The sequence below is a fragment of the Equus asinus genome, chromosome 6 (assembly GCF_041296235.1).
Source record: "Equus asinus isolate D_3611 breed Donkey chromosome 6, EquAss-T2T_v2, whole genome shotgun sequence".
In the NCBI taxonomy this organism is placed as follows: Eukaryota; Metazoa; Chordata; class Mammalia; order Perissodactyla; family Equidae; genus Equus; species Equus asinus.
Genome location: NC_091795.1, coordinates 9439334 through 9727691, shown reverse-complemented (window position 1 = coordinate 9727691; position 288358 = coordinate 9439334). Strand labels below are relative to the sequence as shown.

General features: G+C 45.6%; 4 protein-coding genes across 12 annotated transcripts; 2 read left to right on the top strand and 2 right to left on the bottom strand.

The window, feature by feature from the left end:
• Positions 1–83366: 83366 nt before the first annotated feature.
• GPR45 (G protein-coupled receptor 45) lies at positions 83367–86919 on the top strand. Its single transcript, XM_014843556.3, has one exon. It carries the CDS (start codon positions 83611–83613, stop codon positions 84730–84732), a length of 1122 nt encoding a protein of 373 aa, XP_014699042.1. The 5' UTR covers positions 83367–83610; the 3' UTR covers positions 84733–86919.
• A 10022-nt stretch (positions 86920–96941) lies between these two features.
• TGFBRAP1 (transforming growth factor beta receptor associated protein 1) lies at positions 96942–164792 on the bottom strand. Of its 4 annotated transcripts, XM_044773071.2 has the most exons (14): positions 164679–164792; positions 152509–152633; positions 141172–141330; positions 140001–140702; positions 131036–131230; positions 128747–128901; positions 114095–114177; positions 110311–110652; positions 108497–108554; positions 106533–106676; positions 105932–106078; positions 105216–105375; positions 101661–102094; positions 96942–99688 (listed from the first exon to the last, which is right to left on the bottom strand). In XM_044773071.2, exons 3-14 carry the CDS (start codon positions 141203–141205, stop codon positions 99512–99514), a joined length of 2631 nt encoding a protein of 876 aa, XP_044629006.1. In that variant the 5' UTR covers positions 141206–141330; positions 152509–152633; positions 164679–164792; the 3' UTR covers positions 96942–99511. The 4 variants fall into 4 exon arrangements, with proteins under 4 accessions (XP_044629006.1, XP_044629007.1, XP_044629008.1 ...); XM_044773072.2 differs by lacking the exon at positions 141172–141330; XM_044773073.2 differs by lacking the exons at positions 141172–141330; positions 152509–152633 and having other exon boundaries at positions 164679–164784.
• Positions 164793–174419: 9627 nt separating this feature from the next.
• Positions 174420–194965, top strand: C6H2orf49 (chromosome 6 C2orf49 homolog). 4 transcript variants are annotated; one of them, XM_070511552.1, is made up of 6 exons: positions 174420–174583; positions 176309–176475; positions 179225–179351; positions 179478–179600; positions 181247–181321; positions 194612–194965. In XM_070511552.1, exons 1-5 carry the CDS (start codon positions 174485–174487, stop codon positions 181301–181303), a joined length of 573 nt encoding a protein of 190 aa, XP_070367653.1. In that variant the 5' UTR covers positions 174420–174484; the 3' UTR covers positions 181304–181321; positions 194612–194965. The 4 variants fall into 4 exon arrangements, with proteins under 4 accessions (XP_070367653.1, XP_014699032.1, XP_014699033.1 ...); XM_014843546.3 differs by having other exon boundaries at positions 179225–179600; XM_014843547.3 differs by lacking the exon at positions 194612–194965 and having other exon boundaries at positions 174421–174583; positions 181247–184390.
• Positions 194966–195113: 148 nt separating this feature from the next.
• Positions 195114–264412, bottom strand: FHL2 (four and a half LIM domains 2). Of its 3 annotated transcripts, none has more exons than XM_014843543.3 (6): positions 263938–264412; positions 221079–221257; positions 209340–209514; positions 202841–203010; positions 199990–200176; positions 195114–195720 (listed from the first exon to the last, which is right to left on the bottom strand). In XM_014843543.3, the coding sequence occupies exons 2-6, from the start codon at positions 221232–221234 to the stop codon at positions 195569–195571; spliced, it is 840 nt and encodes a 279-aa protein (XP_014699029.3). In that variant the 5' UTR covers positions 221235–221257; positions 263938–264412; the 3' UTR covers positions 195114–195568. The 3 variants fall into 3 exon arrangements, with proteins under 3 accessions (XP_014699029.3, XP_070367650.1, XP_070367651.1); XM_070511549.1 differs by lacking the exon at positions 263938–264412 and adding an exon at positions 232376–233205; XM_070511550.1 differs by lacking the exon at positions 263938–264412 and adding an exon at positions 225021–225159.
• Between the last annotated feature and the right edge of the window lie 23946 nt (positions 264413–288358).

The window sequence follows — 288358 nt, the reverse complement described above, 5'->3', positions numbered from 1 at the left end:
TGCCATCGGGTGGCCGGCGCCGCGGCGGCCCCTCCCCCGCTGCCCCTCCCCCCGTCTCCTCCGCCCCCCATCCTCCTCCCGGCCCCGGCAGCCGCGGCTCCTGGAGCAGCCGGCGGAGCGGCTGCGCAGCCTTTGTCTCGGCGCCGCCGGGCGGCGGGGCCCAGCGCAGGCGTAAGTGACCGGCGGCCGGGCCGCTGGGGGCTCCGTGGGGAGCGGGCGGGGGGTCGCGGGCGCGGCCTGCAGGGATGCTGGGCCAGCCGAGTCTTCCCGCCGCGCGCGGCCCGGGGGCTGGGGCAGTGCGCGCCCTGCGAGGCGGTGCCGGAGCGCGGGGGGCGCGGGCGCAGAGAGGGGCCACCGCCTGGGGGGGCGCGGGCGGCAGAGTGGGGCACGGGGCCGCCAGCTGCCGGGCTCGGGGCGGGGGTGCCGGTTCGCAGGCGCCTCAGCCTTTTGCCTGCGAACGTGCGGCTTGGGTGCAAATCCTGTCGGCTGTGTTTCTCCGGGCAGAGGCCACGCGGGGACGGAGGAGGCACAGAGGACAGGCAGTGATGGAGAAACAGGAGAGGAGCTGGCCAGCGTCACCATCACCATCACCACCATCACCATCAGCATCAGCATCAGCATCACTGACCGTCGCCCATCCCAGCTCCCCCAACCTCCCCTCCCCTCTCATCCCTGTGTAACGCCAACTTTATCCGATTATTTCCTTTTCATGGGTGGTACTTTGAAAAAGCGACAGAGTGCCTCACATTAGGAATAAGTACGTCTGCTGTGGGACGTGCAGCCATCTTTTGGTTGCCGGTTAGCTGCCTCAGTTTTCCCATCAGGAAAAGGGGCACAGTGATGCTACTTTCCTCACAGACTGAGATGGCTGGGGTGCTTTCAGCTTTTCTAATCCTGGTACTGAAAGAGTTTGATATAATTAAAAGGTTCTTTTCTCTCACTTGGTAATAATGATGATGAGGTTAATGTAATATCTTCAGTAAATTAGGTAATCAGGAGTTTTAAAAGTTTCTCTCCTTTGATTTTTGAATGTCAAAGTACCAGTGGCAAATAGAGATAAGAAAAATGAAACTTTGATTAAAATAAAACCAAGAGTAGAAGCAGACGCACACCGGAGCCGGTCGTGAGAGCACGGGGGCCTTCTCCTTGTGAAAAAGAAGCCACAGAGACCCAGCTCCGAAGCCACCGGCATTTTTGTTCCTGGTTAGAAAAGGAACCTTGAACTTCCGTGCTTTATGTTCTAGTCTAAGAAAGACAACTAGACCAGCCTAAATTTCTTGATGTGCTTGGAAAATTTGCTTCCCCAGAAGTCAGTATTGCAGAGTTCGTTTTAAAGGGTGTTGAGGGACTCGCCCACACGGTGTGGTTTGGCCAGTGTCCTGGTCCTGCAATTTCTGAAGAGGGGAAGAGATCATATTAAAAATGCAGTGAACCTAGCTGAGCAACAGCTGTCTGTCCCGAAGTTTAAGATACCACAAACGTTGACATAGAACTATATGTCGTTAACTCAAACCTCTCTAATTTGTAACATGGGGTTTTTAAATAGTGTATGTGATTCTGTGGAGAATAACTTTGAAATAATTTCTTTCCCCAAAAATATTTCAGGGCCTCAATTTTTTTTTTTTTTTCCGGAAGATTAGCTCTGAGCTAGCATCTGCTGCCAATCCTCCTCTTTTTGCTGAGGACGACTGGCCCTGAGCTAACATCCATGCCCATCGTCCTCTACTTTACATGTGGGATGCCTACCACAGCATGGTGTGCCAAGCGGTGCCACGTCCACACCCGGGATCCAAACCAGCCAACCCTGAGCCGCTGAAGCAGAACGTGGGAACTTAACTGCTGTGCCACCAGGCCGGCCCCAGGGCCTCAAATTTAAGTAAGGCATAGTCAGTCTCAAACAATCACATTTTCAAACCAAAGTCTTAAAGACTTGCTCCACCATGTTTTTAATTCTGGATCTTTGGAAAACAATGAGCCTCTTTCGGAACTTTATGCCTTTGGTTGTGACTGAGCTCTACTGTTATCCTGTTATCCCACATGAATTGCTTTAGCCCATAGGAAGTTGTGTATCCTCATGTGAGTTCTACTATAAAAATAATTCATTTCTTTCTATTGAGATATGAATTACGTGTGTCAAATGCACAACCTCAGTGTACAGCTGAAGAACTTTTATCGATGTGTACCCCCATGTGACCTGTACCCAGAACAAGATATAGAATACTTCTGTCGCCCAGAGCATTCCCTCATGCCCTTTCCCAGATATAAGCACAACTCTGACTGCTCTCAACCTAGAAAAATGATTTCCTTTAAAATTCCCCCCATGAAATCCAGTTGGCCTATTCCGCCAGCAAATAGGACCGAGTCCAGGCCCTGGGCCCAGCGCTGTGTAGACGTGAGCTTTCTCCCGGAGAAAGCGTTGGGGTGTTTTGTTTTTCTGCAGGGAAAACAGAAGCCTTCTTGGAGGATGTGAATTTTGAAGTTGGGAACTGAAAATGAGTAGAAGGTAGTCAACTGAAACTTGCAGGAGGAGGGAAAGGAGAGCATTCCAGATGAGAGGGCAGAGTGAGCCCTGGCTCAGAAATAAGAGGGTATGGAGGGTGGGAGGGACAAAATAGGTGGGGGATGATTGGCGTGCAGGGCTGAGAGAGAAGAGTGTGAACTGCACCTGGAGAGGCAGAGAAAGAGGGCGAGGCCCTGGGGAGGGTGGGGCTCTGCCCGAAGCAAGGAGCAGCCCTGGACAGGCTTTGGCCGGGCTGTGGCAGGAGGAGCTCCGGTTTCTCAGCTGACTGCTGTGTGGTGCGGAGATTATGGCAGGGACCGGCTCAGGGGCTGCCAAGGGCATCCAGCTGAGACTGGAGTGGCCTAGATGAGGCAGTGGCAGTGGGAATAGGGGTAAACGGATGGACTTGAAAGAGATTTAGAAGGTAAAATCAACACAACTTTGTGTTGGACAGGCGAGGGTCCAAGAATGTCCTTAGGTTTCTTGGATCTTCGTAAATGGGTGGATGATGGTACCATTGGAAATATGGGGGAAGAATCTAGTTTATATAAATATCCTTCTTTCATATATTTCTTTCTGAATACGTTTAATTTCAGTTGCCAGTTAGCTTGTGGAAAATTTAGGTAGAAATATCTACTAGGAAGTAGTAACAAATATTTATTGAACACATCCAGTGTGCCAGTCACACTCTGGGCAGTTGGGATGCAACTGTGAACAAGACAATACAAGTGTCCTTGTGAAGCTCACATTGTGCCTGGCTGGAGCTGCAGCCTGGGGCTCCCAGATAAGTGGTGACTGAAGGCTTCAGAATGAATGAGGTCGCTCAGTAAGATTTCAGTGAAAGAGCAGAAACCCAGGATAAAATTCCAAGGAACTCTATGATACCAAAAAGGAGAAGAGGCAAGATGGCAGGGAAAGCGAGAGAAGTGTGGCATTCAGAGGTCTAGGGGGTAGTCCACGGTGTCACACATAACTGAGGAGTTACGTAAGATAAGGACTAGAGATGGTCTATTGCGGTGCTTCTCAAAGGGGTGGGGGGGTCCCCAGACCAGCAGCAGCACCCAGAAATTTAGAAATGCAAATTCTTGGGCTCCCCCCAGACCTACTGACTCTGAAACTGAACCTGAATCCAAAACTCTGAGAGTGGAACCCAGCAATCTGTGTTTTAACCGGCCCTCCAGGTGACTCTGATGGACACTAAAGCGTGAGAACCACTGCTCTGTTGCATTCGTTGATAAGGAAGTCGTTGGTGACTGGGAAACTTGGCGAAAGTAATTTCATTGGCGTTATAGCCTGTTTGGGCAATTTTTTAAAATTTTTGTCAATAGTGTTGAGGTTTTGTTTTTTATTTAGAAATTTCAAATGTTTTATTTTCTTTTGCGTGTTTGAGTTTTGTCCTTTCTTTTTTATACTGGTTGATAGTAGATTCATATTTTGTTTCACTCTGCTCTGTATGATTTTTGAAGTTTTGTTGAAACACATCCCTTTATAAGGTCTTAATATGTGAGGCCACCTGCATCATTGATACTGGTTTACTGCCCTCAACTCTGAAACTGAGGAATTAAAATACCAAATAGAGTGCAATCATGAAGATAAGTGGATCTCAACTCTGAACGGCAGTCTGAGAAAACGCCTAGATGCTTATAATGGCTCTTCCAAAAAGTTCCAAGACTCTGTCAGGGATATAGTTCTAATTATTTGGCCTTGTTACTTATGTGGAGTAATTGAATGTGTGCCCTTTTCATCTAAAGTGATCCAACAACGTAACCATAATTATTGTACTTCTAATGTACTTACGAAGGAGAGGACTCTTATTAACTAGGTCTTTTCCTGAATCTTTTGTTGTCAGGCTCCCAAGTATTTTCTTTCATTTGACAGGAAGAATTCGAGCATACTACTGTGTTTTGCTATCCTCAGGGCAAATGTATGGTAGATTTTCAAATGAGAAGAAACCGATGCAGTTATTAGTCTTATTTCCATCCCTGTTCAAAATGAAAAGTTTCTTTTTATAAGAACAAAAACTGGTAGGTAGTTCCAGTGCTCTGTATAGTGACACACACAAAGGAGGTTCTCGGATGTTGAGTGGATGGATGGATGGATGGATGGATGGATGGGGTAGTGGATAAGTGGTTGGATGGATCAATGGATGGATGGGTAAATGAATGGATTGATATGCATACATGTTTTAAAGGGCAGATAAGAGCATGGATGGGTGGATGAGTGGATGGATGGATGGGTTAGTGAATAGATGAGTAGATGGGTGAACAAATTGATAGATGAACGGGTAGATTGATGGATAGATGAATGGGTAGGTAGAAGAGTGGATGGATAAAAAGGTGGCATGAGAGAGTTGTTCTGCCTAGAGAGGGAAAAGCAGTCTTTTAAAAAACATTGTTCCCTCTGAGAAGGGTACAGAGAAATGAGCTGAAGACAGAGGTTTTAGTGATGCTGCCCCTGATTCCTCGTGATCTTGTACAAATCCTCTAACATCTCTGAGCCCCTTGTGTGAAAGGGTGGTGTCAGCTAGCCCACCTGCTACCAAGCTTTTGCTCATGAGCAGATTGTATAATGACCATGAATGTGTTCTTCAAACTTCAAAGTGCTATAGATGTAAATAATTCTTATTATTTGTAGTCAGATAATGGGTTGTAGTTTGAGGTTCCTTTTAAATATGTTAGGACTGCACTCCTGCTCGGCGTTGGGGACATCCAAGTCATTCCTTGTGCCAGCCCACACAAGGTTCTGCAGGCTCCCTTTTCTGGGGAAGAGACCACTCCCCTCTGGATTAGGCGAGACAGTGATCTTTGGTTAATACAACGTCCCCCACATGTGGTACGCAGTGCAGAAAGAAGCATGTGTTACCAGCATGTCAAACCCATGATTTATTGGTTAAAACAAGATGAAAATGTACAGAAATAGGGTTAACTTACATTTAATGTAAGGGGAAATGTTCGATAAATTATAACACAGCTGAGATTCAGCTGTCCATGGCAAAAATGGCAAAGGCAGCAGGCGCGTGAGTGGCTAACTTTGAGGCAGATCTAGCTTAATATATCTGAGAGTGGGGTGCATGGAAGTAACCTGAAGTCACTGGTTGTTGAGAATATCTCATGTGCTGTTTTCCTTTCCAAGCCAGAGCAGTCCAGTGGCACTCAGCACACAATGTTCCTGCCCCTCTGTTGGTGGTAATGATCCTTTGAGATAGGCCAGCTTATCGCTTTGTGGTTTACAAAGTGCTTTCACAAATGTGTTCTGTGCACATGGATTCTGTTTAGTAGGTATTGCCATTGCCACTTTTCCAGAGAAAGAGGGAGGAGAGCCCTTCCTTGTTGAGACCACAAAGCCAAGACTCCAACTCAGGTGTTCTGACGAGTCCAGTTCTCTTTTCACCGTCCACTTCTCAGCAATAGAGCTCCAAGCAAAGTGTGTGTCATATCTCAGGGGTGTCGGCCTGTTGATCTTGTTTACAGATTGATTCTTTTGAAAAATCATCAGATGGGTACAAATGGGCTCAGAACTGGCCAGTCCCCAGCAAACAGCACATAATGAACACAGCAGCCAAAGGAATGTGTGCTCCCTGCCTGTGTTGTAGATCTTGGCATAAGTGTGGGAGCCTCCTACTCCAGCTCAAGTTTAATATTTTCAAAGCAAGTGTGAGCTCTGCCCATGCTAGCACACCCCATGAGCCTCTGATCTTATTCTCGGCAGGCATCCTTGCATCGGGGACATCTAAATTGTAAAGACAGTGGGCTTTCTAGCAAAATATTACTGGACACTTGTGACCTCTCACAGATGAAGTTTTGTCAGTCGTTCTAAAAGGATTGGCTCTTTGAGCCAATCCACAAGAAGGAAATAGATGCATTCATTCATAATAAATTTATTCATACATTTTACCAGCGTTTATAGAATGCCTACTACTACATGTAAGAAGCCATAGAAATAAGAAAGTTTTCTTACAATGATCTTTTTTTTTTGTATCCACTTAACCTTTTGCAAAAAAAGGGACTGAGGTGGAAGTCATGTAATAAAAAGGATTTTTGAAACTGTGGGAATACTGATGAGAATATCCTTTTGACTTTCATGTTAATTATTGGCCTAGACACTTGAGTCCGCTTCAGAACTGCTTAGCAGCTCTGTGGACTCTGATGAGAGCTGCTTTGTGGTGTCATCAAAGTCTTCATGAAACAAGGTGCTTGGATTTTTGTTTGGATGATGACAAATTGTTGTGTATTTTGTGAGACAGAAAGCTTTGTGTTTGCTAGTCAAACCAGGTCACAAAACTTTGAGTAGGAGATCGTCTCAAATCCGGGTGAATGGGTCAAGGAAAGTGCACAGAACTTGGAAACAGGAGACCTAAGTTCTGGAATAATCATCTTCTTGAGTGGAAAGAGTGCAGGTTTTGGAGTCACACTGATCAGAATTTGAGGCCTAATGAGGCCACTTAACTTGCTGGTTGACTGAGTGAATCATCTTCCTTTCTGTGCTTCAGTCTGCTAGTTGTAAGGTGGGGATTATAAAAGACGCCTGTGAGGATATTGTAGGGATCTGCTAACACTGGAACTGAAGACTTCCCATGCACCAGGCACCATGCTAAACATCTCTCCACATGATTTCGTTTAATCCTTGCAACACCCTATGAGGGAGGTGCTGTTATTAGCCCCATTTTACAGACAAGGAAACTAAGCAGATAAGGGACAGTAAAGCATCTGGAACAGAGTAGACCGTCAGTAAATTTAGCATACATTAGTCTAGTCTTTTCTATCCTCTTGCTGTCTGTGCTAGCCTCCCCGAGCTTCCGTTTCCTCATGAGTCAGTGAAGACAATGGGACCTGCCACACCACTGGGCAGTTGACAAATAAAACTTTGGTGGAGAGAGCACCTTGTGATGGGAAAGTGGTCTAGAGATGCATATGTCATGGTATTTCACATCAGCGGGGCCACTGATGACACCCCCCTCCCACCCAGCCTGTGTGCCGGTGGGCCCTCCGAGGATGGCCCTAACGAGAAGGCAGAGGTGCCCATGAAAAGGGGTCTTCCCGTGTTTACGTCCCTGATCTCAGCTGCCATCTCAACGTCCTCCTAATCCCACCTTGAAATCTGACGTTGAGTGGCTCTGTTGAGCAAGACATTTGAGCCCCAGCTGCTTTTCAAGGCTTGAGGAGGGTTGAAATTGGAGCAAGAAAGAACACAGAGGACATTATCTTTGATGAGAAATTTTCTGCTTAGTGGCCTCTGTATCTCTCTCTGGATGTAATGGCAGGAGTCTTACTTCTGTAGAGAATGTTTCCAGCTGCATTGCTACTTCCTGCCAAGTGACCCTCTGCGACTGGCTTTGCTCTTTCCAGAGTGGCACACGTTCCCACCATAGGCAGGATAGCATTTTCCACATCCACCTCATTCAGCTTAGGCTTAGCTCCCAGCAGTGGCAGGGTGGTTACTGGACAGAGTAGGAAGGAGGAAGTCCCCAGCCCCTAGGTGTGGCTTTTCTGGGACCGAGGAACAATGACAGAGTCAGCGGATTTAGTGCAGGTGGTGGGCTCAAGCTCTTGCCTCCGGTGGCATCAGCCTCTCCTTTTCTACAGGAAGGGGGAGAGGAGCAGAGGGAGGGCATGTGGATGACTTTGGCTGTGATTGTGTTTATGTTCAACACCTTGGGGAAAAAATGGTGCCCGTTTGTGTCATCTGAACCTGTGTTACACGTCCGCCAGCTAGTGTCTGTCTCCTGCTTGTCCCGTGAGGACTCAGCTTTTTTCCTTAGGAAACTCCTGTGCTTCGTTACAAAAAGCATTGAATTCTGTCTGAGTTTCTTACGTATAGTTCAGGACCAGGAAATGTAAACATTCTTATGAGAAAGTTTATTCTTTATCTGATGCTCTCAATGTAATAGAAATAAAATCTAACCTAAAATAAACAATCAGCCTCATCAATTGTAAGTTAAACAAAATCTTAATTTATCCCCTTGCTAATTTTTCCTCTTTGCTACATCAAAGGAACAAAATGGATAAAACAAAAAGTTTCAAATGTTTACTGCTGATTGCTGTTGGCATTGAATGGCCATGACTTTCAGAGTCCACAGGCAATGAAAGGTCAGACAATAGCTTAAGTCACAGAAACGTTCTCTACCTCAGCAGATTTTGTTAACAAAGTCTACTCGCCATGCGGAAAGCTTTCTAGAATATTCTGCTTTATGTGGTTTCCCAGAGACAACACGTGGGTTGAAAAGGATATGGAGCAGGGGAGAGAAACCTGGGTTTTACTTCTGACTCCACCTCTGCCTAAGCATCTGACATTTGCAGGTCATTTAACCCCTCTGAGTTTCAGTGTCCCCTTTTGTAAATGGGGGTATCGGGTACACAATTGCTAGGATTCCTCCCAACTCTGCAGTGCTATCATTCTATGGTTGTATTCCTTCATGTCCTTTTTCCCATCTCTTTCCTCTTACATTCTGAACTCAGCATCCATTGACTGTATGCTGTTACCATAATTACCCAATCACTGAACACCACATGATGGAGAATAAAGTCACGACTATTTATGTTAAACTGTTTCATTATTTTGGAGGGAAGGCATGAGAGAGCTCCTATGCATGAAGCTCTAATTACAGTACTATAGTACATTAGATTATAGCTCTCTTTTGCCCTATTTTATTGATGATCATAGCCCAGGAAATCCAAGCCAAGATTTTTATTTCCACGCTCATGTTGCCCGTATTTAACACATCCAACAAGAGGCTGGCTCTCTTGAATGAGAAAAGATGGACTGAGGCTGTGAATCTCAATTTAGGGAGGGTCCATGAATGGGCAGGTGGGGCTGCATCAGCCCCACACAGCACTCATCAATGAGAAACATTTTAAGGTGCTGGTCTGGGCTTCAGTTCTCTGTGCTTTGATTCAAGGCCCGCTGGGACTGTGCCCCTCAAGCTATAAGAGGGTGCTACTGGGAGGTCCCACCCTGTGCCAAGGGTACAACATGGAAGCATCTTTCTGAGTGTACATTTTTCTTAAATATTTTTGCAGAAGAAATAGTAGCCAGATATTAAAACAAACTCAACTTTATCATGGAATAGAATGCAAAACTTGCATAAATATTTAACACAAAATAGAATGCTTAAAAGAAATTTCAAGCAAACAGAGGCTAATTTGGGATATTCCCCCAGGACTCACAAATATTCTACTCTTCAGGAAACTTTGGTGGAAAACATTGGGAATGGTAATTGCTAACATTTATTGAGTGCCATGAACTGTTCTAAGCATTTTTATATGATTCCCTGCAGCTTCTATAATTATCCCCATTTTGCAGATGAGGAATCTGAGGTACAAAGAAGTTAAATAATTTGTCCAGAGTTTAACAGCTAGTAAGTGGCAGAGCTAAGACTTAAATTAAACCCAAGCAGCTTCTCTCTTCCTTCACTCCTCACGCTGCCACCACCCCCCTTACAGAGAATGCACCTCACCCTAATGGGGGAGCTATCCTATTGCAGACATGACAGGTAGATCTAATGAAAGGCAAGGGGGCTTTTCTCTAGAGGGTCTTCAAAGCCGACTTCCCATCAAGCATGGTAGATGTGTCTCTAAAGTTTCCTTCCCTGGACCTTCAGAGAAGCCCAGAGCACAATAGAATCTCCTGAAACTGGCACATTTTCAAGAAGGAAGCAAATGCTTTACTGCCACACCTGCTGCCTTCTGATGAAACCAGCTCCAGTCTGGCCATCCACTGATGGGTCTGCTCTCCTCTCTGGACCACTGAGCCAACAAGGCCTTATTTTGTACAAGAGGAGAGACCCTGCAAGGACCATACATTCTGTCTTGTAGCTATGAAATGTGTTGAACATATGTTTAAAGAGAGATGGGAGCAAAAGGCTTGGGTTTTTGATGGGGAGAATGTGTCAGTTCTGCTTTGGGTGGTCAAGGAAGGTTTCCTTGAAACAATGGGCCTTGACCCAAGTGGGCAAGGAGGGGCATTCCAAGCAGAGGAAAAGCATGAGAGAAGGCCCAGGATCAAACTGCAAAGCATGTGTCTGGGATCTGGAAGTGATGTATTTTAGCTGCAGCATCAGATTGTATGTGAGAGTGGAGGAAGATATAGCGGTTGACAGGAAATTGAGCCATTATGTTGATGGCTTTGAACCCCAAGCTAAGGACCCTGCATTTTACTAAGTAGCCTGTGATGAACTGTCAAAAGCTACGGAGGAAGAGAAAGAAAGTATAAAGATTTATGTCTAAGGAAATAAACCTGGCCACATTGTAGAACAGGAGAGACTGGAAGGGAGAGACTGCCAGTTTAGAGACTAATTAGGAAGCCATTTAAACAATTCAATCAAGAGATAATGAGTTTCTGAAAAGGGAAAAGGCAAGGAACATGAAAAGGAGCATACTCTTGACTCAGGGAGTATTAAGGAGGCAGAATCTTCAAAATATTGTCCCAATATTGGAAATGGAACATAAATGAAGGAGTCAGATATGACTTCTAAAACAAGGAGAAAGATGGTTCAATTAAAAGAAATATGGGTTTCTGCTTCCAGGAAGATACAGTAGAAGTAAGTGTCCTTGTCTTTCCTGCTAAGTAGAGATAAAAATCCCTGGACATTATGTATATAACTAACATAAGAAGATTCTGAAAAGTGGAGTGAAGGAGGCAGATCCACTAGGGACCTCAGGACTTGAAGAATGACATGGGGATGAGTTCCTTGGATTTTATTTTGCCTCTTGTATCCCAGAATCTTATAACATAATACCCAAAATGTCCAGGCTTCAATCAAAAATCACTTATCATACAAAGAATCAGGAAAATATCAACTTGAATGAAAAAAATCAGTCAGCAGATGTCAACAAGCAAGATGATATATATGTTAGAATTACCTGACAAAGACTTTAAACCAGTCATCATAAAAATGCTCTGAGCACTATGAGCACACTCAACACAAAGGAAAAATACAAAATCTCAGTGAAGACACAGAAGATATAAAGAAGAGTGAAATGGAAATTTTAGAACTGAAAAGCACAATAAATAAAAGAAAAATTTCAATGGCTAAGTTTAACAACAGAATGGAGGAAAGAGAAGAAAGAATCAGTGAACTTGAAGATAGAGAAATAGAAATTAATCTGAGTAACAGAGAAAATAGACTGAAAGAAAGAAAGAATAGAGGCTTGGAGGCCTATAAAAAATCTAGCTATAAAAAAATCTAACATTCATGTTATTGGAGTTCTAGGAGGAAAAGAGAAAAAGGGCAGGGCTGAAAAAGTACTCGAAGACTCCATTGTAGTTAAACTTCTGAAAACTAAATGCAAAGAAAAATTTTAAAAGCAGCCAGAGAAAAATGATATCTTACCTGTAGGGGAAAACCAATTTAAATGATAGTAGATTTCTCATCAGAAACCATGGGACCAGAAGAAAGTGGCATAACATTTTTCAAATCTTGAAAGAAAAGAACTCCCAACCCAGAATTCTATACCTAGTGAAAATATCTCAGTAATAAAGGGGAAGTCAGGACATTCTCAGATGAAAGAAAATTCAGAGAATTCATGGATGTACACTCAAAGAATAAAATATATACCCTAAATAATGACTAAAATAAGTTCTCTAAATAGAAAGAGAATGAAAAAGAAGGAATTGGAGAACAACATGAAAGAAGAAAGAACATAGTAAGCAAAAATATGGGTAAATACAGTGAGCTTCTTCTCTTGAGTTTTCTAAATTATGTTTGATGATGGAAACAAAAATTATATTATGATCTAATATGGTTCTCACAGTGTATAAATGAAATATTCAAGATGATTGCATTATAAATGGGGGAGGGTAGCGGATATAAAGGAAGGTAAGTTTCTACACTTCACTTAAACTGGCTCAACGTTGACACCAATGGACTATGGTCAGTTATTTATACATAATGTAATATCTACAGCAATCACTAAAAATGTATACAAAAAGGAACGTTAAAAAATACTATGGATAAATCAAAATGGAATTCTAAAAATTTCAAGTAACCAAAGGAAAAAGAAAACAGAGAAACAAACAACAGAGAGAACAAACAAAAAACAAAAGGAAAATGGCAGACTTAAGCCCCAACATGTCAATAATAATTACTTAAATGTAAATGGTTTAAATATGCCAAAGAAAAGACAGATTGGCAGAGTGGATTAAAAGCATCATTCGTCCATATACTGTCTACAAGAAAGCTGCTTCAAACAAAACAAGGTTGAAAGTAACATGATGAACATGATGAAAAAAGTTATACCATACTAATGTTAATTTTAAAAAGCAGAAGTTGCTCTATTAGTGTCAGGTAAAGTAGAGTTCAGAGCAAAGAAAATTACCAGGGACAGAGATGGCTATTTCATCACGATAAAAGGGTCAATACCACAAGAAGATATACCAATCCTAAATGTGTGTGTATCAAACAATGGAGTGTATAAATGTAAAACAATAGCTGGTAGAACTGAACAAAAACTGATTGAAGGAGAAGTAGAAAAATCTAAAATTCTAGTTGGAGTCTTCAACACCCTGTCTTAAGAACTGATAAAACAACCAGAAACAAAATCAGTAAGGATATAGAAGAACTCAACAACACCATCAACTAATAGGATTTAATCAACATATATAGAACCCGCCATGCAACAACAGCAGAATACACGTTCTTCTCAAGCTTCCATGGAACATGCACCCAAATAGATCATATCCTGGGCCATAAAACAAATCTCAACAAATTTAAAGGAATTGAAATAATGCAGAATGTGTTCTCTGATCACAATGGAGTCAAACTAGAGATCAATAACAGAAAGATAAGAGGAAAATATCTAAACACCTTGAAACTAAACAACACACTTCTAAATAACTCAAGTCAAAGAGTACATCTCAAAGGAAATTTAAAAACACATTGAACTCAATCAAACTGAAAATACAATATATCAACATTTGTGGGATGCAGCTAAATCAATGCTGAGAGGGAAATTTATAGCATTAAACCTTACATTGGAAAAGAGAAGTCTCAGATCAGTAATCTAAGCCCTCATCTCAAGAAATTAAAAAGAGGAGAGTAAATTAAACCCAAAGCAAGCAGAAGGAAGAAAATGATAAAGATACAATCCGAAATCTGTGAATTTGGAAATAGAAAAAGAATAGAGAAAGTCAATAAAACAAAAAACTTGTCCTTCAAAAAGCTTAGAAAAAATTGACAAATTTCTAGCAAGACTGACAAAGAAAAAAAGAGAGAAGATGTAGATTCTAATACTAGGAATGAAATGTCATATCACTACTGATCTGGCAGACAGCAAAAAGATATTTTAAAAATGCTATGAACTACTCTGTACACATAAATCTGACAACTTAGATGAAATGGACTAATTCCTTAAAAAGTACAAACTACCACAACTGCCCCAATATGAAATAGATAATTTGAATAGCCCTATAAGTATTAAGAAAATTGAATTCCTAACTTAAAATCTCCAGGCCAAGATGGTTTCACTGGAGAATTCTACCAAACATTTAAAGAAGAATTAACACCAATTCTACCCAATGTCTTCCTAAAAATAGAAAAGGAGGGAATACCTCCCGATTCTTTTAATGACGTTGTTATTACCCTGATATCAAAACCAGAAAACAGCAGTACAAAAAAGGAAAACTAAATGCTGTGAATAAAGGTGCAGAATTCCTTTATAAAATATTAGCAAACAGAATTCAACAATATATAAAAAGAATTATACACTGTGACTAAAGGGGGTTTATTCTGGTATGCAAGTCTAGTTCAGTACATGAAAACCAATCAATGTAATTCATCATATTGACAGGCTGAAGAAGAAATATCATCTAATCATATCAATTGATGCAGAAAAGTTATTTGACAATGTCCATTCACAACGAAAACTCTCAGAAAACAAGCAGTGGAGGGAAACTTCCTCAACTTGACAAAGACGTACAAAAATTCTACAACTAGCATCATACTTAATGATGGGAGACTGAATGCTTTCTCCCTAAGACTGAGAACAATGAAGTCCACTCTTGCCACTTCTGTTCAACACAGTACTGGGAGCTCTAGCCAAAGTAATAAGGCAAGAAAGGGAAATATAAGGCACACAGTTAAAAAGAAAAAAAAAAAAGAGAAAAAATCTTGAATTAAATCTCCCACGGTATAAAAAATTAACTCAATATGGATTATACATTTCAATATAAAACATAAAACTATAAAACTTTTAGAAGAAAACATAGGAGGGCTTAGTGAAAAATTCTTAGACATAACACCAAAAGCACCATTCATAAAAAGAAAAAAATCAATAAATTGGCCTACCTCAAAAATTTAAATGTTTGGTCTGCAAAAGACCTTGTTAAAAAGTTGAAAAGACAAGCTATAAACTGTAATAAAATGTTTTTAACCACATATCTGACAAAGGGGTCTTATCTAGAATATATGCAATCTCTCAAAAGTCAACAATATAAAAACAATCTTGTTAGAAATTGAACTAAGCAAATGAAGAGACGTTTCACTGAAGAGGATATATTTATGGCAGATAAGCACATGAAAAGATATTCGGAATCACTAACCGTCAGGGAAATGCAAATTAAGACCCTGATGAGATGTCACCAGACTCCTAGCAAAACAAACCAAATAAACTGGTGAGAGGCGAGAAACTGTCTCTCATACATTGCTGATGGGAATGTAAAATGTTACAGACGTTCTGAAAACTGGTTTCACCGTTTCTTAAAAAACTAAACATGAGTGAAATAAGTCAGACAAAGACAAAAATACTATCTGATCTCATTTATATGTAGAATCTGAAAAGAAAAAAAAAACCTTATAGAAAAAGAGATCAGATTTGTGGTTACCAGCAGCAGTGGGTGGGGATGGAGGAGCTGGATGAAGGTAGGCAAAGCTACAGATTTCCAGTTCTAGGAGAAATAAGTTCTGGAGATGTAACGTACAACATGATGACTGTAGTTAACCCTGCTGTATGGTATATAGAAAGCTACTAAGAATAAATCCTGAAAGCTTGCGTCACAATGAAAAACACTGTGGTGGTTTTTTTGTGTCCGTATGTGGTGATGGATGTTAACTAAACTTGCTGCAGTAATCATTCTGCAACATACTAAGTCGAGTCGTTACGCTGTACACCTTAAACTTATACAGAGCTGTATGTCAATTATATCTCCATAAAACTGAAAGAAAAACAAGAAACAGAAAACTAAATGTGCGTACCATACATCCAAGCAACCTGACCCTTGGGCATTTATCTCTGAGTGGTGAAAACATGTCCACACAAAAACCTGTACACTATTGTTCATAGCAGCTTTATTTGTAACAGTCAAAAACTGGAAACAAAACGGACAGCTAATCTTCGACAAAGGAGCAGAGGGCCTACAATGGAGAAAAGAAAGTCTCTTCAACCAAATGGTGCTGGGAAAACTGGACAGCCACATGCAAAAGATTGAAAATTGACCATTCTTTTTCACCACACACCAAAATAAACTCAAAATGTATCAAAGACCTAAAGATTAGGCCTGAGACAATAAGTCTTTTGGAAGAGAATATAGGCAGTACACTCTTTAACATCAGTTTCAAAAGAATCTTTTTGGACACTGTAACTCCTCAGTTGAGGGAAACAATAGAAAGAATAAACAAATGGGACTTCATCAGACTAAAGAGCTTCTTCAAGGCAAGGGAAAACAGGATTGAAACAAAAAAACAGCTCACTAATTGGGAAAAAATATTTACAAGCCTCTTATCTGACAAAGGGTTAATCTCCATAATATACAAAGAACTCACACGGCTTAACAACAAAAAAACAAACAACCCGATCAAAAAATGGGCAGAGGACATGAACAGACATTTCTCAAAAGAAGATATGAATATGGCCAATAGACACATGAAAAGATGTTCATCATCGCTAATCATCAGGGAAATGCAAATCAAAACTACACTAAGATATCACCTTACACCCGTTAGATTGGCAAAAACATCCAAAACCAAGAGCGACAAATGTTGGAGAGGTTGTGGAGAAAAAGGAACCCTCATGCACTGTTGGTGGGAATGCAAACTGGTACAGCCACTATGGAAAACAGTATGGAGATTTCTCAAAAAGTTAAAAATAGAAATACCCTATGACCCAGCCATCCCATTACTGGGTATCTATCCTAAGAACCTGATATCAGAAATCTCAAGAGTCCGTTGCACCCCTATGTTCATCGCAGCATTATTTACAATAGCCAAGACGTGGAACCAGCCTACATGCCCAGAAACTGATGATTGGATAAAGAAGATGTGGTATATATACACAATGGAATACTACTCAGCCATAAAAAAAGACAAAATTGGCCCATTCACAACAACGTGGATGGACCTCGAGGGTATTATGTTAAGCGAAATAAGCCAATCAGAGAAAGACGAACTCTATATGACTCCACTCATAGGTGGAAGTTAGTATATTGATAAGGAGATCAGATCGGTGGTTACCAGGGAAAACGGGGGGTGGGGGGAGGGCACAAAGGGGGAAGTGGTATACCCACAACATGACTAACAAAAATGTACAACTGAAATCTCGCAAGGTTGTAATCTATCATAACACTAATAAAAAAAAAAACTGGAAACAAAACGTCTTACAATAGGTGAATGGTTAGATAAACTGTGGTACATTGATACTCAGCAATAAAAAGAAATGATACAAGAAACAAGTTGGATGGATCCCAAAGACATCGTTCTGAGTGACTGGTATGGTGAAACTATAAGAAGCCGATCTCAAAAGATCACATACTGCATGATTCTATCTGAATAATATTCCCAACAAAATTATAGAAATGGAGGACAATTTAGTGGTTGCCAGGGTTAGAGTGGGAGGCAGGGGGTGTGATTATGGAGTAGCGTGGGGCGGATCTGTGTGTTGTTGGAGTAGTTCTGTATCTTGATTTCAGAGGTGGTGATAGGAATCTACACATGTGATAAAATGACACAGAACTACACACATACGCTGGACCGATATCGGTTTCCTGGTTTTGATACTGTACTACAGCAGTGTAAGACGTAACCATTGAGGGGAACTGGGTGAGGGGTACGAAAGACTTCTCTCTACTATCTTTGTCACTTCTTGTGAATCTATAATTATTATAAAAATAAAAAGTGAGGGGCCAGCCCCGTGGCTGAGTGGTTAAGTTCACGCGCTCTGCTTCAGCGGCCCAGGGTTCGGATCCTGGGCACGGACATGGCACCACTCATCAGGCCATCCTGAGGTGGCGTCCCACATGCCACAACTAGAAGGACCCACAATTAAAATATACAACTATGTACTGGGGGGATTTGGGGAGAAAAAAGCAGGGGGGACAAAAAGAAGATTGGCAACAGTTGTTAGCTCAGGTACCAATCTAAAAAAAAAAAGTGAAAAAATATTTTAAAGAAATAAAAGTCTGGAGAAGAACTGGTGAAGAAGATAGAGTTTGTCTGGGAACACACTGACGGGGAGGAGCTGGCGTGATAGCTAGATGGAGATGTGAACAGACGTCTTACATTACTGGTCTAAATTTTGAGAGCATCTGAACCTGAGATGAGGCTAAATTAAGCTGCAGGCCCCAGTGTGGTTGCTAAGGGAGAGAGTGGAGCAAAAGGAGAAAATAAGGATGTTTAGGAGGCAGGAAGAAAAGGAAGAATTGCTGGCAGGGGCAGTGTGGGCTTTGGGTTGCCAGTGGGCGGAATCGATATTGACATCGAGGAAGCTTCCTCGGGTCCTTTTATTTCACCAGAGAAAGATTTCTCGAAGTATTAGGTTGCACATTAAAACAACTGTATTCTACAACCAGACCTGCAATTAATTAGTTAGATATGTCAATGTTGCACATGCCACTTAATGTCTGAATCTCATTTCCTTAGAAAAACAGTGTAAAGTCAATATTCTTAATCAGGCTGATTTGGTTGGATCTGCCCCACCTGTGTTCATTTGGGGGCTAGGCTGAGGGTCACAGCAACCCAGGGCGCATCTTCTCAAGGTGGGTCTCCGGAGCAGACTTCAAGCCTCTGTCTGCTCCTGTCTACTCGCATCCCTCCCAAAATAAGTGAGAAATAACACATGGGGTGAGGAAGAGCATCCCGCCCACAGTGGATGGAAATGGGAAGGAAGTATTTGCCAAACAATAATCCAGTCTTCATGGGATTCAGGCTTTGGGTTAGGCCAAACTTTGGTTCAGAATACTTGGAACAATCTAACCCTCCCTGGTCAGACTGATAGCACAATCGCCCTGGTCCATCCATCAAATCTCAGGCTGGGAAGAGCTGAGTGTGGTTCCCTGGGAGAGCTTGAAGCTGGAATTCCCAGATTCCCCTAGGAATGTCTGCTTCCCAGAAGACTGCCCAGCCTTGAGTCAGCTTCCCGGAGCTGAGGCCCAGGAGGGTCACGAACCTGAGGTTTTCTCCATGATGTGGGCATCTCTTGTCTGTCCCTCCAGGACCTCCTTCTCCATTTTCTACCCTGCTGAGTTGTTCAGACTCTGCAACAAAGGGCTGTTTTGCACTATGTCATCTGCTGGGGTTTGACTGCTAAGGAACCAGCAGGGGATCAGCATGGGGAGGAGAATGACATTGAGTATTTACTCCCTGTGGGATAGCTTTGGGCTGACCATGGGGTAGCCTTGGTGACTGTCAGGTAGCCTTGGACTGACCACGGGGTAGCCTTGGTGACTGTCAGGTAGCCTTGGACTGACTATGGGATAGCCTTGGACTGACTGTGGGGTAGCCTGGGGTGACTGTGTCTCTCCAGCAATTTCACTATTCTTCTCATGACAGCTTTCTTACCATTTTCTCGTCTTGAGTTCCAGTACCCATCCCCTCCTCGGCCATTCAGCCTGCAGGTGGTAACAGCTCCATGGTTACTAGCCTGGTTTCTGAATGATCCCCATGTAATTTCCCGAGGTCTGTCCGTATCTTCGTAAAGAGTTCCTTTATCAGCCCCTCCTCCAGTTACCCTAATTTGAATGTGCCATCTCTTTCCTGCTGGGACCCTAAGTGACACACCCTTAGATTTCAGGCCAGCCCGCAGGAGTGCAGGTGTTTCTGCGAGGTGCTGTTCTCCTCACTGCTCTAACGGCAGTGCCTAGAAAAGCCCCAAGACATAGGAGGTCCTCAACAAATGTTTAAATGATGCTTGAATGGATGGAGATAAATGAGCAGTACTTCTCACACAGAATTTGTTTGCCTTTGCTTATTTGAATTGGGAAAAGAATCCTGACTCTTCATTTGGGAAAGGTAAAATAACTAAGAGGGTCACTATCTCTGGCTTGGAGTTTCTTTTGTTGTTGTTGTTAAGGACAATTTGCCCCTGAGCTAACACCTGTGCCAATCTTCCTCTATTTTGTATGTGGGTTGCCACCACACCATGCCCACTGACGAGTGGTGTAGGTCTGTGCCCAGGAACCAAACCCAGGCCACAGAGACAGAGTGCACCCAACTTAACCCCTAGGCCATGGGGCCAGCCCCTCTTTCTCTCTTTTTTAAACTGTGGTAGCACATACATAACAGGAAACTTACCAGTCCAACCATTTTTAAGTGTCCAGTCCAGTGGCATCAAATGCATTCACATTGTTGTTCACCATCACACCACCCAGCTCTAGAACTTTTTCGTCTTCTCCTTCTCAGACTGAGACTGTCTGCATTAAACACTAACTCCCCATTCCCCAGCCTTTGGTAACCACCATTCTGCTTTTTGTCTCAATGAATTTGGCTACTCTGGGGCCCTCATGTAAGTGGAATCTTATGGTATTTGCCTTTTTGTAACTGGCTTATTTCACTTAACATAATGCCCTCAAGTTTCATCTATGTTGTAGCATGTGTCAGAATTTCCTTCCTTTTTGAAGCTGAATAATATTCCATTGAATATATATACCACATTTTCCTTATCCACTCATCCACCAATGGACACTTGGGTTGCTTCCACCTTTGGCTATTTTGAATAATGCTGCCGAGAACATGGGTGTGTAAATATCTGTTTGGTTTCTGCTTTCAGTTCTTTTGGGTGTACATCCACAAATGGACTTGCTGGGTCATATGGTACTTCTGTGTTTAACCTTCTGAGGAACCACCATACTGCTTTCCACTGCAGCTCCATCATCTTACCTCCTACCAGCACAAGCCTTCCAATTGCTCCACATCCCTCCCTAAACTTCTTGTTTTCGGGTTTTGTTTTATTTTTTATAGTAGCCACCCTAATGGGTGTGAGGTGGTATCTCATTGTGGTTTTAATCTGCATTTTGCTAATGATTAGTGAGGTTGAGCATCTTTTCATATGCTTATTGGCCATTTGTGTATCTTCTTTAGAGAAATGTCTATTCAATTCCTTCACCCATTTTTGAATCAGGTTGTTTGTTTTTGTCGTTGAGTTCTAGGAGTTCTTCATATATTCTGGATATTAATTCTTTGTTGGATGTATGCTTTGCAAATATTTCCCACTGGTGGCCTTTCACTCTGTTGATGTTGTCCTTTGATGCACAAAAGTTTGCAATTTTGCTGAAGTCCAATCTGTCTATTTTTTCTTTTGTTGCTTGTGTCAAATCTGGAGATTGGTTGGGGCATCATTACAATGTGGAAATAAAACATCTGCTCTCCGTGAGACCCACGCTCCTCTGTGGCCCCCACGCAGCAGCACCCTTTACCCCCTACCCCCGCAGCAGAGCCTGGGGCACAGTGTTGTGTAAATTCTCTTTACCTCTCTTGCCTCCCACTGGAACTCCCACCGCGAACTTCCCGATGGCAGGAAGCTTCTATTCGTCCTGGAGCCTCGCAAAGTACTGCAAAGCACAGAGTGGGGGCTGAGAGTGGGGGGCTGAGAAAATGTTGCGTGAGTAAATAAAGGAGTAATGGAATAAATGGCTCTGGGAGGGAAGAAATTGGCCTCTCAGCAGGGCTGCAGAGCCTCAGACTTGAGAGTTTTCAAAAGCTCTTTCTTTCCCTATTGTCCTGGGAGGTGGTTTCTCAGTGCGACCCGGCTTCTGCGTATTGTTTGCGGCATAACAAATACTCTTCTACAGCTCTGAGGCAGTGGCCTAATTTCCCTCCTTCTCTAATGAAAGGGACACGTATTCTGCGGGAAATCGGTGATTTACCGAGTGGCCAAAGGCTGTTTCTGTTCCTAATAGAAAGCAGTATAGACAGGTTACTTGCTGAAGGTGAGGAAGGAACACGACCAACTACTTCTGAAGAGGAAATTAATTTCCTTGCCCCTGGTGTGTCCTTGCTAATTTGGAGCTGGCTTCATCCTGACGTTCCCTCAGATGGACAATCCTCCTCAGGACATCCAGTCCAAACACCATTTTAATGAATTTCACGCATGTGACTCTCCCATGAGCCCCCCAAGGTCTCGCAACACAAATTCAATATAAAATCAAAATTGGGAGTGTTTATTCCAAAATAAAAGAAAATCTACTGAATGAAGCATGAGTAGTTGTTAATTATCCTTTCCTAATTTTTCATTCCTTTTAGAACTGAGGGTGTCACTATAAGATAAAGGGTAGGAGGCACCAAAGCTTAGGAAAAAATAATACGAGAAAAACATGAAATTAAGAAAATTCTCTCAAAACTTTTTGTGCAAATTGGAAAAAAGCTATCGTTGTAAATTATCATTTGATTTTAGCAGTGGAATGGCCCAGTCAAGCTCGTAGGTCTTTCTTGTGCTGCTGGAGCAAGTTTGAAGAACCCTGACGTTCTAGAAAGAGCAGGGCTGTGGATTCAGACAGACTTGGATTGGATTCTCACTGTGCCTCTGGCTTTTCTCTGTATGATCTTCACAAGTTATGTGACTGGTTTCCTCTATTTGCTCATCTGTAAAAGAGGGATGTAATGAAAAGCGCCTTACAGAGCTGCTACAAGATTAAATGAAACAGCATTTATAAACCATGTGGCATATGCTCAATAAATAACCCCTCACCTTCCCCTCCAGCTGTATGTGGCATTTGAATAACAGACTAGTGGTAGACCTGATGACCAAGGCACTGTGGTCAGAAAAACAATCTTTTTTTTTTTTTTTTTTTTTTACAAGATATCATCTCCTTCATCCACTAATTCTTTCATCAAACATTCATGTGTGACTTGAGAAAGGAGCTGACGGCAGTGAAAGCTTAAAAATCAGGCTTGTCCCTGGAAGCTTGGCCTGATTCATAGTTTGCCTTTTCTTCCACAACTTATTTCCAAATTGTGCCCAAATAATCTGGCTGGTTTGGGAGAGCTGCCATGGCTGCATGCTCAGTGTCTGAAGTACCCCATTACTGTGAGCTCCAAGGGCGGGCTTCCTGGGTTTCATGCACGGCTGCATCCAGCGCCCAACACACCCCCACCGGAGCCCGCAACAGTCACGATGACCGCTGGCCAGCTTCCAGTAAAGAACAGTTTTTGCATCCTCTTCTTGAGTCCCAGATCAGAGGAGAGCCTGAGGCGGGACACGCAGCGCCTGGTGGCTTAGTGTCTGGCTCCATCATTTCACTGGGGCAGGAGCAACAGCGGCTTCCTCGAGGGGCTCCTTCCTCCCCGTACAGGGGCAGGGGAAATGGCAGCGTGTTGGAAAGAGCTTCGCAGAGTTAAAGGATTTAGAAGGACTTGTGAACAGACTGCACTGTGGAGCCCAAAGGCAAGTGAGGATAATTGGAATTCCGTTCACTGAAAAGACGTGAGGAGCTTCCTTACTTTTTTTAATCACAAATTTCTCCATTTTTCTTCCCTACGGAGAAATGTGTCTCCACAGATGTATATAGTTCAGCCTCCCAGAGGGCAGAAGATGCCCATCCCCGCGGCTCGGAAGTGTTCTTCTCCTGAGACGACAGAGTAACGGTGCTGAGCCCGTCCAGAGAGCTCATGTTAAGGAGGGCAGGCAGACCACCGCCTCACGCCAGCACGGCCTGGAGCCACCGGGGGCTTCCAAGAGGAGGGGAAACTTCCAGTCTTCATTTTGGAAAAAAATTCTCAGCAGAGATATTTTCATGGTCTGCTCTCCTCATTTTTAAAGATGTTCAGCAGCCAAGATTAGTGTCCTTTTTAAAAAAATATTATGCCCAGTGTTAAAAAACAAAATTCAACTGAGTAAATTTTACAGGTCCTATTGGCTTTATTCAACCATTCATGAATCAGGCAGCATCCAGTCCAGCAGAGAGAGGGGAGCTCCGAGGAGCTGGGCAAAATACAGACTTTTACAGGCAGAAGAAGCAGGAACAAGAAGGTTATACCAGGCTAAACAGTGGGCTGGTGATTGCAGGTCACTTTCCTTTGGGGGACCGCAGGTCTCTCAGGCAAGTGACCTCACTCGTGCTGACCAGGCAATTCTGATTGAGTGGTTTAAGTTTCCATTTCTGAGAGAGCTGGAACGAATTAAGTCAAGTCACAGTTTGGTGACATGGGGCTTAGCATAAGTGACTCCATTTTGGACCTATTGTCTTGTTCTTAACAATTCCCTCCTTTTGATCAAACTCTCGGCTTAGCTGAGAGATGTGATGAAAATGTAAGGCATTAATGGAACTCCCAGCACCACTCTCAAGTTTCTGCTGATCCCCTGTGTGGTGTTCACAGATTGTGATGTCTTTTTGCTAAATCTGTCTATGGAATTCACAGGTCACAACTTTGGGTTCACCTTCTTTAAGCAGGTCATTCTCTTCGTTCTTCTCTGATGTTCTAGTCTCAGGGAGATCATTTGCTTGGTGATTAGTGGGTGCAAACATGCATTAAAGCTTTTGAGAGAACACAGTGCACCGTGGAGACCACCAAGATCATCATAAGCAGGATAATTCCCAATGTCTGGAGTGTACTTGAATGTCAAGGTCCCCAAGACCCAACCCAATCAGAATCAAATAAGTCAAAGAAAGACCCCAGTGAAGGAATCACTTTCTTAAGACAACTGGCTTGTTCAATGATCTCATGTAGCTGGGTTTTGACTTCCCCAGAAGTGTCAATCCAAGTGCAGCAAGTGGTGTTGGCCTTAGCACAAACACATCCTTGCTCTGCTAACAAGATTGTTAAGGGCTATCCTATTATCAAGAACAACTTTAGCCAGGGAGTCTGGCTAAGAATTTTTGTTGGACAGCCATCGCTTTAGCAGTGGATTCTGCAATTTCTTCAAGAGTTAAGGAGAGGTTCCTGATCACTGCCTCATTTGTACTCGCTCCTGGTCAGGATAGCAGCAAGCTACCAAAGGAAGCAAATTTTGAATCATAAATGCCTCCTGGTAATTCCCACTTGAGTCTGTGGCTCAGGACTGGAAAGGTGACAGCCATGGAGATCTGTAAACTGTAAGGGTCTGTAGACTGCACAGGCAGTTTTATTCTAGTTACTCTCGCCTGTATCCCTTTCTTTGTATAGAGCCAGGATGCAAGGTTCCCCTGGTTTGAGATTATTAACCAGAGACGGGGAAATGGGCCCCCCAGGGTTAGGGATTCTGACACTATAAAGAGGGGGATGCATTTGTTCCAGAGAAACTGAAGCCTTGAAAATCAGGGAGAAGTTTGTGATGGGCAGAACTGCGGAATCACCAGCATCATGGCAAATTCAACAGATATTTGGAGGTTGGATTATGCCCTTTGCAATGGCCTGAGATATGTGAACAGGGTATTATCTTTTCAGGCCAGAGTAAGCAAAAGGTGGACGAAAGAATTATAAAGACCTTCATGATGTAAGAATTAAGAAAATGATGGTCAGAGAGGGAAGGAGGAATGGAAAGAAACTTTCTTGATCTGATGTCTTGGGAGCAAGCAGCCTACCTTAATGTCACCTACTTCTCTTCCTAGTCAGTTGATTTTGAGGTCTCCAGCATTTGCACAGGACCAGTTGCCAAGTGGAGCCTTCTTCAGTTTGAAATGTGCTCCCAAAGTTCCACACATTGTAATTGGGCAGCAGTGTCAGTGATCAAGAGTTCCTGGTAGAGTCCCTCCCATGAGTCTCACTTTTGGAAAAGCATCAGAGCAAAACAATAACCACATGCAAATAGCAAAGAGCTTAAAAATACTCATTGTTAATGATCAGATGAAAGTTCATTATTAGGGAATTGACAGGGAAATTTGGTTATTTCTGTAACATACATTTTAAGATAATAATTAGAATTATGGCTGATAACATTATAATGGGACATAGATTTTAGACATTTCATACAATTTCTGGAACACGTAACAATATAAATACAACTAAAGGAGGTTTAGTATTACTTCTTATTTGACAATACTTCTCATGTAATTTAACATATCAAAAGAGCCTAATGAGTTTGACATCTCCCTTTTTATAAGGAGAGAGAACAATTCTTTCGAGATGTTCCAGGGGCTCTCTGAAGAATCCCAAAGTTATTTTGAGGTCAAAAAGACTTCATTTAGAATTTGATTTTGAGAAGTTTGTCAAAAATGTCAAAAGTTTTTACTAAAAAGTGTCACAGATTATCATGAAACAATACTTAATGATCCATTTAAATAAATTGACAATAAAATATTTCAAAGGAAAATACAAAAGGTACATAGTTCTGAGTAAAACTTAGCTCTTAATATTGAGAAGACTAGGTTTACTTCAGTAATCAAAGTGCTGATGATAAATATAACATGAGGTCCAGTAAGTTATTTTGGGAAGACACAAAATCTTTGCTTTCCAAGTAAATTATCCAAAAGGTAAAAAAACCTTTCACAATCTCTTATCAAGAGCAGACCAATAATCTAAGAAAACTTTTTACTTTTCATGGAGAGAAAACCAAATTCCAATTTTGAACCAGTGTACTTTTGATATTACAATTCATTTATTCTTTTCTTAAACTTAATTAGATCCATTCCAATCTCAGCCAGCTTGACCGCACATAAAATTCCATTCCCAAGATTTCTTCTCCACAAACCTAAAGCTTTCTTTTTTACATTCAGATTTTGTCCTGTGTTTTTCCTCTTTCCCAGCCTCACTCTAGGACAAAATTACTTTTTTTCTCTCAACAAAAATACATCTTCATTCCTCATATCTTCTCTTACTGGAAACACACATCCTACTTTCCTTGCATGCAAAGATGTTTCCATTATTATTTGAAGTAGCTTTAATTACATATATTAGAATTCTCAGCCCTTAGAAACCTTAATTTACAGTGAAAATAAAGAAGTAAATGATTGTGAACTGTCTGTTACACCAACATTCTTTACATTGGCAAATTTATGAATACATTTCATAATTTCTAGAAACATATGCTTCCTCATAGTACCATTTTCCAATGTGGCACAAGATACATTTACTAACAGACCCAAATATCTTTAGTTTCTCTGTTAAAGGAAGCCAAAAGTGGATAAACCTATGTTTAGTAACTAATGTTTCAATATTTTATCTTATTTGGAAATGATCTTGATATCGAATGACTATCCATCATTTAACTTAACTTAGCAAAAGTCTAAAGTTCCAAGTAACTAAAAAGATTTTAGAAACTACTTTTTAAGTAGACATACCATGAAACATAATTATTGCTGAAAATTCACCTGGAAACTCTTATCCCATTTACATCTATTTAAATCACTTGTTCTTAACAATTATGTTTAGGCTACCCATGAAAACTTCAAGAGACATAAGACAAAGTCAGTCATCATCCCAAGCTATTTTTCTTGCTGACAAATTTTGTAAGAGATAACACGAACTTATTTGACCTTTAGTAAGCCTGGGTGGTATAAAAGTATTATATTTAACGCTCATAACTCTAAAGACATGCCCATTTTAATCAAACTAACAAATTTAAACTAGCTTTTTTTTTTTTTTTTAACCAAAGATTAATCCTAGATCACATGAACTTGAAAAGCATTTGGATGGGTTTCTATGTTGTTGAGAGTTTTGGAATAACCAATCCATATAAATGCTTGCCTTCAAACCAACCAAATAGAGCTCTTTTACAAAGTATTTTTGGCAATACCATCAGAGGTAGAAAAATATCACACATCTAAAACATACATATATAGACACACATAGACATACAGACAGACAGACAGACAGACACAGAGACCCTATAGCTTCCATTCTAAAATTTTACCCATGAATCATATACAATAATACAAAACTCACTAGTTATAAAAAAAGTTGGGTCCAAACTGTGTTTCTGGCAGATGGAATAAGTTAAGGTTACCTGCTCAGATGGTTAAAGCTTTTCACTAAAATTTGAGAGAAGACACTCAAGATTTTTTTTATTCACCTATTTTCCAAAATAACCTCTCCTTTCCTGCCCGGCTTCTGATGAGAATTACCTCCCTAAAGTTTGCATTTCAAAGAGATGGCCTACATAAGTGTTCCTGGAGAAGACCAAGTAGAACATTTCCATCTCAAAGGCACAGAGAAAGAATGCAGTTTCTTCACGAGAGACTCCTATTTCCTAAGGTCAGAATTTTTACAATACCTATAAGCCTCTTGAGATAAATAGGCAAGGTTTGGGCACTGGTAAAAAAGATAGGTGGACTTTGAATTGTTTCTAGAGCTGCATTTCTGGTTTTGCAAATATTTGTAAGATAAGGACAGTTGCTTTTAAATTCTCAGAGAATTGGGTGGCAACCTAAATGATATCAAGGGGCTGAAATGCCCACCCAACTACATGATCCTCAATTTGCTTCTTTATATCAGGGAGAAGATCTTCAACTAAGATAGAAATCAAAAGGATTCCTATGTTCTGGATTTAGAGCTTTGTCTTTGGAATGTCTTTCTTTCCCTCTGGGTACATTTAGGTCAGAGAAGACGGAGGAAAAAATCTCCTATCGTGTTCTGAATATCAGCTTCCAATATGACCAACTTCTAACCACTGAGCTACTTAAAAAATCCTTTCAAATATCTTGTCAGATGTCAGCTGGGACAAACAGTAAGTATTCCTGGCAGTATTGAACAAACCCCCTTGGATGCAAGCGGCATCCCCAAAGAGGGTGCAAAAGATAGTCCTTCCCAAGATCCAGAGCCACTCCTAAATAAAGAAAGAAGGAAAGGGCAAAAGAAAAGAAAGAAAGACTTAGATTCCCCGAGAAGTGGCAAACTGCAGGACCCCAGCCACAAATGGGGTGCAACCCACATTTCTAGGCAGCCATATTTTTGTGCCACCAACCTGATGGTTGAGCTGCTTGGATACACAAGAACAAGAACTGACAACCTGAATGCCCAAGGCAGGAAGAAAGCCAAGCCAAGTTCTCAGGACACAAAATAGAGCAAGCAAGAAGGCAATAGTTGTCCCTGGAAGAGAAAGGATCAATAACCAATGGGCCTGGATTTGTAAAACACAGGACAATGTGAAATTTTATTTTCCTCTGTCTACTGGGCACTACAGACAGAGAGCTGACTCTGATAAGAATTCTCACGCTTAGCCAGCTTCTGCCAGTTTTCCCAGGATCCCATCTGCAGGCTCCGAGTGGGGTTTAAAGCGGAGAGCGTAACTCTGGTATCTATCAGAATTTGTCAAAGTTTTCCATTAGTTTTAATTTTAGTTTCTCTATGGCTGTTTAAGGGAATAACCAGCAACGATTTACCTGAAAATCCCTGAGTCCTGTCAACCCTGGGAGGGGCCACGTGGGGCCCTTCTTTGAAGGCAGGTATGGGACATTCGAGTTGATGTGGAAAGATTTGCACAAAATTTTTGAATGCAATATTTTTCCAGTGTCCTAGTTGTTTACAAATGAGCGTTTATTCCTGGGCCAGTATTTTGATGATGGATCTCTAGGAGGGTGCAGTGGGCAAGGCCCAGTGTTTCAGCTGTAAGGCTAATAACTGGCAGACTTCTCTTTATGGTCTTGTTCCGAGGTCCTTTCCAAGTGCTCAGCTATGCTCACAAGATCAGTCAGACCCATGGCTTCTCATCCTACTTTTTGCCTTTTTTTTTTTTTTTAAGATTTTATTTTTTCCTTTCTCTCCCCAAAGCCCCCCAGTACATAGTTGTATATTCTTCGTTGTGGGTCCTTCTAGTTGTAGCATGTGGGACGCTGCCTCAGTGTGGTTTGATGAGCAGTGCCATGTCCGTGCCCAGGATTCGAACCAACGAAACACTGGGCCGCCTGCAGCGGAGCGCACAGACTTAACCACTCGGCCACGGGGCCAGCCCCCCTACTTTTTGCCTTTTAATCAATCCACTGATCTTAGGAGAGAATCTATGTACAGATAAGGCAGCCAAAGCAGGTTGGGTGACACCATTTATGGTATTGAACTCAGAATGCCACAGCAAGAGAGCTTTAAGACAGGCTTTAAAGTCTGCCACAGACTCGTTTTCTTTTGTTTGCATGTTTGAATAATGGACCTATCAGTGTAGGCAGGGGAAGACTCTAGGAATAGCTTTTAAAAGATTCGTTGCTATTTTGTGAGTTTTTTCTGGTCCATAAGGGGACCGTGTTGAAGATCGAGGATCTCTAATATCATCTTCAGGGTTATGTCATTCTGTTCCCTGCATCCGTTTTTGGGCTTCACCAAGTCCTACCAGCACGTGCATAAGCTGACGAAGATCTGGAAGCCTGGAGTCATAGGCCCCATAAGGACCCTAAATTCTTCAGAAAACTGTTGGGGATCCTCCTTGGGTTTAGGAAATTCTTTAACTATGGCCCTTAGTTTGGTCTTTGACCAAGAAGTGAAAGATACCTGACAAGATCACCTACAGCCTCAGTGGTGGCCTTACTCGAGAAGGCAACTTTCAGAGTAGAAAGGCAATTCTAGAAATAAAAGCTCTAGTAGAAAGGCAAATCTAGTAGAAAGATGGAGGATTAGAAGGATAGAGGGGAGAAGCAGGAGTCACGTCCGTCTTATCGTCTTTTGTTGTAGGTACCTCTTGTGTCTTGAATTTTTCATTAGCCTTTTGCAACAAATCTTTCAATGAGGCTATTTTGGAATCATGAAGCCTTTTGGAGGCTTCTGCACACCAGTTGAAATAGGTATTCCAAGGGCCGGCCCTGTGGCCGAGTGGTTAAGTTTGCTCACCTTCCTTCGGCGGCCAAGGGTTTTGCTGGTTCGGATCCCGGTTGTGGACCTAGAACCACCCATCAAGCCATGCTGACTGAGGCAGAGTCCCACATAGCACAGCCAGAAGGACCCACAACTAGAATATACTACTATGTACTGGGGGCCTTGGGGAGAAGAAGAAGAAGAAGAAAAGAAGATTGGCAACAGATGTTAGCTCAGGTGCCAATCTTTAAAAAAAAAGAGTCATCGCTTCTGTTTCTTTGATTTGGGAACCTTTGCTTTCAAGTACACTTCTTAAAAGAATGATATTGTCTAATTGAAATGTTCCCCATAAGGGCCATTGCAATTCTAGGCTGTTTTTAGTAAGATTTTGCCATTTTTGTAGATATCTACAGCTTCTGGGACTACCGTTCTTAGACATAAAATAAGCAGGTTGGCTGGAAGGTGTGTGCTCAGTTCTTTGGTACTTAAGGATCCCATTTCTTTAGCTAAGCCTTGGGTCTCTCAGAGCAAAGTTAATACCTAAGGGGGATGTGTCGCTAGACTGGGGATCATAAAACACCAGTGTGGTGTTTTACAGCATACCTTGCTGCACAGAAATTTTCTTGAGGTTGGCGGGTGACCCAGTGTCAATCTTACCCATTCTATGACCAACTTATCCTAACACAGGAGTCTCGGAGTTAGGTGGTGAACGCTCTAACAGCTTTTAAGTGCTCAACCCGTGCCCACCCATTTTGTGACCTTGGCTTCTGAAATTCCCATTAGTAATAGCCTTTACCTCATGGGCACATTGACAGAAACCAACAGTAACCCGCCAAGAGAAGGCAATTTCCAGTGTGGAACTGGGGACTGGGGAAATGACTGAACCAGCAGACCCCAACAAATGGAGATTGTGGACTGGAATTTCAATCAAATGGGGGACTGCAGACCGAACCGAGGGGCTTGGGTTCCAGGTGGACCCATCTGCTAGCTCAAGCTGACCTGCCCTGGACTGGAGAGCCAATTACATCGGGAGCTTGACAGAAAGGAAGCAGAGCTCAGAACAGGAGGAACTTACTCATGACCCTCGGAAACAACAAGAAAGACAGAACTCAAAAGGTTTGCAGGTACCAAGACCTGTGTTTCTTATTGTCCCAAAAGCCATCGAGGTCTTCTTCAGATCCTGTCACTGCCACTCAAACTGTTAAAAACCAAAATCCAACTGAGTAAATTTTGAAGATCCTATTGGCTTTATTCAACAATTCATGAATCATGCAGCTTCCCATCTAGCAGACAGAAAAGAGCTCAGGAGCTGTACAAAATGAAAGACTTGTCCAGGCAGAAGGATCAGGAACAAGGAGGTTATACTAGGCAAAAAGCAGGTTGGTTGTGGCAAGAGCACTTTCCTTTGGGGCACGGCTGGTCTATTAGGCCCATTACCTCACTGGCGCTGACCAGGTGATTCTTGACTGACTTTTTTAAGATTCCATTTCTGGGAGAGCTGAAAATGTCATTAGATCTCAGTTTGGTGACATGGGGCTTAGCATAAGCGATTCCATTTTGGGCCTGTTGTCTTGTTTTTAATTAACACCAGGTTGGAATTCTCCCCCTACTTTGTGATTCCCAGAGTGAAATTTACGTACAACCAGGCAGCCCTGCTCCACCCGGTTGTCCTCTGTCTTCAGAGCGAGTGATGTCGCACGCTTGCATCTTATCTATGGTAGAAGCAACTGTTTACTCAGTTTAGCTTCTTTCTCCTGAACTCATTCTGTTCAAATATTGAGCAACCACTGTGGACCAAGACAGTGCTAGCCCTCTGGGGACAATATTCAGAAGTCTTAATTGCCATCTCCAGGGAGCTCAGGCTCTACAGGGGGAGACTGAAGAAAGCAAATGGACTCAGGAGAGGGTGTCATTGAGGTGTGTTGGGACACTCTAGGAGGAGAGGATGGAGCCTTGAACACTGTGGGCGTGAAGGGGTAGCGGTGGGTCAAGGAAAGACACACAGAGCCCAACAGAGCCACCAAGTGACCAAGGGGGACAGCAGACAGGGAAAGAATATTTGAGTAAGTATGAGAATGTTTGCAAAGCTCAGGGTTGTGAAAGCACGTGCCCTGGGAGCAGCAACGGGCTTGGCAAGGCCAGGGCCCAGATGCGTAAGGAGAGTGACAGGAGTTCAGATGGGAGAGGTCAGGGACGAGGCCGGGCAGTCTGCCGCGCCTCACTTGTAAGGCACCCACAGTACTCGACTGTGAAGGCAATAGGGTTCATCCAGGGCTCGTGGCACACTTGTTTTGTTTTGTTTTAATTGCTTTAAAAATATTTTACTATGGAAATGTTAAAAACATACACGAAAATAGAATAGTACAATTTACCTCCTCCTATCCGTTGTCCAGGTTTGAGAGTTATCAATGCGTAGCCAATCTTGTGTCATTTCTGTTTTGTCACTGCCCCCTCCCTACCCTGGATTATTTTAGACCAAACCCCAGATGTCATATCGTTTCAGTCATAGTTCAGCATGTATCTCTAAGAGAAAAAGACTCTTTTTAAACACATCATAATATCATTATGACAATTTAAAAATTAACAATAACTCCAAATATTGTCTAATATTCAGCCAGTTTTCAGATTTCCCCAGTTGGCTCAGAAACGTCTTTCAGCAGTGGTGTGTTGGGTCCAGAGAAGATCGCCACACTGCGTTTGGTTGATAAGTCTTCAAGTCGCCTTCAGTCTGTGACAGTTGCTCCCCTCTCCTCTTGACCCCGCACTTACTTGTTGAAGGGAACAGGCGATTTGTCCTGCATTCCAGGTCTGGTCATTGAGGCAATTTATGCAAAGGCGTATCATGGCTCAGGGTACTGGCTGGAACAATCTGGCAGCCTGGGGAGGGTGGCTAGAGAGGGCCTGAAGACCCAGGGCTACTGGCTGGGAAAGGAGGGGTTCACTAAGGGCGAGGCAGGAAAGATAGAAAGGAGGGACAGGTCTGAGGAATATTTAGAAGTGGGATTGGGATTATTGGGGACCGATTGGAGGGAGAGGGTGTGGGAGAGGAGGGGTCAGCCAGTGGCACCCAGCTTTCTGGTTTAGCAGCTTGGGGTACAGGGTGTCATTAACCAGAGGAAGTAATTTGGATGGGGGGAGGGGAGAGGACAAAGTATTATTGGGATACAGATTTGGTAGTTTAAACAAGGCCAAAACAAAACATACACAATACACACCAATGGGGTTCAGGACATGCAACCCCCAAATATGGCCCCTTGGCATATTGAATATCTCAAGTGGCAGGAATTTGAGACCCGGCAGGTGCTGGAAAGACTTTCCGACCTTCCCCTGAAGCAGGTCAGAAGACCCTCATGCGAGAGGGGCCCTCCCTACACCCGGAGGAAAGGGGCGTCCTTATCTCAGAAGATACAGGGACACAGAGGAATCTGAACGGACAGGCCTGGCTAAGTTTCCCCCAGTTTACTGTACTGAGCTCACACTCTCTGTCCTGTCCCATCTTTCCACAGCCTTCCACTCTCCATCACACCGAGCACAAGCACAGTGAGGTTAAGTCATTTCTCCAGGTCTTCATTTCCATATGGAGGCTCCTGTGTCTTTATGTAAAATTTATATTAAATAGATTTGTGTGCTTTTCTCTTGTTGATCTGTCTTCTGTTTCAGGGGTCCCAATCAAGGGCTTAGAAGGGTGTAGGAAAAAGATATTTTCCTCCCCTAAAACGCAAACACAAAATGACTTAAACAAAAGAGAAGCTTATTTATTTTCCACATAGATGTTGAAGTGTAAGCAGTTTAGAACTAAGACGGTAGCTCCACAGTGATGGGACACAGGCTCCTTCTACCTTGTTCTGTCATCTACGTGGTCCAAGATGGCTCCTGACCAAGTCCACCCAGCTCCAGTGAAATGGAAGGAGAGCATGACTCTTCCCTTTAAGGTCATCACCCACAAGTTTGCCACATCCCTTTTGCTCATATCTCTTCGGCTAACCTTAGTCACATGGCCATGCCTCGCTGACGGGAAAATGAGAGACGTTGTCTTGGGCCCAGCTAACACTCTGGGATTCTACTGCTAAAGGAAGAAAGGGAGAATGCATAGGGTGAAGGCAGTCTTTGCAAAAAAAGGTGTGGTTTGGTTTGAGACATAAGGAGGTTTGGGTGCCCATGGGTGAATTCCAGGGGCAATATGTGCAACCCAGAAGAGAGGTCTCGGGGGGAACGTTGGACTTAGGATTCGTGGTTTTCATTAGGAAGCCATCAGGTGTTTGATCAAGGGAAGGACTCAACAGATCCAGCGTGGAGGAGGACAAGTGCTGCATTTATAGGATCAATGGGAGAGAGGGGAAGCTGAAGCTAGATCATTTAGGCACTGTTAAAATGATCGAGAAGACCGTGCAGGGGAAATGGCCACAGAACTTAGCGACTGAGTAGATAGGATGGAAGAGGCAGAGGGAGGAGTCAAGATGACTCACAGTGACAAAACTCAGTGCCTGAGAGCATGAAGATGACATTTATAGAGAATACGGACCGATAGAGGGACAGATCTCTGATGGGGGGGAGGGGCTGATGGAGAGGAGGAAGAAGAGCTTGGTTTTAGACATTTTGATATGAGGTGCCAGGAGTCATCCAGGTGGCCGTGGGATGGAGGGTGATGGAGGGCAGGCTTGGTATCAGAGCTCAGAGTTCACATCCGAGTTCTGCCATGTCTAAGCTGAGGGACCTTGATCAAGTGTATAACATGTCTGCACTTCAATGTCCTCAAAAATAAAATAGGAATAGTTAGAAGATTATAAGAAGGATTGCATAAATACTGGTAAAACATGTACATAGTAAGTGCCCAATGTCTGTATGATTTTATTATCACAAAGGCTAATAGTAAGTTGTGTAACTGGCCATGGGAAATACAAGTCAGAAGCTCTGATAAGGGCTTAGAGGTAAAGATTTGGGAATCCTTGCAATGAGGCGGGAGTGTGTAAGATCCACACAGGACAGTGTAACCTCACGTGTACGTGTGGGGAGGAAGGCCTCCCCTGACCCCACGGCCTGGCAGAGCTGTGGTCCCTGCATCATAGATACCGCTTTCACAGCTCGGACCAGCCTGGCCATTTCCCATTAGCTGATTGCTCCATTGTCCCCATTAGACTCCATGAGGGCAGGCCGCACGCTGCATCCACACCTAACACAGAGTCAGCACAGAGTAGGTGCCTCAGTAATTATTTGTGGTTGGAAGGAATTGGGTGGGGAAGGAAATTGGCTAGAGGAGGAGTCTGCAAATATTTGCGTCACCACAGAAGAGGACTTGAGGGAGAAGAAAAGCGCTGGGAAGAGGCTGAAGGGAGGAGGGAGGCTCGGCGCCCGGCGTCCTAGGATTTACAGCAGCCACACTCTACCCCAGGGTTATCAAATGGAAAACAGTTTTATGGAGAACGAAGCCTTAAAATGCAGTCAGCCGAGCAGATCTAATCACATAAGCAAGTGAAAAATAAACAGCCAATGTCTGGAATGGCTAATCAGAGGCCAAAAGATAAAGGTGTGTGGCTGCCCATCGCCTTCCAGCTGCACATCCATGGAGCCTCCTGGGGACACCCGAGGACTCTGAACACTCATTTATTTTCAAGGGACTGCCAAGTGTTTTATGAACGTAATAAATGATTCTCAGGGCAGAGAAACGGTCCTACCTCTCTTCCAAGAGGGAAGAAGGCACAGTTGAGCGCTCAGTGTACTCCTCCAAATAATCCATCACTGTCCAGACAAAAGCAGAAGCTCCAGGGTCAGCTCCACAACGGGACTGGGTAAAGTCTTTCAGTCTATCAAGGGACAAGGGCAGGAAGGGCCCTTCGAGACCACCCATCCAACCTCACGCCCTCATCTTCATGACGAGAAGACCAAGGCCTTGAAGGGATTGAAGAATGAGCTTTTACAAAGCACCTACTATGTGCCTGGCACTGAGCTGGCCGCTCCCTATATATCCTTCATTTAAGCTCATAAATATTTTTTGTAGCTCTTTGCAAGCATTAACATATGTGTCTCACTCAGTGGGAGCTACTAACTTGCTCAAACCCCCAGTTAGTGGCAGAGATATGACCCGAACCCCAAGTCCGTGCCGCTGTACCATTCAGAGGAGCGACGTGATGCTGTGGTAACAGCGCCACAGAACAGCAAAGAGTGACTGATTGTTCATGCTTCCTGTTGCCCGTGAGTAGACCAGCTCGTCTCTTTATCGCCTTCACGCAGGAACGAGTGAGGAACCCAGACTGAGGGAGGCTCTCCTGCTGGTGCCAAGACAGGAGTGTGGTAACTCCCACTGCCCATGGACATCAGCACAGAAGGGCACACCTCACAGGCCACTTGGCCAGTGCAAGTGGCCTGCCCTCACCCAACCTCAAGGGAGGGAGCAGAGAAGGCTACCCTACGGTGTGGCTGGGGACCTGCAGAAAATATCTGGTGGGCTGCCCCAATAACTACCACCCACGCTCTTTCCACTGCCCCCTCTGGGTCCCCAGAGACGTTCCCTGGATGGAGGCACCTTCATGGAAGAGTCTCCCCGCTCCCTCCCTGCACCCCACACTTTCTGCTCCCCCAGGCTGCCTCCCTCTGCCTGGCTAAAAGACAGCAAAATCTTTATTCTTTCTTCTATGGAAACTACATAAATATAAATCCATTGGCAAACATTTACAGACCCCAAACCTGAAAGATAATATGCAAAGAGAATTAAAATTACAAGCTGTAAGGTGTAATAACAGTATCTGGGTTTCCCTAGATTCTTGATACTGTTTACTTTCTGTGTGACATATGATGCCAGAAAGACATTCTTTTCTAGTCTGTTTTTTTTCTTGTTTCCAAACTTCATGCAAAACTTTTACATTACTGTAATTTGAAATTAATTTAAAGAAGTAAAGGGACTTCCCAAATAGCATTTTGTAAATCTGTGTGTGTGGGTATGTGTGTGTTTGTTATTACAAAAACATTTTCAACATACGCAAAAGTAGAGAGAATAGTATTGTGGTTATTTAAAAATGTGTCTGCAAGTCATTTGACATGCCTCTCATCAAGAGAAGGCATCTATGTCCCTCTCCCCTTGTACCTGGGTGGGCCTTTGTGACTGCCTTGAGCAAAGAATGTGGTGGAAACAACGCTGCGTGACTCTGAGGCTCGGTTAGAGAAGGTAGGGCAGAGTCTGCCTGGCACTGCCTCCTAGGACATGCGCTTTGAGAGCCCCTGGCTGCCACATAAGGAATCTGAAGAGCCTTTGTAAGGGAGGGAAAAAATTTATTTTTCCTCTACCCATCTTAGGAGCCCTGTGAATTAGACTGACAAAAGATAGATTAACAAGTTTATTAACATGTGGGAGCACTCAGTGATGAGGAACTCAAAGGGGTGGTTAGAACTTGGGCTTATATAGTGTCTTAGCAAAGAACAATAATTTCGTAGAGAAGTGGCAAGACAAAGGAAAAGGACCTTGAGCTTCTAGGGGCAGCAAAGTGTGGGAACTTGATTTCTAGTTTCATGGCATGGTGTTTGGAAAAGACGCTTAATATGATTTCAATCTTCTTAAATTTATTGAGGCTTTCCTTGTTTCCCAATATATGATCTATCTTTGAGATTGTTGCATGTGCACTTGAGAATAATGTGTATTCTGCTGATTTCAGATAGAATGTTCTATATATATCTATTAAGTCCATCTGGTCTAGTTTTTCATTTAATTCTACTGTTTCCTTATTGACTTTCTGTCTGGATGATCTATCCATTGATGTAAGTGGGGTGTTGAGATCCTCTATTTTTGTGTTGCTGTTGATTTCTCCCTAAAGGTCTATTAATAGTTGCCTTATGTACTTTGGTGCTCCTGTGTTAGGTGCATATGTATTTATATGTGTTATGTCTTTTCGGTGGAGAGTCCCTTTTATCATTCTAAACTGCTTCTCCTTGTCTCTTATTGCCATTTTTATCTTGAGGTCTGCTTTGTCTGCTATAGGTATGGCAACACCTCTTTCTTTTGTTTGCCATTTGCTTGGAGTATCATCTTCCATCCCTTCACTCTGAGCCTGTGTTTGTCTTTAGAGCTGAAATGTGTTTCCTGGAGGCAGCATGTTGTTGGGTCTTGTTTTTTAATCCATCCAGCCACTCTGCGTCTTTTGATTGGAGAATTTAATCCAGTTACATTTAGAGTCATTATTGATATATGAGGGCTTAATACTGACATTTTATCTCTTATTTCCAGTTGTTCTGTATATCCATTGTTTCTCTTATCATGTATTTCTGACTGCCATTTCAGTTTGGTGATTTTCTACAATGGTTTTCTCAGTTTTCTCTTTATTTATCATTTGTATCTCTGTTCTGATTTTTTATTTAGTGGTTACCATGAGGTTTGTATAAAAGATCTCATGGATGAAATAATCCATTTTCTGATAGCCTCCTATCTCCGTTATCCTAAGCTATTTCCATCCCTTTCCTCTTCCCTGTCTAAGTTATTGTTGTCACAAATTATTTCATTTTGTGTTGTGAGTTTGTGATTAAAATGATGAGTTTATAGTTATTTTTGATGTTTTCCTTCCACTTATCTTTAATGTTATAATTGTTTGCTAACCTATTCTGATAGAGCTGCAATTTTTTGATTTTGTCTGCCTATTTATCTCCTTGCTCAAGGCTTTGCAAACCTTTTCCTTTTTGTTTCAGGTATGAGAACCTTCTTGATCATTTCTTCTTGGGGAGGGGACAGTTCTTGTGGTGATGAACTCCCTCAGCTTTTGCTTTTCTTGGAAAATTTTTATTTCTGCATCATATCTGAAGGATAGTTTCACTGGATAGACTGTTCTTGGCTGAAAATTTTTGTCTTTCAGTATTATGAATATATCATTCCACTCTCTCCTAGCCTGTAAGGTTTCTGCTGAGAAGTCCACTGAAAACCTGATAGGGGTTCCTTTGTAGGTTATTTTCTTCTGCCTTGCTGCCCTTAATATTTTTTCTTTGTCATTGAGTTTTGCCAGTTTTACTCATGTATGCATTGGAAAAAGTCTTTTTACATTGATGTAATTAGGAGTTCTATTAGCTTCATTTACTTGTAATTCCAGTTTCTTCCCCAGGTTTGGGAAGTTCTCAGCTATTGTTTCTTTGAAGAAGCTCTCTGCTCCTTTCTCTCTTCCTTCTCCCTCTAGGATACCTATAATCCTTATGTTGCATTTCCTAATTGAGTCAGATATTTCTCAGAGAATTTCTTCATTTTTTTTTTAAGTCTTAGTTCTCTTTCCTCCTCCACCTTAAGCATTTCTGTATTTCTGTCCTCTAAATTACTAATTCTGTCTTCCACAATGTCAGCTCTGTTTTTTAAGGTTTCTAGTTTTTTTTTTTTTTTTTTTTATCTCATTCATTGTGTTCTTCATCTCCAGTATTTCTTTTTGGTTTTTCTTTTTTTAGAGTTTCAATCTCTTTTGTGAAGAATTCCTTCTGCTCATCAATTTTACTCCTGAGCTCATTGAACTATCCTTCTGAGTTTTCTTGTAACTCGTTGAGTTTCTTTATGACAACTCTTTTGAATTCTCTGTCATTTAGATTGTAAATTTCTGTGACTTCAGGATTAGTTTCTGGAGACTTGTCATTTTTCTTCTGATCTAGAGTGTTAATGTATTTCTTCCTGGTGTTTGATCAAGTGGACCTTTGCTGGCACATAGTAGTAGTATCTGGTCACAGATTCCACTTGCCACCACTGGGGGGTGCATACCTGTGTTTTCTGAACCTGCTGCATCCGCTGGAAGTTGTGCCTACAGAGTTCATCTGCATTTGCCCACTGGCCACTGCTGCTTGGTGAGTGACACACACAGGCACAGGCACTCTGGTGCAGATCTGCTGTTGTGACCAACCAGGCAGGAGCGGAGGGGAAGTGTACTTCTTTTTGTGCATGTGAGCCCACTCTGCACTCCCTGGTTGCCTCCCTTGGCTGCTGGGCTTGGTGGGGGTGCCCACGTGGTGGCTGAGCCACCTCAGTGTGAAGCATTCCTGAGGGCTGGGATGCAATGCTGAAAGTGAAAAAGTTAGCATGGAGGCCTGCCTGTTCCCCCACCTCCTCTTAGAGTTGCACACCAACTGCTGTGTGAGGATTTGTGACCTATATTGCGGCTGCTTGGGAGGAGGAGCATACATGCTCACCTCCTTCCACTGCTGCCTGGGCATCCAGTACCCCCAGCTTCAGATGTATAGCTGTGCGGATCTCTTAGACATCCTATTGTGCTGTGTGGGTATCCCCTGTTGGTTACTGAACATCCTTTTGGTTGTATCTTGGGGGGAGAGACTAAGGGAATGGCTCACTCTCCCATGATACTGATGTCACTCTTCTGTAGTAATCTCTTATGTTGCTTGTCCTCCTTTCCCTCCATGGGGTCCTACCAGAAGAAGAATTTTTAAACCAGTAGATTATTGAAATGACCCCAGCATTCAAGGTGCCCCAGCTTCAACGTAAGGGATGCCCCTCTTTCCTGTTAGTTAATTCAAATAGCGATTGAACACCCTGCTGTGGCTGAGGCCTCCTGTCCTCTGTTGATGCTGGGTTTTTCCCCTGGCCTAAAATAGCTGCTCGCTCTTCTGGTGTTTGCCAGTCTGTGCTCTAATGCAGCACCTAGGATTAAGCCAGGCAGAGGCAGCTGCAGGGCAGTAGGAAAGCAGGGTCAGCATCTACGGAAACTTCCTGTGCTCAGGTGTGAGAAGAAGGGCCAGAGCACTGGGCAGAGGAGCCACAAAAGCATGCCACAAATACATGTTGCTACAGACTGTGTGTCTGTGTCCCCCCAAAATTCATATGTTGAACTCCGAACCCCCAGTGTGGTGGTCTTAGGAAGAGGGGCCTTTGGGAGGTGATTAGGTCATGAGGGTGGAGCCCTCATGAATGTGATTAGTAACATTATGGATGAGACCCCAGCGAGGTCTCTCCCTGTCTTTCCACCATGTGAGGATTAAGAAGTCTGCAACCCAGCAGAGAGCTCTCATGCTGGCACCCTGATCTCAGACTTCCAACCTCCAGAATTATGAGAAAGAAATTTGAGTTGTTCATAAGCCGTGCAGTCTATGGTACGTTGTTACAGCAGCCCAGAGGGACTAAGACACGTGTTCAGCCTCCACTATGAGCCAGACTATCCCAGGTGTGTGGGGAACACAGTGAACAAAACTGACTGAGGTCCCTGCCTTTGGGGTGCTTCCAGGGCAGGTGAGACTGTTCCCCAAGCTGAGCTCCTGCCACTTTCTGCCCAAGTTTCTGCTGTCTCCACGGAGGGATCAGAGATGCTCCACCAGAGGCTTCCATGGCAGCCTTTCCCACTTTCAAAAGGAGTCAGTTCAAAGGCACCCTGACAATGATAAAATCACTCTTCAGTATTCATCCCACAGATTTGCATCGTGTGTCTACTTTGTGCTGGGCACTGGTATGTGCAGAAAGTTTACTGTCATTCATCTGATTTTCAAAAAGATTATCATTTGATCTGTATTGAATCCGTATTTTTCTTGGGTTTTCTGGCTGAGCCACAAGCATAAGTAGTTTACACCAACATCTATATTTGTGCATATTTAAATAATATCATAATTAAAGTAACTTAGGTCAAGGAGGGTCTGTGCCTTACTCGAGTCTAACAGTGTCTGAGTTTCAAGGAAGAGCTTCAGGGGAAACTGCAGACTGAAATGGGAAGCTGGGGCCAGGCTCCGCCGGGGACACCTTTTATTGCCCTTCGATCGGACCTTGTGGTGAACGCCTGTTTCTGTTTCAGCAAAAGCATAGAAAGTCCCGAATCTCATGTGATACAAAGATAACTTTGGGACTTCTGCTCTCACCTGACTTTCCTTTCACTGATCAGTGGCCCCCGAGGGCCGTAAGTATGCCAGTATAGGGACGGGTCCCTGACATCTTTGCCACGTACCTTTCCCAAGAGCTCCTAATCCTGGGCTTTGTGCACAGTTAGTACCTAATGAACGCATGTAACCTGAATTTTACACATTTTTATTTGTTCTTACCAACCACAAGAGAACTCGGCCTTCGAGAGCACTTCTGGAAAAGCAACGATTTGCTGTGCGAAATTACATCATCTTCACTTCTCTGTACCAGTAAAGTATCTTCCCCCTTTTCTTCCAGCCTTTTCTGTTTGGTCCCAAATCTTCTTATTGGGGAAATCAATCAGAGGTTGTTTTTTATAACCTTTCTCATTCTGGTTGATTTAGCTATTATTGGAACAGTTTTATTTCTTCCTATTCAGATTTAATTACATGTTTTTCTTCTGCCTTTGGTTCAAGTGTGCTAATTATGCAGTATTTAGTCTGTTTCAAGTTTATTATTAGATTTTTCATTGTCCCTGAATTTGCTAAATTGCAGAGAATTTGTATTTTTAGGGCTCTTTCCATTCATGGTGTTATTACTTGAGGAAAAAAAAAATATATATATATATATATCTACATACGGAAGCAGGCTTAACTTAACTCAATATTTCCAATTACAGATATAGAATTCTACTTACTGAATTGAGCTGGTTAATGCCATTGTCAACCGGCTTATGAGCATTACTTTAGTAAAGTCAGCTTGGTACAAGAGCTTTTTCTTACAATGAATGATTGAAAAGCCAGAGGAATTGAGATACTGAAGTGCTGCTTCATCACTGGCTTTTGGTACCTTTGGTGTGGCTCCTGCTTTAGAATCTTGCTTTGAAGACAGATACGGTTGTGTGCCACATAATGGCGTTCAGGTCAACGATGGGCCACATGCATGACAGTGGTCCCGTAAGATTAGTACAGTACAGCCTAGGTGTGTATAAGGCCATACCATCTAGGTTTGTGCAAGTACACTCTGTGATGGTCGCACAAGGACAAATCGCCTGATGACACATTTCTCAGAACATATCCACATCGTTAAGGGACGTGTGACCATGTGAAGTTATGTGCATGGCTGAACTGTGGCGTGGTTCCGAGCCTGTGACTTCGCTATCCCACTGCAGGTTTCTGGTATAAGGAGGCAGCTGGCTGACAGCTGTTGCTGTGGCCCTTCCCTTCAGCATCCAGGACGCCCCGTCCACCCACCTCTCCCCTCTTTGTGGCCACTTCACAGCTTATTAGCAGCTGTGCCATGGCACTGGTTAGGAGGATGAGTGCTATTGCTACTATGCCTACTTGACGTATTTGTTCAGTCACCCACACATTCGGTCGACAGCTACCTGCTGAAGGGCGGCTGTGTTGGGTGCTGAGGATAGAACTGTGCACAGAACAACTAATGTCCCTGCTCTCCTGCAATTACAGTACAGTGGCAGAAAAAGTGAAAACAATTGAGAACAAATGAAAATATAACATGTCAAGTGGTGTGGCGAGGGGAGCATCCTCCCCCAATTCCTCACCCCCTGCTGTGCTAGAATCATGCACCACACTTTGCCTGGGACAGCGCAGCTCCTCTGACAGGAGGTGGAGTACATTTCCCTTAACTCAGGGCTTGGCCATGTGACTCCTCCTGGCCCATAAGACATTTGTGGGCACGATATAAGCAGAGGCCTGTAGAATGCTTGCGGGGTTTGGCCTATTTCTTCTACTTCTGCCCATGCTGTGAGAACATGCCCTGAGTATTTCTGGTCTCAGAATCATGAGACACTTATGGAGCTGACTTGAACCCAACCTGTAGCCTGGAGTCAAGACCAGCAGACCTACCGATGGAAGCTGAGCCATTCGGCCAAGCCCAGCTGGGTTCCACCAGTCCAATGGGCCCACAAATCTGTGAACATGAAAATAAAGGCCTGCTACTGGGAGCGACTGAGTTTGAGGAGTGGTTTGTTACAAAGCATCATCACTGAAAGAGCTGACTGATAGAAGCGGTGGTAAGGGCTAACAGAAAAATAAAGCAGAGTGAGGGACAGACAGTACCCACCCCAAGGAAAGAGGAATAATGTTTTCCTTAGGACAGCCGAGCAGGCTCTCCAGACATGGTGACATCCGAGCAGGAGCTTGTAGCACTCACATTTCTTGAGCAGTTATAACGTACCAGACACTGGGTTATCTCACTTATTGTTCATCCATTGTATGTGGTGGGTACTGCTAATACTGTGATTTTTTAAGATAAGGAAACTGAGGCACAGAGAGGTTTTTGTGATTTGCCCAAAGTCTCACATATAGTAATGGGAAGATAGAGATTCTTTTCTGTTTCAACCCCTACCTGACCTTCTAGAGCACAGTTCCGGCACCGACCACCTGAGTTAGCCAATCAGTTAGTTAAACTCCCCAAGTTAAAGGGCATGGTCCCCAACAAGACTCCCCTTACTTCACACGCCAGCTGCACTTTGGGGATGCACAGGCCACTGGCACTTGTGACTGATGAGCTATAAATTCAGGGATTTCCATGACCCATCAGCTTCAATACTTTGCTAGAATAACTCACAGGAATCAAGAGAGTGCTACACTGACAATTGCAGTTTATTATAAAGGACACAAGTGAGGAGGACCCACCAAATAAAAGGACTCATAGAGGGGAGTTCTGAGGGATGCAGAGCTTTAGAGCCCTCTCCCATGGAGTTAGGACTTATCAGCCTCTGGGCACATCCATGTGTTCACCGACTAGGAAGCCTCAGTGTCCAGTTTTGATCAGGGTTTCCCTAGGTAGGTGACTGACTGCATCACTGACCATGTGATTGAACTCCATCTCCAGCCACCACTCCCACCCCCTACCCCCCACCCCCTCACCCCCTCCGTGCATGACTGAAAGTCCTACCCTCTAATCACATGCTTGGTCTTCCTGGTGACCAGTGCCCATCCTGCAGCTGCCTGGGGACCTACCGTGAGTTGCCTCATTAGCATAACAAAGACACTCTTATCAGAAATTCCAAGGGGTTTTAAAGCTCTGTGCCAGGAATGTGTGGATGAAAAAAGTAATAACTGAAAACTCTCTGGACAGATTTAAGTAGCAAAACAGACTCAGCAAAAGAAAGAATTTGTCAACTGGAAGAAACACCTGAAGAAACCACCCAGAAGGTACAACTGAGAGACGATGAAATGTAAACTAAGAGAGGTTAGGAGACCAGAGACTAAAGTAAGAATTTCCCTCGAATGTCTAACTAAGGTGGCAGAAAGAAGAAAAATAAAGAATGAGAAAGAAACAAAATCTGATGGCACAACAGTTGGGAATTTCTAGAAATGAAGGGAAAACTAACTTCCTCAGCTTCAGAAAGCCTAACCAATGTCAAGTAGGGTATTTAAAAAGACATCTGCGTCTGAGCGTAACCCAGAAATACCAAAGATAAAAGACCTTAAAATCATTCAGAGAGAGAAAAAAAAACAGATTACACACAAAGGAATGACAGTGAGGCTGACGGCTGATTTCTCCAATTGCAACGAAGCAAGGGGACAGTGTAACGATTGCTTCCAGGTGCTAAAACTGTGGCTCCAGAAATGATGAGAATGAGGAAGAAAACGGTGATCGAGGCTACTGAAACGAAGTGGCAAAGGAAACGAAAAAAGGGAATTTTTTTTCAAGAAACGTGGAGGTGCCATCACCTGGACTTGTCGGTTAAAGAACAGGTAACCTTCAGTCAGTTCCAAGCCTTTCATGCTGATTGCCTAAATTACAGTGCTGCCCACGTCAGAAACTGGAAGTCAGGAAGACAGATTGGGAGAAAATGAGCAGGAATTTAAGGATTTTGTTGTCATTACTATGGTTGTTTCTGATTATAAATGTAAAACCAGATCTGGATAATGTACATGAGTGCTCATTTTAATAATCGCTGTCATTTTTGTAGGCTGAAATGTTTTGTAATATCTAAAAGATAAAGTGACATGTCCATGGAAGAAAATGAAGGAGTAACCAAAATACAACAAAGAAAAACTTAACCACTCATGACTAAAGGGTTAACTACTGTTCAAACTTTGTGGTTTAGGAGTTTGAACGCCCCCGCGTTTGAGACCCTTGCAACGAACGCCCAGGCAGGCGTCTAGAGGTGCAGGGCAAGTGCAGACGCGGATTAATTTTTGATGGTTGGCTGAGCGTCTGTTTAGTCTCTGGTTGAGGCCTTTGCCCTTCAAGCGGAAGCGAGAAAGCCCGAAACGACGTCTCCAGCACCGCCCCCGCCGCACGCCCGCCGCAGGGTCCCGGCTCCCGAGCCCGGCGTCAGCCAGCAGCGCGCGGGCCTCGTTTCCCTGGGAACCGCCGCTCACAGTCAGCAGCCTGCCTCGTGTAAGGCAATTAGTTCCAGGATTTGTGGGATGACAGTTCTATTTCTGAGCACTTTCTTATCAATTAGGAGACGATATCTGACATGCAGAGATTTCTCAGCAGTTTCGGTCGCGAGTTGGTTTATAAGCCCCGGGAAGGCGAGCTCCAGCCGCCTGTGCAGAGATCGCTGTAATTTGTTGCTCTCAGCGGAGGCTCTTGCCCGGTCAACTCAGGGTGAGGATACAAGCGAGGGGTGAGGAGGCCCGTGTTCGGCTTGCGCTCCTCAGAAGGAAGACAGATTGTGCCAGACATCTGCTTCGCCCTCAGAGGCCGCACACACCGTTCCTCGGCAGTTTGCTCCGGAAATTAATAGCGGTGCCGATTATGAGGGCTTTGGGAAAGCTGTGAGCAAGAAGAAGAAAAATAAACAGCCACTGCAGCCACGTATGGAGTACTGCGTGCCAGGCAGTGTGCACCACACGTGCATCCATCACATCGGCCCAGCCCCCCGAGGGGCCCTGCGTGCGGCTTCCGTGCGGGGTCAGAAGAGGGCAGATCGGTTTCCGGTATGAACGTGATAAAAGGGAGCAGGGAAAGCCGTGAAGAACTCATAAACTAGAGGTTCCCTTTATGTGTGCGTTGTATATATTTTACTTTCTGTATATTGCCATGCTCTGACATCATTCTAGCTGGGGAGAGGCTGCCCCTTTGAGGGCTAACGGGTTCTTAGAGGCAGCACAAGGCCAGCCAGGGCGGGCCCTTGAAATGCAAACCAACTCATCCGGGGCCAGACCTCCTCTCTCTGGCCGGCCCAGCCAAGAGGGTGATATTCCTCAGCCTTAATCAGTCCCACCAGGCACCAGGCAACTAGACACACCCCTATGGTCCAAAGCCCATTGAAATTATTCAAACCAGCCAATCCTATGATGTTCGCCCCGCCCTGCCTTGTCCTTCCGTGGAAACTCCAGTAAAGCTTCTGGCCTAAACTTTCCCCTTGTTCGTCTTCTGCCTGCTGACCACCCTGGTGTCCTCCCCTCGTGCCGCTGCGTGGCATGACATGCCCTGCCCCCCGTCTCCTGACCTGTGATCATCATAAACATTGTTGTCCTGAGCCTCTCGTCTGTCTCTTGTGGCCACAGCTGACTGACCATCTCATAAGAGAATACAGAACGCTGTGGATGATAGCCACTGTCCACAAACGTACTGTGTACTTAGGCCCATTTTAAGTCAAGAAAACTGAGGCTTAAAGAGGTTAGGCTGCATAGTCAGTCAAGGGCAGAGCAGAGTTTGAGCCTAGTGAAGTCAAACTCAATCTCCTTCTCCCTCTCACCACTCAAAGCATAGGCGCCAACCAGCCCCAGGGCTTTGCCTGGGAGCTTGGTAGCAATGCAGAGCCCCAGGCCCCACCCCAGACCTAGTGAATTCGATTCTGCACCGTAACTAGATCCCAGGTGGTTCCGAGGGAAACATGAGAGGCTCTGCTCCCCACCCACGCCGCCGAGCACGAGTGAGAGGGGAGATGGGTACCACAGGCATCACTGGGAGTGATATAAAGGAAGGGACAAATAGCAGCTAGACAGAGAGGGCCTGGATCTTAGAGAAGGCAGCTGGTGTCGAGGGCTGGGATGGTCAGGAAAATCTACCCAAAGAAGGTAAACCTGGAGGGAATGGTCACAATTCAAATCCATTTGCACTGAAAAAATTTTAGAAAACATCCACCTCACTGGACCAGCCCTCGTCTCCACACACGGGGCCCTTGAGGTCTCCAGATTGCCCCCGGCACCGTGTTTTCCTGGAGTTCGCTGTTTTTCCATGACCGGGTGGCTGCCTTCGTTGGAAAGCAGTGCCAGGCTGTGTGGACGGCTCAGGCGCCGTGAGGTAGGCCGTCTTCCGGCCCTGGTGGCGCAGGAGGACGTCTGCACTGCAGTCTCCCCTCCTCTTTGGGAGTGAGGAGATTCACGCCTCTGTCCATTCCTGTGTCTCTCAAAGCCATCTCGTCGCCAGTTAGGAAAAGTCTGTCTCCAAGCAGCACTTTCTACATTTAAATTCAAAGAGGAAATAAGCATTTAAAGAGAATGTACACATATTTAGGCCCAGACAATGACTTCAGTCCATCTGCTGAGATAAGGAACTTTTTTAAGCACCTGATTCTTTCTCTGTGTACGTTGAAGAGTCCTGTCTCGCGTTTGCTCACATGCCTATTTACAAAAGAGATAGAAGATGCCGTTATTGATGCCAACTAAATGTTAAAAGGTCAAGTTAAGGCCTCATCCTGTTTCCTCAGCACCTGCAGTCTGTCGGCCTGCAGGGGCCCCAGTTCCCTCGGGAAGTCGTCACCATGCCCCAACCCAACCAACATTTCCCGACAACCACCCCGTGACTGGAAAGATCCAGGCCGTCCCCTCAGCCTCCAGCGCCTGCTTTGTTTTTCTTCACAGCGCTTACCACCATGCAGCTGTGGTTTTCCTGTTGATCGTTTCATTTATCTGTTTATCGTCCGCTCCCTGTTAGTTCCTAGCATGCAGGGGTTTTGATGATTTTGTTCACCACTGCATCCCCAGCGTCTGCGATAGTGTCTAGCACAGGAAACACGGGCTGAATAAATAAATGTGCTTGTAAATAGAAACCTGAAAGAACACGCTGGTTAAAAGTCGCTGCATGAGTGAGCATATTTAGAGATTGGAACACCGAAACGTTCCCGCAGCAGAGGGAAGAATGTGGTGATGACAGGGACACCTCCCTGGCCAGGGGTGGGCGTGTGCCTTATTAAATGTGCCCCTACAGGAAAGGCAACGTAGGCAGGAAGGGAAAGAAAATGTAGGCAGAAGCGTCTGAGGAGACGGCCCGACAGGTGTGCCGGGAGCCTGGAAGCGCACACGGCCTCTGTTCAGCTGCACACCGTTGCTTGTGCTGCCCCAGAAAAGCTCTCAGACCTGCCCTCTGTGAGCCTGAGGAGAACTTCCCGGTGCCACTGCTGAAAAGCTGTTGATGAAAAACCACGAAAGCTCCCAAACCCTTGATGTTGCGCACATTCGTCATAGCAAGTGGCCCCGGAAGATGCCCCATGCAGCGGGTTGAGTGAAGTCGTTCCTTCAATGAGAGAGGGAAGGGACAGGGGGCAAAGGAAACTTGCCGAGGCCAGGTGACACAGTCTTGGCACCCGCAGCGGGGTGGCCCCGCTCCTGATCAAGACAGAGTGGAAATGCTACAGACCTCTCCAAAGAAAAGTCAGGGGATGTCTCCCAAAGAATATTCCGTGGCACAGCCTTGGGAGATGTGGTGCAGAGATCAAGTGTTCCTGGGTCAAACATGATTTGGAAAGCCTGAGTTAACCAAGTTCTTCTGTGCAGGACTTCTCAGAGCCTTTAATATGCTAATTCAGATTGTCATTCCTCCTATGGTTGTGGTCTAGAGAGAAATGGACAGTGGAAGAGAGGCTAGGGAGAAAATCAAGGGTGTTAATGATGACTTGGAAGAGAGTATGATGCTCAGCCTGGCTCCAAGGTTCTCCGGCTTAGGCAGTGGGTGGGCGGTGGGGCCATTTGCTGAGGAGACTGAGAGAGAGAAGCCAGTGTTTGGAGGGAAGAGCAGGAATTTGGTCTGGGCACGCTGAGTAAGGGAAGCCTTTGGGAGATGCAGGAAGAGATGACAATTAGAGCAGAGATTTTGAACTCAGGGGAGAGTCTCGTTCTGCAGAATTGAGGATGACTGGGGGGTCTCCTCTGGGGAACCCCAGTGCTGTGAGCCATCTCTGTGGGGGCTGTCCTCTCCCCTTACCTCGACCCTTCTAAGACTCTTGACTCTTCAGATACTTTACAGACTAGAGCTTCAGAATTTGGCATGGGATAAAAAATGTATACATTGAACTATTTTTAAACTGGAGATGACAAATAAATGTCATTTCACATGCCAACTCTGTTAATCGACAGTGGCTGCCTGGTGAATCATGGACACTTCAGGGCCCACACGCAGGCCATGACTGAATAGTCATGTCTGCCGAGACCTCAGAAGGGAAGCGTGGGAAAATCCACGCCACAAGCTGGCGTCCCAGGCCTAAGCCTTGTCGGAGGGCTTCAGCCAAACGATTGGGCACATTCCTAGGCCACTTTCCATGATGTAGCAAGCAAACTCAGCGCCTGCATTTGGGAGCTTTTTGCTGCTTTTTTGCAATTTTTTGGCAGCGGCTGCAGAAAGTTCTCCCAAGCTCGGAGAATGGCAGAGAGTGTCAAAATAAATCTGCATCGACTTAGAAATGTACGCTTTTCTAAATAGAACTTGAGTTACTTCAATCTGTCATTTTTGTGTGACCAATTGAAGTTTTTATTTGTGTTTAAAATTTAGAGCAGTACAATAGAGTGTAAATTGCAAGGTGTAATATTTTGGTTTGATAAGTGCACATTTTAGTCATGAAATATACTGAATTTGAATAGTTTTGCAATGGAAATTTACTCTTTTTTAATTGCTTTAAAACTAGAGAAAGAATGAAGAAAACAATGATTCTTACTGAATATAACTGTGCTGTACGGAGGGGGGAGCATTAAAAATGGTCTGCTTGGGTGTGAAATATGCTAGGAACGCCTTTCTGTGGAGGCCCCTGGGTGACCTTAAAAAAAGTAGTTTTGCTGGAGTGGGAATAATCCAATATTGAAGGAAAATGAATGATGCAGGAGACAGAAGGGAGGTTTGCTGGATGGTGTCCCCTTGTGGGGAAGGAACGGCCTCCGACCAAGGGCCCGTCTGCCGTGGTGGGGGGAGGGCAGAATCTGTGCACAGACGAAGTCAGCGCAGGGTTTGGGGGCAGCCTGGAAGGCTCTATTCCAGCTGCTTCTGCTGACTGTTAAGTAGGAAGCAAGACGCCCAGCATAAGGATGGGAGGAAGTGGTAAGGATTTGAGAGAGGAAAAGGATTCTAGGAGAGAGGGAGGCTGAGTGGACCAGGAACATGTGGCAGTGGGCCCCCTGGAGGTTCAGCCGAGAATTTACAGTGAGAACCACAGCGTCCCGGGGCTCCTGGGCTGTGGTCCCAGGGCTTCCGCGTACCAGCCATGGCACCTTGGGCCGGTTCCTGAACTGTGGTGGGCCTCAGTTTCCTCGTCTGTTGGACAGCAGTCGGAACCCTGATTCATGACTCTTTTCTGAGAATTAAATGAGTCGGGAAAACCCCTAACACAGGATCTATCGCTGGTCCACTCACGTGGATGCTGCTTTCGTTTTCTTCCTCTTAGGTGATCCAGGTGTGGGCTGCTCAGATGATGCGGCCCCAGGAAACTAGCCTTCGATTTGCTGCTTCTGGAAACTGGGCCGCTCAGCCCCCACCACCGTCCCCCAAACCCTCTGCCTTGACTGAGAAATGTACACTCCCTGTGGTCCGCAAGAAATGTCACTCATCCCTTGTTCCAAACTACCAGGCTTGCAGCCCACACCCTTCTCCAGCTCCCAGCTCACCTCACGCTGTGCCAGAGGCTGAGCACCACATCTGGGTGGGAAAATGTCACCCAGCCCAGCTTCTCCAACTGCCCCACGATGTGACATGGTAGTTACGGGAATGGCCTTGGGGTGAGACCTCATCCCAGCTCAGCTACTTATTAGCTGGATCACTTAGGGCACGTTACTCAACCTTTCTGAGTGTGTGACCTTGGGCACAATACTCTCCCTCTCAGCTTTAGTTACTTCCTCTGCAAAGTGGGTTACTGATAGTCCCTACCTCAGCAGGGCGCCTTGCTATGATTACGTGAAATAATGTAAGTAAGGACTTTAATCCGGCACCTGGCACGTAGTGGTCGGTAAGTGGTAGTAGTTTTTTAAAAAAATTTTTTAGTTGTGGGAAAACCACATAACATAAATTTAGCATCTTAATCGTTTTTAAATGTATAGTTTAATAGTGTGAAGTGCATTCACGTTTTGTGCAGCGGATCTCTAGAACACTTCCCATCTTGCAAAACTGCATCTCAGTACCCACTGAAGAACGGCAGCCCATTATGCCCTCCCCGCGGCCTCCGGCAACCAGCATTCTGCTTTCTGTTTCTTTGAGTTTGACTACTTTAGACACTTTGTATAAGTGGCATCGTACAGCATTTGTCCTGTTGTGACTGGCCTATTTCAGTTAGCAAAACGTCCTCAAGTTTCGTCCATGTTGTAGCATGTGTCAGGATTTCCTTCTTTTTTCAGGCTGAGTAATATTTCACGGTATGTGTACACCACATTTTCTTTATGCACTCATCCATCGATGGACACTTGGGTTGCTCGCATCTCTTGACTATTGTGAATCATGCTGCTATGAACATGGGCATGCAAACATCTCTTTGATACACTACTTTCAATTCTTTTTGGCTATATACCCAGAAATAGGATTACTGGATCATATGGTAATTCTTTTTTAAATTTTTTGAGCAGACTCCATCCTGATTTCCCTAGTGACTACACTGTTTTATATTTCACCCAGCGGTGCACAAGGGTGCACCCAATTTCTCCACATCCTCACCAACACTTTTAATTTTTGTTTTGTTTTTTGATAGTAGCCTAATGGGTGTGAGGTGGTATCTCATTTGGTTTTGATTTGCATTTCCCTGATGATTAGTGGTGTGGAGCACCTTTTCAATGCTTCTTGGCCATTTATATATCTTCTTTGGAGAAATGTCTATTCAAGTCCTTTGCCCATTTTTCAATCTGATTATTTTTGTTGGTGTTGAGCTGTAGGAGTCCTTTTATATTCTGGACAGTAAACGCGTGTTAGAGCTATGATTTGCATGCATTTTCTCCCATTCTGTAGGTTTCCTTTTCACTCTGTTTCCTTTCTTGTGCAGAAGTTGTTTGAGTTCTACGTAGTCTTATTTGTCTGTTTTGCTTTTGGTGTCATATCCAAGAAATCATTGCCAAATCCAAAGTCATGAACTTCCCCCTATGCTTTCTTTTAGGAGTTTTATGGTTTCAGGTCTTATTTTTAGATCTTTAGGTTATACTTATTATTAATAATAATATTTTTATTACTTCTACCAATGCTATGCACAAAAGGTTCTTGCTGTTGATGTGGAAAATTAAGAGTTTACTATCATGCATTTTAATCTAATCAATACTGATTGTGCTCACTCGCATCTAAATCTCTCCACTAACTGCAGTAGCAGGAAGACAGAAGTAGAAAGGCATCTCCCTTCTCTTAGATAAGTTCTAGTCCGCAAGTTGAAATATTGTCCTCGAACACTCACAGGGCCGCCTGTCTGCCCGCTCGAGGGTCTGCTCTGCCTGGGGTACAAGCAGTAATTGCACTTGTAGTTGCTACTAACGCTTAGCTTGCTTCAGGCTGGGCTTCCTCCACAGTCATTTTGTGTGAACTGCAGAGGTGCTTTATTCCCACTGCAGCTCCAGCAATGAAGAGAACATTTCCATCAGGCACTTGCACAAAATGAAAGGGCTCTGAAGAAGACACACAAATTATGAGTGTCGCAAATGCCGGGTCAAGCCTCACCTTTCAGGAACGCTAACGACAGAGAAGGGCCATCCGCTTCTGCTCAGCGTGTGTGGCCTCTGTTCCCATTAGGTCGTTGGCAATGGAAAACAATTTCTTTTCAGCTCAGAAGTCCCACTGCTGCAAATCCAGCCCCTGGCTCTTCCCTGTGGTGATTTCTGGAGTCTGTGTAGACCAGAGACACCACAGCGGTTTGACCACCTGGTCTCTGCAGGTAGAAAGCGGCCTGATTTTCTCTCCCTGCTGGAGCCCCAGTTTTTGGCTCTGCCTCTTGCCCATCCCCTTTTCTTTACAGGACAGAGATGTCCGTCACCTCCTAGACTAGAAACAATACAGACCGACGTGAATCCAAATCCGGGGAGGAGGCAGCCTTCTGGTGGGTTAGCTCAACAGGCGAAGACTTCAGGAAGCAGCACCCAGAGAGAGCGCCTGAGCCAAGATAGTGCCCCGAGAGCCCCTGGGAGGGCTTCACAGGGCCACCAATCTTGTGTTCTCACTGCCCGTTAACTAGTTGGCCCCCCGCAGGAGACTGTAGCCTCTTTGAAGGCAGGGCTCGTATCTCTCTCAGTGTCCTGGCACAGTGTCTGCTACAAGGAAGACCTTTAAGAGAAGCAGTCCCTCCACCTCCATCCTTCTACTTTGTTTCTCCTCTTATCCTTAGTTATCTGTTTATAGTCTCTTCCCCACTGGACTGTAGGCTCTAGAAAGGCAAGACATGCTTCGCCCACTGCAGAATCCCCAGTGCCTAGAGACTTCCTCGTAGTCAGGGTTGCTTATGTGGATGGATGGCACGTGGATAGACGTGTGACCCGAAGCTCTCAGAACCAGCTTGCCATCTCCGAGCCGGGTGGGGGCACAAGAATCTTTTTTGGCTCTCACTACTCAGATGTTAGCCTAACTCCACCCACCCATCAATAAATACTCTGGGAGAGCTATAGTGATCAGAGCAGCCCCGTCCTTGACCCGTCTCACCTTGAGCACCTTCTTTGTACCTGGGTTGGGGCAGTGTTCATCCCCTGTATCAATCAGGATTCTCCAGAGAAACAGAACCAATAGGATGTGAGTATGTGGAGAGAGAGAGAGATTTATTTTAAGGAACTGGCTCACACTGTGGGGGCTGGGAAGTCTGAATTCTGCAGGGTGTGATAGCAGGTGGAGACTCTAGGAAGAGCTGAGGTTGCAGCTCACGTCTGGAGGCAGAGTTCCTTCTTGTTCAGAAAGATCAGTCTTTCACTGAAGTCCTTTGACTGATTGGGCGAGGCCCACCCACATTATGGAGGATCACCAAAGTCTGCTGAAGTAAATGTTAATTTCATCTGAAAAATACCTTCACAGAGACTTCTAGAATAATGTTCAACCAATATCTCAGTAGTGCGGCCTAGTCAAGCTGACACATAAAATTCATCATCACACTCATCTTGGTGAACTGGAAGGAAGACCCACCCACCCATTTTACTTCCCCAACTTCACCCCTCTTTCACCATCCTCACCCCAAAGTGGGAAGGCCAAGTGGGCCCCTCATTTTCCTTACTTTCACAAATTTCTTATAGAAATTCCCTGAAAATCTGACCTCCAGACTTTGAGGAAAACAAAACCATGTTTGTGCATGTTTTATATTAAATGTTTGGAGAGATGCAAAGCCTCCCTCGCGTGGTTTCTATTAGCTTTCTCAAAGGTATTGGTTAAAATGATTTTGAACAAAGGCAATGGGTCTGCAATTTCCCTGGGTCCAGCTGGCCTCACCTTCCCCGCTCATTTCCTCCCCAGCTTCCAGGGCATAGGAAATAGAGACCACGCTGCACGGGATGCTCCTGCGGCGTAGTTAACATCAGATAAGCGGAATGACTTGGAAGCTGACAGGGAACAATAAAGCAGGAGTTATTCACTCCTTAATTATTTCCTCCAACTGACATGGTCACTGCAGAAAACTTTTTATTGCTTGGGGGATGTTTGCCAGACGCAGAAGTGCACAATATGCATAAAGGGAAAAGAAAAAGAAACAAATGCCAAAAGTGCATCATAGGAATTAATGGCTTTAGAAAGTCCTCTTTATTTCCTTAATCCTGAGCAGGCTACCTTTTCATTGTTACGATGCTCGGACCCACTGTCAGCCCCTGGTTTGTGATAGTTGCCTGATCCTGGTTCCCCATCCCCACCAGGACCCCACCTAGCGAGCCTTCTGGAGAGCTGGAGGACGCCACTCTCGGTTTTAGAGAGCCCACTTACCCCACCTCATCACCACCGAGGGTTTCTCCCCAGCTGCCTCACTGCTGTGGGCACCTGTATGGAGACCCTACCCTGAGAGTCAGCCTCAAAGTTCTGTCTGTCTTCATCCTTCCAACAAGCTCAGGCACAGATCTTATCACCCCGCTTTATGGGTAAGTAAATGTGATTCGGGAAGATTAAGTGCCATGACCAGGGCTACCCAGGCAGGCAGAGGCTGGGGCTGGCTGGCCCCAAAGCCCTCAGCCTCCGCCACACTGAGCCAGAAGTGGGAGACTGTCCTGCCAGTCCCACTTCCTCCTCTTCCTTCTCCCTCAAACTCCTTGTCTCGGGGGATAGAATTCTCTATCCAACACTGTTTTATTCCAGAAAGGGTTAAAAGGGAATGAATATGAATTAATGAATTAATGAGGTGTGAATAACTGATATTTATAATGTGTTCTTTCTCCCCCAGGCAGGTGCATTAGGAGGTTGGCAAAACCCCTGTATCTGGCTTGGACCTGAGGAATGACACCTTGTCATTGCCCCCAAATATTAAAGTTCTGAGTCAACCATGGGTTTCATATCTATTTCATAGGAAATATAAATATAAATTTCATGTGAAATATAAGACTTCCATGCTGGAAACCACATGCTGAAATCCAGCATGTGAGCTAGAGAATGTTTGTTTGATTTTCATTTGGGGCAGAAAAGAGTCTTCCCTAATGCTCTAGCATATCCCGTAGGATGCCTCACCCTTGAACTTCTTGTGAGCCATTCTTTGTGACCCAGTCCCAGGTCAGAGGACAGGCATGCAGTGACTCTGAACTGAGGACAATAATGCTGCCTTGTTTGTTTCTATATGTCCACAGGGTCTTACACATCAGAGGGACTCAAGCAACCCTTGATAAATAACCCCTAGATTAATGAATGGGCTCATTTGTTTGTTCAATCAACACGCAGTCATTGAGTACCTACTGTATGTCAGACCCTCTGCTATGTGCTGGGGATATAGCACATAGCTATAATTTCTGCCCTAATGGAGCCAACAGCAGGAAAGCAGACACAAAACAGGGGATTGCACTACTGTGTGAAGTGTGCTACGATTGGGAAAGACAGGATGCTGTGGGGACATGTGGCAGGCAATCTACCTCTGCCTAGGGGTCAAGGAGGGCTGCTATGGGGAGAGACATTTAAGCTGAGATCTGAAGAGGAAGAACTGGCTGTGCAAGGTCGGGGTGGGGCAGGGCTGGGTGGGTGCAGAGCAAGCAAGGAACTGCAGGAAGAGAGAAGAGCATGTGCAAAGGCCTGGAGGTAGCAGACAGCTGAGTGTTTGAGATACTACATGGGACTAGAGAATGTTGTGAGGGGGAGAGGGAGGCGGGGTCCTGGACAGGCGGTCCAGCGCTAGATCGCAAGAGGTCTCGTTCCCTAGTGTTTTTCAAACTTGTCTTCACTACAACTCATAGTAAGAAATACATCCTACATCATAACTCAGGACACACATGTGTGAAACAACAGTCCCAAACATCACTCGCCCCTACCGCGCACAAAGTGCTCTATTTCTATTCTTTTTTTTTTTCAGTGCCAGTTATGACCCAAAAGGTTGATTTCACAGCTTTCTCCTGAGTCTCCGCACACCTTTGTGAATCATGGGAGGGAGTTTGGACTTTACCCCACGGTTAGATGCGCTTCAAGCCACGAGCGACCTGGCCTAGTTTCCTCCGTGGAATGATGCTCCAGCTGCAGCAGACGGTGGACTGCGGTGGGAGTGAGGAGGTGCACCCAGGGCAGTCGGTTGCTGTGACCTGGTTGAGAGATGAGGGCACCCCAAATGCAAGCAGTGGCGGTATGACCAGAGAGAAGTGGATTGACTTTTGAGATTCTCTCTTTTTTTTTTAAAGATTGGCACCTAGGCTAACAACTGTTGCCAATCTTTTTTTTTTTTTTTCTCTGCTTTATTCCCCAAACCGCTCCCCCTCCCCCCAACCAGGTACATAGTTGTATATCTTAGTTGCAGGTCCTTCTAGTTGTGGGATGCGGGATGCCACCTCAACGTGGCCCGACGAGCGGTGCCACGTCTGTGCCCAGGATCTGAACCCTGGGCCGCCGCAGCGGAGCGCGCGAACTTAACCACTCGGCCATGGAGCCGGCCCCTTGAGATTCTTTAGACAGAGAATAGACGATTGGTTGGAGGCATGGGGCCTCCCGTGGGGGAGGGAGAAGCCGAGCCCCACTCCAGGATTCTGCTTTGGTAGCTGGAAGGACAGTCCTGCTGATTGCTGAGACACAGAGCAAGGGGGGAGGGCCCCCTCTGGGGTGACGGTGCTGAGTTCCAGTCTGGGATGTCGGGTGTGAGGTGTCCAAGAGTTGATGCTCGGTGGACTTTGGAACTCGAGAAAGGGTGTGGATGGGGTTTGTGGAATTGGGATTGAGCGGTATCTTGGGGTGTTTGGAATTTTGGAAGAGAAGAGATCTCTGAGGGAGGATATGTGAAAAATCAAAAACAGACTCTGGGACAGTCACAGTTCCTTCTAGAATGATCTTTGTCCCCAAGTAAGAATCAAGTCATCATCTTCTGTACACTCCAGACTTCTGGATAATATTACTCAGTGAAAGTTACTGCAGAACGGGTTTGTGTGTTTGAGCTGGCTGTTAAGCATCATCTCAGGAAACCTGAACCGGCCTCTGTAACGGAAAATGAACTCCTTCCCCTGGCTGAGTGTGGGGACGCCCACAGGGAATCGCTAACCTGGGGGCCAGCTCAGCCCTGTGGCCTGGCTGTGTACTTCAAATGTTTTGCATCTTGGCTGTTTTTGAACTAAATGTGTTCCTCATGCTAGAGAAGACATGTGCTTGATCTTGTTAGAAACCTGAACAATAAAAATATGTTGGAAATTATTAGAAGTTGGAGCAGCTGGCATTGAAATATTTTGGCCCTGGGTCTAAATTAGTACGTTGGCTTTCTTGATAAGGGGTAGTGTTAAATTCCAGCCCCTTGATTTAGCAAAGGACTTGGCTGCTGTCTAGGAAATGGCCTGAAGTGTCAGGTTCTGCCTGTCTTCCTCTCCCTCCCTCCATCTCACTGTCTCTGTTTTCCGTTCCTGCCCATCACAGCTTGTATCTTGCGTTCAAAACAGAAACGATATAAAATTGAGACATCCAGATAAAATGCTGCTCATTTTTCAAACTGATCTTTTTAGTTATTAGAAAAAGTAAGGTATGCTACCAGCAGAAAACTTAGAACATGGATTAGTAATGGAAGAAAAGTAAAATAATTCATCCATTCAATAAATGTTTACTGAGCAGCTACTAAGTTCCAGCAATTGTTATAGGTGCTGGAGATACAATAATGACCCGAATGGACAGGATCCCTACCTTCTTGTATGGTAAACGATGAGTACTAAGAAGTGGGGGATGGGGGGCCATGAATGGTCAGTGGGATGGTTGTTAACATGGCAGATCTGATGGATGGGGAAGGACACACTGAGAAGGTGACTTTGAAGAAAGTCAGGGAAGGAGGCACAGGGATAGCTGGGCCAAGAATTTTCTGGACAGAGGGAAAGGCAAGTGCAAAGGCCCTGAGGCAGGAGCAGACCTGATTTCTTGGAGGCACAGCAAGGAAATCAGTGTGGAGAGGAGAGTGAGGGTGAAGGGAGTAGGGGGACGTGGTGACATAGAGGGAAGTCACTGCTGGGGAGCAAACCATATGGGTCTTTCTAGATTAAGTAACACGCTTGGCTATCACACTCATTTCTGATGAGTTTGCAGCCATTAGAGAAACCAAAGCACGAAAGTGACTGGATCTGACTTGCAGCTTACCAGGAGTCCCCTGGCTGCCGTGCTGAGGAGGGACTGCAGGAAAGGGAGGCAGAGGCAGGAAGCGGGCGGGGAGAGTGCCAGAGGGAACCGTTGCAAATGGTCTTTATGTGTAACGCGTACATGTACAAAGGAAGGGTCAAATCTACACTATTATTTCACCTTCATTTTTCACTTGATGTCTCATGAACATCGTTCCAAGCCGTCGAATGTTTGTCTCCAGCGTCAGTTTTGAACCTAAAACACTTCCCTCCTGGGACAGTCTATGGCAAAGCAGAAGTAAGAAAGCTAGCCTGAACCTAGTGCCCGCCACGGTCCAGGCTCTGCGGTGCTCTCCCACGAGCACTATGGCAGAAGGAATCTCACTGTGCCCATTTTCAGATGAGAACACTGAAGGCAAGCAACTTACCCACGCCTGTAACGGCTCACAAACGGCAGAGTCGATGTTTAACCCAAATGCCGCAGCCCCGGGTCCTGCTGTGCCCTCTGCTCCTCACTGCCTCGCTCTCACTGAACTTAGAATCAATTTCTGCCTTTTGTGAATGACGTCGCCATAAGCATCCTTGGGGCTAAATCTCTGCATATATCAGTAATTGTTTCCCTTGAATCAATTCCTGGAGGTGGAATTTCTAAGTCAGTTCTTCTAAGGTGACAATAAACTATATTTATAAATTAAACAAGTATGAGCAAATTGTCGCAGACGCTCCGAGGGCCCATGTCTAGTAATGACACAATGGGGGACAGTCAACTGAAAAGCAGTAATTACCATTGGTCTGGCAGGGATTCTTTGCAGGGGCTCCCTACTTCCCTCCTGTCTCAGGACCAGCCCCTGACGGAGTCTTAGCAGGACTCCCCCAGATTCAGCTGTCGTTCAGGTGCCCAAACAGGTTGGTGGCAGCACTCCAGCAGATGTCCACACCAGATCCCGTCTCTTGGAGACCAGGCAGGCACTTCCTGAGTCGCTGTGCTGCTCAGTGCCAGGGAGTCGGGGAGGAGGGGGTTGTGACATCCTAGGTGTCCCCCAACCCAGGGACAAAACGATGGACAGTATTAGAGTCAGATGGAAGGACCTTCAAAGACTCACTCAGCCACTTGTCAGTCCTGCTACCCTGGGCAGGCAAGTCATTCAATCTCTAAGTAGAAATGACCCTACCTCTGGGTCTGTGGCAAAGGTTGGATTAGACAGTTTACTATGCTAACGTCTGGCCCAAACAAGGCTTTTGGTAAACTGCGCTGTTATCATCATCAGCCTCTTTCAGATTTACCATCCTGAGCCCGTCTCTCCTCTTCTCAGGCCCACTCTGCTCCTCCCAGTCCACTCCTCCCAGAATACGAGTATGTGCTAAAATGAAATAATGTGTTTCTGTGAGGATCCTAGAGGAGTCAAGTTCACAGAAACAGACAGCAGAACACTGGCTGCCAGGGCCTAGGGGAGGAGAGATGGAGAGCTGGGTAATGGTTCCAGTTTCAGTTTTACAAGATGAGAAAGTTCTGGAGCTTGTACAACAACCTAAATGTAGTTACAATGCTAAGTGATACACTTAAAAATGTGTAAGACGGTAAATTTTATGTTAAGTATATTTTACTACAAATTTTTTAAAGGAAAAAACAATCTTGAAGGAAAGAATGTGCTTGCACCATAAATTTCCCATTACAGAGTTAACTTTGATGGTCAAGGCGTAGACACCCCTTCTGACAATTTCCAGAGCTCCTTCACAGCCCCCTGCTCACTGGGCCCTCGACAACTACAGGAGACGGTGTCACTGTCCCCTCGTTTCGCATCTGGGAAAAGGCGGTGCTGAGAAGCTCATCTGTCCCAGGCCGCTCAGCTCCGACACTTGGAAGGGGCCCCACCGCATGTCTGCAGACCCCAAAGGCCCCTCTCGACTCTTCAGCGTCCACACTGCTGGCTATGGAGGCCAAGGCTGGGGGCAGGGCAAGCGCCCTCCTGGCAGAGAGAGGCCTCTTTGAATGAAGCCTTGTGGTATTTTTCAAAAAATGTAAAGTAAATGTCAATGTAATTCCAAGTCTTCTACAACCCTAGGAAACAGATATTATTATGACTTAGGAAAAAGCAAAACCTTCGGTGGCCCCTGCCCCCGGCTGGCCCAGGGCGTCTCTCCTGCTCACACCGAACATGGCTACAATGCTCCTCTCCCCCTTGTCTGCCACGTCCGGCAGCTGGGCTTGCATCTCCCCGTTTTAAAATGTAGGGGTTTTTATTATCAGATATGGTGAGGCCAGCAGGTCAGGAGACGATTGCCATTGCAAAGAGAGTCTGTTACTCACAGACCCCAGGAGAAGGGGCTCATCACCCCACAGGGGCCGGAGGGGGCAGTGAGAGGGAGGGAGGCTGTGGACAGGAACCTTCACTGTGCTCCCCACGGGAAGGAACAGGGAGGCAGGGTGGGCAGGCTGGGGGTGGCTGACTTGAAGGGTTCCTGTGTGTGCCGGGGCACGGGGGCATGGGGGCTGTCCCAGGTCGGCCGGTCTGGTCTTGCGGTGATTAGGGCAGGGGGATGGTGTCCAGAGTGTGAGAGCCCCGCAGAGGAGGTGGGGTGGGCTCTGGGTTGGTTGGTTGGTTTGTATGTGGAAGGCTCACTCATGGGTGGGTCGTTTACTCTCTCCAGGAATTGGCTACTCCTGACCGGGGCGACCTCCCAGGGTCAGACAGTAAGGTCCTGATGATGGAGCCTCAGAACATAGAAACTAAGATAATGGAGTTAATACGCTCCCCTCTCCTCCGCATAGTACTGAGGGCAATGTTGCTTCCCACCCACAAATCCACAGTTTTCTTCCCAGCTTTCACCTATTTGGTATCCTCCATCACAGGGGTTCGCATCCCCGGCTGCCCCAGGAATCACCTGAGCGGGTGTAAAAGCCCAATGCCCAGCCTCGCCCCTGTCCAGTTCCACCTCTCTGGGGAGGGCACAGGAGCCTGGCGGTTTACAGTTCCCGTGATTCCAAAGAGCCACCAACGTTGACCTCCCGCCTTCACCCGACAGGCTCCCTCCTCCCGTCTTGCTTCTCCTCCCAGCAGTCTCCAGCTGCTCCTTCCAGAAGCGGGTCCCAGGCAAGCCAATACACTGCCACCAACTCCTTGGGTTAAGGGAGCATGGAGAGACAGAGATAAGAAAGACAGACAGAGATAAGAAAGAGAGAGAGAGAGAAAGACAGAGAGAGATAAAGACAGAGAGAGAAGGATGAAAGAAAAGGAGAAATTTTTTAGGAAATGAAAACTAAAATATTACTTTTCTGTTAAATGATATAATTTTCTTTTTTAATTGAGGTCACATTGGTCTTCAACATTGTGTAAATTTCAGGTGTACATCATTATATTTTGACTTCTGTATAGACTGCATCGTGTTCGCCGTCAAAAGTCTGGCTTTTATCCATCACCATACAAATCTGCCCCTTTTAGCCCTGTCTGGCTCCCCCCACCCTCTTTCCCTCTGGTAACCACTAATCCATTCTGTGTATCTCTGTGCTTGTTTGTTATTTTTTATTGAGGCAATATTGATTTATAATATTATATAAATTCCAGGTACAGTAATTTTCTTTAAATGGTAATATTCCAGAGCAGGAAGATTTTAGGTGCATTCTTCTTCATTATTGTGAATTATCTGTCGCCAAAATTCGGAGTTGTTTCTTTTTCAGTTGGGTTCTTTTCAATTCACAGAACTGAAGGGCACTGTTTGTGTTATTTATTTCAAGAACGTCTCCAGAAAGTGTTCTTAGGAAAGAGAAACAAACAATATATAATAATCCGGAGGATTTTTGTCCATATTAGTTTGCACAGTGGGCAGCTTGAGGATTTTCAAAACGGCCTTGGCGTCCTGGTGGGCAGTGAGGCTGTCAGCAGCGCTTCAGCGGCCCGCGGGGTGTGCCTGTGCAGGGGCCTCGGAGCCTGGAGTCGGGGAGAGGACAGACTCGCTTGTTCTGACTGATGGCGAGAACTTGCTGTGCTGAAACTAAACAGGCGAGTTGAACAGTTTCCCCCCAAATTCATGTCTACCCAGAACCTCAGAATATGACTGGATTCGGAAATAGGGTCATCGCAGATATAATCGAGTTAAGATGAGGTCATCCTGGAGCAGGGTGGGCCCCAGATCCAGTGACTGGGGTCCTTAGAAGAAGAGGAGAGGACACGCAGAGACACAGAGATGAGGCCGTGGCAAGACGGAGGCAGAGGCTGGAGCGCCGCAGCCGCAGCCGAGGACCACCGCGGATTGCCAGGAGCCGCCAGAAGCTGGAAGAACCAGGCAGAACGCCTCCCTAGAGCTTTCAGAGGCACCGTGGCCCTGCTGAAAACTAGATTGCAGAGGTCTGGCCTCCAGAACTGTGAGAGTATAAACTCCCATCGTTTTAAGCCCCCAAGCATGTGGTAATTGGCTCCAGCAGCCTTGAAAACTAATAGATTCCACAAAGCCAAAGAGCCTGACATCACCTGGGCCTCAGGTCAGGGTCAGTAGACACCACAAGTGAGGCGGCCCCTGTGGCCTGCCGGATGGAGAGCACCAGGTCCTCACGGACCCCAGAGCGAGGACAACGAGGAACAGAGGATGACATAATATCGCAATGGTACCAGGAGCAGTGACAGTCACTCCACCAAGCGTTTTACAGACTGCAGTATTTTACTGACTTCGGGGATGAATGTTATTACCCCTGTGTGACACGGTGGGAAGCTGAGGGCGGGGTCACGCAGCTGGAAGGACTGACTGCAAAGCCCGCCTGGGGCTGCCCAGTGGGCAGAACTTCCAGAGGCTTTCCAAAGCAGCCTGCCTCCCGGCGCTGACCCCTCGAGGAGCAAATGGTGTGACAAGGGTCACTTCTCAGTGAAGTTAGACGACCATTTAATGAGCCAGACCACAGGGCATCCCACCTCTAGTGGGGGTGTTTCTAGAAGGTTGAGATGCATAAAGGAACTCCAGAGTTGATGCCATCCTCCTGTCATTAAGCCCAAATGTCACAGAGGAGGGCAGTTTGACATGAGCACATGTAAACATTTAAAATGATAGCTGTTGCAAAAGTGATGGTGTGCACAGTTGAATCTGGCACACAGAACTGTCACCTGCCAGAGGGGCGTGTGATCCCCCGGCTACCCTGTGAGTCATGGTCTGTCAGAGCCTCTGGTTTCCTGGAGTCCGGCACAAGAACGTTGCTGTGTTATGGGAGACAAATTCTCTGTGCAGGGTGAGGCCGACCGTGCAGCGTGCGGTGGAGCCCAGGCCCCTTTGTCCTCTCTGTTATTATCCGTTACCATCCACTGCCAATCTCAAAGGGTGGGGGCACCAAGAGTCCCCTGGGAGCAGATTCCTGGTCCCCAACCAGGGATGTTGACCCAGTGGTCTGAGGTTGGGCCCCAGAATCTGCCGTCTCAACCAGCAGCTGTGTCACGTTTATGCAGCTCACCCACAGATCACATTTGGAGAGAAACGGACTAGAGTATAAAGCCCTCAGAGGCAGAGCTCACTGCTGAATCCCCTCTGCCTGCCCATGGCAACCGCTCACTAAATAGTTGTTAAACAAATGAGGAAATTAATTTCTTGCCCAGAGTTTTAGGAATATGACCAAAGTCAGGATTTTACATCCAAGTTCTTTTTTTTTTTTTTTTTCTGACATGACAGGAAAAAAAAATGGCATGGTGTGAAAGTTTCTAACATCTGCTGAGACTCACTAACATGGCTCGACTGTACTGATAAAAAATGTACGTATTGAATGACCCATGGCAAAGATGGGGAGCCGACTGCGTTCAGGACCATGGCGACAGGAATCAGGAGCCCTGCTGGGGGAGAGAGATGGGCTCAACCTCTGATACAGAGTGGGCAAGTGGGGATGATAGCCAAGGAGTCAGTGGGGGTCAGGGGACAGAAATTACTAAGAGGAAACATCAGGGTCACGGGGGTTCTGGCTAAAGTGACCTCAGGCGATTCTTGCTAAAGACGAGCCAGGGCGGTCGGTGTCACCTGGGGGCTGGCAGAGGAGGAGGAACCTGGTCAGGTGTGGGGGGATCAGATATGGAGAGTGCGGGTCCTTGCTAAACTGATTTAGCTGGGTTTTTGCTAAAACTGAATTTTACAAGGAATTGCACAGATGGGCCTAGGAGAAGGTTCAGGATCCTGTCCAACGTTTGGTCAAGCAAAGAATCTTGTCAGTACTAAGATACAATTTTCTTCACATTCTAACGTCTCTGAAGCTGGGATGCGTGTCACACCGTGACTGTTGGCCAAGGTGATTGTCATCTACGTGCTGTTACCTGTGTGCAGGGGGAAGTGGGCACAGGGGTTCGAGTTGTCATCATTTCAGTTTACAGTTGAGTAACCAGCATCAGTGGTACCACCCTGTTTAAATTATTTTCAAAAACATTGCATCCTAACTCTGAGCTGAAGTAGGCGGTTACTGGCGCACATGCAAAGGCCCAGACAGAAACCACACAGCAGGGTGTACGTTTCACATTAGTAAAGCAGAAATTTGTCATTTGAGGAGTGACTTCAATTCCACATTTTCTTGCAGCACAAAAACCAAGTGCTTTATGGGACCTAAGAAAGGAAGAAACCCCTACACAGCTTGTTTTGTGCTTTTTAAAGAGATGATCAGTCAGCTGTGGGCACAAGAGAGACGGAGGAGAGGCTCAGGAAAACAAAGTTGGTGATGCTCATAGGTCCTAGAGACAGGAGCCATGCCACGCAGGGCCACATGGGGAGGACACCAGGGTGGTCAGGAGGCAGAAGACAGGAGCGAGGGGGAGGTTCAGGCCATGGACTTTTACTGGGGTTTCCACAGGAAGGACAAGGCAGGGCGGGGCGAACATCATAGGACTGGCTAGTTTGAATAATTTCAGTGGGCTTAGGACCATAGGGGTGTCCCTAGTTGCCTGGCACCTGGCGGGGCTGATCAAAGCAGAGGAATATCACCCACTGGGCTGCGTGGGCCAGAGAAAGGAGGTCTAGCTCTGGATGGGTTAGTTTGCATATCAAGGGCCTGCTCCTGGCTGGCCCTTTGCTGTCTCTAAGAACTGGCTGGCCTTGGAAGGGTAGTCTCTCCCCAGCCAGAGAGGTTTTTAAAATATTAAGTCATGATATGCAGAAAATTAAAAATATTTACAATACACAGATGAAGCTGTGTTGTTTTGTTACCAAGATACATGCCAAATAAAAAATTGCCTGTCATACACCAAAGTGATGAATTGTCACACACTCAGGATGGATGAGAGACATCGCAAAGTGAGGAGAGGCCTGGTGGCCATTCACGCCGGGCACAGGACTGCTGTTAAGACACGGTGTCAGGGTTCACTTGGCAGCATTTTTACCTTCTTACTGTATGTAAGATAATGAAGCATCTTGGGGGCTGGCCAGTGGTGTAGTAGTTAAGTTCACCTGCTCTGCTTGGGTGGCCCAGGGCACACAGGTTCAGACCCAGGGCGCGGACATACGCACCGCTCATCAAGCCGTGCTATGGCAGCAACCCACATAAAATAGAGAAAGCCTGGCACAGATGTTAGCTCAGGGCCAGTCTTCCTCACAAAATAATAATAATAATGATAATAATGAAGCATCTTTTCAGAGAAAGACAAAATATGTATGTTTTACACACTTTTTCTCATTTAGTTCATACAACCTGAAGAGATAGGTTTTTTGGTGTTTGTTTTAGAGGAAGATTGGCCCTGAGCTAACATCCGTACCTATCTTCCTCTACTTTTAATATGTGCGACGCCTGCCACAGCATGGTTTGATACGCGGCGCATAGGTCCCTGCCCGGGATCCGAATTGGCGAGCCCTGGGCCACCAAAAGCAGAGCAATTAACTGCTGCACCAGCGGGCCAGCCATGAGATAGGTATTTTCATACTCAGTTCACAGGTCATATTGCTGAGGCTCATAAAACATAAATGCTCTGAGCAGCTGACAAATGGCCAAGCAGGAAGATCAAATGCTGAGTCTGACCCACTTCAGGTTCCCAACCCTTAAAGTCCCACCTCTGCCACCATGTCACTCCCCACATCTTAGACCCCAGAGGATTTGCCTCACAGGAGACACTGCATTTCTATCCAACATGTCGCTGAAGCAACAATGGGCAAGGGCCTGGACAAACTGGATCACGTCACTGTATGTGCCTTCAACACCAGCGGGCTGTGCTGGAGAGCAGTGGGCTCAAATGCTGCTAGGAGAAGAGTTTGATGTTCCTTGAAATTCTCAGTCATGCCTTCTGCTGGCTGGAGGTTCTCATCCTCTGTCAGAGAAGAATCACAGAGGTCTAACTTGAAGGAATTTTAAAAGGACCACCCAGCTTCACTATGCACGTGCTCCGTGACCTCATTGGTGTTTAACGGCACAAGTAACAGGGTCATGAAATGTTTTGCAAAGCATAAACACCATACATCTAAAATTGAGTTTATTCAGAAGCAAAACCCTCAGGAAGACCTCAGCACAGCACCCCCAGGAACCCACCCACTCTGGCTGGGACTGCCCCCAAACCTAGCGTGTGATTGGGACTGAACTCGCCATCCACCCTGATCAACGCCCCTCCCTGCCCTTGCCTCCTGCCTCGTGATGGTCATGGTGCTCTTCCGAATGCTGCATCTTCACCTCAGCCCTGTGAGGAGGTACAAGAGAGGGATCGGACGCTGAGCAGCTGGGAATTTTCCCAGGTTACAAGGCTAAGAAGAAGCAGACCAGACCAGAGTTTAGATCTTCTGAAGTTTGCCTTACTGTCCCACTGCCGCCCGTGCTTCCTCGGCTCCCGGGGACTTTATGTTAGTGGGTTGGTATTTCGGTGGAGGCCTGGTTAAGCTTGCCCTGCTCCCTGCCCAGCTAATACGTGTTAATTCGGGGGCATGAATATCAACAGGGGCCAGGGCTCAAATGATCTAAATGATTTTCCCCTCTATTGGGAATGTAGCCTCTTCAACACCACTTCCCCCATATGTCATGGGCCAGTAGGAATGTAAGATCAGGGCTTCTGAACTCTAGAACCAGCCCCCATGAGAACTGGCAAGTTCTCCAGTAGTATTGGGAACACTTTTTTGGAAAATAAATTGAAACCACCATTAAAAAATTCAATCAGTTGAGGGGCTGGTTAAGTTCATGCACTCCACTCCAGGCGGCCCAGTGTTTCGTTGGTTCGAATCCTGGGCGTGGGCATGGCACTGCTCATCAAACCACACTGAGGCAGCGTCCCACATGCCACAACTAGAAGGACCCACAACGAAGAATATACAACTATGTATCGTGGGGCTTTGGGGAGAAAAAGGAAAAAATAAAAAAAATTAAAAAATAAAAATTCAATCAGTTGACTACAAACAGACATGAGGGATCTTTCTAGGTGTTACGGAAATGCTCTCAAAGTGGATCATGGTGACAGTTGCACAACATCATAAATTGACTAAAAATCACTGAATTGTAAATTTACAATGGGAAAATTTTATGATTGTAAATTATGTGTCTAACGCTGTTAAAAATATTAAAATATTATCAAAATAATTTTAATCCAATACATAGGCTATATGTCTCTTTTATTACAAATGAAAAAGCCTATTTTTACCAGATTTAGGTTTGTTGAGTTTTGTTTCAGAATAGGGGCATAAAATATCAGAAAAATTGCAAAAGATACCAAAAAGTTTAAAATTTTTTTTGAGAAAGCCAAGTAAAGGGGGGAGGGGCACCTGCAGGTGTGATTTTGGAGAAGGAAAAAGTTCTTGCAAAGCAGCCTTGCTGCAGCGCTGAGAAGGCTGAGCTGCCAGCACGAGCTTTTCTCCGGCGTGTGGGAGCCACAGCTGTGCCGGGAGCCCCGGCACGGGCTCCTTGGAACGTCACAGCTTCTACCGAAAGAAATTCGACGTCGGCACGTCTTATCTTTTAGCATCCTGAAAAAGTGCTAAGTGTCTCAGGCTTCATTAAAATATCAAACTATATCCATTTTTAAACAAGCACCATATGCTTTGTTCCTCTAGCAAAATCTTCCTACATGGTTCAGGGACTTTAAAAACCCTACCCTGGGTGCAACACCTCTAAACTAGTTCAGAAAGGAAAAAAGAGAAAGTTTGGCTTTTAACAGTTAAATGCACAAATAAAATTCTCAAGGATTCACTTGGAAACTAATGTCCCTCAGCGAGTCACAGGCTTCGGCCTCCTCTAAAGAAAGGTGGCAACAAAACACGTAACACATAAAAACAGACATTTTATGAGTGTTGGGCGGGTTATTTTGCACTTTTCAGAAGTGCTTAAAATACCGATTGTTCTTTCTCATAACTAGAGCAAGCGTAGGCAGTTAGTTGATCTGAATCATCATCTGAATCTGCAGAAAGGAATTTGTCGGCATCGTGAAACCCTGAACACGCCGAGTGGGCATCTCCATCCAGGCCAAGGAGGCAGAGGACGGAGAAAAGCGCCCGAGAGCAGAAGAGAAGATGCAACGGGGTGCCCTCTTCCACCTGTATCACCTCGAGCATATCACCTAGTCATACTGAGAACGTTTCCTCATCTGTAAATGGGAATAATAATATAACCTCGGGAGGCTGTGAGGACGAAAGAAGAGCACGTTTTTAGAATATTTTGTACATTTTAAAATCTTATCCAAACATTAGATGTTATTGCTGTTTCTTTGGTCAGAGCGAAAAATTCAGTCTGTGTTAGACCCCATATATGTACAGTCCTAAAAGATGGCTCTTTAAATTAGTTTTCCAACCGGGGCGCATGGCCCTGGAGCAGGGGAGGGCTCCTGGTGTGTCCCAGGCATCAGCCCTCTCACCCTCTGAGCCCTGTCGCTCTGGTAGGCCACACAACTATTTTCTATGTGCGTCCTAGTGAAGCACCAAGGATTGAGCAGAAACTGGATAGTGGCCGAATGTCCTCTGCCCGGCATCTCCCACAGCTCCAGCATTAGATCCTACGTTCTCTACAGCCAGCAGATTGTAAATTTGAGATGACAAGTAGGTACCATCCACATTTGTTCCAGAAGCTTCTGTGAGAGCTCATCCATCTGGGGCACAGAGTGTAAAACAGGCCCAGGGGCAGCCTGGTGTCCTGGGCCTGTCCACGGCTGCCCGTGTCCCTCCTACACTTGGCCCTTGCCCATCCTACAGAGAGGCCCTGCACCCCCTTCCCTTGCTTCTTTGTTCCTGCTGAAAGGCATCATTGCTCCTGCTCCAAAATGCTAACGCATCGCAAATGTAAAGTCAGACATGAACCTCCACTCATATCACTCTGGAAGTGGCATAGCCCCAGGCTTCAACCAGACCACCTGGGTCCTAACCCAGGTGACTCCACTTTCTTCTTTCTAGGTAAAGAACTGCTCATCAGGGGGCAGCCCCATGCTGAGTGGTTAAGTTCGCACACTCCACTTCAGCGGCCCAGGGTTCACCAGTTCGGATCCTGGGCGCATACAGCGCTCAACAAGCCATGCTGAGGCGGCGCCCCCCACAGACGAACTAGAAGGACCTACAACTAGGATGTACAACCATGTACTGGGGCTTTGGGGAGAAAAAAAAAGTAAAAGAGGAAGAGTGGCAACAGATGTTAGCTCAGGGCCAATCTTCCTCACCAAAAAAAAAAAGCATTAAAAAAGAGAAGATGTTCAGTATCATTTACAAAAAAAAAAGAGAACTGCTCATCAGTTTCCACCTCTGTAAAACTGAGTCAATGTCGGCAGTCAATGAGATAAACTGTGTCAGTACTCCCCACAATGGAGAGCATCCAATCCTGGACCACTTGTTAACACGGATTGCCCCTTCTCCCCCAGGGTTCTGATTCTGTAAGTCTTGGTCGGCCCTGAGAATCTGCATTTTTAACAAGTTCCTAGGTGGCGCTGATGCTACAGATCCAGAGAACCACTGCGCTATGTACAGCTTTGCCTGGTGCATCGTAAGCACACCATTTTAGGCATTACTAAGAAAAAGAGTCGATAAAGATTTGCTTCATTAGAAAGCTTCTCGATTCTGCTCTGTTTGAAAATTTTCCCCCCAAGAGTGTTTCCTGAGTTGAGAAATAAAAAATCTGGTCTCTGTGAACTCACTTTTCTTAGAAGTTGAGACACGTGGCGTAACACCTGTTTCTAAACAGAGCTACTGGATGTACTATTTTTGGCGTCTCTCGCATATTTTTTCCTGGCCAATGAAGTTATTGAAATTGAAATATACCATCTGTTTGAGAGTTTGTATCAAAAAGACAGGTGACACGGTTGCAAGTAAAGACAGTCAAGCTGTCTCCACAGCAAACCTTCCCATCTGCCCAAATTGATTTTATTTCTTAGATTGGGCATTTGTGAACCTGCGTGTTCTTCTGGAGCAGGAGTTAAAAGCCTGCTCTCACAGACACCAGTCAGTTACCTGAAGCAACATTAACGACTGCAGGGAAGGAGTCCACCAAACTCCCCGGCCTGTGGCTGGATCAGAACCAGCAGAAACAGCAAATTCTATTGGCTACATATAGACATGTGTGTGTGTGTCTATATATACGAACATATATGTAAATGTGTGTGTCTTTCTAAATCTGTGAATTAAAATGCAGTGAATTAAAAACTCACTGTGTGTAGTGAGCACCTGACTTTCTTAAATGTTTGTGTAAAATAGTTCAAAAGCGCCCCCAATCCCCCAAGTTCGTTCTCCCCATGGGCCATGGTCCCACCCCAGGAACACACCCGGGCAGGGCTGCCCATCACCCAGGCTGTTAAGGCTCAGGTGCACAGGACGCCCTGTGAAGCGTATGGCCGAGATGTTCCAGGAGGCACAGGGACAAAGCCACGTGGGGAGAGGAAAGGGCCAATGACTGCTTTGCTTGAGAGACACAGAGCCCCGGTCCGGAGTCTGGAGCAGTGAGGGGAGTTGTGCAGAGGGCAGTGTGTGAGATCTAAAGATGAGCAGGCCACTGGCTGTGTGGGAAGATCCACTCATTTTCCTGAACACCCTTCCTGGTGCTATGGGCTTTCTGGGCGGGACCAGACCTCGGAGATCTAATAATGTGCCGCTGCCTTCGCACAGACCTGCCTTCTGGTCACTCTGCCATAGAGGCATCCAGGAAGGAGATCTGAGCCCTTCTTTGAAAACCCCTGTTGGTGCTTGACTGCTCTGCTTGCCAGGAAGTCTCCTTGTACACGTGGAAACTGCCCGAGGCTTGGCCAGCCTCCTCCCACCTCCCGGCTCCCTGACTGACTCACCTGTGCTGGCCTCTGCCATCCTCTGCTCCATCTTTCTGGCTTCTACCCACACCCTGCTTTCCCCTCTTCTCCCCAGGCTTTATTGCTCTGTTTCAAGTTTACAGCCTGATTGGTCCTTTCATATCTGACCTGGAGAATGAGAAGGGAAGAAAGACATTTGGGACTTCCTCCTTCCCATCAACTTAAAGCCCAACATATTCCCAGCTAAAGACGAGATTTGCTGCCTGAAACTGGAGGTTTGCAAAACAGACGGCAACATGCTATCCAGGACTCATCTCTGGCTTAGGTGTATTATTATTAGGACGGGTCACACCCTTGGAGAGGCACCTTCTAGAACCCCTACTCCCTCGGCGGCCCTCCTGTCCTCTAGGAGCGTCTCCTTGACCATGAGTGCACTCCTACCTCACAGCCCGGCCTTGTCTCTCCGAGAAAACCTGGCAGAATCTCCTCATGGTATTGGAAACAAAAGCGTGGACAGGAGGTGTTCCTGGACAAGAAGGGCAGAGCTGTGCCCACTAAAATGGCAGGAAGTGGGAAAAAACATACCTCAAAAGCTTGGCCAAATGGGGCTCTGTTATACTAGTTTTTCTACATTTCTATAGGTTTGAAATGTACCATACTAGAAAGTTTTAAAAGTTAGCAAAGAAAGAGACAGACAGACACAGAGACACACAGAGAGACAGAGAGAAAGAGAGAGGATAGGAGGGGAGGGAGCGGGGAGAGAGGGAGGGAGAGAGGACAGAGTCATCAGGGCAGCCACCAGCGCTTCCCAGCAACCTGCTGGCCCTTCCCACAGGGCAGCCCCTCAGGGCTCAGGGTGCCAGGGGTGGTCCCAGGAGTTGTCATATTTAGAGAGCAGAGAAAAAGATTCCCTCCCTCCCCCTCAGACTATCAACCACTGGAGCTGTTTTCAAAGTCCATTCTTCGCCTACTGGAAATGAGAACAGGGTGAGATCTCCCCTTAAGACCAAGGTACCTCACCTTGGGAGGCTTGGGGGTGAGGGATGATTTCCTTTCCTCCCTGCTTGTCAGTGTCTTGCACAGGAACGGCCTTCACTCTGCGTGATCCTTGACAAGACTGCTCCCCGTCTTGCAGTCTCAGCACCAGAAACCTGGCTTCCAGTGCCGGCTCCACTTTTTACCACTTTTATGACCTTGAGCTGGCCATGACTGTATCTGAGCTCCCCTTTCTTTATTTCCCTGACTCTCTCTCCTAGCTGTGAGGATGACGTGAGAGGGAGTGCTAGATGGCACGGGAAGGAACGACTGACTGCACAGAGGCAGGGCGGGGGGACAGTGGGGTGGCAGTGGCAGTTGAAGGACTTGAGAAAACATTGCAGTCAATTCAGTGTGTGGACGGTGGCGTTTCCTCTTCGCTTGTGGTCAAAAGTTCCTTCTATCCTGTGCACGGACACGACTCATTGAGGAGGTTATCAGTGTGCTTCTACACATTGACGCCACAGCACACAGCGTGTGCCCAGGCTGGTGGCCCTTTCCTTAGTCCATTAAGTAGATTTCAGTTCGAGACGCTTGTTTCTCTTCTACTCCTGCACGACCTCCCAGTCCCAGGGTGAGGCCACTGGGACACGAGCTACAGTAAATACCTGGAAACGGTTTTGTTCCCAGTTTGCTTCCTCTCTGCCTTATAATTCACATGATGGCTCCCACTTCTCAAGTGAGGACCACCCGAGAGACGGGGAGAGCTGCTTCAAACCGAAAGCACGGCAGCAGAGCGTTTCCTATTCCCGTGGTAACTTTCACTTTGCTCTGTAATGTGCTGAAGTGTCTAGGAATAAAAGTGCTGCTGATTTGGATAATAACAGCAGGACTGTGACCGAAGCGCTAAATTAAAATATCGAAGACAAGTTGTTGCCCAGAAGCCCAAACAATTTTAATCTGATTCAACCTCAAGACACACACGTTAAAAAAAGACACTCCTTGCACTATTCATTCCGTTGGTTAAGCATGAAATCACTCTCTGTAATTATCATTGTAGGCAAAATCCACTCTCGGAGCGTCGAGAAGGATGCAGGTGAAGGATCGATAGGCACACGGACCCACAGGGTTGTGCTTTGACTCAGTGGCCCCTTATCTGTGCTCCAAGAGGAGCTTAATCCATGAGCGCTTCATAGACGCGTGTCGTTGTATGCGTGCTCTTTAATCCAAGAGACAGATATCCAGGAACTTGAAACAATGAGGGACATGGAGTTAATTTAGTCATTATTACTCTATTAATTATTTGTTAATGCCCTTCTTTACAACAGTCATTGCACATGTCATTACTCTAGAGGTAGATGTGTAATTATCTCCATTTCACAGATCAGAAAACTGAGGCACAGAAGTATTGTATCATGCTAATGCAAGCATTTGTGGTCTGCATGAGAGATATTTCTCACTTACAAGATACCATGCCAGATTTCGGATTATACAACTCAGCCTCCATGTGTTTGGAGAAGTGTACCCACCACTGAAAGCTGAACGCATTCTGAGTGTGCTTGGCCAAATCAGGTTCCAGACCTGGACCACGAGACTGGCTGCATCTCAGCCGAGGTAACCTCACCAAGATATTGCCACCTGCAGAGCCTTTAGGCTAGCTTGCCTGGTCTGAGGCCTCTGGGTTTTTACATGCCCCTTAGCCCTTCAAGGTGTGGTATCGATAATACTGACCACAAGGGGTTTAGAAAAAGAGAAGCTTCTTGCAAACATAGAGGGAGTAGCAGGAATTAAGTGGAAAGCAGGATGAGGGCTTCCAAGGAAGAAAAGCACAAGCTGAAGTGAGTTCCTGAGGCATCTCTGGAGCCTTCAAGCCTAGTTCTCATCTGGCTCTGCTAGAAGGGAGAGGAATGAAGAAACGATTCGAGCATCCTTTGAACACTCTCATTGCGGTTCCACTCTCTCCGGCAGGAGCGTCCAGCTGGTCCTGTGTGTTCTTTCGGCTCATCTTCAGGCCTTGCCTGCACCTCTCGAGCCACGGCCAAGGGAGATTCTCTGGGCAACGGGGTGGGGCCGGGGCTGCTGCCCCTCTCCTTCCTGGCTCCATGGCCGCTCTACTCACCTTGCGTCCTCAACTACGACATTCTTTTTATTGAGATTCGTGTACACTTACTCCTCGGGGGGAAAAAAAATGGGGCTGTAAAAAGAAAATTTAATCAAATTGTTGACTCATTAATTCTTACATTTTTAAATTTTATTATACTTTTAGGTAATAAACAAAGTACTTTAAATGAAGTACATAACAAATGATGTATTGTTAACAATGCAAAAGCTTCTTCCATCTTAAGGACCTTTTGCCAGGCTAAATGAATCCTCCATCCTTGAACTGAAAACAAATTAGTGGACATCAGCTAAACGGTGGTTTAGGAATTTCCAGCGCCCATCGTCTTCCAAATATCAACTTGAACAATTATCTGTATACAAAAATATCTTCACAGCAGTAAGGGCTCCAGGTGAGGGATTACAGCACCCGGATGAAGCACAGAAATAAGAGAAGGTGCTTCGAGGACAGAAGGAAAGACAAACTCCTGTCACCTCCATCACCACCCCCCATGTCCGGCAGCCCAGCATGGACAGACACACCACTCCCTTGGGAGGAGAGGAAAGTGAGCACCAATTCGCTGGAGGCTCCCACAGGCCAATTCCCCCGGTCCTAGGTGGCTCCCAGGGCACCAGGCTCGCAGCGGGCTCCAGCGGACCCAGGCTTCCCGCTCACCCCAGCACCAAAGCAGCCCCCATGGACTCAAACTCCACACTGGCTCCCACGGACCCCGGCAGACTCAAGGCAGGCCCGTCCCCGTGAACCCAGGCTTCGTGCTGGTCTGTGTACCCAAGCGCCAGGCTGGCACACCTGCTGACCCAGGCATTAGACCTACCTGCCCAGGGACTCCAGCAGCAAGCTCGCCAGCTGACACCACCAGACGACCCACCCAGAATCTCTGGACAGGCTGACTGGGGAAGGGCTTTGCCTGCTGAAGCCAGCGTGTGAAGACTGGAAGAGGTGCCTACTTCTTCAAATGTGCAGACACCAACTCAAGACCACAAGGATCATGAATAATCAAGGAAGCATGACATCAACAAAAGAAACTAATAAAGACCCTGAATAGACAAAGCAATCCTGAGAAAGAAGAATAAGGCTGGAGGCATCACACTTCCTGATTTGAAACTATATTACAAAGCTATAGTAATTGAAACAGTATGGTACTGACATAAGAACAGACACGCACACCAGTAGAACGGAACTGAGAGCCCAGAAATAAACCCATGCATATACGGTCACCTAACACAAGGGGTACTCAATGAGAAAAGGATACTGTCTTTAATAAATGGTGATGGGAAAACTGCATATTCACATACAAAAGAATGAAATTGGACCCCTATCTCACACTACTCAAAAAAATTAACTTGAAATGGGTTAAAAACTTAAGTGTAAGACCCAAAACTGTAAAACTACTAGAAGAAAACATAGGGCATAGGGAAATAGCTCTTTGACACTGGTCTTGGCAACGATTTTTTGGATATGACACCAAAATCACAGGCAACAGAAACAAAAATAAACAAGTGGGACTACATCAAACTAAAAAGCTCCTGTATAGCAAATGAAACAGTCAGCAAAATAAAAAGGAAACCTATGAAACAGGAGAAAATATTTGCAAACCATCTGTCTGATAAGGGATTAATATCCAAAATATATAAGGAACTCATACAACTCAATAGCAAAAAAAAAAACCCAATTTAAAAATGGGCAGAGGAATTTATTAGACATTTTTCCGAAGAAGAAGACATATAAATGGCCAACAGGTACATGAAAAGTTGCTCAATATCACTAATCATCAGGGTAATGCAAATCAAGCCTACAATGAGATATCACTTCACACCTGTCAGAATGGCTATAGTCAAAAAGACAGGTGATAACAAGTGTTGGTGAGGATGAGGAGAAGAGAGAGCCCTTGAGCCTTGTTGGTAGGAATGTAAATTAGTGCAGTTGCTATGGAAACAGTATGGAGTTTCCTCAAAAAAATTAAAAATAGAACTACCATATGAGCCAGCAATTTCACTTCTGGGTATTTATCCAAAGAAAACAAAAACACTAACTCAAAGAGATGTCTGCACTCCCATGTTCACAGCAGCATTATTCACAACATCCAAGACGTGGAAACAGCCTAAGCATCCATCGATGGATGAATGGATAAAGAAAATGTAAGACTGGAATATTATTCAGCCATAAAAAGGAAGGAAATTCTGCCATTTTTGACAACATGGATGGACCTTGACGGCATTATGCTAAGTGAAATAAGTCTGACAGAGAAACACAAATACTGTATGTTCTCACTTATATGTGGAATCTAAAAAAGCCGAACCCATAGAAACAGAGTAGAACGGTGGTTACCAGGGGCTAGGGGGGTGGCGGAAATGGGGACATGCTGGTCAAAGTGCATCTTATAACTTCCAGTTATAAGATGAGTAAGTTCTGGGGAGCTAATGTCCAGCATAGTGACTATAGTCAACAATACTGCATTGACACTTGAAAGTCGAGACAGTAAATCTCAAGTGTTATCACCACACACACAAAAATGGCAATTAAGTGAGGTGATGGAGGTGTTAACTGACTTTATTGTGGTAATCATTTCACAATGTTTGTATATCAAGTCATCACATTATACACCTTAAACTAACGTATAGGTCAATAATATCTCGACAAAGCTGGGAAGAAAAGAAAACAGATTAGCAAGTAGTGCACATAAACTGCTACTGTGTGCCCAGCACCTCGGGTCCATTTCCTCAAGTGCTTTTCACAGTCTCTCTCTCTGATAGGTACTGTTGCTGTCCCCATTCTGTAGATGAAGAAATGAAATATTAGAGAAACTAATAACAAAATCACCAGTTAGTAGGATCTATCTGAATCCAAGACTGAGTTCTTACCCCCTATTACATACTTAGGACTTCTTAAAGATGAGTGATGAGGTTGGTGTAATCCTTATATATTATGTGAAGTGCTTATTTAATGTCTGCACTGGAAAAACAGAAACTCACTCAAAACACTTTTTTAAAAGGGATATTAACCCTCTGTGAAGTTCAGCCTATAGATATTTATATCCACCACCCCCCCCCGTAAAAAGTAGGGGGATCTTCAGTGAATGCATTGACGATGTTATTGGCGGTAGTGAAGGTTTATAGTACGGCTGATGAGATCCCAGAGGGAAGCCCAAGTCCTCCTGGCACTGGGAGCCCCTCGGCTGGAGCGCTGGCTCCTCTTCCACTCACTCACCCTGAGGCAAGGTCTGACCTCCACAACAAGCACATGAAAAGATGTTCAACGTCACTAATCATTAGGGAAACGCAAACCAAAACTACAACAAGATGTTACCTTATATCTGTTAGAATGGCTATAATTACCAAGACAAAAAACAATAAATGTTGAAGAAGATGTGGAAAAAGGGAACCCTCATACACTGCTGTTGGGAATGCAAATTGGTGCAGCCACTATGGAAAGCAATATGGAGATTTCTCAAAAAATTAAAAATAGAAATACCATACAACCCAGCTATCCCACTACTGGATACTTATCCAAAGAACTTGAAATCAACAATTCAAAGAGACTTTGCACCCCTATGTTCATTGCAGCACTATTCACAATAGCCAAGATGTGGAAGCAACCCAAGTGCCCATCGACTGATGAATGGATAAAAAAGATGTAGTATATATATGGAATGCTACTCAGACATAAAAAAGACAAAATCATTCCATTTGCAACAACATGGATGGACTTTTCTTAGCATGCAATTTAAGGGTATTGTCCAGCAAAATAAAAGAAACAAGAAAGAAGAAAACATAGGGTCAGGAACAAGTGGTCCCAGGGGAGCCATTCTGTGGCAGCTGTGCTGCCCACCTAGAAAGTAGGGAGCCAGAGCTGGAGCAGAGGCAACCGCCCCAGGGAGGACAGCCTGGGGAAGAAGGACCATCTCCAGAGAGAAAGCAGGACTGAAAACCTAGACAAAAGGAAAGAAAAAAGGAGAAAGGCAACAAGAAACTCAAGGAAAACACAAAAAGCTGCACAGGAAAGTCATGGACCGCGTAGGAAACAAACTGTGAAACAGCAGGTTGGTAGCATCAAAGCTTCGAGGAGTTGTAAGAAAAGAGACCCCAGATGACCTTGCTGCTAGGAATGTGCTCCCTACACAGACGACCCCTCTAGGGTCTTGTCACTGGTCCGGGACATGTAATTCCAGCACAGATGATCTGTCCCAACCCTGAACAATATTTCATAGTCATAAAAATGTAAACGCCTTCAATGGGAGTCAAATTGGTAAAGTCAACGGATGAAAATGCACAAAAGACCTTCTCGTGGATACGGAGAGAAGGTGACTGTTGATGACTTTAACTGGGTAAAAGTAAAGACATAATTGGTAACAGAATGGATGTGAAAGGGAGAGAGAAGAGGTAGGAAAAGGAGAGAGGGACTGATTCCATGCCTTGCAGAGTAGAGGTGAAGACATACTGTCCATATTTGATGAAATATCATACAGAATTTAAGTAGACTCTTTATCATTAGAATGGTAACTCAATTATTTTAAAAATAGTGTCATCAATCATTAGGCAGAGAGTAATGCAGTGGTGTAAACCTTCATCTTTCACATGGTGAGGCCAACCAAGTGTGCAAAGTGAGTAGATCAAGAAATAAGAGAGAAGCGAATCATATAGAGCTATGGGTGTAGACATCAGCAAAACCAGAAAATGTAAAAGAGAGACTGTTTCTGAGAGGTGATGGGAAAGGTTGGCATAAGAGAATAGACGAGAACGAAAAGCTAAACATGCAATAAAAACAAAGAAAGGAATCAATATTGCTATGAACGTGGAAATGCAGCTCTCACTGGAAACCTGACAGGAACTGAAGCAGACTTCTCTGTTTCTTTACACACACACATGCAGAACTTTCCTCTACCTTCTACTGTCAGCCTTCTCTGAGTTTCTGCTTCCTTGTAGCTTCAATTTGCCAGGACCCCTTGTATCAGTCAGGATGCAGAAAGGAAAGAGACCAGACCCTGATGAATAAGGGATTTTTTTTTCTTGTTATGTGACCTGGGGCATTTGTAAAAAATTATTTTATTGAGGTCACATTGGTTTATAACATTGTGTAAACTTGAGGTGTACATTAATATATTTCAGCTTCTGTACAGACTGCATCATATTCACCACCAACAGTCTAGCTTTTATCCGTCCCCATACATATGTACCCCTTCACCCCTTATGCCCACCCCCCACCCCCTTCCCCTCTGGTAATCAGCAATCTGTTCTCCTTATCTATGTGTTTATTCATAAATCTGCCACAGATGAGTGAAATCATCTGGTATTTGTCTTTCTCTGTGTGACTTATTTCGCTTAGCATAATACCCTCAAGGTCCATCGTGATGTCCCAAATGGCACAATTTTGTCTTTTTTATGGCTGAGTAGTATTCCATTGTGTATATATACTACATCTTCTTTATCCAGTCTCCATTGACGGGAAGTTGGGTTGCTTCCACGTCTTGGCTGTTGTGAATAGCGCTTCAATAAACATAGGGGTGCATAAGTCTCTTTGAATTACTGATTTCATGTTCTTTGGACAAATACCCAGTAGTGGGATAACTGGATCATATGGTAGTTCTATTTTTAATTTTTTTTAGAAATATCTATGCTGTTTTCCATAGTGGCAGCACCAGTTTGCATTCTTGTGGGAGCAGAGGCCCGGCCAAGGGAGGCCGGTGAGGGCTGGAGCAGCACCCTGGGGCCAGCAGTCACAGGCAGCCTATCACCCCTAAGCCTGCAGGCTGTGGCAGGAACAGTCAGGGAACTTAGAGAGTGGGTGGGCTGTCAGGAGGGCTGCCCTGGAGGAGCTGAGAGCTTGCAGAGGAGTGAACCACTGCTGACCACAAGCAGGTGGGAGGGAGCCAGGGCAAGACACACCCTGCCTCTCTCCCCTCCCACCTGAGGGCAAGGGGGCCCAGTCTCCGAGGCACAGGCAAGGGGAGAGAGTGGCCAGGGGGCTGGGAGGGCAAATGGAGACCACGGACACAGCTTCGTGGCCTGACTATACCTAGAGGCTTCTTTCTATGCACTCCTCTGTTACATCCCATCACGGGCCAGGCTACAGATTAGCTGCCCGGGTCACTGCCTGGTCCAATCAGCTATACTGGAAATGGCTGGGGGTGAGGGAATGGGAAATGCACCGGAAACATCCTCGCTCTGGGTGGAGCCGCTTCACCTGTTGGCAGGTCCAGAACAGACGCAAATATGTGCATGTGTAACATATAAATTAAATGAAAGTCGTTGTGACATTGTGGTTGGTCCGCCTCAGGGCTTACATGCCTCAGGGCTCAAACGTTTATTGAGAACTGCCTGTGATCGAGGCGCAGTGAAACACTGCACTGTTCTCTCCCCTCCTTTCCCCAGCTCCTGTGTCAGTAGGCCTGATTATTACTCTATGTTACAGACCAGGAGGTTGCACCAGCGGAGGTTAGTGCCCAGTGAAAGTAAGTGGTGGAGGCTGGATTTCACCTCACCCGGGCAATCTGATGCCAGACCTGAGCAACTGAACACCATTCTTGCCACATCCTAGAGAAACAAAATAAAAATTAACATCACCTTTGAAAAGGGCTTACCTTTGGGCACAGTTTTCCATGAGCGTGTCCAAAAGTAAACTATAGCAGCACTACAGTTAGCAGTCCAAGATTAGGGAAAACCGGGTGAAAGATATACGGGATCCTGCCAGATTGTTTCTTCCAACTACATGTGAATCTCCACTTGCCTCAAAACAAAGCTAAACAAATATGACTGTAGCAGCATCAATTACCATTTATTCATCTACTTCAACTCAACACTGGGCATCTCCTGTGTGCCAGGCACTCTTCTAGGTGCTGGGGACCAAGCAGAGAACTGACAGAACTCCCTGCCTCGTGGGGCGGGCATTCTAAAGGAAGCTGGATTGTCCAAAGCTTCACTCGGTCAGGCTGCTTATAGTCCAAATTATTAAATACTCGCTTATTACATAAATATGGATGATGAAGCATGCTATTCCTCATCCCCCGTAAAGTAGGTCTGAGGAGATTTCCCTGGGCTACTTGGCAAAGTTCAGGATATTTGTGAATACCAAGCCTCGTCTCAAATGGTAAATAAATGTCATTCTTTCTGTCCACTCTTGTGTTTAGAATACCTGGAAAATTTAAACACCACTTCCACACATGCTCAGAAAGTCTAACTGCCTTCTCTTTCCTCCTCTTCCTTGCTCTAGGCTACCAAGAGCATCCAAAAAGGAAGAGGTGGGTGCAGTCAGTTCTCATGGAGATGATGGGGCTGTGATTGATGGATTGCAAATCCCAGCTAGTGTTCCCAAAGGAAGACATTTCTCTTGACCATTCCAGTGCCCTAGAGATCCAAGACATCCAGGAAGAAGATGCAACCAGCAGACAGAAAACAGCAGCCACCCAAGCGCTGAGGAGAGCCCTTCCGGTCATCTCTGTCCCAGCTCCAAGGTCTTCTCCATGATGGCCTGTAACAGCACGTCCATTGAGACTTACGAATACTTGCTGCTGAACGAGAGCATTGTGTCAGACTCTGGGGTGACCACTCCTCCTGCCCCCCTCAGGATATCCTTGTCAATTCTCATGATGCTGATGATTGTGGTCGGATTCCTTGGCAATGCTGTCGTCTGCATCATCGTGTATCAGAGGCCAGCCATGCGCTCTGCCATCAACTTGTTGCTCGCCACGCTGGCCTTCTCCGACATCATGCTGTCCTTATGCTGCATGCCCTTCACTGCCATCACCCTGATCACTGTCCACTGGCACTTTGGGGATTACTTTTGCCGGCTCTCGGCCACACTTTACTGGTTTTTTGTCCTGGAGGGCGTGGCCATCCTGCTCATCATCAGCGTGGACCGTTTTCTCATCATCGTCCAACGCCAGGACAAGCTGAACCCACAAAGGGCCAAGGTGATCATCGCCGTCTCCTGGGCCCTGTCCTTCTGCGTCTCTGCTCCCTCGCTTGCAGGCTGGACGTCCGTGGAGGTGCCCACCCGGGCCCCTCAGTGCGTGCCAGGCTACACGGAGCTCCCGGCCAACCGCGCCTACGTGGTGACACTGGTGGTGGCTGTGTTCTTCGTGCCCTTTGGTGTCATGCTCTGCTCCTACCTGTGTATCCTCCACACGGTCCGGAAGAATGCCATCCGTGTCCACAACCAGTCGGACAGCCTGGACCTGCGGCAGCTCACCAGGGCTGGCCTGAGGCGGCTCCAGCGGCAACAGCAGGTCAGCGTGGACCTGAGCTTCAAAACCAAGGCCTTCACCACCATCCTGCTCCTCTTCGTGGGCTTCTCGCTGTGCTGGCTGCCGCACTCGGTCTACAGCCTCCTGTCGGTGTTCAGCCGGACTTTCTACTGCAGCTCCTCGTTCTATACCACCAGCTCCTGCATCCTGTGGCTCAGCTACCTCAAGTCTGTCTTCAACCCCATCGTCTACTGCTGGAGAATCAAAAAGTTCCGCGAGGCCTGCGTAGAATTGCTGCCCCAGACCTTCCAAATCCTCCCCAGAGTGCCTGAGCGGATCCGAAGGAGAATCCAGCCAAGCACCGTCTACGTGTGCAATGAAAACCAGTCTGCTGTTTAGGCGAGAGGCAGGAGGAGCACAGGGTCCGTCGGTCCTTCCGCCCTGCTTCCTGGCACTGTGGTTGCAGGCAGCCTTGCGTGGTGGCCACTGAAGCACAAAGGTACTCATTTGTTACCAGATGAGCTGCGGCTCCCAAGTTTGCAAGATGAGCTATTTTTGTTTACTGCTGCAGAACAGTGTGAGGGTCTGATGGACCTGGAAGGTAGTTAAGACAAAGCAGGAATGGGCGGGGGAGTGCGGAAGCTGGGCAGAAAGTTAGGGAGGAGGAGGGGAGCAGGGAGTGAAGTTGGTTGAGTGTGGGACAGGGGAGGGCTCTGTCTAAGGGGCTCGCAAGACACCTGCTTAAGAGAAAGCCCAGCAGGTGTCGCCTCATGCTATCATTCACTGTGTGCGATGCCAGCGTTCGTCAGAGGTGTTTGTGTTCGCGGTGTGTGGGGAAACATGCAAGGGTCATTCCCCAGGCCGTTTATGACCACACCAAATCATCCTTTGTGTAAACCCAAGTCACGCCAGGAGCAGAGTGAGCCCGTGCTTCTCAGTTCCTCAGTGTACGTACGGGAGGCCTCCGTGGCTGGAAGCCCAGAGAATGTTCATGGGCAGCGCAGCTGAAACGAGTAGCCCACCTGAGTGCTTGTGCATGTACCCACCCCTCCTGCAGGCCCCAGCCCCCCTGGCCCCGCGCCTGAAGCCTCCCGCCCTCTCCTCTGCTGTGACAGTCCCTCTGCCCCTTCCCTCTTTCCATCCACTGCTCCCATGCCCCCCTCTGTTTTCATTCCATCTGTCCCAGCGCACAGAAAGAACACGCTCCTGTCATTCACCTTTCCGCAAGTATTTGTGGTGACTTGGTCCAATCTCAGACATGCTCAGGGGTGTGGTGGCGTGGTTTACCTTCCTCCCGACCCCTGAGGCTGCAGGCCTCGTGAGCCACGCAGGGGGCCTAATGAACACCCCCCTGGGCAGCTCCCCACCGACCTCTGTGTTCCTCCTACCTCATTCGGATCCACGGGAACCTGACTGCTGCAGCCTGGGCCACCATCCTGGACCCTGGTCCTCCGAGCCGGGTAGGGCTGGGGTCCCGGGACTGAAGCTGCCTAGGGGGGACCTTTCTGCTTGTGCCCAGGGCGCCCCCTACCACCGGAAGCTTCTGAAGTTGGGGATGATTTTCATGAGTTCAGGGCCCACCACTTAGTCCACTGAGCTCTCTACAGTTTCAGATCTGAAGAGAGTCAGAAGTTTAAGGAGAGATTCAGAAAATCTGATTCCAAGTCTAACTCCATCAGGAACTAGTCATGTGAACTTGTTCGTGTCACCTCTTGCTCTGGGCCTCAGTTTCCCCATTTGCCAAGCAAGGAAGCAGGTCTAAAAGATCTCCAACGTCCCTGTCTTCTCTCAAACACTCCAATTCTAGAATGTGTATGTTTTCTACTCGTAGTCACCAGATCCCCTGCATTCGTTTCTTTATCCATGCCGTCAGAATTTATTAAGTGCCTACTGAATGCAAGGCACCGTGGTGAGATAGTGATGAACAAGGCGTGGGCTGCGCCCAAAAGCAGTCATCCGATTTATCTCAGGATAATCGTCACTCACATTTGGCCTGAGAGCACAGAAGCTCCCTTTGTGTTTCTCCTCTCATTTCCCTTCCAAAGTTGTAGTAAGAGGCCAGCCCTCCATTCTCATGCTCTCTCCCCAGGGTGCAGATGGTGACAGAGGTGCGAAAGGGAGTGAACGTAATTTACATTAGTCTAAGCCCAGGGAAGGGCTTGTCAAGAAAATAGTTGACACCTTTTCTCACCAACTCCCGCCTTCTTTTACACCCAGAGGGGAGAGAGAGAGAGAGAGAGAGAGAATATGAAGACAGGCAATTGGTGTGTGATTGATTGCGGTGGGTCCTGTCAATTCTGTGTCCCCAGTGTACCCCCAAGGTTTGCCTTCTGTCCCCACGAGGCAGTGCTGCATGGCCTCAGTGGTGTCCAAGAGCACAGCCAGACCACCAAGGGGACCAGGCCATTGGGCACCCTCCCCTCTGGTGGGCATTTAAGAGAATGTTCTTCAAGAGCCTTGAGCAAAAAGAAGTCACAAACTGAATGAATGAAGGTACCAAAACTCACATCAATCAGTGTTCTATGATGTATGTTGGACAGTAATATATATGTTTTAAAGTAATAATTTTGTATATATATTATTTAAATAAAGCCTTATTGCTCTTTCGGTGTATAAGCCTATGTTGTTGCCGAAATTAGCACCAGGGCCGTGAACAGTAAGCCAAGAACCTGGTGTCCAGCACCTCCTAAGACAAAACAACTTCAGGAATTCCAGGACTCGTGGAGGACGTTAATGGTAAGACAACCACCAGGAGACTGTTGACAATGGGGCTCACGACTGGGGCACTCCAATTTTCTTTTTAATCACAGCCCCACTAAGTCACTCCAGCCGGTCAGTCTGCACCTCTGACTCTCAGTTTGCCACCTTGAGAGCTCTCCCGGCCTCCTTGACCCTTCGATGACCTTGGCTTTCCTCAGATACTGCATAAATGCTGTAAATGCCGTTCTCGCCTCCCTCCCTGAGGCCCACAGGGCAAGCACTGCTGTCTGCTCTTGTTTTCATCTCCTCGGTAACCTCGGGGTTCCCCCACACTCTGGGCACCTGAATGGTTTCTCTGGGGCCGTGGGAGGTGACTGTGGGAACAACTGTCCCAGAGGCCAGCACCTGGCTCCTTGGGAGAGCCTAGCCTCAGAAAATGAGACACGAGCGAGGCTCAGAAGTGTCTTCCTAATTCAGACCACCCCTGAAAATCCACTGCCTTTTCGTCTCGAATCTTGATCCCTGCCATTGGGGTAAACAAAAGCAAGGGTTCTCGAGGAACCAACCGTTCTGACAACCAGGATGAGCAACAAAAATCTACATCAATTCCTACTTTGCTATTCTGAGCCCTGGTGTCTTTTCCCCAACATGATTGACAGCACATGCTCCTTTTGGACTGCAAACCCCACTCTGTTAGATATTTCTGACCTTGCTCTCGTTGCCTTGCTCAAGCAGTCAGCAGCCCTGCCTCCAGAGCCCCTGACGTCTCAGGAACGCCCGGCGCCCAGGTTTCCGCTCCCTTGGAAATGCACGGGCAGTGGCGCAGAGAGGGCAAGTGGTCTAGAATGGGCAGTCCAAACCCCAGGGTCCCTTGCTTTCTGAGCGACTCCAGGAAGTCGTGGAGCATTTCTGAGCCCGAGCTTCCTCATCTCCTATGTGGTGGAATTGCTCCCAGGCAGAGGGCCCCCTCGAAGAATAAGTGAAATAAGGTATATAAAGGATCTAGCCCAATGCCGGGTCCATGGTAAAGGCTGAATATACAGTGGCAATAATGATTACAGTTGTCCTGTCAACGTGCTTTATGGCCCGGGTTTATCCTTGCTGTGCAAGGATAGAAACGTGTTTCAGAAACTGGCCATTCAGTCCCTTTCCTCATCCTCATGTGGCCCTCAGATTTCAGTTGACAAGAACACAACACCCACGGAAGCCAGGAGCATGGATTTGACCTTAAAGAGCAAAATTCGCAATGGCCTGAACTGTACCACTTGGTTCCATTGGAAACTCTCCCTAGTCAGAAGGCCACGTGCCCAGCTACAGCCTTCCTGACGTGGAAGGAGAGGACGAGGATTTGGTGGACTCCCCGCGGTCTCTGCCAGAACATCGAGTGATTTTGCAAATTCTGAGGTCCTAAGTACAAATTTCCAATAAAGGAGCCTTCGCTCATTGTAAAATAGACACACGTCTTATCACATCATCCCAACATGTTTGCTTCTCTCTTTCTTCACATCCACGTGCAGAAAGCGCACGCATCTGTGCCTGTCCTAAGGAGATAAAGTCACCACATATTTAATCTTTTAGACACAAAAGAAGGGAGACATGAAAGTAAACCGTTTGAAAATTTGCAGCCACAAAGGAATGAATTTTGCCCTTTAAGATAAGGAAAAAAAGTGCTATTTAAAACAATAATCAACAGTAATTGAGAACAACTCTGCCTAAGATTTGATTACATTAAAAGCAAGAGGATAATTTCAAGGCTCTGCCTGCTGAGAGGTGGAGCGTGGATGCCGAAGGCCAGGTGGACCACCGCGTGTGGAGGCGGGGCGCAGGCCAGGCCGCAGCCATCTAACTAGTCAAGAGGAGGAGGGTTTGGGGACCTTAGCCGGGAGGTTAGCATCTGGATTCTGTAAAAATGAAAAGATGTTTGAACCCAAAGCCATGGTGTGCGTGTGCACACGTGTGTGTGAGTGCACATTATTTTGGTAGGCGTCTGAGGTTACTGTGGCAGACAGTTCAAGTTCACCGTCTGCTCTTTCACCTGTCACCCTGGATGAGTGGGAAACAAGGTGACATGGGAACAAGACAGGTACCCAAGATTGTCCCGCTCCCAGCGGGAACCAGGAGGGGCGGCAGCTCAGACAGATTTTCCTAGTTAGTCTGATAGGAACGGAAAGAACTTACCTGTATGAGAAACACCTGGATGCAACCAACACCTTACCTTCTGCAATCACGAATTCGAGGGCACTGATATGCGAGTTCAGCCGTCTGAGGTGGTCAGGTCAACGCCTAAAGACCCCCAAGGCCTGGGCAATAGGAAAAAATTCCTGCACTGGGTCTGTACGCTCCATCTCCTCGTGCTCTCTCCTGCCGCCTCTGGCATTGGCTGTCCCTGTGCCAACCTTTCCAGTCAAGGAAAAAGCAGCCCGGCTCATATTCAGAAGCATTTTTCAAAAGACAGATTTGCTGCTCCTTATTAACTGTCCTTGTGGGGACTATATTTCTCCTTTCCTCCCTCATTGAAATGCTGCTGCCATATTCCCTCATTACAGGATTTTGCTGTGGTGTCATGGAGACTCCAAATGCTTTATTAAACCATAAAGAAAAGGTCACTAAAAGACAAACATGACTGAGTAATTTAAAAATGCATGTGGAGGGGCCAGCCAGGTGGCACAGCGGTTAAGTTCGTATGCTCTGCTTCAGCAGCTCAGGGTTTGCCAGTTCGGATCCGGGGTGCGGACATGGCACCGCTTGGCAAGCCATGCTGTGGTAGGCATCCCATATATAAAGTAGAGGGAGATGGGCACGGATGTGAGCTCAGGGCCAGTCTTCCTTAGCAAAAAGAGGAGGATTGGCAGCAGATGTTAGCTCAGAGCTAATCTTCCTCAAAAAAAAAAAATGCATGTGGAGAAACAGAAAGCTTAATTTGCTTTCAAAGCACAGGCAGAGGCTAGGGACAAACATTATGGGGCACAGGGGGCTCTTCCTCCCCACAGCGTCCCATTCTCTCCGGGATCTGTGGGCCTCCAGGGAAGCAGTCAGTCCAGGCTGCTCAGGAAGTGCTTCCCCCTCTTACGAGCCCTGGGGCTGCGGAATGCACCCACACACAACCTGCACAGGGGGGTGGGGACCCCTGTGGGTTTCTCTCCAGCGGGGCCCAGGTGAGCGCCCCTGGCTGCTTCCCCATTCTCCACGGGGACACGTCCCACAAGCGTCTTGTCACAGAGTCTAGGTCCCTGCTCCACCCTCACGTGAGCTCCTTCCGCCTGCAGACCCCTCTTCATTCTCTGGCCTCTTGTCCGGTTTTCTCAGATCTTTCCTTCTCCTTCTCAAAACATCCAATAAGCAGATACGGGTAAGCGCTTAACTAGATATGAGCTGACACTAACATATTAAAGGTTAGATTTACATCCTGTAAAAGAATGGTATATTTTCCATCCTTATGAATAAATGCCCCCTCGTCCTAAGAAAAGTTTTAAAATTGGCATTACTGATTTTTTTTATTATAGAGGTAATTTGCTGCTTGTAGAAATAAAAACAGAACAATTAATATGTTTATTGGATTTTTTTTTACCCAGACGCATAAAGAAAATTAAAGATTTTTAAAAGTCTTTTTTATTATACATTAAAACAAGGTATATTTTCTTTTGCAAAATTCAGTTGATACTATACCACATCGCAACTTTGTAGCTTCACTTTTGGGGGTTTCTGTGTGTTTTGAAGTGATTTCTGATGGGTGGAAGTCTTCCATTGTGTGGGTGCGCCACCACCTAAGTTGTTTACTCCGTTTTTCAGGGTTTTTCCTACTTTTCACTATTTAAAAAAATGTTGTAATGAACATCTTTGACATAAATTTCTCTGCCTAGCCACTGACTGTCCTTCTAAAATAAACTTCTAAAAGTGCAATTAGTGGCTTTTCGTGCGATAATAATTTTTTTTTTTTTGCACAAAGTTTGTGGCAATTTATTCTCTCACCAGCTGTGCTTGAGAATTACCAAAATCTTGGGAAACTGTTTGGCTAGGTCATGAAGCTCTTCCCATTAGCCACCGATGGGCCCTCTGCCCACAGGCTGGGCCCAGGCTCCTTTGGGCCACTGTTGACCTATGAACTGGGGCATGAAGGTGCCAGGGAGACAAAACATAAGCTGTTGACAGAGGAGGCATTATTCAAGAGTCTCTAGTTTTGTAATTAATATATATTCACTAATTATATACAGAAAAGTGTAAGAGAAAAAAATTATTAAAGGTATTTTACACCTCCTCAGAAACCAGTTTGGACTGAAAGGGTTAGTTATGGCATTTACAGGCCAACTTGAATCACCTAGACTCAAGAAAGCCTTTGAACACAGAAGAACTCTGGCTGGCTGGTGGGCTGGCCTAGGAAGGGTTTCCAGACCATCCTGCGTCCCATTTCTCATCCTATGCTCCTCTGAGGCAAACTTCCTACCCTGCTGTTGGAAGTACATTGCAGCTTTTATGTTCAAGTCTCTGTCCTGAGAAGCAGAGTAGAACACACTGTGGCTGCCCCGGTAGCCGGATCTAAAGGATGTATGGACACCTTTTATTTTCTGTATCCTGACACTTTGACATCAGGGGCCATGCTCACCCCGGAGGAACTGCCCCTCCCAGGGATAGCTAACTCCACAGAGAGTGAAACGCATGCCTGCCAGCACACCTCTCAAATACAGACCAACCAATCCTGGGCCTGCTACTGGACAACCAGGGACAGCCCCTATGTCCAAGAGCCCTCTGAAATCACCCCAGCTAGCCAGTCCTCAGCCTGCTGGCCCGGCTCAGCCATTCCTCCACGGACACCACAATCAAGGCTCTCATCCACAGCACACCCCTCCTTCCGCCTCCTGACTGAGCTGGTGCTGCCCCAGGTGGCTCCTGCAGCACAGTGTGTCTCCTCTTCCTGGGATCTGTGAGGACAAAAACTGTCTTTTCAACGACAGTTGTCTCCTGATCTCTTGGCCTTAATATGCCTCAAATTTTCTATTGATAGGCTATATTTTAAAATAAAGTATTCCCCAAATAAACTGGCTAAAACATTTTGTATTATGCCCTTTGTGCGTACGTGTTGGGGGTCCTTTCCTACGTCATCAAAAACTATGTAAAGACTAAGATGAATGAGCAAAATACTAGATGGAAATATTGACAGTGGTTGCCCCTGGGCGGTGGGACCGTGGTCTTTCTGCAGCTCAGATGCTCGCATTATCTTCCGCTGAGAAGTGGGATGAAGCCTCAGCATCAGCCTCATCTGCCACCATGCCCTGCCTACTTTCCCAGCTGCAATCAAACCCAACCTCTTTGTCTCCTTCTCCAAGAGACCATAATCCCTCTCGCCTCCAGGCTTGGCCTGGCTGTTCCCTCTGCCTGGAGCACTTTCCTTCCCACTCAGGGCTCCTCCTCTGCTCCTGCTGTACCTGCACTGCCTACCCTTGGCATCTGTCCAGCTGCGTCATAATTATCTCCATGGTGAGCTCCAGCAGGGCCAAGACCAGGGGTGTCTTTTTCACCATTTTATCCGCAGAACTTAGCACAGTGTCTGGCACATAGCAGTTTTCTAACATATACTTGTGGAATGAAAGAATGAATACATGAATAAATGAATGCTTGAATTGAAAAAGAGAAACCACCCTGTTAGTATTAAATGCAGCTCTCGGTAATGTGAGTCCCGTAGCCTGTCAGCTGCATCCTTCTGTGGCAAGGTCAGTTCTATTTCTGCAGTTGCATGAACGTGACAGTAAAGTTGGAGCATGTCACTGAGGCTGTGACTGCCCCGGGAGGGAACATGGCCACTCCCCACCGAGGAGAGCCCCACACAGTTGCCACGTAGAGAGAGCCTTCCGTCCTCCTGGTCCACCGGCTGTGCATCCTGGCACAGACACTGCGGGTTGGGAATGGCTGACCTTCTCTGTCGGCTGCTAGGAAGCAGCTCATTTTCCAGTATTTGTATAAGTACAAGATATCTGAAAATTACACCAGTAGGTGCAGATTTAGCACAAATCGGAAACCGGCATAGCCCCTGCATGTTTCCAGTGTTCAGTTGCTTGAAATTACAGTTCTGGGGCAGAGATGATGAAGGGTTACTTCCAGGCCATCCCACCTTCCACCTGGAATTAGATAGCCTTTGCTGTGGGCTCCCCAGCACCCAGGTCTGCAGTGACGGAGCAGAAACACGTGAGAAACACCCAGCCCTGAGCCTCCTCACAGCAGCGAAGAGGGAGGAAGGAAAGCAGGCCAGTTCTAAGGGGCTGCGGCACTGCTTCCCGGACTTGCATGGTTGGAGGAAGTGGCGACCACTGGCCCTCCCCATCCCAGATCCAGACACACACACGAGCTGTCGACACGGCTCGCTGAGTGACTTTCTTGCTGTCCCAGGAAAGCAAGAATGCTTGCTTCCCACCCTGCGTTCAGCTTCATCAGGTTGTCAGCACTCCCGGAATGCCACTTAGTGACCGACTCACAGGCAGGAACTGGAGCCCCAACAGCTCGAGCGGCTGCCTAAGCATGGGCGTGGCCAGGCTCTGGGCGCAGGCACACCTCCTTCCCTTCCGGAGACCCTGCAGAGGGTTGTGCAGAGAGGTTGGAAAAATGACAGAGAACATGCACACCTTCGTCAGGAGGCCCGCCAAGGAAGCACACAGCCCGAGATGCTTCATCACAGCATCCACGTCCGGCCTTCACGGCAGCTGCGCTGGCTCTGGTCACTTTTCTGTTATAAGTGAGGCTGGCCCTTGTTTCTGAATCAGCTTTCTGCTGCTCATGATGGGGAAATCTTCGTGTCTTTCTTTGTGCTGATTTTGAACCCATTGTCAAGGGCCTGCATTAGACCATTTGTGAGTGTTGTTTGTTGGTCTGTTTTAACCCAATGAAGAGATTAGGACCATAAACAGTTGACTTCTAGACGGCGGCGATAGGGTTGCAGTTTACAGGGTGATATATGAAATAGCAATGCTAACGTTATATAAAATATGTATAAGCAAATTTTCTAGTACACACACTTTGGGTAACTAAATATACTATTTTAAAGCCACGAAATGGAATATTATTCAGCCTTAAAAAGGAAGGAAATTCTGACACATGCTACAGCACGGATGAACCCTGAGGACGTTATGCTAAGTGAAATAAGCCAGTCACATAAGGACAAATGCTGTATGACTCCACCATAGTTACCCAGAGCAGTCACATTCATAGTGACAGAAAGTAGAATGGTGGTCGCCAGGCGCTGGGGGAGGGGAATGGGTAATTTGTGTTTAATGTGGACAGAGTTTCAGCTTTTGGGAAGATGACAAGGTTCCGGACATGGATGGTGGCGATGGTTGCACCACACTGAATGTTCTTAATGCCACCAAACTCTACACTGAAAAATGATTAAAACGGTACATTTTATCTGTATTTTACCACAATAAAAAAAATCCATGAGAATGGCAAGAAGACTAACATACATGGAAAATATATTAAATACAGCTATATTAGAATATGGTAAACTATCTTTCTCGACAGAAAATTGAGTTTCCGACCATGTTTACCAATATAAAGTGAATAAATTAACTCAAAGAAATAAAATGTCTTTGGAAGTATAAACAACAACTGGGGAGATGCTCTCCTTAATTCTCAAGAAAGCAAAAGTTTAACATTTCGGTTACCTCTATTTACGAGCTTAAGTCAACAGGTGCCTGTAAATCAGCATTGCATTAAACGACTATTTAGAAGTAGGTCTGGCAGTTTTACTCTAAGGTGCTGACTGCAGAGGAGGGAGCCGGGGAGTGCCGGCAGCCTGAGAACCCCAGTTCTAGAGCCCGCCAGCTGCTCCAGGGGAATCCTAACCGTGCGGCGACAAGACGGGGCAGAGGCTGGGATGAGCCAGGCCGACGGGCAGCAGGGCGCAGCTGCCCGGTCATGAAGCTCACACTCCCCTTGACATTAGGTGGGGAATCTGCCTCCCCGACTTGGCTGAACACCAGTGGAATCAGAAACGGAAAACTGGTATTTCAAGTGAGACAAATGGAAAACATTCTCTAGAGAAGAGAACCCTTGTGGTGAAGGACTGCGGAAGCCAGAGCACATGAGGAAGGGCGAAGAGATTCTCAGTCAAGATTGGGAGACCCTGGAGGAAAGGGGCGTCTGGAAGCCAGCTGCTGGAAAGGGCACATAGTCCAACTCCCGGACCAGCGTGTTCAGGCTACAAAGAGGCACTTTTCTACTCGTTGCAACACTGCGCTCAGACTGCGGGAGTGCTCAGACATCCACCTGGATGCTGCAGCAGTCCCTATGCTGGGTGCTCCCCTGAGAGAACTTAGATCCTACAGGACAGCATTGCCTTTCAAAGGCTGGACCATCTCCACTACTTTGCCCTGATTTCGCCTGCTTGGAACGGAGGGTCCTCAGACACCACCCAGCTCCGCCTCCAGCCTATGGACAACATCACCAAGGTCCAGGGAACGAGACTTGCAGGATCACAGCTGACTGTGCGCAATGAGACCCAGCTCTTCCCACACCTAGTGGTAACATTTTACTTCTCAAGTCACCCTCGGCCTGTTGAGTCCTATGTGTTGCTGTCTAACCCCTTCTTGCCACCTGTCTTGTTCAACTAATTTACAACTCTGGACTGCAGACTGAATTATAGCTATTTGTTTCCCCTCCCCGGCTGCACGCTCAAGAAAAGCAGGCTTCATTAACTCTGTGCTTATCTCTGAACAAGGTATTAACAAGCTTTTAGATGGTGCTCCAGCCATTTGGCTTTTTTGCGAAGGTGAAGGGGCCCCTGGTCCATATGGTCTGGATTCTCGTACATTTCCATTTCAGACGCTAAGGTTGACAGATCCACTAAGAGCAAATGGGGTGTCAGTTAATATCTAATTACTCCTCACACGAGTCACAGCCCATTTAACTGAGGCAGGCGCCAGTCTCTGCCTCCACCACAGACACGGTTAGGACACCAATTTACACTCTTTCTCTCTCAGCCCCTTGGCCTTGTGTTCTTCTCACAGGCAGTGAGTCCACCACTCCTCCTTTCTAGCCGGGTTCGTAGCCCCTTTCATCTCTGGTCTGCTATGCACCACGGGCTACCACTGACACAGAAACGAGAAAAGGAGAGTCAGGCTGACGCTCCCTGATTTTCTGTTCGAATACAGCCAGCCCTGGGTTGGTCTCTGGTTTTCTCCTTTGTGGCTGAAGTGCCAGGCGGGAAATGGGCGGGCGGGGACTGTGGCTCTGGTTTGAGGGTCTCAAAGGCCGGGAAAATCACCCCAACGACACGCACCTCAGTTTCTTCAGCCTCAAATACGGATGACTCATGACACCTCACCTCCACATATTCGGAATTTACCAGCCTAGGACGGCATGCAGCTCAGGGTGAGAAGAGTCAGGGGCTGTGTTACCCCACTCTCCTCAGGGCCACCCCACACCTGGAGGGAGAGAAGGAACCCGGGAAAGTGCCGCGAAGTTCATTCAATGGGAGTGCTCAAAGACTGCTATGAACAAGGCTCTAAGGGATGGGTCAAAATTTAAAAGGTGAAGTTTAAAAAAATTACATTCCTTGAACACACTCAGGGTTAGAAACCCAAGGGCAGAGGCTTATTTAGGAGCTCTCGGCTAAAAGGTGAAGCACTCAGAAGCACCCAGGAATGTTCTCTGTTAAACTCCTCAGGGCACGATTCCTCTGAAGGCAGCACGCAGGGAGAGCACCTTCAGAACAGGCAGGAGACAAACTCAGGAGTGGATCATTGAAACGTCGGCACAGAACAACAAAGAATTCAAGGGGCGCCAATGTAAGTCCTCTGCAGATGCTGGTAGGGGCCACCAGGTCCGGATGCCTAAGTTCCAGAACTCTTCAGACTAGGTACCATGCAAGTGGGAACCATCATCTCACCAAGATAGTTTTATTTAAGAAAAAAAAATTACAGAAGGAACAAAGAATTAAAAGAATTTTAATAAAATCAACAAGTTTACATTTGTACATCTTGGGTATTTGGGACCCAACCAGGGTGAAGGATAAAGTTGCAAGGACAAAGGTTTCCATGGGAGAGAAAGAAAGATGCAAGGGCATCCTCGCCGTGTGACAGGTGTGGATCTGACGGTGCGCCCATGGCGCCTGAGCCCACTGCGCTCCGAAGGACGCCCACATTCCCAAGCTCATGGGCGCAGGCTCTCCAGCTCTGAGCTCAGGCCCAGGGCCCCATAGCCTCCACGACACTCCCACAGTAAGACTTGATAGGCAACAGCAGGTAAACAGTTCATAAAACTAAAATAGTATTGCCCACAGAATATTAATGCCAGCTGAGTCCAGTTCATGCTGTTTTAACTAGAATGGTTACGCAGAACCTAACGAGGGAGAAGAGGGCTGAGTGATGCTTCGAATTGCTCTATTCAACGGCACAGTCACAAAACAGCAGGCCTTCAGAAAGAACCATGTATTTCTTTTAAAAATATGATTTAAGAAAACGGGTTTGTGGGAGTTAGAGAAAGGTATGGTTTTAACACAGGAGGCAATTCTGCAGTGTCGCAGAACTCTGCCTGTGTTAGGGGATTCGGTAGAGGTGGAAAACGGTTCAACTTGAATTCTCGTTATTCTAAAGGATAACAAACACTTCAAAATATTGATCAACGTTCAGAGGAAAAAAGAGACCAGTGTCCTCAAGTTAACAATGAGTAATCACAAGTCTTTTTCAAGATTTTACCCATTTTGTGCACAGAGAAACAGTGCTTATAAAAGTGCAACATTGCATGACCGAGTAACTTGCTCTTTGCGGAATAACCGCAAACTCATAGGTTGTGATGATAATGTACACAGCTGTACGACCATCCCATAACACAGTCATCCACAGGGTAAAGCTCACGACCGGGCTTTGAATTCACACCAATTTACCCGGCATATGGTTGAGTTACAAGGATAACTTCTTCATCATTTATTCTGTAGATAATTGAGATATAGTTAGGAAAGAATGCATGGATGCCTTTGCTTTCTTGGGCCACTTAGAATCACAAAAGGAAAACGAATACTGACCATTATTAGTTCAGGCAAACATTTTTTAAAGAATGGAGAATGAGCCCCTCCTCCCTCGGGCCCAAGCTTGGCTGATGCTCCAAGGCCCTCTCCTGGCACACACACGCTAATGCTTGTTTTTTGAGCGTTACGGCAGGGGGTACAGTGTCTTTACTGTTAGTTCCTAATAGAATCCATAATCACAACGAAGAAATTCAAGAGGGCAGTGAAGTAACAACAGCTTGGGCTTCCTAGAGACGTCAGACAGAGAGAGACAGTGAATTCCCAGTCCGTGGTGAGCAAGAGGCATTCCTCCTGCGTGTTCAGGAAACCTCAGAGCAGGCGTGTAAAGTGCTGGGAGGTGAGGCGGCCTGGCTGGACTTCCTCACAAGGGTGTGCAGGAGCACCCGCCAGGAAAGACGACGTCTCTGTCACATGCAAGGCAGCTGTCACCACTGCCCGCCCTGCTAAGAGTGTGAGGTCGAAACCGGCCTCCCCGGGAACGCGCTCGGCTTGTGCTCATAACGTTTCCCTTCTAATTTCCCAAGTATTCAACAGGAGGTACATTTCAACAAGAAAAAATGTCCCTAACCAATACGACAGATGACTGTCTAAACAAGAGAAAAACTACAAAGATGATATAACTTCAAATAAAAACTTTTAGTCAAACGTGTTGATTGTGGAGTTTCAAATCAGCAGACGATGCGCCAAAAAAGGAACACACACTGGGCCCTCCCCCGCCATGGTCTCCTGTCTGCTGTTGTCTTCAAGACCGGCAAGCAGCTTCTCTCATGGGGCTTTACCAGCGTCTTACAGGTCTTCACTTGCTGGGCAGCCAGAAGCACACAAACTTACCCAGAAGGGAGAGGTTGGGTAAAGAAGGCAGAATCTTTCAGGGGTTGAGAGCAGATGGGAAGAAGGAAGGAACACAAATACTTCCCTCAGGTCAGCCATTTCCAAGGGCAAGGCAGAGCCCCCGAGGTCATCTGGAGAAACAGACAGGACCCCAGCGGCTGTGCCTCGTGGACGGAGAGGGCACTTACACGGGACGGGAAGGTGCGGGTGAAGCCCGCCTGCCACAGGGCTCTGTGTCCTGGCCACTCACTCAGCCGAGACAGGGCTTCACCTTTGCCACCGTGAAGCAAACGGTTCCAGTGCAAATGCAGGTCTCAGGCTCGGGGGGCGGGGCTGGGGGCCGTCTGTCTGCATTGCACGGGGAAGGCTCATTTCCTCACACAGCAGACGTCTGTTTTGGATTACTAAGAACCTGGACGGGTGTACTCTGGCAGGTGTCTGTTTCCGGGGTTTTCCATTTACATTCATTGCAGAGTGGTCAGCAGCCAAGAGGCCCTGGTTCACATGACTGAGGCTCCCCAGCACCCAGGGCTCATCCCTTCGTCTTGGCTGACCCAAGGGCAGCGGCTTCCTGCTCTCTGCACCCAGCAGCCTTGGTAAAGAACTCAGGGTCCCCCTCGCGCCCTCGGCTGGGCTTCTTCAAGTCCGGGCGCCAGGGCTGGGGGAACTGGGGTTCGTTTGTCTGCTGGCAGCACAGTGCGTGTGGACGAGACCTCCATTTGGATACCTAACAAACACGGGCTCACAAAAGGGATTTTGGCACATCTGGCAAAGCTTTTTGTCCGAGAGCCGAACTGAGCTTCCTTTCAACTTCATCTGCAAAAAGAAATAAAGACTGTGGATTCTCTCTCATAAAGTTAGACCAGTTTTTCAGAGTTGACACACATTACTCCATCGATTGCTATTACTGATGAGGACTGCCTTAACATCAACTTCTCGAAACAGAATATTAGAAGTGAAATGAAAAACATCCTTAGTATCTGGAGAAGTAAAAATAAAAACTGCAAAACTGCTTTCTTATTTTACAAAAGCAGCTGCTGCTTGTGTGGCCAAGGCGTTTCTAACCAAGATCCTCTCTCAAACATAAAGTCATGTAATGTGAGAGCTGAATAAGAGCATATAAATCATCTAATTCCTGGTTCTCTCATTTACAAACAAAAAACAGTAAGGCATGATAGGGATTTAGTCAAAGCCATTTGGTTGATTACGGGCACATTCCTGCCAGGTCCTAGGAAACATGATTTCATTTCTTTAAAGGTAAGTGACAAACTGAGCTGTGACTCCATTGCTCCCTGTCTCATTCGCCGGACTTGAGTTCTGCAAGTTAAAAAGCCTTTCTGCACAATTCACTTGGGTCGACCCAGGCAGGTCAGCCTTTTGGCAAGATGGAATAGCAACTCAGTCGATTCGTTCTGTACTTATTAATCAGTCATTCAACGCTTATTAACTGCCTTCAAGATGCCAGGCTTGGCTCTAGGAGTACTAAGGTAAATAAATGAAGTCCCTGCCCTCAAAGAACCGAGGTGTAACAGTAAAGGGAGACAATTACGAATGCACGTGCACAGTATGTGAACAGCAAAGGAGACGGTTAGTCTGCTTAAAGGGGTACCGTGGTTTCACAAAGGGAAAAATACTTAGGCTGGGTTTCGAGCGGGCATTCACCAGGCACAAAAGGGAAAGGTGCGAATGTCTCAGGCAGAGGGTGGGCCAGGCGCAAGGGCCGTATGTATGAGGCCCCACGCGTCTAGACACGCAGCGAGAGATGGACAGGGATGGGCCAGAGGAGCGGAGACTGACTCTTCCAGGCCTTGACTCCCCCACTGAGGAGTCAGTGAAGGCTTCTGAGTGGAGGAACACACTGGATTCCTGCTCTGGAAAGATCGCCACCAGCTGCATGGAATATGGGCCTCACAAGACAGAATTCTCCAGAGGAGGAGAAGCCTGGGGACTGGTACAGACTGGACATTTGCGTCCCCCTCAAATTCACATGCTGGAGCCCTAATTCCCACTGTGACGGCATTAGGGGGGGGCCTTGCGAGGTGATTAAGGTTAGAGGAGGAAACGAGGGCGGGGCTCCCACGATGGGATTAGGGCCATTCTAAGAGGAGGAGGGACCAGAGCTTGCGCTCTCTGCCGGGTGAGGACGCAGGGAGAAAGGGGCTGTCTATAAGCCAGGACAAGTCCTCACCACGCACCAGGCACCGAATCTACCAGCACCTTGCTCTTGAACTGCCAGCCTCTAGAACTGTGAGAAATCAAAGTCTGTTGCTTAAGCCCCCCAGCCTACAGGACTCGTTATAGCAGCCCAAGCTGACTAAATGTAGGGACCAAGAACGTGGAGTTCTGAATTGGCCTGCAATTCACATCTGGGCTCCCCATTTACTGTGTGACTTCTCTGTGCCTCAGCGTCCTCTTCTGTGAAAAGGAGATAATAGCAGATACTGCATAAAACTGTTGTGTTGATAAAATGATACCATAGTGTAAAGTGTAGAACCGTGCCTGGCACACAACAGGTACTCAATAAGGAAGTGCTAGACTTGCCCACGTGCTCTCTTGAACGTCAGGGTCTAGAAGGGGAGGAAAACGACAACAGTGCTACACTGCTGGCCCAGTGTCTGCCTCTGCTCACACGTACCTCTGTTTCTATATGAGTAGAATCATACATTTGATGTGCTGAAGTTGCAGAGAAGACACATGACAAAGAACACTTTTCCATAGGCAAAATCTACCTTAAATAGAATGTTGATTGGTCAGGAAGCTAGCTCGCCTAGAAGGGCCAGGCTCTCACCTTATCGTATTTGTAGATTAAGTTTTCAGACTTGGCCAGGCCGACAGCCACCTGTGCTGTCCTCCTGGTGTGGACACTGTCCCTCATGGCCCCCGTCAGGAACGGGCAGAGGAGCTGCACTGACCAGGTGCCCGGCAGCAGCTGCAGAACCTGGGCCGCGTCAAATTCCGTGGCGTGGTGGTTCAGGAGGTCCACGGCGGCCACGGTCAGCTCGGGTGCGGAGGGCCCGGGGCCGAGGTAAATGGCCAGCAGCGTGTGGAAGAGCCGCTGCCGGTAGGGTGGGGCCCTGCCCTCGGAGCGCCACAGGCAGTAGTCCTCGGCTGCCGAGAAGTCCCTCAGCTCGTGCACCAGGATGCGCAGGGCTTCCTCGTGCTCCTCCAGCTTCCCGTGCAGGATGGCGCTCTCCATGGGAAGGCCGGCGCCCTGGATTCTATCTGTTGGGCAGAATCCACAAGGTAGAAACAGGCAGGGCCTGAGCCACTTGATGTGGCGATCCAAGGCAGAAGCGTGGTGCTTTTAGCTTAAGAAAGGGCAAAGCAAACTGGCCGCCTAGGCACTGCTGGTTGGCCACCAAGACGAGGGAGAGGGCGCTCTTGCACTTCCTCGTTTCGAATCTGGGTGTAGTAACGCCGAAGCCAGACTCTATTTATAGGGACAGCCAGATCTCAGAATACAGACTTCCAATAATGTTTACAGAATGAATAAAACAAATGACCCATGATCTCAGGAGGCCCCAGGGAAACAGTGAGTACCAGAGTGCCAGGGCTCCAGTTAATCTACTATTATTCCTATTTTTCCAGTACGCCATCTTTTTGACTAAAGCAGAAAGGCACTATATTCACTTGCATCCAGACATTACCAGCCCCCTCAAAAGTGTGGTGAACCCCCTTATTTCAATTTAAAATCTATTTCATGGGAAGGAACATGGGTTCACAGTGTTAAAAATCCCTATCTATATCATTTCCTTTTGTTTCTTCTGCAACTTAAGTTTCCAGGTTATAAGTAAAATGATGGCACTGAAGGAAGCCTCACTTCTGACCAAGGCCCCGCACTTCACGGGCCGAGTCTCACTGGCAAAGTCCCTTTGCTTTCCATCCCTCTGTAAAACAGGAAGAGGACGTAAGATTTCTTCCCACTGTGACGGGATATTCTGAGGACGACTCCTATTTCAGGGGCCCAGGTTAATTCTCAAATTGTGGGCCTTCTGCATTTAAAGTTGGCCACACTCAGGCCCTCTGCACATGGCTCATAACACTAGGCCTGCAGCAAAGGGCTGCTTCTACCACACACAGCACTAAACACACAGGCTGCAACACACACCACCATCACCCTCACCAAGAACTGTCAGCAACAATCACTAAGTGGCTACCACGTTGAAGGCATGAGGAGAGGGGCAAAGACGGTTAAGAAAAGGTCTCTATAGTGATCTACACTTTTCACACCTGTCATCTCATTTACGTGCGATTCTCAAGGCCGCCCAGAGTGGGTAGGCTGGGCAGCAAGCGTTATTGCAACGAGCCCAGATACACCCTGGAGTCACATGACTGACAAGGGGACAGAGTACATCTGAAATTCCCACACCTGTCCACAGTGCCTTGGGGGACACCCTCTTTCCTGCGAGCTCCCGAGCCTTCCCTGTGAGCCCAGACTCCTCCTTTAGGACTGTTCAAACAGGTCCTTCTTTGGGAGGCACGCCCTGCCCCTCCACCCCAAGGCAGGGCTCATTGCTCCCTCGGCCCTGCACAGAGCTTCTACCAGCCTTATCTGCATTCCTGGTAAAGTGAGGGCAAAAACCAAGCTACATCCAGCTTTCTAAGCTTGGTGCAGGGTCCGACACGCTACACATGCTTTAATGAGGTAGCTCAACGAGAACATCGATGAACAAACTCACGACCAGGACAAGATTTTTATAAAGGGGTCTGTGAAGCATCAAGTGTAAAATAAGTCAGGGGTGACAGTAAAAATGCCTAATGACCAGTACCGCAGAGGTACCGACAATGAGAAGGGACAGTGGCTGCGAGCGACAGTGTGGCTGATGAGCAGCACAGCCAAACGTCAGGCCCGGGGCCAGTGCAAGCTGGAACTAGTTTCTGCTGCTCCCGTGACATATCAACCCCAGCTGGAGTTCTGGGTCTACTGCTCATGAACTGTGTGACCTGGGGCAAGCTGGGGAACTTCTCTAAGCTTCAATTTACTCTCCTGTAAAAATAATTAAAAAATAGGGCTTACTTCATAGGGTGTTGTGGATATTAGATACCCTAATGCATGATAAGTTTGGACCTATGCCTGCCATACACAGTCGATCCTCATTATTCAGATTCTGTATTTGTGAATTTGCCTACTCACCAAAATTTATCTGTAACCCCAACATCAACACTCATGGTGCTTCTGTGGTCATATGTGGACATGCACAGAGTGCCGAAAAATCTGAGCTGCCTGACATGCATGTTCCCAGCTGAGGTCAAACACGGCAGCGCTGCCTTCTTGTTGCAGCTCTCCTGTAAGGAGACGTCCGCTTCACGGTATACCGCGTGCCACATGGTTTGCATTTTTGTACTTTTCATTGGTGATTTCACCCTTTAAGACGGCTCCAAGTGCAGTGCTGATGCGCTGCCAGTGTTCCTAAGCACAAGGAGGCCGGGATGTGCCTTACAGAAAAGGCACGTGTCAGACGAGCTTCACCGAGGCCTGGGTGACAGTGTGTTGGCTGAGAGTTCAATAGTAATGAACCAACAATACATATCAAATGAAGTGTCCTTAAACAGAAGCACTCATAAAACGAGGTCATGTATTGATCGGCTGACGCAATGTCATCACCAGAGGCTCGCGGGAACCTAAACCTGTACTTCCCCTGGGAGCAGCGGCTCAGGAGTCACTAATTCAGTGTTTGTGGCAACTTTCTGGAACACAACTACTGAGAATAATGAGAATCGACTGTAGTTAATGGTCAAAAATGGTGTTAAACGCTATTAAAGAGAAATTTGTTGCTAATCCCACTAAGATCAAATCTGGAAATTCTATGATGTCAAATACAGCAAGAGACAAGTCAATCCCAGCAGGCACGAGCACTGTGCTGCTTTGTGGCACTTCACACACTATGGAGACCGTGGTCTCTGCACCCCGAGGAAAGGAAAACTAGACTCCCCTCCAAGACACAGCACTGTCTCCACCTGGCTCTGAGGCTTGAGCAGTCCAAGGGGGCTGCTGTGGGCTGCGCCTGCTGGCAAAGCCCTGGTCAAATGCTGGAGGCATCAGAAGGATCTCTGATTCAAATGCTTCAAAGCCGAATAAGGAAAGGCAAACGGAGGCAGGCTCAACAGACACGCAGACTTCCAAACCCACCAGGGCAGCTGTTGTGTCATCAGTTAAAGGGCCAATGTCCATTTCTAGGGGGTGCAGGCACGAGAAGCTTTGCCCCATTCTCCAGGAAGGCAACTTTGTGCCAAAAGAGGCTCAAGGAATCACCCTATGGACTCAAAACAAAGAGCTGTGCAGAGCCTTCCCCGTCCCGCCCGCGTGAAGGTATCAGGGGAGAGACACTGAGATCCTCCTCACCCATCAGAAAGTGGACTCGGTACAAGTCGGATTTCTGCAGCAGCTGTCGTAGCTTTGCCTGCGTCTCGGTCACTTCCGCACCCCTGCCACCAGTGCTGGGTCCCTGTCGCAGCACCTCGTCCAGGTAGAGGAGTGCTAAGCGTGTGTGGTACTCTTCCTTCTGCAGGAAAGGGGATCCGAGCAGACAGACAGCGTTGGCAAGCGGGAAGCCTGGAGACCACCCCCCACTCCGGTCAGCAGTGCTCTCGAGACCAGGCTGTGCTGAGCGGAGCTGGGGCAGAGTCCCAGGGACAATGACCACAACACACTTGCGGGTCAAAACCCCTCTGAAACCAAAAAACAGAGAAGGTGAATCTAAAATCAGTGGGAAAAATATAAAAGGGTTACTTCTCATTTTGAGAAGTAAGGGCCACCGGATTCAGGTATTCTCCAAAAAGGTATAGCTGCTCTCAGGTCCTTGAGGAATAACAAGGAAGGAACAGAGACGAAAAAGGATAAGCTGAGTGGACATGAGACCAAAAAAAGCTACTTGTTCCTCTGGTCTCTTTCACAAACCTCCAGTTCCCCTCAGACCATCAGCAAGTCCAGCCCGAGCACCCCGGGAACATATAACGTGACACAGGGATCTGCCAACAGACTGAGGGTCGAATCCGACCTCTGAAGCCACTGCTGTGACACTGCAGCCAGAGCCCTGGTCTGAATTCTGACGCGCTCACCTGCAGGCTCCTGTCCACAACCAGGTGCTCCAGGTACTTAACGAGAGCTTTAGGGTATTTCTTAAGGCAAGTGATAACATCGTCTGGGTTAAAACTACTCTTCTGCTGTTCGTTCAAAGGTCTCTTGGTGAAAACTTGAACTCCAACCTGAAAGGAGAGTAGCGGGTATTGGCTCTCTCGGCAGTTTCCCCTCAGTGTCTCGACTACACTGTGGGACAATTATTTTGTTTAGAAACTTGAAAAGACACTGATGCCTCATGGTAGTACTTGGCATGGGAGGGTCCAGAGGGTCAGTGTAACTTTCTAAAAGAGAAAGGGTTCCAGCAAATAGTTCGGTATCTTGAGAGTTTGGCTCAATTTAGTGACTATGCTTTTCAAAGTCCCCAGCATCTCCAGGATGCTGGACGGTGCGACACAGAAGCACTGGAAGGCAGAACTTCCGCACGAGCTGGGATTCAGATGGCTCAAGGGGATGCATCAGACACACAACAAAGGGAGTGGAGGGGGAGGTTGAAGCATAGCTTGTTTTCCCAGCTAAAATCAAGTTTTTGGTCTGTTTTTACCGGCCCCCCCACAAAGAACGGGTTCACGAAGCACGGACCTCCTCACTTTTCTGCAAGGCCCAGCCCGCGTACTGCCACACCAGCTCCCGGTCCAGGCTGTGGGTGAGGAAGTCGACGACGTACTCGTACAGGTCCGAGCGTGTGGAGTCGTGAATTTCCCCATTCACGATGTTCACCCACAACTGCAAAGGAGCAAAAGATGTTTTAAAAAATGGAAGGTTACATACCTTTTACAATTAGCTTAGAAACAGCACATGTTTACTTACTTGGCCTTTTAATACTTAAAAGTAGTAGGACAAAATTTAAATGCTTAAGTCACTTTTAATTTCTTCAGAGCAATATATAAATGTAGAAGACATGGTCCAAGAAATCCAGAAAATAAAGCACCAGGTTCTTTTTCTTTCCTTTTAAATGATGTCACAGTAATACAAACAGTAAATATAATGCATGAGAAGAGGCGGACGTATTAAAAATGTTTCTTCACGAAATAAACAAAATGATCACTGACAACATCTCAACACAGAAGAAATTTACCTGCATCCATCAGTAAGGCTGTTTCTACCTTCTCCATCACAGGAATTCTGGATTTTGAAATCCTTCTTGGACTCTGAGAGTCAGATATCATGCTTCTAAAAACTTTATTGATCCTGTCCCCTAGTGCTGTGTCTTTTACACTTGATGACAGATTTAAAGTCCTTTGTTATTTGATCCAGAAAAATCCCTGCTGTGTAAACCGAAGGTTTTTTCAGAACCCCAGAATGAGGCAGCATCACATGGGGTGGGAGAGATGGCGGCTGCCCACGCAGCATCACCTGTGTCATGTCCCCCCTACCTGTCCACCTGCTGCACTTCTGAATCAGAGCACCAGTGAGAAGCCCAAGAAACAAGGTGCGCTGCGTAAACCATAATTCTGACATCAGCATGTGCACAGTTTTTTATGGTGAGAGTTTCTTCAACATCGAATTCCCTAAGCCAAATAACCTACTCACACACATATTGAAATGTGTCACTTTTTAATAGTAGAATTCTGCCATATATGTTTTTTTATATTATTTCAATTTTGCAAATCTCTCTATAGCCCTGCCAATGTTATTATTACACTTATATCAAGCTGCAATTCTCTGAACAATGTTTTAAAAAATAAAAATTTTATCTTTGATACCCAAATCAACTCTTAGCCATTGGTGCATGATAATGGGAACCCACTATGTTTAACCTATTCTGCAATCACGTTACCATGACAGTTTCTCAAAGCAACCAAATACATGTGTGGCTTTGCCAAAGTCACAAAGATGACTTCAGCTTCGTGAGTACCACTGATACTCCTGGCCGCTCACAAAACAAAACAAAAAAGGAATGTGAGGAAACTGCAATACAGAGCAAGACCAGTGGATGGCAAATGAGGGAAGGGGAGAGGTCTCCCAAGAGTGCGAGGACATTTGCTCAAGATCAGGTATGAGAAGTAAGACGCAGGCTAAGAGACAAAACTAGAAATCCATGCCCTTTTCAGCTCAGGCGTGGCGCCCTCGCCCGGGCCACCTGGAGACTCGTTCCAATCCCAGTTCTACCACTCAGCAGTGGTGTGACCCTAGGCAAGTGACTGGCCTGGGTCAGCTTTAGCTCTGTCCCAGATGACACAGGGACCATAATTCACCCAGCTCACTGGCAATAGCTATTGTCATTAACAGTGGAAATCATAAACAAACTGTTATTCACAGGCTTAAGTGTCTGATAAGGCAGTGATGTCACATGCCTTGTGGCTCAGTAAAAAAATCATATTTTTATTAATTTTCAAAAACTCAATCTTGATAATGTTCTTTAAAGAGATATAAAGACAAAGAAAACTCAAGGAATTCACTTTCTGAAACAGTATTATTTTTGTTCTGTAAAAAAGGTTAGAGATCAGGCAAAAATGGTCTCTGTCAATTTGGGACTTATTTTTAAGTGACACTTAGTGAAATGTACTGATTTTCAAATAATGCTAAAATGCTCTGGAACTAACCTGAACTGCAGCCGCATCCTGGTTATTAGAATGATAGAGCAGTCCCAGTGCAAAATACCTGGAAGAAAACAACACGATGAGCGCACCCCGCCCTCACCGTCTGCTGTGGGCAGCACCCACACCAACGCCCCTGGTCCTGGTCCCCTGCTCCTGCTCTGTATTCTGTTCAACTCAACGTTCAACGACAAATTTCAAGCGACAACAAGATCCTCATTCTGTGCATTTACTTATGGTATAAAAACGTGCACCCTATCGACGTCCAAAGAGGATCATACTCAAGTCGAAGATAAACTGAAAAATATAATTATGCTTATACTATGGAAAATCAGATGTGGAACTGTTTTATAATTTGCTTCAAATATTAATGTAGTTTCACATCTCTTCAGTTAACCATTATTAACCCATCACGAGGCACTAAGTGAATATTTGGAAGGTACGCTGAGTTATTATGCAAAGAGAGCATAAGGAGTTTGAGTGTGAACAGCAATGAAGGCCAACAGTATCCAGGCATCACAGAGAACGGAGGGCCCTGGGGAGGGCACCCAGAGTTCAAGACCTGAGTTTCAGTACCGGCTTCATTCCTTATGGACTGTGCGACCTCGAGCAAGTCGATGCGTTCCCCCGCCCTCCACTTCCTCGGTGTGAGCGGAAGGGTTAGCAGTTAACACCGGCACCGCCCCAGGTTCCGCAGGTGGGTCCTGCTCCTGGTCCTCCTCCTCCTCCCCGGCAGGTGCGGGGCAAGCCAACCTAGGAGGTCAGATTTCTCCCCTCAAAGAGCAAACTCTCAACATAGTGAACTATTTGCTGGAACCCCTCTCCTCTCCTTAACCTTTTAGAAAGCTACACTGACTCTCCGGACTCTCCCATCCAAAGTCACGACCATGAGGCATCAGCGTGTTTGCTGGTTCCTTTAGAATATTCTACAGAATATCTCCATTCTACTGTGTGTTTGAGAAACTGAGGGAAACTGCTGAGAGCACCAATACCCTCCTGGAGACCAATGACAAGCCTGTACCATCGAGGCATCTGAATGAGATCCAGCATTGGAGCTGCCACCGGTCTCCGTGGGAGTTCAGCTGCACCTTTGCCATTTCAAATACATAACAATCATAGACAAAGAGTCCTACTCCTTAGTGGAGTTTAGGGATCACCCGACACCCCTCATTTTTAAAGAAAAAAACCCCCTGAGGCTAGAAGGGTCAGACTACTTGACAACCTGCCCAGGAGGAAGAAGCTGCTGGCTCTTATCTAGCCATTCACTACAGACGAACTGCCCTTGTGCACATGGCACAAGGCAGCGGGCGGCCGCCTACCAACTCATGCACACAACGAAGGCCGAGTGTTAAGCCATAACCTTTTATCAACAAGGTCAAGAAGCCTCCCACTTGATCTATTTATCCAGTCGTCTATCTATGCATTCAATTTAGTCATCAATGACTAAAGTGCACGATTAATTTACCAACACACATGTGGCATCTCCCACAGGTGAATCCTAGATGGAATAGGGAGGAAGCCTACGAATCACTTCATTTACTAACAAGGCCTATGCCCAGCTTCAAAGTGTACTCTATCGTGGAAGAAGTGGTATGAGAGTGAATGCCCTCCAAGACCCCTTCAGTCGGTCTGCAGACCATGACGAGCGATAGAACCTGAGGGGTGCTGGGCTGTCACCATGATTTCAAGGTAGTCATCTGATGAATCTCTTGGGAACTCACATATCACACTGGCTACCTCAGCTTCACAACAGTCTCCCCACTGGATGGGGAAGGGCCAGGCATGAAGCCCCTGGTTGCATCCTGAAAGAGACCACTCACTTTTTGTGCTTCTCTAGCCAGGCAGCGCTGTCGGTCAGAAGACAGAAGTTCTCGGTGACCAGGAGGTCCAGCAGACTGTCATGGTCAGCCTCCGCATACAGCTTGAGCAAGGCTGTGTCGATGTCTTCCTTGTAGCCGTTTGCTACCTCTGTGCTGCGGACCTCGTTCAAGTAGCTCATGAGGAAGCGCTTGCACTTGGCCATCTTCTCCTGGTCCCCTTGGGTCAGCTGGTTGAGGTCTGCATACTCGTGGAGAGGAGGGTGAGACCGTGTGAATGAAGAGGAGGTGGGCAACAGGAAGGGGTAGAGAGAGATCAGCTCCCGGACGTCAAGCTGGCCGCTTCTGCAATTACAGTGTCAAACTAAATGAAGCAAAAAGAGAGAAAGAGTACACATAGGCACACAAAACAACACTGGAGGGGTGTGCACGTCTGCACACGTTAATGGGGAGCTGGATATGCGGGTAAACACGGCAGAGCAACCGCCCTAATTTGCAAGCACAGCTAAGCCCTGCTGAACTGTGTGCCACCACCTGCACCCAGAAAAGAACAGAGGGGACCACGAAAGACACGCACACAGCCAGCGTGGAAGTAGGAGATCAAAACCCCTGAGGCGAGCTGAACACCAAGTCAGTGTGGACTCCCTGGAGACCAGGGCAAAGACAGGACACACAGGAAACAGCAACACTGTCTGACCGCGGGCAGAGGACAGTCCTTCTGAAATCTCTAAAGTGTAAACAGATTCTTTGAAAGGAGGGACTTTACAAGAACGTAACTCACAATTTCCTCATCAATAATCTTATGACAGAGGACAGAAGCATTCACGTGGCCACTTCTGTGGTGGCTCTCGTTAGCATTTCAGAGCAAAACAGCAGGATGCCGCTAAATGGCTAGTGTAGCATCCAGACCTTGTAAGGCCCAGGAAGCCAGACGGAGTGACGTCCCATCTCCTCCCTGCAGCCTGCTCGTCCTGTCTACAATGCTAACAGTTAAAGCCGGCATCACTGAGCCGTGGACCTCAACCCTGGCCCAGCACTAGACCCACCTCCAGGAAACCTCTTAAGGAAGAGAAGCAGCGGCCCTGCCCCAGACACACCGAGTGGGAATCTTGGAGGGCGGATCCAGGATCCGCACTTGCTGTGACATCCACGCATCTGCCTACCTTCAAGCTCTGATCGTCTCTCCTCCATCCTCCTGGCTTCCTGCCTCTGCTCTCCTGCCTTCTACTCTGCTCTTTCCATCCTCGCCCTCTCCTGACCTTCAGAGGTTCTGTACTACCCACAAGAGAGACTTCAAGCCTCTTAGCATGGCATTCAAGACCCTTCCTGGGGCCAGCCCCCTGGCCAATAGGTTAAGTTTGGCATGCTCCACTTTGGCAGCCCAGGTTCACAGGTTTGGATCCCATGCGTGGACCTACACCACTCGTCAGCCATGCTGTGGTGGTGACCTGCAGACAAAACACGAAGACTGGCACAAATGTTAGCTCAGGGCTCACCTTCCTCAAGCAAAAAGAGCAGGATTGGCAACAGACGTTAGCTCAGGGCTGATCTTGCTCAGCAAAAAAAAAGACCCTTCCTAAACTGATCCCAAACCACCTTACAACTTCAGCTCCAACCATCCCTCTCACGCTCCAACACTTGACTCTGCCTCATTATTTTGCCAGTTTACACATTTCACGCCGCTTTGCCTTTGCTGTTTTCTTTGCCTGAAGCAGTGGTTCTCAATGGCAAGCAGTTTTTCTCCTTGGGGGACAGCTGGCAATGTCTGGAGATATTCTGTCAGGACTGGAGGGAGCTACTGGCACTAGTGGGTAGAAGCCAGGGCTGCTCCTGCCCATCCTACTACACACGAGAAAGCCCCCACAACAAAGAATTACCCAGCCCAACATGTCAACAGTGCCACAGTTGAAAAATCCCGGCCTAAAGTACGATTCTCAACTTGGGAAACTTTGGCTCATCATTTATGGCCCAGGACAAGTCCTGAGATAAGTCCAGGCTCTGCGATGCTCCCACAGCCCTCCACTCACACGCAGAGCGGCACCTACGCTGCACGACAGGCTCACACCCATCTTCCAAGCCAGCGTGGGCAACTGCAACAGCAGGGCACTGTCTCACCCGCACACATGGGCTCTGGTGCTTAGGCCAAGTTTGCAAAGTGCAGGAAGTGCTGACCGGGACTGGATGCAAGGACAGGCTGCATAACATCCAGAGGAACAGACACAGCGCATACGTCCCCACAACATGACTCACAAACAGGCTCTATGTTAGGAGCCAACCATGATTAGCACTGAACTGAGAAGGAACCTGACGACAAGTCCCAGAGCAATGAGAAAAAACATCCTGAGTCATTAGCAACGTTTGCTGTGGGCACAGGAAAGGGAAGTGGAATCAACCTCGTCCAGGAGTATCTTCCTCAAATATCAACCTTCTCAGCCACACTTGTGACAAAAGCTGGGCTGCAGTCAATTTCAAGTTAAGCTATTAGGAGGCTGAAGTATGAAGTATAGGAAGCTTGTATTCATGACTGACAGGCCCCATATTTATTTTCCTACAAAACTGGTGAACTTTTCTAGGAATGCAACCACGGCCACTCATCCAGTGTTTCAAATTAACCCATCAGAAAAAGATGTAATGGGAGGCCCCCAGGACCCAGCTGCAGAGGTCTTCCACATCGGAGGGACAAAACAAGATAGGACAGAGAACAGTCTAGGTCCAAGGGGCAAAAAATCTATTTGAACCCCAAAGCTAACGATCTTTCCAGGAACAGAGGAGAACAGCACACACAACTTACATAAGTAAAAGTCATATAGGGCATCATTATTCAAGAAGTGATTCCCTCTCTACTCAGAAATCTCTATTCTACAACCAATTTTGTGACAGAGCAAGAGATGAGAGCCGCTGTGGGTGTGACACAGCCTGGGTTGTACTGCAAATACCCCAGAAAGTGGCCAGCAGACAGCGCGCCTCAGAGAGGCCTCCTGCTCTGCAGTGACCTGCATGAAAGCATCTAGCTGGAGGCTTTGTAACATCTTATCTCTGCAGTGGCTCTGAACTACGCATGATCCATTCTGGGTAGACATTTTGCAAACTTCTGCACTAGGCAATGCTTTAGTAGGATACTTAAAGACCATCACAGCAGGTTTACCCTAATCTTCTGCAAGCAGTGCTGAGCAAGCACACACCGACCACTGCCTCCCTGAGCCCACCAGCCTGAGGGGAACGCGGACAGGACAGCAAAAGAGTGCGTGTGGGACAGGTGTGGCGGGGGAGCTGGCCCAGGGGGTACAGTATTAATCATAATGCCAGAAGGGACCCCCGTAAGAGAAATTCAACTTCCTGAGACAGCTAACCAGGAAGATGCCATTTAAAAAGTCCACAGAAGAAGAATACGTTTCATGAGTCTTGCCACAAGCACCTGCTCTTTTCCTACACTCATAGCTTCTTGTAAGATCTCTGGAGAAAGGAAAAAGTGAGCAATAGTACTTCCCTAGGAATTCTTCACATGTTATCAAACTCACTCTTTAGAAGCCCCTTCTCCTCTCTTCACAGGACCATTACACACGCCCCTCAGCAGCCCACCCTCTTCAAGATGCAGGACAGTTAAACCAGGCCTGAGCGTGCGGGGGCCTCGAGGAACAAGCGTGGGTCTGTTACTACTGCACCCAGCCTCGCCGCTTCCCCCTGAAGCCGTCTAACCATGGCCGCACTCCCGCCGCAGCGACACAGCTGAAGTGGCGGCTCTGACCACAGAGGGACACGCAGCCGTCCTACCAACACCTCAAATTACCTGAAGAGCTCTTTAGCTTCCAGGAACTGCAGCTGCGCAAACTGTATGAACCCCGCCTGCTGCAGGATCCTCCTGTACATCACCTGCAAGGAAAGACAGGTTTAACCTCTGAGAGAGACCTCGCAATCATCACAGCAGGGAGAAACTCAATTCCAATCATCAAACGAGCTAACGGTTAATGATGACACAGAAATCTGAAATTACAAGGTAAAGGAACAGCAAGGCATATATGAAATTATTTTCAATATACACACATACATACGTATGTATCTGTATATGTATGTTGATCAACCTCTCATTCTTGAAATCGAGTTGTTCTCTATTTTACTATCCTGCCTCCTCCTTCATGGGTTTTTCATCAATCCCAATCTTTCCCAAATGCATTCCTTATCTCCTATTCTCCTCCTCATTAACTCGCAGGCCTTCGATGATCGTTTCTAGTCTAACTTCCGGTTGCTCAGGTGTAACCCCTGTGGCACTGCCGGCAGTCTAGAAGCAGCTCACCCTTCTACCACTCTCCCGGAAGTGACACTGCACGGCCGCATCTCTGAGCATCCCTCAGAGCACAGGCCGATCCACTGAGTAAATAAACAGGCTTTCCTGGCCAATGCTGGGGAAAGGCTGTGCATTCTCTCTCCTCAAGCTGATGACATCCCACACTGACACGTCCCAGTCTGGGAACTCCTGCAAAAAAAGGTGCCTGTTATCTGCGATTAATCCAGCACTCCTCAGACACTTGAGGACGTTGTCTCGTCACGTCTTTACTTCCAGCCCCTCCCTCTCACCGTGCAGGCCGGTCAGTTTCCGAGTTCTGTCTATCCTTCGTTTGAAATAGCTCTTAATGCACCTCTTCGCTCTACTCTTACTGGTTCCCTCACCACAGCCCAGGCCCTCAACACCTCACAATTAAAGACTCTAAGTGTGCTTCGGACTCTGTGACTTCTTAACTCATCTTCCTTCTAATCCATCAAGCTGTTTTATAAGCCATAAATTCCTTGAAGGCAAGGCACACGCATTATCCATCCTAGCATCCCCACACCCCTAGCATAGCATCTGCCATTTGGTACCTGCTTATTGATCTGAAGAATTAGCTGATCAATTTTTATGAAACTCCATGTTCATTGTCACTTGCTATCCCCATTTTACAGACAGGAACATTCTGCTCAGAGATATTAAGGTTTCAGCCCAAAGTTACTAAAGTAGGAAGTGGCTGAGCTAGGATTTAAACCAGATCTTTCAGATTCTAGAGCCCAATTCTTTCCACGCACTGATTCATCTGGGTACACGGCAGACAGTTAATGCTGGTTCCACTGAAGAAGCAAGGGGAGTGGAGACAGTCAGCAGCCAAAGGCCATCAATCCTGCTCCCTCAAACCAGCTTTAAAAGGGCTTTTGCTATAGTTTTAGAGAGTTCTCAAAAGTCTACAACAGCTCCTTGCCACCCCTTGCCACAGAAGTTCCATTAGGGACGCGAGAAAAGGCAGGCTGCTGCTCACGCCTCTTCTCACCGCCTGCCTTCACCTTTCTCCATGACACTGGCCATTGCTGACCTAAAAACCGGCCTATGGATACCACCCAGCAACAAGCAGACAGGAGTGGCCACAGCGCTGCTGCGTGGGAAGGCCAGTTCCATCTCTGAAAGCAGAAACAATAGAGGCCATCCACTTAGCAAAGAAAAAATGGGCCATCAGCTGCAGTAGAAGAATTCTCAATCACACCCAGGACGCGTGATGAGAGACCACCTGAATAACAATTTATTCCTTGTGGCTGCAGGATTCAAACGTCATCTACTCTTCCTCTTCCTAAAGGGAAATAAAAACTACTTTTGCTGGGGGCCAGCGCCGTGGCCGAGCGGTTAGGTTCACGTGCTTCACTTTGGCGGGCTGGGCTTCACCAGTTCAGACCCTGGGCTTGGACCTACACACCACTTGTCAAGTCATGCTGTGGCGGCATCCCACATAGAAAGAACTAGAAGGACTTACAGCTAGGAAATATAACTATGTAGTGGGGCTTTGGGGAGAAAACAAAAAGGAGGAAGATTGGCAACAGATGTTAGCTCAGGGCCAATCTTCCTCACTAAAAACAACAACAACAAAACCTACTTTTGCTAACACTCCCAATATCCAAGATTGGGGGGTTATTTTCTGTATTCTACTCTAGGAATGCTATACAAAGACTTGGAAGAAGCATGCAGAGAGAGTCCTTCATCCTGGATATAAGCACTAGATGTTGAAACTGTGGATGATCCAGAGAACACCATGGAAACCGACCTGAAAACATGGACCAGAAACTTTATCAAGTACAGCCAATTCTTGCTTCTCTGAAAGTGACTGTCTCCTTTCCAGATTGTTCACCAAAACTGACACCTCCTCCTGCTCTCTGCTCAGGTGATGCTGAACCACAAAACCTGGAGCCCGGAAGGCTGGCAAGAGAAGGACAAGAAGGATGACTACAAGGGGAGGACAGAGAACAATAAAGCGTGTTTATCTCCCCAGCATGGACCTAACTCCACAATGGAATCTTCAGCTTTCTTTCTAGCTCACTAGTTGTCCTTCAGAAGAAGGCAGCCATCGGAATCCTGAGATGAAGAGAGTGAATGAGCAGAGCAGACCTGTAAGCAGTGCCACTCACTATCTGCTCTGTACAGGCTGGGGCCAAACACGCCAGGCTTACAGAGTAGAATGAAACCAAGTCAAAACTGATGCTATTAGCATTATACTTCTGAATTGAGATTTCTCACTTTCGTGATTTGGGGAACTAAAAATGTTGTGAAACAGAAGATTCTAATCTAGAGATTTCTAAACCTGCTTTCAAGGCTGCATTAATCAAATATCACACAAGAGCTTCTGAAGAGAACAGTTCTTCCTAGCACTAAATTCAAAATGTACCTTGTTTTATGGCTCTTCCTTAACACACACTGCCTAAACGAAATATAAACTTCTCCAACAAACAGAATATTATTCAGCCTTAAAAAGAAAGGAAATTCTGGAGAGTGACATCAACAACGTGGCCTAGTGAGCTGCTCCCTTTGTCTCTTCCCCTTCTAACTACCACTAAACGGACAACAAATGATCAACGGAGGATACCCACACAGCACAAGAGGATGCCTGAGAGACACATGCAGCTCTACATCTGAAGGTGGAGGGACTAGCCCTGGAGAGGCAGTGGAGACAGGTGAGCAAGCTTGGAAACCCAGCAGCCCTGTGCACATGTGCGACTGCTCTCCTAGCTGGAGCACTCATAGCACTGCTGCAGCCCCAAGGGTAGAAGCATGCCTTGGAGTGACTGCAAGAACAGGTAATGGCAGCCCTGAGCCCCCGTGTGATCACTTTCCCTCTCTGCTAGGAGAGCAGAGAGTGCCAATGCAACCCCTAGGGAGTGGCCCAGCTTGGACCCAGTAGGGAGGCTGCACCCACCAAGGACAACAGCTGGTGCAACCTAGGAGGAGACAGCGGTGGATCTGCGTGCCCGGGCGAATGAGATCCTGGCTGCCACAAACACCTATAGTAACGCTGCAGACCTGAACAGGGGAGCGAGTCTTGGCGGGACTGTGGGAGCAGGCAACAGCACCCCTGAGCTCCAGTGTGATCACTTTCCCATCTGGTTGGGGAGCCCACAGGGTTGCTGTGGTCCCAAGGAGTGGCCCAGGCTCAGACAGACACAGCTGCCAGGGATCACGGTGGGCTCAGAGTACACAGCCCGTGTCCCCACCCCCAGTGGCAGCAGGTGGAATCTGCGACCAGATACTATCATTACATGATGACACAAATCCACTCCACCAAAAAATATTAAGAGGTACCTTAATACTCCAGACCAAGGGAAAATACAAACACCCAGAAATCAATCCTGAAGGCACAGAAATTTACAACCTAAATGACAGAGAATTCAAAATAGGATCAGAAAAAATTCAACAAGTTACAAGAGAACTCAAAAAGACAGTTCAACGAAATCAGGAATAAAATAAATGAACAGAGGGAATTCTTCACAAAAGACATTGAAACTGTAAAGAAAAACCAATCAGAAATGTTGGAGATGAAAAACATAGTGAATGAGATAATGAAAAATACGGACTCTCTGAATAACACAGCTGATATTACGGAGGACAGAATTAGCAATTTAGAGGACAGAAATACAGAAATGCTTCCGATAGAGGAGGAGAAACAATTAAGTCTAAAAAGAAATGAAGAAATTCTCCAAGAAATATCTGACTCAATTAGGAAATGCAACATAAAGATTATGGATATTCCAGAAGAAGAAGAGAAGAAAAAAGGAGCAGAAAGCTTGTTTAAAGAAATAATAGCTGAGAACTTCCCAAACCTGGGCAAGGGGCTGGAACTACAAGTAAAAGAAGACAATAGACCTCCTAATTACATCAATGTAAAAAGACCTTCTCCAAGGCATATATGAGTAAAACTGGCAAAAGTCAACGACAAAGAAAAAATATTAAGGGCAGCAAGGCAGAAGAAAATAACCTACAAAGGAACGCTTATCAGGCTTTCAGCAGTTTTCTCAGCAGAAAGCTTCAGGCTAGGAGTGAGTGGAATGATATATTTAAAATTCTGAAAAACAAAACATTTCAGCCAAGAATACTCTATCCAGTGAAAATATCCTTCAGACATGACAGACAAATAAAAACCTTCCCAGATAAACAAAAGCTGAGAGAGTTCATCACCACAAGATCCTCCCCACAAGAAATGATCAAGAAAGCCCTCATATCTGAAAATAAATAAATAAATAAAGCCTTGAGCAAGGAGATAAATAGACAGACAAAATCAGAATGTTACAGCTCCCTATCAGAATGGGTTAGCAAACACTTAATTATAAAATTAAAGATAAAGGGAAGCATCAAAAATAACTATAATCACTTCATTTTAACCACAAACTTACAACACAAAATGAAATAAGTTGTGACAACAACAACTTATATGGGGAAGAGGAAAAGGATGGGATCTGCTCGGACTAAGGAAATAAGAGACTGTCAGAAAATGGGCTACTCATCTACAAGATCTTTTACACACACCTCACAGTGATGACTACATAAAAAATCAGAACAGAGACACAAATGATAAATAAAGAGAAAACCATCAGAGAGAGCCACCAAACTAAAATGGCAATTCGAAATACACGGGAAGAGAAACAAGGGAAATACAAAACAACCAGAAAAAAAGTGATAAAATGCAGCATTAAGACCTCATATATCAATAATGACTCTAAATGTAAATGGATTGAATTCTCTAATCAAAAGACACAGAGTGGCTGGATGGATTAAAAAACAAGACCCAACAATAAGTTGCCTCTAGCAAACACATCTCAGCTCTAAAGACAAACACAGGCTCAGAGTGAAGGGATGGAAGATGATACTCCAAACAAATGGCAAACGAAAGAAATAGGTATTGCCATACTTCTATCAGACAAAGCAGACTTCAGATAAAAAAAGGCAATGAGTGACAAAGAGGGGCAGTATATAATGATAAACGAGATGCTCCACCAAGAGGACATAACACTTATGAATATAGATGCACCTAACACAGGAGCACCAAAGTACATAAAGCAACTACTAATTGACATAAAAGGAGACATTAACAGCAACATAATAACAGTAGGGGAGCTTAACACTCCACTTACATCAATGGACACATCATCCAGACAAAAAGTCAACAAGGAAATAGTGGAACTAAACGAAAAACTAGATCAGACAGACTTAATAGATATATATAGAACACTCCATCCAAAATCAGCACAATACACATTCTTAAGTGCACACGGGACATTCTCAAAGATAGACCATATGTGGGGAAACAAGGCAAGCCCCAATAAATTTAAAAAGACTGAAATCTATTAAGCATCTTTTCCAATCATAATGCTACGAAACTAGAAATCAACTACAAGGAAAACCTGGGAAAGTGACAAACATGTGGAGATTAAACAACATGCTGCTGAACAACCAATGGATCATTGAAGAAATTAAAGGAGAAATTAAAAAATATTGGAGACAAATGAAAATGAAAATACACCATACCAACTCATATGGGATGCAGAAAAGTGGTCCTAAGAGTGAAATTCATAGCAATACAGGCCCACCTTAACAAACAAGAAAAATCTCAAATAAGCAATCTTAAACTACACCTAATAGAACTAGAAAAAGAAGAACAAACAAAGCCCACAGTCAGCAGAAGGAAGGAAATACTAAAAATTAGTGCAGAAATAAATGAAATTTAAACCAGAAAAACAATAGAAAGGATCAATGAAACTAAGAGCTGGTTCTTTGAGAAGATAAACAGAATTGACAAACTCCTAGCCAGACTCCCTAAGAAAAAAAGAGAGAAGGCTCAAATAAATAAAATTAGAAATGAAAGAGGAGAAATTACAACAGATACCACAGAAATACAACAGATTATAAGAGAATACTATGAAAAACCATATGCCAACAAATTGGACAATCTGGAAGAAATAGATAAACTCTTAGACTCATACAACCTCTTTTTGAGAATCAAAAAGAAATCAAGAAGAAACGGAATCAAGAAGAAACAGAGAATCTGAATAGACCAATCACAAGTAAAGAGATTGAAACAGTAATCAAAAACCTCCAAAAAATAAAAGTCCCGGACTACACGGTCTCTCTGGGAAATTCTACCAAATATTCAAAGAAGATTTAGTACCTATCCTTCTCAAATTATTCCAAAAAATTGAAGAAGACAGAACACTTCCTAACACATTTTATGAGGCCAACACATCACCCTGATTCCAAAGCCAGACAAGGACAACACAAAGAAGGAAAATTACAGGCCAGTATTGCTGATGAACAGAAATGCAAAAATCCTCAACAAAACGTTGGCAAACTGAATACAGCAATACATTAAAAGGATCATACACCATGATTAAGTGGGATTTATCCCAGGGATGCAGGGATGGTTCAACAGCCATAAATCAATCAATGTGATAGACTATAGTAAAAAACAAGGAATATTAACCATATGATCATCTCACTGGATGCAGAGAAAGCATTTGACAAGATCCAACATCCGTTTATGATAAAAACTCTCAATAAAATGGGTATAGAAGGAAAGTACTTCAACATAATAAAGGCCATAAATGACAAACCCATCGCCAACATCATACTCAGTGGGGAAAAACTGAAAGCCATCCTCCTGAGAACAAGAACAAGACAAGGGTGTCCATTCTCGCCACTCTTATTCAACATAGTATTGGAGGTTTTGGCCAGAGCAATTAGGTAAGAAAAATAAATAAAAGGGATCCCAACAGGCAAGGAAGAAGTGAAACTCTTGCTAGTTTCAGATACGATTTTACATATAGAAAATCTTTAGAAATTATTAGAAATAATCAGAAAACTATTAGAAACAATCAACAACTCCAACAAAGTTGCAGGGTATAGAATCAACCTACAAAAATGAGTTGCATTTCTATGCTCCAACAACAAACTAACAGAAAGAGAACACAAGAATACAATCCCATTCACAATCGCAACAAAAAGAATAAAATATCTAGGAATAAATTTAACCAAGAAGGTGAAAGACATATACACTGCAAACTATAAGACATTATTGAAAGAAATCAGTGATGACATAAGGAAATGGAAAGATATTCCATGCACATAAGTTGGAAGAATAAACAGTTAAAATGCCCATATTACTTAAAGCAATCTACAGATTAAATGCAATCCCAGTCAGAATCCCTATGACATTCTTCACAGAAATAGAACAAGAATTCTTAAATTCCTATGGGGAAACAAAAGATCCCTAATAGCTAAAGCAATCCTGAGAAAAAAGAACAAAGCCGGAGGCATCACAATCCTGACTTCAAAATATACCACAAAGCTATAGTAATCAAGACAGTATGGTACTGGTACAAAAACAGACATACAGATCAATGGAACAGAGCTGCAAGCCCAGAAATAAAACCATATATCTACATATAGCTAACCTTCGCCAAAGGAGCCAAGAACATACAATGGAGAAAGGAAAGTCTCTTCAATAAATTGAGCTGTGAAAACTGGATAACCACATGCAAAAGAATGAAAGTAGACCATTATTTTTCGCCATACACAAGAATTAACTCAAAATGGATTAAAGATTTGAAGGTAAGACGTGAAACCATAAAACTCCTAGAAGAAAGTAAGGGCCGTATACTCTGACATTGGTCTTAAAAGGATCTTTTCAAATACTGTGTCTACTCAAGCAAGGGAAACAAAAGAAAAAATAAACAAATGGGACTACTTCAGACTAAAGAGCTTCTGCAAGGCAGAGGAAACCAGGAATAAAAAGAAAAGACAACCCACTAAGTGGGAGAAAATAATTGCACATCATATATCCAACAAGGGGTTAATCTCCAAAATATATAAAGAACTCATATAACTCAACAACAACAAAAAACAACCCAACGAAAAAATGAGCAAAGGATATGAACAGACATTTTTCCAAAGAAGATATACAGATGGCCAACAGGCACATGAAAAGATGTTCACTGCCACTAATCATCAAAGAAACGCAAATCAAAATTACAATGAGATATCACCTTACACCTGTTAGAATGGCTATAAGGCAAAAACAATAAATGTTGGAGAGGAAGTGGAGAAAAGGGAACCGTCATATACTGCTGGTGGGAATGCAAACTGGTGCAGCCACTATGGAAAACAGTATGGAGATTTCTCAGAAAATTAAAAATAGAACTACCATACGATCCAGCTATTCCACTACTGGGTATTTATCCAAAAAACCTGAAATCAACAGTTCAATGAGATCTCTGCACCCCTATGTTTGTTGCAGCATTATTCACGACAGCCGAGACGTGGAAGTAACCCAAGTGCCCATCGACTGATGAATGGATAAAGAAGATGTGGTATGTATATGGAATACTACCCAGCCATAAAAAAAGACAAAATCGTCCCATTTCCAACAACATGCATAGAACTTGGGGGTATTATGTTAAGTGAAATAAGCCAGAGAAAGACAAATACTGCATGATTTCACTCATATGTGGAAGATAAACAAACACGTGGACAAAGAGAACAGATTAGTGGTTACCAGAGGGGAAGAGGGTTGGGGGTTGGGCAAAAGGGGTAAAGGGGCACATATATATGGTGACTGACAAACAATAATGCACAACTGAAATCTCACAATGTTATAAACTATTATCACCTCAATAAAATATAAAAAATTTTTTAAAAAGAATAAAGCGATATCTCTATCAAAAATAAAAGGAAGGAAATTGCAACACAGGCTACAACATGGATGAACGTTGAGGACATTATGGGAAGTGTAGTAAGGCAGTCATAAAAAGACAAATACTGTATGGTTTCACTTATACGAGGGACCTAGCAACGTCAAATTCATAGAGACAGAAAGTAGAATGGTGGTTGCCAGGGGTTGGGGAGAGGGGATATGGGCATTGTCAATAGGTACAGAGTTTATCTTTGGGGTGATGAAAAAATTCTGGAAGTGGATAGTGGTGATGCTTGCACAACAGTGCAAATGTACTTAATGCCACTGAACTGTACACTTAAAAATGGTCAAGATGGTAGGGCCAGCCGTGGTTGTCTAGCAGTTAAGTTTGGCGTGCTCCGCTTTGGCAGCCTGGGGTTCAGTGCCTGGGCGCGGACCAACTCCACTCGTCTGTTAGCTGCCAAGCAGTGGTGGTAGCTCACATAAAAAAGGAAAAAAAGGAGGAATATTGACAACAGACGTTAGCTCAGGGCAAATCTTCCTCAGCAAAAAAAAAAGACGTTAAGATGGTAAATTTTATGTTGTGCGTACTTTACCACAAGTAGAAAAACCAAACAGAACAATTGGGATAGCAAAACAAAAAATCCAATGACCACATTTGTAACAGTACTGAGTGACAAGGCAGGCCCACAAACAGGAAAGTAAGAGCCCCTGGGAATACACCACCAACCACAGGACGTGGGTGGTATCAGAGGGAAGAAGTGGAGAGGAAAAGTGGCTGTTGAGGCCTCGAAAGCCAAAGTCCCCAAACTGCCATCACGAACCACCAGGAGCTGGGCAGGCCATTGTAAAGAGCCGTGGAAAGTGGGCGGGACTTCACAGGCTCCAATTTGCCAGTAAGTACCAACGGTGAGACACTGGATTTTAAAGAAAAACAAATCCTTTGGGTATTCAAGCAAAAAGACGAAGTCACTACAAGGGAAAGAAATTCAGATTTCTGACTGCCGATGCTTTACGCCAAAAGATGATGGCTGAGGTTACTTAAGTCTCTCAATGAAAAATAAGGTGAGTCGAAGGTCTTAGATCCAACCAAACTGGCCTTCCAGTGTAAAGGCCGCAGGCGAACTCTTCCCCACAGCTCTCAACAGAAACTCGGGGACAGTGCCCCCACAAACCCATCCTGAAAGACCCGCCAGGGAGCGCTTCAGAAAACCACATGACTGCAGAGTCATCCCCACAAATCCAATACACATCTGCCTACAGAACTGAGAGTGATAAATATGAGGAGGCAGTCTGTTATGTGACGGCTACATCCTCTGAAAAAGTAGACAGTATAACCATCAAAAGACGGGGGAGAATGGGGAGATGACAGAAAAAGCACAGCATGTCTGTGGACCGCCCTGCAGGAGTGACCTGGGAATAAAGGGCTATCGCTGTGACGGAGACGCTGGGAAAGGTGCAAAGAGGTTACTAGCTAATTTCAAACACTGCTCAAAGTGTGGGCCCACCAGATGATAAGACCCTTCCCCCCCGCCCTCCACAGCCAAAAGAGCAAACCAAAGGTTAGTACTATTAAGGTTATCACTAAAACAAACATACGAACCCTCACACCAAAAGACAGACAGACAGACAGGAAGAGAGGAGGGAGAAAACATCAGGGAAAAGGAGAGAAAGAAGGTAGACTTCTGTGAATACACTCTGTCTTATTGATTTGACATCTGAATTATGCTAATATTTTACATAATTATAAAATGAAATTACAGTAGAAAAGCAATCCCTATGAAACAAATGAACCTAATTGTTCATATAAAAGCGATGGTGGCAGAACTACATGGAGAAGAATTAGCCCAAGTGACTCTGAAACAGAGCAACTTGACTGTCCAGCCCTCGTGGGACTTCCCTCAGGATAAGACGGATGCCAGCACACAGCACTCATCAGACGGCTGCGGAGCCGGGAACGCTCTGGGATACTCCCTTCCACGAAGGAGCTGGTGCTGATTTGATGGACTTAACATTGATGGCACTGTGCTTACATTTCAGAGGGCATCTCTGTCTTTTAAAGATACATACTGAAATATTTTTAGATGAAATGGAAAAAATGTATGAGTTCAAGCTTAAATATGAATATTATCCATAAGACCTGATATAAATCAAGAAAGCTTTTTGACACAAATCTTTTTGTGTAAAGCAAGATGTCTTTTGCTGTCTCTTTTGCATAGCATCCTAAACCTTAATATAGTTTAAGCCCGCTTTCTTAAAGTTCTAAATAGCTCTCTGACCCTTTCCAATCTCCAGAAGAAATATCCCTTTAACCCCGGTCCCACAGTTACCCTTCTTGCTAAATCCCTCCCCAGTTCAGAACTAGCCAGCCCTCATGGTCTAGTGGTTAAGATTCTGTGCTCTCACTGCCACGGCCTGGGTTCGTGCCCCAGTCAGGGAACCACACTACCCATGCGTCAGTTGTCACACTGTGGTGGCTGTGTGTTGCTGTGATGCTGAAAGCTCTTCCACCAGTATTTCAAATACCAGCAGGGTCAGCCATGGTGGACAGGTTTCAGCAGAACTGACAGCCTAGACAGACTGGGAAGAAGGACCTGGCCACCCACCTCCAAAAAAACATAGGCCATGAAAACCCTGTGAACAGCAGTGGAGTACCGTCTGATATAGCACTGGAAGGAGAGAGGATGGCATGAAAAGACTGGGCAGGGGTCCACTCTGCTGTCCACAGGGTCACTAGGAATCAGAACCAGCTGGACGGCACTAACAACAAAGTTTAGAACTCAGTGAAGCAAAACCGATACTTGTTTTAACTGAAGAGAAAGGAGCGCAACGGTAAAGGCCCAGTATACTGGTCTCTTTTCCTCTCCCTTTCTGGTTTCTCTAGGCCTAGGGTCTAGCATTTGGTCACAAGCACTGCAAAATTAAAATAAGTAACGTATTTAACTGTTATAAGAGTCACATCTAACCCTTAAAAACACATACACATCCAGAGAAAGTCATCTCTAAACCTTTTTTGTCAATATTGCCTTATTTTTCTCTTATGGTTCTGTTTTAAACAAAACCCTTCTGCTCCACAATTCATAATATCACAGCCCTGTCTGAAGAGCAGTGCAGAGCTCTGAGTTGCCCATCCGCCCACTCCCTCGTATTTCAGCCCAGGCGTGAGCCGGGTGTGAGCAAGAGGAAGAGGGGAGAGTCCACCTAGGAACTCGGGGACGGACAGTCGGGAGCTGAGGAGTAAACGGACGTGTGTTAAAGGTAACATGTATAACCACAGAAGCACAGAAGGGTCATCAGCTCTGCTGGAGGAAGGGGAAAGATTAAGAAAGAGGATATAGTTCAGCAAGGCACTGAAACAGTATTCTATCGAGTCAGGAGGCACAGTCCAGTAACAGAACTAACATCATAAACAAGAAAAGAAAAGAGAGGGCAGAGGCGGGTGAAATACACGGCACGTTCCGCTACTCGGGGAGGCAGGGCACGCAGGGCAAAGAGCACTGTCTCCGAGAGCTGGCCCTCCTGCACCAGCCACGTGTCCAGAGGCAAAACGAGTGGAGCGGCTGTGTCTTCGCTGAGTTAAGACAGCGGTACCGGTTATTTCTGAATTGTTTTGAGGATAAAAAAATGTTTTAAAATGCCTCGCAAAGTGCTTGTGCACTGTAGGGTTCAATCACCATGAGTTCCCTTTGTCGTCCTCCCTTTGAGGCGAATGCAGGGTCTGGGCGTGTTCTGCAGGAGTGGAGGAGGGCAGCGGCAGACCAGGCGGAGGTGTGGGCTGGGCCAGACCAGCCGCGCTTCAAGGGTGTGCACTTTACAGTGGGCAATGAGGCACCCACTGAAGCATTTTAAGCAAACGATTTGGTCTATATTTTAGAAAGAGCATTCTTTTAGTGGCATGGAGGACGGACTTCAGACACACACGAAGGAAGCTGTTAAATAATTCAGGCAACATAGGAGCAGGGTCTGCACACCCGCAGTAACAACGGGCACCGAGACCAAGCGCTGGACCCGAGATCATTCGGAAGGTGTATTTCCAGGCTGGATGTATGAATCTGGAGGCAGAGGGAGAAGGCAGGGAGCATGTTAGAAAGAAAAAGTCTCCAACTGAGACAGCAGATGAGAGAACAAGAGGACTACTGATATTAGCTAAGGTTGACTGCATATCTCTACTCTAGGCAAAAGAGGAAGAAAAAGCAAAACTCAGACAAAGAACATGGAAGCCTCTTTAAGAAAATGTTACGCACTTAAAGTGTGCATGTGTGTGTGCAAGCAGAGGGCCCCCCGACACATGGGCCATCTAGACATCCAACACGTCCACAGACGGCAGCTCACAGGCCCCACCTCACAGGAGAGGAGGAGCCAGGAGACAGTGTGGCAGCGGTCGGCTGCCGTACCACTGTCCACCCACAGGGAGGGCGAGCAAAACTCACAGAAGTGCACGCTCTCAGCCCAGCACTGGGCCCTGGACTGACAGGAGCTTTCTTCTTTTTGCTTTTGCTGCCCCCTGCTGAATGCTAACAGATCAGCCTTACTGTAACAAACTTGGAACAAAGATGAAAAGTTCATCAATATTTAAATATGGAAAAGATGTCATCTTCTGTATGCCATAACCATAAATCACACAGCTCGCCTTCTTTCACTTTCAGAGCCTACCCTGGGCAGCAAAAGCAACTGAGGCCAAAAAGCATTACTTCATCCCACAACAATCAGAGTCATGTGAAATCTGCCTGATGGGCGACAATCAAAGGGATCATTATCAATTCACGAGAACATTTAATGATCAATTCAGATATTCGTGTGAAGCGTACGCACACTAATATTATGTTTTATTGCTCTCAAATACATAGAGTAACCTGAACTAACCTAAATCATCAAGTAGCAACTTTTAGGGAACCTGATTTCATCAGGAATAAGAGAAATTGGTGATTATTATATCAATTATATTTATCATACCAACTATATTAAAGTTAGTGTTTCTTATGTGCATTTAAATTTTTCTCCTCAGGAAATTAATAGATGGATTCCTGCAACGTTAGAGAGTTTATCAGCATGATAATATAAATCTGAACCTTTAAAATTCAACCCCATTCCAATACATACAAATTCTAAATTAGGACACAGATTAACCAGACATTATTCTTTCGGTTTATAAGAACTAAGCCCCTGATTCTTCTCTGAAGGCACACTGAAGAAGAAAGTTGATAAGGAATACAACTTGGGATATCAATCATGGGAATTAACCAGAGGGTCAAAATCTGACCTCGCCTCTGTTAGCAGGGCAACCTCGGGCAGCTGTTTGCCCTGCAATCTGTTTCCTCATCTGCACAGCGTGGGTGTGCTGAGACAATTAAATAAGAGACGCCACAGCAATGTGCAGGGGCTGCCACACAGGGGCCCATGCAGCTTAGTTAGGTCCCAGTGCTTTCTAACCAGTGGCTTGGAGACAGACTTCTTGGGACTAGCTAATTACAAACCTGAAATTTTTCTTTTGGAATGTTCCTCCGGGCTCCTTTGGCTAAAATCAAAGCCTCTTCCACTCTACGGCTTGCTAGAAGATCCTGTATTTGTTTTTCCAGAGGTAATGGAACCAAGATGTAAACTCCTTTACTTGTGGCGACAATCACTCTGCCTGGGAAGAAATTCAACACCGTTGGAAAGGGAGAGAACACACTGCCTGCAAGAAAGCCTACCGCTGCCCCCAAATGGGACCTTATCTGACCTGTCGATCGGTTTCATCACAGCGTTCCCAACAGAGACTTCCTGGAGAAACGATAAATTACAATGCTTCTCTTTTCTTCTTCCCATAGTGTCAACTGTCAGAAAGGGGCAAACCCTTAATACTACATTTCCAAAGTATAAAATATGCTTTTTTGCCTTTTTTCATTCAAAAGTGCTGATAAATTTAAAATCAACTGAGTAGATACATAATATATAATTCCACTGAGGTTGCAGAGATCAATTTTGGGAAATTATAAATAAGAATTATGATATACCTCATATAAAAGTTTTAAAAATTCTTTGCTCTCCAGGTTAGTTAGTTACAGAAAACTGAGACTACAATGCAGCATCCTGAACCATGAGATAATATTCCAGATTCATCCAGATACACCCAAGTCTTGGCATTACCTCAGTTTCCCCACAGCCCTGAGTTAACTGACCCGTGGCCACCGCTGCCGTACTCCCTTCTCCGGTGAGCCTCGCACAGGCGGTCCACCAGAGGGCTGGGGTGCAGTCCAAGACGGGCTCCTACTACAAAGCGCTTAAACTGCGTCCTGCTCCTTCTGGAGGCACCTTCTAAGCTAACTACGATCTGCTTACAGGAAGCAATGGGACATTCTCTTCTTTCTGTCTGAAGGATAGTTCAGTGGCAGCCAAGCCTTTCCTGCTCCCTCTGCTCTTCTCTGCTGGAATCCTTCGTTTCTACTCCAGTCCCAGCGTCTGGTCTAAGCAAAGGCTTCATCTGTCCTTGCCTGGACCCTCGACACATCTTCCTTCCTGGTCTCCTAATCTGCTCTCTTTTCTAGATTATCTGTTTTCCATATCACAACCAAAGTAATTTTTCTCATCTCTGATGAGATTCTGTCCCTTCTCTGTGCTGGTGTCCCTTTTTCCAGGAAGCTTCCCCTTGTTCCCACCGACGGTGGGTCATGTTATCAGCGTCTAGTTGCCCACGGCCCCCCTGCGGCCCCCTCTAGCACTCACTGTACACAGCACTGTGATACTGTTGTGATACTGTTATGAAATACGCTCCTCCAGTGTGTGTGTCAGGGCCCCAAAATGGAATCTGACATGCTTAATGTGGGGGCTGTGCGTCTTAGTAAGGTTCTATCCCCAGCAGCTAAAACGGGAAGGGCGATGTCTGCTGAGCTAAAATCCTTAAATGGCAAACCCAATGTATAAATCTAAATGAGTTGCTGGTTTGAAGGAAATATCATAAAAGGCCTCCTTAGGGTAACTTGGGAAATCTGAAGGCAGGATACTGGAGTTCATTTTCTAAGGTGTGAAAACAGCTTTGTGTTATGCAGGAAAATGCCCTTATTCTTAGGAGATGCTTGCTGAAGAACTTTGGATTAAGCATAATGTCTTCAACTTACCTTCAAATGGCTCAGGAAAACGTTACCAAGTGTTGAATCTAGGAGCTGGTGCACAGGGGTTCATTTTTTCTTTCAACTTTTCAGTACAGTTGAAAACGTTTACCATAAAATTCAGGAAAAGGAAAATAAATCCTTCTCTTGGCTCATGGATGCACAAAGAGGAAGTCCCTCCCTGACTGCCCCGGTCTGCTGCAGCCCCGTCTCACCTCCTCACACACTGTGCACGACAGTAACACGGAACTGCCTGCTGGCCCGAAGCCCAGGGATTCCTCTTGTCCAGATCTGTATGCGCCTCTCTCTACCTGAAGGTTCTTCCCCACATCTGCTTGGCTTGACTCATCCTTAAAGGTTTGGCTCAAATACCACCTCCTTCAGGAAGCCCTCCCTGATATTTCTAGGAAATACTTCCTCCTCTGCTCTCCCAATTGGCCTTATTTTGTTTATATGAAGCTCTTCAACTGCTGGAGCTATTTGTTTAAAAGGTCTATCTCCCCAATAACCTTGGAGAGGGCTAACCTGGGGCACAGAGATTACACTGCCATCATCCGCATATCTTCTGTGCTTAACATAAGGCCCAGTTCCTAATGGGCCCTTAATACTTCCTGAAGAAATATCACCGTAAAAGGACTGATAACTAAATCTCATTAAGACTTCTGTGTAAACCAGTACCTTCAAAATCCTGTAGAATGTGGCCTTCCTTAAAGGGCAGGGTCTGCTTTTGCTGCTGATCCAACATGCTGTGCACCGTGATGAACTCGTCATCGAGCGCAATGACATACGGAAAGCAGATGGCCGCCCCGACCACGTTCTCTGACCAGTGCACGGGGGCTCGCTGCGATATCCCAGCGACGGTCGCAAACATGCCTAGGGAAACAGGAGGAGTTAGGGGGGGCCTTCAAGTGACCCTGGCATGTCTTTTTCCGTAGACGAGTCTGGATGCAGAATAGCCCCTGCCTCATTATACTTCAAGACAGGAAAGGTAATGCACTATGCTGAGTGTGTGAAGAACCACATGACTCTATGCTTGGGGAGAGGACTACCTTCCCCAGAATGAGTATCTTACCTTTACTTCCAATTTAAAATGAGGTTAGCGCAGCCCTGATGGCCTAGCCGTTAAAGTTCGGTGCATTCTGCTTTGGTGGCCCCGGTTTGCTTCCCGGGCACAGAACCACAGCACTCGTCTGTCAGGAGCCATGCTGTGGTGGCTCACATAGAAGAACCAGAAGGACATACAACTAGAACATGCAACTACGTACTGGGGCTTTGGGGAGAAAAAAAAGAGAGAGAGGAAGACTGGCAACAGATGTTAGCTCAGAGCAAATCTTTCCCAGCGAAAAAAACCCTGAAGTTAAAAAAATGTTCACATATACCCACATGAAGGTTTATAAAGCACATGTCCCTACATGTGGAGAAAAAGTTACTTTCAAACAATTTCAGAAGCTTTGCAAGCTTTCTTTCCTACCCAGTCCTCCACTGGTTTGCATCTCTAAGGCACAGCTCTCCCTTCCTTCCACGTTCATTCAAACATTTACCAAGCACCTTCTCGTGCCAGGCACGCCCCACAGCGTCCCACCAGGAGCCGGCCCGCTCAAGCTGCAGTCTCACTGTGGACGACCTACTCCACCATACAGGCATAAAACCAATTTTGCAACTCAAGACAGCTGTTAAGTGTTTGTCAATAATAACATCCACATTAAATGACAGTGCGCCTACCTTGTACACAAAGCACTGAGCTAGTCATTTCCAAATGGGCTGTATATAGTCCACAGATACTACAGTTTACCAAAATTAATACATTCGCCAAGTAAAATCAATCCATTTTAACTTAGTTTTCAAAGTAGTTGACAAAAAACACCTTTAAAAACAGCGTGCTGTTGCCTGCAAACAATAAGATGCTGCTGCAGGAGACAAACGGTTTCCAGCACACACGACAGAGAAGGGCGAGAGGGAGAGAGGTCCGGAGGGCACTTTAAGATCAAAAGAATGGAAAGTATCTCAAACATCCCACATGAGCAGAACTCCTAAACCTATGAAACCACTGACCCTTCCACATCTTCTGTGGTTACAAAGACTGAAATGTACTGAACTGGATCAGGAACAAACAGAGCCCTTCTCCTCTATGCTGGGCTGTGCCCCTTGGGTCTCACACACATGCACACGGCCTGCTCTCGCCTACGCTCTGAGCTCTCCCTGCAGCCTCGGCACTGGGCCTAGAACACCTATTTGGCCCTGACTGCCACTTTAAATACTGGCTCTCGGCATGGTAAGTAGCACCAACTGAAACTCTGTCAAGACGACAAGACAACAGCCCTATGAGTGTGAATGTGAGAGTGTGAGTGTGAGCGAGAGAGAAAGTGCACGTGTGCGTCTCCCATGAAGGAGCCACAATGGCCTAACACAAACCATTCTTTCACCTTAAGTATTGCCCTTTGACCCTTTAAAGTCTCTAAAAATCATTATGAAAAAGACCAATAACCTAACAGAAAAACAGACAGCGTATGAATCACTAATTCACAGAAGACAAAATGCAAATGGATAATAAATTCATGAAGAGATTTCGATATTCATTAGTAATTAAAGGAAAAAAAATAGAAAACCAACTTCTCCCTATCAGATTGGCCCAAGGTCATAGACTGACAGCACTGAGCGTTGGTATGGCGTGAGGAAATGCTTTTTGGTATTATCTAATAAAACTGAACAAATTCAGTGATTCTTCTTTTAAATCTATCACCAATTGATAAGTACAAGAATGGTCACTGCGGCATTTTTAATAATAATAGAAAATTGAGCGTAATGCTCCAAGAGTATAGAACTCTGGGTGAACTCATCAAGAACAGAAAAAAAGCTCATTTATTAAATGAACAAATAAAAAAGAAAAATTATAAGTTAGCATGTTAGGCATCACCTTAAATTCAATAAACATATGCTAAGTGCTTACTGTACGTCAAGCACCAAGTCAGGTACAAGAGACAGACGAGACACAGTCTAGGAACTTGCAGTGGTGAGGGGGTTACGGAAAACACACGAGTAATTCCACACCCGAGAGCAAAGCCTGGCGGGCTAAGGGTGTAACAGGCTCCGGGGCTCTCGCTCCTCCTCCTCAGCGCAGCCTCCCCACTGCCCCAGGCGGCCTTTCTGAAGCACCTGTGTCCTGTGACAAAGTCAGGGGATGCTCCCCAGGTCCCCTTTCCAGGTCAGCGCCACTGGCCCTGCCCCTGGCCTGGCTTTCTACCCTCCCTGCCCCAGCAGGGTTGGCCCTGTGTGGGGACACAGCCCCTCCTCCTGCCTCCCCGTGACCCTCCTGCTTCTGGCTGCCGGAGCCTCCCGGCCTCGGTGCCAACTTCCCCGTGCAAGCCCGTGGGTCTGAGCACTCAGCTCCGACTGCACTTTCCTCCCTGCCTCAGCCCCGGAGAGCTTAACATGCTAACTCATAATTTTTCTTTCTGTATGTACTGGGGAGGCCAGGTAGCAGCCTGCCACTGGGAAGGAGGCCTCGACGGGGCCAGGGGCACAGCAGAGGAAGGGGTACGCCGAGGGGTTCAGGGCACCTGGCACCTGGCACCTGGCTCGGTGGGAGGAGAGAGAGGGTGAGTCAAAGGCCAGCAGGGCAGGGCTGTGGGTGCAGGGCTGGCGAGGAGGCCCTGGCTGCGCTTCCAGACCTGGAGGGAGACTTCTGGGAGAGGGGCCCACAGCCCAAGCGCTGTCTCAAGGGTAACAGCACCCTTCCCAAAGGGAATGAGTTGTTCCACGGAGCACACGAGGAGCCAGAGCAGAATCAGGAGGATGGAGAGAACGCGGTTCTGCAGCGCGCAGCCAAGCTCAAGGCCACGGGGGCGTCTTGTTCTCATTCCGTTCCAGAGCAGAGAAGTCAGGGAGTTCAACGGAAGCGCAGAAAACTCTGCTGAGATGGCTCAGAGCCCAAAGGTGAGAGCCACCAATAAGCACAGTCCGCCGGGTTGCAGAGGTGGGACAGTCGCCTGACTGAAGGCACAACGCCGGCACTGCCAATGTCTTACAGTAACAGAGAGGACGCAATTAAAGCCTGAACTAACCCAGCAACTGTAATGCCAGAGTATTCAAACAGCATCTGAAAATGCTGAAAGAGAGGAACGCGAGGTGCAAAGCTATCGACACCAGCTCTGGTGGAGGAAATCAGGTTTGAGGTATCTTGAATTTTCCATGCATTTAGAACCAGACAGCTAAAGGGAGCCTAACAGGAAAGATGTTCACGCCACCTTTGCCTGGGTGTTTGGCAAAATGTAAACTGGTGAAGGACAAGCACACAGCAATCCTGAGGATTCTGCTGAATTTCAGGTCAAATAACCCTGCTCTGTATAGCACAACTCTCACAGGAACAGGACACCAAATGTTGTCCACCCTTGTTCTGGAATTAAATCGGGCTCACTGTATTCGCCCACTTAAGGCTAGGCATCACCGGACCAGGGGACTATGCAGGGCAGAGGTCCTGACATGAATGTTCGTGAAATGAAAAGGGCAGAGCCACAGGTCAAGAAGAAAGGCTTCCACACCAAAGGAAAAGTTGAAGATTTTCCCAGAATGAAAGAGCAGAACAGTAACTGGCAACTGGGGGGTCCAGGTCTCACAGTATAAGGGACCAGAGATCCACTTAAGAACAGAGGCTACTGTTGTGAACACCCACCCATGTCCTAAGTAGGTGATAAACTATTATTTCTACATTGTTGAAGGAGTGCAAGTACTATCAACATGCAAATATAACAAAGTTGTAAATGGTACACCTTTAAAAACCATTATTTTTAATTGTGCCCCTTCTAAATCTCCGTAGACCCCCTTATCTGAGCTGGGAGGGGGTCGGGGTCATGCGTGGTGAAGAGCAGCTCAATTATGTGCACTTTTCAAGAAGCAATATCAAAGAGCAGAGTTTAAAGTCACAATAATCAATTACATTACAAAATTTTCAACAAAGTGTTGCTTAAAACAGTAAAATTTAAACTAAGGCAAAAAACTAAGAGCAATTTCTCATGACACAGGAGTGGGCACAGGTGATCCTCAGGGAGAAAGTCAGCCGGCAAAATGAAAATATGTGGCTTCCATATGTTTAAAGGTAGACATGCATCCATGATGGTAATTGGTTTGAACTTAATTTCTGAAGCCATGTAATGTAATGATGGTACTGATTACTATGTTATATGCAGGATCTGCATATAGGTAATGTATAAGAGAGCTTACAAGGGATCTTCCACTTTGCTTATAACTGTGGCAATTACAAGCAGAACAACAATTAGGAAGGCTGGTTCATTTAGCCTGGTGTCCGTGTAGTTGACGCAGTGTAAGCCTGGGGGAAAATGCATCCTAAGTATGATTGACTATTATTTCCCTTCAGTCTTAACACTAAAACCAACAAAAGGATATTGATGGGAGTCAAATGTTTTCACTAAAGTATTTAAAACTAAACAGTTAGGTATTGGTGCACAAACAGGCCAACAGACAGATGGAACAAAACAGGAAATCGAGAGACAGACCCAAGGGCATGAGGAAACTTAGCGTACATTAAAGGCAGCCACCTAAATCGGTGAGGAAAAGATGGAAGCTTCAATCAGTTTTTTGGGATAATGGCAGCCACACAGAAAGATAACACTGAACCCATTCCTTATACTCTTCACTCTAAAAAATGAAACCATACAAGTACTAGCAGAAAACAGGGTGACTTTGCCCGTAACCTGGAAGAGGGGGAAACCCATCCCTAACTATGACTCAAAATCAAGAAACAATGAAGTAAAAAGGTTAAGACATTTGATTATTTAGAAATGTTTAAGAACAGCTTTTGCATGGCAAAAACTGGAAAGAAGTATTTGAAACATATAACAGACAAGTTGTTATCTCAAATACAAAGAACACTAAAATAAAACGCTAGAGAGAAGAACAGATAATTCCCATCAAAAGAAACACAATGGCTCTTGAATGTATGAAAAATGCTCAGTCTTGTTCTTGTTCATAAAAGAGGAATGCAAATAACTACACTGAGATACCACTTCTTCTCATGCACTAGACTGGTAAAAACATGAAAGTTGGTCAATGTACTCTACTCTTGGCAAAGCTGAGAGGAAGCAGGCACTGTCATACGCTGCTGGGGACGACCTTTATCAAGGGGAACATGACAGCACCTAGCCAATTTTCACATGCATCCACACTTTGACTCAGAATCCCAGCTCCAGAAAGCTTTCCCACAGCTGCACTGGAAAATACAAAAAGACAAGTCCCTGTCAATACCATCCGACTGGAAAAAGGAAAACAAATGCCCACCAGTACCAACAGGGGACTGAGTGAATTAACTATGGTACCTCCACACGATGAAGAAGATGCAGCTGCAAAAACGAATGAGGAATGTCTCTGTTATGCTATGAAGTGATCTCCATAATACAGTTAAGTAAACAAGGCCAAGAAAGGGGGAGATACAAATATTTACATATTTGTTTATATTTTTATTTAAAAATGAAAGTATAAGCCATAAAAGTATAGGTTACCTATGGGGGAAAGAGAGACCAGGTGAAAGAGACAAGATCCAAGCTCTCTGAATACACCTTGCTGTATTGCGCTGACTTGGAACTTTGTAAATATTTACATAGTAAAAAAATAAAAGCGATTTCTAAAAATCGAAAGTAACATGAAATAAATTAATCTAACTGTATATCCAGTTGGTGACATAACCACACGGAGGGTCACTAATCCAAGTGAGTTTAAAACACAGTGCTGTGACTGCACACTCCTAATGGGTTAGACATACACCTTAAGGACAAAAAACTATAAACAAGCCAACTTTTTTCAGTACTCAGACTGTGGGAAGAGCGGTGCTGGTATTGTTAGTCTGTTCTGTGTCCTGTGGGATCCATCAAAGGAACATTTATGTTGGGCTGGCAGTTTACTAAGCTCTGTGGTGTGGGTGAGAAGAGACACAGGTATGCAGACAGATGGGGTCAGCGCCCTGGAGCCCTGATTGGTTCCATCAGGATGATCTCATAACGGATTTTATGTTTAAATAATGCCCACTTCCTAGCTCTGTCTACTGAAGAGACCTAGAAACAATGGACAACTAGCACCTCCAGCATCCAGACTGTGGTCTCTAAACATCAGGGTCCTTGGAGAAGTGGCTGAAGCCAGATCTCGGGCAGGAAATGTCCGAAGTGAGCCTGGAACACCTGTCACACCAGAAGGCAAGGAAGCTTGCCACATTCTAGGGTCATGTGAAAAGGACTCGGCAGTCAACCTGCCTGAACTCCCACCAAGCACAGATGTACTGAAACACACCATATACATTTAGATCCATGATTCCTAATGGCACTTTTAAAACAGTCACTCCTCTGGAAGACAGAAGGGATCACCTTATTGAAAACCATCTCATCTTGCCTTTCTTATACAATGTACCTGGGGGCAACCAAATCGTTAATGATACGTTTATCTTCACCAAAGCATTCCAGTTAATATAAGAGGGAGGAATGGCAGGATAGAATGTTGCCACTGGGTAGCCCCTAATGGTTTAAAGGATCTAGGCAATGCTCATTAATGGTTATTAACATCATAGAGATAAATGAAGAAGTCTTGCCAGTCGCCAAAACAAGCAAATACAACAATCCTTGACTCTGATAAAACCTGTCATCCTAATTACCACTTTGTAGGAAACATAAAGGTCAGTCAGACATCTTAAATAATACAAGGGGATGAAATCATCAAAATCCAGACTGTGGGAAGCTATAGGCGAAATGATCCAATTTCTTCAACAAAAAATTAAAAATACAAAAAGGAGAGGAAAAATAAAGGTAAGAGAAACAACAGATCTACCAACCAATTGCAATGTACGGGTCTTATGTGGAATCTGATTCAAATAAACACACATATATACTTAACATAAATGTGTGTATATACGTATTTATGTATGTCTCTGTGTGTGTAATAATAGGAGAAATAGGACATGCTTGGATATCTAATGATATTAAGGAACTCCTGTTAAATTTTTTTAGGTACGCAATGGTATTGTGGTTTTCTCTTTCTTTTGTGAGTGACTTAGGAACACACACTGAGACATCAACAGATGAAATGCTGCGATGTCTGTGACTGGCTTCCAAACACAGTGGGCGTCGTTAGGTGTATAAATCAAACAACTGGCAAGGAGCTGGGTGATGGCAACATCAGCTTCATTATAATATTCTCTTTACTACATATGTTTATATATATTTTCCATAATCAAAAAATTTCATTAAAATTGGACCTTTTTCTAAAAGTAAAAGTGTTTGGGATAAAGAATTCTTTTTTCAAAAAGTAAAAATCTGAGCTATCAAGCCATGAAAACACATGGAGGAACCTTAAGTGCCTATTACTGAGTGAACGAAGCCAATGTGAAAAGGCTATGTACTATATGACGTCAACTGCACGAGACTCTGGAAAGATCAGCAGTTGCCAGGGGTTGCAGGGGTGGGGGGGGTGACAGGCAGAGCACAGAGGATTTTTAGGGCAGTGAAGATACTCCATATGATATTACAATGATGGGTATACGTCATTATACCTTTGCCCAAACTCATAGAAACGTGCAACACCAAGAGGGACCCTAACGTAAACTATGGACTCTGGGTGATTATAATGTGTCAGCGTAGACTCACTGATTGTAATAAACATACCACTCTCTCGGGGGATGTTGGCAACAGAGGTGGCTATGCACATGTGGACAGGGGGTATATGCAAACTCTACTTTCCTCTCAATTTTGCTGTGAACCTAAAACTGCTTTAAAAAGTAAAGTTTATTAAAAAAAAAAAAAAGTAAAAATCAAGAAGTATACACTAACTACTTCATGACCAGAATTTTTGTTTACAAGAAAATGTATCTGTACCCATCACTTTGAAATGAGATGCTCACACACACACTCTCTAAGGTTAAAGGCCACCAGTGTTAAGATGGACTCAGCAACACCTGTGGATCACAGACACACACACTAATTCTAATCTGAGCCGTCCACGACCAAAGGGAAACACCAGGAGACACCACTGAAGTTGACAGCTCAGATTCTTATTCTCAACAAGGCCGCCCACAGAACCAGTAAGACCATACAAAACAGCCGAAGCCCTTTCAAGGAGCCAGCTACCAGAAACTTTTTGGTGGGTGAAACCGCAGTCAATAAAAGAGAAAATTATGGACATAACACTGAAGTCTCCACATCTGAAAATACCTTTAAGTGGGCCACCTCAACTCTGCTTTAGAATGAAGAGCTCAAACAATCAACTGACAAACCCAGCCACGCGAGATCTTATAAGGAAGTCTTACAGATTGTAATTTTTACAGTTATTTACTTAAAGGAATTTTATCCCCAGAGCCATCTTCACGTTAGCACACTTAGCACAAAATAAAACTGGTTTTGAGACTGGCCTATTTTTGTTCCCTGAACCCCACATTCACAACAATCTAAGGAAATTTCAGCAAACACCGGTTATGCAGTTCTGTTTATATCTTGCCACATAACCTCAATGTTGGCAAATACTCTCCACGAGTATCTATTTTTCACAACTAAAATCTCCCTCTCAGATTTCAGCATGACTTTACGGAGACAATGCAAAGAGAAAGGGCAGATCAGAGGCAGTGGTTCCCGGAGGCCTACAGCACCCCGCTCACCCAGCCCTCCGGGGCCCGCCAGCAGGAACTCCTGTCTCCCTATCCTCTTGACGATCGGGCGCTTCTCCTCGCTGCAGTAAGGAAACAGGTCCTGGGCGACGCCCGTGCTGTAGTTGAGGATGATGTACTGGGTGGTCAGAGCCAGGCACAAGAAGTGGCCGTCCACAGCCACGGCCAGGGGCTGCTCAGGCGTTGACACTTCCCTGACGATCTGAACCCGGTCCTCGTACACCATGAACACCTGGATGGTTCTGCGTTTGACCGAGATGATGCAGACTTCCACACAGAACGGGTCCCCGCTCACAGGGTTCTCGTTCAAGGCGAAGGCCGTGGCCCCTTTGATGCGGGCCCCTGAAGGGACGGGCTCCAGGCTCATCATGTTGACCAGAGTTATGCAGTTGTCGCAGAGCACCAGCAGCCTGTTGAGCGCCGACGCGGCTCGCAGCTCGTTCACTGGCTTCTTGAAACCCAGGTGTCTGTGCAGCTGCTTAGTGGCAGTGAATGTGGCTGTCCCTGCGGGCAAAGTGTTCTCCTCCAGCAGGAAGTGGTAAACAAAGCAGTCGCTGGTGCCCACGTAGAGGTTCCTGCCGCAGCACTCCACGCATTCTATGTTGACGCGCTCCTTGTCGCCCATCAGCAGCTCCCGCTCAACGGCGGAGACCAGCGAAAAGGCCTTGGTGCTCATCATGTCTGCTGGCTGGTCTGTGGGAAGAGGAAAAGAAAAAAGTGAACTTAGAGTAACGAGGAATAAGCGCAACCATGTCAGGTCACAATAAATAGACACTGATTTCTCAGTTATATTTTCAGTGAAAACAGGAAAGGAAAAAAAGATTTCCCACTTGGTCTCCTCCCACCAGACAAATGGGAGAGCCCAGCAGGAGAGCACGCCCGTGTGCTGCTCATTGGGTGCCATCCTGCTCATCCTCCACAGAGCGGAGACCTGACTTTCTGCTTGGGAGATGCACCTGCGGGTAGAAGACGAGCATAGGATTCACCCATGGACAGCATAACAAAAACATTTTGGAAAAAGGCAAAAACGATCCTCACTGGTCTTCCCGAGCTTCTCTGGCCACTTGATTTTGAGTTTAACTCAACAGTGGGACGCAACTACATCGTGCTGTTAAATCCTGCCCCTGGGATCTTTCCAGAAACACTGAGGCAGGAACCACACCTTGGATTCCTTTGCATTCTTCCCGAGGATGCATGCACGTTGGCCCAAGCACCGTATTTGGCTCCCAGAGTAAACATGTTCACGTCCAAGTAGTAAAGATGGGCCTCGAGTCTCCAAGTCTCTCAGGTGGGGAGTTGTGATGGTGGATTTGTGAGAAGGCTGCGGACATTCAGTTAACGGATTACTTCCCCTGGAAGAGAGACTGCCCCACACCCTAACCCTTGGTTCCCTGCTTCTTCCTCTGAAGAGGACTCTGGTTTCACACTCCACAAAGTCACTGGCAACAGAAATAGGCGAGACGGCCTTTCCCTGAGTTTGCAGCCGGCCAGAAAGGAGATGCACACATGGTAGTCCCTGGCATCCTCTGCAAGAGAGGGAGATCAGGTAGCTCCGAGGAGAACTGGAACACCCGGTGGACATTACAGGGAGGCTGGCTGGACTGTCCTGGCACTTCAAGCTGTCCAAACATGGGGGCGCCTCACAAGAGACTAAATGCCTTAACCCTTTAAGACATTCCAGCAGAGCCTGGAAAACCTTTTGGAAATACTCGAGAAAGATTCATGCATCAGGGAAAGGGAGGAATCAGAGAGCTTTTGGGTGCCTTTCTACCCAAAGATTTTCGAACTCGATGATCTCTTATATCCCCTGTCCACTGGGGTGGCAACAGCTCACACGAGGAAGACTCCGGCTCCCTTTCCTGAGTCAACAGAAGTCCCAGGAAGGAGAGCATCCCAGGTCTGAGGATGAGGTTTTCCCACTGGACACCAGCAGAGTTCCTTCCTGGCCCTCTCCTGTCACTTGCTAGTTAAGTGACCTTGGGACACTCACTTGGCTTCTCCAGGCCTCAGTTTCCTCAACTGTAAAATGAGTGTAATAGAGGCACCTAATTCATACGATTCTTTGAGGGCTGAGAAAAGCTCATGTAAAATGCTGAAAACCTGGCACACAGAAAGCACTACGGAAAAGTGAGGTTTGATCTTATCATTAATGTGTCACTCTGATGACCCAGCCAACTTTTGGTTTTTATTTCTCAAGCTGGGCACCAAGAGTCGAAACGATGCTGTCTCCTGCCCTCAGCTGTGGGCAATCTGTGTCCACCTCCTCAGAAAGACAGACTGAAACACACTCATGCCCCCACCCCCAGCACTTTCATGCTCATTTACAGAGCTCATCTTCACAGAGACCATGGAAAAGAGGCGGGAAAGTGAGCAGTGAGGCTCAGAAGGCATCACAGAGAAGGAATTGTGTCCATCTATCTCGAAGCTGCAGGAACTCCCTGGGGTCCCAGGGAAAGCCCGTGGTTGGGAGAAGAGTGGTTTTCTAATCTCTGACACAGACAATTCTTAAACACCACCATCTGTTTCTCATGACCAGAGAGAATCACCAAACCCCAACCCACATAGTTTTTCCATTTAAATGCTAATTGAATAAAACCTAGATTTTGAAATGAAGGCTAAGAAACACCTAAGTCTGTGAAAGCAAAATAATACGAGATACTTCTTCCCTCATTGACTGATCGATCAGGGTTGTTTTTTTAAAATGGTAGGATAGAGTGATTCTGCTATTTATTTTTTATTCAATTTGTTAAAACTAAAAAACAAAAGCAGTTCACCCATTTCTCACATCCCCCAGCTCCCACCTCTGTTCTCTGTATCTACGAGCTTGGTTCTTTATTCTTTTATTTTTAGATTCCACGTATAAGTGATTATCATACGGTATTTATGTTTCTCTGACTTATTTCACTTAGCATAATACCCTTAAGGTCCACCCATGTTGTTGCAAACGGCGAGATTTCATTCTTTTATGGCTGAATGATATTCCATCATACATATACACCACAATGTCTTCACACATTCATCTATCGATGGACACTGAGGTTGTTTCCACGTCTTGGCTATTGTAAATGCTGCAGTGAACGTGGGGCTGCAGATGTCTTTTCAAGTTAGTGTTTTCGTTTTCTTTGGATAAATACCCACAGGTGGAATTGCTGGATCATATGTCAGTTCTATTTTTAATTTTTTGAGGAGCCTCCACTTTACTTTCCATAGTGGCTACACCAATTTACATTCCCACAAAGTGCACAAGGGTTCCCTTTTCTCCACATCCTCACTAATACCTGTTATTTCTAGTCTTTTTGATAATAGGCATTCTAACAGGTGTGAGGTAATGTCTCATTGTGGTTTTGATTTGCATTTCCCTGATGATTAGAGACGTCGAGCACCTTTTCATGTACTTCTTGGCCATCTGTATGTCTTCTTTGGAAAAATGTCTATTCAGATCTTCTGCCCATTTTTTAATCAGATTGTTTTTTTGCTCTTGAGTTATATGAGTTATTTATATATTTTGAATATTAGCCTCTTACTAGATACATGATCTGCAATTATTTTCTCCCATTCTGTAGGTTGCCTTTTCATTCTGTTGACGGTTTTCTTTGCTGTGTAGAAGTTTCAGTTTGATGTAGTCCGACTTATTGATTTCTGCTTTGGTTGCTTTTGATTTTGATGTTAGGACCCTGCTATTTAAAATGGGAATTATATCTCTCCCTTTGCAGAAGAAAGAAAGGAACAAGCTTTGGGCACTCATAATCAAAGTCATCTATTTAACTTTTCAAATGTATACTGTCCATAATTCTAGCCTCTGCCATCACTTAGTGTAAGGGACAAACTAAACACATTTGTAGTGAAGAATATATGGAAAGAATCAAACACCTCATATTTAGTCTAAGTCCTGGGGTGGGCAGAAAAGGGGGGGAGCAAGTTGTAAGGAAAGAATTTGGTGTATTAAAAAGTCATAATTCTATAATATTTTAAACGAAATACAATATTGTTTCATTACCTGGTAATTGGTCACTCAAGCCTTGTTAAAGATAAGTTTCCCACTACAGGCCTTTAAATAAAGGACCTGTTCTGATAATTAGATGGTAATTTCTAAAAATCAGAAGGAGAATGATGTCAGCATCATGGTGGCGTGGGACATTCCTCTTTTACCCTCCTTCTTAAACAACAAATTAGACACCCATCTGCGAACAGAAGCACCTTTGTGGGTATGTGGGATCTAGCACCGTACGCAGAGGGACCCAGGAGGAGCCATGCCCACCTGTGCATCTAGTACTAAACAGACAGAACGTGGTGAGGGCTGCAGAGCCAGCAAACCTGCCCAGACCCCTTTTGCCGCAGTTGGGAAAGAATCTGGAGATTACTAAACTGGGGAGACACCCACACTCAAGAGAGAATTTGCATAAGTCTAGCCTTCCTGAGGAGAGATTCCAGTGTACCATTAAAGCAAAACGAAAACAAGTTTGGTCACAGCAGAAGCAGTGGTAAGAGGAACTCCCAGCATCGTACCCCCTCCGCCCCCCTACCCCCACCAGGAAACCCTGCAGGGGGCTGAACTATCCTGCTGAAGCGACCTCTCCCGGGGTAAAGGATAATGGTGAGCGAGTGCCTGGCCACCACAGTTGTGTGGGATGAGGCTGGAGAAACTCTTTTTTCTCCAGGAGGACCCAGAGTACTGAGGCAGGACCTCCATGACCAGGGGGAGTGAAGACATTGGGAAAGAGGCAGATAAGAACTTCAAAGGACATTAAAGGGATGCAGTTCCTGCTGACTGCCCTTAGCAGGAAGTCCACCCATGAGCCTCTGTAAGTACCACACCCAGGGATCTCTGTCGGAGCCTGTGGGCACCCCCAACAGCCTGAGTACTAAACGCACACTTCTCCCACTCTGTGGCTGACTCCTTGTGGGCGCCTCTGTGTGTGGTGGCAAGAGAAATCTCTGGTGGACAGGCAGCATGCTCGAAGACAGGCCACAGTCTCTGCACAAGGGAGAAACCACAAACTTGAGCTATAGCTCCACCTTCTAGGAAAAAAAGAGAGGCTTCCAGTAGCCAGCATAGTGAGTTCTAAGATCCAAAGAAGACAGAAAAGGGGCCGGCCTCATGGCATAGCGGTTAAGTTCATGTACTCCACTCCAGCAGAGGTTTGGATCCCAGGCGTGGACCTACATACCACTCGTCAAGCCACCACACTATGGTGGCATCTCACAAAAAATAGAGGAAGATTGGCACAGATATTAACTCAGCTATAATCTTCCTCAAGCAAAAAGAGGAAGATTGGCCACAGATGTTAGCTCATGGCCAATTTTCCTCACCAAAAACAAAGAAGAGAGAAAAGTTTGAGAGTTCCACCACAAGAGGGAGCAAGAAGAGTGCAACAGGTGTACCCATACAAAGACAGAGAACACTGCAGACAGTAACAATACCATCCAACAGAATACCCCATCTGGAGGCAACTAGTAAAGACTTAAGGAGACGTCTGCTGCTTCAAGCACAAAAGCAGCAACACAAAACTGTAAGAAACAGGAAAAATCAAAGAAACATCCCATCACAAAGACAAAATAATAATTCTCCAATAACCAAGCTCAAAGACATGAAATTTGTGATCTAGCTGATGAAGAATTCAAAATAGTTGTTTCGAAGAAACTCAGCGAGCCACAGAAAACTTAGAAAGACGATTCATCAAAATCTCAAAAGAAATACATGACCAAAATGAGATTTTTACCAAAGAGATAGAAATCATATAAGGAACTAAACAGAAACTCCAGAGCTGAAGAACTCAATGAATGAAATGAAAAATACAATAAAGAGCATATGCAGCAGAGAAGAGCAAATGGAAGACAGAATAAGTGAGCTAGAGGACAGGAATTCTGAAGTAACCCAGTTAGAGAAGAACAAATGAAAAAGAGTGAAGAAAGCCCACGTGACCTAAAGGATCCCATCAAAAGAACAAATATTAGAAAGATCGGGATTCCAGAAGGAGAAAACAGGGGGGAGGGAAGAGAAAATTAAAGAATAGCTGAGAATTTCCAAAATCTGGGGAGAAAACTGGACATCCAATTTCATGAACCTAACAGATCACCCTATTATCTCAATGCAAAAAAAAGACCTTCTCCAGGACATATAATAATGAAACTGTCAAAAATCAAGGATAGAGAGTGGAATGACATATTCAAAGTGTTGAAAGAAAAAAGCTGCCAGCCAAGAATACTCTATCCAGCCATTATCCCTCAGATATGAAAGAGAAATAAAGAATTCCCAGACAAACAAAAACTGAGGGAGTTCACAGCACTAGACCTGCACTGCAAGAAATGCTGAAAGTTCTTCCAGCTAAAATGAAAAGACGCTAATCAGCAACTTACAACAATACAACAATACGACATACTGGTAACAGTAAATATACAGTCAGACTTAGAAAAGTAAATATGTAATAGGATGGTGTGTTAACCATTTAACTATAGTATAAAGGTCAAAAGAAACGAGCATTAAAAATAATTACAGCTACTCTAACTTGTTCATGAATGCACTGTATAAAAAGGTAAATAATGACATCAAAAATATAAAAGGTAGGGAGTAAAAGGGTGAAGCTTTTGTAGATGATCTAAGTTAAGTAGCTATCAGCTTAAAAGGAACTGTTTCACCTATGAAGTGTTTTATGTAAGCCTCACAGTACTGCCATTCAAAAACCTAGAGCAGATGCATAGAAGTTAAAGGGGAAATAGAGCATATGACCACGGAAAATCACCAGTTTACAAAGGGAAGCAGAGATGGAGGGAAAAAGAAACAATGGAAACACAAAACAACCAGAAAACAATTAATAAGATGGCATTAGTAAGTCTTCACATATCAATAGTAACTCTAAATGTAAATGGATTGAGCTCATCAATCAAAAGGCACAGAGTAGCTGGGTGGATAAAAAAAAAAATAAGACCCAACTATATACTACCTACAAGAGACTCATTTCAGCTTTAAGGACACACATAGACTGAAAGTGAAGGGATGGAAAAAGACAGTCTATGCAAGTGAAACCAAAAGAAAGTGGGGGTAGCCAAACTCACAGCAGACAAAACAGACTTGAAGGCAAAAATGGTAATAAATGACAAAGAAAGTCATTATGTAATGACATAGGGGTCAATTCATTCAAGAAGATCTAATAATCATAAATCATAAATATATACACACTTAACATTGGAGCACCTCAATATATTAAGCAAATACAAACAGATCTGAAGGGAGAAACAGATAAAATAATAATAGTAGGGCACTTCAATACCCCTTTCAGCAATGGATAGATCATCCAGACAGATAATCCACAAGGAAACAATGGTCTTGAACCATACATTAGACCAAGTGGACCTAACAGACACTTACAGAACATTCCATCCACTAGAAGCAGAATACACATTCTTCTCAAGTGCACGTGAAACGTTCTCCAGGGTAGACCATATGATAGGATACAAAACAAGTCTTAGCAAATTTAAGAAGACCGAAATCACACCAAGTATCTCTTCTAACCACAACGGTATGAAACTAGAATCAACAAGAGGAAAGCTGGAAAATCTACAAGTATGTGGAAATTAAACAACATGCTCTTGAATAACTGATGTGTCAAAGAACTCAAAAGCAAAATCAAAAAGTATCTTAAAACAAATGAAAATGGAAACACAATATACCAAAACCTATGGGATGCTGCAAAAGCAGCTTTGAGAGGGACATTTACAGTGATAAATGTACGTGGCAAGAAAACAGAAAGATCTCTCAAATAAATAACCTAACTTTACACCTCAAAGAAATAGAAAAAGAAGAACAAAATAAGCCGAAAGTTAGCAGAAAGAAGGAAACAGCAAAGATCAGAGAAGAAAAAATGAAAGAGACCAGAAAAATAGACAAAAATCAATGAAGCTAAGAGCTGTTTTTTTAAAAAGATAACCAAAATTGACAAATCTGTAGCTAGATTAAGAAAAAAAGACTCAAGTAAACAAAATCAGAAATTAGAGAGGAGACATTTCAACTTATACTACAAAAATACAAGGATTCATAAAAGACTACTATGAACAATTATATGTCAACAAATTGGATAACCCAGGAGAAATGGATAAATTCCTAGAAACATACGACCTACCAAAATTGAATCAGGAAGAAACAGAAAATCAGAATAGACCAATAATGAGTAAGGAGATTAAATCAGTGATCAAAAATTTCCAAACACAGAAAAGCCCAGGACCAGACAACTTTACTGGTGAATTCTACCAAACATTTAAAAAAGAATTAATGCCAATCCTTCTCAAGCTCTTCTAAAAAACTATAGAGGAGGGAACACTTCCAAATTCATTTTATGAGGAAAGCATTATCCTAATACTAAAGGCAGAAGACAACACTACAAGAAAAAAAAATTATAAACCAGTATTCCTGATGAATATATATGCAAAAATTCTCAACAATATATCGGCAAACCAAATTCAACAACACAGTATAAGGATTATACATCATGACCAAGGAGGATTTATTCCTGAGAGGCAAGGATGGTTCAACATGCACAAATCAATCAATCTGATACATCATATTAATAGAATGAAAGATAAAAATCATATTATTAATACAATAGGGGCAGAAAAAGCATCTGACAAAATACAACACCCTTTCATGAGTAAAACTCTGAATAAATAGGGTATGGAAGGAACACACAGCAACATAATAAAGCCCACATACAACATACCCACAGTTAACTGATGTTAACAACAGTTAACATCATACTCAATGGTGAAAAACTGAAAGCTTTTGCTCTAAGATCAAGAACAAGATGAGGGTGCTCACTCTCACCACTCCTATTCCACACAGTATTGGAAGTCCTAGCTAGAGCATTTAGGCAAGACAAAGAAATAAAAAGCATGCAAATTGGAAAGAAAGAAGCAAAACTGTCATTATTTGCAGATGATATGATCTTAAACAGAGAAAATCCTAAAGACTCAACTAAAAAACTGTTGGAACTAATCAACAATTCAGTAAACTTGCAGGATATAAAATCAACAGACAGAAATTAGCTGTGTTTCTGTATGAAACATCTAAAAACAAAATAAACTATCTCATTTACAATAGCATCAAAAACAATAAAATACTTAGGAATGAATTTAACCAACAAAGTGAAAGCTTTGTACAATGAAAACGACAAGAGCTTGATGAAAGTAACTGAAGAAGACACAAACGAATGGAAAGATATCTCATGTTCATGGATTGAAAAAATTCCTATTGCGAAAATGTCCATATTACCCAAAGTCATCTACAGATTCGATGCAAGCACTATCAAAAGGCCAAGGGCATTTTTCACAGAAATAGAAACACAATCCTAAAATTTATATGGAACCACAAAAGACCCTGAATAGCCAAAGCAATCAAGAAAAAAAAGCCAGAGGCATCACACTATCTGATTTCAATCTATACTGCAAAGCTAGAGTAATTAAAACAGTATGGTACTCACATAAAAACAGACACAGAGACCTATGGAATAGAATAGAGACTCCAGAAATAAATCCCTGCTTATATGGTCACCTAATATTTGACAAGGGAGCCAAGAATCCTCAATGGGGAAAGGAGAGTCTCCTCAACTAATGGTGCTGGGATAATCACATGTAGAAAAATGAAAATGGACCCCTATCTTACACCACTCACAAAAACTAACTCGAAATGAATTAAAGACCTAAATGTAAGACCTGATACCATAAAACTCCTAGAAGAAAATATAAGGAAAAAACTCCATGATGCTGAACTGGGCAATGGTTTTTTGGATATAACAAAAAGCACAAGCAACAAAAGCAAAAATGAATAAGTGGAATTATATTAGACTAAAAACCTTCTGCCCAGCAAAAGAAACAATCAACACAATGAAAAGGCAACCTACAGAATGGGAGAAAATATTTGCAAATGATGTATCAGATAAGGTGTTAATATCCAAAATATATGAAGAACTTATACAAATCAATAACCAAAAACCAACAAATAATCCAATTAAAAAATGGGCAGAATGGGGCCAGCCCAGTGGCGCAGCGGTTAAGTTCTTATGTTCTGCTTCGGTGGCCTGGGGTTCACCGGTTCGGATCCCGGGTACGGACATGGCACCACTTGGCAAGCCATGCTGTGGTAGGCTCTACATATAAAACAGAGGAAGATGGGCACAGATGTTAGCTCAGGGCCAGTCTTCCTCAGCAAAAAGAGGAGGATTGGTAGCAGATGTTAGCTCAGGGCTAATCTTCCTCAAAAAAAATAGAAAAAAAAAAAAACGGGCAGAAGAGGGGCTGGCCCCGTGGCCGAGTGGTTAAGCTCATGTGCTCCACTTTGGCAGCCCAGGGTTTTGGCGGTTCAGATCCTGGGTGCAGACCTGGAACTGCTCATCAGGCTGTGCTGAGGCAGTGTCCCACATAGCACAACCAGGAGGACCTGCAACTAGAACATACAACTATGTACTGGGGAGCTTTGGGGCCTGGAGGGTTTAACAGAGCGGGGATGGAAGGGAAAGGAGGGGGGAAGGAGGAGGAAGAGGGGGAAGGGGAGGAGGGCAGGGGGGGATGAAATTAAACAGACATTTTGCCAAAGAAGATATCCAAATGGCCAAGAGGTACATGAAAATATGCTCAACATCATTAATCCTCAGGGAAATGCAAATCAAAACCACAATGAGACAGCACTTCCCAGCTGTTAAAATGGCTATCATCAGGAAGGCAAGAGATTAGTGTTGGAGATAATGTGTAAGCAAGAGACTGCATATATCTCTTTGAATCCTTGTTTTCATTCCTTTGGCTAAATACCCAGAAGTAGAATTGCTGGATAATTTGGTAGTTCTATTTTTAATTTTTTGAGGAAGCTCCATGTTGATTTCCATCATGGCTGAACCAATTTACATTCCCACCAACCATGCACAAGGGTTCCCTTATCTCCACATTCTCTCCGATGACTGAAATCTAACTGTCTCTCCAATAACTGAAAATGCTAACATAAAAATACTAACCTTTTTCTACAGATGTACAGAGAAGCATTATTTTTAGTTAACATCTGTAGCCACTGTTAAAAAGAATTTGTTGGGACCAACCCCGGTGGCATAGTGGTTAAGTTTGCATACTCTGCTTCAGCAACCTGGAGTTCATGGGTTCAGATCCCGAGCATGTACCGACACACAGCTCATCAAGCCATGCTGTGGTGGCACCCCACACACAAAATAGAGGAAGACTGGCACAGATGTTAGCTTAGGGCCATAAAAGAGGAAGATTGGCAACAGATGTTAGCTCAGAGCCAACAATGTGTTGCTTTTGGCATCTTCTCTTTGGCTCTTGAGGGTTCCTAAACCTCAGCTCAAAAATGACAGTTCCACTCTTTCTGGCTACAGAGCAGGGTAGCAGAGATTGTGATATTACCCATAAGCTTAAAAAGGTTTTTTCTGTGTGCTTTCCTTGGAGACCTGTTACATCAGCTACATAGGGTTTAGAGGCCCTATTTCTTTTCATAGCACATAGCTGAGCCCAGGAGAGCCCATGTGCATGAATTTATGAGCCAGACAATAGCACCAGCTATATTCTGATTTCAGGGACTCTGTCTGTCCCGTAAAGTAAGCACCAGGTCCAGATGGTTCTCCTAGCAAATTCTGCCAAACACCTAGGAATCACATAACTCCAATTTTACATAATAAATTTCTCTGAGAATAAAAAAAAGAGAGAACATATCCCACCTTATTTTATGAAGCCAGTATAAAGTGTAACTTTGATATCCAAACCAGATAAGGATATAGGGAAAAGGAAAATCATAGATTATTCTTAGTCAGGAATAAACATGAAAGCAGTAGTAAATATTAGCACACTGAATCAACCAATACATACATTTTAAAAATACAGTATGACTAAGTTGGTATGCAATAATGGTTTATGGTAATAAAATCTATTGGTTTAATTCACCATATTTACAAATTAAAAGGGAAAAAACATTATTTCAATAGGTGCAAAACAGTATTAAATACAATTCAGCACCTATTCATGACAAAAAGCTTAGCATATTATCCTGACAAAGCTATGTAAAGTAAACAAACAAACGAAAACCTTAACAGCAGAACTGTAAAACCATTCCCTTTAAAACAAGGAACTAGACAAGGATGTCTGCTACGACCAGCTGTTATCCCCCCAAAACACGCTGAAGTCCGAACTCCCAGTACCCGTGGCTATGACCTTATGGGGAAACAGGGTCCCTGCAGATGACCAAGTTAAGACGAGGTCATGAGGGTGGGCGCTAATCCAATACGACTAGAATCCTTATAAAAAGGGGAAATTTGGACACGGACACACCAAGAGGAAAGACATGTGAAGACACAGGGAGAAGACAGCCAGCTGTAAGCCAATGATCGCCTGAGGCTGCCGGGAGCTGAGCGAGGCCTGGAACAGAGTCTCCCCCAGCGCCCTCAGAAGGGACCAGCCCTGCTGACACTGGATCTCAGACCGCCATGCTCCAACACCGAGAGACAATACATACGTGTTGTTTAAGCCACCCAGGTTGTGGTGCTTTGGCACAGCAGCCCTAGCGAACCAGCACACCGTCTCTATTGAACACTGGGCTGGAGTCTCTGCCCATTGAAAAAGCCGAGTAGTTACAACGAACTGAAAAAACAAAGACACAGAGCCATAGTTATTCACAGATGGCATTACCATTTGCACGGACACTCACAAATAAGCTATTAGAATTAATAAAAATTTAGAAATATTCTTTAATTTTTAAAAATCAATATACCAAAGTAATCTGCATTTCTACCCACAAACAACAAACAGAAACTTTAATCTTAAAAAAAGACATTTACAATAGTATAAAAAAATTAAGTATGAAGGAATTATCAAACAAAGATGTATAAGAGCTTTGTGGAGAAAATCATAAAATCTTATTACTAGACATTAAAGGAGACCTAAATTATAATCCCAGCAGATTTTCTTCAGAAGTTGACAAGCTGGTTTTAAAATTTAAATGGAAATCAAAGTACCTAGAATTGTCAAAACAATCTTGAAAAGGAAGGACAAAGTTGAAGGACCTACACTGATTTCAGAAATTGCTATAAAATTGCAGTAATTAAGACATGAGGATAGATAAACAGATCAACGGACTAGAAGAGAAAGTCCCAAATTAGACCCACACATATACATTCCACCAGTTCCTGACAAAGGCACCAATGCAACTCAACGGGGAAAGGAAAGTCATTTCAATAAATGGTGCTGGGAACAACTGGATAACCTTACAGGGGAAATAATTAACTTTATCCCTTCCTCATACCATATTCAAAAATTAATTTGAGATGCATCAAATTATTTTAAAATTCAAAGTTAAAACTATAAAGCTTCCAGAAGAAAACATAGAAGAATATCCTTGGGAACTTGGGGTACATAAAGATTTCTTAGGATACAAAAAAGTGCTAGCCATAAAAGAAAAAAGTTGATAAATAGGATTTTATAAAAACTAAAAACTTGTATCCATTGAAAGATACCATTATGGAAATGAAGAGGCAGGCTCCAGACTGGTAGAAAAACTTGCAATATATACCTCTGGCAAAGGGCTCATGTCCAGAATATAAAAAACTCCTACAAACCAATAATGAAAACACACACTTATTTTTAAAATGGGGAAAAGATTTGAAAAGGAAGGTATATGAATGACCAATAAGAACACGAAACGATGTTTACCATCATTCGTTATCTGAGAAAGTTACGTCAAGCCACAATGAGATACCATTTCACTCCTATTAGAATGGCTACAGTGAAAACGACCAACAACACTAAATGTTAACGAGGATGTAAAACAACCAGAAGTCTCATACTTTGTCAGAAGGAGCACAAAATGGTAGCGTTACTTTGGAAATCTGGTGGTTTTTATAAAGTTAAAATGCATTTATCCCATTACCCTGCAATTCCACTCTTAATGTTTCCATTTCTCTTGAGTATATACCAAGATCTACACAAAGACTTGTACAAAAATGTGCATAGCAGCCTTACTCATAACAGCCCAAAACAGGAAACATCTCAGTTTTACCCATTTGCACCCACTTGAGTGTAGCGTATTCACACAGTGGAATACAAGTTGGAAATAAAAAGGAGTCACAAGTGCTGAAGGCAACATGGCTGAACCTCAAGAACATGGAATGAAAGAAGCTATACACATCCCGTCTGTCTCCACCTATACGAAGTTCAAAAGGAGGCAACACTACTCGACAGCGATAGAAATCACAACAGCGTTGACTTTGGAGAGAAAGGGGTGACGAAACGGAAAGGGACCCAAGGGAACTTGTGGGGTGACAGAAATAGACTGTATCTTCTCTGAGGTACGGGTTACACAGGCGTGCGGGTTTGTCAAAATTCACTCAAATGTGCACTTAGGTCCTGTGTATTTTACCATATCCAAATCATGCTTCAACAAAAAGAAAAATTTCCCCTAGCTGAAGCAGAGAAAAAATGCAATTCCAAGAAAAATTTTAACAGGTACACATGGGTGTGTGTGTGTGAGTAACTCGACCAGCAGATTCTGAAATTCATATGGCAGAGAAGGGCCAAAAAAAGTAAGACAGTTCTGAAAAAAGGTAAAGGGCCTTGACTCAACAGGTAACAGTAATATAAAGCTATGTTATTACGATAATGTGGTACTGGTAGGAGGTGAGACCAAGAGATCACCTATGGGTGTCCAGAAACAGACCACGAACGTACGAAACATTGAAATATGCCAAGAGCGGCACTGCATATCACGGGGCGTACACAGAGCGTATATATGTTTAATCGACAGTGCTGGGACGATGGATATCCACAAAGGAGAAAAAAAAGAAGCTAGATTCCTACCTTGTACCATGCATCAAAATTATTCCAGATGAATTTAGATTGTTAAGTATGAAAGCATAACTTTAAAATATTGAGAAGAAAAAATATCTTTTTGCCCTTAGGGTAAGAAAGAATTTCTAAAATAAGTTGTAGGGCCCTTGGGGGTCAGCCTGGTGGCACAGCAGTTAAGTTCGCATGTTCCGCTTCCGCGGCCTGGGGTTCACCGGTTCGGATCCCGGGTGCGGACATGGCACCGCTTGGCGCGCCATGCTGTGGCAGGAGTCCCACATAGAAAGTGGAGGAAGATGGGCACGGATGTTAGCTCAGGGCCAGGCTTCCTCAGCAAAAAGAGGAGGATTGGCAGAAGTTAGCTTAGGGCTAATCTGCCTCAAAAAAAAAAAAAAAGTAAAACCTCTTTTCTTCAAAAGATACCATAAAGCAAGTGAAAAGAGGAAAATATGGGGACGGGGGAAGACAATAACATCATGTATCTGACAAAAACATACGTGGATGATACAGGGGACTCCTACAGAAAGCAAACAACAATGATCTAACCGAAGAACGGGCAGAATACAGGAACAGGCTTCTCACAGAACAGGAAACAGGAATGGCCAACAGACACGGGAGGATGCTCAGCTTGACTAAGCATCTGGAATTGCAAACTACACTACAATGAAACTCTTCACACCCACTAAGCTGACAAAATGTTTGACGTGTGATGACACGAGGTGTTTGCAAGGACACAGAGCAATGAAAACTCTCCCCACGGCTGGTGGAAGCTCCCCAAGCGCCAAGACCACTCTGGCGTTCTCCAGGAAGCCCGTGACATTGCTGAGCAAGCACGCATGCCCTACAGAATTCATGTTCACCAGGGCACAAGCAGGCAAGTCGGCAGCAATCTTGTGACAGATAAAGGAAAACTGGAAACAACTCAACTTTCCTCAACAGGATGGACCACCATAGAGACAAGAGAACGGACACAGCTACCCACAAGGATGAACGTCAATGCTGAGGGGAAAGTTGCAGAACACTCTAGACTCAAAGATATATAAGGCTTTCCAAGACCAAAAACATGAAAATCCAACTAACATAATATTCAGGGTTTCAGCCACAAAGTTAAATGATAAAGGAAAGTAAGAGAGTGACGCACACAATGCAGGGCGGGCAGGACCAGGAGGGGCTGACGCCAGACTTCTAAGGTGTTAGCAGCGTTCTGTTTCTTAAGCTGCAGTTTCTTTTATTATTCTTCCCTACAGCTCACACAGACTATAGATATTCTCATAAATGTATTCATTAAAAGTACATATATATGTAAAAATAAAATTCTACTCGTTTCCCCAAACCAGCTTACCCCGGAAATAAACAGAGAATGTCAATTTAATAATCTTGGTAGGATTCACAAAATGCATGTTCCTTGTTTAAAATTTCATTTAATGGAAACATTTACCATTTACATAAGAGATTTACTTGTAATTTCTTAGTTCATCTAAAACCAATGCTTAGTTTACACTGTATCCATATTTACAAAGCCCAATATCAGGCATCCGATCAATTCTTTCCATAAATCCCCCTGGATTATTAGAAGATGGAGGAAGACACCGACGTGGGGTAGAACACCCAGGAGGGCAAGTGTCCTGCTTGGGGTCGGGGCTGCCGCTTCCAAGAGGCCAGGCTCTTACTCCCCGGACCTCCACCTGGCTGCAGCTTCTTCTGCAGCTTCCACGGCCATAGGAGTATCTGCACACTTTTCAACCAGTGCAGGACTGGTGGTACTAACTGCCCTGCTGCCCTTTGCATTTCTCTGTACTCAATCTCACCAAAGCCAGGCCTCATAAAAAAAGCCACAGCAGAAAGAACATGGAATAATAGCAATGTTCAAAGTAGACAGATTGTCTAGACGTAGAAAGAGGCTTGTAGATCCAATGTTATAAGATTAAAAGTATATATATATATAGACTCCTGATCCGAGCCAGAAATAACTATATTCTGCTAAAAGAATGCTATGACAAAGTAGCATTTATTAAGATGGGATCCTTACCGGTAATTACTGTTCTTGAACCAAAGAATGACACTCTGTTATCTCCTGTCACAGAATGTGCACACAATATGACAGCAACCTTAATCAAGATGGGCATGGTGTCCTATGTGGCAGCAAAAATCTCACATTTGAGAATTACATCAACACTTTAAAATCAAACAAACTGTTTAGAGCCCTAAGAGTGGAGCTATGTGGGCACGAGAGATTCACCACTTCGGAGGAGAGAAACCCAAAAACTCATCAATGGGTATCACAGCCCTGTTACAGGAGGCCCTTCCCCACAGACAAACTAAAGATTACTTCTTCACCTGGGCACTTTTAAAATGACACTCTACCTAAAGTTAGATTTGCTATTCTCTCATTTTACATTAATTTTTTTTTTTCTTCAGTTCTGATAGTCCATTATAAGTGTATAGAGATCAAATGGCATTCTAATGTTTGGCCCAAAGCCAGGAGAGATGCAAAGTCAATACACGAAGATGGGAAGGAACACGGACCTTACACCTCAAACATCCCGTCATTACCCTCCTTCAAGCACTCCAGAAAGTACGCCACTGCCTAAAGGATATCTGCACTCTGCAAAAACATGAAGCCCCTAAAAGTCCAACCTCAGCCAACCTTTCCTCTCTTATTTATAAAGAGAAGTTACAGCTCTTAACCTATTCATATTATTTCACATTAGTCACTTCTTGTGTTACCCACATTCAGTTATGAATTCTTGAATTAGCTAGCCGCTTGAGTTCGAAAGAGCCAGTCTCTAAGCCTGCAAGAGTCCAAGGCACTCTACAAGCCGACCAGCTGTCAAGAGCGATCCTGAACCAAAACTACTCCCTGGGCAGCTTTTCAAGGGACCGAAACTGTAAGTCAGAAAACAGTGATCGTTAACTACAATGGTTCGATTGAATGTAACAGCAACAGTCCCTAAAGTGAAAAACACTGCCTCATTCTCACCTGCCTACTTCGTGGCCTCTGCATATGGAAGGGGGGGGGGTCAGGCTGGTGTCAGAAGTGGGCGTGGGGAGGACTGCGCAGGCCCACCTGTAACCCGTGCTGATGGCCCATCACAGGCACTCGGGCACTCAGAGTCAGTGTGCTTGCTTGCTTTGCATCATCCCATGATTTGCAGTATTTCTATAAATACAATGACTTTTTTAAAAGTTTGTATTTCGTCATCTTAATAACGGACTTTCCCTTTATAGAAAAAAAATGTTCCTTAAGGTTTTCAATTAACCTGGGTAAACATATTTATTAAGACCCTGAAGCCACAGACACATACCAATATGCATTACAGGGGACAATCTTTGAGAAAACGGAATATGTCAGTTCTAAAAACCAGACCTACAAGGGAATTAACAAAAGTTGTCACATATTCTGACACTCGTGGGAAGGGCCGAGAAGAACGCAGACACTCCCAAGCTTCATCAGCCGTTTTCAGCTCCATGTCAGCGGGTTACTATGTTGGTCCCATAGGATCGGGGGGAGGAAGCTAAAGCGCAGAGGACAGAGCGGAGAGATGACTTCATCCTGCAAAGAGGAGGGGCCAGAACGCAGTGCTCTGAACACAGCAGAACACTTTCCTCACTCCCTGTGTTGTTTTAGGCTGGTCCCGAGAGATGTGCACGGGACGAAAACTTAGAAGCAAGCGCAGGACCCAGCAAGGAGGCTGACCTGCTATCTGGATTGGGACAGCCCAGAAAAGTCAGGTGTGCATTCAGTGGGACGAGGGCGTGCGCTGGCATCGGCCTGGCTCGGGCCAGCTTGCTAAATAAAGCAGAAGCAGTGTGGACAGTTCCCAAGGGGCCTGCCGCCCAGGGTCCAGCCTCTGTATTTGCACCCCCGTGGCCCCAAGCACAAACTCTGACCTTCCCATGGATGAATAACCAAATCACAGGGCTCAAAATTCTTTACTGGGTAAGAAGAGGCAAACCTTGCTGGCAAAAGTTCTTCCCTGCAGGCCACCTTCAGACGCTCTCTTTGTACTAACTTAGCACAATGAAATGGTAACCGATGTCCTCTACTAAAATCCAACGGCCGAACACCTCCACTTCCCAGGGAGGACTCCACAGGTGCTCTGCCCATCACCTTCACAGTCTACGGAAAGAACACATTCAACAAAACCACACCAGTGCCTCAAAACTTCAGTTCAACCTCAAAGACGAGTATTGCTAGCTTTATGGGCTGATTAGCTCTTTTCTTAGGATATAAACTGAATCTAACTACAATCGACATCATCTCAAGATCAAGAAAAGCATGAGCTGTCTTAGTGACCACTCTAAAGTCAGATAAGAGGTGCTATACGACCTAAAGGCTCAGTGGTCCCAAGTATAATTCTGTGTGTGTGATAAGAAGGCTTGAAATTTTTGTTTTTTAAAGCGCAGTTGGCTTCTTGGGAAAAAAATCTCTCCTAAATCCTCAAGGAAAAGGAATAGCGTAATTGGGGGACCGGGCCTGTGGAAACAAAACAGAAACATGACAGGAACAAGACGACATTTATGTCCCAGCCCACCAGGGTCAAGGGCGCGAGACTCTCTTCCTGGGGCCCAGGCCCCAGCGGAGTTTCATCAGAGCTGCTCCTGCTGCTGGGGGGGGGGGGGGGGGGTATGGAATGCATCCCAACATCAAATTAAAATGTCATCAAGGCGTGTCGCCTCTGTAGTATTCCTGACAAAATCTATCACCACGACCTAATCACAAGAAAAGGCCAGGCAAACCCAAACTGAGGGACAGTCCACAAAGACCTGAGTCTCTTCAAGAGGGTGCAGGTCAAGGCAAATGAGGGAAGATGGAAGGCCTGTCACGGACTAGAGATCAAGGAGACCTGACAACAAAATGCAATGTGAGGAAACTGGATCAGAAACAGGACCACGGCTCAGAAAAAAGGCATGAGCGGAAAACTGATGACATCGAATAGTCTGTAGTTTGGTTACTAGTACTGATGCTAACTTGCTAGCTTTGATCCCTGTACTACAGTCATACAAGACGTTAGCAACCGGGAAAGCTGGGTCAAGGGCACATGTGAACCCATACTACTTTGCAGCTCCTCAGTGAGCCCAAAGTTACTTCAAAACAGAGAGGTAAAAGAAAAAGATAAATGTAATCACAGTTTACTGGTTTATCATCTTGCCTTAGAGTAATCCAAACACAGCAGAGAGCTGAGAATTTCCTTTTCTAGCAGGAAAGGAGCTTGTTCAGAATGATCTGGGTATCAGTAACCAAAAAGGACAAAACGGAACAGGCCACAAACAGCAGTCCAACAGAAAGCCCCTTTAAGGCCTCAGGCTCCTAGGGCAATCTTACCATCCCTTTTTTAATTGAGTTACTCTTGAAGGTGACTTTTCTCAAGTTTAGTGTTCTAGCTTAAAATGGCAGATATGAATAATACCTACAAATTAAGTTTTTTCTCCCGTGAATGCATTTCAAAGGGAGAGTCTGGGACTTGCGCTCATTTGAAAGACTTCCCATAGATGAGCTGAGATGGGACCGGAGTGAACATCAGTGGACTCCTGCTGGGTCCAAAATCTGACAGACAGGAGCCTCAGGAGCAGCCAGCCGGCAAGCGCCTCTGAGGTGCACAGAGGGCTTCAGGTGAGCAGAGCTGGGAAAGAGCAGGTCACGAACCTTCTCAAGGCCCTCCGTAAGGACCACAGCCCCAGAGCGAACCGGGGCCCTTGGGTCAGTACAAGGCAGACGTTCTCAGTGTTAACCCGGGGATCCTGAGTCTAGTGGCTTGGCCACCTGCTTATGATCTTGGGTGAGTCACTTAGAGCCACTAGGCCTGTCACTTGCTTGTAAAGTAGGAATTTGGACTGGACTACATGCTTCTCCAGCACTGTTCTCCAGCTCTTCTGGAGGACAGGGTATCGCAGGGGAGGTAAGACTTCTGGAACGCTCATCGTGTGCCAGATGGCATTAAGTGCTCTCTTCATGCTCACAGTGAGCCTACAAGGTGAGTACTATCATTATTCCATTCTGCAAGAGGTCTAGAAAGGCTGAATGACCCAGAGGGAGCTGAGATTACAACTGAGGCAGCTTGACTCAAGAGCACATGCCCTTAACCACTGAACCACACTGCCTGCCCAGGGTAAAAGCTGCTCCAAGTCTGGATGAAGGATGAGCACCAACTGACTGTGGCCCTGGCCAATGCCTGATGGCCGCCTCTTAATAACTCTGAACACTGGGTTTGGTCGGATACTGTGCACTCGATATAAATGATTCCCTTTCACTCTCACGATTCCTCTGAGAGGTGGATATTATCACAGACATACAGAGATTTTCAGCAGCTCGCTCAAGGTTACATAGCTACAAGGCAATGAAACAGAGACTTCAACCTCAGTTTCTGTTTCTGACTCCAAGGCCATATTCTTCCCCATCTTTTGATGGAAGGGGCAAGTGTGATTTCAGAGCCTCTCCCAGAATTCAGCCCTCCCGAAGAAAGCACCAACTCCAAACATGAGGCCACTGTGGTGGGGCCTACAGACAACCGTCCTGCCTTCACCCCTCCTAAGGGACCCATGCTATGAGCAGGGCCCTCACTTTCCCATCCTGAGTCTAGAAGAAGAATCCTGTTAGCCTCCCTCATGCTACCTCCTTAGGTTTCTGTGCTGCCAAAATGGCTTACCCCTGCTCTATGGCCATAAACGACTTTTGTCACAAACAAATACTTCTCACCAAATGGGGTTCAGCGTCAGCATTCCCTCGCTCAATTTCAGATACGAGTGACACATTTACACATTTCTCCACTAACCTAGTAATCTTATCAAAACAGGATATATATTCACATGACATAAATGATTCTTTCGGAACTGTATCCCCACTGGCCCCACGTCTTCTCTAAATTCCCACAGCCATCTGCCTAATGACTCAATCTTGAAATTTGCCAGCAATCAACAACAAATTTATGGCCTTGTACCAAAGAAAACTTTTCCCCCTTTGAAAATTAGGACACTACTTGACAATCGTTTCATGTTATCTTTTGCACTCACGTGACAGACATAGCATAAGACCAGTTACAGCACAATAAACCTGCTTCAATGACCTGAGAGAGCATCTAAAAAAAGAAGAAGAAGAAAAGAAGATAGCTAAAGTCTAACATCTAACTTGCCATCTTGATGTTATCCTGGTACATACCCACATGTAACCATTCTCAGTTACATTTAAATACATATATATGTAAATATACATACCTATGTGTATATATACCATAAACAGTATATACACACCACACACGTATGTGTGTATACATATATCTGGGTGTGTCTATCTGTGCACGCATACAGTGTATGTGAGTGGACACAGGTATGCATCCTATGCATCCTCGACTAGAATCATCAACAGGTATAACTGAAGAAGAGATTTAGGAAGGCATGGGGAGGTGAAGAGGAGCAGAGCGGGTGTATGAGTCTCCAAGGTATTTCCTTCCTAACATCTTTCTCAACACCGGACCTTCAAACAGCCACAAAACATTACTGAGCGCCTACTGGATGCCAGGCAACTGTCCTCTTTTACATACATTACTTTTCCTGAATCTTTAATTTACCCAACAGCAGCTCCTTGACTATCAAGAAAAGCCCTTGATCTCAAACCATCCGTAAGATTTCACAACACGCTCAATGACTGCCCCTGCTCTTCTGCACGAAGCACTCAAGTTCGTTTGGGGTAACTGCAAATTAACTTGCTACTTCTACATTCACTTAGTAGTTATGTATTTTTTAATAAAGAAAAACGGGTTAGGTTTGCCACAGAGGAGATGAGTTGTAAAATAAGGGCCAAATTATTTGGCAGTGTCCAAACACCTGGCTGCCACAGATGATTAACGTATTTCTAATGAGGACTGGATTCAGACCAAGATGAAGATGCTTAACCCATTAAGCAAAATTTCCTCGAGTTTTCTTAAAGGATCACAAATTTTTACTACTAGCATGAAGGAATGAGCCACAATAACTACTTTTTTTTTCTTAACAGCAATGCTAGCTGCAAATTAGGCCTAGAAAATTTAGTGTTTTTTTCAACAGTGAGCTCTGTACTTTTAAGACTTGTCAACTGGAGCTGCCTGATGGAAGAATGGGCCCTTACAAATCCCTGTTGCTGGAGGGTTAGGCAGAGGCTGAAGCGCACTGGGAGCCTGCAGGGGTGGACAAGTTGCCCCAACTCTAGGACCAGAGAACTGCTGCCCATGGTCATGAGTCGAGGAGAAAAGGCAGAGTGCATGCAGGTGACGGTGTTACCGCGCGTCTCCCCCCACACCTTTGTAACACGTACACCGTGAGGTATACAGCAAACTTGAACTGAGAACCCACAAGGACCGAACTCCAGAGCAGAGCATTCACTGGTAGCAACCACTCTGAGCCTAAAAGCACTGACTTTACAGAGCCCACCATCCTCATTTATATTTATTAATACTTTATCAAGCACCCACTGAGTGCCAGGCCCTGTGCCAAATGCTACTTTCCTTATCAGGATGCATGTATCTTTTCTAACGTTACCCCTATTTTGATTGAGGAAATTGAGACTCAGAATGTGCGGTAAACTGCCCAAAGCTCACAGTTAGGCGGTGGCAGGGTCAGGGTGTGAACCCACAGCCCCACGCTCATCACCACCTAGGAGCAGCACTGCCCCCATTTCGGAGATGAACTGTGGCCTGGGAAGGGCCAGCTGCAGACAGTTCTAGGGGATTCTGGTCAGTGCTCTTTGTAGCATAAACACGAAAGAGCCGCTTCCATGACTGCTGAGACTGCTTGTCTGGCAGAAATGGAAGGAAAAAGAAAAGGAAGCAGCGGGCCAGATGTTCCTCTCTAAATGCCTACAGTGCTGGGAGCCCTCAGTTGTCCACCAGCTTCTGGCTGGCCAAGAGAGATAAGAGGGCCCACGAGGAGGATGCAGTGGGCATTGGCAGGCCCTCCAGTCCTCAGTTCTGACTTCAAGTAAGCCACCTGACGCTGCAGCAGGACCCTCCTCCCACACCTGTCTCAGCGCCTTAACCTGTCCCTCCAATCTCCTGCAGCTGCCTTCCCTCCGCATGGACAGGGGCCTGCCCATCAGCACTTCACCAAGGGTTAAACCCGCTGGGACAGGTTCTGGCCCCAACACCCAATCCAGTCTATTTGCATTAAGAAGCACTGTGTAAACCCTCATTTCCAGCAGCCGGGGAGGGCTCCCAGAGTGGCCCGGGTGCTTTGTGAGGGTCACCCAACAGCCCTTCCGCAGAAGCAATGACAGGTGCCGATAACTGGAGACTACAGCTTCTGTGTTTAAAGTCATCCCCATATAACACACAGGCGGCAAGCGGGAAACCCAACTTCACCCGCACCTCCGGAAAGCAATGGAAAGGAAAAATCCCATGGTGGTAGCAGCCGCCAACCGTTGATCTGGGCTGATAAGGGGCGAGGTCTCTTCCCTCCTCCCCAACACAGCCCTGCCCAGTCTCCCAGTTGAGAGCAACAATTCCGGCCCGAATGTGACCCGGAATCTGAGTTCTCAAATCCCAAGCGCTCCAGGAAACACCAATTTCAGCGACCAAACCATTCCACACCCGGGTGGGGGCAAGGGGCCCAGGGTGAGGTCCTTCTGGGCCCGTCCCTCCATAAAACCAAAAGCCTCCCCCAAACAGGGACTACTCCGATCTTCCCCTGCCCCAAACACACACCCACTCACACCCGCTCCCTCCTCACACGACACGCCACCCACCCCTGCGCAAGCCACCAAGCCCCCGGCCCCCACGCCGGCACACCTGCCCGGGTCCGCCCGGCGCCCGCCTCCCCGCTCCCGCCGGCGCACGCACACCTGCGCGCCCGCGGGCCCCGCCCGGCCCTCGCACTCACCCGCGCGGCGCCCGCCGCCCGCCTCCGCCGCCCCGCGCCGGCCCTGCGGCCTGGGCCCGCGCCGCCGCCGCCGCCCCGCGCCGGCCCGCCGCTCCTGGCTGGCCCGGCCCCGCCGCCGCCGCTTCCCGTCACGTGGGGCGGCCGCCCGGCGCCGCGGAGGGCGGGAGCGCGGTGCGCCGCGGGCCCGCCCCGTGCCCGGCCCGGGGGACACCCCTCCTGCCTCTGCGCCCTCCCGCCCACGGGATCCCAGGAGCGCCCGCCCGCTGCGGCGGCCGGAGGGTGGAATGAGCCGATTCCTTCGAGCGCTTCGAACAGCGCCTGGCGCCGGCGGGTGCCCGTGAGTGGCAGCGACGACTGCTGTCCTTACTGTTTCCTCCTCTCGCGCCCGCTGGCAGGGCTTCGTGAACACCCGGGCCGGGCCCGATCGCCCGCCGCTCTATTTCTAACGCCAGAACAGGCCGGGCAGAGTGCAGGCGCTCGGGAAATACCTGCTGAATGAATGAAGCCAGCCAGCCAGCCTGGGAACAGCTTGACCACCCTGCCACCTGACCCAGTGGGGCTTGAGGAGCTGATTTGCTGGTGGTGGTCCCCGTGAAAATGAAATGTATTGCTGGGCATGAGCTGCCCGCCCCCAGGCCCAGAGCTAGTCCAGAGCCCCGGGGACTGAAAGGGATTCCCGGGGAGCAGTATATTTGCATGATATACTTATTTAAGAGGGGGGTCCTGGGACTCTTTTACACACTCCTTTTAGGAAAGTCCGTCAATAGCTGTTCCTTTGGGTCAAGCCACGATGAAGAATCCTAGGTTACCTTGAATCCATGAACCTGTCTTCGGTATATAGTCAAAATCCAATTTATGATGAAAGAGTTAGAAAGCTTCCTCCAGAGTTGTCAAACCTCAATTATTAGCATATAAAAAGTCAAGTTTTCTCAGTAATATCCCGGGACTTTACAACCCACCAGTAACCTGTGGCCTCAGCTTTCTTCCAGACCCTGTAGATTGCAAAACAAAGATGTTTTCCAGGGCCAGGAGTTTACTAGATTCTACTCTGTGGTCTTCTGTTTCAAAGGCAGAAAAGCAACCCCCAAAAAATGCTAAGTGAAGGAAATAAAGAACCATCAAGAATCAGTCTTCTGTGGCCTGTCCTCTACCCCCTTCCTTCGTGTGACTTCATAGTCACTCATATGCCCCATCCCCAGACAGTACTTCAGGTCTGACCCAGTGGAACTAGTGTCACCTGCTCAGCCTCCAGGTAAGGGACCAGTTTCCCAGCCGTGTAGACCTATGAGCAATGTACAGAAATTGTGCTTCAAGGGCAAGTGGTAATGAATGGACTCTTAGGTCTCAAGGGGCCGACAGCCAATGGAGCCAGGGAGCTGGAAGGCACCACAGCAAATCCAGCCCAGGCCCATGGAGAGCGTGTGCTGGTCAGCAGCGAATCACTGGCCCAGCTGGACCTAGAATCCACATTCACCCTTTTCCATTTTATTGCTCCACCATCCCAACCGGCAGAGAACCACCCAAGACAAGTTGCAGAGTGACATCTGCTGACTGTCAGACACTGGGCTGAGGGCCCCACAGCCATGACCTCATTTAAGCCTAGCCATATCCTTAGGAAGTAGGCACTATTAATTTCTCCATTTTTTTTTTTTATTTTTTTTTATTTTTTTTATTTTTTCCTTTTTCTCCCCAAAGCCCCCCGGTACATAGTTGTATATTCTTCGTTGTGGGTCCTTCTAGTTGTGGCATGTGGGACGCTGCCTCAGCGTGGTTTGATGAGCAGTGCCATGTCCGCGCCCAGGATTCGAACCAACGAAACACTGGGCCGCCTGCAGCGGAGCGCGCGAACTTAACCACTCGGCCACGGGGCCAGCCCCTTAATTTCTCCATTTTACAGATGAGTTGACTAAGGCAAAGAGAAATGAATTACTCGTCCCAAATTCCATGGTAGTAAGAACAGACAAGGATAAGAACCCAGAATTCAACAACACAGTGAATTTTTTTATCTATAAAATTAAGTTCTATTGATTGAATAGTATATGGAACAACATTTGTGTTGTGCTTTAGACAATCTAGGAGTGAAAATGTGCATTAACGAAAAAGATAATTCAGAAATAATTACTTCCTTTATGAAAGGATTTACCATAGGATTCTTAAAAATGGCAAGCTCCACATGTGCACATTATTCCATCTAGAAACATTTGTTCTTCCCCCAACTTTCTGAGAAGTCTTTTATATATGACACGTACTTGTATATAAATAATTATTTCCATAAATGTGCAAATATTTGCATCAAGCTAATTTTAAATTCCTCATGTTGTTCCAATTGATTGCATTTAAGAAAAAATAGTCGTATGTTTTTCAAAGGAATTAATTAACTTCACTTATTTATTAAGTATCCCAATTGGACCCAAATTAAACATGTTGAGTATTTTATAGGATGTGAAAAAGATGTGTTCTAATAGGTTAAGGAAGATTAAGAGTTGAATGGATATGACTGAATGCTTTAATCGTTGCTGTCTATTCCCAAAACTTAACACCCTCACACTTACACACACTCACACTTAACCCTGGGTTCCTCACATCCTCACTGGCTGTAAGCTCCTGGGGGCAAGTGTGTCTATCTTCGTGTAGGAAGCACTCAACCAATTTTTGAAATTCCTGATGCTCAATACCAATAAACTAGCTTTAAAGAGGTTATCTTTAAAGATAAAGAGAACTAGGTTATCTTTTAATGCTAAGACTCTATTACTCTAATTTATTAAGCTCTCTTTTTTCAAGTACACATCTAGCATTTTTACGTATCATTTTAGATGAGGTTAAGCAAAGAAAGGGTACATTTTCGATGTTTTTAAGCAAACATAGCTTACTACATGCCATGTTTTCAGAGCTTTTACATGTATTAGCTCATTTAATGATTTATACACATATATTCATATACTCGTAGTCTATATTCAGTAAGCTTTTTGAACTGTTATGCAAATAAATTATTTCTCTAACAGCTCCTATGTGCCAAGTACTATGGCAGAGACTGCTGAAGATAGTGGAATGAGGAAGACACAGCCCCTGATGTCAAGCAACTAAATTCAGTGCAGTGGTTTATGAAGAATGATTGATAATCAGCAGTGTCAGCATCACCTCAGAACTCGTTAGAAATGCAAATTCCCATGCCCCCACACCAGACCTTTGGGGTGGGGCCCAGCACACTTTTTTTTACAAGCTTTCCAGGTGACTCTAATGTTCACTGATTTAGTGGGACATGTGGAAGAAATACCCACCTAACCAGATGCTAAGGAAAATAATGTGCTCTAGAGGTTTGGTGACAGTAGAGCTCAGTTAGGCAGTGCCTGAGGATCAGGAAAGGATTCTTCAGATTCATTCAGCACACACTTACTGTTCTTATACTGTGAACCAGACACCGGGCTAGGTGCTGAGAACCCCAAGATGAAAGAGACGCTGTTTCAAGTTGCTCACGAAAGAGGTGACCTATGACGTAGGTTTTACAAGAAAGCCACTAGTTTATGTATGAAAATGTATCTTTCTTATGATCTGATTGTAAAAGGAATGAAAAATGACAATAATAAAAAGTACAATCATTAATTATCATTATGGTGCTGAAGGTAGTTATTTGAAATTCAAAGCAGAACTGTGGTTCTAAATAGCTAACATGGGTCCAAAATGTGAAATGTTTTTTAAATTGTTACATTCACTTTGAAGCTCCTTAATTTTACCTATGCTCAGATATATTTTTGACAACTAATGATAAAATATTTGTAACAGATATCTTTTTTTGCTTATTTTGTTTTATTGTGGTAATTATTGGTTTATAACATATAAATTCCAGGTGTACATCATTATATTTCCATTCCTGTGCAGATTGCATCATGGTCACCACCCAGAGACTAATTACCATCCATCACCACACATGTGCCTAATCACCCCTTTCACCCTGCCCCCTTCCCCCTTCCCCTATGGTAACCACCAATCCAATCTCCATTGCTATGTGTTTTTTGTTTGTTTGTTTTTAACTTCTACTTATGAGTGAGATCATACGGTATTTGACTTTCCCCCTGTGACTTTTTTCACTTAGCATAATACACACGAGGTCCATCCATGTTGTCACAAATGGCCGGATGTCATCATTTCTTATGGCTGAGCAGTATACCATTGTGTATATATACCACATCTTCTTTATCCGTTCGTCCCTTGATGGGCACCTAGGGTTGCTTCTATGTCTTTGCTATTGTGTATACTGCTGCAATGAACATAGGGGTGCATGTATCTTTACGCATTTCTGTTTTCATGTTCTTTGGATAAATACCTGGCAGTGGGATAGCTGGATCGTATGGTAGATCTATTCTTAATTTTCTGAGGATACTCCATACTACTCTCCATAGTGGCAGCACCAGTTTGCACTCCCACCAGCAGTGTACGAGGGTTCACTTCTCTCCACATCCTCGCCAACACTTATTGTTTCCTGTCTTGTTGATTATAACCATTCTGAGGGATGTGAGGTGGCATCTGGTTGTAGTTTGACTGCATTTCCCTGATAGTTAAGGATGTTGAACATCCTTTCATGTGCCTGTTGGCCACCTGGATATCTTCTTTGGAGAAATGTCTATTCAGATCTTTTGCCTATTTTTTAATTGGGTTGTTAGCTTTTTTGTTGATGAGATATGAGTTCTTTATATATTTTGGATATTAACCCCTTATCACATATATGGTTTGCAAATAATCTTCTCCCAATTGTGAGGTTGTCTTTTTGTTTTGTTGATGGTTTCCTTTGCTGTGCAGAAGCTTTTAAGTCTGATGTAGTCCCATTTGTTTATTTTTTCTATTGTTTCCTATGCCCAGTCGGACATGGTACTTGGAAATATGCTAAGACTGAGGTTGAAGAGCATACTGCCTATGTTTTCTTCTAGAAGTTTAATGGTTCCAGGTCTTACATTCAAGTCTTTGACCCATTTTGACTTAATTTTTGTGTATGGTGTAAGATAATGGTCTAATTTCATTCTTTTGCATGTGGCTGTCCAGTTTTCCCAACACCATTTGTTGAAGAGACTTTGCTTTCTCCATTGTATGTTCTTGGCTACCTTGTCAAAAATTAGCTGTCCAGAGATGTGGGTTTATTTCTGGGTTCTCGATTATGTTCCATTGATCTGTATCTGTTTTTGTGCCAGTACCAGTAACATAAATATCTTAAATATTACACTACCAACAAAGGAATCAACATCCAAAGTTCTCAGTATATATTTGACGATTCATTTGTCCCATAAACATTTATTGAGTACCTACCGAGCGGAAGCACTGTGCCTGCTAGTGACCAGGTAGGAGATTCAAAGGAAATGTACAGACCCTGTCCCAGAGGAACTCATAACCCGGTGAAGTTATGATGTCAGGGAAGGCAGTGTTTGTTGGTTTCCCTCAGGTTTGTTCTTGTAAATTATAGGCCCCAAACAAAAATGTGAATAAAACCTCATGATCTTTGAGTGAAGGGAAAATTCTCATAATACTGAACTTAAAAATGTATGGTTACTATATAATACAGATAATAAAGTAGCAGGAATAAACTTCAGTCTATTTGAGTTTATACTCAAATGTGTAACAAATGGAATTTTTTTTCTGTAACTGAGATTTATTTCTGTGTAAGCCCCCACTCAGCTGCAGTGACAATAATCTTATCAGCGGAGGCCCTCCCCCTTCCTCAGGGCTGTGTCTTGGGTAGGGAATTTCTGAAGTGCGAAGATACAGGAGAAGCTGGAAAAATCAGATCCTTGAGTCACTGGTCCCCACAAGGATTCCAAGATGTTTTTTGTCCTCCATTCAGGTGTCGGGTTTTCAGTCTTTTGGTTTCGACGCTGACAGGCCTGTCCCCTCCAATCATGGCAACTGCCTGGATTGAGGGTCGGGATGTCTGTGGCTTCCTCGCCCTGTGATGTGGCAGAAGTCTCTGTGAGGCTGCCCTTCTGCCTAGACACATCTGAAACGTCATCTCAAAACTTATTAGAAATGCAATTTCTCCCCCTTCCTTCATCAGAAACTCTGATTAAAACACAGTCAGCAGAGGGCAAATTCTCTGAGGTTCCTCTCTCCGAGGCTCTGCCCAGGATGGCGCGGGCCAAATGACCAAATAGTCTGTCTTTCCCTTGGAGAGGGGAGGGGTGTTAGAATCTCATTCTACTTCCTCCTCTCTGAATCTTGATTTTTTTTCTGCCTCAGGGGACACTCCTTCTATCATGATTTTTGCTTCAAGGTCACCTAGAATTATGTTAATAGATTTAGCTTTAAGCAGGGCAGTACTTTTAGTTTTAAAGTGAGAAGTAACAGGAGAAAAAAAGCACAGATCCTACCTGACGCAAAGCATTTTTGCTAATGAAGCTTCAGGTTAGGTGACCGGCCTGGAAAACCACAGGGAACGAGAGCACAGCAAGGACCTGTAACTGTATTTTCAGACTCTTAAACTCCATTCTTTGCCCACCTGCACCATGATTCTGCCACTTCTCTCCTTTGATGACAGTCAATAGGCTACAACAAATCTCCAGACAGATGCAACAGAGGAGGCACCTTACATACTAGAGCTCCAAGCTCATAACATCATGAAGTGATGTTATAATTTCCACTTCACAGGTGTGGAAGCTAAAGTGAGGAGACATGAAGTATTTGGCCTAAGTGAGTGCTGGAGCCAGGGTTAGAATCCAAGTCTGGGCCACTCCAAAGCCTGCCCTTTCTCTACCTCTCTAGACTGCCCCCTATGACCGAAAACTTTCTAAGCACCAGCTACCAGTCATTAAGTACCTACTCTGTGCTCAATGTCTTCTGTAATCTCTACTGCTTGGACAATCTTCATGGAGGGGAGTGGCACAGCATTTTTCTTATGAGAAGACTGAAGCTGAGAGACTTGAGTAACTTCCCCAAGGTCTCAGTGCAGCAGAACAAAATTTCAACTGACGTCTGTTTCCAGTCTAGGCTCCTTCTAAGGAAGCTGCTTTTGCCACTAAAACCATGTGCCTTCTGGTGAAGCAAATGGGGATAATAATACCAGTCACACTGATTTCATTATCATTATGAAAATCAAATCAGATTTGGATATTGAATACCATGATGTTAAAACTATCAAATTAATACACAACTTCAAATTAGGACATCCAAATACCGGCCTCAGTGCAGTTCTAAAGCTCTATTCCATTTTGGGCAAGTCATTTACTCTCTTTCAGATCAGCTTCCTTAGCACTAAAATGAAAGAACCAGACTGAAAAACTTTTTTTTGTTTGTTTGTTTTGTTTTTTTGGAGGAAGATTAGCCCTCAGCTAACTACTGCCAGTCCTCCTCTTTTTGCTGAGGAAGCCTGGCTCTGAGCTAACATCCGTGCCCATCTTCCTCTAGTTTATACGTGGGACACCTACCACAGCATGGCTGCCAAGCAGTGCCATGTCCGCACCCGGGATCCGAACCAGTGAACCCCGGGCCGCTGAGAAGCGGAACGTGCGAACTTAACCGCTGCGCCACTGGGCCGGCCCCGAGACTGAAAAACTTTTAAGTTTCTGCCCAGCTCTGCATTCCATTTCTAGATAAAGTATCATATACATAAATGATTAAGAAAAATTCCAAACAACCTCTCAGCTTTATCCTGTCTTTTTGATTTAGCATCTCACTTATTTTCCAATACTCTTTCAAGGTTTATCTTTTTGTTACTGAAACCAAAGTGGGTTCACCTCCTGGCAAGTTAAATCAGACTCTCCATCAGAAGTAGCTGTCAGACAAAGTAGGGTGTGTTTGCAGCAAATAGGAGGCCACACAGAATCATTTCCAAAGTCATGGCGTTCCAAACAAAGGGAAGCACGCCCCTTTTATTTCAGGTGGGGAATGAATATGCAAAAGGGAGAAGTGGACATTCTGTTTGGCAGGCTCAGTTGGAAAACATGCTTTCACATACACTACAGGTTACAGCAATACCTAAGCTCCTCCTGGAGAGATCTTAGCCGTAAAAATAAGGTGAGGGTCATAGGCCTCACTCTTGTGGTGAGGCTTGGTCTGGTTCAGGGTGGTTGGTGATCGCATCTCTTAAACAGTTAAATGCTTCTGAACCCACCCTTGAGTTCCTCGGGACAATTAGTCTTGGTGACGTTTTGGCATCCTCAGAATTGATCATATTTTTGTAGACACTGCAATAATTTCCAATAAAATGACACACCATAGAGGATGCAAATAATGAGCATTTAGAACACGTCTGCCAGTCTAAGTTTTAAATGTGCAAAATATTTTGGGTTGTATATCTCTTTCACAAAAGATGAAAGAGAAGTAGAAAAGATTTCTTACTAAATTACCAGGGATTAGATCATAATTGACACCTACAATTTGTTTAAACTAAAATTGTTACTTCACTGTAGTCATAAGTGCTGTCAATGAAAATAACCCATAACCAATCTATAAATGAAAATTTGGGTGAGTTTATTCTGAGCTGAAATCTGAGGACCATGGCCCGGGGCCTTTCTTTCCGAAGAAAGAGAGGGCACCAAAGAAGTGAGGTATACAGAGTGGTTATATACCCCCATACAGGACGTTTCACATATGATTGAAGTGTCCCTCCCACAATAGTCACGAGATTGCCCTGTCAGCACAGCCCTTGATGGACACAGCAGGTAGTGGGTTTGCTCTCTCAGAGGGCGTAGCAGGAGGCAAGTCTATTGTCTTGAGCTGGGTGGTCACAGGTGAGCGCAGCAATCAGTTCCTAGCCTAAGGAACGATGCTTAATCCTTAAAGAAATACCAATGTTGGGAGGGGGAGGGGAGTTGCACCTTTATCTCAAGGCCTTTGCTCTTGCCATAGGGAATCTCTAAAGCAGATATACAATGCGTGCTCAACTCGGTCACGCCCTTTTGGAAAGACAAGGTCAGGCCTAATTAGGTTTACACAAAATGGCTTCCTCATATACTCCAATATATCCTATTACTTGCCATTTTTATTTGTCAGTGCAGAGAAAAAGTACTTGAATGTCAGTATCACTACTTCCTCATTCTCCGATCTTGAGTAAATCACCCTCTCTGCCTCAGTTTCCTCACCTGAAAAATAAGCGTCCTAGTAATTAATACATACTTCATAGGGCTGTTCTGAGGAATGAGATAATCCATATAAAACGCAGTACCTGGCACACAACAAGTGTCTAGCAAACACCTGGCTGTTGTCACCAGCGTTTCTGCCTGTTATTATTATTTTTTTCTGTTATTATTTTCATATGTGAGCAGTTAATTCTGAGTATTATTTCAGGGAACATACACTTGAGTGCCTATTACCTGTGAGGCACTGGGGTCACAGGGAATAAAGTCCCTGGCCTTACATCATATTGAAGGAGAATTAGGAAACAAACAATACACAGCTTACATTTAGAAAACCAAGATAATTTGAGATATGACAAGGGCCATACGTAGGGTAATGTCTAGCCTTCCCCGCCTCTTGCCCGCGAGGCTGCCCCTGGGCTCCCTTTGGCCTCCGCCACTGGATGTCACTGGAGCGCGATCAATCGTAGCCGGCTCCGCGACCTTCGCCTTTCCCTTTCTGCCTGCGAGACTTGGAACGCCAATGGTTTCTCCGGGAGACGCCTCCTTCCTTTCTTTCGCGGTGGGGGGTGGGGGGGGGGCAACCCCCAGCGACAGCCAGCCCAGCACCCTAACCGCCGCGAAAGGCGGAGCTGGATGCGCGGCGCACCCAGCATGACGACACGCTTGAGTCCCCGCCCGGTACGTCACTTCCGGCACGCTTCCTCCGCGGAGGCTTGTGGGTAGCCGGCCAGGGGTCTCCTGGCGACGACGATGGCGGGGGATGTGGGCGGTCGCAGCTGTACGGATTCGGAGCTGCTGCTGCACCCGGAGCTGCTGTCCCAAGAGTTCCTTCTCCTCACCCTGGAGCAGGTCGGGCGCGCCGGGGCGGGTGGGCCTGCCGGGAAAGGGGCCCGGACCTAAGCGCGTCCCAAGTAATCCTCGGTGGCGGTGGACACACCCGCCGCCGTCGCTCCTCCCGCCCGGATTGTGCCCCTTCGAGCCCACACAGGCCCACCAGGTCTCCCCACGCCCCTGTCCGGAAAAGAGACGCCCTCGGAATATCAGGAATTCCTGGGGAGTAGGAGTCATCTTTTGGGGGTCTTTGTTGGCTCGGAAAGAGGAGTCCTGGGCGACCCCCGCGGCCTGTGTGTAAGGAGGGGCCGGCGGAAGCGAGGGACTGGTAGAAGAACAGAATGAGGGGTAGTCGGCAGGGCCTGGCACGCCCAGGACGCATCGGAGAAATGGCCCATTTTCCACACTCTCCCCTCGTTTACAGATGGGGAAACTGAGTCCCAGAGGGGTGAAGTGACTTGTTTAAGGTCACGCCGTTGGTAAATGGTGCAGCCAGGAGAGAATTCAGGGCTCCTGGCTCTCCGTGTAGCGCTTCCTCTTTTTCAGCTGATGTGGCCTGAGATGGTAGGCGAAAAAAGTGTTGTTTCGTTTAAAGAGAATTACTGAAAGTTTCCTTGGGCTTTTATGTAGCATATTTTGTTGTTTTCACCTCAGTACTGTGCCTTTCTCTAATTTCCTCAAGCCCCCCTGCTGAGTAGCTTATTTTAGTGATTTTTACTTGGTGGTTCTCAGACTTTCCATTCTCCTTTTCCTTCCTAAATCCAAACTGTATCCGTAACGACTCCTGTGCCTTATGCTGTATGTTGTCCATGACGTTGAGAACAAATTGGAAAATGAGGGAGAATGAGGCGATTTTTAGATAGAGATGATTAGACGGTGACCGGAAGCTACTTGAAAGAACTGGTAAAAACACAAAGGGCAGGTTGTTTCTACTATTATCAGTAAGGGGATTGCAGTTTCCATCTGTAGGGCCTTTTGAAATCTTGGTAGTTAACTTCAATTTAAGAAGCACAGTAGAGAAACGTGGGAAACAATGTACAAGGTGAGATCTCCAGCCCATTAATCTGATCCCGATAGTAACACTTTAGATAACTTTTTGACAGAATGTACTGATTGTTCTCATTGTTAGCTTTCTTTTGTCTGCTTTCCCAGGCAGTACCCCATTTTCAGTTTGCTTCATAGATTAAGATGATGCTACTAGAAATGGTCTTCATGTCTGGTACATTGTCTGAGCAGTTGCAGGCAACATTCCTTGTTAACACTGAGGACATAACAACCATTGTCTTTTTTTTTTTAAAAACGTTTTTTATTTTATTTTTTTCCTTTTTCTTCCCAAAGACCCCTGGTACATAGTTTATGTTTTTAGTTGTGGGTCCTTCTAGTTGTGGCATGTGGGATGCCGCCTCAGCATGGCTTGATGAGCAGTGCTGTGTCCGCACCCAGGATCCCAACCCGAGAAACCCTGGGCTGCCGCGCTCAACTTAACCACTCAGCCCCTCCGTGGCCAGCCCCTCGACCATTGTCTTTAAGATGAGGCTGAACCTAACTTTTGCAGCGCTTAACCTATTTATGGTACTGTTTCCTGCAGTACCGTTTAGGACTCTTAAGCGTGTATATAATTGCGTAAACGGTTTTATAATTTGTTATTTAAGCAATAGTATTTTCCCTCGTTAGGTAGGTATGTGGTCAGTTATTAAAATGAAGGATGTTGTTTTGAAATTATTTTTGTTTCCTTTTCCACAGAAGAACATACCTGTTGAAAATGACGTGAGAATAAACAAAGACAATCTTACTGATCTTTATGTCCAGCATGCAATACCATTGCCTCAGAGAGATTTGCCAAAGAATAGATGGGGGAAAATGATGGAAAAGAAAAGAGAACAACATGAGATAAAAAATGAGACTAAAAGGTACTTTTCAGTGGTTCTGGTTTTCATCTTACCTCATGTGACTAAACAGTTGTGCTTTTCTTTTTTTCTCCAGGTAAACTTAAGTAAAAAAAAAAAATACATTTACTCAATAACTATTGAGCAACAGGCCCTGAGCTTATAGCAGTGAATAAGACTGACAAAATCCCCTGCTCATATTTTAATTGGGAGAAACATAATAAGTTAAGTGAAATACACGGTATGTCACACAGTGATAAATGCTAAGGAGAAAAGTAAAACAGGGAGAAGGATTACAATTTTAGGTAAACTGGCCAGGAAGAGCCTCACTGAGAAATGACATTTGGGTAGAGACCTGTGGAAAGTAGAGAGCAGGTTAGCGTTCTAGGCAGAATACCAGAGCCTGGGTCAGGAGTGTGCCCATGATATACCAAGAATAGCAAAGAGGCCCTTGAGGCTTGGAGTGGAGAGTAGAGGAGAGAGGTTTATTGGAGGTGAGTGGGGAGATTGTTTACCACATCATATACAGCTGGGTTAAGTCATTGTAAGGATTTTGGCTTTCCTCTGAGATGGGAACCCATTGAGGATTTTGAGCAGAGCGATGACACCATGTGATGTGCATTTTAACAGGCTCACTGTGGCTGCCGTACTGAGCAGTGATCTAAGGTGTGGGGAGGGGAACAGGGAAACCAGTTGGGGTGTGCCGTAATCTAGGCAGTAGATGGTGGTGACTGAGGTGGAGGACTTGGGAAGAGGCGGTCGGCTTCTGGGTGTATTTTGGAGGTAAGCCAACAAGATTTGCTGAATTGTGAGAAAAAAGTGGAGTCAAGTAAGACTCTAAGGTCTTTGAATAATATAGAAATGAAGAGATTGTCATGTAGCTTCAGGTACAGTATTAAAAATTTTTAAATTTCAGAAAATTTTTCATAAAACCACAAGCAAATGAATTTCCTTTTTAAAGAAAGTTACGTTTGATTTATCAGTGTAGTTGGTAAGTTAATGAGAGCAGAGTGTCCTAAGGTCCCTAAGTGAGCCAGTTATTTCTTTTCCTGTGTCTTATTTTATCAGAAGTGGATGCTGTTGATTAATTACTGAATTTCTTTTTAGAGCCTTCTGTTTCTAAGTTACTGCTGGAGGCAGTGTACTAGAGAGAGTGGGAGAAGATGGAGTGAGAAGAGAACACTAGCTCTGAGTTGATTACTGGTTTTATCTCTAGTTATGAAGAAAAACTCATGATTAATAGGGAGACTATTCCCCAAGTATGAGAGTAGTTGAAGAATACAACATGTGTATTCATAGTCTTTTGGAAAATAAATACATGTACCGTCTCACCTTTGATCAGGAACACATTCGGTTCAGATTGAGCGTCATTTTAGCTTCACAGTTACATATCGGTGCAGGCTGTGTATTAGTGGTAACTTTCATAAACCTATGCTGTACATATCTTAGTTTGCTTTTCTTGACTCTTAGTAAGGCAGTGTTTTCTGCTTGATCTGCACGTTCCAGCACATTGTCCTTTCAGTACTGTTATACTTGCTATGACAGTCCCTCCTAGTCCCTCAATATCATTTTGGAAAGGGTCTTTGGATGTGTTTTAAAAGATCACAATTTGACTCTTGAATTAGAGCATTGAAGCTGGAAGGATGTAAGAGATCATCTGGAATTGTTGAATCGCTTATTATTTTGTCTATAGAGGAACTGAGCTCCAGAGCAGTGTTGTGACGTGCAGTGCTTCTCAAATTTCAGCGTGCCTCTTGAACCTTAGGTTGAACGCCCACAAGCTGATGAGCCCTGCTCTCAGTCCCTCTCTTGCCCTTGTGCAGTGCTAGTGGGTGTACAGTGAGCTTATTTTTCTTCTTCTACCAAATGGTGTTCAAAGTGACCCAAGAATTGGTGAATTTGGACAGTCACCTAGAATCGGTTAAAATGCAGGTTGTGAATCAGTACAGGTTGAAGCCCCAGATTCTGCATGTACTACAAGCTTCCAAGGTGATACTGATGCTGCTGGTCCCTGGACCACACTTTGGGTAGCAAGGCTGAAAAGTGTTCTTCCTAATAACTGGCTGCTCAAGTTCTTTTAACACGCCTAATTAGAAGGTTTTTTTCATGAACTAATCTGTTGTTTCACTTGAGGTATAATGAATAAATGAATGCTTTTCTTGTGTATCTTTACAATGATGAGTGGAAATTAGGTCCTCAGAAGCTAAATAGAAAGACTTGCCAAATTTTAAAATTAAAATTATACAAATCTTACAGCTACAGTTAGTTTAGCAAATGCCTTGACTTTAGAGACCTTTAATGAATGGAAATAGAATGTTCTGCCTCATTGTTTGCAGACTGCCATTATGGTAGTCTTAGTATAGTTTTATAGTTTATCATCCTTTCTAAATGATAATTGGTACACGGTCAAAGATAACCCTATCAAAAAGATGGTAATTTTTAAAAATTAAAAAAAAATTTTAGTTATTGGATAGTCCTGTTTTAAGTTCTAAGTTTGGTTGGTTGGTTGATGTTTAAAAAGTAACTTTATCTTGTGTATACATTAAAAGTAACTTTACATTTCTTGTCAATAAATATTTTTTAACTTTAAAGCACTAGAAAATTATCATTTCACTTAGGGTGAACAGAAAATTTCATTTCCAGTAGTCCTACATACAGTAGATTAGTCTTATCAGTAAATCGTTTTGGTCACTTTTATTTTAATTTTGAGTTTCAGTGAACTGGTTTGCCATTACACATGGTCTTTTTCATGAATTCATCTCATTGATTTCAGGAGTAGCACTGTAGACGGGTTAAGGAAAAGACCCCTCATTGTATTTGATGGAAGTTCAACAAGTACAAGCATAAAAGTGAAAAAGACAGAGAATGGAGATAATGAGCGACTCAAGCCTCCCCCTCAGGCAAGCTTTACCAGTAATGCCTTTCGAAAATTATCAAATTCCTCTTCAAGTGTTTCACCCCTAATTTTGTCTTCCAATTTGCCTATGAACAATAAAATGGAACACAATAATAATGACACTAAACAGAACCATGACTTAACGCATAGGAAAAGTTCTTCAGGCCCTGTGAAGTCGCCACCTTTGTCCCCTGTTGGAACTACTCCAGTAAAATTAAAGCGAGCTGCTCCTAAGGAAGAAGCCGAGGCCGTGGTGAGTAAGGGGTGGTTTCCATGCTAATAAAAGACGTGAATGAAATTTCTGAGCAGTTGGCCTCATAGCTGAGGTTGGTCGGCTGTGCTACAAGCTGCTCTTAAACCCCTAAATGATCTGTCTTAATTTTGCATCTCATTTCTCATGTGTTTGAACCCTGGAATTTTAAAATCCATGATGATAAGCTCATGCTTTTTAAAATGTACTCAATTTATTTCTGCTTAAAATGTGTGAAAAGAGAGAATCTCTTAGGCACTTTTCCTAGATTTTTCTCATTTAGATCCTTTAACTATGTTAGAACTAAAAGAGAGGAATATTCCTTTGTTAGTGAGGCTCAGAATGTTAAGTAATTTGTCCAGGGTCGCACATTCATTAAGTAGCCTTTTAGAACTTGACCTTATGTCTGTCTGTTTTGCACTTACCTTAAAACCACACGAGAATCTTAGGATTTACCACTTGCCTCCTGTACCCCTCAGATATTCTTGTCGTTGGACAGGTAGAGGAAGCTTGGGGGAACCTGCCGTATTGTGTTCTAGTGTACAATTACAGTTTCTTTGCGGGGAAGAGGAGCGTGTCAGCTAAGAGTGGGAAGAATAATCCAGGCCTCAAATATTGCACTAAGAAGTGAGCCTCAAGGATTTTTTTGTCACTTTCTTCAAAAGCATTTTTCTCCCCAAGGGAATTTTACTCTTTCAGTGAGGTGTGATTTGTTTGTTTGTTTGTTTGTTTAATCTTTTCTTGCTTTAAGATCTTAGATTGTGAGGTTGAGGGAGGAGATGGGCTAGGCAAGGAGGAAGCAGATCTGGAGCAGTCAGTGGTTCTTAACTGTGGAGCCACGTTCCTGAGGGTTACTGGAGATAGTAAGAACATGATCGCCTTTTGCCCTTGTTCCCGACACAGACATAGATGAATCTTGTCAATTTGCTGTTTTCTTGTTTAACTTGAGGGGTGATTCAGGTCTCGAGGATATTTCAGTTTCTTTTGCAGAAGAAAGAGAATGCGTTTGGGGAGATTGTGATCACCAGATGGCTGGCCCCCAGCAGCCATTGCAGATTGCCCAGGGGCTTATCGGAGTGACCCTTTGTTTGTCTGAAGCTCCTCCTGCCAAGCCCCTTAGCTTTATAAACTCCTCCTGCTTTTTGTTCTTGTTAAGGTGGATTTGAGGGAACCCATGCTTCCACCTTCTTGTCTTGGCAAACTCGAATGGGGCCTTTCTCTGTCTCCAAGCACCCATGTCTCAGTGTTTGGCTTGCTGTGCATTGGGCACACGAATTTGAGATTAAGAGGTTTGGTATCAAATGTGCCTTAGGATCACCTGGAGGAACTTCCAAAAAACCCAAACAAGAGTCAGAGGCTCATCCCCGCCACCTCCTTGGATTCTGGTTTAATTGGTTCTGGGATCAGGCCCAGGCTTGGCATGCTTGTTAGTGCCCTGAGTGATTCTGATACGCAAACCTTTGAGAACCACAGCTAGAAGAAGTGGAGGCTGGCTTTTTCCCCTCATCTCCTAAAATCTTTTCCCACCAGATGGCAGCAGTGATCTACCATTCATATATTAGTAGTACACCTCGGTGGTTTAGATGTCCATTTCAGTTATTCTCTGATATTTCTGCAAGTATAAACTGATTTGTCTTCATGTCTTTCAGAATAACCTGAAGCCCCCAGAAGCGAAGAGGAAGATACAACATGTTACATGGCCGTGAAGGAAAGTTTCCAAAAATGTAAATATAATTGTAACTGTAGTTTTTCAAACACTTTCACATATACTGACAGTATTTACAGAGATCCTGATTGTTATAGAATTTTCTTAAGAGGTTTAAAATTAGGTTCAGAAAAATAGTCTCGTCTTTCCTTTCCTTTCCTCCTTTCCTCTCTTCCTTTTTTAAAAAAATTCTTGCCTTTCATGCCCTGATTAGGAAAGAATTTGTTTTAAACGAATGGCTTAGTATAAGTCATTTATCTTGACTCTAGTCAAATCATTAGCTGCAAGTCTGGTCCAAAGCATCTGATGAATTTTAGGAATTATCCTCATTAGTCTATTTCAGTCTTTGGGGGAATTTGAGATTTTTTTTTTAAAACTCGAATACTTCAGTAGTTCACAATTTTTATTTCTTTTCCCAAGCAAAAGATAACAGTTCCTCAAAATATTTTAATAAAAACTGCCAAACTCATCCTCCAGGTTCACCAAGAAAAGCATATTTGTAGTGCTGCCAATAAACTATTAGAATATGTGGATAAAATTGCTGTTTTTTTAAGTGCTTGCATTGCTTCTTCCCATAAATCAAAAGGGAAATCAGTGCTTGCTGTTGCTCCTTTCCTTGAAGTCCTGACAGAATTAATTTATTCTGAGTTGACTGGCCAGTCTCGCCCCTGGTCCACCGGTGAGAACGTTCTTGTCCTGCTGCAGCCCTCCTACCCTTTTCATGAGCAGTCTGTGATCTCCCTCTGAGCTCAGGTATCACACCCTCCTAGGAGCTTACTCTTTTCAAAATGAAGCTAACTGTAAAATCTTCTGGTGAAGTAATCATGTTAGAAGTGGTACCTCATGGCAGGAAGTTTAGAGACTAGGAAGAGTGGAATAGAATTCTAGAACTTAAGAGAGTCCAGGAAGTATGGCAGTGAGGGGGGAAAACTCAGTGTGACCTGGAGTGGGCAGAGAGGAGATGCTGAAGTCAGAAGTCAGCACAGAGTGACAGCACAGGAGAGGTGTACCAGCTGGACGGGGCTACCTGCTGGTGCAGTATGGACAGCTTCCCACAGAGCTGTCACACACACACAGAAGTGTCTAGTAAGGGTTTGTGTTTGTCTTCAAGTGGTGTTCTCATTCCACTTGTATAGTGGAAGTCAGTGGGAAAATAGGGTACACCTTATATTCTAGTTCTAGTGTCCACTTTTCTGCTATATATTTCTAACCAAGCGCAAAGGATAGTTTATACTTTTTCCCTTGTATGATTGATCTTCAAATTGGGGTTTGCTTTTTCACTACTTTTAGAGGAGTCTCATTCTTCTTTTGATTTGTTTGAATGAGCATTTTAGTTCAGCTATTGAATAGCCTTACAAAAAATTAATTCAGCCTTGCAGGTAAGTACTGTACTAAAATTTTAACTCTAGTTTTTAGCCATTCTGCCTTTATCCAGACTGTAAATCTGTACTCATAAGACACAATTGATACACACTAAGTGTTGCTAAATTGTTAATGTTGTGGTAGATTGTTAAATATATAGTTATCTGCAGGGCTGATATATGTAATATTTCTGTTGAAGGACAACTGTGATCCTATACATAATTGTATATTAAGGAGATTTTAAAAGTGCAGATTTTAGGGTAGAATGACAAATTATATTTTATATTCAGTTGTCCCCTCTGCTTCTATCTGCATTTCTCTCTTAGTTAAGAGAGAGTTAGCCATTTGACAGTTTTAAGTCAGTGGAAACTTATTTTTAGTTACTCAATAAAATTAATTTTTAATTTGTATATTTAACTTACAGAGTAGGTTGGTAATAACAGCTGAACTGTGTAACATTGTTGCTTCAAATTGAAGTTTATATTATGAACATTCAAAATCAGTGCTCATATAGCAGCATATTATTGAGCTATTTTGAGTTTGAAATGTGGAGAAGCACTAAACCATGTACTGTGTATTACATAATAGCAACATCTTAGAGTGCTGTGCCTTCGCAAGGTGTATACATACAGTTTGTCCTGATATGTCTTTCCTCACATGATGAAGCCTGCTGAATGATTGAACTCTGAAGCAGAAGTGTTGTTTTGGTGTGCTTTAAAGGTTAGAATGACAGGATTTGAATGGCGAACGACTTTGGAATACTCTTTACTCACTAACCTGGGTTAATATTGTTGCTCTTGATTCTATATTCCGATAAGCCTAGCTTTTCTTATTATTGGGGTAGGCAGATGATTGACATTAGAGTCAGTGAGTGGCTTCTGAGGTGTAGTTACAGGCACTTTACCACTTTCTGCCATTGGCAGGTGGACTTGTTCTTTTCTCTCTCTCTCTTTGGTTCCCTGTTTTCCTTTTTCTTATCTTCCTTTGCCATATTTTTACTTTCTTTGCTTCCACTCTTCTTCCTCCTTTCTGTAGATCTTAAGCTTCAGGCTTAGGTTTGCAAGTCCTAACTGCTTGGCCCTGAGGGGTGAAGAGGCTGACCCTAATCCTCTTCCATTTGAGGGATCGTAGGCTGCTGCATGAATTCTGGGAAGTCTCGAGACCCTGCAGCACCAGGGCACTCCCTTGCTTCCCACTGGCGGTAGAGGCAGCACAGTTTACCAAAACAGCTTTATTAGCCAGACAGCTACAAGGCACTTTGGAAAGCTGGTTCAACTATTACTTGGAGGCCATAATATTTTTGCTAGTATTAAAATTCTCCAGAATTTTAATTATTATTTGAAATAATATTTTGGTTGACTTAAGTTTTGATGATTCTAAAACTGATCTAGAGACTCATTCAATAGCAATGACCTTTTTAAAACTTACATTAAGTAAAACTGCCAGTAGATTAAATCATATGTGTGTAAGAGCTTCCTCTATTTACTACTGTGGAACTTCAGTAATTTTTAGAGGCTACAAAATGGTCAAAATGTTTTTAAGTGTGCTCTTTTATTAAATGCTTGTGCAGGTTTTGTAATTCAGTACAGAAAGTTTAACCTTGTAATGTACATTTTTCTATGTAAAAAGTCTTTTAAGTAGCCTTATCCTTATTTAAATAAACTGAATAAAATTATTGAGTAGGTCTGTCATTCATAAAAAAATAAAATGGAAAAATACTCTGTAATGACTTGATTTCTTTTTATTTGAGCAAACGCTATCTAAAAGTGTTATTCTTTCTAGTACAGCCTTCTGCACTTGGGGTGATTGGGATCAGGTGTGCTCCCAGTAGTCCAGCCACATCTTGGGGCCCCTGCTGTTTAGTGGTGGGTGCTAAAGTGGCCTGGGGTTTGGGATATCCTGCCGCTATAGAGACTGACGTGTTGGTTGCCAGTATGCTTTGAGGGAGGGAAACAGAAGTCCCCCAAACCTTAGGCCCTGTAAGCTTTCTTAACAACCTGGGACAAACCAGAGATTCAGTTGAGGGATTATCTGTGTTTGGGGTGATTTTACAAAAGTTAATTTCTAAGCTGGTATCTTAATGTTGGAGACTGAAGCTCTAAATGACTAAACTTGGAAAAGCCTGGGGTAACTTTCTACCTTGAACTTAAAAAGTAGATCCTTCACTTTTTGTCTAGACAGAAGAGACAGAAAAAAAAAATCTTACTTCCGTTTAGATTGTTTTTGCTAAAGTGCTTTTTACTAACTGAAGTGCTCTACTCTGTCAGTTATTAGTAAACTTGGTTGTCTTCCCTATTGTGGCAGAAAAAATAAAGATGTGAATTAATTTCCTGCTCAGTGCAATAATGGATAATCGTAAAGACAGAAAGAAAAGCAAACTGAGTCATGAAGTAATGAAGGATGAGGTAGGTAGGGTGAGACACTACTTCAAATATAGTGGTTGGGAAAGGCCTCTTTGAGGAGGTTATATTATGGGGGAGATAGTTATGGAAAGTTTTCAGGAAAAGCATCCTGCTTGTGGTAGATTTTAAATGGCTACATATTCTTTGTTACTCCTCCCATCCAAGGTGGAGTCTGTTTCCCACAGCTCAAATATGGACTGGTCTTGTAATTTGCTTTGTTTCAAATGAAAGCTTCTACTCCCACTCCTGGACCCATCTTGCAGCCATGTGAAACAGCCGGCTAGAAAAACATGTTCCAGCCAATAGCTAGCACCAACCACCAGACATGTGACTGTTAGTCACCCATCCCCACTCTAGCTACCAGGTGACTAGCTGCCCGAGTGTCCCAGGTGACACCAGCCCAAATAGCTGACTCAGAATCCTGAGTGAATAGAATGAGGCTTGTGTTAAGCCACTTAGTGTTGGGGATGTTTGCTATCCAACACTAGGAGACTGAGATACCAGAGAAGGGCAAAGCGAAAGCCATGAGGCGTTTAGAACAGAAAGACTCATGTGACTCAGATCAGCGAAAACAGCAGAGAAGGTAGGCAGGAGCAGAGGGTGTAGGATCTTGTGTAGATCCTGGTAGACTTTGGGTTTGATTCTAAGAGCAATTGGAAGCTGTTTGTTAGCTGTGTTCAGACTGAACAAAGCATTCAGTTTAGTCAGAAAGACAGAAAATTGACTGACTGAACAAATACATAACAGCCCTAAACATTTTTTTCTCTAGTAAAATTATCCACGTTTTTTGGTACTTTTAGCCTATTTGAACTAAAATATTTATATTTCTTTGACTGGTAATTAAACCTTAGGGGATTATAAAATACCAGTAAGAGATATTTTTTATAAATATAGAAACAAGCCTTCTGTTATGTCTATTCTGCCCTGCTGTGTAGTCTTTTAAAATTTTAAAAAATAAACCTTTTAGGGAAGTTTTAGATTGATAGAAAAATGCCAAGGTAGTAGAATTTCCATATACCACACACCCAGTTTGTCCTATCAGTACTATACATTAGTATGGTACATTTATTGAAATAAATCAGTAGTGGTACATTGTTAGCTCAAGTCCATAACTTTATTCAGATTTCCTTAGTTTTTACCTAATGTCCTTTGTCCCAGGATCCCATTCAGGATACCACCTTACATTTAGTTATCCTACCTCCTTAGACTCAAATCGGCTGTAACAGTTTTGCAGACTTGCCTTAAGCTTTTCATGACCTTGACATTTTTGAGGAATAGTGGTTAGGTATTAGGTAGAATGTCCGCAAATTTGAATTGTCCACCATGTTTTTCTCATGAGTAGACTGGGGTCATGGGTTTTGGGGGGAAGATCACACAGGTAGAGTGCCACTTTCCTCACAAATTAAGGGTGCAAACAATCACCATGACAACACTTTTGAGGTGAATGTTGGTTACCTGGGGTACTGTTTGTCAGGTTAACACACAGTTAATTATTCTTCCTTTTCATACTGTACTCTTTGGAAAGAAGTCACTTAAGGAGTAGGGAGTTACGCTGCACCTTGCGGGCCAAGTAGCTACATAAATTATTTAGAATTCTGTGCAGTAGATTTGTCTGTGCTCCCCCATTTTATTTATTTAATAATTTGTGTCAGTGTGGACTCTCAAACTTTGAGTTATAATCGAATGCTTTTTTTGCTCAATTGTTCTAACTTTGGCCATTGAAAACTCTTTGAGTTGGCTCCTGTGTCCCTTTGATTTACCTCATCATTGTGGTTTCTTTTGAGCACTTCCTTACTTTCTGGCACTACAAGATGGTCCAGGTTCATCTTGTGGATTTCCTGCCCCAGTCCTCGACTCAGCCATTTCTCCAAGGAGCGCTGGTTCCTTTTATTGAAGAATGGTGTTAGAAAGCAAGATCTAGGCACTAGATGTGCTCATTGCTACTGGGGTGTCATTGCTTTTAGGCCTTCGCAACTGACAGAGCACGGAGATAATGTATGTTCTATACTAACCCCTGTATTTACACATAAATATTTCTGTACGTAACTATCTTTAGTAAGCTAAACATGAGTTCATACTGATGTTTCCAATTCTAATCCGTTACCATATGGATCATTCTAGACTTCCCTTGCTTGCTTGTCTGTACTTCCCACCCCAATAGTGAGACACCTGTCTCCCACCATCCACCATCCATTTACTCAATTGTTCAATTTCAGTATACAGGTGTAGCAGTGGCAGAATTGTTACCTGTACTGATGTGGGAAACAACTTTATCAGAGCACGGTGATTACGTACAGTTCCTTATGCTTTTATTCTTATGGACTCCACTCATTTCCAGTTTTACTAAGTCATATCACTTAAAAAATATGGAGTTTTATCATTTTAATGAAAAAGAGAATGTCTGTTTTTCTCTATTTTCTTTTTAAAGATTTTATTTTTTCCTTTTTCTCCCCAAAGTCCCCCGGTACATAGTTGTATATTCTTCGTTGTGGGTCCTTCTAGTTGTGGTATGTGGGATGCTGCCTCAGCGTGGTTTGATGAGCAGTGCCATGTCCTCACCCAGGATTCGGACCAACGAAACACTGGGCCGCCTGCAGCGGAGCGTGCGAACTTAACCACTTGGCCACAGGGCCAGCCCCTGTTTTTCTCTATTTTCTTAATCAAGTAAACCAAACAAATTCCCTGGACAAACATTCATTCAACAGGTGTTTACTGTCTTTCACATCTTAAATAAGGAGTTGGACTAATAAGACACGGTCCCTGCCCTCAAGGGGCTGTATCCTTTTATCAATCCCAATCGATTAAGTCTAAACATTCAAATCATTTGAGAAGGAATCTGAAGAACTTTTAATAATTAAAGTCACAGTATCCTGTGCACTACATAGTTTACTAGTTATGTTTTTAATTCCTTGATGCCTGAGGAAACCAACCAAAAACAGAGAATGGGTTTTTCTTTTAGAAGATCCCCTCAGAACCTGGGAGATTTTTAAATTCATATGCTTCTAATTATTTAACTGCTAATAGGTGTCTGGGGATAACATTACCCTGCTCTTATTTTCGTAATAGAGACTTATTTGTTAATCTCTCTATATTCCTTCTGGCACCCTTAGAAAGGTCAGTTTCCTAGTTCATGGACACATCGGCCTGTGCATTGCCCAGACCTTTCCTTTTCAGTGTTTCAGAAAAACTCATGTATTCAGAAGTGGCGTTTCCTCCATAATCATCTCTACCTATAAGAAAATACTGTTTGTTTTATTTTAGATTTAATGTTCTCCCTTAACCTTATCAAGCAGTCAAATGATGGATTTTTCTCATTCTTTCCCAGTAGAGGTTATTCAGACTGTAAGCACACTCTAATCCAGCACTCTGATTTTAGAGAAGAGGAAACTGATGCCCAGAGAGAACGTGACTTCTCTAAAGGCATGCAGTGATTTGGTGGCAGAAGAGTGACTAAAACCTAGATCTCTTGTTCTTCTCTATTAACCCAGAGATGAAACCCCTCCACCCTGGGAATAGTGTGTGAGGGTGCCAGCTTTTAGAATAGCAGTTATTCATAAGGACTGTCAACTTGGCTCATGGAGAGAAGAGATGTAAGTACTATAAAACTTCGTAGCGCTTGGTTTTGCACTGCTGTCAGATCTCCCTCAGGAAGGACAACGGGCTAGGACTCAGGAGACCTCGCTTCTAGTGTGTTGGCCTCTAATAAAGTGAGCTTTATTCTTTCTGGGCTTCTATTTCCTCCTCTGTCAAGCAGGTGGATTCCACACTGATCTTAAGTCTCTTCTAGATCTTATTTCTCTGTATTTCTACCTTATACTTATCCCTGAGACCCCTTAGTCTGTCATTTAATAGCCAGGCAGAAAATGAGAGGTGCCCTGAAGTCTGAGGGAGCATCACTAAAGATGACTGAGAATTGATTTTATACTTTATGTATTTTAAGTTTCTAAAGTAATACGATTAATTGATACCCAAATTAATACTGCATTTATTCTGCTTTACTATAGCTAATGTTTTAAATTTTTTTTCCAAAGGGAATTAGGGTTTATTAGGCTGATTTATGACTTGAGGACAGCCCTCTGCCTACAGATTGGATTGTGTCCATTTGTAGAAAGTCAATGATGTGTTCTAAATATACCCTGGCTTCTCCTATGTCGATGACAAGGATTTCTCTGCTAGTGTCTAAGGTCTGCTCCACCAACAGCACTGAGGTCTTTTGCAGACATTCCCTTAAAGTTTTTCCAGAGATTAAGCTGTCACTAAGAAAAATATTGAGACAGTAGTAGCCAGCTAGTTCAGGGGTCATCGCATCCCAGCAGGTACATTTACTGAGCTGCTTGCTGTGTTCAAGGGCTATGCAAGGTGACTGCCTCTTAAGGGAAACTGCTTCCGGTTACTTCAGTGACTGGATTCTCATGGTTTTGGTTGAAGGTACACTAGTTTATTAAGAATTTTACAATGTCCTCAGTATTAAATATTACTGCAAAGTTTAAATATATATGTGTATTTTTTTTTAGTGAGGAAGATTGGCCCTGAGTTAACATCTGTTGCCAGTCTTCCTCTTTTTGCTTGAGGAAGATTGTAGCTGAGCTAACGTCTGTGCCCATCTTGCTCTATTTTATGTAGGACGCCACTGCAGCGCAGCTTGACAAGTGGTGCTAGGTCCATACCTAGGATCCAAACCTGCAAAGCCTGGGCCGCTGAAGCAGAGTGCGTGAACTTAACTATTATGCCATCAGGCTAGCCCCTAAATAGATAATTTATTCTACAAGATAGTTATGCATTTACATCAAAGCTTAAGAAACTGAAATACAGATGGTCCCTGACTCACAACGGTTCAACTTATGATTTCCTGACTTTATGATGGTGTGAAAGCAATCTGCATTCAGTAGAAACTGTACTTTGAATTTGGAATTTTGATCTTTTCCCAGGCTAGCAATGTGTGGTGCAATCCTCTCTCATGATGCTGGGCAGCAGCAGCAAGCCACAGCTCCCAGTCAGCCACACAATCACGAGGATAAACAACCAATACACTTCCAACCATTCTGTACCCAGAGAATCATTCTGTTTGTCACTTTCAGTCCAGTATTCAATAAATTACATGAGATACGCAACAGTCTATTATAAAATAGGCTTTGTGTAGGTGATTTTGCCCAACTCTAGGCTAATGTAAGTGCTCTGAGCACATTTAAGGTAGGCTGGGCTAAGCTACGATGTTCAGTAGGTTAGGTGTATTAAATGCATTTTTGATTTATGATATTTTCAACTTATGATGGGTTTATCAGGACATAACCCCATCGTAAGTCAAGGAACATCTGAAGACAAAATCACTGTAAGTCTCAACATTGTAGAATGTCACAAAGAGGAATTAACTAATGCAATGTTTATAGTTAGGTTTTCTTACGCTCAAAATTAGAGAAAAAAGTTCACTCTGACTTCTTTAAGGAACAATTCTGCTGGAAAAAACGTTTAAGAAAAGCATCCATAAAAGCATTGGAGAGCTGACAGGCAAAAATCTAAGAAAACACAAGATCTTGGAGAAGTAGGCCATTTAGTTTGATGCTAAATGGAATGGAAACTGAGCCGTGGTTCATGTGACTGATGTAAAGGAGAGAGAAGTCAAAGCCCAGAGACCCCAAGATAGGAGCCCTTAACAGCTGCGAGCCCAAAGAGAGGCCCACAGGGTAAAGGTGAGTTAGAAGTAAACCTGCCCTGCTGAGGGAAGGAAGGAAGAGAAGAGGGCAGGAAGAGAAGAAAGAAAAGGAAAATAGGAAGGAAGAACAGGAAAGGGAAAGGAAGAAGAGACAAGGGCGGTGGAGGCAGGAAGCAAGCAAGCAGGCCCTCGTGCAGATTTGTGGTCAAAATTTACTTCGCCGGGATGGTGAGAGGCAGTGACTGGGAAGTAGTTCCAGTCTCATGGGACTCCCAGCATGCCACAGACAACGGGAATCATCTCTGCAGGAAGATGCGCTCATTCTAAGCCTCAGGAAACACCCACTGATCATGTTTTAAAGGCAGTGATTATCACAAGTCAAAATTACCCAAGCCTGCAAAGAAGCATGAGAAGCATGAGTACCAAGCATGAGATGCAGCAGGAAAGCAGGCGGTGGAGACTGATGCCCAAAGTGTTCGCGTGTTAGAAAAATCAGGTAAAGATCAAGCAAGTTTGCTCGCTGTGTTTAAAGAAAAAGACAAGCTTTAAAATAACTGTCCAGTACAGGAAACTGTAAAAAGTATAACATGTATTTTTAATTTATTTTTATTGAGGTATCATAAAATACTGTGAAGCTTAAAAAATCTTATACAGCTCAGTGAATTTATATATATTTAAATATGTAACCCCTACCCAGATCAAAATATAGATCACGAGTTGGCAAACTGTCTATAAAGAGCCAGATAGTAAGAATCTTAGGCCTGTGTGCCATACAGTGTGTAAATGAAAGGGTGTGGCTGTGTTCCAACAAAACTTTTTAAAGAAAACAGGCAGTGGGCAGGATTTAGCTCATGGGCCATAGTTTGCCGACCATAATATACAATATTTCCAGCATCTCAGGAGGTTTCCTCATGTCCCTTCCCATGCAGAGAGGTATTCACTATCCCGACTTCCACCTCCACAGTTTAGTTTTACATGCTAACATTCATTTTCTGCACTTTTATTTATGTTTTTTTTTCACAATTTAATAACAAGACTTGCTTAATAAAAAGGATTATCATAGAACTGTATTATTTTGAAGCCGCTCAGAAATATCGTTCAATAGAGTGATTCCCAGCTGACCAAGGAGATGGGTAGAGCCGGGGTAGAGTTTTGTGTGTGGTTGGCCTCAAACGACAGACTCTCCTGAGGCGAGTGCGCCCCTCACATCGCAGTGCACTGCTTTCAAGACTCCTCCCTTTCCTTGGCTTTCAGCACTTGACTGTGATGTGTTTGGGTATGGATCTCTTTGCATTTTTCCTACTTTGAGTTTGTTGACTTTATTGGATGTGTGTTTTTAGATTAATGTCTTTCATCAAATTTGGGGAAGTTTTCAGCCCCTTAATTCTTAAGATACTTCTTCTGTCCCTTTTCTCTCTCCTCTCCTGGCACTCCCATCACGCATACGTTTGTGCACTTAATGGTGTCTTACATTTCTCTGAGGCTCTGTTCACTTTTCTTCATTCTTTTTTCTCTGTTTTTCAAATTTCATAATCTGCATTGATCTATCTTCAAGTTCACTCATTTTTTTTTTCTCCCAACTCAGCTCTACTGTTGAGCCCCTCTAGTGAATTGTTCATTTTGGTTATTAATAGTTTTCGACTCCAGAATTTCCACTTGATTCTTCCTTTTGTTTTTTTTTGAGGAAGATTAGCCCTGAGCTAACATCTGCTGCCAATCCTTTTTGCTGAGGAAGACTGGCCCTGAGCTAACATCCGTGCCCATCTTCCTCTTGATTCTTTTTTATAATGTTCATGTCTTTAGCGGTATTCTCTACGTGATGAGTAATTTTTATCACACATGTTCCTTCAATTCTTTAAACATGGTTTTCTTTAGTTCTTTGAACGTGGTTATACTGTATGTTCAGCCAGTGTTTGGTCAGAGGTTCTGCTTGAGCCCTTTCAGCTAATAAGACTTCTGCTCTTTGCTGATGATCTGTGTATGGCTTGAAGAATGATTTCAAGTCTTCCCCACATCCCACTCTGATTGCTCCTGAGTCGGTGCAACCCATTCCATGCCCAGTCTTATGGACCCCCAGGGGTAAGTGGGACCCCAGGAGTGCTCCTCTTAGCTGTCTCTTTCCCTGGGTCTCTCTATTAAACTTCTGGCTGATGTGCCATTTTGCTTTTTTGTTGCTAGTATCATGGAGCTACCAGTCCCCTCTTACTTGCTTGCCACCAAGATCTCTATTGTTTTTGACAATCCCTTTAGACACAGATTTCTCCATTCTTGGTACCAAAGTCAGTCCCCTCAGGCAGAGCTGCTGAGCTACCAATGCACAGAGCGTGCCTCTCCCCTGGGAGCTGGAAGTGTCCTGCTTCCCCTAGAGTAGCACGCCTTCTTAAGAGTAGGTGCTGGGAGGGGAGGATGGTAGCCCCTGATCTTCTCAGATTGCCCCTCCCATTGGAACCTGTACCCTTATGAGCAGGCCGTAACAGGGGCCATTGGAACCCTGGGATGCTCAGCCTGTCCTATCTGGGGCAGGGCCCTACATACAGTAGGAGCCCGTCCCTTCCTGACTGCACTCACCCAGGGCAGATAGCCTGGAGGAGAGCTGCTGTCACGTGAAGCTGAGGTGTGGGAGTGGGCTGGGATAGGGCTGTGGCTCAAATGCCGCAGGCTCTGTTTGCTTATTAACATGTAGATTTTCCTGAACAAATGGTTCTCTATTTGCTGTATGCTTTTAGGGAAATTTTCAGAGACTTTGTTATTCAGTTTATATATATAGTTTTCCCATTTAAATGGTTGTTTCACTGGGAAGAGGGTCAGCTGAGCTCTGTACACCACCATTCCAAAGTCCCACCTAGTCAGTTCTTGGAGCCTTGGCTGGCCTGCTTGGAGTCTGGTCTACGCATGCGTGGTTCAGTTGTCAGCCAGGGATTTGCAGAGCTTTCATACCAAGAACTTGGGGCCCTCTTTTCTAGAATTTTCCCTCTTACTTTCCAGAGGCTGTTTATCCCAAACTCTGGCCTCTGGTTGTTCAAGCCAGTAAGACTGCAGGTTTTCTAATAGGGTTTTAGCTACCCTGTTGGGGCTGCCCTGGGACAAAAGCCATAAAAATGGGAAACCTACTCATTGCTGTTCTCTTCAAGCATCCACTCCCCTCCAAAGTCTTCCAGCTTTGGGTCATGCTCCAGTGTTTCAAAAACTTTTAAAAAATATTTTGTGCAGACTGGTTGTTATTTGAGGGAAGATTAGTCCAATAGGAGCTACGTACTGGAAGTGGCACTCCCCCTTACCATTAGTTGAAGGTTGGATATGACTCGTGTGTCTGTGATTTTAGCGAGGAACAGGCAGGATGTTCCATAATGAAATTTAGAAAGCTTTTACTTTTTTGGGGGGGAGGAGGAATTTTGCCATTTTAAAAAAAAGCATATTTGCAAGAATGCTTTTACTTTTATGTTACATATGAAGTGGAAGATGGCAGAACAACTAACAAGGTGGAGTTAGTTACTCTTTTAAGCAAAGCCTCAAGCTAACGACAAACCCAGAAGGCCTGTCTCAGACATTATCAAACACTTCTCACAGTGACCAGCACTCAGATTAAGAAACTGACTTCACTCTGCTCAGCATAGATGGGACTTGATTTCCACCAGATTTTTCTGTTGCACGGCATATCATTTTATCACATTGCATTGTCTTAGAAAACTAAGGACAAAAAGTCACTTGTTACCATTCTAAAAAGAGAAATACGCAATGCCCTGTCTCATAAATTGGCTCAGTGCTTTCCGACTATATACTGTGCTTTCAAAGATGATTTTACAGGCTACTGCTACACGAGGGGCTCAGGGTGCTATCTGTATAGCAGTGATTCTATCTGTCTGTCTGTCTTTTACTGTCTTTCTTATCTTTTCAGAAACACTTACTGAAGGCTTCCAGTATGCCCTAAATTGCTCGGTGTTAAGAATATACAGATGAACAAGATGTCATCTCTGGCCTCGAGGTGCTAGTGTCCTTTTGTAATCCTTCACTTTATGGAAGAGAAGGCAGGTCATTGGAAGATATGGATCCATGACAATGGGAAAACAGCTCTGTCAAGAAAAGTGACCCCAACACTGCCTTCACTGTCATTAGCTCCTATTCTGGAGCTTATGTTACTGCATCAAAGGCAGAGCGTTAAATTCCAAGAGAAACAGAGTTTGGGAGAGGGGAACAAAGAGAATGTAGCAAGGAAGAGGTTGGGGTGCTGAATGAAGGCTTTCTTTTAAATAAAAGGTACGATGCAATTTCAGTGACACTGACGCAGCCCATCAGAACTTGCACTTCACCCAGTGATCAGCGAACACGCAGTAAAGTGTTGTTTATACTTAGAACCTTAATGTGTAGTCATTATTTCACACACTGTGCCTGGCAAAAGATTTTGTTCTGGATAACTTTATTGTTATAAAGCCATATAATTTTGCTTTAGGCCTTACGTGACAGGAAGTTACACAGTTGTAAATATCAACTCTTCACTATCTTATGTAGTTTGGAAAACTTTCAAGTTCGTGACATGTTAATTGCACTTAAAAATTAAATACATGGTGAAAGAAAGATACGTTTATAAAGATATTCAAAAGGATTTTTACACTTGGATTTGCCTTGCTTGATTACGAAAATTCAAAACCATCTTCCCACCTAAGGTTTACGCAGGGCTTTCTCCCTCCCTGGGAATGAACTAACAGAGGATTAAAGGGCCTCGACAAACGTGAGGAGCACTGAGGAGCGCACGAGCAAAGTCTCGCCACGGCTGCTGGAAACCAGAGCACACTACTGCCGGGTCAAGAAAGAAAATCTCTAAACCTGTGTGTGTGGCAAGCGCGTGTGTGCTGACTCAGATGTCTTTCCCGCAGTCGGGGCACAGGATGTCGTCCCTCTCTGTGAGGAAGCCTCGGCCCACCAGGGACAGGGAGCACTTCTTGCAGTTGAAGCAGTCATTGTGCCACTGCCGCTCCTCAAAGGAGATGTACTTGGTGCCGCCGAGTCCTGTTAACAGAGGAAAACACCACCGGATGAGGAGAGACAGGGAATACTGCTAGTTAGCACCAGGCGACCGGGACTGGAAGAGGAATGCTGGTTTGCTCCATCTTCCCTTTGATTCTATGATATGGGGAGTATGCATTTCTAGTGGGGGATCCAGGTATAAATCAGGTGTCATGCACAGCCTTGAGGAAGTCATAATCATCAGAAGAACAGATACATAAATTGGCTCCAGAACGGTATGGAAATGCTACAATTTTAAAGAGCCTGTTGTGGGTATTTGTTTTCCCACCAGAATGAAACTCCTTGAGTCAGGGAGCTGATTTCCCTTATTCCTTCACTAGGTGCCTCATGTCTGGTCCTCAGATATTTCATGATTTAATGAATGAAGGGCTAAAGGGAAGGTAGAAGAGGAAAATGTTAATTTTCTCTGGAATGGCCAGGAAAGGCCCCACAAAGAAATGATACCTGGGTGGGGGAGGAGGCGATGGACTCCTTCTTACAGAGGGACTGTCATGAGACATGCTACAGAAGCGGGAACTGCCGTGGTAAGAGTGGGAGGTATACTGAGACTGCTGGAGGAGGGGGCTGCTGAGACAGGAGGGGGCAAGTGGTGAAGACAGGTGGGCACTAGAGAAAGCCATCTTATATTTTAAGCAAGAAAAGTAGGAACTCATTTCAATTCGGGTCTTGACTCTTGTTTGATGACTAAGTCTAATCAAATCTTTAAGGTACACTGGCCGCCTAGCACAGTATAGTTGGTTGGTACTGCCACTGAGCCCCCTGAAATAAAATGGAATCAAATAAATGGGGTCATCTTAGAGTTGTAATCGATTTTGGTCAAGTTAGGATCATGAATTCCAATTACAAAGAGTTCTTTCCAAAACAATGGTTCAGTCTACCATGTTAAAAACAAAGCAGCCACACTGACTGCTCCATTTATAATAGTTTGAGGTCGCAACCAGCGTGAGAAGTCTGTAATGCACCAACAGTTAGTTCTTTCCCTAACTTAATTGGCTAGGCTGACATTGGTGTTACATCCCTTCACGTAGGGGAGACCTTAGAGCTAGACCCCCTGGGCTAGTTAGTGACCAGCCTGGGATTTGAACCAGGTCTTGCAAACACAAGTCCCAGCTCTTTCTAATGCCACACTACCTCTGCTACTGATGGAGGATGCGCTAGCAAAGCTTTTCAACTCTCTTTTCCTAAACAGCTTAGAGCTTTAAAAGAGTTACAGTGCAGAACCAGCGTTACCAGAATATGGATTGCCTTTCCTAATCCTAGACTTAGAGGGCAGTGAGAGACCTGCAGATCTGGGAGCCCAGGGCCTGGCCCTGAGGCAGAACCAAACCGATGGTTTAGGTCAGTGGGTCTCAAAACTGTCTGCATATTTGAATCATGTGGGAAGCTTTTAAAAATTCTAACACCCAGGTCATAGCTCACACCAGTTAAACCGTGACCCAGGCAGTAGTAATTTTTAAGGTTCCCCAGGTGTTTCGAATGTGCAGCCAAGTTTGAAAGCCAGTAGTTTGGGCAACACTTTAACTTGATTTCAGGGCAGGGGCTGCAGAGCGGTTGGAAGATAGTTGCTTTTCTTCTTAGCACTCTGAGTTAAATGAAAAGCCAAGAAGCTGCTAGGATGCCCCAGCGTTTCCAGCATTCCGTGGTTCTCCTTATTCTCTCCTCTGCTGAGTCCTGCGCCACCACAGATCTGGGGCAAGGAGGAGCATGGCAGCGAGAGGATGAGGGAGGGTGTCAGTGACAGGAGCTACGCTGGGCAGCTGTCCCAGGGGGAGGCCTCCTTTCAGAAGCTCCGCTGTTTCCTAGAAATGCCAGCAATGGGGCAAGTGGTAGAAATGGGAACCAAAGACAGCCCCAGGGGGACAAATCCTCCTAAAGGCAGGATGTGCATGCAGTCCCTTCTCATTATTTGAGGTAGTTATTTTCTGTAAAGTCACTGAATTGAATTAGCAAACCTGAGCCACTGTTCCTAAGAGAAAGACAGCATTAGGTTCCTGTGAGCCTCTGGTCACAACATGTTCATCACCCAATCAACACATAACCTTGCTTTACGTCTCTTTCTGTTTAAAGACACCTTATTTCATATGTATTGCTGACGCATTAATATTCAACCTAATGACCATAACTGAAGCCTGAATGAAGCTCATCTAACAAGTATTTTCTCCCTGAGGCACATCACAGCCCTCCTGTGCTTAGGAGCATAGCTCTTTAGCACTGTGCTTGGGGGCCTTTTTTAATTTTTTTTTGGTGAGGAAGATTGTCCCTGAGCTAATATCTGTGCCAATCTTCCTCTATTGTGTATGTGGGGTGCCACCACAGTGTGGATTGACAAGTGATGTGCAGGTCCACACCTGGGATCCAAACCTGTGAACCCTGGGCCAGCGAAGTGGAGTGCAAACTTAACCGCTCCACCGTCGAGCTGGTCCCCGTGGGGGCCATTTTAAACACTGAAATTGCCAACAAAAAGCAAAAAAATGCAAAAAGCATGGCACAAAACAGACTGTGAAAAGGACCTTTGTTTATAATACAAGAGTTGAACAGAAAGGCGGAGTGTCACCTGGTTCCATCTCAACTGGGCATGCACGCATTCGCCACTCTGTGCATGTCTGTGAGTGACCGTGAACACCCCACGAGTGCTGACTTTGGAGTTACAAATGTAAGTGAGCAGGCACATTTGCAAATATGGACTCTGAATGATGAGGATCAACTGTATTTATGTGTGAATTAAGCATCTCTACACATAAAAAGTTGGAAAATACCAACTTCAGATTTATTTATAAAATCATTTAAATTTTGTCAAAGAGAAAAAGAACTAAGTAAGGAACTATTAGAAATTTAATCTAAACTCACACTCTGGCATAATTGATTAGGAATCTGGCAAAAAGCACATTTTAGCTGCAATTTCAAAATTCCCAAGCATAGTCTCTGCATTTCAGAGAATTGACTCTCCTTTTTTGGAGGAAAGTATCATTCTGTTTTTCTAGTGTTGTTTTGTTTTTTTTCAGTGCTACAATGATAATAACTACTATCAACACACATATCTAATACTTTATATTTAAAAGTGCTTTATGCAGGTTATATTGCTATATAAAGCTTAATTTTATAGACATTTACTTCCACAAAAGTTAACTTTGAAAATAGCATTAAAGATTAATATGTTAGGGCGAAAGACTGCATTTTTCCCTCTAAATGATTCTAAGAGAAATCTGGTGTATAAACAGCTAGGATTGGATGTGTTAACATAGAAAAACTTACACGCTATACTTCTTTTCTTTGTGTTTTAATTTCATTTGGAAACATGATTTCCGGCTTCCACACGAGAGGCTGGGCCTTTCTACATCAGGTGAGTTGGCTGAGTTAGGTGAGCTGGGTTCTAGACCCGAGGGAAAACAGTCAGGGACGAGCGCAGAGGGTGTATAAATGTGTCTGTATGGTTACAGTTACGTGCGAAGCTGCACAGGAGCACCGTCTGGCCTGGCCGCTGTGTTTACACCACGTGTCTGCTGTCTGCCGTTGACAGGGGTCAGCCGATCAATGAATGCACAGAGCCGGAATCCACATCGTGGAATTGCTCCTGTGTTGTTACAGAACCCTCACACTCTCCCTCCCAGCCCAGCCACTGATTTCTGTGCAACACGTGGGGAACATTTACAGGACTTCAGTCTGACCAGCCAGCTGCTCTCCACACTGAACTTCTGGCATGTTTACTAGTTCAGTCCAATGCCTGGTCTGCCAGCCAGCCAGATTTGGGGCTCTCACTTTGCCCAACCCTGTGGGGGATATGAAAGAACCACATAAAACGTTGCCCTCCGCCCTCATAGAGATATGGCTTTGTGGTCGAAAGGACTTTCTAAGATGCTATGGAGCACCTTTAAGAACACGGTACAGCTGCTAAGCTTGGACACGCCAGCTTCATCGTGCTGATGTGGTAGCCATATACTCACAGGCTGCAGTCTTAGAGATAATCCTACCAAAAGCAGAAGCGATAAACCTCCTGAGAACAGGCCCTAGGGTTCTCAGTGATCAGGGGAGCTCGAGGGGAAGTCCTTACCTGCTGAGTGTGCCCAGTGTCCCAAGGAGAGGAATGCAGGTAAGCAGGAGTCGGCTCTGCTCGGGACCTTATGAGGCCTAGAGGGTCTAGGTGTGTAATCAAATTCACATGCTGAAATCTTACACCTGTTCAACCTTCAAACGGCTACACGAAGAAGAGCAGGTGGCCGTGCATGCTGAGTGGGAATCCCACGGGACACTCACCGCTGATGGGGTTGGTGCACCCAGCGCACTTCTTGGCATACAAGTCACAGAAGCAGTTCAGGCAGTAGGCAAACTCGTCTCGGGACGTGAAGCGCTGCCCGGACAGCGGCTTCTTGCAGGCGGTGCACACGAAGCACTCCCTGTGCCACGGCTGCTCCCGGTACGTGACGCCCCCGGTGGTGATGGGCTGCAGGAGGCGAGAGCGAGAGGGTCAGTTTCCCCAGGCGGGGTGGTCTCTGTTCTCAGCACACTTCCTCAGCCCCAGCCATCACCACTGGATGACACCAGATCCTCATCCAGAAAACGTCCGGTTTTAAAAGTCACGGAGGAACTGCCTTACAGACCGCAGGCACCCCTTCATCACCGCTTCCACATGCTTTCTATCCCTGGCCCTCCCGTTGTCACCCGGCTACTAGGAAGTGTGCTCCCAGCCCCTCGGAGGGATGCTGGGGAAGCTGAGACGTGGGTGTTGTGGAGCAGCGCTGCTTCCTCACCGCGCACGGAGGGTAAGGATTGGACACGGCATCAAGGAGACTCGGGTTTGAATCCTAACCTATCCTGACCAGCCCTGTGCCCGAGTCACCTGTTAAGATCTCTGTGTCCTGGGGGGATCCTCTCAAACACCATTTGCAACTCTGTCTCTCCAGCACTTGTGGTGGAAGAAGGAACAGGCTTAAAAGACAGCGTGGGGTTGGTGCCTGCTGACACTGTCGTGAGGGGATGGGCGTCCTGGAAGGCCCGGAGAAACAGGCCCAAAGCCTCCCTCTCCCCGTCTGAGGCGGAGCACTCGGGAGCAGCGATGCAACAGATTGTCAGCACACTCGCTTTATCTAGTAGTTGTCCTCTTTTCCCTTTGTCGCTTTCATATTCATTGAAAAAACGGATGAAGGACAGAACTGAGTAGGATATCAGAGGAGTTCGGGTGGGTCTCAGCTTGACCGAACGATGGCAATGCAAGATGGAGCAGAAACACCTCACGTTAGCACTTTGACACATTTTATTTTTTTAACACTGCTATTCATCCTTTAGTCTTTACATAAAGTATAAAAGTCCTCACATAAAGACAGATGTTATTTCCATTTTACAGATGAGTAAACTGAGACCCAGAGAAATCAAGTGACTTGTCTGAGAATTAGCTGGAATCATAGCTAGTTAATGACAAAGCAGGCACTAGAGTTCAGAACTTCCTTCGATCCTGTATTCCTTTCATTAAACTCTAAACCATTAATAGTCTTCCTATAAATTTTCCCCCTAGGAACAGAATTTATGCAAAATATCTTGGGTTAAGTTATCTCTGTGGCTGTAGAAGGCATGTATGTGTGAGATGTTTCCTCTGCCTGGAATACACCCCCTCGTCTCCTCCCTCTGGATTCCGTGTCCCCCAGCCCCACCCCACATCACCCAGCTAACTCGGACGTGCCTCGGCACGGCTGACCCTTTCTCAGAGAACCCTTCCCTAACACCAGCCTGGCCCCAGCTCCTCAGACGAGTGCAGGGCCTTCCTCCAGTATACACTCTGTTAAGACTCTGTTCTCCAAGGCACGCCTGTCGATGAGGACTTGTGTGTCTGACATGGGAGTGCATTTCCACCCAGCACCCAGGAGTGCCCACTCCCCGCTGGGAGGAATGGAAATTTCTGGCATGAGTGCTTTCTTGTGCACTAATGAACACACACAAAGGTATGTGTCCCAGGAGGATGTGTCACCTTTATTTCTGCAACTAAAAAGGACAATGAGGTGGGGGAGAAAACAGAGGAAGAAAGAGTAACTAAAATGAACTTCCTTTCGATCTTGATGAGAAAAACAAAACAAAACAAAGGGAAGTGAGCAGAGAAGAGGGTTCCTGAGGTAAACACAGGAATGAGAGTGCCATCCAGGGACGAAGGGATCCACAGCAGATAAATAGGGGAAATGGGGAGAAATGGAATTTAAGAGTGAATGTAAAGAAAAATGGAAATGAGACGAAGGAAACAAGGGAAAGGCTGAAGGAAAGTCAGCAACACGCTGCCCTTTGAAAAGGTGCAGGCGAGGTGGGCCTTCCAGCCGAGGCTGGGCAGCTGCAGGGAGCAGCTCGGCAGGCCCCCCCAGCGACAGAGTGGGGTCAGCAATGGGCAGGAGCCAGGCAATCTCACCAAGTTCTCACCAGGCCTGCCCAGGGCAAAGTCCCTGGTGGAAGGGAGCGCCTCAAGAGGCTGGCTCAGGTCCCAACATTGCCGAGACCGTGCGAGAGAGGTCACAGTGCAGCAGACGAACCTGCACTCTCAAGGGCACGGACGGGGGTGGACAGGGTGGGCGGGAGACAGGGCTTCCTGCAGATGCGGCTTCCCTCTGTCCGCTAACCCAACAGAGCCACGACAGGACAGCACATTGGCGACTGGGGTAGTGTGGTTCCTGGGCTGTCCCCTATCCCTGGCTGATGGCTGACCTTTTTTTCTTTTCTTTTCTTCTCACATCCTCCCTCCCTCTCACTAAGTTGAGCAGTTGGTTTCTTGTTTATTCAAGGAGAACAGTGTAACAAAGACAGCTTGGGGACAGTTAGTTCTCCTTCCCTTTAGCATCAAGTCATAAACATGAGCAAAGATTTGGAAATGTTCTAGAAGACAGAAGAGATAAAGGATTTTTAGCTCAGGTCACAACAAGCTCTCATCTTTGAAAGAAGGACTGGAACACAGGTCCAATGGATAAAATGCACACAAGTACATCAGAACCACGGCATGTGAGGCAAGACAGCCCTAAGGCTCCTGCCATGCAAGCATGAAGGCGCCCTCGCTTTCGGAAAGGGGGAGCTGACCGACAGCAGCGTGGAGGCAAACCGACCGGAATGCGCAAGGTCCAGGGAGAGGGAGAGGTACCTTTTTGCACTGAACACACTGCAAGGCATACTGTTTCTCGTAGCAGGGCACACAGAAATTCTGGCCATCCTTCGGGATGAAGCTCTTGGTTCCGATGGGCTGTTGGCAGCGATGGCAGATGAAGCAGGTCTCATGCCAGCTGCTGCCCTTGTACTCCATCTTGCGGGTGCCTGCCGCGGGAGTCAAGAAGGAAAGCAGAGTCATCAAAAGGACTGGCTTGGAGGCTGAGCAGTCTGCGCTGAGAACCTGCCACCGTCTGGTTTTATGACGGTGGCGAGTCCTTTAGCTCTGGAAGGCTCACCTCTAAATGGGAATCACTTCTGTTGGACAGCCAGGACTTTGTCTTTTGGTTCATTGCTAGACACCCAACTCTTGGAACAATATCTGTACATACTCAGGATTTATTTGTTGACCAGAGTGGTTATGAACATTAAATGAAAACAAGTATTTGTCTCTCTCAGCACTGCAAAATATAAAGAGAAGTGTGGCGGAGCTCAGACTAGTCCTTAGTGAGTGTGGACTCTGGAGCAGAGGGGCCTGTTAACGAACAGCCCTCTGCTTCTCAAGAGGAGGGGATGGTTGGGTGTAGACGAACCTAGAGTCTCGAGCCTGATTCTGGGAGGAGCCTCCGCATCACTCACTTCATTCCAGTGCTGTGTCACCAAGCCGCGGCATACGCTATCATTAAATCCAAGCGTATTACCTGTGCAGCCCACTTAGTAACTTTCGGTCCTGTAACAGCCCATTTTCTTCTGAACAACTATTATCATTGGATATGGCTACATTATTTCCTCCAGTAGGTGAAGTCCCGGAGGAGTGAACGCTTTCTGGTTCACGCCCACCCCAACCCCGCCCAGCCTGACTCACAGGGAACGCTCGGGGTTTGTTGATTAATGTCTTTCTCATGCTTTATACGCACAAAAAAGGTGTGTTTATAGAAATAGATGCTTCCAGACAGATATGTATGCGAGCACCCTTTGTATGAAGCAGAAGCGAAGGATTTGGGGGAAAGGAGCATAATGGATGAAGAAATTGCAAAGTGTTCCAAATACGCGGGCTAGCTCAGGCGCCAGCACACTAGACACGGCCCACAGGCACATCGGGACTGCAGCCTGTTTACAACAGCAGTGTCATTGAAACCCTGCCAGCCCATTCACTCCCTTCTGTTGTCCACACTGCTTTCATGCTACAAGGGCAGAGTTGAGCAGTTGCGACAGAGACTGGATGGCCTGCATGGCCCAAAGCATTGATTTGGTTCTATATGGAAAAATTTTGCGAGCCCCTGGTCTCACTGAAAGGATGCGGACTGTAGAATGATGGGCACGTAAGTGAGATTTCAACCCCGGTTCAGGAAACGAGGGGGGACTCGGCCGAAAGCAGGCCGGCCGGCTTTGGAACCAGGGGGCAGCACAATGCAGGTGTCTGTAAACTAGTCTTTAGCTCTAAGTCCAAAAATAATAGGGTTGAAACAACAAGGCTAATGGTTGTATTTTAGCTGGTTATGAGGTTGGTGAGATGGCCTTGTCTCAAGTAGTTAGGATATTCGCTGAAAATCATTATGTGGTTATTTTATTACATGTCATTTGGGGTCACTTTCTCAGCTTCCTGTACTTGCAAGACCAGACATTTGAGTACTCCCTCCCATAAAGCATATAAAATACTCAAGGAATTCATGGGGTAAAGGTGTGTGGCACACAGTGATCTTAAAAGCTGTGGAATTCAATCATGGGTTGATGAACCCTGAAATAAGGAAAATTATATTCAGCAGTTGAATTTCAGGTCAAAATGATGGAAGGATTTTGATGTAAATCCTAGAATGAGTTTCTTTGGTCTGCAGAGTTTTCCCCCATGAATACCTTTGTCACTTGCTCCTTTAATCTCTGCCCTTTCCTCTGATCAAGTAGCCCCCTAAACCCAAGGATTTTGTCAATGAAAATAGGGCAATTAAGATTCTCGCTAAGGACCGCAAGCAAGACCATGAGTGCATTCTTGGCATGCTCTGGAACAGTGTTACACCAACACCAGGGCTCAGGCAATGCCTGTCCCTAGGAGGGAATCCACTGGACACTTCCAGCCCAAGGCAGGTGGAGGCACACATCCGCGAGGCCACAGACACAGACCTGTGCAAAATGTGGCCAGCAGGTGGCAGCAGCATTCCTTCTTCTAACAATCTGCAGATGAGAGCAATTCTCCAGCAGATAAGTCCAGTGGAGGAAGGTGTCTTTTTCTGATTCAAATAAGCAAGAGAGGAACCAGAAACTTGGTGACTGGTTAGCGATGACGTGAGCCTGCTCAGAGGCTGTAGTGCAGCTGCAGAAACCTCTGCAAACAGGGGCTCAGCACTGGGTGGATGCGAACCGGTGGACCCTAGCACTGTGGTTTGTGCCAACGGAAGCCTAGTTTCCCGACCACGTCAAGAAATGGACTTTTGTGGGGTGTGGGCCCAGTGGGCGAGCTTTTCTTGAGCACATGCCTCTTGTCCTATGTATCTAAGTTCCCAGCCAAAGCTACACTGATGCTCTGTACTGCTGGTCATCTTGATTTGGGTCTAGCACTTTTAAAAATCAAACCAAAGCAGAGAAGCAAAGTGCGACCATCTAGTGCTTCTTTTTGCTTCTGGTTTTTGCACACAGCAGCCTTTTTCCAGACACCTTGCCTCTGGTGCCCAGTCCATTTCCTCAACCGGAAGTGACCTTTTCGACATCTCCATCCATTGAACTCCAGCTCCTCATCCTTCAAGACTGTTCAAACATGACATCCCTGAGGCTCCCTTTCCTGGCACGTGCCTCCACCCTGGCAGGCACCAGCCAGTCTTCTCCAGCGTCTCTATCTAAAGATCCCTGACGTCAGTGAGAAGCACAGCCCTTCGATGTGGAGGCGGGAGTGCTGATGCTCTTACACTTTCCTGCCGTGGGGCTGAGCTGCGTTCTCGTTACCAGTGCCTGAGCTGGGCATTCTCCTCTCACACCTGCACGCTGCACCAGCACAAAATGAACAATAAGCTCCCTTCTTAAAGACCTCAGCGGGTCCCACGGGTTCCACAGCCACGCAGCAGATGCGAAGCCCACGTGTGCACCTTCCACCACTTCCCAGAGCTCCAGTCATGACCCGCCTCGTCCGGGGCCTCCTCCTTTGGGTCCCCACCTCCACGCCCCAGGAGGAATCCTATCGTGACCTGGTCCTCCAGGTAGGGTAATCAAGGGGAGGGAGAAGTGGAGAAGCCAAGGCCAGCAGAATTAACAGACGGTCCTGGCTCATGATGGTTCGACTTACAATGATGAGAAAGTGACAGACATTCAATAGAAACCATACTTTGAATTTTGAATTTTGCTCTTTTCCCAGGCTAGCGGTATGCAGTTGATGCTCTCTTGTGATGCTGGGCTGGTACAGCCCCCACAGCTCCCAGTCACCACCGGATCCCGAGGGTCAACAACCGATACACTTACAACCATTGTGTACCCATGTGACCTTTCTGTCTTTCACTTTCAGTATAGTATTCAATAAACTACATGAGATACTCGACACTTTAGTATAAAATAGACTTGGTGTTAGATGATTTTGCCAAAGTATAAGCTTTGTGAGTGTTCTGAGCACGTTTAAGGTAGGCCAGGCTGAGCTGTGATGTTCAGTAGGTGAGGTGCATTCAATGCATTTTCGACTTGTGATATTTTTAACATATAATGGGTTTATCAGGATGTAATGCCATCAGAAGTTGAGGAAGATCTGCTCTTGCAAAAGGGCAGAGCACTGCTGAGGAAGAGCAAACGAACAGAACCAGGAGGTGACCCCCGGAGGATGCAGACAGCAGGGCCAGGGAGACCCGCGGCCGCAGGAGAACTCTGGGGAGGGTGTGGAGGGGACGGAGGCGACGGAGCATCCTCGGGGCAGCCACAGCCCTGGGAGCAGCGAAATGCAGATGGGAAAGAGGATTTGAAGAAGTCTGCTATGAGTAATGAGTGGAAGCTTCCTTGGGCTCTGGTCATGAAAACCTAGTAAAGATTTCATTTGTCTTTCAATTAATTTTGTGGTTCTTACTGTTCCAGGACACCTGTGTCTCTATATGTGACTCCCTGTGGGACAGGACCCAGGCTGGCCCGGCTTCTGTGGGTTGTAGCCTTCGATCCCCACCGTGGCGCGTGTGGCCCTCAGTTCCAGCACCTGCAGCGCTAACAGAATCTGGTCAGAGGCCTCCCTGCCCTCAGTGCCCCATCTGAAGCTGCCACAGTGCCTCCAGCTCTGTCCTCGCTCACACAATCCCAGCAGCGCCGGGTGACGTCCCAGTGACATCCTTGTAATAGGGTGTCGCAGTTATTTTTAAGATATACTAACCGGAGAAATGTGGTAGCAATAAGAGACCATCTTACTGAAGCCTAATTATCCCCTTGCCTTTGTAAAAATGGTTATTTTTTATCCAGTATATCTTCCTAAAGTAACACCTCCCGCACTTCAGTCTCTCGCTCAAAACTCTTCCCTATCTCTTCATGGTCAAAACCAAAGCAAACCAAAAATAAAACACAACTCTGGAGCTTGGCAATCAGTCTTCCACCAGAGTCAAGAGTCTGACTCTCGGTCCTCTCTGTAGCCTTGATCCTGTCCACACATCCGTGGGAATCCGGCCACTGTGTGAAAGACGGCCACGCAGCAGCCACCCCTGGTTTTCATAAATTAACATTCGATCTATTGACATAAACTCAAAACTCTCAGCCTAAGTTCCTCTTACACGTCTTATTGCTGCATTCATGAGTACAGTGAATTTTAAAAACCACTTTCAAGGGGGCTTTGCGTTTGGCTCTGTTTATGAATGTAGTGAACCAAACGCCCTGAAAACCGTAATAGATTTGATACTCCTTTTAAGTACCTCGACTAACTAGCCAGACCTCAAGTTCTTAGGAATTGTCGTTGAAATGAATTAAACTTATAAATATGTCTAATCGTAAGATATCTTAAATGTCAAAACAGTTTATAAATTAAGAAAATTTCAATTTAAAATCAGAAGCCTAAATCACTTATTCAACAGCACGCTTTCAGTCAGACTCACAAGATTAATTTACCTTTTAGACGCAATTTTTTTGAAACTTCACACAAACTTTATCCGGTGATTTCGCACAATAGTGCTACTATGGGTGAGCTTCTCTTAACACGCCTGCCGTAACCCGAAGCCTTCCCAGGGTTCAAGGTGCTTCCCGAGTAACGAAGCCACCTCCCCAGCAGTCTGCGGTGCCCGCCCAGCTGTCTCGAGCTGTTCATAGCTAGAAGGCCAGGCCTGGCCACTGCCCCTCCCACCGACCTGACCCTGATGTGACAGTCACCCTGTCAGCGCCCTCCTGAGGGAGCCTCAGAGCCCGCACGCCCTCGTGTCCAGACACGGTCCCCCAAGTCCTTGTTTGCTCATGGCAGTCAGGGGTCCCCAACCAGTTTGCTGTTCCACCTGACTGGATTCCATGGTCTGGTTACTGCTCTGTCCTAGTCTGTGAGCGCCACATTCCCACAGACACTCAGCGGGCAGAACTCTCTCCTGGTTTTATGTCGCTCACTGGTCAAGATGCCAGATTAAAAGTCTCCAACGGGACAGATACTAAAAAATGACCTGAAACTCAGATTTAACTGGGAGTCTGACTTTTTTTTTAATTGGCACCTGAGCTAACAACTGTTGCCAATCTTCTCTTTTTTTTTTCCTGTTTTTTCTCCCCAAGTCCCCCCAGTACATAGTTGTACATTTCAGTTGTGGGTCCTTCTAGTTGTGGCATGTGGGACGCTGCCTCAGCATGGTTTGATGAGCAGTGCCATGTCTGCGCCCAGGATCCGAACCAGTGAAACCCTGGGCTGCGGCAGCTGAGCGCGAACTTAACCTCTCGGCCAAGGGGCCAGCCCTAGAGTCTGACATTTTTATTCACTAAATCTGGCAAGGCTCCCTCCGGTCGCTCTTCACTGGTCGTGCAGAGCACGTCACTGACGGTGTATGATGAATGAGCCAGCCACAGCTGATCTCTTCACCTTTCTCCTAGTCATCTAGGGTCCAAATCTTAGGCTCTTCTCAGGGTGGTTACTGTCCCTGTCCTCATTTCTGCATGTGTTTAACACGGTTTATTTTTCTAATTCTGTATTTTAAAATTCTATATATTTCTGTTCACTCTGGTTTATAAAATAAAAGATTTCTTTGTCCCACAAACAAAAGAAGCCAACTAACCTCCCCCGAAAAACAAGGGACACGGTTCCATCATCCCCCATCCACAGATAAGTCACCTACCACCCTCCTTGGCATCCGACCCACCTGTGGTCAAGTCTGCGTCTGTCTACAATGTGAAGTCCTCGAGGGCAGAGGAGCAAGTACTCGGCTCGCTCCTCTGTGAGCACCCAGCTCCTCACCCAGCGCCTGGCGCACAGGAGGGCACAACGCACATTCGCTAAAAGGCCCAAAGGAGCACAACCTCAGCAAGTAGGAGGGAAGAGAAGAGCAGCCGCTTCGCAGGATCCCGAGGGAGAAGGGAGCGCTCCTCACCTGGCATGATGGTCTTCCTGCATTCCTGGCACTTGGACGAGTACTCGTGGGAGTAGCAGTCCGTGCAGAGCAGCTGGTCCTCCTTGGCAGCAAAGGGCTTGTCCACCAGCGAGCTCTTGCACCGCGAGCAGTGGAAACAGGCCTCGTGCCAGTGTCGGTCCTTGTAGGACAAGTCCTGCAGACCAGACCACACGAGACAGTCAGAGAGGGCAGGAGGGGCGGGAGGCGCTCTGCCCCACAGTGGAGCGAGGGGGCATGCTGCAAAGTGCGGCGCCATCAGGGAGTGAAGGGGCCAGGCCTGTGGGCCTGCCCGCACCACGGTCACCTAGCGCTGAGAGGAGGAAGATTAGGCTCTTCTCCTCCTGCTGCCTTCTGGAACAATGATTTAGACAGGTGGGTGTGTGCGAGAGAAAGAGGTGCTTTTGAAAAACAAATGGATTCCCCTTAGATATTGCCTGCAACAAAGAGAAACAGAAAACAGGAGACTCATCAATGCTTCTCACTTGTCAACCACTGACAGAGAAGCAGACGGCCGGAGTCCCCTGGCCATGAGGAAGCTTGGCAAAGCCATCCATGACAGAGGGATGGTGGAGATCACTGGAGGGAGAGAAGCTGGGTGTAGGGAAGTTCTCAGAAGGCACCCAAGGACAGAGCCCTGGTGTAACCTGGCGGAAAACGGGGCAGCAGGGACTTCTCGTGCAGGTGCCACCAGCCGAGTGTCAAAGTGGATGGCAGTGAAGGTCAGAGGGAATACCAGGCAGAGAGAGCATGAGCACGGACGACCGCGAGAGGGGTGCTTGGTGGAGCTGTGTGTGGGGTTCGAGCGACAGGCAGGGCACGAGGTGGGACAGGCCACGCCCAGGCTGGACAGGAGGGCCCTTTTAGGTCTGCGTGGAGTTTAAGTTTATCCGGAAGGCAGTCGGGAGCAGCTGAACTATTTAAACAGGAGAGACTGACATGCTCAGACTGCGCATCAGGACAGGGCGAGGACATGGGGGCGGGGGTGGGAGATGCGCAGATGGCCTGCAGAGCGGGGGGCGGCTGAGGCCACCGCCGCCGAGAGGCAGCAGATGGGCGAGCCAGTGAGAAGGCAGAACCCACGCTTGCTGGCAAAGAGTGAGAAAGAGAAACGAACCCACAGAGAAAACTGTGTCGCCTCGGTGCCACCCTTGATCTTGCTGAGGAATAACAAGAAAGCTTCTCTTACTTGTCTTTTCTAAATGGCGTACGGCACTTTGAAAGTGCTGATACAAAACCAAAATAACTCTTTATATCCAGCTTTATCTTAGATGGGATTATTTTTCTATTGCTCTTTGCATTCCCAGCTCTCACCTGAAACCATCATCCATTTATCAGTGAGGCAGAAACAGAATTTTAGGCCACCACGCGGTTTCCTGGGAGCCTTCCAGATCTTAGGTCTGAACACCGGGCTGCTCACTTGGACGGCTGTCAGCACCATCCTTCCCAGGACATCCCTGTTACCGACGCCGAGGTCGAAGCTGGAGCCACGCACAGCGTAGGATGTACAAACACGCATCTTGGACTTCATCAGAAAGTCCCAAAACACCAACTGAACACAGCACCCACACTGGAACAAATGGTCCTCCTTCGCTGAAATACCGTGTGTGTATGCATGTGTGTGTGTGTGTCTTCCCAGAACCTTGAACCAAGCTGAAGTTATTGGATTTGATGGTCTCTTTGCACATTTAGTTCAGGGAATTTTAAAAAATGTCAATGTTGAATTACTTTGAAGACAGTTGGGCATCTGTGAAGGCATGTGCCTGGTGCTGCTCCCTCTCACGCTGTTCCTGTTGGAAGCTTGCTTTTTAGGACATCTGGGAGGAGAATTATGGCCAATGCAAGAGAATCAGGAATGGCGGTGAGGGGAGGGTAGGATTTCCTCCATGCAGGACTCACGCGGCTCATTTCTGTATGGCTGACTCCTCCCCGAGCCCCAGCCGGGCATTGCCTCCCCAGGGCCAGAGCGGCAGCTCACTGACACACCGTCCCCTCCTTCCTCCGTGACGCCAAACTGAGGAGCGTGCACTGGGGGCAGAGAACTATCCTGTCTCTTGCATTTTTAGCCTCAAGTATTTTCAGAAATTTTAGGGAAAAAATCATCTGTGCTTTACTGGTTATTTTGACAAATGCTCTAAAAGTACAAACTGCTCTAATTTGAGTTAATGACCATCCTCATATGCAAACTCATTATAGACTGCCAAGCCCGTATTCTCCAGATATCCCTTCTTCAAAAAGAAGTCATTATTTTTCTCCTTCTGGGATACTAGTGATGATAAATATTACCATGTTATGAGTTCAAGGCATTGCGCAGCCCTGCAAGGTAAATATTATTACTGAAGCTCAGAGAAGTTCAGTAACTTGCCCACAGTCACACAGGCAAGCTGGCACGTAGCTGAGTCAGGGTTCAAGCTCATGTCCTTCTAAGTCTGCTTCCACTGAACCACACCAGGTAAAATCCTGGTAGAGTCTGTGTTACTCTTGGCTTTCAAAAACCATACCCTTGATGAGATCTGTGTACATCCACTGAAAAACATTCAGAAACGATACCATATTTTGTACTCAAATAAATGCAATTCAGCACTGCCTTTGTCTAGATTGAATACAGTCAAACAGACCATTTAAAGCCCTGCCCAATAAGAACAGTAATCAGCCTCATTTAAGAAGAGGTGGAGTTTTTGATCATGCTATCACTGTTTTAACACCTATTGGGGAATAAATGCATTTAAAAAAATTTTGTATGGAAAAAAATATGGCAGTCCTCAAAAAATTAAAAATAGGATTAACATATGATGCAGAAATTCCACTTTTGGGTATATGCCAAAAAGATTTGAAAGCAGGAACTCAAACAGATATTTGCACATCCCTGTTCATGGCAGCACTGTTCACAGTAGCCAAGAGGTGGAAGCAACCCAAGTGCCCTTCAACAGATTAATGGACAATCAAAATGTGCTCTATTGGGGCCGGCCTGGCAGCACAGCGGTTAAGTGTGCACATTCTGCTTTGGCAGCCTGGGGTTTGCTGGTTAGGATTCCGGGTGCAGACACGGTATCACTTGGCAAGCTGTGTATGGCAGGCGTCCCACATATAAAGTGGAGAAAGATGGGCACCGATGTTAGCTCAGGGCCAGTCTTCCTCAGCAAAAAGAGGAGGATTGGCAGCAGGTGTTAGCTCAGGGCTAATCTTCCTCAAAAAAGAAAAAAAATGTGGTCTATCCATACAAGGAATATTATTCAGCCTCAAAAGAGGAAGGAAATTCCGACAAAGGCTACAACATGGAAGAAGCTTGAGGACATTACTCTAAGTGAAATAAGTCACTCACAAAAAGACAAATAGTGTATGATTCCACTTACATGAGGCCCTAGAGTCATGGAATCCAGAGACAGAAGGTAGAATGATGGGTGCCAGGGGCTGGGGGACGAGGGGGGGCTTATTTTAAGGGGTACAGAATTTTAGTTTGGGAAGATGAAAGAGTTCTGGAGATTGGTTGCACAACAATGCAAACGTCCTTAGCACTATGGTTAAGACAGTACATTTTATGTTATGTGTATTTAACCCCAATTTAAAAATTTAGAAAGCAAGTCTTGATGACTACGTAAAAGATGAAAACACCTGCCCAGAAGGCGGCTGGGTTCCCTCTGTGCTGACCAGTCACTTCATCGTGGACTGCTGCTGTGGGAGAGCCACGAAGTGTCCTGGGCGGTCTGAGTCAGTGCCGGGCTGAGACGGGGCCCCCGCCCAAGGGGCAGGGCCCAGGGGAGAGGGAGAGATGCCGACCTGCCTCGAGGAGACGGGCCAGGTGCCCGCTGGCCACGCTGCCCAGAGTCAGCATCCCACAGACAGGGGCTACAGGCTGTCAGTGAAAAGAGCAGGACGGGAAGTACAAGTTCAAGGTCTTTTGCCTTTGAGGGTGACCTGCAAAAACCTGCGGGAGACCCCCACGGAGGACATCGTGAGAGGGAAACCTCTGGGCGGCGCCTCGGCCTCCACCCCTGGGCGAGTCCCAGCACGAAGACAGGACAGCAGAGCGGTTACCGTGACCGGACAGCCATGCAGAAGCTCATTTTAAAATGTTCACGTGGGCTGGCCCCGTGGCCGAGCGGTTAAGTTCGCGCGCTCCGCTGCAGGCGGCCCAGTGTTTCGTTGGTTCGAATCCTGGGCGTGGGCATGGCACTGCTCATCAAACCATGCTGAGGCAGCGTCCCACATGCCACAACTAGAAGGACCCACAACGACGAATATACAAGTATGTACTGGGGGGCTTTGGGGAGAAAAAGGAAAAAATAAAAATCTTTGGAAAAAAATAAATAAAAATAAAATGTTCACGTGGATCAAAAGCACCACAGAAATCCACTTTTCCTACAGCTAACGTTTTTGACATGAAAACAATAGCTACAGTTTAAGGCTGATTTGTTGACAGACATTTGACACTACAGAGTGCCCCTTTAAATCTGGGTGCTATCGACATGTCCTTACGAGACCCAAGCACCAAAGCAAGACATCTAGACCTCCCAAAAGCCAGCTCCTCACGTCCACCCTTGCCACGCTGCCCTCCTGTGGTCACTACCGGTTCCCCGCTATCCCGTCTCCCAGGAAGCTGCTGCCTTCCTCGGAGTGACCTGAGCTACGGCACCGCATGGAGCAGGTGCAGCCATTTCACCGGGGCTTCGACCCAAAAAGCCGCCCGCCCCCTCAGGCTGGGGTGGAGCAAATGCCTGCATATGCTGCTAGTCCCACCTCCAGCCAGGAGACCTGACAGGAGGTCCCTTCCACGTGACACCCAGGGTTGAGTCATCTCTGCATTCCCTCCCTGGGCCATCGTCACTCACCTGCACAATTCCCCTCGCTCAGTCTACCTCTCTCTTGCATGTGCATGCACACACACATATTTCAGCATGAACATGCAACAGTTCCTGAATTGTTTATTCAACGATGTTTGATAATTCTCAAACCTTCTGACAAAATATTGTCCCTAAAGATAAATATCAGCCTATCATCACGCTCTTAAATTTCATGGTGTGCAATAAATAAAAATAGTCTTCAAACAAGCTAGCGTCACCGTGGGGGTGGGTTCTCAGTGGGACTGTAATTGGCCCAGCGCCATTCTTGCCGCAGACAGCAGTGATCTGCCCGGGCTGACGACATCTGAGTGGCTGCTGCAGGCAGGCAGGGCGGAAGGCCTGGTCACTTGCTGCACATGTGCTGCACCACGGGGCCCCCCGGGGATCACGGACACCTGTCTAAACACCTGACGTGTTCATCCTAGTGGGTAAACTCAAGGGTTCTCCATTCAAGTCTGTTTTCTGCCATATGCCGGCCACGTGACTGTGGACAAGTCACAACCTCTCAGCTTCTGATTTCTCACCTGCAGAATAAGAATAATAGTGCCTACCGCTGGCTGCGAGCGCCGTGTGAATTAAGGAGTTGCTGCATACAAAGCATTGCCACGTGTAAGAGGTCTACGTGAAAGCACACAGAACTGGTCTATGGCAATTGCTCAGCGACTGAGTGTGAGCTTCCATTCAGATCACAGCCAAGGAGGAAAGCAGCCGCCTGAAGCGTGACTTGCTGAATTACACCTCCTCACGAAGACTAACATTGATGCGACTTTCCCTCACCTTACGGCTCACATGCTAATCACTCTACCACTCTACTTTCGGGGAGTGCTTTAGAGTTCCTCAGCCTTTTTAAATCTAAAGTTCTTTTTCTTAAGCACCCCCTTACCAATTTTGAGCCATACAATAACCCTATGAAATGAGGTTTTATTCTTATTTTATAGGTGAGTAAAATTAACATAACGATGCTAAAAAGCTGTGAATGACGTTTTCTGCAACATTCCCCTTGTCTTTCTGCCTTCAGTGATGCGACAGAATTCAGATGCACATTTGGCTCGTATCCCTTCCCTGGCCCGGCAGCATCTTTACAAGCTGGTCCCAACGTGCTGGCCCAGCCTCATCATCGGCTCCAGTGCCCCCTTTCACACCTCCATGCCCTTGTCCGTGCTGTCGCTTGCCTTGGACGGCCCATCCCCCTCCTCTCCAACAGGCAAAACCCCCTCAGCTGTTGGCACGGCTCAAATATCACCTGCCCTGTGGGGCTTCCCGGCCCTAAGCGATGCTGGAAGTCGTGCGCCACCCCAACCCCTCAGCACTGTAAGGAGCCTGTGTCACACATCTCTTTCAAAATGATATATGGGAACGCTTATCTAACCGATCACGCTATCGGGTTTCCCTGTCATTCTCTTTCTCGGGCTCTCAGTTTGTGGTCTCCTTAGAAGTCTGATTAAGTTAACAAATTCATGTCACAGTTTCCTCCTGGACTCACTTCTTAAGAAAGCCCACAACAAGGAGGAAACGAGAAAAGACTTTATGGCAAGAGGAAGGTAACAGAATACTGGCAGCTTCGCTTTTTTAGGGCACACTGAGGCTTTTGGCCAAGACGACATTTTCCTGTGAGTCCTGAGTCCTCCTGACCCTGAGGCAGGATTTTAGAAACATGATTCCCCGGGGCTGGGAGGGACACTGGAAAACGCCGCGGGAAGGCCAAGAAGCCGTATTATAATCGACCAGACCCGTGTGCCTGGCCCGCAGCTTGACATCGTGCTCTGGGTGTTTACCTGTCAGGACTTGGTGCCCAGCGGCCCTTTTCATCCCTAGTGTTCACGGCTGCAAACAGATGCTTAGTTTTGGTTCTCTGCACCGAGCTAGTCTCGTCTAGTCCTGAGCACGCTACGCGGGCCCCAAAAGTGAGTGTGGCAGAGGTACCAGACGGAAGCTGGAGAGAAGAAGTGAGGAAGTATAGATTCGCTGACAGACTCTCAAGAACTTTCAAATGTCCTAGAAATATCCTGGTTTTCAAGTCCTCTGTAGAGAGCGTGACTAAAAAAAAAAAAAAAAAAAAAAGGAGAAAGAAAAAATCTTTTATACATCCCAGAAAAAAATCCAAGGCTAATCTTGTGCTCACAGAAATGTCATAAATTGCAGTAAAATGTTGATAAACAATGTAAGATTAGGCCCAAACACTTCCTTTCCGATTTTCTATTTTTCCATTTCAGAAACATTCCTAATACGGGGGTACTTTGGCTTGGCTCCGAACCTGAGACTTCCCCTAAGCCCTGGGGTGCGGTGAGTGACCTGAGGGGACAGCCCCTGCCTTGGCTCACTGGAGGCGGCTCTGGCGGGGGGCCCTCCACACGGCAGCTGCCCTCAGTTCCTCACACGTGGTTCCACCTGGGCTGGGAGAGGCTCCCAAACAACCACTCCTCAAATCCAGAAGCTGGCACTTTATAATGGGGTCTCAGCATCATTCACACTCAGCACTTTGAAAAGATGTTCTGTGCCTTGAGATTCTCAGGTTTTCACGTTTCCAACTGTGTATCCTTTCAAATCTTTAAAAACAAAGGTCCCGAAGAAGGGACAACGGGAGGAATGACAGTGCTTACTCTGTGCCGCCCTGTTCCAGGTGCTCTGTCCACATTAGCTAGTTTACTCCCCCAGCCCCAGGCCTGCGAGACAGGCAACTCCAACTCCAGATGAGGAAGCCAAGGCTTGTAGGTGGCATGACTTGTCCTTGTCACACAGCTTGTTGCAGGGGAACCCAGGCAAGTCTGGCTAGAGTCCCGCCTGGGTGGGCACGGCGTCACTGCTGAATGCCGCGTGCCTTTGCTGGCGACTGCCGATGACCCTCTGCTCCACAGGCGGTGAGGGTCTTCTTACATCACTCATCTGGTCAGCTGTGTCCCCAGCTCCGAGGGTCCTGCTTTACTCAACTCCCTTCAGAAACAGGTCTTTCTTTTATAGGAGGATGTCTAGATAAATATATGGATTTTCACTGCTCGTTACAAACTTTGTGGACAAATTACACGGAAACTCTAAAAAGGTGATTCACTCATTAGGCACTTAAAAATCACCTCAACAAATAAAAAAGCGCCGGTTGGCAAGCTGGATTGTGAGCACGTATCTGAAACGGTAGCTCTCCCCAGAAGAATGGCCCAGAAAAAGCAGCAGGAGAGGCCCGAGTCCTGCTCCAGGGCAGGAAGGACGGGTTTTTCCACTTGACCTTAGGGCCCCTAAACCAGCCTTGGTCAGGAACCTTCTGGAAGTGTAACATGGACGTCTGATTTAACCTGGATGTGTAAAAACCTTAGTCTATTTCAGAGTCCCCTGACTGCTTTCTGCCAAAAGACCTCAGATGCTTTCTGTCCTTTAAGAACTTGCCAAATGTTAGCTGAGAAACTTTCATGGTCTGATGGGTGGACTTGTGTCAAATTGATCATCAATTTGATGTTTCCCATTTAATTAACCAGGAAGCTGGAGAGAGTGTCACAGAAGCAAATGGAGCGTCACTTCTGCGGCGCAGACATTGCCATCTGACAGGGCTCGGGAGAAAGGCAGGAGACTTTGGTTGGGGTCACGTGATAGCAGCCAGGCAGATGCCTTTTACGCACAGGACTGCCCACTAGACAAAGCCACATCTGACCGGAGAGTCAGAGACAGCGTCCCACCCGAGGCTGCCCGGGGCAGAGAGCATCACACGTAGGATAGGAGCCACCGCATCCGGGTTCCAATTCTACCTCGACTGCCTCCTAATCACGTAACCCTGGGCAAGATGCCCACCTCTCTAATCCTCAGTGGCTGCTCCATAAAATGGAATGAGCAAAGTTCTTCTCTGTAGGGTGTTTGAAAGAATTTAGATCATGCAATGAAGGCGTTTTCAAGGCGCCTGGAACAAAGTTATGGCTCAGTGCGCGGTAGCTACCCTGGGTGCTAGCTTTAGGTCTGCAGATCACTCTCTCGTCCTCTTCACAGCAGCCTCTGGGGCACATGGGTGGGTCTGGGAGCCTCTCTGACTTCATGGCACTGCTTGCAGAGACAGGGAAAATTCACTCTGAGAGAGCCATATGGTCCAGAGTTTGTTAAAGTCACAGCTTTGTTAAATGAACGGTACTAGCAGCCATGCCTGGAATTATTGGTCCAGCCTATCTTTTCTTTAGTTTCTTGAATTTTTGAAGCCCAGGAATTAGGTAGATCCATCCAAAAAAACATCTGTAATCAGGCTAAAAAAATATTTTGCTAGTATACACAAGTGTCCAAGAAAAATTTCAGGAAGAGCATAATGTCAGAAGATCATGAAATTTTATTTGTATTCCCTGTTTTCAACTTTTCCACTGGCCATAAAAGTGAATGATTTTTACCCTTTGAGATCACGGCATTTCCTGAGAGTAACTAAATAGAAATAAAGGATATAATTGAGTGACTGCAGAGAAAGGATATTCAACCTTATGTAAGCTAACTAAGGAAACAGGTCCCGAGGTCCTGTCAATCTCATTTAAAAGTCAGTCGATACCCACAAAACTAGCCTAATTCCCACAGGCTTGCCCATTAAAATTACGCATACACGTCCTTCAGAGGGAGAGTGAAGTGGGGCTTATGGTGCCCACGCTATTTTAAGAAAAGAGAATGGCCACCCGAGCTGCCCGCTCAGTTGCTCGATCAAGCACCCGCCTGCCAGGACTTCAGGCTTTCCTTCTTGAAATAACACGAACATTTTTCTACCACGGCTTCCTCCACAAAGTCAACTACATAATTACTTCTGAAAGTCAAGAAAACCGTTCCAAATATTCAAAGGCTCCAAACGGCAAGGTCTAACTTCCAGGCCACATCTTTCTTCTTCCAAAATGTGGAAAATCACATGGCGTGACTCCACACAGAGGGAGCCGCGGGTCTGGGTTGAGAAGTTCAGCATGATTAACTCCTGACTTTGCAGCAGCCTTGTTGATTTTGGCCCCACTCGGGGGATTCTTGTTTATTTGCTCATAAAGTATGTGCGGAAGGATAATTAGTTTTAAGGGTCTTTCCACTAAATCACGTCAGAGAAATGATAAGTGCTTTTTGTTCTGTGGTTTTCACTTTAGCGACAGTGAAGGATGACTAGCCCCAAATATCCAAAGAGTTTCCTGTAAATTACGGTTTCCTTGGTCACAATAATATCGGAACCCCCCAGCTACTTACATCTTTTCCAGGTAAAGCTTTTATAAAGTAATAATTTTTTTCTCTGCCTATTAGTTCTTCCTCAAACCGGACATTTTTATGGACGTTTCTATAATGAAAACTGATAAAGAGAGGGGGCAAAGCTTCCAAAGGTTGGGGGGGAAACATGTTACAGAAAGAATAGGGAAGTAGTCAGAGGAAAAGTGGAAGCCTGGAGTTTATAACACCATCAGCTGCTATTGAGCGTGCTGGGGGCTTTGTATCCACCACCAGAATAACCCTAGGAAGTAGGCACCCTCATTTTAGCTCCACTTTATAAACAGAAAGACGGGCTCAGAGGGGTCAAGTAATCGGCCCAAGTTCGCACAGCTAGTGAGACACAGAGCCAGGACCGGAACTGGGCGGTTTGGTGTCTGAGCTCTTATGCTCAGCCTAGTAAGTAAATGGAGAGGGTCTAAGCACGCCCATCAGGCACAGCGACCACGCGTCAGACTAAGCTGGAGACAGGGAGCTATTCGACTCCTAGACTCGCAAGATCAGCTACTTTTTGCTCACGGTAGCCAAGCCTCTGAACATTTTAAAGTTGACACAGGACCACTGCTAGTTCTGTTTCTTCCACGCCTGGCATGCCACTCCTGTTCTGAAGCCAAACGACACAGGCTGCAGCTTGGCTTCAAGTGGCCCGTGCTGCGCATCCTTCATCTCTGATCTGCGCAAAGGCTTCCTTCTGCACAGGATGGAAATCACTCTTCAACTGTCACTAAATACCTAGCAACAGAGACTGATGGTGCGGCCTGCTGCTCACTGCCTTTCCTAGGAGTGACGTGACAAAGGAAAGAAGCGTAAGAAACCTGCCCAAGATGTGTTGGAATTGTTTCAAGCAGCCAGCAGTTACGTTACGCACGGATACTGAAATCACAGAGGAGTGTGGCAAGAACCCCTATGGAGTACAAAGGAACGAGAGTAGAGAAGAGGCATGACGTGCCACGAGGTGCCTTGGGGTCCACTAAGCTGGCATGCCTTTAGAGATTTCAAAGTGACCCATGTTGTCCCAGTGCTGTGGCTCTCAGGACGACAGTCACTTCCAGTGTTGGTCACGTGTGTTTAAGCAGCAGGTTTGCAGCCGAAGACCTCAGAGACAAGGAAGCACCCCAGGGCCACCCTTCAGGGCCTGGCTTAGACTAGGGACACGCTGAGAGTACAGAGCAGGGTTCCCAACACTCAGCCCCGGCCGTCAGCGCCAATCACCGGCGGCCTCTGTAGAACCTGCTGCCCACCCACAGCAGAGAAGCTGGTAATTCCTCTGCACGAGCCTTTCCCCTTTGAAAAAGAAACAACACAATTTCTGGTCTTCTCCTACTAAAAAGAAAAGAGCCCCTAATATTCCGATGAATGCGGTGCTTTTCTGTGCCCCCTGATCTGGGAACCAGCTCCGGTTCACTCATGTGCACATTCATTCATCAAATATTTACTGAGCAGCACCCACGACTCGTGAGTCAGCAGGAGGCAAACAGAAGAAAGAGGGCATCGCCCCCGAGAAAGTGCCAGTCCAGGAGGTGTGGGGTGGTCAGACCAGGACACTGGTCACTAGAAGGTGAGAAGTGGACTTAGGACACTCTGCACGAATGTCCTGGAAAAGCAGCAACCAAGGGCTCAGAAAGGCCTCTGAAGGGGCTTGGAATTCAGTAGGTGACAAGGACTAGGACTCCGGGCGCTGCCGGCCCAGGGGTACCTTGCAGTCGCAGCCGATGGGTTTCCCGCACTCCTCGCAGGTGCTGGCGTAGAGGGCCTCGAAGCACGCCACGCAGTAGGGGCTCTCCTCCCTCAGGATGTACTTCTTGCCAAAGAGAGAGCCTTCACAATGGTGGCAATCAAAGCGCTCAGTCATTTTGGCACCGGCTTTTCAACAACCTATCAAGAGGAAGAGAAAACACAGGTTGCGGTGAGCACACGCTGGACAGCCTGCAAACCAAGGCAGGAGCCGTGCTGGCTCTTGGTGTCCTCTGTGGTCAAGGGGTGGGGATCTTCTCTGGGCCAATAAGTGAAACTCACCCTTTAAACAGTCCTAATTTTCAATGATACTTTTAAAAAATCAGTTGGGGACAGTGTTCTGTTTGAATGCATTCCACTTGTTTAAACATCCCGATCACAGCTGACTGTAGTGTCAGAACAAGCTGTCTCGGGTTGGATACAACGTTCACATCAGAGCCTTCAAGCCATGGGCCTTGGGCCTGCTTCAATGCGTGACAGGGCCTCACATCTTCCCTTTCTCCCTGCCCCCAAAATAGAAAGGCAGGGATAGAAACAATATGTTCATTTCTATAAAAAGATTTTCCATGAGCTCCCCTCTATGATTCATAAATTTGAATAGTAAGAAACCACAGCGGCTAAGGGAGGGGTATCGGAGTTGGCACATCTGAGATTAGATGTCAAGAGAACGTTAGCCTTTGACCTTGGCATGGCATTGGGAAGCGCACCTGCCCTTCCTTGCACAGGAAAAATTGCCATACGCCCCTTGGGGCGAGTCATTTCTCCAGATGAAGAGATTATCCTTCCTTCTTCCGCTGCACAGGTCTCCAGAGAGCGGGACAAAGGGAAGGGCTGGCTTCCAAGAGCAGGGGTTATCGCACACGGGGAATGCAGGGGCCGCAGGCAACGGCCTCACCAGCACCGCCTCGCGCCTCTCAAAGAGGAAGGAGAAGGCATCTCCACACCCGGCACGCTGCGCTTTTCCAGGGAGAGGGGAAAGGGACTGGGGGGGGTGGGGGGGCGGGGGGAGGCAAACGGGTCTTCCCCTCTCCTCGTCCTCTTCTGCCTTCCCCCACAAACCTGACAGAACTACCTCGAAAGAACCAGGCTACCACGAGAGTACTGGGTATGGAGAAACACCTCCTGGGCGTTAAAAACAGAGCCGACCTTCTTCAGGAATATTTTCTCAAGTGGCAATATTTAATTTGCTAAAAGTAAAAAGTTTTCCAAGTTGTTAAATACGTAGACTGGCTGACTGCGTAACTCTGAGCAATGCTTCACCAACTCTGATTAAACCTGGTTCAATTTTCAGTCATTTCAAACCATTTAAGAGTGAAATTCCAGAATAATACCCTATGATGCAAATAAAATAGTGCTGCCTGGTTTACAATAACAGCAAATGTGATAGTGTTTATTAATTTTGTACTCTTGTGTATTCATGGTCCTGACAATTGTAAGCAAAGAAACAAACATCTTTGAAGCATCCATACTTGGTTATTGCTGTGTTTATAGAACAATTTTTTCCCAAGAGTATTAAACATGCAGCTGGACACATCCATCCTTCTAAACAGCTCTTCCTGGAGGTAAAGAAAACACTGTCTGGACATTCCTGTGATAACATCGCAAGATGAGGCTCTTGTGCATTTGAATTATTACTCTGAAACCCAATGTATAAATATCCTTTGTACTAAGGCCATCTCAGGTTGCAGAGCTATGTTGACAGAAGGGTCAACGCTTTCCTCTAATTCCTTAGTCATTGGCCTTGAAAGTGGCTATCATTTACTTCATCACAATTGAGAGCTGTCCTTCCAACACGTATATTTTTCCAATAAAGGCTGCCATTTACTTGTGGAACCAGATGCTATTGCCTATTCTATTCACACAAATATAAGAATAACGATTTGAGAATCTGAAACAAGAACAACGAAAGGAGACAGAACTCTAAATCGTAAAATTTTAAAAGCTGGAAACAACTCCCGAGATTATCTACGAGAACTGTCTCATTTTATGGAGAAAAACTGGAGCCCAGGAATATTAATGTAAAGAAAGGATTTACATGAGCTTTCCCACATAGCCACCTAAGTGAGAAAAAACAAACTCTCGACCTAAATCTAAAGGTGGTTCCAGGCAGGTCGGGAGCAGCACAGACCGGCTGGGGAAAGGAAACAGACTACAGACTGCACCAACAATGTTCTCCAGCCAGCAGAATGAGCGGACGCTTTTCCCCCCAAGCAATGATCATCATGCTCATGTACCTGGCGTAGGTGTCTTCTACTTCCTCCAGTTCCCCAAAGCAGGACAGAAATCACCTAAGGCAGTAAACCCTGAGATCAAGCAGGGCCCCACGTCTGCTCCGAGTGTGGCTGGGGCTCTCCAGACACAAAGGTCCTCGCCAGTGATATGCACTCCCAGCAGCAACAGCATGGGGCGACCAGCTGAGAGGGTCTGAACCAGATGAGGCACTTGGCCCAGTGGCGGGCTAGAATTTCTATAGAATTGTTTCTGACGGTGATGGATCTCTCTCCCACCTTGCTCCTTATCTTCTCTAAGAAGTCACCAGAATTTTAATGATCAGGCGAGCTCTCCTGCTTAAACCAACAGATTAGAGTGTAAAATTAGCACCCATCACTAATTAGGAATAGAACAGGATACACTTTGTCTGGGAAGGTCCTCTTATGTATTTCCAGAATTATATAAAGCACAAGCCCCAAGATCAAAGTAACTAGCTCATAAGCTAATGAGAAAACCAAAAGCTTCCCTTCTGTCACAAAGTGTTTAATACCAATTCTCCCTTAATTAAATGCTACCAAATAGAATATTCTTGTAAAAAGTTTGTGTAAAGTTACACTATCAATCTTAAGCTTCTTCTGTTTTGTTTTGTTTTGAGGAAGATTAGCCCTAAGCTAACATCTGCTGCCAATCCTCCTCTTTTCGCTGAGGAAGACTGGCCCTGAGCTAACATCCATGCCCATCTTCCTGTACTCTCTATGTGGGACACCTACCACAGCATGGCTTGATAAGCAGTGCCATGTCCGCACCTGGGATCCGAACCGTGAACCTCGGGTCACCGAAGCTGAATGTGCAAACTTAACTGCTGTGCCACCAGGCCGGCCCCCAAAGTTTCTTTTTAACGGAAAAAAAAAATGTATCTACAGTCTTACATTAGAAGCCCCCTATAACTGGGCATTTTTTAATCCTATAAAAATACCTGATTACTCATTCATTCAAGAAGCATCTGTGGAGTTGGAACTCTGTGTCAGATGTTATGCAGAGTTCTGGATACAAAGATGAGTAAGATACAGGCCCTCCCTGGAGGCACTTGTGGTCTAGTGAGGAAAGCAGACCCAGATCAAACAGATTATAAAGCTCTGTGCTCGGGGCCATGATGGAGAGATGCACAGGGGACTGTGGGAACCAAGAGGAGCCCCTGGGCCACCCCTCCTGGGAGGGCGGGGCGGGCTTCTGGGAGAAGACGTTACCTGTGTTGGGAGTGCTGAGCCAGGTGACACTGCAGACCACAGGCGGAGCGCAGAGGTAGGGGGATAAGAACAGGGTCGAGGGAGCAGACGCCCAGGAAGGCGAGAGTGACTAGGATCAGTCCACGAGGAGCAAGGAGCTGAAAACATGGCCAAAGGCCAAAGAAAGGCGGGCCTGCAGCTTGATCAGGAGCTTGGCTTTGCCCTGGAGGCAGCGGGTTCCGCCTGCCCCCTCGCAGCCACAGTGCGGAGGGGGGCAGGGAGGCCTGCTGAGTGTTACTGCCTGTAAGCCCGACTTGGCCACGTGGTATCGACGGAGACACAACTGAGGGCAGTGACACTACAAATGTTCTCAGGGTGTCAGAGTCCACTTCTGAATGGTCCCTTTAAGTAAAAATAGGACATCTTGGTCCTGTAAGGACTTTACCTAATTGCGTCCAATCACTTACCCTCTCTGAACCTCGGATCCCTCCCGGCCGGTTATGTGTCATTCCTGTCCATCCCCTGGTGCACAGAAATGCTGAAAGGATGAAGCAACGAGACACCTGAAGACAAGGTGCGCTGCTGACTTGTGATTTCCGTGAATCAACTGCAAATTATAGTGTCCTGGAGTGCCTCTCCCTTTCCAGGGTGAAATCATTCCCTGACGTCATTCACCCTTGGGCTCAGAACAGCCAGGGGTTTGAAAAAGCTGGATCTCAGGGTGCAGGCGGGGCCCCAGGCCACACTGAGTACACGGGGTGAGGCGAGTCCCAGGTGTGGCTCACAGGTCCAGACGGCCGGGAGCGCTTTGATCTCCGAGGCTGTCGTCAGCCCAGCCTTTAGTCAGAATTAAGAACGAAGGTTCAGAGAGCAATGGGGCAATGATGCACAGGGCTCTCCTACTGAAACATAATGGTGGTCTCAAAGTCCACAGGCTGCAAATTTTAATCTTCTCAGGTTTAAGAACTGCACAACAAAGTATGAGAGGGGGAAGTGCCAGAGCTAGGAAAAGAGAAGAGAAACGTGAAAAAAAAAAAGAGGAGGAAAATGAAAAGAGAGTAAAGGAAGTAGGGAGAGGAGGAATAATGGAGAAAGGAAGAGGAAGAGAGGTGGGAGAGAGGCGAGGACTCGGAGCCAGGAAGCTCGTCATTTTCTTTTCCCAGAAGGATTCTCGAGAATCCAGGGTGGAGGCGGGCGTGGTGGACAGCCTCTGCTGGGCGTGCTGGCCCAGGCCTGACTTTCAGGACCGTGGCCATCCTTCCCTAACGAGGATGGCTGGGCCCTGCCCACCCTGCCCAACAAGGCCAGAGGTGCAGCAGCAGTCTCTGTGGCATCACTGTCAATGCTCCCTCTAGTCAACTACCTCCCTGATGCGACCCCAAACGGGCCACTTTCCTCATTCCCCTGGAAACCCAAGAGTTTCTCTCTATCAACCCTGCTTTAAGAGACTTCTCCAACAGAGTCAATTCCTGTAGAGAAATCTGCCAATATTCCCACACCCTTCCCACAACATGAGAAGCAGCTTTAGTAAGCCAGTCCCTGACAAGGCCATGTCCATCTTTACATGCCACCAGGGACCCAGGTGGGAGGTTCCATTGCTTAGCCACAATCAACCGGAGCTTTCGAGAGGGAATTAAGAAAATTGGTCTGTAGCATGTGGGCTCTTTTTAAGAATGCATTTAAAAATGCAATGCTTCGATGGCACCACACAACACCGTGACCCCTGCACCCCTCTATAAGCCACAGGCGCTGCGAAAAGGGGCACTAGGTCTTGCTGTGGCCTCGCCAGCACGTGACAAATACAGGGTCAAGTACTTCATAAATACTTGCAGAATGAACAAACAAATGGATGGACAGATGGAGGAATACAAACATCCCAGAGTACACACATGACGGCAAAAATCAAGAATGAAGGCAAGGGAGGCCAGCCAGTGGCGCCGCAGTTAAGTTCGCACGTTCCGCTTCAGCGGCCCGGGGTTCACCGGTTCGGATCCCGGGTGTGGACATGGCCCCACTTGGTAAGCCACGCTGTGGTAGGTGTCCCACATATAAAGTGGAGGGAGATGGGCACGGATGTTAGCTCAGGGCCAGTCTTCCTCAGCAAAAAGAGGAGGATTGGCAGCAGATGTTAGCTCAGGGCTAATCTTCCTCAAAAGAAAGAATGAAGACGAAGACTGTTTTACGTGAACAATCCACGTTGCATAGCAAACCCGAAATGTCATGTGGTTTGGCGTCTGATGCCATTATAATTTCTAATATAACGATCCTGAGCTTCACTCTTTTTCCCCTGTCTCTGGCCTCTTTCCCTCTTCGAGATAAACTGCTGCTTCCAGAGTGGGTAGAATTTTCCTGACTGTGTTTGGATTCTAAACCCATGTGAACACACAGCCGCATAGTCCTGGATGAGGCCCGGTCGGGTCGAGAAGCAAAAGCCAGCCAGGAGACACTTCCACGCGTCTCCGTGAAGAATGTGCTAGCTCCCCCCGCACAGGCTCCAGATATCAGCAAGAGGATGTTCTACAGAGACACAGCGTGCCTATAAATCAAAGCTCCGCGTCCAAAGGCATGGGGCTCTCCCCCCGGAAACGAGCTAGAGACTACCCTGCACCAGGTGTTCTCTACGCGTGGAGGCACCACACAGACACGGCTCACCCAACCTTCTTTCCATTAGTCTGGCTGAACTGCTTCTTTTAAATAGAAATGCTGGTGAAAGGGAAAGGGTGTCAGTTCAAGGGATGTTGTCCTTTTTTTTTTTTTTTCAAAGATTGGCATCTGAGCTAACAACTGTGGCCAATGTTTTTTTTTTTTCCTGCTTTATCTCCCCAAATCCCCCCAGGTACATAGTTGTATATCTTAGTTGCAGGTCCTTCTAGTTGTGGCATATGGGACGCCGCCTCAACGTGGCCTGATGAGCAGCGCCATGTCTGCGCCCAGGATCCGAACCAGCGAAACCCTGGGCCGCTGCAGAGGAGCGCGGGAACTTAACCACTGGGCCATGGGACCAGCCCCTGTTGTTCTTTTTAAAAATATAATAATGTATTTAGAATCCACTTGAAACTGATTTTTCGGTTGTTGGTAAGGTGAAAGATTGACTAAGCCTGCTGCTGTCTGGATTACTCTAATGAGCCTTTACTAAGCACAGGGGCAGGGGCTGGGATGTGTTATAATTTGGTATGTAAATCAGTATCTTTAATACATTTTGATTTGTCTCTGATAGTTTTAAGAAATGTTCTGTGTGAGAGACAATGCTTGAATAAGGTAAACCGCTGTCTTCCAAATTATCTTCTGGATATTGAATAAAGAAAAGAAACGGGAAAATAATAAAGTCAAATTTCCGACCTTAAGTCCCTAAGTCCAATAGTGACAGCTGGTCGACATTCCGTGGACTTTAAGTCCAGTCCATAGGGTGTATTGAGGAACCACTGTTTTCCACGTGCTGTCCTAGTCCCTGGGGACCGAGATAAGACATACAGTCTCTGAAAGGGTTCCAGTCTAGTTCCAGCCCCAAAGAATTTAAATCACCCTTAAGATACTATCTTGTAATTTAATCTCAGAACACGTCAGTTCAGATGACTCAAGACAAGCATGACTATGCAGGCTAGAATGGTGGGCTGCCTCAGCTTCATAAATCATCCCAGTGTTGGGGGGATCACGGAGACCCCACCCTAAAGCTCTACGGTGGCCTTCCTGGGAACGTGTGAGCAAGTTATTTATACTTTGTTTCCACACGAACAAAAAGAAAAATGCTCACTCTCTTTCATCCGTCTCCTCCAATCTCCAAAAGGCGGCTGGTTGTTTACTCTCTGTCTGCTTGGCCTTCCATCTGCTGTGACCCCTGACCGGCCTTCTCCTTTGGTGACCCCAACTCCGATGAAAGACTGGCCTCTTCGTCCTCCCCCTTGTCCTGCTCCTTCGGGCTGTTTCTTTAGCACGCACGTCAGCATCCTGTTGTGACGGGCTTGCACATCTCCTGCAACTTCGTTCACTGACTGCCTAACTCTTACTTGTTCCGAAAGTTGTATCATCAGAAAAAGACAAATCTATTTTCTTTTTGACTGAAAACCTAAATATTTACAGACTTCGAGGATGCCCCTGGCATTAATTTTATTACCCATAAACACAGGGGAGCCGCTTCTCTTAGTGGTACAGACATCACTTGCCTCACTTAGCACCATCTACCTAAAGGAGATCATTAGTCAACCGGGGCAGCAAAGGAACGGATCACGCAGGCGAAGGACGAGTATGACGACATGTGACGTCCAAGTGCAGACTAGGCGTGAGAATCACCCCTGAGAACTGGACTAATGACGGAGACACCAGACACTGCCCCAGACGTCTCAGCCGATCTCCAAGCAGGCAGCCATATTTTACAGCAAAGGAAAGTCCAGATCACCAGCAGCAAAGTAGTGATGAAATCGTGAAAAAGCGAGACTGGGAGCTGGTGGGGGGACTTTTTAAGCAAAGTTACTGGGGAGCTGTATTGGTCAGGGTTCTACAGAGAAGCAGAACCAACAGGTGATTTATATATATATATATATAAATACATAAACACAGTTATTCGTCACCTAATGAGGGGGATACGTTCTGAGAAATGTGTCGGTAGGCTATTTCGTCATTGTGCGAACATCAGAGTATACTTACACAAACCTAGATAGTATAGCCTACTACACACCTAGGTTGTATGGTAGTAACCATAAGGGACCACCATCGTATATGTGGTCCGTTGTTGACCGAAACATTGCTATGCAGTGCATGACTGTGCATGTGTGTGTGTGTATATAAAGAAATTTATTATAAGTAACTGGTTCACAATATTATGGAGGCTGAGAAGGCCCAAGATCTGCAACTGGCAAGGTGGAGACCCAAGAGAGCACTGTGTGGTTCCAGCCTGAGTCTGAAGGCCTGAGAATTAGGAGAGCCATTGGTTTAAGTTCCAGTTCAAAAGCCGGCAGGCTCTAAACCCAGGAAGACCTGATGTTTTGGTCTGAGTCTGAAGGCTGGAAAGAACCAACATCCTAGATCAGCAATCAGGCAAACGGAGTTCTCTCTTAGTCTGTTTTTTGGTTTGAATCCAAATCAGGCAAGAGGAATTCCCATTTGCTCAGCCTTTTTGTTCTATTCAGGTCTCCAACTGATTGGACAAGGCCCACCCACATTGGGAAAAGCAATCTGCCCTGCTCAGTCTACTGATTCAAATGTTAACCTCCTCCAGAAATACCTTCACAGACACACCCAGAAATAAATGTCCAAATGTCTGGGCACCCCGTGGCCCAGTACAGCTGACATAAAATTAACCATCACAGCAGCTAAAGTGGAAATCCACGATTCAGGATGACAGTGGCAATTCACTTAACTCACCCCAAAGTCACAATGCCAGCTTGGCCTCCTGGAAGACCGGGGTCTCAGACACTAGAGAAGGCCCATGCATTTTGTTCAAGATAGCCATCTTGAGGAAGTGGCCTCTCAGCATAACGCCACGTGATAATGTGGCTTTGATAAAACTCTCATAATAAACTACACAGGAAGCACCCAATATCCAACACTTTTGTTCACCCAAGCTCAAGGAACTTTGCCTCATGGCATCGGAGTCAGAGATAAGCTGAACTACCTACCCCAGCCCCCTCGCTGACAAATGAGCAGCCCACACTGCAGAGGCTGGGGAACTGACCCTCAGTGCAGGGCAGGACCAGAACCCAGGCCTCCTGCAGCCCCGTCTACTTTTCTTCAATATCCTACTGAGGCATTTTTGTCTGCAGTTTTTATTTCTTTCCTACTGGAAGTGGTTTAACAAACATTTTGGGTCAAAATATGCAGCACAAATCCTCATTGAAGTATTCAGCTGCGCCCCGTAGTTTAGCAGTTAGAACTCGGGCTCTCAAGCTGCCTGGGGTCAGATACCAGGACCAGCATTTATAGCCTGGGAAACCTTAAGCAAAGGTTACTTTGATCTCTCTGTGCCTCAGTTTATCTGTAAAAGTGAAGATGGCATCAAATATGCATACACTGCTGATGGTGTGCAGGCTTCATAACAACCCTGTAAGCAAGCCACCACGATATCCTTGTTTTCCAGTTGTGGAAACTGAGGCACCAAGAGATTAGGTGACTTGGCCAGGGTTGCACAGCTCACGGTTGAAGGACAGGGGCGTGAACTCCAGCAGCCTAGCTCCCGTCTGTGCACACCCGCTGGCCTCTCACACCAGCCTGTGGGCATATTTGTAAACGAGACCTTGAGCACACGTGCCCCGAATAGTGCCTGGTGGGTAGCATGCCAATTAAGTCCTTATTAATACACTGCTGTGAAAAGGCATTTTGAAGCATGACAGGATAATAAACACTGTGGAAACCCAATTCTATGTATTCATGGATAACTCTTAAAAATTCAGGGTGAGCTAAATCTGAACATCACCATGAAATAATCTTACATGAATGCACAATAAAATGCCCTTCATTGAGTTTGGTTTTATGGAAGTTAAATTGTCAGACTGGGAATTCCCACACTTCTAAGACTTGCCTCAAACGTTTTCTGGTCTAAGCCACCTTCAGGATACCAGAGGCACTCCCTCTAACACATCATCACAAGGCGCACACAGGCAGGGCTAGCACCAAAGGCGGCAGAAGTACTGAGCCTCGAGTTTTGAACATAAATTCTGATTATAAGCCCGAAGTGTGACTTATTACCTCCCAAAATAAGGGCAGGCTACGGAGGGCAGCTGTATCCATTTCATTTAACCTGGGTTGGACTGGTTGGAATGAAAACCCAAACGGGAATTTGAAAGTAAATGTAATTGATTCTTCACTTAAAATTGGAAACAACATTTAACACTCTCTTCCCGCAGTTTCAGGTATGCTAAGATATCACACGAGGCCAAGTTAAAATTAGAATGTTTTCCTTTTAAAATAAGCTCATTATTTTTAACCTAGTGGTTCAGTTTTTTAATTTCCGCAGGAGGCAATGCGTGAGACCACTCCGCAAGCTCCCCTTTCTGCTGAAAGGAGATGCCTCTGACGCCCGGCCAGACCGGAGGCGGCCCGCCCGCGCGCCAAGACAGTTTGCTCTGGGGTCCAGGTCCCGGGGAACGGGGGCGGTCACCTACCTGCGCCCCGAAGTGCGGCCAGCCCTGGCCCGGGGTTCGCCCGTGGAAGGCACAATCTCTCCTCCACACCGGCGGTAACCCAGCTCGCCAGGACGCGGACCGCGCTCCTCCCTCCGGGCTGGGGCGGGGGTCCTTCTGGCCTCCAGGACCCCCAGGCCTTCCCACCAAGGTTCAGCTTCCTCCTCCCCGGGTCCCCCCACGGCTTGGCTGCCCTCTCCCCGTGTCCCCCTCATTGCTGGGCTCCCCTACTCCCATATCCCCCTCATTGCTCGACTCCCCACTCCCGGGTCCCCGTCATTGCTCGTTTCCCCTCTCCCCGGTGTCCCCATGGCCCGGTTCCCCTCTCCCCGTGTCCCCTTCATTGCTCGGCTCCCTCACTCCCGGGTCCCCCTCATTCCTCCGCTCCCCTCTCCCCAGGTGTCCCCATGGCCCGGCTCTCCTCTCCTGGGTCTCCTCCATTGCTCGGCCCCCCTTCCGGGTCCCCCCCCCCACGAGTGCTCGGCTCCCCTCCCCCCGGTTGTCCCCATGGCCTGGCTGGCTCCCCTCTCCAGGGTCCCCCCCATTGCTCGGCCCCCACTCCCGGGTCCCCCCCATTGCTCGGCTCCCTCCGTCCTGGGTCGCCCCCATTGCTCAGACCCCCTTCCGGGTCCCCCAGATTGCTCGGCCCTCCTCTCCCCGGGTGTCCCCACGGCCAGTCCCCTCGGCGGTCCTGGCCGGCGGGCACTCACCGCGGCGGCCGGGTGGCGTCCGGCGGCGGCTGCACTGCGGCTCCGCGACCGGCCGAGGGAGCGCCGCGAGCCCGCCCCGCCGCCTGACCATATAAGGAGTCTCCCGCCTACCGGGCGCCGGGGCGCGCGCCCCTGGCCCCCCGGCCCCGCCGCGCCCTCGCCTCGCTGGGGCTCTCCCTTCGTACCCCGGGGACCCTGGCGCCCGGCGGCTCGCAGACCGGGAGTCTGGAGCGGGGGCTGGCCTCGGAGGGGGCTGCGCCGGCCACGCGTTTGCACGTGGGCTTCTCCCGCAGAGCCCTGTCTGTCACGCGGTGAGCCCAGCAGACGGATACTGCGGGCGCTTTGTTCCGCTAGAGAGGGGACAGGGGAGGGTCCGGTCGCCACCGCTCCGAGGGGAGAGGGCTGTTGAGACCTTCCGTTGTCCCCTCCAGGGCGGGAAAACAAAAGTGAGGTGGAGAAACTGCCGCCCACACTCAAAGCCCAGGACGTGTGCCCGAAGACCCCCCTGGATGGGGACAGATGCCAGAGGAAGGGCACAGGCTGTCTCATGCCTGGGAAAGGGGGCATCCGGAACAGGGGTTTGCTCCTAACCTGTGTCTGCCGGCTCCGCAGCAGACTGGAGGTGGTTATTTAGTTCTGCGAATTGTCTTCTAACTGCCTTAGCTCTGTGTGCGGATTCTGATGTGTTGTGTTGTCTAAAGAAATTCTACAATTAATTTTGTATTTCCCCTTTGACCTAAAGGACAGAGCAACATATTAAATGGCCCTATGGGGATGTAATCAGCAAAATCCAGAATCTGGAAGCAAATTTACCCAGTTTCTATAATAATTTCGCAAAAACAAAACAAAAGAAACAAGAAGGAAAGAGAGGAGGAAGAAACAAATAGATTAAAAAAAGTTAACCAATTGCAGTGAATGGATGGGCCGAACTGAGATTCTAAATCAAAGAACAAGCTATTTAAAAAAATAAATTTTCATGAGACAATCTGGGAAAATGTGACACTAACAAGATATTTGATGACATTAATAAATTATTAATTTATTTTAGGTGTGATAATGAAATGACACACACACACACACACACACCTTTTTAAAGCCCTTACTCTTCAGAAGTAGTACCAAAATATTTACCAATTATGTCTGGAGTTGTTTCAAAATAATTTGCGTTGGGGGGAATGGATGGGGCCAACATATATATGAAATGGTATCAGACAGGGATTAAAGGTAACCTCTGCAGCTGGGTGACAAGTATGTGGGGTTCCTTATACGAGTCTTTCTCCTTTTGTAATGCTTGAAAAATTCCATAATGAAAAATGTTTTAAATTACAAATATAAATTAACCCAGCATTTCCCCTTACAGGAAATTATCTCACAAATAGACTTGCTTGTGGGTAAATTGATACACATACAAAAGGAGTCCTTGTAGAATTGTTTGCAAGAGGAAAATATTGGACCAAGTTACACGTTCAACAGGGCCCAGTTAAGTACCGTATGGTCCATTTGAGAATTATTTCTATATGCAGCTGTTAAAAAGAAGGAGGTGGCTGTATTTATTGATTTGGCATGATCTCCAAGATATATCCACGAAAAGAAAAGTAGAGAACTCTCTAGATAGTAACCAAGCATTTGCGTTAGTAAAGAAAGGGAGGAAGGGGCAAAGACAATAGATGCAGATATTGGTGGTGCCTCGGGGTGGTCTGGGTGCCTGGGGCTCAGGAGTGGAAGGGAGATTAATTTTTGCTATGTACTGTTTTGTTTCTTTTTAATTTTGAGAGGAAGGCGGAGCTTCTGGGAGCGTGGGCCTGACTGCAGAACCCAGCTAGGGGGAGTCGGGCGGGTGTAGGAGGCTGGCAGGCCAGGGCCTCCTCCTGATGGTGGCCGTCCCACAGGCAACTGAGAGCTCATCGTCCCCGGGAAGAATGGGAACCCATGAAACAGGAGCCAAGGGGTCCAACCTCAGCACCTAAGTGACCAGTTCAATGAAGATTGTTAGAGCACTTTTATCCCATTTATGAAATAGGATGTGTCACAGGCAGTTTCACCTCCTCAAGCCCTGGGCAGGAAACCGGTGGATGATTTGCCCTTGATTCAGAGGTAATCACTCTTAATTGCCTCGGATGGTTGGGGGGTGAGTAAGAGTCTAAGATCATAAAAGCTGGCGGAAAGAGGGTGAGTTCTCGCCAGACTCCCCTGAGCGGTGCAGGGTCAGGAGGCAGGTCTCTGCGCGCTTCCCTGTGACACAGCACCAGACCCCAGGGTAGTGGCGGATGCACCTGGGCTCACCTTTTCTAAAAGCAAAAGCACGATTTGCCTGGATCAAGCAGGAAAACCTCTATGCAGAATGACCCTGCAGGCAGGTGCTCACCTGCCTGTGCCCCTGAGCTTGGTGCAAATGTCCCCTCCAGCAAACGGAAGGAACTTGGTCTGGTACAGCTATGTTCTTGTAGAACCTGAACACTGTTCCTTTGACTGCTGGACTTCCAGGGAAAGCTCAGCCCTCCACAAAAAGGCAAACTTTTCCTTCCCCTCCCCCCTCGGCCATGCTCTGGTTAGGAGAGGAAATGCTTGGCTCTTTCTTAAGATGCAAAGTTTCCATATCCCATTTCTCTTTCGCTCTCTCTCACGAACTGATTTAATGGATGCAAATAGTCAGTGTTTAAAACCTCAAAACATGACTGATTTTCAGCCAAATCCACAAACAACTCTATCTTTCTGAGTTTGTCATCATTGGTTAAAGCTCATTTGGAGCACTGGACACAAGTTTCCATGGTGGCTTTGATAACTCATTAAGAAAGGCTGGTTTGGCAGCTTAATAACTAATAAAATGACACCGTTAACGCTGCAGTTCATTTCAGTCCGTCGTGGAGTGGGAAATGTTGCTGGGCTGCTTCAGATGAAAACGATTTCTATTGTGGACCCAGAAAAAGTTTGCCTCTTGCTTCTGACTTGAGATCTTTTCGTCTCTGCTTCCAGTCCTTTCCAGCAGAGATCCATTCCCTGCTCTGCTTGCCAGCAGTTTTAGTTTTTTTCCTCTGTCAGCTATTCCCAAATCCATTTAAAAGAAGTGTGGATATCCAAGGTCTGTGCAAACCCGGCCAAATCCTATTCTGCATGAACCGTGTTTGCTTTCCTAAAATACCTGTAGCACTTGACCTCTGGCCTCCACCTATTTTTCCTGGCGTCCCTGACACGGGGTTTCTCCTGCCTCCCATGTCTCTCAGAATGCTGATTTTAAACCACACTTGAAATCGCAGTTATTCTTTTTGAATTAACTTTATGAGTCAACATGCAACTTTAAACTCCTGGGCTCTCTCTCCCCTCCCCCGGCGTCCTTCAGTTCTATTTCCTCTCTGATCAGGGTCATTAACAGAAATCCCAGGATCTAGGTAGGAAGAGCCAGGACTGGCGAGGCCCTCGGAGGGAGGGGCTGTGCTCCCAGTCCAGGAACTCCTGGGGAGCAGCGTGTGAGCCACAGGTGACCAACACCTTGACCTTTGTGTGTCCCCTCTACCTCACCTGTGGAACAAAGGATGGACGGCCCCTCTTCTTACCTTAAGGGGCTGTTTCAAATTATCTAGTTCTTCTTCAAGTCATTTTTATAGCTAATTAGTAGTTGAAAATTTTCTAGAGTGTCTCCTGTAGAAGATTCTTCACCATGGTGTGGATCTGCATGTGATAAAAAGCTATATTTTATGTTGCTTTACGTTCTTCTAAAAACGAGTTAAGGAATATCCTCCACCTGTTCAGAAAAGTGCTTTAACATTTGACCTGAGGGTCATGACAGTGCCTTGTGGAACAGCCACGCCTCTCTCTACATTATTGCAGTGGTAGTTGACTGTTGAAATGCCAGGCAAGATTTTCTAAAATGTCTGACCTTCAGCGTATCCTGGCCATGCTATTTGCCCCCTAGAAAATCTTTTATAATTCTGGGCCATCCTAACTGCACAAATATTTCTGGGAACTTCTGCACAGTTAGAGATGCTGAGCAATTACTCCGTGACAGTACCAGATTAGGCGTGCGTATCCCCGCGGCGACGGAGGGGGTTCAGTGGCAAATTCCTGTCAGATAGCCAAGACGTTCATCTAGCTGTCCTTAAATTTGAAATGCCTTTTTCTTTCTTCCTTTTTTTTGCCTTGATTTCAACAATTTGAAATTATATTTTCATCTTGCAGACGGCCTTGCCGTAACCTAGCTCCTAAGCTTGTTAACATTCTGTGGACTCGGTTCTCTCTCCCACCCTGTGTGTGTGGAGCGTCTATTTCCCTTCGTCGCTGTAGGTCCCTTGACTTTCCAGGTCATGCTAAAAGCAGTTGAAGGAAACCCTTGAGAGGTTTTCTTTTTCTAAGAACATGTTTGTAAAGTTCCCAGGTCAGGAGAGCAGGGACTGCGATCCTAGACTAGGAGGTCTTTGAGACCCCTTCCAGATCATTCTCTTCACTCCCACATGTTTCATCCCCAGGCAGTGAGGGAAGATGCCTTTCATCATGGAACTCCTGGAACTACTTTCCTCCTCTGTTCTGCCTGGAAAACTCTTGTTTCTCCTTTAAAACCCAGATAAAGTGTCTGCCCTAAGCCAGCTGTGTGGGGCACCCATCAATAGCCTCACTTTTGATCATTCCATGCTTCCTCATCTGTCCCTTGTTTATAACAACAGAGGAAAGAGTGTGAGCCCCTTATGCACAAGGATTGACACATTCATTTCTGTATTCTCTGCAATTTGCAACTTGCTCAATATTTGCTGAATTCAATTCAGGTTTCCTGGAAATGCCTAAACCAATATAGGGCTGCCATACGAGGGCTCATATGGGCTCACTTGAACCAGACAAACCAGTCTCATTGCCCATTTGGGCAGTTCAATTATCTGGGCTTTGCACTGAGATTTACCTTGCAAATGACTTGAATTAAGGCAAAGCGGGAGGCCTGTCTTCCCGAGGATGTGGACTGGCAATCACTCTTCTTCCATTAACTGGAGTAGCCCCTCAGGGGATAGCATCCCTGGGTACTGTCAGAAGCTGAAAAGAAGGCTGCAGCCGGTAACATATGAAAGTTCTTGGGCTGGTGCTTCTGCCCCAAGAGTCCAGCTCTTCATTAGGAAGGGGCTGCTTCTCTGGCCTGCCCCTGGCCCCGCTGCCTGGGCCTTTTCAACCACTAACAGTGCTGCTCACCGAGGGACTGCCTTGAAGTCCATGTCGTTTTCATTCTTAGCAACGGAATGCATCGAATTTGTGTCTTTAAATTACGCTTGGTACATGTTTGATTTTCTACCAAATGCCTTTAAAAATTCCATCTATACAAATGGGAACATACAAAACAAAAATTGTAACGGCTCTCTCCTTCACGACTGCGTGAGCATGTGTTGTGGGCCATTTGTGGAGGCAGGTCTGTCTACTTGCAGTTGCCTGTTTAGAGATAAGAACTCTGCTGTAGCTTTGAAGGGGGCCTCCCAGCCCTGAAGAGTGCTTTTGATAGGCAGGCCACATAGATGGGCCCAGACAGGAGCACACAGCTCCTCTCCCTCCAACCGTGTCTGTTTAAGGAGGAATCATTCAGAAAGAAAAACTGGTATACTTCCTCCAAGTACTCATACTGTTGATGCATAAACACTCCCAAAGGTAGGCCAGATTAATAAGCTCGTACTTTTCTTGGCTGTTTCCATCCACACGCACAGAGACGCCTATGGGGCTTTCCAAGTCAGGAGATCCTAATTTTGACTTAAACATCAGCAGGCACTCTTCGAACCCTTCCCAACCAAGACCAGAGCCAGTGCCCCTGCACTTGCAGAATTACAGCATCCGCTTACGACAAGGGCACCTTCACAGAGCAGGTGGGTTTGTGTTGAGAATTCGTTGATTTGGGCCAGGTTTCTCTTGGTCATTTGCAAAGGACACACACAAACAGAGAGAGGACAGCATCTCCTTGTTCGAGCACAATTAATCGGGCTGAGAATCCATGAATGTGAACCATCCCCGACTGTGGAATGCAGAGTTTAGAGGAACAATCATTCATCATCACTATTACAAGTGTTTTCTTTTTCTCCTTTGACTACTGATATGGTGGCATTTTTTTGTATGGGAAAGTGAGATGGGTGTGGATTTAGACTTAGAGTCTTGGAAGGTTCATTTCTCCCCTTTTCCGCCTGACATTCCTGGAAGAGAGGGATTTTGGAGGGCTCTGCATCCGATGTGGTGCCCGGAGAGCAGGGCGGTGGGGGAGGGGAGCTCCCATAGCCTGCAGCAGCCGCAGAGAGTGGAACACCTCCCTGTGGGTCCCAGAAACAGCCGGAGGTGGTGGCAGGAGGGCCTGAGGTGGGCTGTGGCCCAAAGGAGGGGGTTGTTTTGGGACAGAGAGAAGGAGCCCCAGAGGCAGGTTGGGAAAAACTGATCCCCTGAGAACAAAACGAGACTGCAGGAAAAATGGAAAAGTGAGGGATAGAAGCAGGCGCACGTGGTGAGGGCAAGTTAAGGGAAAGTTCCACTGGGGAGATATGCGAGGAGCCTGCCCTTAGCTAGTTAAGTGATGTGGGCAAATAAGGCTCAGGGTACTCTTCCCGCCGATTCCTGGCAGTCGGGATGGTTGCAGAGGAGGGAGCTGAAGATACCCAAACTGTCTCCACGACTTAGCTCCACACTTGGCTTCAGCCGTTCCTAGTCAGGCTGTGACGTTACAGGCCCGGCAAGACACAAACCAGGGACGGGTAGGGCCATTCACCAGCTTCTTAGGTCAGCCCCAAGTTAAGGGTAAATTTTACATTTTTGTTCTTTAGAGTTGTTAATGTAATTGTGCTTAGCACTAACAAAAGTTACCATTCGGTCTACTGTTGCAGAGAGTCCTGTTTATGATGTGTAGTAAATAATGTGATCTCATTGTTTAAATGCCTATCAAGGCTCTCCATCCCAGAGAGGAGGCAGAGAAGTGATATAAATTCACCCTGGTCCATTCTCGACTCCCCTGGAGGCCCCTCTGTGAGTCAGTTGGAAAAGCACGTGGCTGCACTTCTCCAGGGGAGCAGGTAACAAGGCTACAGCTGGCGAGAGCCTTCCGCAGGGTCCCTGCCAGGAGAACAAGCCGACTCCTGCCTGGTTCCTACCACGAGGGCCTGAGGCCAAGTTAACCAGAATGCAGGCGCATTCTAGAGGGTAAGGAACACTAGGGGCTGCAGCCCTGTTCCCAGACCGAAGTGGGACCCTGGGGTTACCCTCTGCACGCCAGCAGAGCTGGAAGCAGTGCCTGTGATTTGGGAGGTGGGACCCAGAGTCGAGTGCTTGCCCTAAGGTCGGGGTGCGGGAGGGCAGCAGGAGAGTTTTGTTTCCCAAACGGAGGCAGCTTTGCTAGTTGGAAGAAGACCTGAGAAGTCTTAAACCCAAGTTAGCTTTTCTGGCAACTCTTTCACCTTCTAGAAGCCTGGCCTGTCTGCCTCCTTTCACAGTCCTGACAATAACCAGACATACAACTCGATGAGAGAACCCCAAATAGCTGCCAAATGAATTATTTTCTCTTCTCTCTGTCTGGAGGGTCCAAGGCTGGTCTTCTGGCAGATGCAGAGGGAAGGCTTAAACTGCACGTTGGTCCATGGCAGGGGCCACCACTTAAACTGAGTGTCTCTGGTGGTGCCAGTCCTTCAGTAGATGTTGCTCTGAATGTCCGTGAGCCACCTGCCAGCAGATTTATTTGGGCAATGCCTTTCGAAATCTATTCTGACTGCTGATCTCTGGGAAACTATCATATATTTCACTGCTAGTTGATGGTGGTGTCCAAAACCAACATTTTGAATTGTCTTGCTCAGACCAGAAGGATTCTTGGCACAGGCACCCAGAGGGAGGTGTGTGGTATGCACGTCTTCTTGTGTCAGCTTGCATTTCTATTGTGCTGGCAACCAGAGGGGGTCCACATAGGTGGAAAGGAATGCTGAGAGACTGAAGTGAGGAGCAGCAACATGAGGGCTGCTGTCGGACAGAGGTGAGCAGTGCCACAAAGCCCAGTGCAGGAGTCAGCACTGATGGCTGGGAGCGTTTAGAAAAGGTTTGCGATAGAAATACGCTTAGTTATTTTAGGAAGTGACCTGCTGCATATTAAACCAACCTCAGGTAAGATGTCACGGGACCAGCACATAGTCCTTTGACTAACTGATATGGTGGCATTTTTTTGTATGGGAAAGTGACATGGGTTTTTATTTTAAGGTTTCCAAGTTCTGTTTCATTATATACAAAACGTCCACCATTTTGGTCCTGAACATACGGCTTGTTTATTAAATCCTCATGAAATTTAAAGGGAGAAGCAGTACCATGAAGCAATGTAAAAGACGTAGAAAAGGGCCGATGTGGGCATGCGTATGCACATTACCGTCATCACTTCAGATAATTAGGCTCATTTATTCTCATTTCTGTCAATAAAACTGATCCCCAAATTAAGGCAGACTGACACCCATCATATCCTAAACTGTAGACAAAGGACATTAGCATAATTTCCTAGTGCTGTTTGAGTTAAAGTTTTAAAATGTAACTTCTGAAAATAAAAGATGTATTATAACTTTAGAAAGAGTATTATCAAAGATCGATGCTCTCACATTTAGAGCAAACTTTTAAAGAAAACAAAGTATCATGTAAACATTTCTTTCTCGTTAATTATTTTCAAGCACAACTTAATAGCCCTTGTCTCCTGTTCCTGGTTTCAGCTGGAATCCTTTTTTCCTACTCACCCAGAATCCTTATGTTTGAAATGAAGAATGTGTGAACCATCTTGGAACTTAGGACTGTTTTGACATTCAAAGCTCCTGTGATGTCCTTCTCACACAATTAGATGAGGCGGGTGGGCCGGAGGGAACGACTGGGCAGGCACTTGCTGTTTGCTCAGTGATTCATCCTCACAATGCCACCAAGAGGGGTGAAGCTCAGCCCATCCCTTCCAGAGCTTAAGGTCCAGTGTAGCCGGAAGGGAGGGAGCCTGCTTAGTAAGGAGGAAGTCCCAATAAGGTCTGGTCAGGGTTACCATATGGAAAGTGTATCCCGTTTCTGGGTATATATCCAAAAAGACTGAAATCAAAGTCTTGAAGAAACATTTGCACTTGCATATTCACGGCAGCATTATTCACAATAGCCGAAAGGAGGAAGCAACCCGAGTGTCCACTGATGAATGAGTGGATAAGCAAAACGTGGTACGTACAAACGGTGGAATATTATTCAGCCTTAAAAAGGAAGGAAACCTGCCACGTGCTACAGCATGGATGGACCTTGTGGACATGATGCTAAGTGAGATAAGCCAGTCACAAAAGACAAATACTGAATGATGCCACTTGTGTGAGGTCCCTAAACAAATTCAGAGACCAAAAGTAGACTGGTGGTGGCCAGGGGCGGGTGGGACGGAGGGTGGGTGGGGCAGGAATGGGGAGTTAGTGTTCACTGGGTGTAGAGTTTTAGTTTTGCAAGATGAAAATGTTCTGGAGATCCGTTGCACAACTGTGTGTATATACTGAACACTACTGAACTGCACACTTAAAAATAGTTAGGATGGTAAAAAAAAAAAAAAGAGAGAGAGAGAGTGTGTGTAGAAGTGATGAGAGCATAAGAAAAGCGCTTAGCCCAACATTAGGGTCTGCCATGGTTAACTTTATATGTCAAGTTGACCAGGCCATGGGGTGCTCAGATATTTGGTCAAACATTATTCTGGGTATTTTTGTCAAGGTGTTTTGGGATGAGATTAGCACGTGAACTGGTAGCCTGAGTCAAGCAGATTCCTTTCCCTGACAGCAGTAGATTGCACCCAGTCATTGGACAGCCTGAATTGAACAAAAGCCTGACTCTCCCCTGAGAAGAGAGAGTTCTTTCTGCCTTAATACTTTCAAGCTGGGACGCAGGTTTGTTCCCTGCTATGGAATTCCAACTGACACCTCTGTTCTCTGGGTGTCTAGCTGGCTGACTCACCCTACAGATCTTGGGCCTTCTCAGTCTCCACAATCGCATGAGCCAGTGCCTTACAATAAATTTCTCTCCCTGTCTCTGCGTCTTTCTCTGTCTGTCTCTCTCCTTCTAGGTTCTTTTGGTGCTGTTTCTCTGGAGAACCCTGACTGATCCAGGGTCCTGGGAAGCCTTCCTGGAAGGGATGGCATCTGACCTGAGCCTTGACAGCCAGACAAGAGGTGACCAGTTGGACAGCATGCATGGGGAGAGGCCCTTCTGACCATCAAGGCCTGGGGCAGGGCTTGGCCCACAGTTCAGCCTTACTCTTGCCGGGGACGAGGCTGAGAGCAGGTGGGGCCAGGACATAACGTTATCTTCCGTGCTAAGGAGCTTTATCCTACAGGCCGACATCTCCCACTCAGGTCTGCGGACAGCAGTGTCTGGGTGGTGCTTCATACAAGGCTCACACAAGCAAGCACAAAGGTGAAGGTCAGACAGGGCTGGTAATGCCCGGGTTATACAAGTTAACAGATTTCTTTACTGCAGAACTTTTCAGAGCCTTTAATGAACCAGCATACAGCATGAATCTTCAGGAGAGGATGTATTTTCACACAGACTCCCTCCCCTTGTCTAATTCTGAAACCTCTTAAGATGGTAAGGAAGCCAGTTTCCAGAGAGTGCTGCGAGGAGATTGGAAGTCATTGAAACCGCTTAAGTGAGAGACTGACCTGGCCGGTTCTCTCATTTTAATAGATGACTTTGGCTCAAGTACAGGAATCTACCAGGGGCTCCTTTAGGAGGTACAGGAGGTGCTGTTGACGCTCTGCCCAGATCCCGTGCGGCCCTTTGGGTCCCTTCTGCTGTTTCTGTGTGGCCTGCCCTCCGGAGCTGCTTCTTGCCTTCTCCTCAGGTGTCCTCAGCAATGACTGACTGGCGTGAGAACGAAAGAACGAACGCTCTGCTGCCTCCTCGAGTCAGGTCAAATTTAAGGCACAATCTACACTCAAGAGGACCTCTGGGGGATCAGGCTGAGGCTGGGGCTTGACCTCACCCTGCATCCCTGCTTGGCTTCCTCCTCTTCCCTGCCCTGTTTCCCCACTTCCTGCCGGGGCCCCTCCTCCATAAAGCCCAGACTCTCCTGGGAAACCCAGCCTAGGACGGAGGCTGCTGCCCTGGTCCTGTTAGCAGAGGCGCGCTGTGAACAGGGCGGGAGTAGTGGGAGTCGGGAGAGGGTATCACTCACGAATCTTAAAGACGTAATGTCAGCAGAAATTATCATAGGTGACTGGATACTGAGGACGCGTCTAAGATCGTTTCTTTGGCTTGGATAACCAGAAGATACCATCATCAAGAAAATAGAAAAAGCAAGTTTCTGGTGGAGGATGAATTCCGTTTTGACATATTGAAACTGAAGCACTTTTGGGACAGCCATCCAAATAAACAATTTTTCCAAACTTGCAGGGACATGAAATTCAGGGATAAGGTTAGAGCTGGTGATATGGATGTAAAGGTCATTAGCCAAATGGTAGTTAAAAAAAACAACTCAATAGAGTCACTAAGTCACCCAAGAGAGCATGTGGATTGTGAGGAGTGGGTCGAAGGTCAAGTTCCAGGAGTTCTGAGCTTTAAGGGGCAGGCAGAGGAGGAGGTGTTTACAAAGACCACTGAGAAGAGACTCTCAAGGAGGCATGGGGGAACCTTGAGAGAGCGTCAATAAGTAGAAGATTTCTAGGCGTAGTGGCCAATAGTGTTGAATGGGCTGGGGGCTGCTAGGAGTCCACTGGATGTGGCAATGTGGAGGTTGGGAGGACTTCTGAAATACGTTTCAGTGGAGAATAGGGAGAGACGCCAAATTTCAGTAGGTTGAAGGCAGTGGCAACTGAGGATGTGGAGACGATAGTATAAGAAGTCTGATGGAGATAAAAAGAAGCATCATAGGTAGGCTTCACAGATGGGGAAACTGACTCCCCGAAGTTAAATAGTGTGCCCAAAGTCAGAGTTAATGGTGTAGACAAGATTCAGATCAGGCGAGCGTTTGCCTCCAAAGCCTGCTGCTTTCCCATCCACACTGCCTCCAGAGCGAGTAACTGGACCGTCACCAGTTTCCAAACACTCTCTGCCTCTCCTGGTAGTTTCTCCTTCTCCACCAGCACAAGAAACAAACTCTCAGAAAAAGGCGGAGCCTCTCCACGTCCCTTTCTCTCCAGGCTGTCTCTCTCCCTCCACCCTCCCGACAAAACCTCACGGAGATTTTCCAAGATCAAGAAGCATAAAATCGGATTTCTTTTTTTCTAGTCAGAAGGAAACTTTCCACTCTCTTTTATTTGTCCTTTCCGCTCTCTTTTGAAAGGAAAGAAGAACACTGCCTCTTCCTGCAGCTATGCTAGCAGTGAGCGTCTAAGCTACGTGCTGCTCACTACGTAGCTTCTTAACAATCGCCCAGTAGCCTATGACATAATTTTCTGTGACACAGTGTAGTTTAAGGGATGTCATATCACAGACGCTGTGACCCAGAAGGTTATACTTGTATGTATTTGTTGTACATAAACACAAACGTACACAGATATTAAAGCATTGTATACGGTAGCAACAGATGGGAAAGCATCTAAGTGTTGCTAGGTAGGAGACAGTCAAATAAACCGTTCATCCTTACATTGCAATACTACACGGCTGTAACTAATGAGGCAGAATCCCTATATATGGAACAATTTCCAAGATAGAGCGTTAAGTGAAAAGAGTAAGGTGCAAGTCATTGTGTGGACTATGCTGCCATTTGTGTGTAAGAAAAGGCTCCGTGTCCATTAAATCTGTCTAGAATATCTCTGGGAAAAGGCGCAGGAGTTGGCCATCATAGGTGGCTCTGGGGAGGAGAACTCGGAGACTGGAAAATGGAGGTTGGGGGAAGAACTGCTCTTCATTATTTCTGCTTTTGTCCCTTTTGAATTTTCTACCATCCGCATTGATTATCTAGTGAATAAAATAAAATAATAAATAAAAATTTGGCATCCCTTATCACAGCAAAGATAGTTAAATAATGCCTTTAAATAATATATTTCGGTAATGTTTTTAAACAGAGATGGAAAGAGACTTCACAATAGGCAGTGGAATGATTCGTGATACAGTTTGCAAGAACAAAACTGTGTCTATGAAAACCACATTAGCATGCGTTGGGAAAATGAGTCCAGTGAAAAATTGTTTCTAAAATAGAACCAAGGGGCTGGCCCGCCCCGTGGCCAAGTGGTTAAGTTCACACGTTCCGCTGCAGGCGGCCCAGTGTTTCATTGGTTTGAATCCTGGGCGCGGACATGGCACTGCTCATCAAACCACGCTGAGGCAGCGTCCCACATGCCACAACTAGAAGGACCCACAACGAAGAATATACAACTATGTACTAGGGGGCTTTGGGGAGAAAAAGGAAAAAAAAAAAAAAATCTTTACAAAAAAAAATAAAATAGAACCAAAAAAGAAAAAAATTAACCAAAGCAAATTTCTTAAAAGCACAAGAGATCCATGCACCTCTGAAGGATTTCTTTTTTCTTTCTTTTTTTGAAGATGTTATTTTTCCTCTTTCTCCCCAAAGTCCCCCGGTACATAGTTGTGTATTTTTAGTTGTGGGTCCTTCTAGTTGTGGCATGTGGGATGCTGCCTCAGTGTGGCCTGCTGAGCGGTGCCGTGTCCGTGCCCAGGATCCAAACAAGTGAAACCCTGAGCCACAGGAGCAGAGTGCGCGAACTTAACCACTCGGTTATGGGGCTGGCTCCTGAAGGTTTTCTCTGTTGCCTTACCCACAAGTTAAGCGGCAGGGGTCATTCGAATTGAATGATATTCCGTGGAGGAAGCACAGCACACACAGTACATTCATCTAGGTTATTTAAGCCAAAAGATGCATCTGTGACTCAGGACTTTATGCAGTGGGGGTAGGTGAGGAGTATTAAGGAGAACCAAAAGTGTGTGAGGAACCATACTCAATCAATTTCAAGTTGAGTTAAACCAGCTCTTCTCAACCTTTTTCTTCTCAGAACCTCTAAACTCACTTTAATATTATTCAGGATTCCAAAGGGCTTTTTATATTATGTCAGTTAGAGCTACTGATTTTTACTGTATTAGAAATTAAAACTGACAAACCAAAAATTTTTCATTTAAAAATAACAGTAATAGGGGCTGGCCCTGTGGCCGAGTGGTTAAGTTCGCGCGCTCCGCTGCAGGCGGCCCAGCGTTTCGTTGGTTCGAATCCTGGGCGCGGACGTGGCACTGCTCATCAAACCATGCTGAGGCAGCGTCCCACATGCCACAACTAGACGGATCCACAACGAAGAATATACAACTACGTACTGGGGGGCTTTGGGGAGAAAAAGGAAAAAATAAAATCTTAAAAAAAAAAAAATAACAGTAATAAACCCATTACACGTTAACATAAAATTTTTCCTTGGAAAATGGCTATATTTTCAAAAACAAAATAGTGAGAAGAGTGGCATTGTTTCACATTTTTGAAAATCTTTCTAATTTCTGACTTAGAAGACAGCTGGACAGTTGGATTCTAGTATCTGCTTCTACGTTCCATCTGTTGAGATATATAGTTTGGTTGAAATATATGAAGGCAATGCAGCCTACATAGATATGTAGTTGGAAAAGAGAGGAGTATTTTGATAGACATTTCAGGTAATTGTCAATATATGTATTTTTGATACCACGCTAAAACTTGACAGGAGGTAGTTTCTTAAAGATTAGTTTCAATGTGGAATCTGAAGCAGCATCAAGAAACTTTTCATATTCGGTTCCATTAAAACCCATTTGGTCTATCTTGAACTTTAAATAGATCTTTTACCTACGTGTTATTTTGCAATATTTAGAAAATACTAGTTATTGGGGCCGGCTCCGTGGCCGAGTGGTTAAGTTCGTGTGCTCCACGTCAGTGGCCCAGGGTTTTGCGGGTTCAGCTCCTGGGTGCAGACATGGCACTGCTCATCAGGCCACGCTGAGGCGGTGTCCCACACACCGCAACCAGAAGGACCCACAACTAAAAATGCACAGCTATGTGCCAGGGGGCTTTGGGGAGAAAATGGAAAAACAAAATCTTTAAAAAAAAAAGAAAGAAAAGAAAATATTGGTTATATTGATCCTCCAAATGTTGACACATTTCATTATCCACTGTCAGCAAACCACCTTTTATTTTTAATTTTTTGGGGGAAGATTGGCACTGAGTTTACATCTGTTGCCAATCTGGCTCTTTTTGCTTGAGGAAGATTGTTGCTGAGCCAACATCTGCAATCTTCCTCTATTTTATGTGGGATGGCTTGACGAGTGGTGCTAGGCCCACACCCAGGATCCAAACCTGTGAACCCCAGGACGCCAAAGCAGACCACGTGGACTTTAACCACTGCACCACTATGCTGGATTAGGGCCGGCCCCCTAAACCACCTTCATTGATACCACCATGCGTCTTTTCAGAAAAGCCTTTTTGCATTGGGAAGCTGTCAAGCTCATAGTGACAGATCTGAATTTTCCAAAATGCTAATTTTTACCTGAAAGTTCAAATTTTATCTTTAAAAACAAATACTGTCAGTTGCTTTCCTTGAAACGAGAGGCTCATTCTGTTCAGTTTTGAGAAAAATGTCTGCTACCAAACTCTGAATACCTATAGTTTGTCTGTCAACCATTCTTTCAAGTAAAAATGGAAGAAGCGTCTAGTTCATCTCATAAGTTGCACAATTACACAGCTGCTTTTCCTCAAGACAACCATAGTTCTTGGACATGAACAGATGTGTTTTATGCATTCCCTTTGGTCACTCAGAATATTAAAAAGATGTGTGTTCAAGGGTCTACATTTAATGAAATTAGTAATTTTTACTGTTTCATCAAGGTCATTCGGAAGCGAGACTGGACTTTTTCTCTTCCTGCTAGTGCTCGGTGGTGAAAAGTACAAGAACTACCCATATCCTTTGGAGTCAAGGGTGGCAGAATGGGCCACCCAAAATACGTCACCTTGGCTAAAGGATTATTTTGAGCTAAAGACACTTGAAAAATAGCAGACACAAGAAGAGCCCTCTGACCTCTGCTTTTTTTCCTGAAAGCGGGAGATGAAAATCTCATATGAGAGGTTCCCTCCTGGGGCCGGCCCTGTAGCTGAGTGGTTAAGTTTGCACACTCTGCTTCAGGAGCCTGGAGTTCACCAGTTCAGATCCTGGGTGCAGACCTACACACAGCTCATCAGGTCATGCTGTGGCAGGGTCTCACACAGAAGAACTAGAAGGCCTTGCAATTAGGATACACAACTATGTTCTGGGGCTTTGGGGAGAAAAAAAAAAAGAGGAAGATTGGGAACGGATGTTAGCTCAGGGCAAATCTTCAAAATAGAGCATTATGCCACTTTCAAGCCTGCCCAAGTCAATTTGGGTTGCACTGAAGGATTAAAAAAAAAGAAAGAAAGACAGAAAGATGTCCTCCCTGTGCTGGGAGGAAAGACACATTCTCTTCATCAGAGAGGGTCTTAAAGACTGGGAGAGTTATGTAAAAACAAACCTTATTAAAATACCTCTTATCTTCCTTAAGCCTCCTCATATATTTTAGTTACTTTTCCACAATTGCCTCTCTTTGTTCAACCTAGTATATGAACGATTAGGGCCAGCCACACCTTTGGTCTTCATTGTCCTATGGAGGCTCCAATGTACGTGCAAAAATCTGTATGCTTTTCTCCTATTAATCTGTCTTATGTCAATTTAATTCTTAGGCCCAGCTGGAGACTCTAAGAGGGTACAGGTAAAGTTTTGCCTCCCTTACAGGAGTCACCAGCTTGATTCCCACTAAGGCGCAGGAGTTTTCCCACCACTGCTTTTGTGCCCAATATAAATGTCAACACAGTGAAAAAGGCAAATTACACCTTACTATTACGAAGAAAATAGTTTTGGCTTCACAAACCCTTTGAAAGGGACTCAGGGGTGCAGGGACCACACACTGAGAACCACTGAATTAAACCACATATGTTGGAAAGTCATTCTGTTTTGCAATGGAGGTGGGGTGGAATGATTTCAAACATGTGAGTCAATGGTGGAGATTTATATGCAGTACAGAGAGCTGGCGTCTCATATCTGTTCTCATTTTTTTTTTTTTTAAAGATTTTATTTTTTCCTTTTTCTCCCCAAAGCCCCCCGGTAGATAGTTGTGTATTCTTCATTGTCGGTTCCTCTAGCTGTGGCATGTGGGACGCTGCCTCAGCGTGGTCTGACGAGCAGTGCCATGTCCGCGCCCAGGACTCGAACCGACGAAACACTGGGCCGCCTGCAGCGGAGCGCGCGAACTTAACCACTCGGCCACGGGGCCAGCCCCTATCTGTTCTCATTTTTGACTCTGCAAAGGGCCATGGAAGGCCACTCAAAGCTCATCACGGAGTTGCCGCTGGGCTGATCGAGCTGACCTTCCTGAATGCTTGGCCTTCTGGTTTGAAAGATGCAGTAGGCAGACAGGGGAACACCTGAGCAAATAGCCTGGACCGCTGGGACACACTCCTCCCAGCAGAAACCGCTTATGTTCTTCTTACTGAACACAAGCCGTAGAGACCCATGGGCTTAACAACGCCAACAAGAACCAAAAGAACAGTTTGATGTCATGAGCGGGTAGCTCAGAGCTGCAGGTCTTCAGAGAAGTGGGTCCACAAACCCAGGTACCATCTCCACTTATTGAAGATGATCCAGGGAACAGCCTCAGTTCTTCACTTTCCCTTTCTGTGGAGATGACTGTGGATAAGTTTTTTGCAGAGGTACAGTGTTCTCTTTCCTCTTTAAGACTTATCTCTCTATGAAGTATATTTATACATATGGTTCCTTGGTAGAGATGTATATGGGCATTTTATTTGTTCGTTTAATATTCGTTGTTTATAAGGCAGGTTTTCCTGTACTCATACTTCAGAAAGGCTGACACGTGGATCTGTAGAAAGCCGCCTAGTCCAGCCTCACTGGACAATCACAGTGACCAGGGGAGAGGGTCCAGTGGAGGGTGGTAGGGGTGCCCTGGCCAAGGTTTCAAGAAGACAATTCCTCATCTTCTGAGAGAGATGCCACTGGATGCCCCTTGCACTAGTCAGCTAGGACTGCTGTAACAGAGGACCACAAAGACTGGGCAGCTTAAACAACAGAAACCCTTGCCTCGAAGTTCTAGAGGCTGGCAGTCTGAGAGCAAGGCGTCGGCAGGGTTGGTTCTGAGGGACAGTCTGGCCCAGGCCTGTCCTCTAGCTTCTGGTGGTCTGCTGGCAGTCCTTGGCGTTCCTCGGCTTGTAGAAGTGTCCCCTTGACCTCTGTCTTCATGCTCACATGGCGTTCTCCCCGCGTGTGTGTGTCTGTCCAGATATTCCCTTTTCTATAAGGACACCAGTCACACTGGACTAGAGCCCACGCCTAACTTAACTAATTATATCTGCAGCCAACCTATTTCCAAATCAGGTCACATTCTGAAGTACAGGGATTAGGACTTCAACGTATGAATTCTGGGGTTCACAATTCAACCCATAACACCTCTACTGATAATAGGAGCAAAGTACTCATAGTTAACAGTGACACGAGGAAGAATCTGATGCATGTGGGCAGAGAGAAGGATGGCTGAGGAGGAACTGGAAGGCTGGGGGCCGGGAGAAGAGATGGTGTGTCTCCCCGAGAGCTGCCGAGCCCCCCAGCTGCAAGGGCTCCATCCACACCCGAGAATGGGGCCCCTGGAGCTCTGCAGCCAGCGGCGGTCCGGTGCCTGGCGGCCCTGTGGCTGGCGGCCTTGTGGGATGCGTAGATTGGACTCAAGGGAGGGATGTAGATTCTGGTCGGACTCCATGTGGTCCGGGCTCCCCTTGATAAACAAGTCTCTGAAGTGAGAATAAAGTGAATGTGGTGCCTGTCCCAGAGTTACCAGCTTATCACCAACCTGGAAGGGTGGCCAGCTCCACGTGGAGTGCCTGGGACAGAGTCCTTGTAAATTTGATTTGGTGCTAGTGATCTGGGGCATTGTGGCAGAGCTCTGCTCTCTTTAAGGTCACAGGCCAGGGTTTAAGAGGAGGAGGCCGGGGATCCGAATGGTCACTGGACGCTGGATGTTGTGTTAGGTTCACAATTATGCTACCGAAAGCCCAATGCCTGAGGTAAGGAAAACAATCTCGTTCTTCTGAGCAGCATGACAAATGTATCCCCTCCTCATTGCATTGCAATTGTCCTGTTAAATCAAGGCACACCTACTGAGTGGCAGGCACGGTGCTGTGCTGGCCTCATAAATCAAGTTCCTTCCATCAGGGACTCAATTTCCAAGATCTAGTTTTCCAGATTTGTTTCTTTGATTTAACAGAAAAGACATCTCTATTTGCTCACCACGCTGTTTTTATGTTTAGCCCAGAGTTCAGTATTAAGCCTTTTTGTTCCCATCAGCTTTTCGCCTCTTTGGGGTCCCGTAGTTGAGTGCAGGGTCAGCCCGGAGCACTTGCCCCCGTAATGGAAGACAGTGAGGGGGCTGCTCCCCCCAGCTCACGTTGCAGGTCCTCCAAAACAACACTTGCCCAGCAGCGGTCTAGGCCATGTTGGGGATCAGACAGGAGAAGGAATGGTAAGAACTGGCTGTTCTGGCTTAAAATCATGTTGGTTTGCTCGTGTTTGTAACGTGTTTGCTTTTTGGGGTTTTAAGATGCTGTTGTCATTGGTGAGAATAGCAAGGATTCCTGTGAAGTACAACTAACTCTTGGCTTTCCCAAGTTGGTGGCAAGACAGGTGTGGAGATGAATATCATGTATGGACATGGGCATGGGGATCGCTGGGGCCCAGCGTAGAAAGAAACTTGGTGTTAGATAGGATAAAGCCACTGAGGAAGCAAAATTGTGATGGGAACAATGGCTCACATACAAGGATCAACATTTTTGATTTATAGTTTCTTCGTGGTTTGATTTACTTTTTCATTACAGGATTATAGCTCTAGGTTAGACACGAACCTACAAACTGAACCACATGCCACTTAAAAACATCAGGACTATTAAAACACATATTCTGCCTTTTGTTTTTGTCCTAACAGATGTGACTTCTCTTTGATAACAAAATGCTCCAGATGAAAATCTCCATGAAATGAAATACTGTCTGCAGTTTAATACTGCCACTCAATGATGTCTTTAGGTTGATTTGCATGTCCTCTTGATTTGATTGAGAAAACAATTGTCTGGATAAGTTACACCATGGGTTGCAATGGCCAAGATACCAAAATCCTTGCAGAATGACTATTTTTCGTTCTGACATTTTTCGTTCAACAGACACTGTGTCCCTCAGAAAATGAGGAAACCAGAGTAGAGGCTTCAGTCAGCAAAGTCAGAGCCCTGATTTTCTCTCCTGCTTCTTGCCTTTTCCTGAAGCTTGGAGACTTGGGAAACTGGCAGAGTCTGTTCAAAGGCTAATGAAAGTTGAGGGTGTTTGCACTGGGCCAGGTACAGGCGGTGGTGTCAAGCACCAGGTCCCTGGGCCTCCCTTTCCTTCCTCATCCTGATCTCTGCCCCAGAGTGAGGATGCTCCTGTCTTTACTGTTGCATGGAGGGATCATGGTACCCAGGCGCTGGGAAAGGCCAACAGCGCCAGATGGCTCAGGCAAAGGCAAGGGGCAGCTTTCTGAGTGATTGGAAATTGTAGTTCAGCTTTCAGTTATTCAGAAGCCACTTGAGGATCTCAAAACCATATTTCAGAAACTCTAACTATAGCTCTTTACAAATGTCACTATCTGCATTTTGGAGAAGAGGTTGAGGTAGAGAGAGAGCAAGTACTTGCTTGAGACCTCAGAGGAATCTCCCACATTTCTGTAGCAGGAAGACTGTTCATCTTGCTGTCCTGCCCCTCTGCTTAAAAGGCGTCTGCTTCCTCTTTGGCCGTATAATGGCCCCACCGTTCCACCATCGGGGCTGGCTTTTTACAGGGGACATAATGTTTTACCATCTGCGTTTGTCAAAGTGCTCTCAGCTCTTGGAAATATGGGTTCTCTGCTCCCACGAGGAAGAGGGAAGAGAAGAGTTTCCAGCCTTCTGAAAGGCAACGTGCTTTGTGTCTTGGCCACTTACCATCATTCCCAGCCCCACCCAAAAAAGTCAGTACTCATTTTTGATGTGTAGAAGCAATCCCATCTAAGTTGTCTTAACCAAGAGACAGAGCTCCATAACTCAAGTCAAAAGTAACCAAAACCAGAATGAAAAACACATGCTGAAGAATGGAAACAGCATGTCTATTAAAATACCTCTGCAGTTTGCTTTATCTCTCCTTCCAGACATCCTGCCAGGGGTCGCTCCCTTCTGCTCTGCACGGGGTCCCCCTCCCACTCCCCCTAGCCAGCAGTCATGAAAGGCAGCCTTTGATGTGGAGGCAACCAGTTAACTGCCTGCCAGCCCTGCTGCCGAATTGCAGGAAGAGGCTGGAGGCCCAGCGCCGGTGTAGACCCTGAAGCCGTGCAGAGGGGCCAGGCGCTCAGGCTGTGAGACTTTTTACTTATTTTGTGGCACGGAAGGGAGGTGAATTACGACAATTTGCGCTTCCACACTTAGGCACCAGCAGTGCTGGCCAGCAGGTGCTGTGGAAGAGCTGTGGAGCTGCTCAGAGGCAGCCAGGTGCCTTGAAGCTCAGGGATCTCTGCTCTCGGGACCCTTTCTCTCTTGGGTGAACAGCTCTGGCTGGTTGTTTGTTTTGTTTTGTTCTTGTCCTTTTTCCATGCAGATTCAGGGTTAGAGAATTGATCAAGCAGGAAACAATTTCATGGGCTCCAGCCTAAAGGCTCAAACTAGGCCGTCTGGAGAGAGAGAGAGAGAGGGATGTCTGGGGGGACGCAGGAGGAAGTGAGTGAAGGATTCAGGAGAAAGGAGGAAGGAACCGTGGAAACATGGTTTCCAGCAGGCAGCCTCCAGCTCTGACAGCAACCCAGGCGAGGAAGCACATTGTCACATCACAGTCACTTGCCACAGCCCGCGAGTAGTGCTGGAAAAATACCGTCATGAAATAACTCTTACCCTTAGAATGGGAGGTGCATTCTATTCCTTTTTATTCTATCTTTCTCTATTCTAGGTTATTTCATTTTATTGTCAGAAATTTTTGGTCTCAACCCACTAAATATTTCAGACGGCTCACTAAGAATTATGAAGCTGACCCCTTGTTTGAGAAACTTCCATTTCAGGCAGACTCAGGCAAGGGAGGATGGCTTGTGAACTTGTGGTTCCCTTATGGAACTTGCGGAGCGACAACTGAGAAGAAAAGCACCCCAATTTAGGAAAATGTCACCGGAAAATCAAGCCACAAGGTGGGGCCCGAAACTCTCAAATGTCGACAATCTCTGTGAAAGAAACACATCCGACGTTAACACGGTGGCCAGTGTGGGGATCACTGCCGAGACGCCCTGATAGGAAAATGTACTTCCAGGTTTCTTATCTTCCTTGAGAAAGGAGTGAAAAGGTCTGAGGGGGCAGGAAGCTTATGGGGGTTGAGGGATCCCTCTAAACCATCATGTTTCCAGCCAGTCAGCTCTACCCAGGGCCTTGGTTCCTGTGAGTGAGGCTTGGGGCCCAGAGACCGGACCCTCCCCCAGGAGGGGCACTCAGGACCTGCCCGTTTACACCTGTCGACCTGGCATACTTAATAAAAGTGTTCTCTTTCCTTTGCAAAGTGCCCCAGTTTGGGCCATAAACTCTATGGTCACCCTAACTATGAATAATCGAGGAAATTAGGTCCATAGCACACAATCTCCATTATTATTATTGCTTTGCCACAAACACACATAGCCCATGAGTTTATTCACCTCTAATTTCTAACATTGTGATGTACATATTGAGGAAAGGGTCAGAATAATGCAACTGGGGACCTGCCCCCAAAACTCACAGTCATGACATGCTCCTGTCACACAGGTGCCTGCTGAGGCCTTTCCCCAATCCCGCCCCGCTGGGGGACCCCAGGCTTTTCAGACCCCCATTGCCCTGGTGGCTCCTGAGCCTTCCCCAAGTGGCTGGGGGGAATACGTGTGTATTAAGGGGCAGCCCCGTGCCACTCAAGGGAGGTCTGGACGTGGTTCAATTGCCACAGATTTGGGCGGCGGGGCTTGCAGAGCACGGATGCCCCATCGTCCCCAAACTGCAGTCCATTCTCACCTTCTGGTCTCCCCCAGTGCCGCTTCCTCTGTCCCCACATAAGGCTCTGCCTGGCCCCTGCCTCCCTCGTGGGTTAGAGCTCCGGCCTGAGCCGCCCCGGTTGCTGGGCCTTGGAACAGCCTCCCAGCCCCCGGGGGATGGAGTCATCCTCTGCCAGCAGTCCGATTGGAGGTCTGCGGGTGACCGCCTCCTGTGGCTGACCTGGGGCCTCGCTTGCCCTGTCCCGCTGCTCCTGGGGCATCAGACTGCTCTGCCACTTGCTGACATTCCCCAGCCCCTGGCGCCGTGGCCTGGGCAGCCTCCCTGTCCCCGGTCCCCCGTGTTGCCTCTCTCGAGGGGTAACGGGCTCCTCCTCGCCTGCTCCCTTGCTGTGGGGCGTCCTTGTCTGGCTCTGCCCTGGGCTGCCCAGGCGCCGTCCCCCCTGGGACGGTGAGCCGTGGCCTGTCTCCAATCAGGGCTGTCATTTCCACTTTGTGACCTACTTTTATCGAATGTCTGTGGCTTCTTGAAAGTCAATAATATGTTTGCGGTGAGACTGGTTATTTTAAAAATTACATTGTTAAGGTAAAATGACTTGAGTTAACTGTGGATCTTCGGCGTCCTATACTGCAGGTGACAGGCGAAGCGGACCAACTGTCCTGTTTGGTGTCGTATATAAAACCTGAATCTGAGATCCAAGCTTTCCATCCTCCTTCATTACAACACAGGCCCAAAGATCTACTGTACACCACAGGCCTCGCTGTGCACGACCAGAGTCCAGCAGTCAAGACGTCGGCGCGAGTTCAACTCCCAGTTCTGCTCTCTGTAGCGGGTGGGCAGAATCCTGGCTTCCCAGCGCTGCTCACGTCCCCATCTCAGAATCTGTGAGGGGACGGCAGCTGCGATTAAGGGTGTTGAGATGGAGAGAGTATTCTGGACTATCCAGGCGGGCCCAGTGTAATCCAAACGGCCCTTACGGGCGGCAGAGGAGGCAGGAGAGTCAGAGAGAGGCTGGAAGACTCACATCGCTGTCCTTGTCCTTGGAGGTGGAGGAAGGGGCCATGAACCAAAGAATGCAGGCGGCCTCCAGGAGCTGGAACAGGCAAAGGAACGGATGCCTCCGCAGGCCCTCCAGAAGGATCACAGCCCTGCCCACACCTTGATCTTAGCCCTCTGAGTTCTGAGTCAGACTTCTGACCTCCGGAACTGTGCGAGAATGACTGTGTGTTCTTTCACACGACTAATTTAGATTAATTTAGGGTACGTTGTTACAGCAACTCCATCTCCTTGGCTGAGACGCTCCTCTGCATTTCGGTGTGTTTCCTCCTCCACAGACTGGGAATAAGAACAGCACCCACGCCCTGTGGTGGTTGTGAAGTCAGAGGGGTGAAGCACGGCCGTGCACGGTGTGCTTTCCGGCACGTGTACGAGCCGGAGGAACGGGAGCTTTATGGTTAGCGCCTTGTCAAGTCCTCATGGTGGCCCGAGGAGGCTACTGCTGTTATCCTCATTTCACAGATGAGGGTCTGGGACGCTGGTGTCTTGCCTGGCCTCGTGGTAAGTGGCAGAGCTTGGGACCCAAGCGCAGGCAGCCTGACCCCCGCCTCTCACCTTCTCCCTTAACCAAATGCCAGTGTTGTGGGGGTGTTTGAAATGAGGTCTGAGTCGTGGATGGGGAGCATTAGACTTGGACTCTAATAAGAATACTTTGTGACGGGTGATGATAGATCTATTACAGTGAAAAGGTTTCTATGAATTCAAAGGAAAGGTGTGAAAATGGATTATTCAAGGCTTCATCCTTTGACAGATACTTATTCAGCACCCACATTCGCCCCTCACTGTGTAGGTACTGGGTATATCTCTGTGAACAAAACAGGCAGTCTCTGCTGAAATTGGAGCTCATGTGTTACTGAGGAGAGACAAACACTGACATATATGTAACTTTGTGGGTGTGTATATGTGTGAGATGACAAGGTGCTTTGAAGAAAAGTAAACCAGGGCAAGGAGCTAGAGAGTGGCTGAGAATGTCACTTTAGATGGAGTCTTCAGGAGTGGCTCTCAGATGCGTGTGAATGAAGGAGAGAGGAAGGTGTGCGATTTTCTTGGGGGAGAGCCTGACCTGTGCACCAGCAAGTGCAAAAGCCCTGGGGCAGGTCAGTTGGTCGGCACTGTTGGGAAGGGCAGTGTGACTGGAGCACCCTAGATGAAAGGGGAGAAAGGGAGGAGACGAGGCTGGGCCTGGGCCGTGGAGAGCTCTGTCGGTTATGTAGCGTGAGGATTTTGTTTTGATTTGGGAAGCCATCGGAGAGTGTTGAGCAGGAGGGAGATACGGTCTAATTTAAGTTACAAATATGATAAATTTTTTTTTTTAGCAAAATAAGTCACACAGAGAAAGCCAAATACCATATGATGTCACTCATATGTGGAAGATAAAACAACGACAACAGACAAACACATAGACACAGAAAATAGATTAGTGGTTACCGGAGAGGAAGGGTGGGGGTGGGGAGGGCGAAAGGGGTAAAGGGCACATTTGTACTGTGACAGACGAGAAATTTAAAAAAGGCTCGTGGTTCAGTTGAGCTCCTGCTGGCTTCGGAGCCGCCCAGCTGCTCCTGCCTGAGGCTGCAGGAGCTTTGCTGCTGCTTCCCACAAAACGGTGAAGTGCTGCTTACAGAAGCAGAGGCAGCTCGCGGCTGGGTGCCAGCACCCGCCAGGGCTACCCCACAGCCAGGCTGGAGGACGGGCTGCTGCCACGCTTAATCATGGCGGCTGAGGGCCTTATCAGTTCCTCCGTCCAAATTCCATGCTTTACATGATGTTGGACTTGCCACTGTGAATTTCCAAACCTTCTGACCTGTTGAGAACTCTGCTTTAATTAGAAGATGCTCACTCCACCCTCCTTGCTGCCCTCAGAGTTTTTCCATCTGAGAGCATTTTAGACATGGAATTGTTGTGAATATTTCTTCCCTCTCTTGGATGACTGCCCAGGCTGGTTAATCTGAAGCCAATAACTTGCACCTGTTCATAGGATTGTTGCATTTTCAGTTTGCAGCGGAGAGAGAGGTGCCGAAGGGAGCTCGTCGCACTTTCGGAATCTCTTAGCTGTCCCTACATCACACACGTGCTATCATTTCCTCACTCAGCTAACTGATGCGAAAGGCCTGTGACCTCTGTCTTCTGCTTTCGGGATTGGAAGGGCATAACACTTGGTGGGCAATTCAGTGTAATCAAAGTTGAGGTTTTGACATAAGGAGACTATTCTCTCTTACCTGTTTTTTTGTTTACTAAACTATATTTAAAGACAGCAAAATGTTGTTTCCTAATAAATGACTTAAGAGATTCTGAAAAAAATTGGAGAGCTTTTGAAAAAGGAAGTTTATAGCGTTTAGAATTTATTCAGCATCTCCATCATCTTTCCCTTCCCCCAGCACCCATGCACACATACCACACACCTCACACACACTGACTATGGTGAACGAAAACTTCCAAGGCAGAGCATTTACCCCTTAGGGATACATATCATCAAATATTAGTGTTTATCGCCCAATAAAACTTCCATTAAGAAAAGATTGTTATGATCATTAATTACTTCCTGTGCTGTGTATAAAGGGTAGGAAGCGAATGTCAAGCCTGTTTCCTAGCCAGTATTGCACAGGGGAAAAGTACTAGCCAACAAGGACAACTTCTGGCTCCTTCCTTTGGATCTTAACGGTTCTTCACGCCTGAATTAAACACAACAATTTAGTTCGGCAAACATCTTTTAGGCGGCTGCAGTGTTAGCTGTCTGGGGTACAAGAGTGACGCCCTTCCCTTGCTCTCGAGATCGCGGTGGAGATAAAGGGAGAATTAAAAAACGGAACGTGCAGGATAAGTTGGAAGCCCTCGGTCATTTTTAAGGTGAGGTCCTTTCTCCACAGTGGAGACCCTTCCAACAGCCTCTGGTCGGGCCCTGAGCTGCCTGGGTTCAAATCCCCGCTCCGGCCTCCCAGCTCTGAGTCCCGGACGCCCCCAGAGCCGCGGACTCCCCGACCCCCCAACCCCGCGGCGTCCTCAGACACGACGACGAGACCAGACGCTCTCCCGGAGGCCGCTGTGCGGCTCACGCGAGCCTGTGCGTGTGTTTGCACGCACGTGCAGCATTCACAACCGCGCCTGCGCACGGTAAGCTCCCAAATGCCAGCTCCAGGGCGTCTCTAACCCAGCGCTTCATTTCATTTTAAATTTGGAATTCAAATTAGTCCCAATTCAGATCCTTGACAGAGAAGATTTTTTTCCTTTTTCCTTTGGGGAGCCCAGTGACCGCTTCATTTCCTCTTACAAAATGTTGGTTTGTAGAAATGTCCCAAAAAGAACAAAGAGAAGTAAAGCAGCCGCCTCCCCAGCACAGCGCCTCCCGCGGACCGTCCCCCGGTGGGACCCCCCTCACCCGGCGCGCCCGTCCCCACGGTCTCTGTCCCCAGGTTGCTCACAGCCTGCGCCCCGAACCTCCTCCGTCTGTGTAATTCCGTCCTTCCTCCAGGCTCCGTGCCGCTTTCTCTGTAAACCTGACGCCCAGTACTTCCTTCCTGTTCCCAGTAACACTCCTGTAGGCAGGTCGCCCCCCTTCCTGCCGCGTGCATCCCTGCGCGCCTTTCAGACCCCGGGCCACGGCCCTGAGCCTCTCTCGGGGCCTCTGACGCGCTCGATGCCCAAGTCCCAACAGCAGAGCGCATCCTTAGCTCGGACAGCGCTGTCCTAAGCCTGTCTCCTTAGCTGAAAGTAGGAACAGCAACCATAATAATAAGTACCGACCTGTAGGGTGGTTGTGAGTATTAAATATTAGCATACATAGTTCCTGGATCTAGTTCATTGAATAAATTTTATCTATTATTTTTAAGAGGCTGACCGTTCTGGTTGGTTATTTACAGTTTTCATAATTGGCAGCGATAATTAGAGTGCTTTATATTTGCATGGAATTTTGCAATAAGAAAACTTTCATGATTAGTCTCAATAATGAAATAAAAACAATAATTTTATATATTTTGTTATATTTTTCAGTATGTATATAAAAATACATATATATGACAGTTAAGATTATATATTATGAATGAAGCTTTGTATTCTGACTTTTAAAAATTACCAACTCTATGCAAGCTTTGCTTGTGATCGTTGTGTGTGTTTCGTGCCGCGGCTGTGCTGTTCGGCGTTTTAGTCACTACCTACAAGAAGTCATCCTGGAACCCTGCGTGCCGTGGTGCAATGGTTTATCTTCCCACAGGGTGTGAATTTGAGAGAAGGGGAGTGAGCAACGTCACGTCTTCTCTCTTTTGTGTCGTGCTGCACCACGCACTGACATTGTGAAATTAGTCCCGACTTACCAGCTCAGACGTGAGCTGGGAAGAAAGCGCTGTGGGCCTCCAACTCACTGAAAGTCGTCGGTGCCCTGCCCCCTTCATGCTGGTTAGACAGGTCTCCAGCGGCGAAAACCAGAACGAAACTCTTGCACTTTTCCCTCAAACACCTTCTTAATAAACACATGGAGCATATTTTATGTGTCATTGGCTTGATACGGTTTTATCTCCATTTCACGTTTTGGTATTACTTTTTCCTTTTCTGTTTTTTTTTTTTTTGCTGCAGAAGATTTGCCCTGAGCTAACATCCATGCCAATCTTCCTCTATTTTGTATGTGGGTTGGCACTGCAGCATGGCTTGGTGAGCCGTGTAAGTCCTGCCTGGGGTTCTGAACCCAGAATGCCAGCCGCTGATGTAGAGCCCGTGAACTTGACCACTGGGCCACAGGGCTGGCCCCAAGTATTACTTTTTAACTGTAACAAAAGTCTTCTGTTAAAATGAATTTTTATTGCTCTTCCATCTATCTAAAATTTATCTTTTAAGTTCAAAGCCCCAAGTTGTAAAAATGTCCTCAGAGTTAAAATTTATTTTATTTTTACAACGTTATACTTAAAAAATTAATGACGTTTATGAAATACATCTGTTAAATACCAAATTGCTCAGAACTTATGTGAGTTCCTTTGTATTTTTCCCTGTTATTCTGGTATATTGGAGACTAAGTGAGGAAAGGCTGACAAATCAATGACACTGAAGAAAATCGGTAAGACAAGTTTTGGGGGCTTACAGATAGAGACACAGGATGAGTAGCATTCCTCTCTTCAGTGGGCAGCATTAGCAGTACAGAAATCAGCAGATCACCCTTCAAGACAAGCTACATTCTGATGAAAATTACTTATCTAAATCTCAGTTTATGCTTTTTTAATTCCCATTTATCCAACTATTATGAATATTTTAATATTCTAAGTAAAAGAAGTCACAATGTCACGTAAAGATAAGCAATTTTCAAAGAATGAGAGTTTGAATACTCAGTAAGAGTACATTGACTATAAGTTGGACAAAAAGTAGACTACCAAGGAACCCAACCATATATATTTTTTTTCCTTAATTATAATTTATATTTCCCCGCATAATGTATTGTTTTTGGATTCATCTTAAGATACATCAGTCTGTACAACGTAGTGGGAATTTTTTTCCCTCTTTTAAAGCCAGTATTAAATTAATGGTTGGTCTTATAATCAAGAACCTCTTAGAATCAAGAAATAATTAAGATAAACAATAAAATGCTAACAGTGGTTATTTTTGAGGAGTAAAACTACACATAATTTTCCACTGTCTTCTCTCTGCTGGTCTGTATTTTCTATGGTGAATATATATTTGTGTAGTAGGAAAAATTATATTCATAAGCTTCATAAATATAATTTCGCCTCTTTCTTCGGGGGTGTTAAGAACAAGACAACAGGCCCCAAATGGAGTTACTTATGGTAAGCCCCACATCACAAAACTGAGACTTCACTTCATTGTCATTTTGTTTCTCCCAGAAATGGAATCTTGAACCCAGCAGGCAGGAGTCACCTGGCAGTGCCAGTCAGGTCTGCGTGACAGACCCCTGCGGCCCCCTAAAGGAAAGTGACCTGCAATCACCAGTCTGCTTTTCCCTCGTATAACTTCCTTGCTCCTGCTCCTTCTGCTAGAAGAGTCTTTCTCTTTGGAGAGCTCTGGAGCTCCTTTCTCTCTGCTGGATTGGATGCAGCCTGATTCATGTATCCTTGAATGAAGCCAATAAGATCTTTGAAATGTACTCGGTTGAGTTTTGTTTTTTAACAGAGGGGAGAAGATGACTTGAAGGCAGTGTCTCTTGGCCACCTATTTTTAAATAGGAAATATTTTAGAGACCAGTAGAGAGCGTGTAGGTGCCTGTGCTAAGGCTGTGGGACTGCAGCGAGAGGTGCGGCCTGACTCAGGGAGCTGAGATGGACGGAGGACTCTGGATGCACTGGACAGGCTGATAAAATCCAAAAGCACAAAACGTGCGGAAAGACAGCAAGATGGGGGTGAGCAGCGGGCAGTCAGGGCACGTATGCTTTATGGGAAAATAGGCAACTTTCACAGAAGCTGTACATTAAAGTATTATCTTAATATTAGAAAAAGCCTCCAAAATGTAATCATTTGAGTTGATTAGTTAGCTACTCCATTAAAAACAAAAACTTTGGTAAGATAGGATAGATCTCAAAATGTAGTCGGCTTTAGTACAGCACGTTTTGTTGTTACAGACCTACGAATAAAACAGAATTCAAATAACATCCCTCAAGAAACAAACAAAGCAACAACAAACCTATATAGAGCAAATACGTGATAAAATAACGTCAGCCGTTAACGCACATGCTAATTCTGTCTTTTGACTTCAGAATTATTTAAAAAAGAAAAATTGGTCTGACACTTTCTGCTTTCTTTTCGGGTTGGACTTGATAAAGTGCCTCGCGTGGAGTCCGGCTGGAGGATGTTCATCTGTATGACACCTGTTATCATGTATATGTCACTCTAGCAGTATGACCATTATGATGCGACTGCCCTGAGCGTTACTCAGTACTGTGCATTTTGCATACATCCTGCTCTAGAATCTAGTAAAATATTAATGTGTTTCCTTTTTAAAGCACACAATAGCTCTCTGTACTTTCGAACCATCAGCCCTAACAGGTCATCTTGAATAAGCATACTTTCCCAGCATAATCAGACTCATCAGTAATTGCCTCTTCACCCCAGGCCATCCGGAAATCCTGTCAGGCAGAAAAAGCTCAAGAGTACTGTGGTTTTACCCCATTCCAATGTTTATTTCGTAATTTTTTTCTTTTTCTTTCCTCTTTCAAAAAGAGCTTTCCAGTGTTCAAAAGTCCGTGTAAATTCCTGATTCCCACTGGGAAAGGGTAGCCTGGACAGGGTTCTCCCGTGGTCTTTGCATTCCTGCAGAACACTGCCGTGGCTTTGGGGAGGACAGGTCCGCTCTTTCCCCAGGGCCTGTGGGGCAGGAGCTTTGCTGCTGGGGGGAGCCAGCTGCCAATGCCACCTGGGTCTCTGCTCGGCATCTGCAAGTCCACAGTGCCAGAGAGCTCCCTCCCGGGGCTGGAGTCCCCTGTCTGCACAGAACACGAACCTCCCCAGCTGGCCTCTAAGGCTTTGCAGGCACAGGGTGGGAAGGATGGCAAGGGAGAGGAAAGAGAGAGGAGGAAACTGTAGTCCTTACCCGTCCTGTCTTCTGCCCTCCAGCCCGACCAGAGGGGACAGCGACAGCGCAGGACAGCTGCCTTGCTGGATTCCCCGAACCAACCGTGTGTGCAGCTGCCAGCCAGCTGAGCTGCTCTTGCCAGCAGGGCTATAAATAAGGCCCATCCAGAGCACAGGAGATAAGAACCCAGTCCCTGGCTCCTGCGAGCCTTTTAAGGTATCCAAATTAAAGGCGCCTCAGCCCCCAGATGGGAAGGGGCTGCCAGCTCTCCATCTGGCCTGCCCGCCTCAAGGACATCCCAGGGCTCGCACAGATTCCAGCCGTCCGAGAGCAGAGGAAGGGGGAAGCCACAGCGCCAGGAAGGGATCTCTCGGTGTCAGACAAGCGGCAGAGCTCTAGCGGGCTGCTGGCAGCTCCACTGCTGTGAGCCCCTAGATTAGGTGGCTGGCCCTGAGGCATGGAACAGGAGGAAACTTCCCCCAGGCCACACCGTGCACTGGTGTGTGGCCTGGTGGCATCGTATGGATTTTCAGCACTGCCTCTTGGGAATTGCATGCTGACCTTCTCCCCTGGCTTCGGGGGCATTTACTTGGATGAAAAAGATCCTAGGGAAGACCAAGGGATCAGCTTCGTAAACACTGGGCGTATGGGAAGTTACAAGTGGAATAATTCACAGGAAGTCCTCTTTACCTCACTCTCCCTGCTCATGCACGATTATGAGGGTTTCTCAAGCCACAAATTATTTTTTCTATAGAATTAAAACAGAGAAATCTTACAAGAGCCTTTTTAAACCATACGCTGGAAGAGGAGAGAGAAAACTAATTTGGGGGAGTGGCAGTTCCTGATTCACCCTTAAGTTTCTTATTTGTTCACTTTCTTATTTCTGAAAGCCATTGCATCTGTGGCTGGGGGCAGGGCGGGGGAACGATCGCCAGGCTCAGCTATTTGGAGCAGCTGTCTGCATCCCACAGCAATCCCAGCCCGGGAATTTATCCTGAGGACAGCATCCTGGATGTGCGCAGAGAGAGAGCTGCGGGAACATTTCTTGCGGCTCTTTAGTGAGGGGAAAAGTCGGAAACAGCCTAAATGGCTAACAGCACGGCCTGGTAGAATGAGGAATAGTATGGCCATAAAGGAAACACTGCAACCTCTCGAAACGTCATGGAAGAAAACTTAATAACCTAGAAACAATTTTATGATATATGAGTAATAAAAAATCCCGTCACTTCTAGGGGAAATGGAGTATATATAATCAGTTACTACCCACAGTTACCCCACACATATACTCTGAAAGGACATGCACCAAAGTGAAAATGTGGTTCTGGCTGGATGACGGAATTACGGCTAGTTTTGTTTTCTTTGGCTTATATGCAATCTCTAAATTGTTTACAATGATCTTGTGTTACTTTTGTAGTAAGAACAGTAATTTCATTTAAAATCTAAGTTTCTGAAAATCAGGAGAGAGAGTTCTGCTTTTCTGCGTTAACGTACCCAAATATATTTTAAGATCACACAATTCCTTGGGGTCTTCCCAGTCTTTGGAAAGACCCATGTAGGGGTCAGCAGCTTTTTGTCACCCAATACCAACAATGTAATGTAGCAATACCAGCAGAGGCCCGGGGTGCCCCTGTCAGCAAAGGTTAAGTCTAGAAGAGAGAGTGAGAAAAAAAACCTAAGAGGAAGAGAAGGAGGAAGAAAATAAGACAGTTTATCTAATATGGGTGATAGAAAATGTCCATACCCCCAGATCACCTTTATCTGACCCAACACAGCCTCATTTATGCTCAGACCACGACATAACAAAGGCACTAATGGACCTCTTATTTAGGGGAGATGAATGTTCTAAAGATGATTTCCATTTTTATTGTTCTTGACTTAAATAATGACCTCCAAGCCTGACTGTGTGATGGACAGCACATTTCACTGACGTATGTAATTGGAAGATGGACACCCCTCCCAGGATGCCAGGCTCCCAGGGCTGCTGGTACAGAAGGGCCCTAAATCCTCGAATTGCCTCTCTTCCACGTGCAGAAACAAGAGTGGGGGTGTCCTCTGTGAATAGGACTGGTGTAAGGCATAGAATGGGGTAGTTTGAAAGCTTTTGTGTTGAGTTACTGTTACAGGAGGGGCTCTGTAAGAGACACCGCCCAGGGCAGAGCCCCGGGGGCTTGGCTGAGCAGCCCTCTGCACTGCTCTGTGGAACTTCTGGTGCCAAGGCCCTCCTTGGATGGTGCCCCGGCCCTCCCGTGTGAGCTCTGACCACCCGCCTCAGGCTTCAGCCGGCTTACTGGTGGACACATGCCCCGCAGTGTCCCGGTGAGAAAGGGTGACTCCAGCCAGGTCAGCCCCGCCCCTGCACAAGGGAGAGAGCAGCACAGGGAAGGGTTGAAGGGAGCCTCCTCGTGGAGGGCGCCGGGCCAGAGGCCAGGAAACGGGGTGTCTTCATGATGGGTGACCTTGGTGAGGGCTGGGGTAAGGCCCCACCAGCCTGCGGGGCTCCTCCTGGAACTCCAGGAACAGCTCCGGAGGCGTCACGGTGAGATAGTCCCCCTTCCCCCGTGCTGACTTGCTCCCCCTGACAGAGGGGCGGGCTGCATGGCGCAGCCCTGGGGTGGTGGGATGTGACAGACGGCGCCTGCTGACGTTCACCCCCGAGCAGACACACGCGGGAAGGAACAGCATCTGCTCTGGTGGCTGCGGCCCAGGATTCTGGGCTGTGCTCAGGCCCGGCTGTGCCAGGGAGAAGAACTGAATGTGGGTGAGGCCCTTGCTTCTCTTCCACAACATCACAGAGGAAAGGCTGACGGGTATTTCTTGGTCCAGTTTTCCAAAACTTGGAGACCAAAACTGAAGGACATATTGATCTGAAACAAACATTTGATTCAATTCAGCAAATATGTATTGAGCTCCCCCTAAGAACCAGAAACTGGTGGGCATAAGGATAGAGGATTGAGACACCCAGATGGCCCATGAGCTCCAGGAGTTTGTCCCTGCCAACCGCCTGGACGAGGGCGCTGCGGTCCCCAGGCCTGTGCTCGCAGGCATTTTGCCCGTGGGGTCATGAAATCTCCTTGTTCATCCATCAGTACCGTTCATTCTGTTTTATTCAGTAAACATGCATTGAGCTTCCTCCATGTGTCAAGCGCCGTGGCTAGATCCTGGAGCTGCTTTATCTCCTGGTCACTGTGCATGCCATTACTGCTGCTGCCACCGCTGTCATCGCTCTGTGGGATCGCTGTCACCACTGCTCCTTGCTCTGGGTTGGACAGCCCTAGTCTTTCTGTGAACCTGGTTCTGCTGCTCCTGGAACCTGCCAGAGCTGAGTTTTGTGAGTGGGATGGACTGCCTCCCCCAGCTCCCTGAGCACTGCCCTGGGCCCTGCCGCTGAGGCTGGTGCTGCTGAGCCTGGCGCAGGGAGGGTGTGCTTCTCATCTGTCACCAGGGCCAGCGAGGCCCATCTAGCCTGATTGCTGCTGGGACTGCCTTTTCCTCCTAGCCCTCCTTGAGGGGGAAGGCACAGGGGTCTTATGCATCCACCCCAGCTGAAGGGACCTAGTCTCTTCTACCCCAGATCAGGGAAGGACAAGCAGAGAGCAGGAGGAGAAGCGCTTAGTGCCGAGGCCAGAAGCCCGGAGAGAACAGAGTTTCAGCGGGGAGAGTATGCAACAGCTCAACTCTTGTAGGCCGAGCAGAGAGAGGACCAAGGGGAGCCCTGTCCTTCCGTCCTGGAGAGCCTCCCATGCAGAACCAGTGTGTGTCAGGGGCACACAGGGGGAGTCATTGATGAATTGTGTCACCCACCGAGTGTCTATCTGCAGAAGCTGGGAGGACAATCCCAGCATTTGCTGCCATGTCCGTGTTTGCAAATGCACCCCTTTCGTGGTCTAACTACTCCATTTACTGTCACTGAAATCTCTGTGTAAACATTCCTTCCGCACTTCCCAGAACGATAAACAGGCAAATCGGCTGCATAAATGACCAGTAGTGTAAAGACGTCTGTGAACAGCTCTGGAAAGTTTCAACCTGAAAAACAGCATCACCTTTTGTTAGCCTGATAGAATCCAGGCATCTCTTCCTTTTGAACTTGGCTTATGTGGAACCAGTTTGGGTGTTGAAATGAACCCAGTTACTGAGTTGGGGAGCTAACTCAGTGATGACGGGAGTCTCAGGGTCCTGTTAGCTGTCACACCTGCAGAAGGAAAGCATGTGAGCACTTGCTGTGGTCTGAGGCTGGGCTAAGCTTTCCTCTGTTAAGACCCCTGGAACCAGCACCTCACTCTGCTCAAGTCACATGCCCCAGATACACAAAACGTGCCACACTAAAGTATGCGAACAGGTTGGCTTCGCTCCCTGCACGCCAGATACTGCGTACTCGCCTATTGAATCTGCTCCTACAATCCTCATCCACACCAATTCACATCATTGATAACAGCTCAGTGATTCTCTGCCTAACGTTGTTCATGCCCCAGTAGGGATCAAAATTTTCAGTCAAAGGGATGAAAGAACCAGTGACATATCCAACCTCAATTAGAAGCGGAGGGTGAATTTGGAGGGACGGAATGCCTTCTAGCCCCTGAGCGTGCACAGGAAGCCACTCCCAGATGTGCCCCGTCTGTTGCTGTATATGATGGGCTGTGGGCAGGTCAGCAAGGCTATAATTCTAGAGCCATTTACAATCGCCATGTGGCGGGACCACTGGAAAACCTAACCTCCCCCACCCAGGGGGATGGTGGGGATGCTGGGATTCCTGGATCGGAAGGGCTCAAGGAACATCTTCTGTTTGCCAGCCGCCCCTGCCCCCTGGCTCTGCGCCCAGGTGGCTGATGTGAACAGGCATCAAAGGGCTCCTTTGCTCTCTGGCTTTGGGTTGGGTTTAGCCAGTGGGAGGCCCAGCAGGAGCTCAGAAGAGGAGAGTGAGGTGAGGTCCCTTGGGGCCCAGACCCTCCCTGCAGGGCTGCTGCAGGTTGGCTGTCCCCGCCAGGGAAGGCACAGCCCCTCTCCATTTGGAGACTCTCTCCAGGCTCTGACAACAGTTCTTTCTCCTTGGACCTTCAGCCAACTTGCTCTTCAGCAGGTAGGTTCTCTCTTTCCCACCACTCAGCAAGTCTATACTTCAGTTCTGCTCACTCTCACGTTGAAACTAAAGAGCTCAAAGAGAGGAAAATAATCATTCATCTTCTCTTTCCTGCATTATCAGATGAGATGCATTCCTCACTGCTTTCCCAGATGCCTGAAGTGTTTATTGATTCTGCTCTGATGGCCTGAGATGGCAGTTTCTCCCCTCGGCTTGAGTCCGTCAGCTCTCCCAGCCCGAACTGACCTAAGCAGGTCTGCCCTCCTAGAGCCACGGTGGCCTCACCTTTCTTCAGAAGGCCTAGGCATCCAACTGATTGGGAGGCAAGCTTGTTTTATGAGTCACTCAAATCTCAGCCCTTATGACTCATATTGCACTTGCAGGAGTCATTTTAAAATGTCTTAAATGCCCAGACTTACGGATACAAGTTTAGGAGGAAAACCACAAGGTAAATATATTGTTAAAATTTTACTGTTTTTTATTGTGGTAAAATATACATAGCATACATTTTATCATTTTAGCTGTACAGTTCTGTGGCATTAAATACGTTAACACTGTGCGCAGCCATCACCACATCCGTCTCCAGAACTTTTCGTCTTTCCAAACTGAACCTCTGCGCCTATTAAACAGTAACTCCCATTCCCCCCTCACCCGGCCGCTGGTAGCCACCATTCTGCTTTCTGTCTCTGCGTCTGACTCCTCTAGGGACCTTATATAGGTGGCATCCTACAGTATTTGTCCTTTTATGACTGGCTAAAGGGAACACAACCCTTTTTGCTTTACACTGCCACAACATTTCACTTCTGACACTAAATGTGTGGGTTTTTCCCCCTCATCAACCAATTCTCCAATTCTCTATGGACATCAACTGACTGTCCCACCATTCAATTCAGTTCTGACACTGTCTACATGAGACAGAATCAGATCCCACAGGTAAAAGACTCAGTCCCACAAGGCTGCCCCTACTTCAGAAGGCAAATGTGGGTCTGGGCCTCCCTTCTGACTTCTGGCCAACAGGCTACAAATCAGAGGTTCCCACAACCCCTTCCTAGGGTTGTATAATTTACTAGAATGGCTCACAGAACTCAAGGGAACACTTTACTTATGTTGCCTGTTTAATATAAAGAATACAACTCAGGAACAGCCAGATGGAAGAGATGCACAGGGCAAGGGATGTGGGAAGGGCTCAGAGCTTCCATGCCCTCTCCAGGTGTGCCACCCTCCCAGCACCTCCACGTGCTCACCAACCTGAAGTTCTAGGAACCCTGTCCTTTTGGGTTTTTGTGGAGGCTTCATTACATAGGCATGATTGGTTACATCATTGGCCATTGGTGATTAAGTCACTTTCCTCCTTGGAGGTTAGGGGGTGGGACTGAATCTAATCTCATAGTTTATTCCCCTGGCAACAAGCTCCCCCATCCTTAGGGGCTTTCCAAAAGTTACCTCGTTAACATGAACTCAAGTATGGTTGAAAGGGGCTTTTTATGAATAACAAAATCCACTCCTTTCACCTTTATCACTCCACAGCTATATTAGGAACAGGGGACAGAAACTAAATGTTGTAATAGAAGATGCTCCTTTTGCTCTTATCGGTTAGGAAATTACAAGGGTTTTAGGCACTCTGGCCAGGGGCTGGGGACAAAGCTCCCCATAATATCACACTGGCTTATTATATTATGATACCACAATATCACATTGGCTTATTATATTAAAATGTCATAATATCACACTGATTTATCTCACTTAGCGTAATGTCTTCAAGGTTCCACCATGTTGTAGCATGTGTCAGAGTTTCCTCCCTTTTTAAGGCTGAATAATGTTTGCTTGTGAGTATATACCACATTTTGTTTATCCACTCATTGGTCGATGGACACTCGGGTTACACAAGGTAAATATTTGCTTTATTCATGAAGTCACCTCATACCCTTTAGAATAAATACATACAGACATAATTTAAGAATCAGAAAAGTTCAGCCCTTGTGGCTCAGTTAGGAGAAATGTCAGAAGAGTGTGTGCTTCATGAATATTTCTCCTCCTTAAAGTCTCCAAAAACTGTTAGGGAGCATAAATGAATTTGTTTAAAGATACACCATGAGAGACATCATCTCTAAGCCTGTGCCTAAATAAGCACACTGTGTGGGGAGTTGAGACAATCATTCTTCAATCCAGTGGACGTGGAGGGCTCTCCCATTCCTTGCCAGGTCCTGACAGAACGGGGGAGAAGCATGGACTCGACTCTCACGGAGCTCTTGGGGCAGCCTCAGCTCACCACATCACGTTGTCTGTGTTGGTCCATGAAAAAGAGCGAAGGCAGGGATGCTGGCTCTGGGTCTTCTGGCCCCAGATCCGGTCCTCAAAGCTTCCCCTGCCCACTCTGCTCTGCGTCACAGGGCCATGTCGCCCTAGGGCAGCCTTTCCCAGCTCCTGTGGTTGCTGCTTCCAGGCACTTAGCCTCTGAGTGGAAGCTGGCTGGAGGAAGGGGGAAGCGGGTGTCTCCCTCTGCCTATGGCAGGGTCTCAGGCAGCAGTTGCTGCTCTTGCCATGGTTCTGGCGTCTGTAGGGTGACCCAGCTCCTGGGCTCCATAACCCCACCTCCCTCTGAAGCTGATTGTGGCTTCCTCCTCACCTCCCAGTCGGGCTTCTCATCTCCTCCATCCCCAGTGTAGCCAGTTCTCAGTGTTACCTTCCTTCTGCTGAAATTACTTGAAGCAGATTTTATTTTCCTATTTAGACCCTTCAAACTGTTTCTACAGATCCACAGATTTTATATACAGATGTCTGGACAAATTAACTAAAAATGTATCCCAATCCTCTGACCTAATTTGTCTTTCCACGTTTAAGTGACCTCCTATCCCTCCAAGACCAGGAGAGCTGCCTTGGGAGGGAAGGCGAGTTCCTTGCTCAGCCTCAGTCAGTGACGAGGACTTCGTAGAGGGTGTGAGCTGAATGTATCCCAAATCAGGGAAAAGGGTCCTTTGGCAGCCAAAAATAGGACAGCCTGGACCCTCAGGGACAGCAGCAAAGAGGACATGGAAATTGGAGTATAAATACACTAGCCACTCATTTAATTGATCATTTTGATGGGTAAACTAATTGGAAGAAAAAGATATTGTATTGGAGGACAAAGAATACTAAATTCAGTAAGTGGTCATGAAATGTATTAAATCCGTGAATTCAGGGGAATTCGTGTCGGTCAGCAGGAGAGCCGAGAGCATGGTTGGCAGTAGCAGGTGTAACTAGGCCTGCACAGGTCTAGTTCAGGTAGAACCGGCAGGGAGGGGCCAGGATTGTTGCACCTAAGCAGGTTCAAGGCTTCTTGCCACAGCCCCAGGGTCACACGTTCTTGAGGCAAAGTAGACTCGTGAACATCTAACTAATTCCTGGCACTATCAGTCATGGGAACCGGAGACGAAACAGGTGTTCAGGACCCGAGACTGCCTGAGCACACAGGCTCCGGGCGTTTTCGCTTGCTCCATCCTTTCTTATATCACGTGAGGTGACCAGTAAGCAAATAAAGTTGATATTGGCAAGGGGTGGAGCCACAGGTGGTCTGGCTAGTGGGAGCTCTGTGGGTCTCTGCAGAACCCTGGGGGGGGGGGGCATTAGAATAACGGACAAAGGATGAGCTCTCATGGTGATGTTCTGGGTTGTAAATGGTAGCAATTTCCCCAAAGGAGAGGACAGAAACTCAACGTGAACCCAAGAATGGGGAGGTGAGACCATGCACACCACTGTAGCTGGAGGAAGCAGGGGTATGTTTAGTTTTAAAAAGGTTCTTCTAATGAATGTCTGCCTCCATGTGCAACCTCTCCAACTGAGAACTGCCCTCAGAGGCGTTTAAAACAATCCTCCCTTAAGAAGAAAGTGAAGAGCAGAATCCCTGTGTTTCTTTATCATGACCCCTCACAGGTATGTAATTTAAGCCTTACCCTGTCAAACAATAATGTACTTTAAGAGCTTTGTTCATTCGTTTATTCGTGCTAAGTTAACTTATGCACTTATTCATTGAACAAATCCTTACAGATTGCCCCTTAAGTGCAAGGTGCTATATTGTTACACACAACCCTAAGTATTCATTTCTCACAGTGGCTTCTCATTACCTTAAAAAAAGCTTTGCTTCTGCTGTTTTGAGAGATTTTCCTATGAAATCCATCTTCAGTGATTTTCTCTGCCCCCTAATTGACTTTTAACCGCCTTGTTTTCTGTTTAGCAGCTCTTGAGCTTTGTATAGCAGAATTAAAAGTTTGGGTCTCGTGCAGTTTGGAAACTCTTACCTCATGTAGACGAAATTGTTAAGAAGGAAACAAACAAAAACCACTAGCAGCTTTAAAGTCCCAAGAGGGGGCTGGCTTTTCAGACCACCGGCACCAACGTGAGCTTGTGCTCAGCACATGTGCACAATTGAAGACATGTGGACCCGAGCGAGAAGGAAGGCTTGGAGGCACAGCCACAGCAGCTGTTGCTGTGATAACTGATGTTTATTTTCTGTGATCATGTCGAAGCCACTCCTGGCACCTAACTGGTAAGCCAAACCCTAGCACTGGCTGGCCAAGCACTGATGGAGAGCTGCTGTAACTAGGGGCAGACCGATGGGCTGATTTCCATCCCCTTAGCACTATGAAGAGAATTTAGGAGTGGGAGTGGAAGCCGCTTCAGAAGGCAAAGAGGAGAGGGAGTGATAAGTTACCAAGTGAAACTCACAGACTTCCTGAATTTGGAAGCTGAATGTCCAGCTAATTGTCAGATGTTGAAACTCATCCAATGGGCTAGTTTCCTGATCTTGAGATAAGGGGAGACATGAAAAATTGAAACCATAAAGGAAAACATCGAATCAGGCCACCGTAAATGGCAGAAAATACCACATACAGAGGTTAAAAGGCAAACACAAACTGGAGGAAATATTCATAATATATACGACAAAGTATTGCTATCCCTAAATATAGTTTGTATAGATTAATGGCAAGGTAAACAATCTAATAGAAGGGTAAGTCAAGGACATAAAGCTGGTAATTTACCAAGCAACAACAATAAAAGATATCACGACCTTAATAAAATGTGCCAACCTCACTAGTAATAAAAGAAATGCAGATAAAAACAAAATTAAGACAGTGTTTTTTTCTATCAGATTGCTAAAGATTAGAAGTTGGCATAACTCAAGGTTGATGGCACCAGGATCAAATGACAACTCTCATGTACTGTTGGTGGCAGTATAAATTAGGTCAAATTTCCAGAAGGCAGTTTAACAATGTTTGTTGAAATTTAAAATGAGCATGTCATTGATGTAGAAATTCCATTTCTAGAAGATGTTTGATGATTGTTAAGAGGTGTAGAGGCAAATATTTGCATCATAGATTTAATTCTAGTAGAAAAAGTGGGAACAAACTAAATGCTTGTCTACAGAGTTTTACTCCAATAAATTACTGTCCATCAAAGCAAGATAACACCTTAAACAAAATTCAGTCTTGAAGATGAAATAGAGCTATATAGACTGACTGAGTAACATGCCTGTAATATATATATTAAGTAAAAAAGGCATGTTATAAAATAGTATGCGAAACAGGACCCATTGATGTAAAATGGCGTATTTGCTGTGTGTTTATATATGCGCTACGGAGAGAGCTGTCCAGAAATACGTTCAGTGGCATGCTAAACATTAGACCCACTGGGTTTTCTCTGGACGGTGGAAAATTGTGTAATTTTAATTTCATGCTTTATATTTTTCTGGACTACTATTTTTATAATACACGTGTATAACTTTTAATCAGAAACAAAGGAAAGTTGTTTTCAATAAGGTAAATTGTCGTAGAGATCCAATGGCTGAACCAGGACTCCCTCTACCTCCTGGGTTCCCTGCTCACTCCTTCTCCCACGTTGTTGTGCTGTTGCGGAATGTCCCATCGGCAATCCAAAACCCCAGCTTCTGCCTGTGGGTGGTTAGTGTGGTGGGAGGCAGGGGACGCTCCATTAGACACCTCTGGGACTTCCATGTGAAAAACAGGAAGGTTCCCAGGTTCATCCTGCCTCAGAGAATTTCCCCATTCTCTTCTGAATGCCACCGTATCGACAATGACAACAGTGACAAAAGTATCTGCCGTCTGAGCGGACACATCATTCCCAGTTCAAAATTCTGTTTTCGCAGAAGCCCCGAGATAACAGTTGGAGAGTCCAGCCACTCTCCTTGGCGTCAGCCTCAAGCAGTTACAGCCATGTTGCAGAGCTCTCCCTTAGTACTGTTTTCCCCTAATAATCGATATTCAAGCTACCAAATGCTCACATTTAAAAAACTGAATATGTATGGGGCTGGCCCCGTGGCCGAGTGGTTAAGTTCGTGCGCTCCGCTGCCGGCGGCCCAGTGTTTCGTCGGTTCGAATCCTGGGCGCGGACATGGCACTGCTCATCAGACCACACTGAGGCAGCGTCCCACATGCCACAACTAGAGGAACCCACAACGAAGAATACACAACTATGTACCGGGGGGCTTTGGGGAGAAAAAGGAAAAAAAAAAAAAAAACTGAATATGTATTTTGGACCTGTTCACATTTTCAGCCTCCAGCATCCTTTGACATTACGCTGCTTTCCTAAGTTTTTTGCCGGCTGTACAAAGCAGTGTCTTCTTGCATTTGTCCTAACCTCACTTATTCCATTCTTTAGCTGAGGAGAGCTCTCCAGGGTTTGAGCTTCAGTCCTTGTTCACCTGAAACATGTTGGTCATCAACCGTTATCTTTCCAAGGCTTTTATCTCTCTTGAAAAAAATTCTCCATTGCTGTATTCTGCCTTCATGTGGCAACATTCCAGTTGCCTAATTCCTGTCCCATTGAGTCTTTTTTGAATTGTAGCAACTAGAATTCCTAAAGAAAGGATTCATTGTAATTTGTGCCAGGATGATGTTTAAAAGATTTGCGCTCCTAGAATGGCTGCCCACCCACAACAGAAACAGGACCAGAGCTCGCCTGTTGTGCCAGGTGCCAGATGTTAGCACTCAGGTGGCTAGATCCTGTGGCAGTCCAGGAGAGTCTTAGGGAAGGGTTAGGCGTCTAAAGGCAACAGTCGGGACATTTGGGCAGCTTGTGAAGCTGCTGTCACCAATGGGTAAGAAAGTATTTCAATATTTTAACAACCAGATGGTAGGCCTTGGTTTTGCGTATGGATGATGCTTTCTGTCTTATTTTCATCATTTTTCTGTCATCAGTCTTGCATTTGGAAGATGAAAACTATATTTGTAATTCACTCAATGGAGAATCTAGCCAAGTAGAATCACTATTTGGGCCATTTCAGAGAGTGTGTGTGAAATGGGGTCCAGCAACTTGGATCATTAATTCCGGACGTTGAACCACTTCCTTTAATTATAGTCACTGATCTAAATACGCAACATACATGCTTTAAGTTCCAACACCCAAAAACCTATAAGCTGAATGACATTAGATGGGGACTAGAAAAAGTTAGTCAGTGGGCAGGCAATTCTTTTAAAGATAATTGAATCCATGATCCATAATCCTAGAACTATGTATCATATCTGATCTCCAACAACCTCAGGGATCATGGATTGCACAAAAGAAATTTCTATTAAAAAAGATCTATCTTAATTTGCTAATTCTATTATTCCATGTCAGAGTTTTCTGTTTTGCTTATTTCCTTTTTTAAAATTTACACATTAATATTTTTATTATTTTAAATTAAAACATATAAAAAATAAATAGTTAAAATACAGTTTCACTTAAGCTAGAGCTTTCTTTTTCTTCTTCTTCCATCCCCAAAATATTTGTGGAATTCTGTATACTTTTTTTTTTAGTATTTTTAAAAATTATTTTATTGAGGTCATAATAGTTTATGGCATTGTGAAATTTCAGTTGTACATTATTATTTGTCAGTCACCATCTTTGTGCCCCTTCACCCCATATGCCCACCCCCTGTCCCCTTTGCCTCTGGTAACCACTAATCTGTTCTCTTTGTCCATGTGTTTGTTTATCTTCCACATATGAGTGAAATCATGTGGTATTGTCTTTCTCTGTCTGGCTTATTTTGCTTAACGTAATACCCTCAAGGTCCATTCATGTTGTTGCAAATGGGACGATTTTGTCTTTTTCCATGGCTGAGTAGTATTCCATTGTGTATATATACCACATCTTCTTTATCCATTCATCAGTCAGTGGGCACTTGGGTTGCTTCCGAGTCTTGGCTATTGTGAATTGTGCTGCAATGAACATAGAGGTGCATAAATCTCTTTGGATCATTGATTTCAAGTTCTTTGGATAAATACCCAGTAGTGGAATAGCTGGATTGTATGGCATTTCTATTTTTAATTTTTTGAGACATCTCCATACTGTTTTCTATAACAGCCACACCCATTTGCATTCCCACCAGCAGTGTATGAGGGCTCCCTTTTCTCCACAACCTCTCCAACATGTTATTTTTTGTTTTGGTGATTATAGCCATTCTAACAGGCATAAGAAGATTCTCATTGTAGTTTTGATTTGCATTTCCCTGATGATTAGTGATGTTGAACATCTTTTCCTGTGTCTGTTGGCCATCTGTGTATCTTCTTTGGAGAAACGTCTGTTCATCTCTTCTGCCCATGTTTTGATCAGGTTTTGTTTTTTTGTTGTTGAATTGTATGAGTTCTTTATATATTTTGGAGATTAACCCTACGTTGGATATATGATTTGCAAATATTTTCTTCCAGTTGGTGGGTTGTCTTTTCATTTTGTTCCTGGTTTCCTTGACTTGCAGAAGCTCTTTAGTCTGATGAAGTCCCATTTCTTTATTTTTTCTTTTGTTTCCCTTATCTGAGTAGACATGGTATTTGAAAAGATGCTTCTAACACCCACGTCAAAGAGCATACTGCCTATATTTTCTTCTAGGAGTTTTATGGTTTCACGTCTTACCTTCAAGTCTTCAATCCATTTTGAGTTAATTTTTGTGCATGGTGGAAGATAATGGTCCACTTTTATTCTTTTGCTTGTGACTGTCCAGTTTTCCCAACCCAACTTATTGAAGAGATTTTCCTTTCTCCGTTGTATGTTCTTGGCTCCTTTGTTGAAGATTAGCTGTCCATAGATGTGAGGCTTTATTTCTGGGATTTCAATTCTTTTCCATTGATCTGTGTGTCTGTTTTTGTACCAGTACCATGCTGTGTTTGATTACTATAACTTTGCAGTATATTTTGAAGTCAGGATTTCTGATGCTTCCAGTTTTGTGCTTTTTCCTCAGGATTGCTTTTGCTATTCGGGGTCTTTTGTTGCCCAATATGAATTTTAGGATTCTTTGTTCTATTTCCTTGAAGGATAACATTGGGATTCTGATTTGCATTACAATGAATCTGTAGATTGTTTTAGGTAATACAGACATTTTAACTTTGTTTATTCTTCCAATCCGTGTGCATGAAATATCTTTCCATTTCTTTATGTCATCATCGATCTCTTTCAGAAATGTCTTACAGTTTTCATTGTATAGGTCTTTAACTTCCTTGGTTAAATTTATTCCTAGATATTTTATTCTTTTTGTTGCAATTGTAAATGGGATTGCATTCTTGAGTTCTCTTTCTGTAAGTTTGTTATTGGAGTATAGAAATGCAACTGATTTTTGTAAGTTGATTTTGTACCCTGCAACTTTGCTGTAGTTGTTGCTTATTTCTAATAGTTTTCTGATGGATTCTTTAGGGTTTTCTCTATATAAAATCTTGTCATCTGCAAACAGTGAGAGTTTCACTTCTTTCTTGCCAATTTGTTTACCTTTTCTTTCTTTTTCTTGCCTAATTGTTCTGACCAAAACCATCAGTACTATGTTGAATAAGAATGGTGAGAGTGGGCACCTTTATCTAGCTCCTGTTCTCAAAGGGATAACTTTCAGTTTTTCAACGTTGAGTATGACATTGGCTGTGGGTTTGTAATATATGGCCTTTATTATGTTGAGGTATTTTCCTTCTATACCCATTTTATTGAGAGTTTTTATCATAAATGGATGTTGGATCTTGTCAAATGCTTTCTCTGCATCTATTGAGATGATCATGTGATTCTTATTCCTCATTTTGTTAATGTGCTGTATCACATTGATTGATTTGCGGATTTTGAACCCCCCGTGTCCCTGGTATAAATCCCAATTGATTGTGGTGTATGATCTTTTTAATGTATTGCTGTATTTGGTTTGGCAATGCTTTGTTGAGGATTTTTGCATCTTTGTTCATCAGCAATATTGGCCTGTAATTTTCCTTCTCTGTGTTGTCCTTGTCTGGCTTTGGGATCAGAGTGATGTTGGCCTCATAGAATGAGTTAGGAAGTTTTCCATCTTCTTCAATTGCTTGAAATAGTTTGAGAAGGATAGGTATTAAATCTTCTTTGAATGTTTGGTAGAATTCTCCCAAGAAGCCGTCTGGTCCTGGACTTTTATTTTTTGGAAGGTTTTTGATTACTGTTTCAATCTCTTTACTTGTGATTGGTCTATTCAGATTCTCTATTTCTTCTTGATTCAGTTTTGGGAGGTTGTATAAGGCTAAGAATTTATTCTTTTCTTATAGATTGTCCAATTTGTTGGCATATAGTTTTTCTAGTATTCTCTTATAATCCTTTGTATTTCAGTGGTATCCATTTTAATTTCTCCTCTTTCATTTCTAGTTTTATTTGTTTGAGACTTCTCTCTTTTTTTCTTAGTAAGTCTAGCTAAGGGTTGGTCAGTTTAAGTTCTCAAAGAACAAGCTCTTAGTTTCTCTTAGTTTCATTGATCCTCTCTACCGTCTTTTTGGTTTCTATTTCATTTATTTCTGCTCTAATTTTTATCATTTCCCTCCTCCTGCTGACTTTAGGCTTTGTTTGTTCTTTTTTTTCTAGTTATATTAGGTGTAGTTTAAGATTGCTTATTTGAGATTTTCCTTGTTTGTTAAGGTGGGATTGTATTGCTATGAATTTTCCTCTTAGGACTGCTTTTGCTGCATCACATATGAGTTGGTATGGTGTATTTTCTTTGTAATTTGTCTCCCGATATCTGTTAATTTCTCTTTTAATTTCTTCAATGATCCATTGGTTGTTCAGTAGCACATTATTTAGTCTTCACATATTTGTCACTTTCCTTGTTTTTTCCTGTAGTTGATTTCTAGTTCATAGCATTATGAGCATCAGAAAAGATGCTCGATATGATTTTAATCTTCTTAAACTTATTGATGCTTGCCCTTTTTCCCAACATGTGGTCTATCTTTGAGAATGTCCCGTGTGCATTTAAGAAGAATATGCATTTTGCTGATTTTGGATGGAGTGTTCTATATGTATCTATAAAGTAAATCTGGTCTAGTTTCTTGTTTAATTCCACAATTTGCTTCTTGAGTTTCTGTCTGGATGATCCCTCCATTGATGAAAGTGGGATGTTGAGATCCCCTACTATTGTGTTGTTGTTAATATCTCCTTTTAAGTCTGTTAATATTTGCTTTATGTACTTTGGTGCTGCTGTGTTAGGCATATACATATTAATAAGTGTTATGTCCTCCTGATGGAGTGTCCCTTTTATCCTTATATACTACCCCTCTTTGTCTCTCATTGCCTTTTTTTTATCTTGAAGTCTGCCTTGTCTGATAAGTATGGTGACACCTACTTTCTTTTGTTTGCCTTAGCTTGGAATATCATCTTCCATCTCTTCACTCTGTGCCTGTGTTTGTCTTTAGAGCTGAGATGTGTTTCCTAGAGGTAGCATATTGTTGGGTCTTATTTTTTAATCCACCCAGCCACTCTCTGTCTTTTGATTGGAGAATTCAATCCATTTACATTTAGAGTGATTATTGATATATGAGGGCTTACTACTGCCATTTTCTCACTGTTTTTCTGGTTCTTCTGTACTTCCCTTGTTTCTTATACCATGTATTTTCCACTATCAATTCAATTTAATGGTTCTCTATGATGGTTTTCTCAGTTTTCTCTTTATTTATCATTTGTGTCTCTGTTCTGATTTTTTGTTTAGTGGTTACCATGAGGTTTGTATAAAAGATCTTGTAGATGAGATAGCCCATTTTCTGACAGCCTCTTATTTCCTTAGTCAAAGTAGGCTCCATCCCTTTCCTCTTCCCCATCTAAGTTATTCTTGTCACAACTTATTCTGTTTTGTGTTGTGAGTTTGTAGTTAAAATGCAGTGATTATAGTTACTTTTGATGCTTTCCTTCCCTTTATCTTTAATTTTATAATTAAATGTTTGCTCACCTGTTCTGATAGAGCTGCAGTTTTCTGATTTTGTCTGCCTATTTATCTCCTTGCTCAAGGCTTTGTAAACCCTTTCTCTCTCTCTCTCTCTCTCTTTTTTTTGGTATTAGGGCCTTCTTGATCCTTTCTTGTAGGGGGGTTCTTGTGGCAATGAACTCCCTCAGCTTTTGTTTTTCTAGGAAAGGTTTTACTTCTCCATCATATCTGAAAGATAGTTTTCTTGGATAGAGTATTTGTGGCTGAAAGTTTTTGTCTTTCAGTATTTTGAATATATCATTCCACTCTCTCCTAGCCTGTATGTTTCTGCTGAGAAATCCCCTGAAAGCCTGATAGGGGTTCCTTTGTAGGTTATTTCCTTCTGCCTTGCTGCCCTTAATATTTTTTCTTTGTCATTGGCTTTTCCAGTTTTACTCATATATGCCTTGGCGAAAATCTTTTTACATTGATGTAATTAGGAGTTCTATTAGCTTCTTTTACTTGTAGTTCCAGCTCCTTCCTCAGGTTTGGGAAGTTCTCAGCTATTATTCCTTTGAACAAGCTCTCTGTTCCTTTCTCCATCTCTTCTCCCTCTGGAATACCTATAATCCTTATGTTGCATTTCCTAATTGAGTCACATATTTCTTGAAGAATGTCTTCATTTCTTTTTAGTCTTAGTTCTCTCTCCTCCTCCACCTGAAACGTTTCTATATCTCTGTCATCTAAATTCCTAATTCTGTCTTTCATAATATCAACTCTTTTTTTTAAGGCTTCCGGACTTTTCTTTATCTCATTCACTGTGTTTTTCATCTCCAACATTTCTGATTGGTTTTTCTTTACTGTTTCAATCTCTTTTGTGAAGAATTCCCTCCGTTCATTAATTTTGTTCCCAATTTCATTGAACTGCTTTTCTGCATTTTCTTATAACTCATTGAGTTGTTTTATGATAACTATTTTGAAATCTCTGTCATTTAGATTGTAATTTCTTTGCCTTCAAGATTGATTCCTGGGTGCTTGTCATTTTCCTCTGGTCAGGAGTATTAATATACCTCTTCATAATATTTGATGGGATGGACCTTTGCCAGTGTATAGTGCTAGTATCTTGTCACAGTTCCCACTTGCTGCCATTGGGGGCAGGCAGAAGCTGTGTATTCTGAGCCCGCCATGATCCCTGGCAGCTGTGCCTGTCCTTGGGAAGCTATGCTGACAGAGCCCATCTTCATTTGCCTGCTGGCCTCCACTGCTTTACACCTGTATGTGCCAGTGCTTTGGTGTGGGTCCCTTGCTCTGGCCGACCAGCTGAACTGGTGTGCCAGGTTGGGGGAGGGGTGCTTTCTTTTGAGCATGTAATCTCAGAGGCACTCCCACTCTTCCCTCGTTGACTGCCCTCCTGGGTTGCTTGCCTTGGTGACTATGCCCCCCTGACTGCTTAGCCTCCTTGGTGTGGAGCTTTCCCATAGGCTGGGAGGCAATCAGAGAAGGAAAGCATTTCCACTAGAGACTGCCCCTCTCCCCTCCTCTCAGAGCCACGCATGCTCCTGTGCCCTAGGTCACTGCCATTGGGGGAAATAGAGGAGATCCCCTTACCACCTTCTACTGCCTTCCAGAGAGTCCAGCACCTCCACCTTCAGGTGTATGGCTGTGTGGGTCTCTCAGACGTCTGTTGTGTTGTGTGAATGTCCTCTGTTGGTTTATGGGTGTCCTTGTCATTGTATCTTAGGGGGGAGAGTCTACGGGAAGAGCTCACTGTCCATGAGGCCGATGTCACTCTGACTCAGCCAATTACTTCAGAGGATAGAAATCCAGCTATTGGCTTTACCATAAAGGTGAGATTAGAGAACAAGAATGCTCTCTGGGGTTACTAAGTCAGAGCCAGCTGGGATAGTCCTGGGACCCAGGTCACACTGAAACTCCTCTTTCTTAAGATTGGAATAATTGTGCTGAAAGCTGCACTTTAAAGTGGGCTTTGGGCTCTTTCTTGGGATGGAGTGTAAGGCATGTTGGGTTCAGGAATATGTGGAAATGAATAGTAAATTTCTATGTGCCGTATGTGTGCACGCATGCCTTTGTGTGCGCATGTGTATGTGTCTAAGCACACACACTTGCAGAGTACCAACAGATACTCAGGCATTCGGTGTGAACCCTTTCCCAAGTGTGTTGTTGGCACATGTAAAAAGGGAGCATTTTGACCAGAATCTCTTTCCACACACCTGGCAGCCAAGTGATCCTGGCAGGAAAATATATTCCCGGAGTAGTCTCAGAATCCTCCAGCTGGGCTAAACTCAGGACCTGTCATTGCTCAGAGATGAGCTGTGGAGGAATGAACCTGTCGGTCAGCTGGATTTTAAAAAGGGGAAAACATCAGAGTCAGGTATTTGAGTACATGGTAACACCCACCTCCTCTTAGATCAGATGCACAGAAAAGTTCCAGTTAAATCACATATTTAAGGGAGCAAAGGAACATCAAGAAACTTTATGGAATGCTTCAGGGATTTCCTTAAGGTCTGTGGATTTGATAATACATCTTCCTTTTCCTAATTATTCTTTTTATCTTCTTCAGAGTGTCATGAAAGGTGAAAAGGTGTTGACTTTTTTTTTTTTTAAAGATTGGCCCCTGAGCTAACAACTGTTGCCAATCTTCTGTTTTATTTTTTCCTGCTTTTTCTCCCCAAATCCCCTGAGTATATAGTTGTATATTTTCTTAGTTGTGGGTCCTTCTAGTTGTGGCATGTGGGACGCTGCCTCAACATGGCCTGATGAGCGGTGCCATGTCTGCGCCCAGGATCCAAACTGGTGAAACTTTGGGCCGCCGAAGCGGAGTGTGTGAACTTAACCACTTGGCCACGGGGCCAGCCACAGGGGTTGACATTTTTTGACAAAGATCTATATATCTATGCATGAAAATAGTTATTTTGAATTTTTGGGTACATAGGTGTCGAGCAATATTAAAATGTTTAACAAGATTTTGAAATTATTAGGCAGAGACAGTGTTGAGCTGAGCCTGCCTCAAGGTCTAAAGGAATGGTCCCCACCAAGCAAGCACACATGTATCATTTAGATTCTGCTGGGTAGTTACATTCGCAGGCCAGCTGGATGTAAAGCAACCTGTTTTCAGAGGGCATCAGGCATATTGCAAACGAGTTTTTGCAATGAATTCAGATCATGAAAACCAATTTAGTTAACATAATGAAGTAATTAGCTATAAAAATTTGAGAATGGCATTCAGATGGAGGGGAGGACAAAGAGTGTCAAGTCCGAAATTGATGCGGTCTAAAGGCTGGGCCTGAGAGGGCTTCAGGCCATGTCCTCATTAAAGCTGAAACTCTTATCATATGTGATGCAAAACTTTTTATTGATTACACTTGTATGCAGATTAAAGAATCATTTATAGGCCTTAGCATCAGAAGCAAAATGAAAGCATTCAATTGGAGATAGATCTAGAGATATCGAATGCATTTACATAATAGATTGATCATTTTATATGTACACATATGATTATCAACTTTTGGGGAAATTTTATATATGAACACTTTTGAACCAGAGGGAACAGAACACATTTTGTCAAATTTAGGAACCTCTTTAATCATGTTGGGTGCTTGGCATGAAGCCACACTTGAACTTTGGAAATTACAAAATTTGTTTACTCTTAGTAGATACCATTTCCTGCTTGGGGGCCTGGGAGGAAGAAAGCCTTTCAAAAGAGGCTTATTGAAATCTCTAAAAGTGCTCTTGGACGTTAAGAAAACAACAGTTGGCTGTATCAAGTGCAAATGTAGTGGAAACACAAGGATTATGTTTCATCTAAAGTACACACGAATTAAAATGTCCAGGAAGGGAGATGTTTGGTTTTGTTGAATTAAAATCATTGGAAAATAATTGGTGACATCTGAGAAAATCAAGATGTTACCGTATTTGTCAACCTCGCCTTGAAATGAACTCTTACCTGCATAGAACAAGAGGCCTTGTCATCTAAATCACTTCTTGGTACTGGGTCGTTGTAATTTATGAAAACATAGAGGGTTTTAAGGCAACACAAAGTCACCCGTGAAACTCTCCAGACACATAGGGAGTGAGCTTGGCATTAGTTGATTCTTTGACATTTCATTGGTGCTACATTGAAGACATTTTAACAGAGTCACAAAGAACTGACAATTAACCTGTGGAGGTAAAGGGTAAGGAAAAGAGGTTAGCAATCATTTTAGGCTGGACTCCCACCCTCAGGCAAGAAACTGTGGGCTAATCGGTTGGTCTCTCCTGGTGGGGCGGAGGGAGGTGTGGAGAGCAAAGAAAGGACTGACAGGGAGGAAGGACGTGGGAATGCTGGAGAAGAGGATGGGGGAGAGGAGAAAAGGAGGGAGCTAGAGGTGATAAGAAAAGGAAATGAAGGATGTGCAAGCAGGAGGAAGCGGCATCAGAGGCGTCTCTTCCTGCTTTAGAAGGTATCGGGAAAATAAAATGTCTTGTGAAAATGCTACTAAACCCCCAACAATTAACTTGGCAAGGAGATGGGGCTGCTCCTCAAAGACAAAGTCAAGAAGATAAAGTAGATAACAAACCTTTCTAACTAAGCGTATGGTATGGAACTAACTCAAGAGGTCCCCTTTTCTCCACACACACTTGCTTCCTTACATACAGGTTTGTACTGTCTCGAAAAGAAAAAGAAGGCAACTATTCAACAAGTGATAGCTATCTACTGTGACACACACATTCTTAAAATGCACAATATTTGTCCTGTTTTTCCATCATCATTTATTTTTGTCATAAAAAATCTTGAGGAAAAAGGCAGCCCAAATCACTACTCAGTTTTGGGCAGGAATAGGAGAAGGCTATGAGCAAGGAGTCCAAATTTGTTTTCTCATGTGAAGATTTTCATGGATTTTAAAACCCTTAAGGTGGGCAGGAAGTAGAAAAGGGAGATCGGAAGAAAGCAAAACAACAAAACAAAAACAGCCTATTTCTTTCTTTCGAAACCCAGTCTTTCCAAAAAAGGATAAGCAAGCCAGTGGTTGGGAGTTTGGGCAGCGCAGGTCAGGGGTCACTTCAGAGCCCTGAAACCCAGGGTGGAAAAGCCGACTAACTCAGGAGGAAAGTGAGGTGAGGTATTCGCTATCAAATTACGCTCCTTACACTGATAAGCCAGCCGCTCAATAAATTCCTTTTTTAAAAATCTTTTTTATGTCGTTGTGCTAAGAATACTTAACATGAGATCTAGCCTCTTAACAAACCCTTAAGTGCACAGGACAGTATTGTTGGCTATAGGTAGAGTGCTGTACAGCAGGTCTCTAGAGCGTATTCATCTTGCCCAACTGAACCTTTATGCCTGTTGAAAAGTAACTCTGCATTTCCCCCTCCCCCAGCCCCCAGCAATCACCATTGTTGAGTCTATGGCTTTGACTGTTGTAGGTGCCTCATATATGCAGGATCATGCAGTATTTGTCTTTCCTTGACTGGCTTATTCTGTGACTGGCTTATTTCAGTTAGCATAATGTCCCAAAGATTCATTCATAATGTCGCATATGGCAGGATTTCCTTCTCTTCTTTTTTTTTTGTGAGGAAGATTGGCCCTGAGCTAATATCTGTTGCCAGTCTTCCTCTTTCTGCTTGAGAACCCCGGGCTGCTGAGAACCCTGTGAACCCCAGGCTGCCAAAGCTGAGTGCATGAACTGAACCACTATGCCCCCCGGCCGGCCCCAGGATTTCCTTCTTTTTTAAAGCTGAATCTTACTCCATGGTGTATATACCACATTATCTTTATCCATTCATCTGTCAGTGGACATTTAGGCTGTTCCCACTTATTTGTTATTGTGAATAGTGCTGCAGTGAACACAGCAGTGCTGATATTTCTTCAAGAGTCTGATTTCAATTCTTCTGGATAAATAAATACTCAGAAATGGAATGCTGGATCATATGGTAGTTCTATTTTTAACTTTTGAGGAACATCCATACTGTTTTCTATAGCAGCTGTATCATTTTGCATCCCCACCAAAAGTGTACAGGGATTCCAATTTCTCCATATCCTTTCCAACAGTTAATATCTTTTTTTTTTTTTTAAATAATAGCCATCCTGACAGATGTGAAGTGATATCCCATCGTGGTTTTGATTTTCATTTCCCTGGTGATTAGTGACAGCACTTTTTCATATACTTGTTGGCTATTTATATATCTTCTGTGTAAAAATGTCTATTCAAGTCTTTAGCCCATTTTTTAACCACTTTTTTAGTTGTTTTTTTTTTTTTTTTTTACTATTGAGTGATAGGAGTTCTTTAAGTATTTTGGAAATTAACCTTGTCAGACGTACGGTTTGCAAATATTTTCTCCCATTGTGTAGGCTGCCTTGTCACTCGGCTGCTTCCTTCGCTGTGCAGAAGCTTTTTGGTTTGATGTAGTCCCACCCGTTTATTTTTGTTGCCTGTGCTTTTGATGTCATATCTATGAAATCATTGCCAAGATCAATGTCATAAAGGTTTTCCCCTTGGAGTTTTATAGTTCAGGTCTTGACATGTAAGTCTTTAAGTCGTTAAGAGTTGATGTTTGCACATGGTACAAGAGAGGAAATCAGTTTCATTCTTTTGTTTGTGGCTGTCCAGTTTTCTCAACACCATTTATTGAAGAGACTCTCCTTCCCCATTGTGCATTCTTGATACCCTTGAAAAGATCAGTTACTGCATGTGCATGGATTTATTTCTGGGTTCTCTGTTCTGTTCCATTGTTCTATGTGTCTGTCTTTATTACAGCACCATACTGTTTTAGTTACTATAGCTTTGTAATATATTTTAAAATCAGGAAGTGTGATGCCTCCAGCTTTGTTCTTCTTTCTCAAGAGTGATTTGGCTATTCATGGTCTTTGCTAGTTCCATATGAATTTTTGAATTGTTTTTTCTATTTAAAAAATGTCATTGTGCTTTTTATAAAGATTGTATTAAATCTGTAGATTGCTTTGGATAGTATGAGCATTTTAACAATATTCAATCTTCCACTCCGTGAGCATGGCTGTCTTTCCATTTGTTTGTGTCTTTAATTTCTTTCATCAAGGTTTTGTAGCTTCAGTGTACAAATCTTTAACCTCCTTAGTTAACTTTATTCCTAGATATTTTATTCTTTTTGGTGCTATTGTAAATGGGATTGTTTTCCTAATTTCCTGTATTAGTAGATAGAAAACCAACTGATTTTTTTTTTTAAAGATTTTATTTTTTCCTTTTTCTCCCCAAAGCCCC

What these genes read in the sequence shown, in the direction of transcription:
- GPR45 (XM_014843556.3), top strand. Translation starts at nt 83,611, where the DNA reads ATGATGGCCTGTAACAGCACGTCCATTGAGACTTACGAATACTTGCTG.
- TGFBRAP1 (XM_044773071.2), bottom strand. Translation starts at nt 141,205, where the DNA reads ATGCATCCTCGGGAAGAATGCAAAGGAATCCAAG. An exon ending in GAAGCTAAAGAGCTCTTCAG is followed by an intron (nt 110,653 to 114,094) that starts GTAATTTGAGGT and finishes CTGTAATTGCAG; the next exon opens with AAGCGGCCAGCTTGACGTCC. An exon ending in CCGAGTCCACTTTCTGATGG is followed by an intron (nt 102,095 to 105,215) that starts GTGAGGAGGATC and finishes TCTGCCCAACAG; the next exon opens with ATAGAATCCAGGGCGCCGGC.
- C6H2orf49 (XM_014843546.3), top strand. Translation starts at nt 174,485, where the DNA reads ATGGCGGGGGATGTGGGCGGTCGCAGCTGTACGGATTCGGAGCTGCTG. An exon ending in TTCTCCTCACCCTGGAGCAG is followed by an intron (nt 174,584 to 176,308) that starts GTCGGGCGCGCC and finishes CCTTTTCCACAG; the next exon opens with AAGAACATACCTGTTGAAAA. An exon ending in AGGAAGAAGCCGAGGCCGTG is followed by an intron (nt 179,601 to 181,246) that starts GTGAGTAAGGGG and finishes CATGTCTTTCAG; the next exon opens with AATAACCTGAAGCCCCCAGA.
- FHL2 (XM_014843543.3), bottom strand. Translation starts at nt 221,234, where the DNA reads ATGACTGAGCGCTTTGATTGCCACCATTGTGAAGGCTCTCTCTTTGGC. An exon ending in CCATCGGCTGCGACTGCAAG is followed by an intron (nt 209,515 to 221,078) that starts GTACCCCTGGGC and finishes TCTGGTCTGCAG; the next exon opens with GACTTGTCCTACAAGGACCG. An exon ending in CAGGAAGACCATCATGCCAG is followed by an intron (nt 203,011 to 209,339) that starts GTGAGGAGCGCT and finishes CTCCCGCGGCAG; the next exon opens with GCACCCGCAAGATGGAGTAC.